The sequence below is a fragment of the Xenopus tropicalis genome, chromosome 4 (genome assembly GCF_000004195.4).
Source record: "Xenopus tropicalis strain Nigerian chromosome 4, UCB_Xtro_10.0, whole genome shotgun sequence".
Classification (NCBI taxonomy): Eukaryota; Metazoa; Chordata; class Amphibia; order Anura; family Pipidae; genus Xenopus; species Xenopus tropicalis.
Genome location: NC_030680.2, coordinates 96,917,153 through 97,138,049, shown reverse-complemented (window position 1 = coordinate 97,138,049; position 220,897 = coordinate 96,917,153). Strand labels below are relative to the sequence as shown.

Here is a 220,897-nt window from a genome sequence, read left to right as displayed (position 1 = left end):
CATAATGCCCCAATCTATGCCCTGAAGCGCTGCCCTTAAGGAGCTAAAATTTGCTTTTCTAAAATTCAGTGTCTTTGTTGCCCCCGTGTAAATTTTTTTCCTGCACCAAACATCAAATGAAATAACATTATGGTCATGATTACCCAGGGGTTCAACAACTTGCACATTTGCTATACTTTCTGGGTCATTAGAGATCACTAGATCCAATATAGCATGGTTCCTGGTTGGCTCCTCGACCACCTGTGACATAAAGTTGTCATGCAGCAAGTTTATAAACTTGTTCCCATTTACTGTCCTGGCAGTACTACTGCTCCAGTCAATATCAGGATAATTAAAATCCCCCATTATTATCACTTACCCCAAACTAGCAGCTTTTTCTATTTGCAACAGGAGCTGGGCCTCCTCCTCTTCACTTACATTAGGGGGTCTATAGCATACCCCTACAATTAGTTTGGTAGCTTCTTTACTATCTGTGAGAAGCTCAACCCATAAGGATTCAGCTCCCTCTGTTACCCCCATCACTTCCTCTTTAATATTTGCTTTAATTCCTGCTTAACGAACAGACACACCCCTGTCCCTCCGAAACAATGTGTAACCCCCAATATTAACTGCCCAGTCATGCGGCTCGTTCAACAAGTTTCAGCAACGCCAATCACGTCATATTTCCGCTCCATTGCCAGTACCTCCAGCTCTCCCATTTTACCAGTCAGACTCCTTGCATTGGTAAAGATATATTTAATACTGGTACCGGCATGAGAATGACGTGTAAACAACAGTATCTCGAAGCAAGTCTCCTCCCCCATTTTCCCTTACTATGCCCACTACCTCATCTATCCTGTCTACCACAGAATTTCCCGCTGCACCCCCCCCCCCCCACTCCTAGTTTAAAATCTCCTCCAACACTCTAGCCATCTTTTCCCCCAAAGCAGCTGCCCCATCATCATTGAGGTGCAGCCCATCCCTGGCAAAGAGCCTGTAGCCGATTGAGAAATCAGCCCAGTTCTCCAGAAACCCAAAGCCCTCCTCCCTGCACCAATCTCTCATCCACGCATTAATCTCCCTAAGCTCCCGCTGCCTTCTTAACGTTGCTCGTAGCACAGGTAATATCTCTGAGAAAATTACCTTGGAAGTTCTCGCCTAGCTTTTTAAAATTGTTCTTGAGGACTTCCCCCCCTCCTCTAACTTTGTCATTGGTACCTATGTGTACCAAGACTGCAGGGTCTTCCCCAACCCCTCCCAACAATTTGTCTACTCGTTCCACCACATGCTGAACCCTAGCACCAGGCAAGCAACACACAGTTCGGCATGTAGGGTCTTTGCGATAAATTACCCTATCCGCCTTTCTAATAATTGAATCCCCTACAACTATAGCCTGCCTTCCCTTCCTAGCACTATTCCCTCCACCTGTATTAGAGGTTCCAGCTCCCAGGGTACTCTGAGAGTCAGCCTGCTCCATACATGCTAGCTCAGAGCTGTCTTCCCCAGCATCTTCACCTAAAGCGGCAAATCTGTTGGTTTGTACAAGCTGTGAACCAGCACTCCTACCCTTCCGTCCCCTACTTGCCCCTCTTAACTGTCACAAATGTGTCTCCCTCATTAACCTCCACTGTCCCTTCACCCCCCACTACACCGGTCCCTGTGGGGGGTGCTATAAATAGCTTTTTGGTTTGAAAATCGCAAGTACTGCCATTATCAGGCATTTTGCATTCATATTAATGGGAGGCGTCATGTACAGTTAAGGCACTTTTTCTCTAGATGCAATACACCTGCAAAGAAGACACCAACCCTCATATGTAATTAAAGGCACTAAGTTCTCCCAGAACAGTAACACATGGCAGCCAATAAGATGTTTGCTTTAACAAGTAAGCAGTAAATGCTTCCTGATAATTGGCTGCTACAGGTGACTAGATCTGTAGCAAATTTTGTGCACTGCTGAAACAATGTAGCAGAAGTCACCTTTGCATTATTCCACATGGGTCAGTTGGCTTCTGCTACATTGTTTCAAAAATAACAACGACCAGGGCAGAGAACAGAAAGGGCAGACATATGTTACTTTCAATAACAGTTCTGTTTAAAAAATAGAATTTTTTTGTAATACATGCATAATGGAAATCTTTGAAAAGGTATTGCTGTTCTTATCCTGTGTGCAAAAAAAATGTATATATATACAGTCAGTAAGGTGCCAGTGCAATGTTGTAGTCTGCAGATAGGAGAGAAATTACAGCACTCACAGGAATTTTCACACAGGAAACATCAGGTGAAATAAAAAGTGAGGTTTTATTCAATCCAACGTTCCAGTTCCCAATTGGAACTTTCGTCAGGAAGGTCCTTACATACAAAATAAGTTAAAAAATGGAAAGCACACACTTTACAACAAAAGGTGTATATACTGTATAGCAGTGCTGTCCAACTTCTGTGGTACCGAGGGCCGGAATTTTTCCAACCTATCTGGTGGAGGGCCGATAATGGAAGCCAGTTTTGGCCACTCCCCTTTTTGAAACCGCACCCACTCGAAACCACACCCATGTTATCACATGACCACACCCATATTAATGGTTGTAGTACAGCAAACCTGCCATACTCTGCCTTCCCTACCCTGCCTGTGTGTGCCATACTCTGCCTTCCCTACCCTGCCTGTGTGCCATACTCTGCCTTCCCTACCCTGCCTGTGTGTGCCATACTCTGCCTTCCCTACCCTGCCTGTGTGTGCCATACTCTGCCTTCCCTACCCTGCCTGTGTGTGCCATACTCTGCCTTCCCTACCCTGCCTGCATGTGCCATACTTTGACTGTGTGTGCCATTCTTGGCTGGTTTGTGCCATACTTGGCCTGTGTGCAGGGACTATTTGTGGGATTATTTGTGGGTCTGAGGTGTGAACAGGGGAACAATGGGGATGATTACAGCCTGAGCCTGAGGTGTGAACACTGCAGGCTACAATGCAGAGATTAAAAGGTGTGAACAACACAGGGGATTACATATTTAAACAAAACAGCCTGATTACAGCCTGAATCTGAGGTGAGAACCATGCAGGGGGGCAGTTAACCACAGCACTGATACCATTTAAAGCTTACACAAGAGTAAGCCATCAAAGCAGCCAGACAGGTGGGGGGCCACACAGAGGGGGCCCGCAGGCCGCCAGTTGGACAGCACTGCTGTATAGTATAAAAAAAGACCAGCAACACTGGGATTTCTTGTGATAAAAGTAAAAACGTATATTTAAAATAGCATGAACAGCCGACATACCGTTTCCCACTCCAGGTATGATATGTAGCGGTGTGCCATCATTTATGTATGTGTGTATGTGTGTGTATATATATATACACACACACACACATGTTCATGTCTTATATATGCACAGAGAATATATATGACCCAATATGGTCTTTTATCAAGTAAGAAAGAGAGTAGAACAGTTAAAGCAACAGACTAATTATGTATCCAACAGGAAACTGTGAAACATGGGGGGTAAGTGTCCCAGCTAAAGCAATAAGGGGCATGATATTTAGATTCTTAAAGCTCATTTTCCCAGCACTTTTGTCAGGATTTTGCTGTGCTCTATACCTCACACCATAGGGGAGGGCACCATATGCTGCTGGCATTCCCTAACTTACATGACTAACCCTCAGGTTAGGGGTTTGTCTCCCCCAGCCAGATACAGGAAAAACTAACACATTCTGGAGCACAAAGAAGGTTTAAATAGCATGGAGTTTTTCTATTCTTTCACTTGTGTTGGTGCTAATGCAGTCTTTAAATGAAGCAGCATTACACATTCGGCCAGGTTAGAAAATTTTGTTCTACACCTACTTCATACTCGTGAGCCACAGTCAAATGTAAAAAGACTTGGAGAGCAACACAAGCATCATAACGGTTCATGAAGGTGCCAAATAAGGGCTGTGATTGGCTATTAGGCAGCCTCTATGCACACTATCAGCTTACAGGAGGCTTTATTTGGTAGTAAATCTTGGTTTTATTTAACCAAACCTTGCCCCCAAGTCAGGAATTCAAAAATAACTCCCTGGTTTGGGGGCACTGAGAGCAACATCCAAGGGGTTGGTGAGCAACATGTTGCCCAGGAGCCACTGGTTGGGGATCACTGGTGTATGGCCACCTTTACATTGGAGCATCAACCATTGTAATCTGCAGCACTTACTATCCTCCTATTTTTTTCTCTAAGTTATGCACTCTCTAAGATTGTGAGCTTGTTTCTCGTTTTTAATTAAATAAGTGGGCTTTTGGCAGAGAGTACAGAAAGGTTAAAAATCCCCCCCCCCCTGCACTGCGATACAATTGTAACTAATAAGCTAAACAGGTCTCTTAAGCTGGCCATACACGCACCGATAATATCGTACAAAACCTACAATCGCCATGTGTGGCCACCTTTAGGGGAACTGAGACTTGCAGCTTAAAGGGCAATTTCAGCTTTTCACTAAAACTGTAATAACACATAAAACAGGACCCCAAACCCCCCAGAAATGTGTTCAAACTTTAAATAACCTGCCAAATTTAGTCAAATGGGAGTGGTATTTAGGGGTTGTGATTGCAAAAATGGGGGTGGTCAAAAATATATATATACCACAGGCAGCATTTATTTTTATCCCTTTCCATTTTTAAAATGTTGGGAGGTATGTAATAAACCACATACATACAACTATTAATTCCCTACATTGCCTTCATTATGCTAAGAACCTACTTTCATGGGCTCCAATATATTTCTTTATTCTCGTATCGAGCTCCCCATTTAATAAATCAGTCAGATAACAATACAAACGGCCTTATCAGCGGTGTGCGACTATTGGCTGAAACTAGATAACCGGCACATCTGATTGGTACGTTCCTCCCAGTTAAAGCGTCTAGGAAGCGAAACGTCTTATGTTCGCGCATAATCAATGACGTATTATTAGGCGCCGTCACGAGTCGTCGTCATACAGTAGCGCGACCGGTAACATGGGGAGCGACTTCTACCTCCGCTATTATGTCGGACACAAAGGCAAATTTGGCCACGAGTTCTTAGAGTTCGAGTTTCGGCCTGACGGTAAGTATGAGGGAAGGGGCCATAACACTGCCGGAGGAGACAGTGGCGGGCTAAAAGGAGTATTTAATGTTGGAGGGTGGCGGGCCTCACAAGCAAGAGGGAACGTGGTGCTGCCATCGGCTCCCATTCTCAAATCAGTATAGGAAAGCGCGCACTACAGATTAACAACGCTTAACTGCACCGTATAGTAAGCTGCCTCCCGACATGGAATTGGAAGGTTAAGTAGTTGGCGGGACTTGGGTTTCTTCTATACTTTAACTAACGCGAGAATAGGCAATTGCAGTTGATGGAAAAGCAAACAGATATGGCGGTGGTTACTTTCTACGCGGTACAGGGAACTGCTGGCTCAGCTCGCCCCTCGGTACTACTGTGTGTGCGGGGAGACTGGAGCAGTGAGTAGGGGACTAGAGCTAGAGAGGGGGGACTAGAGCTAGAGAGGGGGGGCTAGAGCTAGAGAGGGGGGGCTAGAGCTAGAGAGGGGGGGCTAGAGCTAGAGAGGGGGGACTAGAGCTAGAGAGGGGGGGCTAGAGCTAGAGAGGGGGGGCTAGAGCTAGAGAGGGGGGACTAGAGCTAGAGAGGGGGGGCTAGAGCTAGAGAGGGGGGACTAGAGCTAGAGAGGGGGGACTAGAGCTAGAGAGGGGGGGCTAGAGCTAGAGAGAGCAGTGCATTTACTGAGATCTCGGCTCTACTGTGTGTTTAGTTCTATATCTGCTGTAGTTATAATAAGACTTTTCTTTCCTTTTTCTCATATCTGTTCGCAGCCTCTCCCTATTATCCAAAACTATGCTCATTATGTTTTGCTGCTGCAAGTTTTTCTGAAAAGGGAAAATGCTTATTTTATGACCAGTTAAACTTTTCATGCATCATGTTGATTGCAGGAGCATCCTTACATAAAAGATGCAGACTTAAATTAGTTGCATATTAACTTGAGTGTCCTGCCCCCCCCCTCCCATAATAGCTTTATTTGGCTGCCTCTTAAAGGAACAGTAACACCAAAAAATGAAAGTGTATAAAAGTAACTAAAATATAATGTGCTGCTGCCCTGCACTGGTAAAAGTTGTGTGTTTACTTCAGAAAGTCTACTATAATTTATATAAATAAACTGCTATGTAGCCATGGAGGCAGCCATTCAAAGGAGAAAAGGCACAGGCACATAGCAGATAACAGATAAAACACTATTGTATTCTACAGAACTTATCTGTTATCTGCTATGTAACCTGTGCCTTTTCTCCTTTTTTCCAGCTTGAATGGCTGCCCCCGGGACTGCACAGCAGCTTATTATATAAATTATAGTAGTGTTACTCTAGCAAACACACCAGTTTTACCAGTGCAGGGCAACAGTGCATTATATTTTTATTACTGTAAAGCTTTAATTTTTTGGTGTTACTGTTCTTTTAACCAATCCAGAGTTTCTGCACCAGTGATCCCCAACCAGTGGCTCAGGGGCAACATGTTGCTCCCCAACCCCTTGGATGTTGCTCTCAGTGCCCCCAAACCAGGTAGTTATTTTTGAATTCCTGACTTGGGGGCAAGTTTTGGTTGAATAAAAACAAGATTTACTACCAAATAAAGCACCTGTAACTTAATATTTGGTTGCACAGCCTTTGGAAAAATTAACTGAAATCAGTCACTTCCTATAAGCATCAATAAGCTTCTTACACCTCTCACTGGAAATTTTGGACCACTCTTCCTTTGCAAACTGCTCCAGGTCTCTCTTATTGGAAGGGCGCCTTTTCCAAACAGCAACAGTGTAGTAAGTTCCCGGCCAGGACTAGGGGGGTTGTTTGTATGCGGTTAAGCTCCTTAGGAGGCCCCCACCCTAACCTTTATTATTAGAGCTAGCAACTGGCACAATTGAGTGTGCTGCGTAGTAGCGTTTTTAGCCATAGGTCTCTATTGTATATATTGGGGTGCGGGCAACCCCGCGGATACGTAGTTTTAATAAACGCTATATCATTTTATTGTGTGTACTGTCTAATAGTAGTAACAATAATTAGTATACTATAGTGCATTTTAAATACTATTCCCTTTGCTGAATGTCCCTGTTGTTCACAGTGGGACTTGAATAAGCCTAGCGGTACTGCTGTTTATTTGTAGTACATCTGTAGTTTGAACTATGAGAACCCTGTTTGAATTGAGGGTCTGATATATTTCATTTCCCCTTACACTTAATGAACTAGGAATTTGATTCTAACTGATTGGGTAATTTATCGGCAATATCATGTTCTAAAAAAAATGTTTTTTATAATGAACTTGGAACGTGATTTTAATTGATTAACCTATCAGCCGCAACTCATCTGTTTTAACCAATCGCTCTCTGATTATTTTACTGTTAACAATCGATGCTGTAAATACCTACTCCTATTTAATGTGTGAAATAGAAAATATGCACTTTATTTTTATCTATATTGTATGAACTATATGTCACGGTTTTTTTTATTAATCATTGATTTTGAAATAAAAATAAATTGATTTTACCACAAGTAGTGTTTTGTGAGTGCCAACTCTTAGGGGTTAATATTGGAAGCACTTTATGGATTAGATAGAGGAAGGCAGCTCGTAGATGCACACTAAGAAAATTGATAAGTTAAGGTTTGTTTTTTTTTTTTTTTTTTTTTTTTTTTGGAGCGCGGATAAGGTACATACGCCCTCATGTGTACAGCAGCTTCTTTATATAAACTATAGAAGTCTTACTGAAGCAAACAAACAACTGTTACACAGCAACAGTTTATTATATTTTAATTACTTTAAAACATTTTCATTTTTTGGTTATTACTGTTCCTTTAATCACTATGGCAAGTGATCTGTGTGAAAGTTAATTCACGCACGCTCCCAGGCCTCTGTTAGATCTGGTACATAGTTGAAAAGGATTGGCACCTACTAGCAAGAAATCATAGTATTATAAAGAACTATTATATATATGTATTATAATTATGTACAGCACTGCTTATACAGAAGCACTATATAAATGTATACATGCATACTAATTTAGTTGGCTTACTCATTAAAGTGTTTCAAGCATGTAGCTTGTTTCACTGTTTGCATTCAGGTTCCCTCACAAAAAAGTAATATATCAATTTAGTATCATACACCCTCTTTTGAAAGTTAATATGATGTTAAAGTTGAGGTTTTCCTTTGTTTTCTTACAGGAAAACTTCGTTATGCCAACAACAGCAATTATAAGAATGATGTTATGATCAGGAAGGAGGTAAGTTTGTAGTAAATACTATTTTATTTTGTTCTGTCTGAAGAGTAGACGCCCCACCCCCATTTACCTTTATTTACCTGTTGGTAATCACAGCTATGCTATTACGAGGACCAGAAATATAAATGTGCCACAGCCATTAGGTAAAAAATGTCCATCTGTAATTGCAAATAATGAATTTAGGGGGGAAATGTAATTCTCAGTTCTTGTAATGCCAAGCTGTTCTTGGTTTGGAGAAGGCCAGTCTTTTTCCTGCAGGGGTAGATAATTAGATTACTATAGCGCAGATAATCCCCCTTGCATAAAGGACTGCTAATAAAGCAAAGGTAAAAGTGAGGGGGTTGTATGCTGTTAAAGGAACAGTAACACTAAAAAATGAAAGAGCTTTAAAGTAATATATAATGCACTGTTGCCCTGCACTGGTAAAACTGGTGTGTTTGCTACAGTAACACTACTATAATTTATATAATAAGCTGCCGTGTAGCCACGGGGGCAGCCATTCAAGCTGGAAAAAAGGAGAAAAGGCACAGGTTACATAGCAGATAACAACAGATAAGTTCTGTAGAATACAATAGTGTTTTATCTGCTATGTGCCTGTGCCTTTTCTCCTTTGAATGGCTGCCTCCATGGCTACATAGCAGTTTATTTATATAAATTATAGTAGACTTTCTGAAGTAAACACACAACTTTTACCAGTGCAGGGCAGCAGCACATTATATTTTAGTTACTTTTATACACTTTCATTTTTTGTTGTTACTGTTCCTTTAATATTACCTACCTCGCATTATGCAAACTGGCCTAAAGCACAACTCTTCTCCCACAACTTTCAATGCCCCTTTGCGCTGTGTCTGTCATATGTCTTTAAACTGCAGGTAGGAACAACATTGTTATTGTTAACCTGACTAGCAAAGTTTGTGGAGAACTCCAAAGGTTACTGGCAAGATGGCAAGTGGTACTTGTGGAGATTGTGGTAAAATAGTAGGGCAAAAGGAAGACAGGGGGGTTAAATGTGTGGAGGAGTGTTGTGATGGGTTTTATGTAAGTGGAGGAAAAAAATCAACGGGCTATGTAAATTAGTATGCGATCCATTGTGTAGTTGGAGACTATGTAGAGCAGGGGTCCACAACCTTTCTTACTCGTGAGCCACAGTCAAATGTAGAAAGACTTGGAGAGCAACACAAGCATCATAAAAGTTCATGGAGGTGCCAAATAAGGGCTATGATTGGCTATTAGGTTCCTCTATGCACACTATCAGCTTACAGGAGGCTTTATTTGGTAGTAAATCTTGTTTTTATTCAACCAAAACTTGCCCCCAAGCCAGGAATTCAAAAATAACTACCTGGTTTGGGGGCACTGAGAGCAACATCCAAGGGGTTGGTGAGCAACATGTTGCCCCCAAGCCACTGGTTGGGGAACATTGATGTAGAGAATACTTACTAGGGATCTTTCCTTACTTGTTTTCATTTGTTTTGCTTTTTTGCCCATCTGCCATTTCGGTGCGTTCTTTATTTCCCGCAGCTATCGTCATCTCGTGTACCCCATCATGTTTCAGATTATGTATCTCACCCATTTTCCTGCTTCCTCTGTCTGGAAGGCGTAGGTCTAATCCTTGTCTGGACGTAGACTTGTCTCTGCATCCACAGAAACCTGTGTAAATTCCTACTGATATTGAACAGCTGCTGCGTTTCTAAAATGTGTTTTAAGTGTTTGTATTTGTCTTGCCAGGCCTATGTACACAAAAGTGTAATGGAAGAATTAAAAAGGATAATAGATGACAGTGAGATCACAAAAGAAGATGATGCATTGTGGCCGCCCCCTGATAGAGTAGGACGTCAGGTATGATATTCTACCAAGTATTTTCTTCTGATACGTGCCTTTATTCTTATTCATCTGCCTAACCCTGATTTATATACTTAATCCAGGAGCTGGAGATCGTTATTGGAGATGAGCACATTTCTTTTACTACATCCAAAATCGGATCTCTTATCGATGTGAATCAGTCTAAGTGAGTGATTTATTCTACACCATCATTTACATTTTTTCCAGGCTGCTTTTCCCCAGTTTTATGAGTGCCAATGATTAGAACTTTTGCTCAACATACTGATTGATTTAATTATGAAAAAAGCATGTCTTTTTATTACTTGAACTAAACCGGGAAATGAAAGCTATTCTGTTTGTTCCTTGTGAGTTAGTTGAGACAAGCAGTCCATTGTGCAGGGGCTTATTGCTGCACTATTAATGTTTCCCTTTCAAGGACCAGCTATGAAAGTTTCAGTTCCTGTTTGCTCTTATTAAGAAGAAATAACAAACTGTAGACTTTGCAAAAATATATAACAATTATGTGCAGCTCAGGCCCTGTTTGATGCTGAGCCTTTAAGATTAAATATGCCATTTGGTAAGGCACCTTGGGGCATACAGTAGCATGTTAACAGCATTTTCATTCTTTATCTCTCTCAAATAAGTAATTGGGTTTTTTTTTTTTTTTTCAGAGATCCAGAGGGGTTGAGAGTATTCTACTATTTGGTTCAGGACCTGAAGTGTTTGGTTTTCAGTTTGATTGGACTTCACTTCAAGATTAAACCCATCTAATGGAATGGGTCTCTTTTTTTTCTTTTTATGGATGGGAGTGTATATTATTTTCCTTATACTAGATTGTGCATCTGAGGTTTTTTATGTTGGATGTTATGGTTTTATTTCTACAGATTTGACAGACTTTAATAAAATGTTTCTAAAACAACCATAATCACATTTGTATTTTATGTAAAATGTTTGTGTCCTTTATCACCCCCCCCCCCTCCTCCACATATCTTAAGGACAGTTCACCTTTACATAAACTTTTACTATTTTATTAAATGTCATCACTAGAAACCTTTAGATTTTCCTTCCTTTTCTGGCTTTTCCACATTTAAAATGGGGTGTTGGTGGCCCAGGCAGCCAAAAAGCTATTGCTTGTGAGGCTACAATTTTACAATTAAGCAGGAAAGCTTCGAGAGGGTCTTCCTGGTTTAGTAAAATAAGTTTGAACTGTTCTTCCTGGGTTACTCGCTCAGGCTAATCAGCAGGCCCCCTTCAGAGTACACATGTTATTGGCACTGTGAAAAGTGTTAATATAAGTATACATTGAAGAATAAAAAAAATAGAGTAGTTTGAGCAATATTACATGGTAGAGTATATATCTAATTAAATTTATGGCTTTTGATAGTTATGACAAACTATATGGCATTGCCCCCGTGTTTGAATATAACCATGTTCTGCCCGCTCTGATTTTACATATTTATATTTTTTTTAAAAAAATTTATTACACTATCACTAAAGTTCTACTGCACCCCTCAGCAGTCTCCATGTTTCAGACCCTGGTCATGCATTCTGCCTCTTTGGTAGGATAGGATATTTTGTATGGTGTTTTAAGACCTGCTCTGGCATTTTAGCTCTGCTTCTTATGGATACAGTAACTACAGTTCAGACTCTAATTGGACACCTTGGACTGAACCTTTCCCTAGTGCTCTGGCACCTAAGGTTTGGCCTGTAATAGGATCATTGTGCACCATTAAGAAGATGGTATTATTACAATATATACCAAGTTTTGTAAAGCTAATCCTTTCAGCAATTTGGGGTGCAGCTTCCTCTAATGTCACAGCAATTTCTCGCATTTCTAGGACTTTTCCCCTAAGCTCATCCTGAGTGCAGATCTGGCACCCCCAATGCAAGGAGCCTCCTATGTTTGGGACAAGCTCGCTGAACTCCAGTGTTTTGGGAACCTACTAGAAACCACTTTGTGGGTCAGATTAGAACTGGGTTACATCCTGTACAGGCTTGAGAAGCTGTACCAACACCTGCCAAAGCTGTAGGGCTGTACTATTAAGAAGAGGATAGGGGGTGGGTTGGACTTGGAAATTTTGGTATAGGGAACAAATATAATATAAGTGCTTATGTGTCACAAAGCAACCAATCAGATGTTTGCTTTCAGAGAATGTCATATGATGTCCCTACTGCACTAGCTAAAGGTGAGTGCCTAACTGCTAGCAGACAGCTGCCTGCACAGCTAAAGAACACTGCCTGTTGTCTGCTCTCTCTGTATGTACATTTTCCTGCTAAATATGAAAATAAATTAATTATTACATTGGTAATTTATTAATAATTTAATGAGTGATTTGATAGATTCAGGACATATATGTGAACGCTACTTTATGTGAATTTGATTGCCAGTGTGCCAGGGCTCTTTGCCAGTCAGAATCCCCATTGCCTTAAAATTAATGTCAGATGCCCCAGTTCATCAATTTCTTAAGGAGTCATTCAAGGGATTCGAGTGAGCTACAGACTATTGGAAGGAGCAAATACAGAAGAGTAATTTTGATTTCTCAGAAACTGCAAATAACTGAAATTGATACTCAAGTCTTTTTATGACAAAAATTTGAAGCTGATATTACATTTTCATTTTTATTATAATTCCCCCTTATTGACCATTTAAAAGCAATTCTTGCTGTTTAGGCAAGAATGAGATGGAGCGGCTGCGGGGAATTTTATTTTACCTATTTGGTGAAATAAGGAAACTGTAGATATGTAAAAATAAAAAATACAAACTCTTTGTATTTAATTGTTACCTCAGGTGGTAACATAAGGTGCCAACCAACGCTGCAGGGAAACCCAAAGAGATGCCAATACATTTACACTGATGCAAAGGAAAGAGACCCAATGTAAAGCTTATATTTTACAGCAGTGCTGTCCAATTTCTGTAGTACTGAGGGTCAGAATTTTTCTGGTCTACATGGTGGAGGGACGATAATGGAAGCCAGTTTTGACCACTCCTTTTTTTTTTTTTTTTTTTTTTTTTTTTTTTTTTACACCACACCCATGTTATCACAAGAGCTTTTAAGACCATACCCACATTAATGGTAGTAGCACAGCAAAAACCCAAATGGTTGGTGTAAGAATATCACCATTCATTCATATGTGAAAGAATTATATTATTAAAACATACCCTTAAATCCATATACCACCTCCTCCTCCCCTGTGGATAGTACAGCAACCCCCAGCATATAATTACACACCTTAGGGACCATATAATGACAATTTAAAAATTCACACACAGGCAGCATAGGGCAGGCAGAGTATGGCAAACACAGGCAGGGTAGGGCAAACAGAGTATGGCACACACAGGCAGCATAGGGCACACAGAGTACTGTCTGTGTGTGCCATACTCAGCCTGCCATACTCTGCCTGCCTTAGCCTGCCTGTGTGTGCCATACTCTGCCTGCCCTACCCTGCCTGTGTGTGCCATACTCTGCCTGCCTTACCCTGTCTTTGTGTGCCATACTCTGCCTGCCCTACCCTGCCTGTATGTGCCATACTCTGCTTGCCCTACCCTGCCTGTGTGCCATACTCTCCCAGCCCTACCCTGCCTTTATGTGCCATACTCTGTTTGCCCTACCCTGCCTGTGTGCCATACTCTCCCAGCCCTACCCTGCTTGTGTGTGCCATACTCTTCCTGCCCTACCCTGTCTGTGTGTGCCATACTCTGCCTGCCCTGCCTGTGTGTGCCATATTCTGCCTGCCCTATGCTGCCCTGTGTGTTTCCATATGCCCCCACTATACCGGGTGGACTATTGGGTGCAGGTGCAGCCTGGTGGTGGTGTGTAAAGGTGGTTTAGGTGGTGACTGGTTAAAAACATTGGCCCAAGTTCATTTAAAGGAACACTAACATCAAAAAATTAAAGTGTTTTAAAGTAATTAAAATATAATGTGCTGTTGCTCTGCAAAAAAAAATGGTGTTTTTGCTACAGAAAAGCTACTATATAAATAAGCTGCTGTGTAGCCATGGGGGCGGCCATTCAAGCTGGAAAAAATGAGAAAAGGCACAGGTTACATAGCAGATAACTAGTAGATAAGCCCCATATAATGGAGGTTTGTCTGTTTGGTAACCTGTTCCTTTTCTCCTGTGAATGGCTGCCCCCTTGGCTACACAGCAGCTTACTTATATAAACTATAGTAGTCTTTCTGAGGCAAACACACCAGTTGTAGCAATGCAGGGCAACAGTACATTATATTGTAATTACTTTTATACACTTTCATTTTTTGGTGTTACTGTTCCTTTAACCCCTTCAGCTCCCCTGCTAATTATTTTAATAGGCATAATTACAAAGATGCCAACTTTGAAGCCACTTTTCCTGCTCAGAACCATTTTGGGCCAGGCTGGAATGGGCTGCATACAATGCGGCACATCCCTGGCTGCAAATTTACATGTTTAAATCAGTCGCCCAAGATCGATTAACCCTTTTATATCATTACTTATTCATCGGACTGTATAAGAAACCAAGGCCACTTTGGTGACAGTTTTCCTGCCCAGACCCATTCCGGCCACGCTGAAACAATCTGTAATTTATGTAGGACAACCCTGCCTATGAATGTGTACTTTTAAATCTATGGCCTCAGGTCATCTAATTCTTTAAAACATCCGTTTCTTATTCACCGACTGAATACGAACCAACTTCAAGCCAAGGCACTACACAGAAACTGGCTGAATAAGAAACCAACTTTCCAATTAACACAATAAATTGAGATGCTATAATTTTCTCTATGTATTACGTGGTAACGGCATCCCCTAACTTGTCCTTTTCGATAAGTTACTCTTCGATTTAAGAAACTGATACAGCCTATATATATGTATGTATTTATTATAACGCATTTATATTGTCATCGCCTGTGCCACGCTGATGGAGAGCTCTGTCTCTCACTAAGAAGTCAAACCAGTGAGCGCAGGATTTAATACATTTCAGCAACAGAATATCTCTCCTGGCTTTGCTCTGCTTTTATTGATCTCGCACCAGTACGTGGCATTAGCAATAACCGCCCTGCTATTGGCCTTGCATTCGATGTTTGTACCACGTGACCGCTGACACGCATTTGCAGTACGCATGCGTCAGTGACACGCGTCGTAAAGCAGGGTGGGTGTGACGTCATGGTGGTAAGTTCTGAGCATGGTCTGAGGCATTCTGTGGGGTTTCTCGCTTTACATTAATGCGGTGATGCGAGTGTATACCGCTGATGTGTTGGATGAAGTTGACAACATTTTACTTTGTCTGCTGCGACAAGTGACGGTGTACGTTATTGCAAAAATAACATGCTAGTCCCGGTCCCTGAGAGTATAAATACAGCGGAGTGTGCTTGAAGTTTTTATAAAGGATAATTTGTTGCCTGTATGTTTTTCAATACAAAAATGATCATTCAGCTGTGATAGGGAACCCTCAAACTCCCAGTCCATGGACTGAAATTCAAACAGCCCCATACATGCCCAATATAAAGCACTGGTGCCTGGTGTTTGCCACATTCAGAGCTGTCGACCAACCCATTGTCATGAGGGAGATAATGATCCAGTCCTGTTTTTTTTAGGCTTGAAACCCTTGAAATAAGATCTCAAAAAGGCCTAGAGTGGATCATCATCTTCCTCATGACATGGGGTTGGTCGACAGCTCTGCAGATTGCCTGTCTCCTTGGTTTTATGTTACAGGCAAAGCTGTTATTATTACTCCCGGGCCCCTAATACTAGGATAGCTGGGCCTACACCAATGGCGTACCGAAGAAAATCTTTATGTGTGCCCTATACAAATATTAAGCAACGGGTGTGCATAACTTTGCCAAGTAGAATGGCTATAGAGGAAGCAGACCCCACGGTCCAGCCTGGGACTGTGGGGGCTGCTTTCTCTATAGTTGCACCACTGGCTTCAACCAAATATAAGCTCAGTGGCCCTGGGCCAATCGTCAGTAAACTGATGCCCATTATTCAGTCAAAGGATACTTAATGAGCGCTGCTTTCTGAGGAAGTCATGGTGTTCAGAAGTGATTGAAATAAAGCCTCCAAATAAATAATATACAGACATCTGACAGGATTTCTGATGCTTGCTGGCAGTCCCTTTCTTCCAGTAGTTTTGCCCAACTGAGTAAACTGGGCAGGAAAATGAAAAGGATGTAACACAACTTGCAAGGATTTTTTATCCCTGGTCAGGTCTGTTGAATTACATGTGTGTAACCCTGGAATTGATGCCAGCTTGGATGTCAAGGATTCCATTTACAGGTTGTATATAGACACTACTGAATTGCACCAAGCGCATTGATACAAGGGTAACCATGGAATTACTGTTAGTTTGAACACACCAGGTTCTATTTGCAGGTCTATATGCAGTACTTCCCTGCACCAAGAACTGAATGCCTTTGTTACCACTGCACCCCATTCTAGCACAAATCCTGTGAAAATTTATTCCGTTGCAACTTGCAAGCAATTTGCAGACTTGCATCTGAAAATTGCCCTTTGCACCAAGCACTGCATTGATTTAAGGTGCGATGTCGCCAAGCGAGCGGATCTTCACCCGATATTCCCACCTACGGGTGGGCGATATCAGGTAGCAAGTAACTTAAAAAAAAATAATCCGATCGTTTTGGCCCTGGGGCCAAATGATCGGATTACATTTGTGGTTATGGGGCAGTCGGTTCGGGGACCGCATCAACGAGCCGATGCGGTCCCCGATCCGACCGGATTTTCTAACCTGGCCGATCGAGATCTGGCCAATTTCAGGCCAGGCAGCTCTGTTCTGCCCATACACGGGCCGATTAGCTGCCGAATCGGTCCAAGGGACCGATATCGGCAGCTATAGTCGGCCCGTGTATGAGGACCTTAAAGTGGACCTGTCACCCAGACATAAAAATCTGTATAATAAAAGCCCTTTTCAAATTAAACATGAAACCCCAAATCATTTTTTTATTACCACATCCATACCCATTATAAAAGCATTTAAAAATCCCAGCTGTCAATCATATATTGCCTGCCCCGCCTCTATGCCTTAGGCATAGAGGTGGGGCAGACAGTTACTTTCATTTTCAATTCAGAACTTTTTAAATGTTGCTGCACTCCTTACATTCCCTCCTCACCATGTAATTGTGTAACCAGTGCATGGATATGGACATCAGGTCCCCCCATACTGGCACAGAAATAAGATTTTGGCAGGATGCAATGCCTGCTTTGATAACAGTGTCCACAAAATGGCCCCTGCCTGCTTGCTGCAATTGCGAAAGGCTGAAGAAAATAAGATTCAAATAATTTATATAGTGTAAGTAAAGTTTATTTTTCTTGACAAACACAATAGAAAAAAATTTGGAATTATTTCTTAAGGTGACAGGTCCCCTTTAAGGCGGCTTACTGACATATACACACTGGGTCTTACTAAGGGAAAATATAGTTAAATCATAAGCGTTACCTGGATTTCAGTTAGAGATTATTTCCTTGGTAAAAGTTGGTATTATATTATAGGGATATTCACTAAGGTGTTGGGAACTGTATGCAAGGTGAAGTACAGCCCATTCCCTTATAGAGAGGAGAAAGATCACTGGTCTGTCACACTTCATGGTAGCTGCAGTGGCATTCACCTTTAGTATGCAAGAGAAGGTGTCATTATTGTAGCAGTGTAGAATAGTGACACCAAAAGCACACGTGTACTATATAAATTGGTTGCTTTGCTGCTCTGTTTGGCCTGTTCATGTCCTAGTGGAACATTTTCTGTACATTTCAGTGAGAGGAAACCTATTACTCACCCTTAAATTACTTTGACACCAGAGTTCCTGTTATCTTGTGGCATATCGATAATTTGGTGTCTGGATGGGGGCACTGGGAATGGGCATTCTGGGACTGTTTTTTTAAGCTCTATCATACTGGAGTTTTGTTGAGCTCTGTTTTCACTTAAAATAAATGAGTACAAAACTAGTTTGTATTGGTGTTATACACACAGACACACACACAAGCTATGCAGCTATGACTACACTGTATGGTCCATGAGTGGCATTTGATTTCTCGACACAGTCATAGCAGAGCAAAGGTGTATGCGTGAAGGGATACAGTTTAATGCTCTCCATGTTTAGTAAACCTGCTTGAGAAAGGGCGTATGTGCCTGAAAGGTGTCACAGCACTAATAAAGTAGGCAGCAGGAAACCGCTTAATCCTATGGCCTATTTGGTTGAATGCAGTAGTGTGGTATACTGGCACCTCTCTCACTTTTATATGCTACCTGCTTGCATGCTCAATCCTTCATGGTATATCAGCGATTCCTACAATTGTTATGAGCCCTACAGTCCTGCTTCTTTTTGCAGTTTATCCCAAGAAATGATATATACTATGACAAATGTGCCAAGTCCTGTGGTTCTGTGGCATTATAAACAATACTTAAAATTCAGAAGAGGAAAAAAGAAGAAAATGATGCCTTCCCAAAATCTAGAAATCAGTTTGGAGATCACTAAACTGAAGGCTTAAAGGAACAGTAACACTAAAAAATGAAAGAGCTTTTAAGTAATAAAAATATAATGCACTGTTGCCCTGCACTGGTAAAACTGGTGTGTTTGCTACAGTAACACTACTATAAATTATATAATAAGCTGCTGTGTAGCCACGGGGGCAGCCATTCAAACTGGAAAAAAGGAGAAAAGGCACAGGTTACATAGCAGATAACAGATAAGTTTTGTAGAATACAATAGTGTTTTATCTGTTATCTGCTATGTGCCTGTGCCTTTTCTCCTTTGAATGGCTGCCTCCATGGCTACATAGCAGCTTATTTATATAAATTATAGTAGACTTTCTGAAGTAAACACACAACTTTTACCAGTGCAGGGCAGCAGCACATTATATTTTAGTTACTTTTATACACTTTCATTTTTTGGTGTTACTGTTCCTTTAATCTTGCCAATATCTGAGTCAGGGCTGCCATCAGTGGAGAAAAACAGGAGTTCTCTCAGGGGCCCAGTTGAAGCTTGGGGCCAGACTTACATGAAAGGGGCAGGGTTTGGTTACATAGGGGTGGAATTGGGTGGAACATGGGCACGGCCTGACATGCATGAGACCCCATGATTCCTGACGGCAACCTGATTTGAACCATGGTTATATTGTGATTTTACTGGAAACGGTGATTGCAGTCCAATGATTACTTTTGCTCCAAAGGCCAATTATATTTCTATTTCTTATAAAGTAAGTGCCTTCCTTCTAAGATACATCTTGTATGTGAATGAATAATATTTTGTTTCTCTTCACAGAAATTCGCTCTACAGTTCAAAGCCTCTCTGGAAAACTTAACTCGGCTGCGGCCACATGGAGAAGATTTCCGGTGGTTTCTGAAGGTGGGATGTTACATGTTTGTTATTCTGTTGCTGGTAGTCCCAGCCTTTTAAGATAAGGAGCCATATATAACTATGAATAATCCTACAATTACTAATTTGTTAATATTCAGTATGGTTTTGTTAAACACCAGATATTGGTTGGTACGTAACAGATTTCCATTTGATCTATAAAGCTTCAGGATGCATTATGGGGTTGCAGTACTGCCTAATCTTTCTCAGTGTGATGTATCTCCACTTACTAAAAGTATATGTAGAGTTTTTCAAATTTAAGAGTAATTTAAGATGATTAAATCAAGTATTTTTTTAACGAGGTGGTATTACTCACCCACCAAGAAGCACGGATAAATGGCTTAGCTAAAAGCTTAATTAATAGTGTAATAATTAATGGGAACTGAATCAGAGCATTAGAAATAGTGATGTGTGATGTGCAATCCCACCAGTGGGACCCAGGGACTTACCCATAGGTCAGGTGGGTTAGGGGTGAAATTTGTGTTTCCATTTCAGGTTCAGGTTGGGTGTGGGTTAGACTGGGGAAGTACTCCTGCTCCAAAAGTTTTGCTGTCTTGGAACCTAAAGCAGTGTACAGAGTGGAAAGACAAGTGTACTGGGTGAGTGCAGGTCCTGTCATGGCAACATTTTGCAGGTAAGGGTCAGTGCAGGTTAAGTATTTTTCTGATGCGCACATCACTAATTAGTAAGTAACCCTGGTGATAAAAGCTATGTTCAGGGCCATGCCATTTAGGTTTGCTGCTACCAAGTGCATTCCTTATTTTTGTAGATTGTAAGCTTTTTTGGGCAGGGCTCTCTTCACCTGTTGTATTGGTTATTGGTTGCTTTATATGTTACTCTGTATGTCCAATGTATGAAACCCACTTTTTGTACAGCGCTGCGGGATATGTTGGCGCTTTATAAATAAATGTTAATAATATTCCCAATCCTAAGCATATCAGTTCTGTTTCAGTACTGTTTTTAGAGCCAAGTAATTGCACAGAACGAATATACATGAAATGTTATAAAAGCAGTTGTCCAGTGCAAGAAACCGACAATATCATGTGAGCTGCAGGTACAGCATTTTTCTCACCGTAAAGACTGTGCACATAAAAGGTCAAATCTTATAATGGTGCAAAATTTGCAACTGGTATAATCACCTATAGCAGCCAATCACCAGGAAGCATTTGCTGGTCACCTGTTTGAAAGCAAAGCTCTCTCTATAGGTTACTGCACCAGGTCAACAATTGTGCTATTTATTACATATGCGGGTCATATGTCATATGTCATATAACATTAGGACCCTCATGGTTAGACTTGAAGTACAGCTAGACTTGCTGTACTGAATCATCTGCAATTCATGGAGGCTGCCATTGTGACCCATACCCCATACCCTTTTAAAGACGGGGGTAATGTGAATAGTAAAAGAAACAGTGAATTAAAAACACTGGGTTTTATAATGTGATTAAATAGAACAACATTGAAATGACACAGGTAAATGTGGGTTTAATTTGACTGCATATAATAAACCTTTGTTATTCATGAGATATATAAAGCTGTAGCAGAGACTGACATGATGTATGTACAGTAAGTGTACTGATGGGTGAATCTATGAAACATTTGTAAAATTCAATTCTCTCCTTCACTTCTTCCTGTAGCTGAAATGTGGGAACTGTGGAGAGGTAACAGACAAATGGCAGTACATCACGCTTATGGTGAGTAGGGAAGGGGCACCAAAGCAGTCTCTGTATGTTTTGAAGTATGCCTTTGTATTTTGCTATAATATATTGTGTAAATTATATATGCTGGCAGCATTTCTCAAGTGACCCTCAGTAACCACTCTGGCCAGTTCTGTATCTCAAACAAAATGTGTAGTTTACTTGTAGTACTAAAGTGCATTGTGTAAAATACATTTTGTCTACAGGATAGCGTGCCATTAAAGGGCGGCAGAGGTAGTGCCAGCATGGTTCAAAGGTGCAAGTTGTGCTCCCGGGAAAATTCCATAGGTGAGTGACTCATAACAGCCTCTGTAAAGGTGGCCATACATGGGCTGATTGTAGCTGCCAATATCGGTCCCTTAGACCGATTCCGCAAATTATCGGCTGTGTAGGGGCCTGCCCGTCCAGCATCTGGCCTGAAATCATCCAGATATCGATCGGGGACCACATCGGCTCGTAAAATATATTATTCAAATTCAGAATATGATTAGAGTAGAATATCCTTGATCAAGATGCTAAGGGATTATCTTCTGAGGGATCTTCCATGGCAGATGCTACCATACTCTTGTTATCCCCCGAGAAGCAAGTAAGATCTACCATGCTACCTCTGAAACTCCTGGTCCATTAGAATGCTGTGTGTTACCTTTACTTGTTTCACTTATGTAAACATTATACAGGGCTGATTTATAAACACAGGGCAAATTTGCACCTGAGCAGTAGCCCATAGCAACCAGTGATTACATTTTTCCAGACAGTTGCAGGAATAACAATGCAATCAGACTTTTGATTGGTTGCCATGGGTTACAGCCCAGGTGCCTAATTTGCCCAGTGTTTATTAAAAATGTCTTGTGCATTTTTTCCAGCCTTATTGGTTCTAGGACAGGTTGGACTACTAATCCTACTAATTCTTGTACTGTTCACATCAGTAGCTGTATAATTGGGAGCTGGAGAGAGCATGGACATTGGGAAAGAAGTCAGTGGGGGCTGGGGGAAAATCATGGAGGTTTGTATGCAGAGGGATAAAATTACTTTATCCTTCATATAATCAACATATTCATTTGTCACTTTCTCCTTTCAGATATCTTGGCTGCCTCACTGCATCCATACAATGTAAGTACCACACAAAAATGCACTGATTGCCATTTTTTACAATTAAGTTTCACATGCGTTCTGTATTTTCTGGCTTCACTATATAGGCTGAAGACAGTGAAACATTTAAGACAATTGTGGAATTTGAGTGTCGAGGTCTAGAGCCTGTCGACTTTCAGCCCCAGGTAAAATTAATGCCATATACTCAGCCTTTAAACTGAATCTCAAAAGTTGTCCAAGCTATTTAGACATTTTTGTGTACTGACAATGTAAAGAACAATACAGTCTACATTAAATTATAGTTTGCCTTACAATTAAATATATTGCTAAAGGATGGCCTTTAGCAATTCTATTCCTCATTAGGAAGTTTATGTGTTATACCTGAAGCTGACCTTGATTGGTAGCATGTGATTTAAGTCTTTGTGGTGAATGAGGACCTGTATAATGTTGCAATGATAAAAAAAGCAATAGCATAGCAACCCATGTGGGCTAGAAAAGCTTTAATCACTGGGGGTGCCAAATGTTAGGCACCCCTGTGATTGTAATCACTTACATGATACCCCGGGCATCATTAGTCCTGTTAACAGAAACTGCACCAGCCCAGGTTACCTCTATGCAAGCGTTCCTATTCCTGCTTCTTCTTTCATCGTGCCAGGTGTGCAAGTGCAGTAGAGTGATGAGTCAAACTTTAAAAAAATTGCTGGCCTTTTCACTTTACTGCTCATGCATTGGCCCCGGGATTTTGAAGAAAAAAGAAGCAGATGAGTATCACTCCATGGTGCTTGCGCAGAAGTACCCTGGGGTTTTCTGCTAACAGGAACCCCGGCCCAAGGTATAAGGTAGGTGATTACAATCACTAGAGAGGTGCCTAACATTTGGTCCCCACCAGTGATTAAACCTTGCCTTATCCTTTACAGGAACGCTTTGAGGAAAGGGAGTGGAAAACACTGCAACAAAGAATTGCGACTGTATTTAGGTCATCATAGTTTCCCTTTAATTCTCTCATAGGCTGGATTTGCTGCGGAAGGAGCAGAAACAGGGACCCCTTTCAGTGAAATTAACTTGCAGGAGAAGGTTTGTGCTTTGCATTGTAACAGTGATATAGATGCATACGTTTTCAATCATGAGCTCTTAACAGACTAAAGTCACAAAACAACATTTTTTTAAACAAATTCCACAAAAGTAATGTTAGCAGATTAAATCTGCTTGTGCCCAGTATTTAGAGCACTGACAACTGTTTCTGTCTCATCACTGACATTTGCCCAGTTAGCTTTCATTATTCTCTGAGTGGTTTCTGACAGTAGCATTTCCAGTTTGCTTCTTGTTAATCGGGATCAGTTGAAGTACACTACAGTCTTATAGATATGTTGTGTTTTAACAGTTTCTGCTTTCAGCCCATGCAACTTCTAGTTGTTGCAACTGATTGGTGCAAAAAGCTGCAGGGGATGAGCTGGACAATAGTATTCAGGCCATAAGAAACCTAAGCTCTGCAGTTTACTATAAATAAGAACATGCTAGTTTTGTCTTTATGCTTTTAACCCCTCAGTTTTATCCAGTTATGGCTAAAAGGCCAAGAGTTGTTGGGAAGTGATTATCAGCTTTTCAATGTCTTTTTTAACTTGTGATCCCATGCACAATGGTTTTTGTGCCTTCTAATGCATTGCCACATAGGGGCTTACTGATCCACATATGACCAAATGTAAATGCTGAACACAGATAAAATTTTGTATGTCCAATTTTATCAGTGTTCAGTGTTTTTGTGCACCATAAAGAAGGCAAAGGTCTGTTCCTGTGTGGTGGAACACACAAAAAAGCCACCGCACAGGAACTGAATAAGAAAATGCCCATGTGAAAGAGCCCCAACAATCAACATTTTCTATAGGACTGCTAACTCAGTGAAGGACTGTTCCTGCCCAGTGATTTATACCAAGCTACAAGGAGATAATGCTGTGTATGACGCTGAAGTAGTGGCTTAACTCATAAGCAATATTTGTAATTTCTTTGGCATCTCCGAGGGACACAGGAGACCTTGTATAAAACTCTGTCCTCCAGAAGGCAGGGCACTTAATTAACAGGGCGTGCTTGGACTACTCTGGCTTTATCCATAGTACTTCCTCTCCGATTCCTGTTTTTTCAAGTGTCCTGCTCAAGGAGGTTTTTGTGTCTGAAAAACCTTTAAAAAGTGCTCCAAGAACATTAGGGCTAAACTACATGAGAGATTTTGATCAGATTTTGTGGGTCAGACTTCATCTGGCACCCTTAAAATGTTGCCGCACAACATTTGTAGGATTGTACAAAATCTGATTCCCCCCCCACTGTAATGTAAGTCTGGTCAGATACAATGGAATGGTGTGTTTTATTCCTGCATCTACATCTGACATTTAATGTATTTCAGTGAAAGGAGAAGTCTTTTAGACACAATCAGATTTTATCTTGTCAGATGCAGCGTTCCCTTCCAACTAGGTGTATTGTGTTGGAGGGCAAATATTTTCATGTAGTTTGCTCAGCAGATTTTTTATCAGTTCCATTATTTTTTTTCACCAATCCAACTACATCTGTATTGCAGGATGCGTTCTGTCGATCCAACACCATCCTACAAAATCTCCTGTGTAGTTTAGAGCTCAGTTAATTTTCCAAACAGGGTTTGCAGGTGGGTGGAGGACCAGTGCAGTGGGGGCAGATTGAACAGAGTTGTTTTATCAATGGTAACACTAATAATAGAGAAAATATGTGAGTAATAGCAGGTTTATATTCCAATAGTCATAGCAAACTAATCGCTTTGTTTACTCTCCAGGACTGGACGGATTATGATGAAAAGGCAAAGGAATCAGTGGGAATCTACGAGGTGGAACACAGGTTTACTAAATGCTGATTAGGAGTGCTGGTTGGGAAAGAGTTGAAAGAAATGTTATTTGTTATTGAGTGACAATTACTATAGTCTATGGAACACGTGCTTTTTATATTAAACCTTCCAAACTGTACAGCAGTCACTGAAAAGTTAAATAATGTATTACACAGTGCAATGGAGGAAGAGGTTGATGCTGTTAATGCATTTTGTTAAAGTTATATTACACCAATCTGATGACTAAATAAGAAGAGTCTGTGTTCTTTTTGTACAGAATTCACTTTGTGAGATGTGCTGGAAGATTTGTATGCAGTTATTCAGTTCAGTGCACATACATTTTCCCTTACTGAGGTCTGGTAGAATTTGGCTAATATGATATGGGCATCATTCCAACATACTTTGGTGCCTCACAGCTGTACCTACATACACATGGGCACTACAATTATAACAAAGCCTGGCATGTACTGTAAGTGGGCTGCTAATACGTTACTGGCTACTTTAGGCACAGATTAAAGAAAGAACACTTTTACCGTACTGCAGGTTTGGCACAGATGCAGTTGTTTTGCATAATCTATCCCATGTTCTCAGTTAAGGTCCCCATACACGGGCCGACTATAGCTGCCGATATCAGTCCCTTGGACCGATTCAGCAGCTAATCGGCCCGTGTATGGGGAGAGCAGAGCGGCCTGGCCGACCGATATCTGGCCTGAAATTGGCCAGATCTCGATCGGCCAGGTTAGAAAATCCGGTCGGATCGGGGACCGCATCGGCTCGTTGATGCGGTCCCCGATCCGACTGCCCCATTGCCGCCCACATAATCCGATCGTGTGGCCCCAGGGCCAAACGATCGGATTATTTTTTTTTTCACCTAAATGCTCCCCGATATCGCCCACCCGTAGGTGGGGATATCGGGGGAAGATCCGCTCGCTTGGCGACATCGCCAAGCGAGCGGATCTGCTAGTGTATGGCCACCTTAAATCATTCTGCTCTATCTTTTTAAAGAATCTGTTTTGTCCAAGAATAAACAACTTGGAAAACCAGAGGGGAACGATTAACTGGGTATGAGATGGATTTGCTTTAAGTCTGTGTTGTTGGGCATTATTTGCCCACTTTCCAGGCGTTGCCCTATTGCACAGCATTCCTATCTGAATTCAGGGCAATGAGAAACTTAACCCCATGTGGGCAAAATATATTTTAATATGAGCTGTAAAAATATATTATGTGCTCTACCATTCTGCTTTCTCATCTGGAAATGGAAACTAGGATTCCATATTTACCTCCTTGATTATGTACTGCTTTTAATGGGAAGTCTGGTAAGTTTAACTTGCCAGTGGGTTCATTACATTACAGCACATGTACATAGATTATATCCTTAATATATTACAGGAACTTTATGTGGATTAATATTTTTGAAATATCAATAAACCTAAATGCAATTATTATTTGCATATAAAGGGTACATGCTGCTCTCTGCATGCAGGGCACAGCCTGTTAAACAGGCTTAAGAGACATTTGTAGAAATCTAAATGGCTTCTCAGGCTTTCAATTCCCATTTTATTTATTGATGAAGAGTACCGTGAAACTACTAACACCATGCACTATTGCTTAAAAAAGAAAGGATAAAAATTGTAGGCACCCCCAGTAATCGCTTACCTGACATGCCCAGCCTTCACACATGCACACTAATGTTAAAAACTCAGCTTTAACAAAAAAGCCGGCTTTTTCACTCAACTGTGCATGTGTCAGCCCCATTATTCTGATGAAAGAAGACAAGAGGAATAGGAATGCTTGCTCGCTTATATGCCGGGCAGGGAACCCTGTGGGACCCCAAATATGAGAGCCAGAGCATGTGCACTAAACAAGAGCACACAGCAACACTGTATTAAAGGTACAACATAATGAGGAAAAGTAGGCAAAAAATGAGGCTGAACAAATGGCAGTCTAAATGGGGGAGAAAGAGTGTATAAAAGAGAGAAAAAGATCAGCTGCAGAAAAAAAAGTAGCTAAACACTAAAACGTAGGGAGAACTAAAAAACACAGTCATGATTCAAAGAGCAACTCTGGAGCAAAGGTTATTGTACTAGAATTCAGATGCCTGGCCAAACTAAATGTGTAGTAACCGGTAAGTTATTCTTTGAAACAGATAAGCTATGTCCCAAAAACACCAGGAAACAAGCTGCAAACGTTACATGTTTTGGCATATTTCCTTGTAGGGTGCTGTACATACTGCTGTGATGTGCCATTAATTGAAAATAAAGGCAGTTTTATTAATGTAAGTATTGCTGCCATACAATTCTAGAATTTCATGAAGACTGACCTACTATTATTGACCAAGCTTGCCAGCTTTAAAGGTAGCCATGCATTGAAAGATCTGCTCATTTGGCAAGGTTGCCAAACAAGCAGATCTTACCTTGATGTGCCCACCAGAAGGTGGAAGATATCAGGTTGATTCCATCATTTGGCACTTGGACCAAAGTATTGTCATAACTATGCAGGGGGAAAATCAAACCTGCTGATCAACATCTGACCGATGTTTGGCCAGGTTTTAGCCGGGTAAGCCTGTCACAAGGTCCCATACTTGGCAGATAATCTGCTGTTGGCAGCTTTTATCAGCCCATGGCCAGTTAGGCACTTTTTTATGCATTACTGGTTTCTGCATGTTTACATAAACATGGGGTTGATTTTTTTCTCTTGAGGTTATTCCTTAAAGGACATGTTAACCCCAAAAATTATTTTATGCCTAATAAAAGAAAACATAATTTGTAAATGTTATTGCTACTGAAAGCAGCATTTGCTGAACTCCTGGTTGTTTCTTTTTAAACAATGTTGCAGATGCCAGGCTCCTCCAGCAAGGCAGATCTGTAAAATCTGCTGCCCTGTATTACATTGTTTCAAATGCCAGATCCACCAGGGCGGAGAATTAGAATGATGTTCTCTTTTATTAGGCAAAAAATTATATTTTGGGTTGACTTGTCCTTTAACAGCAAACCTTTTTTGTGGCAGTTGGCTTTCTCTTCTTTCCTAGGGGCTGAGGCACATGGGGAGATTAGTCGCCACGCGACATATCTCCCTTGTCGTGGGCAACTAATCTCCCCGAAATGCCATCCTACCGGCTAAAATGTAAATTGCTGGTGGGATGGCATACACGGCACCGCCATTGCCGAAGTTGCCTCTCGAGGCAACTTAGCTGATTTCGGCAAATCGCCGCGCCACATATGCCATCCCACCGGCAATTTACATTCTAGCCGGTAGGATGGCATTTCTGGGAGATTAGTTGCCCGCGACAAGGGAGATTTGTCGTGCGGCGACTAATCTCCCCATGTGCCAGAGCCCTAAAAATTCAGACAGCAAACCTGCTAAGTTGTTGTTTGCAGGCTGATATCATCAACCATTGTACAGGATGTAATTCTTTCATATATGAAGTGTACCATTGATGCAGTTCTAACTGGTTAATATACACCCCTCTTGATCATTTACTATAACCTAATTCACATATGTAAGGTTCATCCAATTAAAGGAGACATTTTATATAAAGTTCATATTCAGTTATAATATTCATCCTCCCTCAAAATGTGAAATGATGCAGAAAGAAAGATGTTTTGAAAACTTTTTACCTCCTAAAACTGTCATTATATGAGAGCTGCATACACAAGCTCTCCAGTTAGGAGAGGAGCAAGTAGAGCAGGAATGGACTGCCTGTGACATAGCTAAGCCCAGCCCACCCTATGCATATTCACTGCACTTTAAGTAGCTGAGGTTGTATCATTGAAGCCACATGCTGAAGAGTCTAAACCGGAAGCTGGCAAAAGGTCTGGGTGGCACAGTTTTCAAGCAGTTTGGACATATTTGAACCCAAAGGTATTAAAATAAATGCACTTACTTCTATTTTACATTATTTTACATGGTTTAGTGCATTGTAAAAAAATATGGTATATATCTCCTTTAAAATTAAAGGAAGTCTGTCTAACCTGGGTCATATGCAAACCCTTACCTGAACTGAATTAAACCAAACTACGGCAACTAGTGGTTAATATATATATATATTTATATGCCAGATGTATTTGCTCAAACAGATGTTATTTCCAAAACAAAGTTTAACAGTTTAAATTGTTTATTTTTAGATTTCATTAAATACTAGTAGTCATGATTTATCAATATCTGTATTTTCCTGCATCAAAATTACCAGTTACAATTTTATGTTCTGGATAGTTTAGCACAGTGATCCCCAACCAGTTGCTCTGGGGCAACATGTTGCTCCCCAACCCCTTGGATGTTGCTCTCAGTGCCCCCAAACCAGGTAATTGTTCTTGAATTCCTGACTTGGTGGCAAGTTTTGGGTGAATAAAAATAAAGGCTCCTGTAAGCTGATAGTGTGCATAGAGGCTGCCTAATAGCCAATGTTAGCCCTTATTTGGCACCTCCATTTGTGTTGCTCTCCAAGTCTTTTTACATTTCACTGTGGCTCACGAATAAGAAAGGTTGGGGATCCCTGGTTTAGCACCTACAGTAAATAAATGTTGAAATCCAAAAAATATGAAAAAAAACTTCAGCAGGTTTGCTGCAAAACATTTATTATGGGTAGTGGTAACACAACATGTTTCAGGTCACCACTACTCATAATAAATGTATTGCAGCAAACCTGCTAAAGCTTTTTTCCTATTTTTTGGATTTCTACAATTATACAAAGTTTTAGTAAATAAATGTTCTACAGGTGTATAAGTATTTAAAGAAACAATATATCCATATAATAGTTTTTATTTCCAATTATTCCTGAAATACTTAGAGTAAAAATACATCTATAGTTTATATTCCCTTTAGAAGGAAATGATTGGAAGGCTCCATATAATAATATGGATACATTTTTTCTTTAAAAAAAAAAATCACACCAAATCAAGTGCTAAATAGAGTAGTAACCTGTAAGAGGCCATCTTCTGGTATAATGCAGAAATTTGTGAAAAAAATAACAGAGCAAAACGTTACAATATAGGTTTCCAAGTTCCACTATTTTATGGGTTTGTCTTGCAAAACTGTAAAGATGTCATCTAGGGATTGATGCACGCACTCCACAAACTGTCTCACATCACGAGTTTGGTATGAAGAAACATTGCAGCCAATCCAGTCATCATGTACGCCATATCCTACGCCAAACCCATCCGGCACTACTGGTGCAAAACCCCCGAGCTGTACGGCAGGGCTGGTGAGCGTGCTGGTGGATAGGACATTATGATTAATCTGTGCGTATGAGGCATCCTGGTAAATTTCAGGAAGCGAAAGCCCCTTGCTGGATGCCAAGTATCGCAGCGCAAATAAATGCCGATCAAATCCCTGACCTGGAGGGTGAAAAAAAAAACAGGAAAACACAATAATGAGATACAGTATCTATTAGAATTAAGTCTACAAAAAAATTGACTTTTCTGAGTTTTTCTTAAGACTAGAAGCAGGAGGGCCCACTGACACCTGGGCCAACAGGGAATTTTCCTGGTTTCCCTGTGGGTCACTCTGACACTGTCTAAAGTGTTTGTGGGGAGTTTCTTTGTTTCATCTGCAGTTCTAGTTCACTTCCATTATGCTAAAAATTCTATTTCTTACATCAATTTTATTCTTTTATCCCGAGTTTTGCGGCTATTATCTCAAGGAGAAACAAGAGATTTATGATGATGCTAAATATTCAGCGAAAGCTGAATCAGGTCTTGTTAATGAGAACCCATTAGGGTCATACAGAAAAAAAGAACAGAATGAGTATCCTTGGGGCAGGAGCTTACACAGAAGAACAAAAAGACTACATTAGGAGCTGTTCTACATTGTCATTTTATGCTGCCTCTTATTATCTAGTGAATGTATTTGGATATGAACAGATACTTGCTTTCCTTCTATGAAGGAGTTATTGGCTCAATGTGCAGTTGGTTTATATATCATTCTTTTTCTTGTTGTCTAATTAAAGCATATTTTATGGGGAGGAGAGTGATTTTGCCCCTCCCTTTAGAAAAGCACTGCACACAACTTTTTGTATGTTGGGAAATGCTCAAAGAACTGGTCACAGAATTATTCATTCTCATCCCAAGCTAGCAAGAACTTCTGGAGCAATCATAATTGTTGTTATTTAATAAACATTACCTTTACATTTATCATCTTTGTTTTTGCTGTATGTGTGTTTTTAGGGAAACAAAACCATTTTTTGGAATTTTAGCTCACATTACATTCATGTAGCTGTTCTTTACAGTATGTGGGTACAGGGGGGGGAAAGTGGGTGGAGCCACCCACAGCCAATCAGATTTTACTTATTGACTTTCAATGGGGAATTTCAACCTGCTGCCATTCCCACAGTATTAACACCAGATCCCCAAACTGTTCACAGTTGTTCAATAGGGGACTGCAGTTTTAGGTTTAAAAAGTGGGTGGAGCCACCAGCAGCCAATCAGATTTTACCTATTGAATTGTATTGGTTGAATGCCAGGGTTCCCAAACTTTACACAGTGGTTTTTACTATATAACTGTGGCCCAAGGTTAGAAAAACTAGGTGGAGCCAACAACATACAATCAGATATCATTCAGTGACTTCACATTTTTTAAACCAACATGAAGCTTATTCTCAAACTTCCCTTTCTAGTTGCCAGTGCAGTTTTATTGCAATTACTGTTTAACTATAAATTCACTGAACAGCAATGCTTTTTAAAGGGGACCTGTCAAATAATTCAAAATTTTCTGTTGGGCTAGTAAAGCATAATAAACTTTCCACTATAACTTATTGGAGAAGGGGCTTCACAATCTTCAGCATCCGCAAATTCCCACAAAGTAACACATTTAAGGGATGGGCAGCAGCACAATCCTCCATTAAAATAGTAGATCTTATTTGCTCAGCTTAAAAAAAGTAAGCAAGGCCCTTACTTGGTGGATCATGCTGTTGTAAATAATCAAATGTGTTACTTGTTGAACAGTACAGGTATGGGATCCCTTATCTGGAAACCCATTATACAGAAAGTACTTAACTACGGAAAGACCATCTCCCATACACTCCATTACATTTAAATGCCAGATCAAATTTAATTTGAACTTATTAATTTGAACTAATCTATTAAATTTTTGTTTGCTTAGTATACTGACGCTTACCCATTGCTGCTTCCTTGGTCAGTTGTCCGTGGTATTTGGAACAGTCCTGCAGCATACTGCGGAGCTCTGCTGGGCTATGCTTGGACGGATGCATAACAAAAGCCTCTGAGCACTTCTTAGTGTATATGGAAGCTGGCCTTACAGTCTCTGTGCGACCATGTTTGAATGCTGCAGTGCTGCAGGATTCATATGTGGCCGTTGTCTTGCCATACTGCCTGAGAAAAGCCATCTGAAAGGACAGCTGTGACACAGCATCAGGGCTCAGCTTCTGTGTCTTGAGTAACTCTTTTCCTCCTTTCTTGAACTCCATTGTTGCAATGGATAGTGCATTTACAGAAGTGTCAAATTTTTCTTTGGCATTTGCTATTGCAGCTTTCAAAGAGTCATCTAAGTTAAAGTGCAGTCTCTGAACTGCTTTGCTTGAGTCCACAGGAGCAGAACATGACTCTGGCGATATCGCTGGCCTCTGTGTGCTGTCCTTAAAAACCTCATTTTGGAACCTTAAAACAGCAACTCCATCTCCCCATGAGTGCTCAAAATTAACAGCGGCTGTACCATCTTCAGTCATGATAATGCTAAATGACTTGTCAAACCAGCGATTTAGACCAGAACCATGCAGCATATTGTGTGATAAACTAACACGATCTTCAACGGGGAAATCATCCAAACACAAGCAAAACACAGCAGAATCCACTTTTGCCAGAGCCTCTTGGTTGCCATTGTTTAACAATTTCTGCCTTAGAACTGCCCATGTGTTCCTCTCTTCACTGGTTAAATACCCTAGTGGGAATTCTGGGGCTGGAGTGGTATCAGACAAGATGTGTTGTAGATGTGCCTGGATTTCAGATGCCTTTACTATATTTCCATCTTTGTCTATGACATCAAACACATAGAAGTTCCCTTTTCGTAGAACCAATAAGTGTCTACCCTTTTCATCTGTCCACAGTTCATCTCTGTTAGGTTTTGGAATGCGAGTACCGTTAAAAAGACGGAAATACTGTGACATGTCTAAAGGATATGCATTCACCATATATGCACCGTACCAGGAAAGAGAGGAGGGCACAAACCGGATTAATTTCCGAAATGTCAGTGTGTCACTTTTGGCTGGATTTAAGTGGAAGATTTCAGGTTCCAAATACCCAGCTCTCATGGTCTTTAGAAAACGCATGGCAGATACTGTCATGTTTGTGGCTCTGATCAGCTGCCTGTTATAATCCGGCCTTGGGTCAGGTGTAAAAGATATAAAGGGATTAAAATTAAGCACAATGGATTCACGGGCACACAGATACATATCAAACCAAGGACCTGCAAATTGAAACGACAAGAACATAGTTTAGGTGTCTGTACAGAGGTACCATTGCCAGCATACAACATAGTCAACTTTAATTGCCAGCTAAATATGTGAAGTAATAACTAAAAGCCATGGCAGACTCCGAGTATGCATTTCTGCTAGATGTATGCAAATATGTATATGCCCAACAACAGACAAAATAAATTCACTCAAGGAAATACTGTTTATATGTGCATTTTATATCCTGAGATAACACCTCAACCATCTCAACCATTAAAAAAATTAACAGTATAATATAGTACACCTATGAATTATAACTATATTAGGGCTCTGGCACATGGGGAGATTAGTCGCCCGCGGCAAAACTCCCTGTTCGCGGGCGACTAATCTCCCCGAGTTGCCTACCCCTGCCATCCCACCGGCGAACATGTAAGTCGCCGGCGGGATGACAGACGCGGCGGCGCGATTTCGCGCAAATCACCGAAAAAGACCCGCGAGGCAACTTCGGCGGTTTGCGCGAAATCGCGCCGCCGAGTCTGCCATCCCGCCGGCGACTTACATGTTCGCCGGTGGGATTGCAGGGGTAGGCAACTCGGGAAGATTAGTCGCCCGCGAACAGGGAGTTTTGCCGCGGGCGACTAATCTCCCCATGTGCCAGAGCCCATAGGTGTTTCACGGCTGTGAATTATTACTGGCTACAGACGGTCAGGGACACATAGGTATTATTAACTATTTTATCTCTACAACCTTTAAATCCTTAAACAATGTAATAGGAAGACTTAAACTGTCTTCCATATAATCCCAAGCGGATCAGTTCACTTGGTATCTCCCTTTTTTACAGGAGTACTCACAATTACCCAAAACATAGCAGTGAATATAAGCTATTTAAAATTTGTCCAAACACACCATGTCTACCACTCATGGCATGGTTCCGGTAGTGCCCTTAAAAACAATTAAAAGCACATATTATGATCATAATTGGTAGTAACAGTGAGTCCCTTTAAACCACATAAAATATCACTTTACCACCAACACCACATGCCTATCTACGTTGAGGCTGAGGGGGGCTAGCCACCTTTCACAATCCACCTATGCAGCCCAACCAGGGAGCTGGCGGTGGAGTGATATCCCATGATCTGAAGAGACTCACTGTTTACTACATCTATGGTCCATTCTAGTGGTTTTATATTGTTTTAAAGTTTGTGGTTTTGACTTGCACACTGTCCTTGTCCTTGAAACGTTGGAATGCACGGTGAATAAAAAGAAGATATTGATGTGATTCAGTGTGCTGGTCCTTTTTATATGTATTTACATGTTTTGCCATAGCATCCGCTTATTGCACCTGTTTAGAGTGTGGACACACAATTTTACTATATATATTTTACTATAATATACCTAATAAGTCCAGGAATGGTGCACACAGAGAACTCCAGGTACTGCCTGGGTGCATGGTTAACACAACATAATTAGTAAGCACAAACAAACCGCACTCACAGGACTTGTATGAAGCAAAAAAAATGGTGTTTAATTGAACGTTTTGGCTTAGACTCATGCCGTCTTCAGGACACACACTATATATATTGCACACATTCTCCAATGTAGTAGTACATTCTTACCAGAGATATAGCTTGTATGTTTGTTCTGCTTGTCCTGCTGCACTAGCTCTTCATGCAGCTGCTTCCCAACACCATTCTGAAAGTTCAAGGCCAGCTGCTCAGTTTTCCTATTATGAGAGTACAATATTCACATTTTACAAACCTTACACAGTTACTATTTTAGGTCAACATAGTGCAGGCCCTGAATGCATACTTAAACTGAACATCATCCAGAAGAGGTCTTTGTGCATTCAAGTATCTCTTTATAGTGTCTTCAAGTTTAGGAATGGGCAGCCTGAGTGGACAAAAAAAGAAAAGTATATTTAAAGCAAACTGCTATGCTCTGCACCCCTGATTCTGACTACAGATACCAATAGACATTGCTGCAGTAATATAATGTGTTAGCATATTATAAAATATATGATTTACTGTAAAGTTGCATAAAATCGAATTTGCTGTCATTATGTAAAACGTTCTATTGCGGTTGCCTCTTTACTCCAATGCACAGCTGTACTGACTCACCTTGGCAGGCTCTTCTGGAAGTGCATAGTTGGAACAATGCTCCTCTGCACATACTCAGTATCGGGGCTCCCGGAGCTGTACGCTCTTCCAACTGACTGCGAGGAACTCACTGCCCCCCATCTCAAGGCAGATGAAGAGGTTAGCAAGCGAGCCATGAGGACTTCAAATAAAAGTAGCCGTGAGACCTAGAAACAACGGAAAAGAGCTAAAATGTGTCTGAAAAATAAACCCAGCAGAACTAGTTTCACAGTTTACTCCCCGTTCCCTTCCAGCCCGCAGCGCTCACCTTTGCCCCCCTTTCCCCGACCTGGTAGCGTCTAGTTTCTATCCTCGGAAGGACCTTGATGACATCACGATCATGTGACCACCACCATGTGACCGCCCTGCGTAGGAATAGCTTTCATTGAGCGGCAGAATCAAATGCAGGAAAAGGCAAGATGATTCCTGGCTGCTGCTTTGCTCTAAGACATGGCGGGCAGCGAACTGCTCATGGAATCTGCAACCTAATCCCCCAGAGCTTTGCCCACGCCTATAGTCAGATGGATACAGTGTGCTACGTCTATCTTAGGCTCTGGGGCATTTGCTATGCGCTTTGTGCTGTGGGACGAGGAGGAACTTTCTGTGCCGCTGATACTGTGGAGAGGACTCACTGTGCCGCATGATGCTGGGGGTATTCCACTATGCTCCACTAGATGCCATGGTTCCCTGCTCCTCTGAATGCGTGTGTGGGGTGGGAATTCACTGTGCCTCTTGATGCCATGGGGTTGGGTGTTATCTGTGCCACTTAATGCTGTGGGGTAATGGATTCACTCTACGGTGGCCTGGGAAGATTCACTGTGCCAGTAATTGCTGGTGGGGGATACACTGTGCTATTAGATAGTGGGGGTACACACTGTACCACTAGATTCTTGGGGATTCCCTGTGCCACTGGATGCAGGTAGTGGAGGACTCACTGTGCCAGTAGTTGCTTGTGGGGTACACACTGTAACACTAGATTCTTGGGGATTGCAGGGGATTCCCTGTGCTACTGGATGCAGGTAGTGGAGGACTCACTGTGCCAGTAGATGCTGGTGGGGAAATGCTGCGCCCTAGATACTGAGGGATTGGAGGGGATTCCTTGTGTCAGGATGCTGGAAGGGAAGGATTCACTTTTACCATTAGATGCTGCTGGTGGGTGGGTACACACAGTGCCATTGGATGGGAGTGGTTAGTGGGTGCACTGTTCCACTAGATCAGTGTTCCCCAACCAGTGGCTCAGGGGCAACATGTTGCTCACCAACCCCTTGGATGTTGCTCTCAGTGCCCCCAAACCAGGTAGTTATTTTTGAATTCCTGACTTGGTGGCAAGTTTTGGTTGGATAAAAACAGGATTTACTACCAAATAAAGCCTCCTGTAAGCTGACAGTGTGCATAGAGGCTGCCTAATAGCCAATGTTAGCCCTTATTTGGCACCTCCATGAACTTTTATGATGCTTGTGTTGCTCTCCAAGTCTTTTTACATTTGACTGTGGCTCACAAGTAAGAAAGGTTGGGGACTAGATGGTGGGGGGTACATGCTGGTGGGGGGAGGGTTCCGCTGTACCTTTTTATGACATGGGGGGAGGTTCTGCCACTTGATGCTGTGGGGTGGATTCGCTGGGCCTTTTTTATGCTGGAGGGAGGGGGTTTACTGTGCCCCTTTATGCTATGGGGTGGATTCACTGTGCCTCTTGGCATTTTTGTTTTATACATTTATAAAATCTGCAGTACAAAATGACAATATTAAAATTACTTTATTTTACCCTATTTTCTATTCCTGTTTCATACATTGATCTCCTCTGAAAGATATATAAGGTATGAATTATCAGTAAAAGTGCAGGGTACAAAACACAGGTACAAGCTGACATCTTTTTTCCCACAATTTGCATCTTGGATGATGCTGGTTCTTGCACTTCAAAATGGTGCCTAAGGACGTATGCCTTGATTAAGTTAGAAAAAGGGTGCCTGCACTAATACGATAATTTTCCTACATAAACTAAAAGGTCCCTAAAGTGAAAGAGCACAAAATGGTGTAAATTGTCTGGCAGTAAAAGGTCTACTTGTTCTCTCTTCAGCTCATTAATATCCTTAAGGACTGGAGCATTGGCCAAATAATGTCCTGTCATCAGCATGGGTAACCATCACAGGTATGCCCGTACATCTACTGCATTGTGGGTTAAGAGCAATTCATGGGTTATGTAGAATTCCCTTATCCATCACTATCTAAACTTATGTGTTAGTTACCACCAGTGCCAGGAACAAAACAGTGAAATTGCCGACAGGTACTGTATGAAATCTTACTGTCACTGACCACACACGGCAGCATTTGGCCAGAAAATACACCTGCAAGCCAGTTCTGGCCAAAATCAACCCTTTATGCACAGTTATAAGTAAGTGGGCACTCAGGTCAGTAGTGGGTCTTTTTTTTTTTTTATTAAATAGAGGATAAAATACTGCATGTGACATTTGCCTACGTTTTACTGATAAAACGTGTTTTTGGGGGGCATCCCAAGCAATATATGTTGAATATTTGGAACCCCAATTACCACTGTTTTTGACAAAGAAAGTTGCTATTAAGATACTTTATTTTATTACACAAACCTTGTAACAACCATTTTGGGCATGCATCAATAAGTGGTTGTAATTCGAGGGTCTGAAATTTGCCCGCTCTAACCTTAAACAAGGCACAACTTTTATATCTGAGCTTGACAAGGTGTTCTTGATAATTTTAGATGCCGGGGTGTTTTCAGCACAGTATGGCAGCACCAGTTGTTAGAGTGGAGACCAAATGCAGTGCACAATTACAGAGTTACAAAGGGTTATTTACAACTGCAAGTTCAGTTGCATTCACACAAATTTTCATGCATGGTGTTTGTGCTCGGAATTGCACTTTGCTTTGCTCTTGTGGTTAATAAATGAGCCCTACTGTGCCCTGTAGGTTTTCAAGGTAAACCCGCACCTGACACAGGTATTTTCAGACAGGCCCACACGTCACTCATGGGGTTCACTTCTCTACCATAAATGGGGCATGGCTTCTTATCCAGAATTACTTATTTCAACTGTGTTTTGAGTGTTATCTGTTTAGAAGTACATTTTAAGTATGAATTCCTTTTTTTCATATTTTATAGCTGCTGTTGGAATCCCAGCATCTAGACACAACTTTTGTCTTCATCTTTTTTTTTTTTTTTTTATTTTATGCATTCATTTAAATAGAATTAAATAAAATTATCATTTTTGTTTAAACTACAGTATTTTGGTCAGTGACCACTAGGCCTTAGAATTCAAGAGAACTGCAATTACCCATCATAACACAGTACTGCAGAGTTTATTTTATAAATATATATATACATACTCTCTTTTTCTGCTGGTGTGTTAAAGCTAGTAGAAAAATCCTGGAAACCACCACTGTGACTTGTCATGTCTTTGAATTGCAACTGCATGTCCCTGCTGCTACAGTTATTTTTTATTCTGAAAATGTAAATTACATTTTTGGGCCATAAACTATGTTTGCTATTACAGGTATGGGACCCATTATCCAGAATGCTCGGGACCTGGGGTTTTCCGGATAATTCGGATCTCCTACCTCTGCTAAAAACATTATTTAAACAGTAATTAAACCCAATAGGATTGTTTTGCCTCCAATAAGGATGAAGTACAAGGTACTGTTTTATAATTACAGAGAAAAGGGAAAAAGTTTTTAAAAATGTGAATTATTTGATCAAAATAGAGTGCATGGGAGATGGCCTTTCCGTTATTCGGAACTTTCTGGATAATGGGTTTCCGGATAAAGGGTCCGATACCTGTAGTGATAGGAGGGTGCTGTTAGACTCACATATTGCTGTTTTTTCTCCACTTGTACCTTGCATTAACAAAATACCCTGTCTACTGAATTATCTCAGTATTATAAAACTGAAATCACATGTTTTTAATTCAAGGTTCTGCTTGCCACTCAGCCATGTCATTTTATATTTAATAACCTTAGTAGTGTTGAGGCAAAAATGTACTTTGACCAATGTTTTTCAACAAGATGCACCATTAGGTTACATAGTTACATAGTTACATAGTTACATAGGGTTGAAAAAAGACCAGTGTCCATCAAGTTCAACCCATCCAAGTAAACCCAGCACACCCAACCCACACCTACCAATCTATACACTCACATACATAAACTATAAATACAACCACTAGTACTAACTGTAGATATTAGTATCACAATAGCCTTGGATATTCTGATTGATCAAGAACTCATCCAGGCCCCTCTTAAAGGCATTAACAGAATCTGCCATTACCACATCACTAGGAAGGGCATTCCACAGCCTCACTGCCCTCACCGTGAAAAACCACCTACGCTGCTTCAAATGGAAGCTCCTTTCCTCTAATCTAAAGGGGTGACCTCTGGTGCGTTGATTGTTTTTATGGGAAAAAAAGAACATCCCCCAACTGCCTATAATCCCCTCTAATGTACTTGTACAGAGTAATCATGTCCCCTCGCAAGCGCCTCTTTTCCAGAGAAAACAACCTCAACCTCGACAGTCTCACCTCATAGCTTAAATCTTCCATCCCCTTAACCAGTTTAGTTGCACGTCTTTGCACTCTCTCCAGCTCATTAATATCCTTCTTAAGGACTGGAGCCCAAAACTGCACTGCATACTCAAGGTGAGGCCTTACCAGGGACCTATAAAGGGGCAAAATTATGTTCTCATCCCTTGAGTCAATGCCCTTTTTTATACAAGACAGCACTTTATTTGCTTTAGTAGCCACAGAATGACACTGCCTGGCATTAGACAACTTGTTATCAACAAAAACCCCTAGATCCTTCTCCATTAAGGAAACCCCCAACACACTCCCATTCAGTAGATAGTTTGCGTTTATATTATTTCTACCAAAGTGCATAACTTTGCACTTATCAACATTGAACCTCATTTTCCAGTTTGCTGCCCAGTTATCTAATTTTGTCAAATCGCTCTGCAAAGCGGCAGCATCCTGCATGGAACTTATAGTTTTGCACAATTTAGTGTCATCAGCAAAAATAGAAACAGTACTGTCTATGCCCACCTCCAGATCATTAATAAACAAGTTAAAAAGCAAAGGCCCAAGGACTGACCCCTGCGGTACTCCACTAACCACACTGGTCCAATTAGAAAATGTTCCATTTACAACCACTCTTTGTACTCTATCCTTCAGCCAGTTCTCTATCCAATTACAAATATTATGTTCTAGGCCAATATTCCTCAATTTGATCATTAACCTTCTGTGAGGTACTGTATCAAACGCTTTAGCAAAGTCCAAGTAGATGACATCAACTGCCATTCCAGCATCAAGGTTCCTGCTCACCTCCTCATAAAAGGCGACTAAATTAGTCTGGCAAGATCTGTTACGCATAAAACCATGCTGGCACAAACTAATAGTATTGTGAATTGTGAGTTAATGGCACATGGAACTGTGCATTGACTGTTTCTGCCTGTGTTTGCTCTGCAGGTGAAGAAAAGCCAGTGCACTACCATCCTCTCCCATGTGCCATTTTCACGTTTCCATGCCAATATGCGCTTTTTGTGTCTGAAAGCAGGCTGACATTGTGCCTGTCAGTGCAGGAATGAGAAGATGGGAGCACATTGGCTTTTCTGCACCCGCAGACTACAGAAGCTTCCTAAACTAAGATAAAGGCTTATACTGGGATGTGTGCGGTTTTTGTGAGCTGGGTACCTACAAATGAGACATGAGCTGCAAGTTAATTTTACAATGGAATTGAGTATGGCTTTAACCAGCTTTTCCACCTGAATATGCGCAAAATATAGGTTTAAAAAAAATTATATTGACAATAGTGCATACAAGGCATGGGGACACAGGTCTCCTTATACCCTAATATAACTCACGTAATTTCCCAGCCATGTTGCTGCACGTTTTTTTTGGGTGCCAAGTACTTTATATTAGCTGTGCCAGATATGGAGGGAATGCAGTTCTCCTGTGCGCACTTAGATGGATCCATTGGTTATAAGTGCCCACACGTCCCAATGCTTCTCAGTTAGCACTCTGCATTTAGTACCTGGTAAGTATTTACTTATTCAACTGCACTGATGTTTTTGATGTGGATTTCCAAGGTTGTTAAGCTGTGTACACTTTGCTTACGTATACTGTTTCTCTTAGCTGTTTCTCTTAGTGTATTAAAACAGCTACATCATATATTTTTATTGTTGCAATGCCTCACCACTAGAGGGCTTCCCTTGGATAGGAACAAGCTCACTAACCAAATAAATATTTATATTTTCTGTACTACAGAGATTGTCCTTAACAAGGATATGGCCTTTTGACCTACCATTCCCTCTCCCCTGTGTGGAGCTTTCAGCTTTCGTTGGAAATGACCCCTTTTAGTTGGGGTTCTGGCTGCTTTAGGGAAAAATATTAATGTTGCACCAACACAGGCAGTGTACAGATCAGGCAGAACATAGAAAGATAGGCCAGTTCTCCTGGATTCTCCTGGATTTTGCAGCTGACTTACACACTGACTGGCTCAGCTCTTCCCAGAAAACTGAAAAAATTTTGCCCTTGAGTGCTTACAAGATTCTGACAGCAGTAAATATGGCCACCACAAACACCTTCATACTAGGGTGACCAGATCAATAGAAAATTCAGGGTCAGTTCTAGTGATCTGGCCACCCTACTGTAAATGCTTGTGTTTGAGAGTTACAGGAAGAAAAGCAACACTTTTCTTAGCATTGGTTAATATCAATCACTTATTTCTTGCCTAAACTTGCGATAGGGAAACATGGTTCTGTCTCTTATTAGAGGAGATTCATTTTCTTCCTGAGTCTGTTTCCTGTGCCCTGATACAGTATTCAGCTGCTGTTGAATAAAAAAAAATTGGTCCTTTAGGACCCCCTGGGCATTGTGCATGAACAGTAGGGGGAACACTCCTTTACTTCTTTTTGCTTGTGCACTTGTGATCCATTCAGTGTTACAACTAAAGCAAATCTGAACCTTTACATTTATTTGACATTAAAATCAGATTTTGTGAAAAATTAAATATGAGGGTTCAGTTTTGGACTCAGCCAAACCCAGTTTTTGGAGTCAATATTTATATCCAGAAGTTCTGGTCCGATACCTGTACAATGTATGTGCATTATTTTGTGTTTTTGAGTAACCTTTATTATGCAATATTGCTCAGCTTCTAGTCTAAGCCTCAGAAACTATTATCAAAATGTGGCATAACTAAAATGGTAACAATTAGGTCTTTTGAAATGATGATTCGTACTGTATCGCTAATTAGCAAATAAGTTATATGTCTTCTGCAGACTGCATTAGATCATGTATTATGCAATTACAGTAATGGCTAGTCTGCCATGCAAGCTGTGGATTTCCCATGTCCAGTGTAAAAAAAGCATCAGATGGCTATCCTCATGTGGTAGGTCAGGGGTCTCAAACTCGCGGCCCGCGGGCCATTTGTGGCCCTCGGTACAGTATTTTGTGGCCCGCACCAACGCCTTCTCAAAAGCAATGAATGGATCGTGATTTTTATTGCGATTCAAGGGATAATGCAAGACATGGCGGGCGGGAGCTGCTGATTGCGGAAATGACGTTATGCCATCATAACAGTTATTATGGGAAGACGTTCTGTGTGCACAATTATCTGCTCCCGCCCGCCTTGCATTATCCCTTGAAAGCCAATTTTTTGTGAAATCCCTTATGCGGCCCAGCCTCATCCTGACTTTGCCTCCTGCGGCCCCCAGGTATATTGAGTTTGAGCCCCCTGTGGTAGGTCAATGGGTTATTTCTTGCATAAACTGCAGTGCCGCAACTATCTTGGCCTCTTTTATTAGCTTTTAGTGTTGCAGCTTTATGTCTTTAAAAATGTACATATACAGAGCTGCTGCATGACTTAGTTATCCGCACATATGTAGAGTGCAGGCTCTCCTCTTTATACTGGTTGCATGTATATGCATCTGCGTGCAGAATTCACTGTATGCACAAGCTGTATTTGTCTATAACATGCATATTGTATACACAGCTCAATGGAAATAGAAAATCTATACTGTGTTTGCGGCCCACTGCTTAGTGTTAAGAATACATACTGTATGCATAGTTCTGTCCTTTATAAATAAAATGCAGGTTATATTTGGAGTCTGCTCTTAGGTGAATAGAATGCATACTATATGTGCAACCCTTTCCTATGTGTAAAGACTACATTCTGCCTGTACCTCCTTCACATCTGTATAAAGAGTGCTATCTTCATTATATACTGTTTATGTGGTTTAAACACAATAAAAAAAAAAAAAAAAATATTCTGAACTCCTATTTTCCTAGTTCTGAAAAGTAAGATTGCACCATTGTTCTACATGCAATTATACCACTGCTTACTGTGTTTGCTACAATTCTTTGCTTAAATGTTTGGCCTATGAAAAATGCACATTTTACTGTCTTTAGTAATAATTCACCAATAAAAAAACAAAATGAAACTTTCTTTTATACTACACTCAACTGATACATCTTGTGCACTTTCTAGAAAAGAAAAATCCCAATATCTTATCTATCATCTGCTTGAGTATAGTCATATTCTTTTCAAATTATCCCGAGCTCCCTAATCTCCTCTCAGGCTCCTAATGATGAAGCCAGTAATAGGATTTGGGTATTAATTTGGGACCATAATGCCAGCTGCATGTTGCGTGGCTAGTGGGTGAGGGGTGACCTTGTAGTGTGGCCAGTCTCTGCTGGCTTTGATCTGATCTTTAGGGAACGTGTGTTGGCTTGTCACAGAGCGGCGTGGTCCCTCTGCGGGACTACAGTGCAATTTTAGGGCACAATGGCAGGGTCTGTGGATGCGGTACTGGCTAGAGTAAAGGATGTGTGCAAGCGGAATGGACTGCTCATCCTCTCAGTTTTATCTGTTATAGTGGGATGTCTGCTTGGATTCTTCCTCAGGACTAGACGACTAACAGAGCAGGTCAGTGAAACAGCTGGGCATTATTCTCAGGCAAATTTGCTAAAAAAATATGCATTTTAGCCTAAACACAATTGGTTTGGCATAATACTTTCCTGTAACTGCCATTCAGTCTGAAAGCCATGCTTCCTGCAGTTGGTTTTGGCAATACACAGAAGTTTATTTCCAATAACTACAATTAAGTTAAGGCAAATAGATTATTTGTTTTTTCAAAAAAAGATATCCCTTTTTGTGATTTATTGACAGTTGAATTTTAAAAATTAGGAAGCTGCAGGAGAAAAAAGATGGAATCATACATTATCTCCAGTGTGAGTCTATTCAATCCTTACTGTACTGCTGGTTGCTAGATATATGCTCTTGATCTCTTCTGTTAGGTGTTACATATATTCTGTGGAACCATATAAAGGGATTAACAGTTCATACTATTGCTTAAAGCATGGATCAGCAGACTCTAAACCTACATCCCTCAATGAACTACAAATCTCAGAATTATTCAGCAACTGAAGGAGGTCATTGTGGTAGATTCTTTAAACCTGGTTCTATTGTCTGATAGAAAATCTATTTGTTAGAATATTCTAGACTAATAGTTCACAAACGAAGAGGTTGCTGGCCGTAGGGAAAGTTAGTGAAGTAGATGGGGGCCAAGAATGAGTATGGGATAGTGTGAAATGTGGGGATGTGTGCTTATTTACTGTTATGTCTTGGCGACATCCTATACTAGGCAGGGTCGCTTGAAATGTATGGCAACCTCTGCCCTAGATTAATGGATATCTATTGTCAGAGGCAGATTAAGGCCACTAAGATGGTTCCCAAGGCCCCACTACATTTATCTGGTTTTGGTTTCCTACAGTAGTTGCACAACATTAACTAAGTCCTCTAATTTTTGTGCCACAAGGTGCAAGCTGAACAAGATTCTGCCAATGTGTGTCACACTGGCACCATATGTTGTATGAAAAATCATAATCAGCACATCAATTGACACCAGCACCTTAGCTATTTGTGCAGGGCCAGGACCACTTTGCACTGGACCCATTGCAAAGATCTCATGGGTGGGTTCCAGCAGCCAGAAGGACTGTCTTAAGCAGATGATCTTAAATATAATGAGGCTAGCAAAAAAGGAAACAACAAAGAGCTCTCCTAATTTTATGATTATTGCTGAAAAACAAACAAGCAGAACCTTACAGGCCATAAAAAAATGAATATGGTTTTGTTGTAGAGTTCTTGCTGCTTATTAAAATATGCCCCATTTCTGGAGGATGAATGTATGATGGTGGCTCCTCTGTCCTGGTGGGCTCTGTGTAAATGTCCCTATACCACATTTATTAAAATGATACTCCTCCTTAAATCAATCACAGGTAACCCAGAATTCACATCAGTAAAATATTAGACACCTTCCATATGTGGGATGTTATAACCCTTAATAAGGGCAATGTTAAGGAATTGACCCAGTTACAAGAATTGAAGGAACTACTGTAACACAATATCAGTACGTGCAAGTAGCAAACTATGCCCAAAAGGAAACCGCAGGAAAGGTGAATCTGACACAACACTCTAAACATCGTTGCAAGTTAGGCCCTACATAGATTAAAAAAATCATTATATTTAGCAGCCGGTGTCATGGACACCCTAGTCTGATACTGGCCTTAGGTGCATATTCTATGAGGTGATGGTACTGGGAGCTAGAACATAAAGGAAAGTATAAATCCTGCCATTGTACATATTGCTTCTGCTGTGACCTAACTGATAACTCAGTTAGGTCATTAAATTATGTGATTTTATTTTACTTTGCTTTGGTCTTTTCCTTTCTGTTTATTGTTTTGTTTCTATGTTAATAATGCAAAAACCAATGAAATTTAAAAGAAAAAAGGTCTTGTTTAGGACTTGCTGCAACATCATCAACATAGGACTTTCTGTTCCTATAAAAAAGGCCCCTGTACTTTCCAAACTCTTTCTACTGTTTACTGCTGCATACTTTCCTTCGAGTAGCTGTAATAGCTTCTACTATGGCAGTTATGGGCCATAACAATGAGCATGGTATATCTCATGGGTGCTAAATTTATTTGTGGCTTATGTAGTGTGTGCTGGCCACAGGGAGAGAATATAGAGAATATCTCAATTACAGGTTATTGCTAGAGCAATACCTAGATTAAAAATGTGTAGTAATGGCTACTGTATTTTATACTGGGGGTTCTGTATCAATAGATTAATTCAGTATGCAAATATAGAAAAAGAAATACATATTTAATGGATGAAACCATTTATATGTTTGGTCAGAAAACCGATTTAATATTTGTTGTGAATATAACATTGATCTCAGTATTAAATCGTTGCATGGTTGGACTGGCTGCAAAATTTGGTCTGGGCTCCATTAAAGTCACATTGCTCCTAAAATATACAAATCTGTAGCATAATGCTCTGGGTTACCAAGGCAGAATTCTAACTGACTAAATGTTGTAGTAACATGATTATAGATTCTGTTTACTTTCAAAGCATTGCCGGTGTCTTTTCTCTGTTTTGTAGGAGATTAGCTACTTCCAATTTCCTGGAGAACTCCTTATGCGGATGCTGAAAATGTTGATTCTTCCTCTTGTGGTGTCAAGGTAAAACACGTAATTAGTATTCCATTATTAAATATGGCTGCAGTTGTGTCTTTAATTGAATATCTTCCAACTTTTATTTAAGGTCCACAGTGAGTAGGGTGACCAGATCACGTGAAAATTTAGAAATACATGTTGCAGGGCAGCACTGATTGCATTTAAAAGCGTTGAGCCCTGCTAGCTGGATATGTTAGGCATGTACCTAAATTTTCAAGTAATCTGGTCACCCTAACAGTAAGTGATGCTAAGTTTGTAAAATATATGGGTATCACTGTTGAATTATAGTCATTGATGGTGCCATATAATGTATTCACAAACATTGTACTTTGATTTATATGATAAGCATATAGCAGGGCACTATTCATTGTTATCTGTTTACATGTGTGTTCATGTGTGAGAGTGGCCTGTGTATGATACTAGTTACATACAATTAGTTGTGCAGTTAAAATAAAAGAATATCTGTTGATTAAAGGTGTTTTAACCATCTTTATACCCATGGCCCATAAAAAACATTAAGTAAAAAAAAAGGTACTGGGCTACACTGTATACAAGTCTCTACTTCCTTGTGTGGAATACTGAGCTACTAAAGCATGACACCAGTTGGCACAAGCGCCTGCACCAGTGGCATACTGGTGAATCACCTGTGGCACCCCGCATGTTCATGTATACAGACAGCAGACCCCAGATGGAAATTGCATTAACTAATGTTCAGCGTGCTGCCCTCTTGGTGATGTCATTAATACATTAAACATGTGACATATATGACAGGAATTGCAGTGAAATGCTTTGTGTCATTACTGATCTTTCTGTTTAACTTTTCCAGCCCTTTGTACTTGACAGAGATAACAAGTAGTTAAAGCCTAATGTCACACGGGTTGTTTCCTCTGCTGTTTTATATATATATATATATATACACACCAACTCAGATAATCTGATCCATTGCCTTCTGCACCTTGCATGTGTGCACACAGAACAGATTTTGGTGCAGAAATGCCAAAACACCAAAATCTGCTCTTTGTGTTCCCTTACAGGCTGATCCTGTTTCTGTCAGTGAGCACACGCATATAAGGTGCAGAAGGCAACAGATTGGCTTTTTGCCACTGGCACACATACATGGTTTGCTAGTGATGCAGGCCGGCCCAAAACCTCCGCACACCACTTGCGGGCCATGGGCGGGTTTGGGTTGAGCTCTACCTTCTGTTGTTTCTGCCCGCAACCTTAGACTGCCAGCTTTCTCAGTATAGGCACGTCCCTGCCTACACCCCTTTCATGAAATCAGAGGTGGGCGTCTCAGGTGCAGGTCTATAAATAGAGTACCCACCATTAGAGTATAAATTGTGATCAATAAGGCAATCTGGACCAGATGTAGGAAGGCTGGTATTTTTTTCCAAAAAATATGGCAACTCTAGTTGCTATATTGATGGGTTTCTGTACATGCACAATTAGCATTCAGTGATATGGAAGGGCCTTTTGCACATGTGCAGTGAGGTCATAGGAGACTTCAAATACCTGGCTGATATTTGACCAGCCCAGCAGGTAAATTACTAGCTTGGGCCAGGGTATTACAGGGAAATTACATATTTGGTAAATTTGTTATACCCTACAAGTTCTCCCCTTCCCTGACCCTCTTCATTAACAGATTACCCCTTATAACGCCTGACCCACTTATACTATATCCCTTTCCCTGCCCATTCCACCCATGTGTCGCGCCCCCTGCCCCAAAGGCCAGTATAATAGCAAAAAAAAGTGCCAACTCTACAGTACAGAACATAAGGCAACCTTTAGTACATCTGTGTATTTTTCACATTTTTTTTTTCCTATACCATATTAGTGTAGCCCTATTCTGTTACTGAAGAAAATCCTGCACTGATTGCCACCTTTTGGGGCTACAGCAGGGCTGCCAGGTCTAATTTTCTAAACCAGCCAAATTCATTCAAAAAACCAGCCCCAAACTAGCCAAACGCCATTTCAAAAGTAGCCCACAATATCGAAAGTGAAAAAAAAGGCATATGGGAGTTATGTCACAGCAGAAATGGATTTAGAATATTGCATTAACTCCAAACTACATATTGGTGTTTTTAACTACAACTCTCACATACTTTCCAACTGTCCCAATTTTCCCTCTTTTGACAGCTCAACCCACAGTCCCGGATTCTTACTGAAGAGTCCCTCATTTCCCTTTTGATCTCTTGCACTGAAGCTAAAAAAGATACAAATTTAATTAAAAGTAGCTTTTGGCAAAGAGCCCAGAAATCTTAACTAGTGTCACCTGCACTTAGAAACATTGCAGTTATGCATAGTCCATCCCTCCGGCGATTTCCGCTCTAGCCAGTGGGATGGCATTGCGGGGAGATTAGTCGCTGGTGACAACGAAAATTTGTCTCAAGTAACAAATGGAAACCTCTCACATCACTGTACAAAGTAATAGTACAACCTTATACAAGATACAGCAGGAAGCAGTTTGTAATGCAGACAGGTTGGGACTGAGAGATTAGAACAGGAGCAAAGCAAGTCCCATTGCATGCTGGGAATGTAGTTTTACATTAGGCTGTAGGCACTGGAAGAGGCATGCCAGGTACACTTGGGGAAAAAAAAGTTGGCTAATTTTCAAAGTATAAATCTGCCAAGGTTCCAAAAAGTATCCCAGATCCATACATTAGCAGGTTTGTACATTGAAACCCAACCTGAGCTTTAAATTATGGGCAAAGTTTGGTGGAAAAAATGCCAAACTGGCAACCCTGGGCTACAGGAGTCCAGTGTCTGCTCCCAGCACTTTCCCTCCAGGCCTTCCTTCCTGCCAGCTCACAGGGGTTGGGGACTCCTCCCCCTCCCTTCCCAGAAACAACACAGAGAATGGGACAGGTATTCACAGCATCCATCCATTAGTATATATGATCCACATTAATCCACAGTGCTTTCAGCTGCTAATATATTTAAGATAAGGAATTTCAGCTGGTTATGCAACCTACAGTAAAATGTGTTCATCATTAAGCTGTATTACTCACCAACTGGCGAGTATTCTTACTGACCTAGTCAGGACAAACAATGCCTATGTTATTCTGATATAAAAAGTTCTCGCCTACAAAGACCTGAGGTAACACATATAAAAATAATTTGATTACTGTGTACAAAAATATGAATGTGCTAGTACATTATACTCTATTTAATAAGTGCTTTAAAAAGTTTAGTTTTCAGCTGATTTATTGACAATTTCTCCAAAGATTAGGGAATCACCAAATCCCTATTTTAGGATCTGGCTGAACCCCGAATCCTTTGCAAATGATGTGTCCAATTACTGGACTGAATACAAATCCTAATTTGCATGTGCAAAACAGTAACACCAAAAAAATGAAAGTTTGAATTAATAAGCTGCTGTGTAGCCATGGGGGCAGCCATTCAAGCTGGAAAAAAGGAGAACAGGTTAAATAGCAGATAACAGATATGCTCAGTAGAATATAATGGGGTTTTATCTGCTAAGGTACCTGAGACATTTCTCCATTCAATGGCTGCCCCATGGCTACACAGCTGCTTTGTTTATATAAACTATATATAGTAGTGTTTCTGTAGCAAACACACCAGTTGTACCAGAGCAGGGCAACAGTACATTATATTGTAATTACTTTTATACACTTTCATTTTTTGGTGTAACTGTTCCTTTGAAGACAACAATTTTCGCCTGTTTATGTGACAAAAAGTCACATGATTTTAAGGATTTGGGGCCCTGCAGGTGCCCCAGCCGTGTCCCCTAACCCCCCCCAGGGGCCCCCCTAACCCCCCCCGCAGGGCCCCCGCCTGACGTCCTCCCCAAGCGCGTATAAATTGAACGCGTCGGGGAGGAACTGTCAGTAGGGGGAGCGCCGGCAAAGGTCGGACTGGGCCGCTGGGGCCCACCGGGATTTTTCCCGGTGTCCCGGCGGCCCAGTCCGACCCTGCCCACATCCACCCCTCATTTAAAGAAGAAGGAAAGGCTAATAAAGAGTTAATCTCAAGCTGCAGGCATACCTTCAGTTGTCTCAATAGTGCCCTTAAGTCTCCCCATATTTCACCTGTTCAGATGATCAGAAGCCTCATAGGAAAAAAAAACCGCTAAGCTGTGTAAAGAAAGTTCCCATAATGCCTCACTCCTGCACCAATACCCAGACCAGTGTACATGCTCAGTGTGTAAGACTATGAGGAAGCTTCCTGCTGATTGGCTCAGATCCACATTCCTAAGGGGGGGAGGGAGTTCTTAGTTTTCTTGAGGGAGGGGGGAGCATGAGAAGGGAGAGAGCTGCGTGACTCTGGAAAACAGACACAATAAATCTTTTGACAGAGAAGTCAGTGCAGTGTTTCTGTGAGTGCTTATGGCTGTATTTACATAGACCTTTCTGATAAAGCTTACTTAGTTTTTACCTTTCCTTCTCCTTTAAAACATGGACAGGGACCATAGCAGATCTATAGGAAGTGTCAATAAAGGGACCATTTTTAAAGATAATGCTGGTTTTTAGCCCCGAGTGAAAGCTGACACATATACTATTCATTATTGCCTACAAGATTAGGGGTGTTTCACTTATGCTATATGTCACTTTAAAGTGTTAGTGCCACTGGATGAACTGGTTAATATTCTGAGATACTGCTAGTTTCTGCCTTGTGCACCTGGGAAAGCTTCAAGAAGTGTATAAAAATACCACAGACTTTTTCCAGCACATTTTTCTAATGCACATTAAGCAATAAAATTCAAAATGAATGTCAGTATCTGGGGTGACATATCCATGAATCACCAGCTTCATTTTGGTTTATTGGAAACTCTTATACACCGGGGATCCTAATGAAGTACAAATGTATCGCTTTAATTAATGCAGGAAGTTTATCCCAACACATTTTGATTTTTAGAAAGTATTTATGTTGCTTAGCTGACAGTGAACATAAAACATAGAAAGCCTTATGGAATATTTTGCTCATGGATGATTTCTTTTAAATAGTGTCAATTGCATTTTTACTGTTTATGGATTGTGATACCTGTTAACAGGGGTCAGGGCAGGAACTAGGGTTAGGCAGAAGAGGCACCTGCTTAGGGCACAACGAATGTGGCGGCACCAGGCACGTACCCTCTCCTGCCCTTGTACACACTCCCTTGCCCCTGCAGCTTGCCTAGGTACGGCACCACTGGTCCCCCCCATGATGTCCCTGTGCATATGGCCACCTCTTCACAAGTATGCATGGTGGCGGAGGGTGCAGGGCGAGTTGGCCAGCCAGGTTGACTAGGGTACACGGTCATCTTGGCCTGCCCCTGACAGGTATTCCTGGGTGCTTGGCTGCCCTAAGGCGATCTTTGGGATGCTGACCCCAGTATTTGACTCTCAGAGCTTAGGAGGGTGACAAGGGGGGATTTAAAAAACTGAATTTTGACTCTTTAAGTTACCAGGAGCAGCATTTTGCCAGGTTGTCACCTTGCCTCATGGTAGCAGTGTCCCTGTCTGTTAAAGGAAAACTATACCACAAACAATAAAGGTCTCTATAAAAATATATTGCATAAGACATATGTTAAACCTTGTTTCATCTAAACCAGTGTAATAAAAATATACTTTTATAGCAGTATGTGCCATTGGATAATCCTAAAAAAAAAATACTGCCATTTTAAGTACTAAAGGCCGCCCCTGAGATCATAGGATTCACAGTGCACACAAACAAGCCAAGGCACACATACATGCTAGGTCACATCAGCCAATTAATGGACAGAGTTCTGCTTTTTACTCCCCCACTACTTCCTGTTACAGTTAGAGCTGCATTATTTCCTGTCAGGTGATCTCTGAGGGAGCACACAGCCCATCACAAAAAGGGAAAAGATGTAAAAGGACAATATTTACTGATATATGGATTCAAGTTTGGTAAGATTCTTTAATAGGCCACTTAAAGGGGTTGTTCACCTTTGAGTTAACTTTTAGTATGATGTAGAGACTAATATTCTGAGACAATTTGCAAATAATCTTCATTTTTTATTTGTAGTTTTTTTTAGTTATTTCACTTTTTGTTCAGCAGCTCTGCAGTTTGGAGTTTCTGCAGCTATCTGGTTGCTAGGGTCCATATCACCTTAGTGACCAGGGTGCAGTTTGAATAAGAGGATGGTAAATGAATAGGAGAGGACCTGAATAGAAAAAATAAAAAGTAATAATAACAATAAAACTGTAGCCTCACAGAGGAATAGTTTTTGGCTGCAGGGGTCAGTGATCCCTATTTGAAAGCCGCAAGGAATTAGATGAAAAAGACAAATAGATAAAAAAAACTAGAAGAAATAAATAGTGAGGACCAATTGAATAGTTGCTTAGAATAGGCAATTCTATAACATACTAAAATGTAACTTAAAGGTGAACCACGTCTTTAACATAATATAAACTATCATTCTGGGGATATAGTTTTTCTTTAATAGATACTTCGGCCACACAAGATTTGCCTCAGCTGCGAATCACTGGTCCCTAAAAATTAAAAATAAGTTATTACAAGTTATAACTAATTGTGGGTGTTTCCGTTCATTGAGTGGATTTAGTTCCTTATTATAATTTAACAGGATTGCTCTGATCCTGCTAGAATGAGATTATTATTTGTAATTTTCTTGTACTGAAATAGAAATGCAATGAGGCCTTTGGATCATTACGTTTCTACAAACAAATCTACTAGACAAATTACAGTTTTAGGAATAGACATATATTATTTCACATTTGAATCTGTCGCATCAAACTGTCAGGAGTAAATATTGTTGAAGTTATTTTAAGCAAAAATCATGGTCACAAAATGTAGAAGTCATGTAAATATTCTCCATCTGCCTGAGTAAAAGTATGTGTATGTGTGTGTCACCGCATGTGTTGCAGATTATGGTGTTAAAAATGGAATATCCTTCCTGCATCTAATGTTTCAGTTGTATCCATAAACTTAGTTATAGGTTAATGTCTCTTAAGTCCAGGGACTGGAAAGCAAGGAAAGTATCTGACCTTATTTCCAAACAAATCATATAAATTATAAGTATCTCACATTTACTGTGGAACCTGCAAGATGTTCAAATATTTTTTCGGGTAGATGTCATTACTTTACTTTATTTGTTTGGTACTTACACAAATATTCATATGTTCTAAAACTACAAAAAGAGATCCATTCTGGCTATACATGTAATAATGTCCCATATGCTTTGTGGTCAGTGTGCCATAGAGCAGATTTGTTCACAAACCACTATGTTTCAGTTCTAATAGAAGCCTTGAGTCCATCACATCTTAGCTGGCAAGTGCTCATTGCTCCTCTCCAGACCTGCGGAATCACAGATAATCCTGATTTGTTGGAGGAGCCTACAAGTTTATACTAATAAAGTCATTCATGTAGACAAGCAAGACTTTTCAGTGTTTTAACTTGCATGTCATGGAGTCAGCTAAGTTTATTTCAAGGATACCACATGTACATAGCTATAGGCATACTTTCTTAATTAAAGCTTTCAAGTATTTACAATACTTTTGTCTCTGGATCATTTTCAAAAGCAGGACTGGTCTTTCATTCTAGCTTCAAACACAGGTACTGAACAAGTAGACATTTAAATTTTGTTTAATTTTATGTGCCAATACCATGGGGCTGGTGGTGCAAGCATCATACCCCCACTGAATATAGTGCAATAGGAAATGCGGGTAGATCCCCTTGGGTCACCCATGTGCCATTCCTTAGATAGTAGAAAGTTAAGTTTACGTGTGTACTATTTGCCACCTAGAGCAAATCTTTGTACTTTTGACCATGGGGACAAGGATTTGCACCAGATATTGGCTGGTATAATTAAGGAAAATTGAGAAAATTAAGTAAATGTAGTTAAATTAATGCATTGTGTTACCTAAAGAAGCAGGTGCAAAAATGTATGTCTATGTTTGAATAATTTGAAATGCTTACATTTTTGGAGGTTCCTAGTATTTTTCTATTGGCCAGGTGAAACATACAATGCTCCCTTTGACCAGTACACCCTGTGTGCTAACTTTTTGTATTAAAAAAATAGACATTCAATGGGCATGTAAACAAGCAAGAGTTCAGGGCAAGGCAAAGAGACAAAAGTCCCGTACAAGGCACACAAGTGCAGATGGGCAAGGTGACCATATAAAAATACATAGTTATTGTTGTCAGCAAGCTTCTATATTTGAGTTTTGGGGCAATGTACACATGCTCTTTACTGTTTTGGTACTTGATTTTCTGGCGTGGTGGCACTTCCATTAGGACCAGTGCTGTGTAGAAAAATTTGTGTAATTCAGGGGTTGGCCTAGAAAATGACAAATTTAGATTATTTTTTATATAAATGTATTTAATGTATTTTTATATTTGTTAGTGGACTCATTAACTGTAATGCATATGGATTAGATAACAGTCTCTGCAACAGTATGCACAGACTGTTTGTATTTCCAAATTACAAATCTATATTTGGGTGTACAAGAAGGTTCCACTGCAGGTCATTTAAGTTTGTGGAAAATAAATTAGTGGCCAGAAAGATCACTTGTAAATCTTGTAAATATTCCTTCTTAGGGGGAACAGCTATGTTCTAAACTGCTCTGCCAGGGAAGGTTGGGATGGAAGATGCCCAAATGTCTCCAAAAATTGCTTAGATATATTTTTACATAAGAAAAAGCCCAGGGCCTAAAATAATGTAAACAGCTAATAAATTGTTCTCTGGAAAGATTTTTCCTCTTCTGAAGCAAAACAGACATGAGCTCCAGATTTTTTTTTTCAAATGTTCCTCAGTATCAGCAGTGGTAAGGTACCCTGAAGGCTAGAAGATTTTAAAATATTAAAATAATTATTTCCCCAACTAGAAACAGCAAAGCACATTTAACTAGCTGTAAACTTGCAGAGTCCTCAACTGATGCTTTCAGACACTTTAAAGAAGAACTAAACCCAAAAAATAACTATGGCTAGAAATGCTGTATTTTATATAATGCACTTATTGCAGCAGCCTAAAGGTTCAGCTTCTCTAAAGTAATAATGATCCAGGCCTTTACAGTTCCCCATCTTGGATTTTATTACAAGTGCCAGTGATACTCGCTCATTGTGTTCTGAGCAGCTGAGAAGTGAAGCTTAGGGGTCATTGCAAATTAATAAGCAGAAATGTATGTTCCTCTGTCATATAAGGGCTAGAATGTAAATTTCCGGTGGGATGGCATATGCAGCGCGGCGATTTGCTGAAATCGGCAAAGTTGCCTTTAGAGGAAACTTCGTCGATTTCGGCGCCGCATATGCCATCCCACTGGCGATTTACATTCTAGCCGGTGGGATGGCATATCGGGGAGATTAGTCACCTGCAACAAAGGCGATTTGTGAATATGAATTATTTGCTAATCAGTCTTATATTATGACATGATTTTAGAATAAAACAGTTTGGCCAGAGCAGGAATGTACAGTCTAGTGGTGGTTTATTCAGTGACAGATATATAGCATTAATGCTTAGTGATTTCATTGTACTTCAGGAACATTATTTTTCTATATACAGTGGTGTGAAAAACTATTTGCCCCCTTCCTGATTTCTTATTCTTTTGCATGTTTGTCACACTTAAATGTTTCTGCTCATCAAAAACCGTTAACTATTAGTCAAAGATAACATAATTGAACACAAAATGCAGTTTTTAAATGAAGGTTTACGTTATTAAGGAAGAAAAAAAACTCCAAATCTACATGGCCCTGTGTGAAAAAGTGATTGCCCCCCTTGTTAAAAAATAACTTAACTGTGGTTTATCAATTCAATGTTCAATTTCTGTAGTCACCCCCAGGCCTGATTACTGCCACACCTGTTTCAATCAAGAAATCACTTAAATAGGAGCTACCTGACACAGAGAAGTAGACCAAAAGCACCTCAAAAGCTAGACATCATGCCAAGATCCAAAGAAATTGAGGAACAAATGAGAACAAAAGTAATTGAGATCTATCAGTCTGGTAAAGGTTATAAAGCCATTTCTAAAGCTTTGGGATTCCGGCGAACCACAGTGAGAGCCATTATCCACAAATGGCAAAAACATGGAACAGTGGTGAACCTTCCCAGGAGTGGCCGGCCGACCAAAATTACCCCAAGAGCGCAGAGACAACTCATCCGAGAGGCCACAAAAGACCCCAGGACAACATCTAAAGAACTGCAGGCCTCACTTGCCTCAATTAAGGTCAGTGTTCACGACTCCACCATAAGAAAGAGACTGGGCAAAAACGGCCTGCATGGCAGATTTCCAAGGCGCAAACCACTTTTAAGCAAAAATAACATTATGGCTCATCTAAATTTTGCTAAAAAACATCTCAATGATTGCCAAGACTTTTGGGAAAATACCTTGTGGACCGACGAGACAAAAGTTGAACTTTTTGGAAGGTGCGTGTCCCGTTACATCTGGCGTAAAAGTAACACAGCATTTCAGATAAAGAACATCATACCAACAGTAAAATATGGTAGTGGTAGTGTGATGGTCTGGGGTTGTTTTGCTGCTTCAGGACCTGGAAGGCTTGCTGTGATAGATGGAACCATGAATTCTACTGTCTACCAAAAAATCCTGAAGGAGAATGTCCGGCCATCTGTTCGTCAACTCAAGCTGAAGCGATCTTGGGTGCTGCAGCAGGACAATGACCCAAAGCACACCAGCAAATCCACCTCTGAATGGCTGAAGAAAAACAAAATGAAGACTTTGGAGTGGCCTAGTCAAAGTCCTGACCTGAATCCTATTGAGATGTTGTGGCATGACCTTAAAAAGGCGGTTCATGCTAGAAAACCCTCAAATAAAGCTGAATTACAACAATTCTGCAAAGATGAGTGGGCCAAAATTCCTCCAGAGCGCTGTAAAAGACTCGTTGCAAGTTATCGCAAACGCTTGATTGCAGTTATTGCTGCTAAGGGTGGCCCAACCAGTTATTAGGTTCAGGGGGCAATTACTTTTTCACACAGGGCCATGTAGGTTTGGATTTTTTTTCTCCCTAAATAATAAAAACCCTCATTTAAAAACTGCATTTTGTGTTTACTTGTGTTATCTTTGACTAATAGTTAAATGTGTTTGATGATCAGAAACATTTTGTGTGACAAACATGCAAAAGAATAAGAAATCAGGAAGGGGGCAAATAGTTTTTCACACCACTGTATTAGCTGGTATACCCGTATCTTCCTTGCATGGAAAGTCATCCTGTAAAAACTTGTTTCTTAAAGTTCATTAATACTTTTGTTGCACTGGTGTGAAAACATATTTTGTTTTCTTTTAATGGTTCAAATATGTCATATAAATTGTCATTGCTTCCTATTAGAAATTGTTCTTAGGCTTGTTAATGTAGTGATGCCTCTTGCACTCTTCCCAGAGAGATGAGAGGTGTCCTCCTTAAACCTGATACAGTGCTGTGAGGTTTAGCCCATATGGCTTATTCATTCTTGGCTGCAGCTAAAGCACAGTTCAGAAGCTTTTTATCCAGTAAACCTTTGTAGTGTGAGAGGAAGGATGTGGGCTTTCAGCATTTTTTTTCAGGGCATTATGCCAAAATCTTGAAAATATGGTTATGTTTGCTTTTTCTGTGGTGCCATTTGAAAAACTCCACTTTCAACTTTATGTGTTTAATGCAGTAAGTACAGGGCTGTATGACAGCCACAGCTAGTGTTGCCACCTCTCCTGCCTGATCAAGATCTGGCCAGTTTTAGACCAAATATCGTTCGGGAAGGCCTGTCGGGGGTGCCCATACATGGGCAGATAAGCTGCTGAATCGGCCTGAAGGATCCAAATAGACAGCTTAAATCTGCCCATGTACTGTATCTCACCTTTAGTTTTTTGGGAAAGGGGCAGAAAGCAAGTGCAATCATCAATGCAACAAGACATAGTAGAGCCTGAACATTATTATACTGACAAATGCAGTGTGCTTCAAATGTTAGAATATTATTGAATAAAACTAAATTCTATAATTGTATATAAAGTAACATGCATGTTAATGAAAATAATGCTGCAGGCCCAGACTGGCAATATGGATTCTGGCAAATGCCAGAAGGGCTGCTGTAAGATAGTGATAGGCAGTCACTATTTATTGGGCTGGTGGGGACTGTTTGGGCCTTTGTTTACTTGAAATGCCAGGGCCTATTTTGAATCTGAGTCCAGGCCGGATTGCAGTCTATATATTTGCTCTGCCATAGACAGCAAAGTTCTTTTGGTGCACAGAATAATCCTTGTCTACTTATCTCTAATAGCTACCATATTGCTTGGCTTTGTTGAGCCTATTTCTAAAGATTTCACTGGGACTCTCTTAGTAATCATCAGTGCTGTGTTGATTTTGTTTCTCAAAAACTAATCAGTGCTGCCTTCAGAAATCATTGTGCTCCCACTTGTCGAAGCCCTGTTTTGCCCCTCTATTTGCTCCAAACCATGACTACTCTAGGTGCATGTTGTAGTTTGAACCTGCAAGTTACCATGAGCCTGTTACTCTTGACCTAAACAACAAGTAGGCTTTCCAGGAACAGGCTTGTGTAGAGGGTAAAACAGTAGAAAAAGCCTATCATTCATGACGCTCTAAAAAGCAGTTACTGTAAAAAGCACTTACTGTAAAGGAAGTCATTCAAGCCAAAGTGTGTAATTTGTACAGACTCAAGAGGGACATAAGCCTTTGATGGGAGCACTATCAGTTATTATTTATAATGGCACTTATTAGTATGTAATAAGTGTGCTCCATCAGAGGATTTTACTCAACTAATGTAAAAGAGCTCACACAATTTTGTATATATGTTTATATATCTTTGTTTATATATATATATATATAGAATGTGTTTAATTATGCTATGGTACATATCACACAAGTGTTTATGAGCCATCATTATGTACATTCACTTTTTATTAATTGTTATGTTGAATGTATTGGCATGGGCCTACCCACTTTTTATGAATCTCTTTCCCTATCAATCTCACTAGAACTTGTCTTTTGTAGTTTGATGTCTGGACTAGCTGCACTTGATGCCAAAACCTCCAGTCGTTTGGGAATTTTTACCATTGCCTACTACTTATGGACAACATTTGTAGCTGTGATAGTAGGAATCATCATGGTTTCCATCATCCATCCTGGGGGTGCAGCTCAGAAGGAGACTACAGAGCAAAGTGGGAAGCCAGTGATGAGTTCAGCAGATGCCCTTCTGGATTTAATCAGGTAAATAGGCAGCAATATATAAACACCCAAGAGTTTTAATTCAAACTTTTTATAATGCCCAGAGGAACCCCAAACCCCTACTCTGGCCACCAATCCCCTACTCTCAACCCCAATCCCTTGCTGTCATGTAAAGAATTTCCTTTAATATGGCACCCATTATGTCAAACTTTTTGAAGAGACGTTGACGGGAAAGGAAAGCCCTAAAATCTGAACAAATAGATGACTGCATGGATCTGATTTTCACTTACAATCGTAGATAAGCACCAAATTAAATGCAAGTCTCTGAAGTAAATACTCTCTGCTTCCTGCTGTCTGAAACTGCTACAGCTGCACTGTTTTGTGAAAGCTAGTGGAATACCTCCTTGTGACACTCACAGTGATATATACAAGGAATTCAGTTAGAACTAAACTATCTGCTAGAACTAAAAGTATCTGAGAGAAAACTTTGCTCATAGAGATATTGTTTGTAATGTAAATTCGTTTTCCTGGGGGCTCATTTAGTAAGTGAGTGTTGACAGCAACACCAATTCTTGGCCTTTTCCACTTATTTGTCGGTGGGGGTTAGTAAAGACTGCACCAGAGTGCTCCTAGGTGGAGCTCTTTAAGTGTTACAGTCCTTTTTACTCCCTGTAGTCAGTATACATTAAGGTACATGTGCAGATTTTAGCTGGCGATTCAGTCCCTTTGGTCCAATGTGGCAGCTTATATGCCTGTGTATGGGGCCTTTCGGGGAAATCGGGCAGATAACGATTGGACAGATTTAAAAATCTCATTGGAGTGGTGAATACATCAGTTCATTGATATGGTCATCACCCTGATGAACTGTATTCCCTGATATGCCCACCTCAAGGTGGGCATGCAAGGGGACAATCTGCTCGTCTGCTGACCAAGCAAGAGGATGTTTCAATGTATGGCCAGCTTGATTTCTATCAGAGCTAGGCAATTTGTGACCTCCCAGACTGAAAAGTGTGTCATTGTTCTTGAGTCCTAGAATGCTGAATGCTGGGCAAAATTGGTGCCCTGACCATAAAAATGAATTGAATGCTCTACTCTAGGGTGACAAATTAACCACTATTTGCAAGACTTTTCCACAGCAACTGAGAGCCAGAAATGACTGGTAACACAAAGCAATAGCTTGCACTCATTGCAAAGATTCTTTTAGCTCAACATCTCTTTAAATGTGAGGCCAACCTCTCTCATGACTTTGTAAATCTAGTTAGGACAGAGTGGTTCATTATTTCTAATACATGGAAATACCTGCTGTTATTTCATCACAAAGCCTACTGTAGGTGCCAAATGGCGTTGACATTTTGCAAATTATGAAGACAAACCGATTTCTAGGGATCAATTTTATGGAAAATGTAAATTGTATTTCTAGCCACATAATAGTGTGACTAGAAATGATTCTGTGTAAATGCTTCAGCAAATTAAGGCAGTTTTATGGCAAAATATGAAGCATGCATGGATTCGCCTCCAGAGTACTAGGCCACTTGGGTGGGCATAAAGATATACTGCAATGCTCAGTAAATGGAAACAATTAATTACAGATGTCGTATAAAGGAGGCTCAATTCCCATGTTATTTCCCTCTTAGAAATGCTTCTGATTTAACTCACATTGCACTCAGATCAACAGCATATTTTTGTTTAAAGACTGAGGAGAAAATTCTCAACAAAAGTAAAAAGAATACTCCCAATCAAAAATGTTTCTTTTTTTATAGAAAAAAATCGATTCAAAGTGAGGTACAGTGAAAAATAAGTACTGCAAATGTATTGTTGTACCGAGGGCCGCTATCGGGGTAGAGTGGTACAGTCGGGGGGGGCCCCATGAAATCTTCTTCCGTAATAGGGCCTGGTCGCGTAAGTTACGCAAATTGCATAAGTTACATATAAATTACACCGAAACTTATGCAATGTATGTAACTTCCTCTAAAACTGCCTAGAAAACTATGTAACTTGCCTAGAAACTTACGTAACTTGTGTAACAAGCAAAAGACAATATAGAGAAGCTTTGCAGGGACAAACTTCAGAGACCACCAATGAACTAAAAAACTGACTGAATTATTAGTACATTAATTATTCATTTTAACTATTTATATGAACTGCTTATTATAGAGTAACGTCAGCTGTTTGAATTGGGATCTAGTTACTAAATTATATTAGTATCTCCTAAATGAACTTTCCAGCAGTGGGAATGACTGGTTATTGGGCCCTGCAGCCACATCATTGGGCCCCTATGCTTATACGTAACAAACGTAACAAAAAAACAGAAACTTGTGTAACTTACATATAAATTTCACTGACCCCCCCCCAATTAAAATACTGATTTATTAGCACATTACTTATTTTTAGTATTTTTATGAACTACTACTGACTAGTTACTTGGCACCATAACTATATCACTGGGTGCCTATGCAATCATATGCAAAAACGTCTGTAACTTTCATATCAAGCAATCACAAAGCAGGGGCAGGTAGGTGGGAAGGGGTTAAACTTAGGGCAAACTCCACTGACCCCCCCCCCTTGCACACAAGGGGAGTGGGAAAATTTTTTGTACTGTGCGGTTATGTTCATGGGGGGGGCATATAATTAACTTGTGCGGGGCCCCTAGGTTTCTGATGGTAAGCCTGCTTGTACAGGTATGGGATCCCTTATCCGGAAACCTGTTAGCCAAAAAGTTCCGAATTACGGAAAGGCCATCTCCCATAGACTCCATTATAAGCAAATAATTCTAATTTTTAAAAATGATTTCCCTTTTCTCTGTAATAAAACAGTACCTTGTACTTGATCCCAACTAAGATATAATTAATCCTTATTGGAGGCAAAGCAAACCTATTGGGTTTATTTAATGTTTAAATGAATTTTAGCAGACTTAAGTTATGGAGATCCAAATTACGGAAAGATCCCTTATCTGGAAAACACCAGGTCCCAGGCATTCTGGATTACAGGTCCCATACCTGTACCTGTGTTTTTGTTTTTATTTGAGAATCTCATCTTGATTGTACCTTACCTTTGCTGGTTTAGAAGAAACTATGTCATGTCTATCTCCAACACATATATCCAAGACTAATAACTGTAGAGATGACAGACATTATAACAATACATTGGATTATCCTCAAACTGCGCCAGTATAATTTCACTGCAGGTCACTGAGATATAGGAAAGAACATGCTTTAATCCTCCTCAAAACCTAATAATTAATCTGTTTGGTGATCATGTGACCAGTTTGTTTTCTAGAGCAATCTGAAATTGACCTAAATGCTGCTAATTATTGCAGCAAGGAAATACCATCTGCACTTGACTCTGCTGACTAAGGATATTAACACATGGGCAACCTAATTGCACAGTCTGAGGCATCCTAGTATTCAAAGCTCGCATGAGGAGTTGTAATGACTCTGTGAGGAGCCACTCAGCCCTTGGCAGGGAAGCAAGTTGGCATCTTATCCTTTCATTCCCAGTTTTTTAAAGACACACACATTTTCCTTGATTCTGCATCACTAGTTCTACAATAGTAATCTAAAAATTTATGATGCATAACACCATTACAGCAATATCTAGCACTGTAGTGTTGTCCTAGGTAGAAAACAATGGAGTTTGTCTGCATATTCTGACTCCAGTACACTGGTCATGATCATCTGTTTCTGTGGTGCCCCATAGTGCAGAAGGTTGCATAAGCTTTGCATTGACAAATATGAAACACAGTAAGAAGTCGCCAGACAAACACATGCTGTGGCACTGACCAAGCTGTTAGAAGCACGCTTGTGCCAGTGCTCGGTCTAACCTACATTCTGGAAATGATCAGCTCGTAGAAATGATAAAAATACATTATTTGTACACAAAAAGGAGAAAGATTGCCAGTGCTCACTTGCCCTTAAAAATAATTGTTATAAGAATGAGGTGCCACACAGTACCACACTTTGGCAAAAATATTTAAGCTCACATGCCATGTCAAGGCCCCTCTTTGTACCTACACTGCCTATTAGTTGGAGTTTACATTATAGTGAGGGGGCTAAATAAGGTAGATGAAAGGTTTATATTGTGTATGAAAGGACTACAGCAAAGTACAGAAAAAATAATTTTTTTTGAGGAGTAAAGGGAGGAGTAAAGGGATTTGGACAGTTTTAGAGGACCTGCCACTGAAATGTTGAAGCTCTACAGCAACTCTATACTTATTATTAGAACTGACTGAAATTGGAGGTGCAGTGGGTAAATGCTGATTAAGCATTTGGTAAATGGGATATCCTGAGAGTACAAGAGGCTGGTTTTATGGAGCTGGTGGACATGTGGTCTTAAAGAACAGAAATACTCATTTTCCTTATAAACAGGAGGCTGCTAAAGCAAAAGCTAGGTATCAAGAAACCTTGGGGGATTAAAATGCTGGAGCCCATATGCTTAGTATCACGGGGCTGGTGGAACTGCAGCTTTCAAGAACAGGCATGCCTTTTTATTTGGATTACACGTGGCTTCTGAAGAAATAGTTGGGTGTCAAGCAGTAAGTTGGGGACTGACAAATTAGAGCCCAAATGCAACATGGCACTGGTGAACTGTGTGTTTTTAAAATATGCATTAAACTAATCCCCAGCCACCCACCATGGAAAGGTTTATTGTTAGTGGTTTAAAAAGACAACACTCTAGTAAAAGGCCAGGGCAGGCAGCAAGCAAAAGAAAAAGGGATTGATTTACAAAGAAAGGTGCATTTTCAAAGCAAGGTCCAGTGACAGGTTAGGGGTAATGTCAAGCAGCAGACATCAGGTATATTCAGACTTGAGAGAATAATTCATGTTCAGTACCAGGGAATATACATAATAAAAGGAAAGGACAGGAGCTGTCTAGATGCCTGATAAATATCGTAATGATCAAGAAGAGGCAGATGAAGAGGCAGGCTTATATAGCACATTGATTAAATTATTGCCACAGATGATCTTAATAAAATTGCAGGTAGGCACTTATTTATCAACACTGGGCAAATGTGCACCTGGCCAGTAATCCATAGCAAACAATCAGTACTGCCACGAATTACAGCTCGGTGCAAGTTAGCAACTGCCACGAATTACAGCTCGGTGCAAGTTAGCCCAGTGTTGATAAATATGCCCAAATGGAGGCAGTTTATGTTTTGAAAAGTTAATAAAGATTATTTACAAAGCTAAACCTACAGAGTCTCTTGTGGCTCCACCACAGCTCCAACAGTAATTGTGCTGGTCCCTTATTGTAAGATCTACATTGGCTTCAAGAATAAGTTATACTAGCTAGTTAGCTCTTCTCAAGACCAGTAATTCATTTATTTGGTTAATAATTGTTAGTCAGAAATACGCTAAAATATGTACTGTACAATATACTCATTAATAGGATAGGAGGAGAAGGACAGGACGAGGAACATAATTGTTGCTATACAGCTATCCTATCATATACAGGACCCTAAGGAAAGTTATGCTCTCAGTTGGCTCCTAGTGGCTCTGTCACATGGCATGGAAAGCTGATGACTTCTTAGTGGCGTTTGTTCTATATTGCAGATAAGTCCATTTCTACTTCTGTCTCTTGTAAACAGATGGTGCCTAATTCAGAAGGAGCAAGGTAGTATGCTCCAGTATGTTGGTGGGAACTGCATTTATGGCTCGAAGCCCTGAAATCTGTAATTCCTCACTGACTACACATCTACATGCAATCTTGCTATTAGATCTTGCCAAAGATGGTAAAAGCACATTAGGAAATATAGAGCCTATAATTATCTCACCAAAAAGACAAATGTAGTAAGTGCAAGAAACAAATGTGTTTTAGGGGATATGTATTATAGTGAGATATATTTCGGAACAACCCAGGGGAGTCAGGTTCATGGGTCTTAATTGCCAAACTTTCCATACCAGTATCTTAAAATAACAGCATGATGTTTATATAGCTGCATTATTAATATAAATAGAATTTACAAATGTTTATATGACATGTATATAAAGGACCACATTTTTAATTTTTGATGGGCAGTCATAGACATGATAGATGAATTAATGTTATACTTGTATAATAGATTCAGGATATGTACCATTACCATTATATTAGTTATCAGGAATCAATTGTTACCATGTTTTCTGTTGAAAATCCCCACAGTGAAAATATAGGATAAAAAATGAAAAAAAAAAAAGTTTTAAAAAAATGTAGTATTTGTTTAAAATAATTTTTGATTAGATGGTCAATATAATATAGACCTTTCTGGGATCAATTAAGGTATAAACTGTGTACTATAGATCTCATTATAAACGTATGAGTATGCTGGGCCATCAGCAGGCTAGTGCAATAGCAGGAGATTGAGTCTTGGACCTTCAGGTTCAGATAAAAAAAGTGAGAATTAGGGACAATAAATACTACTGACTAACTGGATGATAAGCTTAAAGGGCAGTTAAGTCCTGAGTTGTTATGACTTACTGAAATTATTAGTCCTTTTAGTTTGGTTAAACTGTTTATCCAGTGACTTGGGAAGAAGCCATTGCTAGTCACAGTCACATGTACATTCATGGGGATTTGTTTACTTTCTAAAGAGATCACACAAAACATGAAGTGACAGTTATAAGCAGCAAGTCCTGTCTGAGCACAGATGCATAAAGGATTTAGGTTTGGGCTCAGTGAGGGTTATGGTAACCCTCTTCTCAAAAACACAGAGGCCAGGAATAGGGAAATAGATAAAGGCACACAGGGATGCCTGAAAGCTTTAGAACACACAGAACAAGCAGACATTCATTATTGTTATGACCAAAACCTTTTTAAAGTATTATATTTACATTTTACATTACATTTTCTCTTTCCTTCTGTGTACTATATCTTACTATTCACTCATTTTTTTCTTTGATGCCTCTATTCTTTGTATTTATCATTTGCTGTCTTCCCCTTCCCCTTCACCACATGCTTTCTGTTTTTATTTTCCATCCTGTTCTAATTCATCCGTAGCTGTCTCTCAGCCTCTATCTATTTGCCTATCTATCTATCTATCTATCTATCTATCTATCTATCTATCTATCTATCTATCTCTCTCTCTCTCTCTCTCCTCTTTCAGTATAATATTTTCATTATAACTTGGAAATCTAACTAATCTAACTAATCCAAATACACAAATACAAGTATCATGGGAATAATCTTCTATGAAAGCAAACATAGCACTTATTGCATGTTTACTTTTTGTCCCCTCCGAGCTATAATAAAAGGTTGAATTTACTCAAATTTTTTTTGTTTTTTTAAGACCAAACAAACAAACAAAAAAGCTCAAGCCTCGCAAACATGTTTAAATGTTTACTTGTAGAATAGTTTTCAGGGTATAAGACTGTACTGTAGCAGACCTAAAGCTGGCCAAACTAAACATCCATTTGGTGAGGTTACAAAAAGAGTCAATCTTTGCCCGATTTGCCTACCCTGAGATGAGTGATATCAGGCTGATCCGATGCCACCCACCTTAGGTAGGCATAACCCCAAAAAGATCCATTTGTTTGGTGTCCTTGCTAAATGAGTGGATCTCTATGTGTATGGCCAGCTTTAGGTCTGCTACAGTAAGTCATTGTCTTAATGCACATTCCAATTGGAACAATAATTGCCACCAGTGCAGGCCATCAGGCCATGCTGTCCTCACCCTAACAGGATATTTAAATCTTGCCCGGTGGATATCTGGATGATTTTCAGCCAGATATTTGTTGGGCAGCCCTATCTGGAAGGACCAAGATGGCAGCTTATATGGCCATTATATGCAGTGTAACCCTACTATTACACAGAATTACAAACAGAATCTAATAAGTAGCTTGGAATAGCCTTGGTTGTTCCAGTATCTCCGTGATGACTTGGCAGCACACCCTGAAGGTAGATAGCAAAGCAGTTTTTTGACATGTGTCATTAATTTATTTTCTATAAAAACAACCCATTCGGGAATTATATATACCCTGACCCCTTGGCCTCAACAAGGTTGTCCCCCAACAATACAAGAAATAACATAGACCATAAACAGTATTAAACGAGGCAAATCCCCAGGTCCAGATGGCCTTTCAAAAATCTATTTTTAAAAATTTCTAGATATTTGACTCCCCCTCTATATTTTCCTTTTTAATCATGCAAAGCAAGGCAGCACAGTACTACCAGAGATGAATCAAGCTTCCATAACTCTACTCCCATAAATTGGCAAAGACTATTTAAATGTAAAGCACTTATGGCCTATATCTTTATTAAATGTTGGCATTAAATTACTTGCCAGTGTTTTAGATAACTGGGATAAATGCTTCCTCCCAAGGCTTATCCATGCAGATAAAACTAGATTTATATCCTATAGGCAATCTGCTGACAGCTTGAGATATTTTAACCTTACTGAGCATTTACCTTAGACCCTTCTCTCTCTCTGAGCAAAATTAATGGTTTTACATTTGAGATTGTAGAGAACATTGACATCTGCCAGAAAATAAATTGTTGATGAATGAATGGGAGCAGTGCAATAAAACAGTATTATACCTACATATATAACTCATATAACTCATTGTAGTTAACCAACCAGATGTGTGTGACTGTGGCAGTTATTTCAATTCTTTACTGACATGCAAATAACATGATGGAACGCATTAAAATTATATAAATCATGTACAGAACTATGAACTGCATGTTGCCTAGCCTAGAAATGTATGTATGTATGTATATCTTTATTTATAAAGCGCTACTTATGTACGCAGCGCTGTACAGTAGAATACATTAATACAAACAGGGTGTTAATAAGATAATAGATAAATACAAAGTATAATAATAAATACAGATAAATACAGCAGCAATAAGTTAAGAGTCGAGGACACAAGAGGAAGGAGGTCCCTGCCCCATAGAGCTTACAATCTATATGGGAGGGTAACTAACAGACACAAATAGGCAAATATAAGTGCTGTAGGTCACAGTGGGTGACACTACAATATAAGTGCCAGTTCCCAGATTAGGTGCTCCAAAAGGTAGTCTTTAACCTTAGTTTTAAAAAGACTGAGGGAGGATTCTCTCCGGAGGAAATCAGGGAGGGCATTCCAAATGTAGGGGGCAGCCAGGCAGAAAGGTTTAAGGCGGGAAACAGCAGTAGTAGTTGGGGGCGCAACCAAACGATTTCTCTGCGAGGAACGAAGGAGTCGGCCGGGAACATACGGAGACACAAGGGACGAGATGTAGTGAGGAGCAGAGGAATGGAGGGCTTTGAAGGTTAGGAGAAGAAGTTTGTAAGAAATTCTTTGTTTGATAGGAAGCCACGATAAGGACTTTAGCAGGGGAAGGGCCTGAACTCTCCTGGATGAGAGGAGGAGAATTCTGGCAGCAGTGTTTAATATAGACTGTAGGGGGGAAAGATGGGAGTTAGGGAGGCCGGTTAATAGCAGGTATGCAGGTAAATGGACACATTGTGCAACTTAATAACATATCTATAATTGGTGTATACATGAGTTCTTCAGGAGGCAGATCCTCATGCAAACCTATTGCTCACTGATCACAATCAACCAGGCCATGTGCAAACCCCTTACATTTCTATCAATATGAAGCTCAACTCAGATCACCTAAACCTCTCATTGATTTATTTTTTGAAAAGTAATTAAAATTTCCTGTTGTTGTTTTATACAGATTGGTTTAAAAGCCTGCTACATATATAACTAATGCTGAAATGGATATTTTCCTTTTTCCTAGGAATATGTTCCCATCGAACCTTGTGGAAGCCACATTTAAGCAGGTCAGTTATTTGATATATGTTAATGAAAAATGTATGATTGGTTTGTATTACTGCATTGCAAGGCTAGGCACTTCCCAACATAACTGTATCATTGGCCACCCCTAACTACATGCAACTTTGTGGAAGAATTTAAATTAATATATTCTTCACATTGTAATCCTGACCTTTTTCATTATTCATATCTGTTGCTTCTATTCAAAAACATAAACAGTATTTTAAAAGAAATCTATTACCCACTGAAATATTAATCTTTTGGTTGTATAGCAAAGGTATGTGTGAGTAATCCATATATTGTGTGGGGTACTGTGTGTCCAAGGATTTGCGAGGCAATACAATCTGCAGAGCACAAACAGCCTTCTGATCCCATTTGATACTGTGTACTGTTAAAGCGTAATTCACCAATGTTATAAGGATTTACAAACTCTCAGATTAGAATTACAGCAGATCTCTACATTATTGAATAAATGGTTTGTGTGCATGGCTCTTAGAAAAAGAGGGGGTTGCAGTTGCAACAGGAAATTCAGGTTTAGTATATACTCCCTGATTCAAGTTGGCTGTAGGGATCCGGGCCATTTAATGTAGAAACCCTTGGGAAATTAATATTGACTGCACCTGATGTTCTGCAGCCTTGTTGCTGTAAGGATTTACCCTGCATTTCAACTAGCTGTTTGCAAAGATCCTCTGGCAACCTATATTTACTACTACTACCTTTGGTAGTGGAGAGGTGTAGCTACGCAGCATCTCTCAAGCACACTCTTTGCTTTAGCGAAGGCCCATTCTGTGTGTTTGAGTTATGGGTACCTGTGCTCTGTACCATCTAGCTGGACATTGGCCTAATACTAGGGTTACAATGCATATATATGTGTATCTAGCTACTAGCTGGTGGTTGAGTACAGGGTCGGACTGGGGGTGCTGGGCCCACCGGGGCTGCTGCCCCAGGAGCCCATGCACCCCCCAAGGGGCCTCCACCATGGCTCCCACATCGCCTGCAGGGGCCCCCAGACTGATATCCTCCCCTGAGTGCACGTAATTAAACTAACCTTCAGCTCATCAGCGGTAAAAGATCAGCAGCTTGGGGGTGCATGGGTCTGGGCTGGTGGGGCCTTCCAGGTCAGTCTGACCTTAGTTGAGTAATGTTATGTAGATCATACAAACTGTATTATACAACCAATATCAAAGTGATCTCCCATGAGGCAGTAAATATAGATGAGCTTTCAGTGAAGAATGACCATGCTTTGTATGGGTGTTTCTTTAACCCAGAGCTGCCATCAGAAGCTCTGGAGCCCCAGAGAAATTATTTGTCTGGCCCTTCATGATGGCCACAGTACCAAAATGTTTGGCCATGCTACTTACATGCACTACCCAAACAATGAACTAGCAGGTAGGAAAAAGAGTCAAACTTGATGGATGATTTTTTTCAGCCACAGCTACTATAATACAAACTCACAAATTATTTTACTGAAAAGCTGGAATGTAAGTATAGTAAAAAGAGAACTGCTGTGTGGCACAGGAACAATGGGGAGGGGGCTTAAATATAGTTTATACCCTTCACTGCTGCCTACCCCTGTCAAGCTGCTCTGAGTTGTCATTGCAATATGGAATTTATATAAGTTTTTGCATAAGGTATAAAGTTTAGTGGACCCAGTGATTTTGCTGGGGGCCCAGATTTAATGAATGTACTAATAAAGGCATTTAGTTCAATGCTGGTCAAGGGAATCTACCTTTGAATTTTCAAATTCATTGGTGGTCCGTGGAGTTTGCCCTACCTGCCTCTGTCACGCTGCTCTGCGTTGTCATTGCTTTATATGTAAATTATATAAGACTTGATGAAATTTTTATGTCAATTGTTTAAGTATATACATATGTTGCATAACAACTTACGTAACTTTGCCCTTTGGGCCCCCTATTTAGATCAAATTTTGACTGGGCCAGGACAACAGTCCCCCCTCTCCTCCTCGCCTTGCTTCAACTGTTGCAAGTTTAACAGAACTAAGATTTACAGAACTGGGAAATACAAAGAGATATCAAACTATTTCATATTTCTTGTGAAGTATAACAGTTTCCGACTATCAAGAATATTGTTTATTATGAGTACAGAAAGCTTACATACACACAGGTATCAGACCCCTTATCCAAAAACCCATTATCCAGAAAGTTCCAAATTACGGAAAGGCCATCTCCTATAGACTCCATTATAAGCAAATAATTCAAATTTTTAAAAAAGATTTCCTTTTTCTCTGTAATAATAAAATGGTACCTCGTACTTGCTCCCAACTATGGTAGGAGATCCGAATTACAGAAAGACCCCCTTATCCAGAAAACTCCAGGTCCCGAGCATTCTGGATAACGGGTCCCATACCTTTATATATATAGATACAGTAATAAAAAGGTCATTCCAAGCCTCATGGCTTGTATAAACCTTAGATACCAGAAATTAGGTAGTGACGGCCATACAGCAAAGTTTAGAGCACACATAGTTGGGTTTGGGCCCCATTTAGTTATTACCTAAGAGTTGTGGTTTTCTGTTTTTTAGTACCGCACCAAGAACGTCCCAGTAATGAAGCCTGCCAGGGCCTTTCCTTCTGAAAGTTTCACACATAGAATTGTAATCTATGGGATTCAGGATGAGAATGGCTCACACATCCAGAACTTTGCACTAGATATTACCCCATCTCCAGATGTCATCTACAAGTCAGAACCTGGAACTAGCGAAGGCATGAATGTCCTGGGAATAGTCATTTTCTCTGCAACCATGGGTATGGCATAATTGTGTAATCTACTTTTCTGTTTAGTGTTTCTAATGTAAGAAACTTGACACTGGGCTCCGGTATTTGTAAGTTAGCAGTCAGCTATTGAAAATAGTAGGGATTTAATAGTTTGCCAAGTTGGGGTCTTGAAATAGACTTTTATTGTTAAACAACACATGTTCCAGTTGTTTGAGCTTTTTCTTTGTTAACCTTTTATCATTTATATGATAGATTATTCATCTTGTAACACCAAAAAATAAAAGTGTATAAAAGTAGTTACAATATAATGTACTGTTGCCCTGCACTGGTACAACTGGTGTGTTTGCTAAAGATTTACTACTATAGTTTATATAAATAAGCTGCTGTGTAGCCATGGGGGCAGCCTTTTCTCCTTTTTTTCCAGCTTAAATGGCTGCCCCCATGGCTTATTATTATTGTACTTTATCAACTTTAGTAGAATCTCTGAAGCAAACACACAGCTTTTAAAAGAGCAGGGCAACATTACATTATATTATAATTACTGCCTTTTTCTATTTAATTATAAAATTCTGTTTCCCTGAGATCTTATTTATGAAACTTCTACCCAGATAAATGGCCTGCTGCTTTTACCAAAGGATCCTCTTTCAGATATTTAGTGCATGGCCTTCCATCTGCCTTTTTTTGCTACCACTAGGTATATTCATTTAAGATCTGTTCTTTGGCTAGCAACTATAACAAAAATACACCCTACACTGCATATTCTGATATATATTCTAATAAATTCTTTTTGTGCAGACTTTGTTTCACTGATGGATAAAATATTTGCATACAGGATAAATTAACTGGGTTATTTTTAGTTTTCTTATTATCTAGCTATATACAGAATTTGTCAGCCATAGTGAGTCCCTGTCCATACAGTTCACTATTTCAGTTTCAAAGATAATAATATATATTAGCCCAACAGGAAAATGTTATCACATAGTTGCCATTATTGTCCTAGAAAATATGTATAACAGGACGCACTTTCCAACAACTCTGTTAGTATATTATATTTGCAACCGTAACTCGATTATTTACAATATAACTGTATACATGTCTGTATTTTCAAGGTATAATGCTTGGACGAATGGGAACCAGTGGAGTTCCTCTTGTGAGCTTCTGCCAGTGCTTAAATGAGTCTGTCATGAAGATTGTGGCTGTTGCAGTTTGGTGAGTTCTACCCCCATTAATACAGTGTTTTTTCTGTCTAATCAATATGGCTTCTAGAGCTGTGTGGGGCAAGTGCACTGAAGATCACTGAAGTAGGGAAATAGCCATGGAGATTAACGCAAAGTTGAAGGATAGAAAACTACATGTATTTAATATATTGACAGAAAAAAGTGAGAGAGCAAACTATCCTTAGGAAAAGGAGAGGCATTGGGTATATACTATAGGGGAGGGAGAGGTGGGTAAATACATCTGGAAGAACTAGAGTATTCTTTTTAATGTTTATCTTAAAGTTTCAAAATGATAAATAAGCACACACGCACATAAATTACAAGACTGCACTTTCTTGTTGGAGCTGCTCACATATAAATGCCTGCTTTGGGATTCCAGGGTGTGTTGTTCACCTGGGTATATGATGCTTCAATACCAGTACTGCCGAAATGTTGTCATTGTTACATCCAGCTCTAATGATATTTTGTACTTTAAGAATGTAAAAGCATAAAGTATTAACACTAAAACAATAAAGTAGGGCTACACATTACATACAAGTACATGCATATCTGCTAAATTTGAGCCAACGATTCCATCAAGTTCACCTTTTTCAGGACACAAACTTTAGTAAAAGGAGTTTTCAGCACCCCAGAATTTGGATACTTTTCGTTATACTTCTACTGCACATTTTTATATGATTTACTGAAATATACCTTTTTCTATTTAGTAAATTCTCCTCTTTAAATTAGATGTTTGAATCTGTATTATTGAGACCTGCAAAACTGCTTTGTCAATAAAACTGGAAACAGGAACTAATCTGTTTTTGTGAACAATCTTAATTTCTTTACATTACAGGTACTTTCCCTTTGGCATTGTATTCCTCATAGCAGGGAAGATCTTAGAGATGGATGACCCAACTGCCATTGGGAAGAAACTTGGATATTATGCTATTACTGTTCTATGTGGGCTGGTGGTGCATGGACTTTTCATTCTTCCTCTCATGTACCTTTTAATTACAAAGAAGAATCCAATTGTGTTTATCAGAGGGGTGCTTCAGGCTCTGCTCATAGCACTGGCCACATCGTCCAGGTACAGTATTAAAAATTAAATTATTCGGTAATAAGTGGCACAAATAGTCTTTAAAAAGCTGAAATCTTTGTATCACCAGCTTCCATTTCTTCCCAACCTTTTATATTTTCCCACTTAGACTTAAAATGCCTGAGTATCAGTATCAGTGAGTACAGGGATTATTTTCCTTCAAAAACACACAGATTATAGCATGCATAATGGTCCCCAGACCGATTTGTCAGCTAATCGATCTGTGTATGGGGACTACCGACGGGCCTGCCCGACCGATATCTGGCATGAAATCAGGCAGATCTCGATTGGGCAGGTTAGAAAATCTAGTCGGATCCGGGACCGCATCGGCTCGTTGATGCAGTCCCTGGACCGACTTTGCCTATGCCTGTCATTATAATTCGATTGAATTAGCCTGGATTCTCCCGATATCGCCCACCCGTAGGTGGGGATATCGGCAGAAGATCCGCTCGCTTGGCAACATCGCCAAGCAAGCGGATCTTAAGGTGTATGGGCACCTTTAGTCACTGGTAAATATAAATTATAAACATTTTCCATATTTTCAAGTACCATAATGTCAAATAGCTATAAATATAGGTTTAATTATGACTTTGTGTTTCTACACGCCCCTGAATATGTGTGCTGTGTGGATCACATTCAGATATATAACTGATCAAAATATTATATTCACACCGAACAGTATGTAGAACTTTTCTGTATGCTGTGCTTAATATAGCTTTATATTTCTGTGCATATTATAAGACTGTTATTTTGCTATTTTGCTTGGCTGCTCTCCTCAGGAGGACTAAATGCTTTTATATGTATTAATTAAATGAAAGGAAAAGAGTCTGTAGCAAATAGAGGTATTTTTATTTGTAAAACATATTACAAGACTTCAAGATAAATGTAACTGTTCCTTTGATGATTATTTGAAGAAATGTTGATCAAAAGCTCCACTGGGACGGAGACTGATGTGAATGATGGACAATCTATGTATAATATGCTACTGGTGCACATTAACTAAAGCAGGGGTCCTGAAACTATGGCCCGCAGGCCGAATCCAGTCGCCCAGGGTAATTTATTCGGCCCCCTGCTGTGTCCTCACCTCTGGCAGCAGAGAGAGAGAGAGGACTCAGTGGGGAGCGGGATGGGGGTGCCGTGAGGACTCCATGTTGAGTGGGAGGGGGTAACTGGGAAGATGGACAGAGTGGGGGGGGGGGAGCTGGAAAAGGTAGGACTCAGTTGGCAGAGAAAGGCCTCAGCAGGCAGCCGGAAGGTGGACAGACGGAGCACGGGAGGGGGGGTGCTGAAAGAGAATGCAGGAGTGGGCCATAGTTTGATGGGGGGGGGTAATAGCCCTTTGTTAAAGAAGTTTGAGGACCCCGAAATTAAAGCATAATATGATATCTGTTTTAGTCATCAGCTTCTACTCCATATCCATTCCAATGTATTTCCAATGCATTTGTCTCCCCAATTTGTCAACTTCATCTTTCTTTTAACTTTCAGTTTCAGTTATGCCATCCCAATTATCTCTTCTGGCTCTGGGTTCTTTCTGTTTGAAATGTACCCTTATCCCCAATATTTTTCTCTATCCTAGCTATTATATGGAAGAAAACATTTAGTACCACAAGCAGATGCTGCTACAAATGTTTCTTTTTTTGTACTATCAGCTCTGCTACTCTGCCTATTACCTTCAAATGTTTGCTAGAGAATAATCACATAGACAGGCGGGTTGCCAGGTTTGTACTTCCTGTGGGAGCCACTATCAATATGGATGGAACTGCCTTGTATGAAGCTGTGGCTGCCATTTTTATTGCCCAGGTGAATAACTATGAGCTGGACTTTGGGCAGATTATTACCATCAGGTAAGAGTCAAATACTATATTTCTTCTGTAGCAGCATACTTGTTGCAGTTTGGCTAGTTTGTTCCCATAGAACCCAGTTAGCAGCTACTGGTCTGCTATTTGAAAGCAAACATCTGATTGTTTGATTTGGGTTAGCAGAACCAAAGCAAGCTTTACACCATAACTATATTACCCCTGTTAGTGTTCTTGTTTAGGGCAAGGGATTAGGGTTCTCCAATTTAAACACAGGATTATTTGGCCAGTTAGGCCTTGTCTTGCACTTACCAGACACTAAAGCTTGGCTAGTCTAGTGTAACTTTTATGGAACGTATTGGACATTGCAATTTAAGATGTTTTATATAGTTATATAATGTTAACATTATATACATAACAGTATGCATAGTTTGTGAGGCTGAAGAACATGTACAGGTATATCAAGTTTGACCTATTTGCCTGTTTGATTTAGAGGAACCAAATTTGCCTCAAAGGGGGAAAAATATTCCTTCTGGATTCCAAGAGGACAAACAGATTAGACCCTGGATCATCTTTGTATTTTCAGTTTATTTCAGTAACTCAACATTGTTATTAAGTCAATAAAAGTAGGGCAGGTATCACATACTTGTTTCTTTTCCCAGTATAACAGCAACAGCAGCCAGTATTGGAGCTGCCGGGATACCCCAGGCTGGTCTGGTAACCATGGTGATTGTGTTGACATCTGTTGGCCTTCCTACTGATGACATCACTCTTATTATTGCAGTGGATTGGGCACTGTGAGTTTGTTTCAATTCTGTGTGTTATTTGGAGTAATGTAATAAAGGCTGCAAAGTTCACACTTGTTCTAAAAACCCATAGCAGCCAATCAGCAGGTAGCATTTTACATCTGCTTGAAATCAAACATTTGATTATTTTCATTCTCTTCATTTTTGTATAGTTTTGTTATTCATGATTTGTTGGGTTGTGATGAATTGTGCCCTGTACATGGAGATGTAATGATGAAGCAGTCATTTTTATTACATAACCATTTTCCACATAGTGTTTTAAAAGGAACTTTTTGTTTGTATTCTATGTTACACAAATTAATAAATCTTTCATTTTAAACCTTAAAAGGCTTAACAAGTACTAAGCTTACCTAGCTAAGACCTTGTAGGCAGCGGAGGTGCTGTGCCTAAGGTGACAGCTTTGGAGGGGTGGCTGTCAAGTGCTTATATAGAAAAACAAATATTTTTCCAAACATTTTCAAACCCCTTAGCCTATGTCCAGATAATTGCTGTGAAATTCGGGGCAGAGCTAAGGGGGAGGGTGGGTTGGTAGGGCGGGCATACGTAGGTCAGCACTGTGTATATATGTCATGCTGAGCTTATCACCCTAAAAAACCCAAAACACAACATGTAATTTATTACAGTGTATATTTTCTAAAGCAAAATGGTTTACTTTCTGCAGGTTTAACTTTAAAAACTTGGCCCATTATCTAGCCAGGCAGGTGATGATAAGTGCTGAATGCTGTGTTGTTTTCAGGGACAGATTCCGTACCATGATTAACGTGTTGGGAGATGCGCTAGCTGCTGGAATTATGGCCCATATTTGCAGAAAGGACTTTGCAAAGCAGAATGATGAGGTGAGTATCCAGCTATATATTCAACAATGGAGAGCTGCAAAGTGGCCTTGTGGATGAACATATACCATTGAGACATGAAATACCAAACTTAACATCAGTTAATAGACCTTCTCCAGCAGAATCCTGCATTGCAAACTGTTTTGTCAAAAAAATATTTTAATTTTGAAATTTCACATGGGGCTAGCCATATTCTTCATTTCCCAGGGTGCCACAGCCATGTGACTTGTGCTCTGATAAACTCCAGTTACACTTTACTGCTGAGCTGCAAGTTGGAGTGATATCACCCCCTCCCAGCAGTCAATCAGCAGAACAATGGGAAAGTAGCAAGATAGCAGCTCCCAGTAGATATCAGAATAGCACTCAATAGTAAGAAATCCAAGTCCAGCTTGGGACTCCTCCAGTTACATGGGAGTAGGAGAAACAATAGGTTACCTGAAAGCAGTTCTAATGCGTAGCGCTGGCTCCTTCTGAAAGCTCAGACTCAGGCACAATGCACTGAGATGGCGCCTACACACCAATATTACAACTAAAAAAATACATTTTTTTGGTTCAATAATAACATTTTAAATGGCATTATTTATTTGCTATGCAAACTGTGTAATTTAGAAATATAAATCCCTTTAAAATGCAATATTTCACATCATACAAAATGTTAATTTTGAGTGTAACTAATCCGTGAATTATACATTTTTGTTTCATGGAGATATATAGACCTATATATTTGTATTTACACATAAAAGCTGTTATGTTATGTTAAGTTATATGTGTTTATAGATAGAAGTTTACAACAGCATAGCAACATGATGTGCAGAAGATTGTTCTGTGCCATACGCATATTTCTAAAAGCCTCTACGTAAATGTCAACTGCCTTAACTTAGTGATTTCACCTTTTATTTTCTGTTCTTTGCATGCAGCAGGTTCCACTGATTTGTGAGACCAAGCCCATTAGTCTCCATCAGATCATGGCATACCAACGCAATGGTTGTGTGAAGAGCCATAGTGTCCCACAATTTTCCCCTACTCCACAGGAGTTCCAACAGATGCAGGAAGATCCAGAGTCAGCCTTCCCAGAGACCTCTGAGAGATGCACAGACAAAGATCACTGCACTATAGAAATCAGCGAACTAGAGACTAATGTCTAACTGCAGGCTATATTGTATGATGGTCATCAGCTGGCCTCACGTGCCTGCAAGTGTTCATATTGTGCCATGCAGCTAGAGGTGGCGTTGGGCTGGTATCTTGCTGTGCTACCAGATGTGATCAGGCATCTAGTAATGGAGTTTCAGCATACAGTGGAAGTCAGTGATGTTCCTCCACCATGGGATCACTTTTAAAAAATATATATATATATTTTCGTGACTGAATAAGAGCCTGCTGCTTGTCTCCAAACATATTTTCTTGTAACTGTCAATATGGCTTGTGGCTCCTACATAAGAAAAGTATTGATGAAGGTACTTCTTTCAGTAACAGAAGGATGGAGAGTTTAGCTCCTGCAGATGGTGAAAATAAATGGACGATGATATGGTAATTTCACAATTTGCAGTTGCAATTGAATTGGTAACTCTTGGCCTCCCAAAATATAAAAAAGATAATAATTTATTAAGTACATAATACAATAGATTTGCTAAGCATGGATCATTAGAGTGTGAGATTCTCATGTGAACATGTTTTGGGTCTGAACTACCTGCAGCTTTTGTTATTTACCCTCAGTGCCTGGAACACTCTTGTACAGACAAATATATAACTGCACAGGGGTATGTAGACAACGGTAGAAACTACTATTGGTACTTGAAGTATTTTGCTTTGACATATCGGAAGGCGCCTGTATCTTAATTTATTCCCTTTAGAGAACATAACAATGTTTAGTGTCTTGTTTGAAGTAAAATGGTAATGCATATGATATTCAACAACAAATAACATTTTTGTCAAAAATAAAGAAATGTGGTTGCCAATTGAAATTGCCTTAATGTCCTGGAAGCTTATATATTTCATAAGAAAGTTTTACTTTTGCATGAATTTTATTTAGTGCTTGTGCCCTCCAAGCTATCCTATATTATACAACATCAAGTTGTAATGTCTGTTGAACTTGTGCTCAGAGCCTTTATTATTAGTTCCAATGCCACAACTTTATAAAAACGTGTTTTATTTTACAACAAATTTATACTTTTGTTGGTGTAAAATATCTATAAATACAGCGATGTCACCTGTGAGGATATTATCTGATGCCATAATATGTGCCTGTAGCTTTGCGGTGGCTGCATGGGACTCAGCATTTTCAATGACTTTCTTGCCACCTTCAAATGTCTCAAAAAGTAGCCCTTTTGCTTTCAGTATGTGCTAACTCACTAGTCTAGTTTTAGTTATACCTGACATATTTTACCAGAATATACCTATACTTTGCTAATCTTTGCTGTGTTTGCTGGTGATAACTAGCCCCAAGCCAAGGGCCTCTCAATTCCTCAACATTTTTATCATGATTAACCTTGCTCTTTTTTTTTAGAAATCCAAAAAAAATCTAGACCTTTAGGCCTGAAGTTTAAACCAGGTCTATAGAGTTACAATTGTGCTACAGTAATATGACCATAAGATTTATTCTACTATCTCTGCACATTTATAATATTGATTTGCAACAATCTGTCATAAAATTCTAATACAAAGTAGAAAATATAACAACAGTGTGTGCTTACCATGACGTGACGTACAAGTGTGGTATGTAAGTTAAACCTGTGGTATGTAAGTGGATTCAAATTGCGATTATTTTTTTTTTAAAAAAATGAAGTTTTTTAAAAACCATGTTTTAGAGAGTGAATGAGTGTATTTAGTATTTAGTATTAAGGCTTGTTAAAGGTAAACAGCTTCCATCAGTTATAACTTGTAAAGGAAGTTCACTTTATCTGTACTAAGAATTGGTAGGAAGTAGGTAGAGAGTGAAATGGAATTTGTTTAAATCATTTTTAAAAAAGTGTATTGATCATCATTGTCATCTCAGAATAACACCCTTTCTTAAAGATTTTGTAGAAGGCTAAAGGCATCCTTTGAGAATAATGCATTTCTTTAAATACATGAATCACGTTACTGGAATATACATAGTTACAGGAATGTGAATAACAATATAGTAAAGGAAGGAAGGAAGTATAGTAAGAGAAAGCACACAGCATGTAGCACAGATACCTAGGGGCCATCCTTATGTATCACATTCTCTCAGAGTTAAATCCAAAGGTTGTTTATGGGCTCTAGGCAAGTGAGCACATTTGATCTTCACCTACACTGATAATCATGGAGGTCTGCTGAAGGTCAAGATCTGATTGCACACCAGTTGTTCTTATTGCACAATATCAGATGTCAAAAGAGGAAGGCCTAGGGCTGAAATGGTTTTTCGTTTACATAAGTGCAATGTATTTCTTCTAGTTTACCTGAATATATCACTTTCTTGCTGCATACATTGTATTTTGTACAAACTGGAAAGTCAACATGTATCCTTTCATCCACAAGCCATATGACTAAAGTGCACCCAATCATTTCTCAGACCTACTGAGCATTTATTTATTTCCCTTGAAGAGATGTTCTGCATGGCTCAGTACAGAGCATAATATATGGGTTGTGTTGCCCACAAGTAAGGTTTGATTGTATTTTAAATTATTGTCCCTTTTATTTGTAGACAAATTTGCAATGCTACAAAGGTTTAAGGGTTTTAGGTTTAGTTTAGGTATGAGAAACATTATGGTAAAGGAAGATTGTATCATTAAGGATGATGAAAACAATCTTAAACAAGTTTGCTTGCTCCAGTGACTAGAACTGATGTTATTTTACATCTTTCAACATTTCACTTCCCCCAGAAGATCTATTAGAGGGACAAAAGGCATTGATAGCCGATGGCCGACATTCTCTGGTACTATTCAGCCTGTTGCTCTTTGGTTTGTTGTCCTAAGGATAGCTGTGAAAGAGCTCTTGAAAATTACATTGGGAAAAATGTGTTCCCAAGCTATATTTAAAGAAAATCTGAAAGTTACCATATCTGGGAATATTTTTCAATAGAAAAGGAGCAAAAGTTTAGCTGCAAATATAACTAATTGGAGTGGCAACATATCGAGCCTTTGGATCCCAGACACAAAGAAAAGACCAGTAGGAGGGAACTTTTTATAGTAAGTAAGGGGACTGATACTTGCATGGTTTCTTTGATGGATTTTATCATCTAAAGTACAGTTTAAAAGACGTGTTATTATGTCCTCTCCATAGTTTAGTTTCTCTTATATATGAACGTAATTTAAGAATGACAATTACATCTAATAATTAGTAGATGCATTCAGGTTTCAATACCATAGCATAACCAATCCTACCTTCATTGTCTACCATTTTTTACAAGGGATACTGATATAGATAAATACATTTTTACACCAACATGATATATTTTTAAGGCTAAAAGTAAATAAAATAATTTGCAGAGACAGGGCAAACATTTTTACTGGGATATCTTTACAGATGTCTGACTTTGTTAGTCAGTATCAACAGTAAAGTATAACAAACTGACAAAGTAATTTCATTTAGTCTTTCTTTTCGATAGTTTTGAAGACAACATAGTATTATAGAAATTAGCAGCTTACAAGGTTAAAAAATGAAGAAATATAAGGCTTAGATTAAGATTTTGCTTATCTAAAAGCTTAAATCTGTTACATAAAATAGATTCTAAAATACAAGACAAAAGCCAGCTTTTGTGTAGTCCATGTAGACCAACATAGGCCTGTTCTATCCATTATACTGTCAGAGCTTAACAGTAAGAGTACATTTCGCCAATCAGTGGCTCTCTGCCTGTTTCTGAGTTAAACTCACTTTGAACTCCAATAGTCCTTCAATGTCAAAGAATGCTGAGGTCTTAGTTCAGCAGAATGGGAAGCTATTGGTTTGAGATCCAATGTCTATTGAAGTGTGCAGGTTAGATGAAAAAAGGCACGAACATTAGGATTATCAAGCTTGTCCTCCTCAGAGAATGAGTTGTAAACTGTCCGATGTATCCTAAGTATTCTTCAACAATGAAAAAATCTGTAGACAGCAAGAGGCAGAGTTAATAGACAATCTTCTTGAAAGAAAACAATAAGTTACTAGGCTTGCTGTACATCACGGATGTCTAACTTGTGACCCCCAGCTGAGAGGTAAAATACGAAAGACTCAGCAATGGTGGGAATTGGTCCGCTTACTGTTGCTGTAACAGGCTGTACTCATCTGGGAGGGTTGTTGTGGGGCTTTGCCTCCTTTTAGAGGATTATTGAGATTGAGCACTGATGTTGGGCAATCAAGCCTAGCTAACATTTGGCGCTCTAATTGGGTTGAGGTCAGAGCTCTGTGCGGACCAGTCAATCCTTTTTTGTGCATAGGACCATTATGCAAACTGGAAAGCTTCATCCCAAACTGTTCTCACAGTAGTATTTAGCACAGACTTGTCAAAAATGTCATTGGACAATTAAACTTTGCTTTCAATAGAATATGGAACCCTAGCTTTCTGGATAATGGGTTTCCAGATACTGGATCCTGTACCTGTGCTTTTATAAGCTTTGCGTAAAATATTCGGTTAAAGAAGTGCCCAAATAATTTTTCCATTATACATAAAGCTTTATTCGATGGCTAGTCATGCAATTAATTTGTTGCTTATTTTGCACAATGAGAATGTGCCACTAAGTGATGTTTTTAGACAACAATAAGGTAGCAAGTGACTAATTTTTAATTAGATTTGATTAGTAATGATTGTTGAAAGGCATCTACATTGTTAACCCAGATTCAATATGTATGTAGAGCACCTTCTTTTTCCTCATTTACCAACCTAGTTGTCTATGGTTTCTATTCCAGTTCCTCCTCCTCTTCCTCTTCACTTTGTTTAGTGTCTTTTTCCTTTTTCCTTGAGGCTTTGGTCAGGTTGTTCTCAATGTCCAGTACTTGTAGTTTTTCCAGTCCTTCAAAAGCTCCTTCCTTTACTGACCCAGCTGTGAGCAAATTAAACCTGCCAGGAAGAAAAACCAGAGCAAACAAATTGCAAAAACCACCCCACATTTTGCAGTACAACATTGTTCAACTAAGAGTTGTCACATTGCGTATTGTTACTTGAGGGGTGCAAAGTATAAAATGCACTATATATTTTATGCAGATCTGTCATTAAATTCCTTCGTGTCAAATATACGCTGAGGTATGTTTGTTTGCACACACAAAAAAACTATGCTTTTCTTAAATTATATTATCTCCAAAATTGTATCTTTAATGATGGTCATTTAGAAAGACCCTTGACAGAAGTGCGAGAGCACTAAGGCTCTTGCTCCCAGGGTTTGGAAGCACTCTACACCTCACAATTGATAACAAATCTGGCACATAATGAGTCCATTGCAATGACATCAGAATAATGTCATGGAAGCTTGAAGGGGATGTCAAGGCATCAGGTTTACTTACTTTTTGTCTATTTTTCATACTGAATTAACTGTTGTAGCCTGTTCCATATAATTCCACATAATTTATTAATATTATTTATACATTTATTAAGCATTAAGAATGTGGAAAAAAAACAATCTACACCAACTTACAATGACCATTGGATTGCTACCTGAGAAAGATCCCCTTTATGTTTGGAGTGGATTCAAAGGCACTGTCATCAACTGTGATGATCTTGTTACTCTGAAGGTACAAATACTCCAGGGTCTCAGGCAAGTCAGATGGTATATAGGATAACTGGTTTCCTGACAGATCAAGTATCTGGAAGACAATAGAGAGAGTAAATATTCTTTCTTCTATAAAGCAGGTTGTTTTTTTTGAGATCTTCCAAAAATGATTTGTCTTATTCAGGGCCCAGAAAGCAGAAACCCCTATGAGTAATGGGTATGGGCTGCAAACCATTAGGGGTGGGATACTGGGCCTCCTATTGCCTTAATGTTTATTCTTTTTGTCTACCCACCTAAATAATATGAAGGTAACAGGTCCACCAAGAGCATACTGGTTGAATGTAAATATCTTTAATATCCCAATGGCTAGTGTGTAAAGGAAAGCTGAAATTGCCCACAATCTCATGCACATGGCCCAATTCATTTAAATTAATATTTTAGAATTTAGGGGTTTTAGAAAGAACTATCAGTGCATTACCCCCTGTCTGGAAAAAGGGGGTATTTTTATTGAAATCTACCAGGAACTTGTGAAAAATATCTAAATTGACTATAGGCAAGGGGATAATACTAACATGACTTGGGCAGTAAACTTTAAGAAAGGATTTTTCTCCTATTCAATTCAGCTAAACACATTTCTCTATTCAAGATACAAAGCTTCCAGTGGTATTTTCCCACACAATGTGGCAGCTGTTATGTCCATTGTAGTGCTACTACCATTAGTTTCCCTTTGAATACAAGAGCTTTTAACGTGGCTGACATACAGATATCATAATTTTCAGATAAAACAAGCATGTACTGTATATTGTCAGTTCAACTTTTCACTATAACTTTATACAGCAATTCCTTTAGCTGATGATTTTGTAATTACCTGAAGACTGCTCAGTTCTGCCCAAGCTCCAGAATAAAAAGAGCTTAACTTTAGTTTATTGTTGCTCAGATAGAATTCTTTTAGTTTTATCATTCCAGTAAGACTGTCTTGAGGGATTGAGCTGATGTCATTGTCCTTCAACCTCAGGATCTCCAGATTTTTTGGAAGTCCATAGGGTACTGACTTCAAGTTGTTTCCTGATAGTTCCAGGGTCTTGAGCAGCCTTAGTTTACGGAAGGCTTCCTTGTGAACATTACCACTCATTATTTTGTTGTAGCTCAAATTTAGATCCTCAAGCAAATATGTAGTAGCAAAGTCATTTTTGGAAATGCTGGAGATCTGGTTGTGGAGGAGCATCAGTGTCTTCACCCTGCGTGGGAGACCTGGTGGGACCTTCTCGAGAAGGTTGTTGTACACGTGCACTGTGTGCAGCTTCTTAAGGCCTACAAAAGCTCCAGGATGAATGCCATGGGCCCTCAGCTTGTTGTTGTGAAGCAAAAGATATTCCAGGTTTCTTATCTGTGTAAGAACATTATCAGAGATAAACCTGATGGAGTTTTTTTCCAAATGAAGAATGACAATATTACGTGGCAGCCCACTTGGTATTTTGGTAAGGTTATTGCTTGAGAGATCAAGGTATTCAAGCTTATTTAGTTTCCTAAAACAAGATGGATATAAAGAGTCAAGAGAAGAACCATTCCACTTGTCATTAACTTGTCAGTTAGGCATTATGTTACAGGGCTTCTTGTGGTGTACTTTTATTTATAAATTACACTCTTTTCATAACAAGTCATTCACTCTATGATTTAAAATTTTGTAATTTTTCAGTTGTAATATTGGTGTGTAGGCAGCCATCTCAGTGCATTGTGCCCGAGTCTGAACTTTTCAAAAGGAGCCAGCGCTACACATTAGAACTGCTTTCAGGTAACCTATTGTTTCTCCTACTCCCATGTAACTGGAGGAGTCCCAAACCGGACTTGGATTTCTTACTATTGAGTGCTATTCTGATATCTACTGGGAGCTGCTATCTTGCTACCTTGCCATTGTTCTGCTGATCGGCTGCTGGGAGGGGGTGATATCACTCCAACTTGCAGCTCATTAGTACAGTGTGACTGAAGTTTATCAGAGCACAAGTCACATGGCGGTGGCACCCTGGGAAATAAAGAATATGCCTAGCCCCAGTGCAATTTCAAAATTAAATTAAAAACAAATCTTTTTGTGCTTTTAAAAAACAGATTTCATTGCAAGATTCTGCTGGAGAAGCTCTATTAACTGGTGTTTTTCCCATGACAGTATTGCTTTAAGCACCAATGAAGATGCAATTAAAATTTCACTAAGCAAATATAAGGATTGCACATTATAAGTTAGCAAGCCCTGGCTATAGCTCTGAACAATATTGCCTAAGAGCAATAAAAAACTTAAAACTGCATGAGTGAGAATCTGTCAACAGTTTTTTAATGTTTACATTTTTAAACCTTAATGCTGATTGTTTCTCACAAACAGGGTCGGACTGGGGGGTGCAGGGCCCACCGGAGCTCCCACCCCAGGGGCCCCGCAGGTGCCCCCGCCGGCCGTGTCCCCTAACCCCCCTGAGTCGGGCAGGGGGAGGATTGGACTGGGTGGCCGGGGCCCAGTGGGTTTTTTTCCGGTGGCCCAGTCTGACCCTGCTCACAAGATATAGCAAGTAAAGGGTGGCTGCTTACGTGAATGTTTCATTGTCCATGCCTTCGTTGGAGAGGCGATTGTTGAGCAGATATAGCTCACGTAGGTCTGTCAGATGGCTGAATGCTCCTGAGGGAATACTTTCCAGTTTGTTATTCTAAAAAAAGTTGCATTTATTAATAGTCTTAAATAATATTTAGACAACAGGGTTTCATGGTTTTTAAAGGAGAAGGAAAGGCTAAGTCACTTGGGGTTCCAAAATGTTAGGCACGCCCAAGTGACTTTAATCGCTTACCTTTTACCCTGGGCTGGTCCCCTGTTAGGAGAAAACCGCACCAGCCCGGGGTACCTGCAGCGAGCACTTGCTTCTTCCTGTTTTGCGCGCATGGGCAGTAGAGTGAAGAGTGGAACTTTAACAAAGTCGGCTTTTCCCTCTACTGCGCATGCGCTGGCCCAGGGATTTCACTGGCAGAAAAAAGAGGAAGGAGGAAGCGCTTGCTGCAGGTACCCCGGGCTGGTGCGGTTTTCTCCTAACAGGGGCACCAGCCCGGGGTACGAGGTAAGTGATTAAAGTCACTTGGGGGTGCCTAACATTTTGGCACCCCCTAGTAACTTAGCCTTTCTTTCTCCTTTAAATGAAACTTTATTTGTCCACTTTTATGTTTCTTTATGTAAATGTTCTTAAAATATTTCTTGTAATTTTCTCAAAATTCCAATTTGTGGGAAAATAGTTTATACTGATTAAAAATTGAGTCCCTATGCTGCCTTTGGTGGGTTGCCATGACCACTTGAGTGCAATGTTCTGCTACAACAGTCAATCAGTGAAGAAGGTTCATAATTAATTGTAAACTGATGGGATAACAATTTATTATCCACCATCTTCTTACTCAGGGTTGTAACTCAGGGTAGACAGAAGAGGCATGCGGCGGTACAATGGTGGTGGGGTGTTGGGCACATACCCCTTCTGTCTGCTACACCTAGTTCTGGAGCTGGGTGAGTGAAATGAGGATCTTGCACTGGCATTTCTCTGCATTCTCCTACATGCATGCACGTGTGTAGGGCAGCATGACTGCACCTCCATGCTTTGGGTTCCTGATTGACTTAGTCCGGCACCATTTTTTTTACTAACAGTGCTATTAGCAAACACTAACACAGAGAGCTTTGTAATTCCAACAAACCCCCTGCCTACAGTCATCTGCCATACTAACAAAAATACATTTTTACCATTTCAATTAATTTATAGTTTTTACAAAAAATGAAACATGCATGAAGTGCCAATATATGTCATTTATTCCTGTTTCTTACTACTGTATATACTCGAGTATAAGCCGAGGTACCTAATTTTACCTAAGAAAACTGGAAAAACTTATTGACTCAAGTATAAGCCTAGGGTGGGAAATGCAGCAGCTACTGCTAAGTCTCAATAATCAAAATAAATACCAATAAAATGATATTAAATGAGGCATCAGTGGGGTATATGTTTTTCAATATTTATTTCAAAGAAAAACAGTAAACTAGCTCTGTAAGTGGAGAAAAGGGTCAACAAAAACAATGAGTACTACCCCACGCTCAATGTGCATTGGCAAACTGGCAGCAGACCCGGTCCTGGAGGGATGTAAGGGGAAATAAGTATTGCGACTGGGAGCAGGCCAGGGCACTGGAGGGTCTGGTTGAGGGTGGCCTAATTTGCACACAAAGGACAGAGGGTGCTAGTCTGGAGGGACCCATGGCACCCAACTCGAGTATAAGCCGAGGGTGACTTTTTCAGCACATTTTGGGTGCTGAAAAACTAGGCTTGTACTCTAGTATATACAGTATTTTTTAGTTGAAGTTGGGATTATTATGAGACAAGTGTAGCTGAAGTGGGCAAAAGATCTCCAAGTCTTTTGTGTGTAAATTACCTATGTAAAGGTTTTAGTGATGCAAGAGTTATGCCAGTATTTGACACTACTGTGGACTAGGAGAAGACAGATAAACAAGTCATTCATAGAAAACCTGCATAAATGTGTTTTTGCTATGTGTGTTTGGAAATTCACTAACAATAGCAATGCATGAGGTTTCATACAAAATGGTGCGCTTAAATTTCTATTTCTGATTTCAAGACCACGTTTATAAATATGGGCCCAGGTCTACATTAAAGATGTGGATTCCTTGGTAGCTGGCTAACACATACATTTATGCAATATCCAGCCCTGCCCCTGCCTGCTATACTCAGTGCAAGTATAACTGGGCCATTTCATGAGCTAGCTAGAAGAAGCCAGATAGAAGCTGGTAAATCCTGAAAATGTTGTTGTCTGGGGTTTATAAAATTTTAACATAAGTTCTTATTTATCCCCCTTGTTGTAGTAGTAAATACTGCTGATGCCATGCTGTCAGATCGTCACATGCTTAGGTACCTGCAGGTGCAGTTTGCATAGTGCAGGGGGCAAGTTCTTTGGAACGTACTTCAGGAAATTGCTGGACAGTATCAGAGTCTCCACGCGGTTTGATCTGTTAAACATGTTGTCTGGTATCCCAGCATCTGTCAGCTTATTGTCATGCAGATAAACAGACCTAGGGAAACAAGATATTCCATCATTGTGGTGTTAATCCGGCCAAAATACATAAAACCTGATTTATGGCTATCACAAGACAACTTGACTTATTTACAAACATAGACATTTAACTGCACAACACATGCAATAACCCACTACAACCAATCACCCATTTGACTACACTACACTGACCGCTACACTGACCTGCTTCACTTTATAAGACTCATTAAGAATCACCATTAATCCTTGTGGTCTGGCTTAGCATGGAAAGACTAATTTACAAATGCAAGTGGAATATGAAAAGTGCAAAAAAAAAGAATGCAAGTTTCCAGGTATTTTACACATAATTCCAGAATTTGTGTATCATTTTGAAATACATAAATAGTATGTGCTGCACCTTGATTGTGATTTACCAACAAATGCAAATTAGCAACTGCTTTGGTAAATTGACCACAAGTTACTATGACTTAATGCATATGTCTCCTATGAGATGCCAGATTTATACCCACCCACATTCTGTGATAAGACTGGTCCTTATTTACATATTCATTCACCTCCCTTATCTTATTAGTTACTACCACCTCATCAACTGTAATAAAGGGAATAGAATGTTTCAGTAGGGTGTTATTTGCTCCCTACCAAGGGGTAGGGATCAGAACTGAATCACAGACCCCATAACAATACATTTACAGATCACTTAGCACACATATCTGTTCATCATATATTTGCAGGTATTGGAATGTATTTGCAATATATATATATGTATTAAATATTTTGAGGTGTTCTTACCGTAAATTTGGTTTATGCCCAAATGTCATCTCATAAATTTTAGTGATGTTATTGGCTGCAAAATCTGCACTGATCAGTGAACTTGGGAGGAACCTGGGAGCCAGAGACAGCTTTAAAAAACACAAACCATTAACAAAATGTGTAGCTATGGAAGTTATTTTATTTCTGTATACATATTATTCTTGGTACATTTCTATATACACACTTCTGGAAAATACTCTTCCCAGTTTCCCGCTTTGCGCGTGCTTAGGAGTTTTTTTTACTTCCATGGTTACGTAACCAAAAGTCGCGTAATTTTAAGGATTCAGGTTCGTGTCAGCCAGACACTTAGATTCGCCCCAATCCTGCTGAAAAAGGTTGAATCTTTGGTTAATCCCAAACCAAATTCTATATTTGGTGCATCCCTTGTTGCTATAGGTTCTTACTATGGCACAACTTTACTCATATGTTATAAAAAGTTGCCACTAAGAGGCACATTTATCAAAATTCAGATTTTAGTGGTTTTAGGGTTTTTTAGAAACTGAGAATAAATAAAGATTGTTACGGTTGGCTTGAACAGCTCCCATTGACTTCTACATCCACGATTTGTTAATGGTAAAACCATGATTTGTGCAAACAAATGGGATAAATGGGAGTTGTCCTTTTTATGAAAACAAAAAATGAAAATCTAAATGTTGAATAATGTACCTCCAAGTGTTGAACGTGTTAGTAAAATGTTACTAACCCTATCTGCCAAACAGCAAACTGATAATATTCTATATTACTAATGTTAAACTGAGAGGGTTAAAGTGCATTCATAGCTAGGAGAATATTCCATTCTTTACACCATGTACTATTATAAGCTGTAAAGCAAGTGACAAATCCCTGACACTTTTCTGTTAATCTGGCATCTACATGTACAGCTTCTCCTGTTCCAAAAATAACATGGGTGGGAACATGGGTTGGAAGAGAAACAACTAGAGGAAAGCCTGAGAAACACACTGTACTTTATCGTTATCTGGCCCGAATGTCTGGATCAGCACCAAAACCATTTCAGCCAGAATTTTGCTGCGTAAAAGCAATGAAACTTCCTATCGCCACCATTGATCCAGGGTACTACAAAGTATCTCCATTACTCCTTTTCACCACAAAACATGGTAGTGAGTTCAAAGAAATTCATTTGATGCCAACCAACCTAATTAAAGGTAAATGAAATATGACAGGTACCCCTTTGCTTGTATGAACATGCTGCTAACTGGCCTCCCTAATCCCACCTTTCTTCACTTTAATCTTTCTTAAATTATCATTCTAGAACCTTCTACCAATATGTAAGAGAGAGCAGGTACCTCTGCTGTTGAATCTTTATCATAATAGAGTTAGTTACAAACTCCTTCAGTCTTTTGTACCTCAATACATCTCCACATGTTCCTAACTTACTCCTCCATTCCTCTCCGAGCCATCACCTTCCTCCTTCAACTGCTCTTTCCCCTCTTAAAACTTTCTCTCTTGCTGCTTCTTGCCTCTGGAATCTCTGATATCTGATTTCCACCAAAGGGAATCCTCCTATTATCACTTTTAAAGTCAAAGACTACCTTAAGCTGGCTACATGTGCACCAATAATATCATACAAAACCTTGTTGAGACAACCAATATCGCAAATGCTGTGGATATGTATGTATGTATAACTTTATTTATAAAGCGCCACAAGGGTACGCAGCGCTGTACAGTCTTACAGAATACAAAATTACATACAGGGAGGACAAGTGATATAATAAATAAATACAATAAATACATATATGTGTATATATATATAAGTGCCATGTGGTATGAGACACAGTAGGAAGGAGGTCCCTGCACAGTAGAGCTTACAATCTGAGTGGTTGGGTAACATACAGGCACAAACTGGAAGGTAAGAGTGCATGGGCATTTGCCCTTAAGCGCAGGACTGGGCAAAATAATGTCTTAGTGCTCCAGAAGGTAACAGCTGAGTTTTTTCTTAAAGAGAGTGGGTGAGTTTTCCCTACAGAGGGATTCAGGGATAGAGTTCCAGAGGTAAGGAGCAGCGAGATAGAAAGGTTTAAGACGAGAGAGCGCAGTGGGTGTGGATGGTGTAAAGAGACGGAGGCTCTGAGAGGAGCGGAGGAGACGACCAGGAACATGTAGGGAGACCAGTGAAGAAATGTAGTGAGGAGCAGAGGAGTGAAGGGCTTTGAATGTCAGCAGAAGGATTTTGTAAGCTATCCTTTGCTTGACAGGCAGCCATGCTAGTGAGCTTAATTGAGGCTGAGCAGGATCCCTCTTAGGAGAGAGCAGGAGGATCCTGGCAGCAGAGTTTAAGATTGATTGCAGGGGAGAAAGGTGGGAGTCTGGGAGGCCGGTTAGTAGGAGATTGCAGTAATCTAAGCGGGAAAGGATAAGGGCATGGATTAGTGTTTTAGCTGTTGCTTGTGAAAGAAAGGGGCGTATCTTGGCAATATTGCGGAGGAAAAATCGGCAGGTTTGGCAGTGTTATTAATATGGTTAGAGAAGGAGAGAGACTGGTCAAGGATAACCCCAAGGCAGCGTGCAGAATTTACAGGGTTGATGGTCATGCCATCAATAGTAATGGTGAAAGGAGGAGGAGGGCCAGGTTTGGGCGGGAAGACCATGAGCTCTGTTTTAGCTAGGTTAAGTTTGAGCTGGCGTCGGTTCATCCAGGAGGAGATAGCCAGGAGGCAGTTACCAATCTGGGTTTGGACATCAGCAGTTAGTGCAGGGGTGTCTAAATATATCTGGATGTCATCTGCATATAGGTGGTATTTAAGACCAAAAGAAGAAATAAGGTCTCCTAGAGAGAGAGTGTACATGGAGAACAGCAGGGGACCAAGCACAGAGCCCTGAGGCACCCCCACACTAAGCGGAACTGGGGTAGAGGATTTGTTAGTAAGAACGACAGAGAAGGAGCGGTTAGAGAGATAGGAAGAGAACCAGGATGCAGCCTGATCCCGGATACCCAGAGAATAGAGAATTTGCATAAGAATAGAATGGTCGACAGTATCAAAAGCAGAGGAAAGGTCTAGGAGAATGAGAACCGAGTAGCGTCCTTTGGCCTTGGCAGTCTGGAGATCATTTGCCACTCTACATAAGGCCGTCTCAGTGGAGTGCTCAGGCCGAAAACCAGACTGCATAGGGTCCAGCAGATTATGGGTGCAGAGGAAGTTAGTTACACGAGAAAAGACAAGACGTTCCAGGAGTTTAGAGGCTAGGGGCAGGAGAGAGACTGGACGGTAGTTAGAAAGGCAGGATGGGTCCAGTGTAGCCTTTTTAAGAATGGGTTTGACACATGCTTGTTTGAAGAGAGAGGGAAAAGTACCAGAAGCCAGAGAGGAATTGAATATGTGGGTAACAGCTGGAGTAAGGGCAGGGGCACACTGTTTTAGTAGGGATGAGGGCATAGGATCCAGCGAGCAGGTAGTAGGCGGAGAGGATCGGAGAAGCTGAGAAACTTCAGACTCTGTTACGAGACTGAAGGAGCTGAATACGGAGAGAGGAGATTTAGGAAGGTTGAGATTACCGGTATCTGAGGGTTGGGAAAATTGATTGCGGATAGAATCGACTTTGCTTTTAAAGAAGTCAGCAAAGTCCTGGGGGGTGTGTTCAGATACGATTGATATCAGTCGTCTTGTCAATCGGGCAGGTTATAAGATTTTGATCTACATTTAGTGCTGAATCGGCAGGTAGAGGTAGAATTTGTATTGTTTCTACCTCCATATCTGATGATTCAGCCCTGAATGTCAATGGAGGGTGGGAACGATCTTTCCTGCAACCAATGGTTGCATGAAAGATTATTATTGCTTTGTGTATGGCCACCTTTAGGAACACTGCCATAATATCTGGCTCAATCTTTACAATTATCTGACAGTGCCTCAACTGCAGTAAATTGCAGCTGTACATTATAAATGGGTAGGTACACAGAGAGACACAATAAGGGGGATAATCTCTACAGGGCAGGGAGCTTCTTCCTGTTGTCACTTATGGGAAAGTTTATTAAAATTAGATATTGATTTTAATGCAATTCATTTCTTGAAAGCTTGACAAGTTGCAATTTATTAATGAAAAAAAGCCAACAATTTGAAAAAAAAAACTTGGCAACTAAAAGCTGCAGAGTTTCTATAAAAGTCAATGGGAATCTTCTTTATTTCAAGCAACTTTATTTTTTTCCCAGTTAATTAAATCTGTCAAGATTTCAGCCTCATCAAAAATGAATGGGAAAATGTAATTTTTGTTTGTGTGTAACTTTTTTTCCATGACAAACCACAAACCACAACAAGACAGTTTTGTGGATTATAAAATGGATTGGGGTTACAAGAATCTTCTATGCATGTGATCAGAGCCAGCTACAAAGGGAGCAAAAAATACATCTTAAGAATGTCTCCAGAAATGTAGTTGTGATACAGAAGACTGTTACAGTTAATGCAGAAAGTAATTCCAGGCTTTATTCTCCATTTGTGTATGTTGTGATGTGTTTCATTTAGTCTTTTTTTTAAGACTGGAGACCATTAAGTATGTTTAAAAGGTTTCCTAATGAACTCCCACAAACATAAATGTTCCACAAGAGTAAGGAGGTTTGTTCTAAATACAGCTTTTATGTCTTAAATCTCAGCTGGGGTTTCATCCAGCATTGCAGTTTACAGCATGTTTTACAAAACACGTCATCAAATTAAACCTTTCTTTTGGTAATCTGAAGTTGAAAATTGTGCCATTTCTAATGGAAATGGGCCCATAATTTGTCCTTGCAAAAATGTCACTGGAGAGCCAGTTTGAATTTACAGGCTTTGTAAAAGTGTTCAACTCGTGGTTTGCAAGAACATCATTTGACTCATTTTACATTTATTGGTCGTTTATAACTCTGTATCCAAAAGATATTGCAAAGGTCTTTGCGCTATGTGTATATGTAACTAGGACATGCAGCATTGTACAATTTTATAACAGCAAATACACACAAGGAGCACAAAAACTGTAATAAATAGGTATTAATATAAAATTAAGAATAACAGCCATGTGGAAAGAAACACAGAAGGAAGGAATTCCCTACCCCATAGAGCTTGCAATCTAAGAAAATATAAAGGGGTTAGCATACTGGATTATTAAAATAAGACTCAGTTGGTTCTGTGACATGATTTGCAGTTGTTTGTGTTGGAAAAAAAATCCTTCTTCAATTTTATGTACAGGTAGTAAATAAAATCCTAAGAATAATCAACTCAACTTCTACACATATCCTACAAGTTTAAGGTATATTTAAAACTAATGACTATGCCATGGGAGGTGTTTGGCTACATAAACCATGCTTCATGCCAGACTGATTACATTTTATTAGGTGTTATTTTTTTAACAAATAAATATCTTAAGAAATCAATATCTGCAAAAGAGGGTGGACCTGGACAATTGTAGCATGCAGAATAATAACCACACCCCAACACTTTCACAAGATGGCTACCCATACCACAACAATGTTTAACAGTTGTGGTAGTTTAGACCAATTAAAGTCTTTCTTTCCAAATGTTCTTTCCATGCTACAAATTCCATTATTTTTTATTATTATTATTATTAATAACATGTATTTATAAAGCACCAGCATATTCCTCATCACTGTACAATAAGTGGGTTTCATACATTGGACATAAAGAGTTACATTCAAAGCAACCAATAACTGATACAAGAGGTGACTAGAGCCCTGCCCAAAAGAGCTTACAATCTACAAGGATAAAGGGTTGAGACACAAGGTGTGGGAATGGGCAAGATCAAAATTAAGTAATGTGAGAGGTGTGGCACAGGTTATTGCTTTTAGCAGCACACTGAGATTATGTTAAACTAAATGAGGGTAAATTTCTCTCAATAAATGTGTTTTTAGAGGTCTTTTGAAGGCAAAAAGATTGGGAGAAAGTCAGACAGATTGTGGGAGCGAATTCCAGAGAAGGGGGGCAGCCGTTGCAAAGTTTTGAATGTGAGTGTGTTAGGTGATAATGAGAGAGGAGCTGAGGAGCAGGTCAGTAGAGGAACGTAACAAGCGGTTTGGTTGGTATCTAGAGATGAGTTTAGAGATGTAGGGTGGGGCAGAGTTATGGACTGCTTACCATCTCTGCAAAGCTCCCTCTCTCTGTATATACTTTCAAATGGACTATCTTGTTTATTTGTACATCACTGGGTGTCCAACATTTCGGCCCACATAGAATCCTTTATCAAGCAGCCTTGATAAAAGCCCCAGTGCCTGTCCATCATTTTGTGAAAGATCCCTAAATAAACACTGAATACAGTGTTATTACATAAGAACATTCACTGAAACTCTCCATTTACTTGCACAAAAATCTGCCACCAACTTACACACACTGTTGGACTGTTGGACAACTAATTTATCACCATTTTTTTGGTGTCTTTCATTCTCTTGAAGTAATTGTTAGACATTTGTTTCATTTTATTTCCTCCCTACCTTGTTGTTTGCGAGGTATAAATAATTCAGTTTTTCCAGGTGCTCAAACAGGTCATCAGGAATCCCTGGAAAGGGGAAAATAAAGCACCCTTATTCTGTGAGTTCTGACTGGTACCAACAGTAAAAGGTTAGAATGGCACCAAAGGGGACAATGCACACTATAAATCTATGCAAAAATAGTTTCTGTTGTTAGGGCTGTATTTACAGGTATGTGACTCCAAATAAAGTTTGTTTGTGTTATTATATTATTAAGGATACGAGTTAGAATAAGAGTAATTTTTCCTCATGCACGCTCACAAAATTTTGAGAGAGAACATTGGATAAATGTACAGAATTTCCATTTGTCTTTCTAGTGTATTTTTTGCAGACAGACTGTACTATATTGTTCTTGTTTATGCTTTTTGTGCGTTTATTTGTACCCACATCAGGGGTATTTTGTAGGTCACCCAGCTCTTTACTATTTCATCTAGACTACTATAAACTCACCTCGAGATGTCAGTCGGTTGTTTTGTAGATTGAGGGTCTCCAGCTTGTAAAGTCTGGTGAGATCTTCTGGGGGAATCTCTTCAATTTGATTGTTCTATGTAAAAGACAAGAAGAAGAGAATGTGTGGTTATATGAGAAGGGCAGAAAGAGAAATTAGTTTAATAATAGATCTTTGCTTTTATTTGTTTTCTAGCTTGGTGACGGTTAAATTCTAATTGCCGTTTGGTTGCTATGGGCAACATCACCTTTGATGTTGGCTTACATACAATAATAAATATGCCCCTTAGAGTTGTCTAGTGCCCTCAGTATACAACCAGAGTTGCCTTTATGGAGTGACCTAGGCCCTGCAGATCAGCATCTGTATGTAGTGAAACTGGGGGACAAAATGCATATGTATACTGAATAAGGGAGTAACCAGAGCAAATATCACAGAACTAAGAATAGAATGGAAGAGTTCACTATACACTGCTTGTACATCAGAAAAGTTAGATAAATGCATAGATCCTTCAATTGCATTGATCCTCAACCTATGGTTCTCTATCTGAGCTAGGAATTCCACATGGGCACAGTGGTTTTTTAAGGAGGCAGTGGCAGTGGCAGCTCAGAAACAGATATAGTGGTGTAGTATGTTAACCAAGGGCAATGAGAGGCTCTGACCTGTAGAGAAAGATGTATAATAATATCTGGAAGGTTAGAAGGAAACTCTCTCAGATCTACTCCAGCACAATTCACCACGGCCCCTTCCTGAGAGCACTTGCAATCTGTAGGACACAGCAGTGTTTGGAAGGTCGGCTTCATCTCATTCACAAGACTTTTAAAAACATCATTGTTCTCTTCTTCAACTGGAACATCCACATAGTATTCATACTCTTCCTCCTGGCTGTAAACCTCATGGATGGAGATCAATACCCATGTAATGAGCAGAAACGTAGTACAGGGATGCATTGCACTGCAAATAAACCAACAGGACTAATCAGTTTGGGAGAACTTCAATTTATTGTTTATAGAATTTGATAGGCAGTGCTAAAGGAGACAATTTGCTTATTTGGGTGGGTCCTATTTGAGTTTTATTTCTGCTATATTCAGTGTAGGTAACTGTATGTAAGGTTAGGATAAAAACAACACATTCTACTTTAGTCTAACTGTAGTTAACTGAATACAGTCTGGACCTATTACATATTCTTATCATTATTATTAGTACAGAATAACAGAAAAACACTATCATTCTAAGTATTTTGGCTGGTTAGTACACCTAACTACAGTAGATGGTTAGTAAGTGGTTAGTACACCTAACTTTTGGTCTACAGTTACAGAGCCAAGAAAATATGAGACCGAATGTGAACTCAGGTTTATTTACACAGGGGAAAAGATGCTTAAAGGGGTATATAAAACTTTCCATATGACAAAAGAAGAAACCTTGAGATTAGTGATGAGCAAATCTGTCCCATTTCGCTTTGCCGAAAAATTTGCAAAACGGCAAACAAATTCATGAAACGTACATGAAATGTACATGAAACGCTGGTACGCGTGGAACATTTTTGCCTGCCCATGCGCCTTTTTAATGCAATTGCGCCTTAATAAATAAAAGATAATAGATAAAAGCACTTATCTTCCTAAAAAAATACATGTTTTATTAATAAATATAATAGAAAATCTAAAAATATAAGTTTCTGGTATTTATACAGATTTACAAAATTCAATACTGAGGTCAACATGGGATATTTTACCCTTTTGCGATATCACTGTTAATTTTTTTTTTTGCTTCTTCTGGATGTTGCAATTTTGGTTTTACTGCCAACATTAGATATTAAGCTCGTCACTCACATCCAAATTCAACAGAAGTCTATAAATTTGAGTATGTGGAAATACTGAAATGTGATTTTTCTGTCCAACAAAATTGGATCAAAGTTTTTAGTGTAAAAGGGGCCTAACTCACCAGTAACAGACTGTTTAAATGCTTCTTCAATTCAAAAATTATTATCCTACTGTATAATCTTTGGCACATTAATATATGGGCTGTTATACTACTGTCTTTATGGATTGTTAAAAAATGCACTTTACACAGATTGCAGGCTCAGAGAATACCTGCCAGAATTGCTTCAAGTAGTAAATAAGCTCCACTTTGCCCTGGAATCTATTTACCAAGTTTAGGTAGTTAAAGAGGGAAAAATGAAAAAGGGCTCACGTGTTTGTGCTTTTTACTCCAGGATTCCTAGGAAGTCCATCACGCAGGCATGTTTCCAAATAAAACCAAGTGAAAACTTAAAACACTTTATTGCTGAATAGCAGCAAAATGGGCCAGAAAGTCACTGCTTTGCAAACCCCATACACTACTGTACAGCAGTGGTCTTAAATGTATTCAACTAAAAACTAAAAATGTAAACAGTATGTGTTCCAACACAGTTCATAGGGTCCCCTTGGGAGTAACCCCTTCTTGTCCTGTCCCATGGGCAGTGGGTTGGAATAACTGCAGTCATCCCTAGGATCTTAACAACACAGGGATCTGTAGGGCATGTAAAATGTATGATGCTGAATGTACCTTTGCAGCCTATGTAATGAATATACTTGCTTATGATCATTTGTTATAACTTGTGCAGCTCCACCAGGTGTAGATGTATAGGAGGATTATGGATAATATGTGAGCTATAACTATAATGTGTTTGCATGCTGCAAGTGTACAGAATACAGGTTCTGAAGACAGGTGTTGCAAAATATAATCCTCTGGTCAGGAGCACATCTAAGATGCCACATATACACTTGTTGGGTAAGTCAATCAAGACTGTATTTTAGGGAATTGCACTTGAATGCTAAATACTCCCAGATGTTTTTCTAATCACCAGATTCAGATTTCTTGGCAATGATATCATGAAGGAACAAAAGCAAGAACTTAAAAGGAACATAGATTTCTCCTAATCTGAGCACTGGAAGCAGCGTTTTTAATCTATTCCGAATGTAGAGAGTTTTGCCTATTCATTCTAATCTTCTAGTATAAAGAATTTAGTTCAATTTGTTCCTCCATAAAATGTAATGAAAATTACACATTCCTGCACTGAGGCCTCTCAGGGAAACAATACAGAGCTAGAGGGATGTCTATATATCTGAGTCACTGCACATGTATTCCTCTGACAGATTAACAAATAACAGGAAATAATTGAGCTCTGAAATGAGAAAAACAAAAAGGCAGCTATAGTGGTGTCTGATTATTGCAAGAGGTCTAGCTGCTATGTAACCTTTACTAGACTTAAAGGCACACCAAAGCCTAAAAAATGTATAAGATAAGAAATAAATGTATCTTGTGTAAATAAGCAGCCCAAAGATCTCTCATAATAGACTGTAGGCTCTTCAGGGCAGGGACCTCATCCCAGCTGTGGCTTTAACCAACTAAGCAGTTAAGCTCAGATTTTTTCATTTTCACTGTCTAATTTATTATATCTACATGCTTATTTGTGCTTATGACTTGTAAAGCACTGTGTATTTGTGCTGCTATATACATAAATAAATACATGCATTACATACAAACACGTGACCCCCTAGCTGTCCATTTTTCTGATTTTGGTTGGCACTCTACTCATGCTATATTTTCTAGACTATCTCAAGGATGACTCCATTAAGGAGATAGACAAGGACTTCATGATCATTTGAAGCTTTGTGGGAAACTTTGGAGACCTCATTCCTCAGTGTAGACGGAACCATATTACCATTATCAGTTCTATGTCACTTTGGTCTTTATGTACGTTGTATGCAATAAAAAGTAAGGAGCTAATAAAATTCAGTGTCCAGTTTTTGTTCTTATCAGTAACTCTTTTGTATCCTCATTTCCTTTCTCCCCTTCCTTCAATGTTTACCACCATTCCACCATGTATTCCTTATTTTCATTCTTTCATCCTTCGATTTGGAGGAGTTTGATCTCTCCAAATTGTTATCTACTATTCAGTGAAAAAACATTTTACAGTGTGTCACATTGGTCCCCCAATGGAAGGGGGGGGGGGGTAGGCCCAAGTGCAGTCACACTCCCAGCCCCTTGGGTAGTTCCATTACTGTATATTAGGACCTCTGCACTACTGGTAATTGTGCAGGAACCCACAACCCTCAAAGAATGATAAGTATGGGGTAAATGTCTGTTTTACCACATGCTACTTATTCATTCCCTATCTAATATCACAGTGCTGGAGAGTCCAGAGAGAACACAGACTAAAAGTACTTAATTTACAGCCAGGCTATTTATATTGGATGTATATGACCAAAGTGACAGATAATGAAAGCCAAAGTGTGGTCAGTTTAAGTAATTTTAATATGACAGTCCCAGACTTGCAGCTTTTGGTATTACCGATATCTACACAATTTGTACCAGAGGCAGGATGCATTTAGAACTTAAGTGCAAGCCTCTCTGCTTGGTTTATCTTTTGCTCTTCAGAACAGGAAGGGATTATACTATAAACATTTGGATATAACTGTTTTAGCTTTTAATGTGACTGTATATGTTTTGTGTAAACACACATGGTACTGTTATTATGATTGTATATGTCCAGTTTTTGGGCATGGCTTGTTTAATATAGTCATACTGTGCAGACATATATTGCTGTATGGGTATGCAATTGTTAGATAAAGGACAATTGTTGAATAATAGTGCTTTTATATATTTTCATATAGTTGGTGCATTATATAACCTAAACACATTTGGAGTACTATATACTATTGTGTTTTTGTGAGCAAACTATAACAAAAACAACCTTTACAGTAGATTAACCTCCATATGTAATAAAGGGCACAAAATTTGCCCAGAAGAAGTAACCTAAAGTGACCAATAAGATGTTTGATTTTAAACAGTAAATTCTACCTGTTGATACATTGCTATGGGTTAGAGCTCCTGGGCAAACTTAGAGCCTTTTATTACATAACCCTATTAGTTTTTTTGAAAAAAGACAATCAAATTCTTGCATTTTAAACCTGCCAAATGTGTAGCTAATCCAGAGACGGTGAAAAATACCCATCTAAAGCTGTCTCTAATTTTGCTGGGTAAAATGATTCTCCCCGACTTCTGAAGGGTAATCAGCCCAGCCCCTTGTTTGACAATCCAATGTATCTGCTAGTAAAACAGCCATGCTTCTAATCACCATGTTTCTTTAATTACAGGCTATCTAGCCAAAGGCTGATGGGAATGAGAAACAATTTCTGTGTTGTGTAATATAATTAGATTGCATAAAGAAGATTTGCAGATAATGATATTTACCCTGGCAGGGATGGCTGTGGTCAGGATATGTGCACTTACATAAACACGGCCTGTCTGTAACTACATACATATGCACTAATGGACATATAAAGGGTTATGCAGTATCAAATACAAAGTTTGTCTTGTCCATTATGATCATATGCCATACGTTATTAGAGTAACTGATGTAGTTAACGTTCTACATACATCACTGTAAAATCATTTTAGTAGTTTAGGCCAAACTGTTTTTTTTCCAGTGTCTGGAAACTTTTGCTAATGCTGAACAGGAAACAAGAACCATTATATGTCTGCTAATTACACATTAGGCCTTCAATGGTAAGTTTTCTACTTCTCAAACCTGCACTGGAAATCGTCCTTTATGTAAGTGTCCCATTATTTCATCTTACTGCAATAGAGCAATAGCTAGGCATTTCTGAACTGAGTCTGAAAAAAGAATTCTAATTGTCTCAGTCGCTATTTTTTCCAGGATCCAGCACATAGACACAAGTGAAAATGTTCTGTTGTACTACAGTGTAAATCCTGTAAAACTGATATATATATATTAGGGAAAATAAATCATTAAGTGGATGCCTTTACATACTGTCCTTACTTACATCAACTTACATCTAAAGGCTGCATAGGTCCTTTATACTTTATATAATATTAATATATTTACTTTTCTTTCTTAAGGAAGTACTGTACATTGAGGTAAGTAGTCATTTCATTTTGGTTTAAAGGATAAGCTGTTTTGTGTTTTTAACTGAGAAACTATCTCCCTAGTAATGATTTCATGATGTGGGAAACTTTCCTGAAATGTAGTGTTATTATATTGATAATATAGGTATTGATATTTATTTTTTTAAATATTTTATTATCATCCCGCCTATTAAATGAGACTATATTATGGAGTTTTATTCGAGGTCATATGCAGTAATACTATTTTGATTAGGTCTGTGCCATGAAATTGAAGCTAGAGGACTGAGACTTCTACTTTGAAGTATCCACTCCTTGCCCTGTTCTGATTTGCATTTGTGTCTTTTAAATAGATCTATGGTAAATCTTCAAGCTACTACATATTTTTCCTGTAACGACAATCACTTGTGATCTGTTAAACAGATGTCTTTTTGACATAAACTTAGTCCTATAATTCCTTAAATCCCCAATTAATAGTGAGGGGAATGTTTTATGCAGGGATTTGCAGTGCAAAGCAGACAAAGCCACTGTTGCCCAATGGATGATTACTCTCAGAGGGCCACTGTGCTCACCCTGTAAAGTTTTAAACTTTGTTTGTGGCAACTGTAATGTTGCATTCAATAGAGTTGTGAATTATTCTGCTTTTTCAGAGCTAAAAGTCTGTTGTCTTTATCGTTTCTTGATCTCTGGTTTTTATTAAAAAGTCAACCAAACTTCCCTTTGTACTAGGAGCATTAAAAGTTATTTTCTGAAAGTGCCTGGATAGACTGCCAGCCCCATGGATCTTGGAGAGCGCTCGCACGGCTTACCATTGTCAAGGCTGCCCAAATGAACACTAATGGCTCTCCCAGACTTTTTATAGCCCAAACATGCGTACAGGTGTTAAAGACATAAAATCATATTGTTAAACAAAATCCATCCCACATCTACAGTATATAGCCTACCTGCTACTGTTTATAGCAGTAATATATTATTTTTAAAAAGCTGGGCAGTACAGTGTTTTTTCATAATGTGGGTAAATAATGCTGCGAGATACATCCAAAGGTTAAACCTTGTCTTTGTAATAAAAAAAAACATTTGACATTTGGATAAAGGACAGAATTGTCCAATAATACGATGCTAGAAAGTTTCTCAAATTATATCTGTTACCAACCAGGATTTTTTATTTAAAATGCATATCTTCTTTTGCATAGCTCATAGATTTAGGGCAAAGTGGTAATGTCGGTGGTAATCTGTGTCATGTCTTGATAGCAAGGCCCTCTAGTGTAAGAGGTATATAAGAAGTATACAGTATAGATTTGCGGTTTCTTGCTCTTAAAGGTTTTTTTTTTTTGGAAAAGTTTGTTTTCATTAGAAGAGTAAGAAGCCTTCAAGTTGATGTTCAGTCTTTAGAAATATACCCAAGATCAGTGCAGGAAATTTTCAGAACTGTATTCCTAGAAGTGATTCTAAGTGACTGCAAGAAATGAGCATATACAGCAATAGAAGGGATTTGAGCAATTGTATCATTAAATGTAATGGAATTCCTTGCTTATGGATGCAGTAAAAATATTTTTGCAGAAGAACTTGAGAATTAGTTACTTTTCTGTAACATTTTATATAGTACATTCCAAGCAGTGTACCAAGCTGAACCAAATGTACTAACCTAAATACCAGCTCTATATCAGTGCTGTCCAACTGGCAGCCTGCAGGGAGCATCCAGACCGTGGGTCTACCTTGTGAGGCCCCTGCATTAAAATCTGGCTGCTGTTTTAGTTTGCCTTATGTAAGCTTTAAAAGGTATCAGTGCTTAAATTAACTTGCCCCTGCATTATTCACAGCTCAGATTCAGATTGTAAGGCCCTGCACTGTTCAACTGTACTGTGTATATTAAAGGGGTTACTTGCATGGTCCTGATGATGAAAACAGCAGCACTCCGGTTGTTTTGAAAAATGTGAATCTTTACTCAAGTGCCAAAGGCAACGTTTCAGGCTTCAATCCAGCCCTTTATCAAGCCATCTGTTGAAGCTGCTGTTTTCATCATTTTTGTATTTATTTGCCCGGGCAGTGGGTGCACCTAGGGCTGCAAGAAGCTATTTTCACTGTGTAAGCACATGTTAACTGATTCTATTTACATGGTCCTGATGGGCTTTCCTGTCTCTTGCTCTGCTTTGTCTGTGCCTGCCCTTCTTTGTACATGTACTGCCCTATTATGCGTGTGCCATACTCTGCCTGCCCTATGCAGCCTGTGTGCCATACTCTGCCTGTCCTACACTGCCTGTGTGTGCCATACTCTGCCTGCCCTATGCTGGCTGTGTGTACCATACTCTGCCTGCCCTCTGCTGCCTGTGTGTGCCATACTCTGCCTGCCATATGCTTCCTGTGTGTGCTATACTCTGCCTGCCCTACCCTGCCTGTGTGTGCCATACTCTGCCTACCCTATGCTGCCTGTGTGTGCCATACTCTGCCTGCCATATGCTTCCTGTGTGTGCTATACTCTGCCTGCCCTATGCTGCCTGTGTGTGCCATACTCTGCCTGCCGTATGCTTCCTGTGTGTGCTATACTCTGCCTGCCCTATGCTGCCTGTGTATGCTATACTCTGCCTGGCCTATCCTGCCTGTGTGTGCCATACTCTGCCTGCCCTATGCTGCCCGTGTGTGCCATACTCTGCCTGCCGTATGCTTCCTGTGTGTGCTATACTCTGCCTGCCCTATGCTGCATGTGTATGCTATACTCTGCCTGCCCTACCCTGCCTGCGTGTGCCATACTCTGCCTACCCTATGCTGCCTGTGTGTGCCATACTCTGCCTGCCGTATGCTTCCTGTGTGTGCTATACTCTGCCTGCCCTATGCTGCCTGTGTGTGCCATACTCTGCCTGCCGTATGCTTCCTGTGTGTGCTATACTCTGCCTGCCCTATGCTGCCTGTGTATGCTATACTCTGCCTGCCCTATCCTGCCTGTGTGTGCCATACTCTGCCTGCCCTATGCTGCCTGTGTGTGCCATACTCTGCCTGGCCTATGCTGCCTGTGGGAGATGAGCCTGGCAGGAGTTTGTTCTGGGGGTTTGTTAGCATTTGGAAATATTTATGTGCTGGGGGTTGTTGTGCTATCTACAGGGGAGGAAGGGGTATATGGATTTAAGACTTAATACATTTTTTTCACATATGAGTGACGGTGATATCTTTGCAGTGAGCACTAGCCATAGTGTGCTAACAGCATTAATGTAAATATGATCTTAAAAGTGCTTGCGATAACAGGTTTGTGCTTTAAACTGGGTGTGGTTTAAAAAACTGGGAGTGGTCAACACTGGCTTCCATAATCGTCCCTCCATTAAGTAGGCCAATAAAATTCCAGACCTTGGTACCAGAGAAGTTGGATAGCACTTGGATTTATATATATACTTTGGATAAATGATTTCTTACAATATTTATTTATGTTCTCTACAACTATTCTTTACCCTTTAGCTACAGTATTAGAGTATCAATTTAGTAGTTACTAATTAAGCTATTTGTGGACCGTTATAAAATATACAGCCAATAAATTATGTGAGCTAAACACTTGGACAGGAAAAAAGCCTGAAAAGGGGATGGTGGGTTTTGGTGTCACGTTTTTCCTACATAGGAGTGAGTCACCACAATGAAGTAACTAGGAAAACAGCAGCTTGTATTAAGCGTTACATTTCCTTTAATGATATGCACAGATCTGGGGGTTTACTGGTTTTTTTAAAGAGACCCAAGGCGCAGGCCTGCATCTAGAGGTGAGGATTTTTAAAGGTGATCTGTTTTTATTAACTAAAGTACTCATGGAGCATTACTACATGCCAGCATCTTCCATTGCAAGCACCAAATGAGCCCATATTGAAGATGTCTGGAAAGAAATATGGCATGTCTCTTATTATCACAAGGATAGCTAGGGAGTTTTTAGGTGATACCGTCAAAATATGCCATGGTATGAATGGTACACACGACCCACTAGGGGTCATTTATTAATTCCTTGGATACAAGTGCAAGAACACTAAGGAGTACAAAATCACGCCTATAAGTGCTTGTTAAGGAAAGCACTAGCGATTGGGGCTTATCTTGCTGCTGGTGGCCACAAGGCAGCTCTGTCTTTTCCACCCACCATAGGCCCGGCAGAGAGTACTGGGCATCTCCTCACCCTGGGGCTGAATGACATGCAAGTTAGGGGACAGGAGTGAGAAGGTCTACATGCCTTCCCACACATGCAACCCATGAATACAAAGCCGCCGAATGCTGGCAGTACTATATATGCAGACCTGTATTTGTAGTACAGGGTTTAAAAGTGCAAAAAGCATAAAGGTTTGCACCTATTTTTTGAACATTGCACTCTAAAAAAGTTTTGGAGCAGTCAAATTTTCCTGGAAACAATTTCCACTTTCTGTCAACCATATAAAACTGTTAAACAGCTTCCCTTGTAAGAATAAAAAACAAATATCAATTCTAGGAAGTCATTATAATTTAAAACAAAGCAATTGATCCATCCAATAATAACAAAATAACTCTGAAAATGTCTTTATTTCCCAACTGCATTGCAATTGTATCAGTAGAAGATCTGGAATACCTGATTTATTCATGGACCAGCCATTGCAACATATAAAACAATGGGGCCAACTATAACCAAATCTTGAAAGAAACCACAAGCAGTTCACAGAGTTCATTTTCAGGCTAAGTTATCAGAATCAAACCATGAATAAAACCACTAATGATTCCCTCTTCTCTAGTAAGAAGTAATAAGGAATAAATGAAAAACTTGAGGGCCTCATTTAATTAAAGGGGAATGTAGTAGGTGCAATAAATATTAATTTAATTAATTATTAATTAATGCCATGCATTGTTTTCCTTCCCCAGATTTGCTTTCCAGAACTCCAGTGCAATTGCATAACATTTTTTGTGTTTCTAGGAACAAGATTTGGCACAGCATGGGCACAAAAACTGCTCTGCATGCCAATGTCTGCAAGCTCTCCCTACAACAGTCCTATGTGTGATTTTGGGGAGAGGAAAGTGCACAATTTAACACTTTTCTCAGTAAGCTTTAAGATAGGAAGTAGAGATGTAGCGAACTGTTCGCCGGCAAACTAATTCGCGAGAACATCGGGTGTTCGCAAGTCCGCAAATTCGCGAACTTTTGGCGATGTTCGCCATTTTGGGTTCCCCGCGTTTTTTTTTGCGCCGCGTTTTTTCGCCTCAGTTTTTTCCGCTGTGTTTTTTCGCTTCGGTTTTTCACCTTTGCGTATACATAGGAATAGCTTGCGGGTTTTTTTTGGCGTTATTTTTTGGCATTTTTTTTGCGTTTTTTTTACAAAGTATTTTTCAGAGAAATTTTTGCCCTTGATCCCCCTCCTGCATGCCACTGTCCAGGTCGTGGCACCCTTTAAATAACTTTAAAATCAGTTTTCTGGCCAGAAATGGCTTTTCTAGGTTTTAAAGTTCGCCTTCCCATTGAAGTCTATGGGGTTCGCAAAGTTCGCGAATATTCGCGAGTTTTGGCGAAAGTCCGCGAACGGGTTCGCGAACATTTTGGGCGATGTTCGCTACATCCCTAATAGGAAGTGAATAACTGACTTCAAAGCATATGCTGCACTGAATAAGTATACTCTCTCGTGCCTCTTTATTAGAAGACCAGTAGATGATTCTCTATTAAAGGACAATGAAAGGTTAATATAAATTAAAAGTAAGTCTAAAGGCATTCTTTTTAAGTACTTACTGCATATCTAAATTCCCAGATCCCTGCTTGCATCTCTGAGATATGGTGCTGGCAGCCTGCAGCAGTGTGAAGTCTACAGTGACATCACTGAAATCTCTCTCCCCTTCCTGTAGGTGCCAGCGGCAGCATTCCTATTCTCTGAGCATGTGTGTAACTTGATCCTGTCTCCTGTTCTGAGCTACACATGCCCACCAGCCAATCAGAAGCAGATCTGGCAGAGGGGAGGGGGGGAGGGAATGAAACACATGTGCAGTATGAAGCAAGGAGGGAAAGGAAGGGAGAATACCTTTTTAGAGATGGCTGCCTGTTCTAGAAAATGTGAAGTAAGTGTGACTGAGTAAATATGTGATTAGGTGAGCCAAAAGTGTGGCGTTTTTACTAAACAATAGGAGGAATATTGGGCAGTATGCTTTTTACATTTTGACTTGCATTCTCCTTTAAATATATAGAGTGCCCCAAGGGACAACAGTTCCTAGCCATAAGGTCCTCACACTGTGTGGTTGGTCCTGCTAGAGGGACATAAAGGTGTACATGTGAGTGCTTATCCGGAACGTTAATCAGAATTAGACTTGGGGTGAATGCTAATTTTCTGTTTTGGAGCTTCTTGTTAAATGATGACTGGGAGACAATTATATTATTTTTTATTATGATTTATGATGTTTTTAATGAGAATTTTTATGGGTGACCTAAACAAAGGGAGGGTTTAAACCCTAGCCCCCCAATAATATAAAAGGCACTAAGTTTGCCCAGGAGCAGTAACCCCTAGTAACCAATAAGATGTTTCCTTTTAAACAGGTGACCAATAAATGCTTTCTGCTCATAGGTTGCTATGGGTTACTGCTCCTCTGCAAACATAGTGCCTTTAATTACATAACCCCATAATAGCTAAATCATCTTCCCTAGGCTTTAGGTAGCAGTTTAGTTTTTACATCCTTCTGTGCAGGTTGGTGACATTTGATCCCCATAGTTTGACTAATAGCAACATTTCTACATGATTACTAGAATACAGATCAGATAATCAAGGTACTGAATTTTCAATTATATTTTCAATGTCAAGCATTTCTCTTGAGAGCTCCAGGGGGAATTTACAACTTTTTAAATTATTTTCCTGAAATGAGTGATTGTTTTGGGTCTATATGAGACCACTGCTAAGCAAACTTAGGAAGCCGTGCTGGGCTTAAGGCAAGCAGTTCCTTTCCTTTAAGCTGTCAGCACATTCCCACTGGGGTGAGACAACTCTTGTATATGTAATGAACCCTCTGCCCAGCAGCAGCAGACTGGGAGATAAATCACATTTAGCAGTGTAAAACTGCTAATATCTAGATAGTTATTTTAGATTATTTTATCTGGCAGAAGGTGCAGAGCACAGCCATTCCTCCAGGAAGAAGTGCCTTGTGCATGAGCACTAATGGGCACACTTTTGTGCGCTCTTTGCTGTTTGACTTCTTGCATTAAAAATCCAGCTGTTTATAAGCCTACACGGATGTTTTGTTCTCAGAAGGTTAGTGTATATAGACAAAACAGAGAAGTATTGGCACATGTTCTAAGCATCTGTATTCATAGATGCCTCCTGCCAATGCTCTCAGTCTATGCTAGTAATCTGCAAGTCATATGAACCATACAGTGCGGAAGTAGAATAAGCAGTATGCCTGTCACACTCAGAATATGCCTGAAGAAATGTATATTTTAAATTGACCCTTATGTAAAATATCTAATAAAGGGGATATGATTCTTGTCTTCAACATGTAATAAGTGCAGAGAGGAGTATCCTGTATACCCATGAACTTTACTGTAGTCACAACACAATAAAACGTTAGACAAATTATGTGCAACAAATTACATGACAACTCTACAGTTTCGCAATCACACATTAAACGTATTCTCAGACTATTAGATTCCATGATAGATACCAAGTCTGCTTCCTGTGCTTATATTTTTAAACAAGCTGAAGGAATGCCAATAAAATAATTTATGATGCTAATATAAAATTCTTACCGTTTTCAGTTCCGAGGAAGGAAAAAAAAAGATGAAAAGGCACATACTAAATTGAGCCAGCAAGACTATCACACAAGTACTGTACCAGGCTAATAAGAAGCAGATGGAAGGCTCAGAGAATATAAACTTGTGCAGAGAGAGAGTTGGCTGCTCAGTGGCAAATGGTGCTTGTGAGCTGCAGGTTCAATGTCCTGTTACAGGTGGTAACTCAGTCACAAGGAGCTGCTTTCTGTGTCAGAAGCCATAACTGCTCCATTTAGATTGCTTATTCTTGTCCCTGATGATTATTGCTTACGGTGACTTTCAGGAAAATCTACTGCTTGCCACACAAACACTTTTTGTGAAACTACTGCTTAAAAATTGTAAGGCATAGATGTTTGAGTATTGCCATCATACCATGGGCACAATTTCTATAAAGCAGCAAAGATCAAGCGCCCTAAATGAGGTGAATTCAGGAATACATTTTTGTCTATATTGGAGATACTACAGTTTAGTCCAGGAAGTTTATCCCGCATCCCTCCAGTTGTTGTAATTTAGCATTCTGGGAATTGTAGTTCAACAGCTGGAAGGCTTTAGGCTGGACAACCTTCACCTCCCTGATTTATCCAATTCCTAAATGATCTTCCTTCAGAAACCCAAACCTTTCTATCCATGACCAGCCTCCATCTATTAATTCCATGATTTCAAACATTGAATTCCTTTTGCACCCCCTCTATATGTACTCGGCACTATGTCAAATCCCCTCTGTTGCTCACCAGCTGAGATTCACCGTCAACGCTCCTCCTCCTCACCTTGCAGACACAGATATGCAGTTCCAGGCAGAGAGGAACACATACAGAAAGACTTCATGCCATGTCAGGGAACCCACAGATTTCAACCTCTCACTCCCAGGCAAACAGGATCCATCCCAGATGTGGGAGTGGGGAACGGCCTGCCTTTCCTGGCAGATGTGAGGATTTGGGAGAATGTCAGGCAGCCTCAAAAGGGGGAGGAAAGAGGAAAGGAACTTGGCATTGGAGTGAAACCCACTCACTGTTGCTGGATGAACATTCATGTGATTTCTTTTTGTGTGTGTGTATGTTTTTGTGTTCTCTTTTCATCTGTGGCACCTGTTTGTTTCAGTATACTGAAATTAAAGTAACCATAGATCACTGACCAACCATTATACAGCGCTGGAATAAATAGAACCAACAGCATTGTGCTGAATAATGTCATGCACTGGGCCTGCAGTCCATTATATAGAGTAGCTTTGGCACTGGCAACAAAAGTAACTGATTTGCTATAAAGTTCATGAAAATATACATTATGAGTAAAGCCTGGTGGGTTTCTGTAGTTTGGGCTCTGCAGGGCACCATATTGTCATCCCTCCAGCTCTCCATAGTGTTACCTCCTCTTACAAAAGCTCTGATGGGCAACATCATCAGTGATGTTGGCTTACACACTATAATAAATAAAAATGGGATAGCAGCAGTCTGGGGCCCAGAGCTGTAACCACTTTATTTTCCAACTCCAGCTTAGAAATACAATTACATTACATTACATTAACATTTATTTATAAAGCGCCAACATATTCCGCAGCGCTGTACAATAAGTGGGTTTCATACATTGGACATACAGAGTAACATATAAAGCAATCAATAACCGATACAAGAGGTGAAGAGGGCCCTGCCCAAAAGAGCTTACAATCTACAAAAATTTCAGCCTATAATAATTTCCCCAGTAAATACTGCTCTTGTACATCTTTTCCCTTGATCCATTATTTTGTGATGGGCAAAGACAGAACTTTGTTCATTGTTAACATGTATGTGTGCCTTTGGTTTGTTTTACATATGAAGTTTTTTATGTGGTATATTTTTTATAGAGACTACATTGTTCAGGTATATAGTTTTCATTTACATACTTCTCCTTCACTGTCCATATCAATTGCTGTGATTAAGGTATTTCTTACTCTCCGTACACCTCCAGAATGATTATCCCCATTGTAACCACTCCAGATGGAAGTGTTCAAGACTATTGTGTCGGTGCAGGATAATGAAATGTAAGCTTTCTGTCTGGAACACACACACTCGTCCCTCTCCTCATTCTAACATTAGAAAGTATGTCTGGAATGGTGCTGCTGCAGTTCCATTTATGATAACTGGATAGTAAAAACGATCCAGCAGAAGGGCTGGATACAAAGCATGCAGGATTTATGAATCTCTCAGGTATTAGCGGGTAGCTTTTTTTTTCATTCATTCGGATTGTGCTTGATCCTCTGGGTGCTGTTCACATGTGCAGTGATGTACTTAACCTAAATATTTTTCCAAATCTTTTCAAAGTTTAATTTTTTAATATTTATCTGAAAATGCTTGTTTTTGAATGTATTTATTTATATTATGATTTATGGGTACCCTACCCTCCCTTGTTTGTATTTCAGAAAATGGCCTGATATATACATATATTATATTTGCAGGTGTGTTTGTAGCACATAACAGGCTGACGGATATAAAACTACTTGTTGTTCCCCACTGGCTCGTGAGCCTCAAATTTAACAGCCCTGAAGTAGAGCATGGAGTAAGAATTTACTGATGTTACAGAGAAACTTTATTTTGAAGAACCTTGAGGCTTATGCATTGAGACTGGGTCTCTTCTTAGACTACATGTGAGTAAGTGGTCAACATGGGACAAAATGCTCCTGTCTGCTTGTCACTGTTTTTAATGGTGAGTGTTCTGGCTGATAACAGAGCAATGGTTTCTGCAGAAGTAAATGTTTTTGCATGGAGGTCTGCATTTTTTAGATTGTTGCTGTTTTCCACTAGAGGACACTGGAAAACATGCAGTGTACCATTGGCCTTACCAGCTCTTATGTACCCATGTCTACCCACGCACCATATTTATCAAGGTTCATCATAGTTTGCCACAGGGAAATGTTACCTCTCTCCATTTATATGTGATTTTTTGAACCTTGTTTATGAAAGGGTGAACTCACTTCCTGAGCTTATAGACCCACTCAAAATAGTATATAAAATGTAGAATACAATGCTGATTAGTAATGAATTCTGAATAATATTACATGGCAGCACAGAAACCAGTGCATTCTGCATTTGTATTGCTTAATAACCAGCCCTGCAGCATTAGCTTCTATGACCAATGTAACCTCGCTTTCTGATAATGACTTGATCATTTCATATAGCCCCTAAATCTAACTTCTCCACAACAGGCCAGAGCCCACTGAGCTTGTGCAGCGATATCCCAACAAGATCAGATGATAGAGAGCTCCTGTGGACAGCTTTAAAGGAATATTGCTGTGAATGTCTGGGCTGGTACTGTAAGCTCAGTATTTCAAATGCACAAGTTCTACCCATAATTTTTCAGTCTCTGCGACCTGATATTATTACTAAACATTTGTAAAGCAGCAGCATATTCCATGGGGCTGTGCTATAGATTACAGATTGGATTCCTGCATGAATACATTTTGTCTGTGTAAGAGCCATGGCACAATGGGCTACTTCAGTTGATTTAAGCACCATATTGTATTTTTTATTTTAGTAGTTATGGTTGTTTAAGTTGCCTGACAAAAGCCAGCCATAGACTTTAATATAAATTACCTGACAAGTGCTTCTGTCAGGTAACTGTAGGCTGGAAATGAGTACAGATGCTTTTTCAGTCTGCTGTTCACCTGCCATTCATTGATGTAAATTGCCTGGCAAGTGCTCATTTGGGGAAGGGCGGTTTCCATACTACAATCAATTTTGGTCTATTAAAGAACACAGCACTTAAAAGACCCTGAAGTAATCTTGTATGCCTGTCCCCAAATGTGCATTGCCTGCTACTTTAGCTTCAATTTTAGAATTCCAGTCTAATCCTACTGTGTATATTATAAAGCCCCTATTGTTCAGAGCTGCAAAATAGGTTTATGTGCACAGTAAGGCACAAAAAGATGTTAGGAAGTAGCAAAAAATACAATAACCATTCAAATTGAGAATGCCTAAGTTATCAATTTATCAATGCGTGGATGGAAAGTATCCATTTTGTAACACTGATCACCTAATAAACTTTTAATACACAAAATTTATATAAAATGACCTATAAATTCATAAATAAAAAAAAAATAAAATAAAAAAAAAAGCACTCGAGGCTTTATCGCTGGGAAGTCAATGTGCAAAGTACGGCGGCAATATATTTTCACTTTGAATACCTGCAGTTTCCTGAGAGGCGGGTAACTTAGATGTGCAAGTTAGGGAGCGGCAACAGATGCACACCACAAAGGGGGTCTGTACTTACCGCCTACCAGAAAAACAGGGCTGGCCTGTGCCTGCAGAACTGCTCTCTGCAAGAACCAATTTGCCATGGATTGTCCTTAATGTCCCTCCCTTTTGCACAATAAATTGCTATTCTGAAAACTCCTAAGGCTGATATATTCTAAAAATTACCAAATGAAAATCAGTTCGTGTGAGTAGTTTTTTTTTTTTTTTAAATAAGAGAAGATAATTCTTGGATTGTCTCACGGAACATTTTTTCATCTCACCAGTCTAACTTCTTAGCTGTGGGTGGTTTGTTACACAGGAACAATCTCTGTACTTGTTGCAGGGCAGACATCCTTGTCATTAGGCTGCTCCCTAGTGGTAAAGCTGTAAAATAACATCCAACTAGCATCCAACAAAATTTGCCTGTTTGCCAGTGGGCATTGTAAGCATTACATCAGTGTTAGCCAATGACACAAAACTATGCAGGCCAATTAATTGCATCCAGAATATATAACAGAAATGGAAAAATTGCTCCAGGGTTTTTGCCTTGCTCAGGATCAACCTGAAATTGGAGTATGTTTTGTTGAGAAAAAAAAAATAGTTGGTGGCCGAGTACTTGATAGACGAGTGTCTTTTCGCAATTAAACCTTCTATGTAGCTATAGAGTGAAATTAGCAAATACTGGGGTAGAAATCTGCTTTTATAGTTTTGCTAATGCAGACAGGATGTAGGGGTAGTAACAGCCTTCGATCATTCTGCCACCTTACACAGGGAAAACAGAATGGACCTGAAACAGGAGATTGCCGTGACAACAAACAAAATTTAAAAACATAAATAGAAAACCATTGAAATTAGTTGTGTTTTATTAAATGTTAATAGGTCAATAAACTGTATTGTCACTGTGAAAACCTGTATGCTATCAGTGCCATAAAAGCTCTATGGGATTAAAGTCAGCACAACAGGCCCAGGGAAAGTATTCAGGTAGTGCCACAAATTATGGCTTTGCAGGTCTCATTCCTAGCTGCAGGCAGCAAAATTAGTTCAATTACTGTAACTCCATCTATTTGTATGACAATTGGTGAGCAGATTAGAAAATAGAAGGAAAAACTTTCTGAGAGAGAGAAAAGCCTTTCCTTAGCGTTCACCAAACCTTTTCATTGGAAGACAGAACTTTGCACTAACATACAGAGCCAAAGCTGGCGCATGTACAAATCCAGGCACACAGTCACCTAATGGAATATACATGCTCATGTACAATCTGTACCTTTAAACTAGAATTTCAGTGCACGCTTCATATGCAAAGGCTGAATGTAGAAATACGATTAAAAAAACCAGCCTGTCCTAATGAAAGGGTTGTAGAAAACATTTCTTTTAGTGCTGGTAAAAACACCAGATGCCATTATTGATCCACAAGAAGTCATTGCCAGAGTAAAATTGGAAGGAATGACCTCGAAGCTATATACTGTTCTCTTCACTGGCATGATTTACAGCTTGGCTTTCACTGGTTGCAACTGCAAGCTCTGCAATTTCATGGCCATTCCCATGTTTCCAGTTATCTTCAGCTTGCCCTGAAAGAAGGCCTGAAAAACAGGAAGCAGTAAAATGTTATTTTTCTAAAGCTGGACATACAAATTAAGATTTTTAAAGATCTTTTCATTAGCGTAGGATAAAGTTTATCCTGAAACAATCCTTTTAAACCAAACGATCATTGCAAGTGATATTGTCTAGTTGAAGCTAGGAAAACTACCTGCTTGGCCCTGGAAACAGTTGGACATTGGACAAATTTCATTGTTAACAATGCCAATGTTCAAACCTGATCGATTTTCTGACTGATATTGGATGAAAGATAGTTACGATAGTTTGTTAGATTTCGCTGAAATTGGCCGTTAAGTAGTGGTATGGCCAGCTTTATATGGCACCAACATTTTTATAGCTCTTTACAGAGATTATACATCATTCACATCTGTACTCTACCATGGTTGTTTCTAAAGGGGAACCTCAACTAGCATTTTTGCTGACTAATATCTAAAAGAACCACTGAAAACCTTTTGAGAAAGAGGATCTACTGAACTGGCTGTGCTCTTATAAACAGCAGAGAACCCCTTGACATGTACTCTCTTTTGTTGGAATATTTTAACCCCAAAAGATAACTCACCGTCTGGGGGTTCATTTTCCCGGTCATTAGTGCCAGCAAGTCTGCATCTGCCATGGTGATAGTACAATCTGCCTTCTTATCTGAAACACAAAGACAGAAAAAGCTGGCTATGCACAAACATTTTAGCCTGACTTTGTCATTCAAGTGGTGGTACAAATCTGGCTCTTATGAACATTCAGCCACTAACTACAATCTGCAGCCACAGCTGGGATTCTCCTCCAAGCTCAAATGATATCTTACCAAGCCTTGATCAGATATTGATTGGGAAAGAAATATTTTTTATTACATATAAAAAGAGGACTAGCCTGATGTATGTCCAGAGGTGATGAATTAAGGGGCACTTTTATCTCTGCTTCTTATTTATGATTAAAAATAAGATTAAAAATAAGAATTGAACAAGAATGTAATCTGCAATATAGCCATGGAAATTTATGCCAGAAATCACATGCTTTTATGCAATAGTATGGCTATAGCCTTAGTGATAGAGCCACAAATGTACTCTTGCATCTTCCCTTTTTAACCAGCTAGCTTTCATTACTTTTCGCCAACTCACCCTGAATTTACAGTGCAGCTGCAGATAAACAATTCTTTTGACGCTGAACAACTTTAAGGCACAGGTGTAAGGCATCACTTTCATGCTCCAAGAGCACCAGCAATGCAACCAGTTCTCTTAGAGAGCAACTACACAGGGCTAATCTATTGTACATACCCATACAGTGTCTGATAAGTCCTGGTTGCAATAGTGAAAGTTGTGCCCACCCGTAACATATTAAAATTACAAAAAAGTGGATACAATAAAATGTGGCAACACGAGTCATTCACCCACCCCTATTGATATATTAAAGACATTTTGTGTAAAAAGCTTCTAGGAAAAGGCCTATTTGGTGCACAGTTCTGTTTGAACAATATGTAGTAAATAAAATAGACTAATATGGGTGACATAGTTACTGTATATACTCAAGTATAAGCCGATCCGAATATAAGTCAAGGTACCTAATTTTTTCTTAAGAAAACTGGAAAATCGTATTGACTTGAGTATAAGCCTATGGTGGGAAATGCAGCAGCTACTGCTATGTTTCAATAATGAAAATAAAGAACAATAAAATAAAAGGCATCAGTGGGGTATATGTTTTTAAATATTTATTTCAAAGGAAAACTGGGAGTTCTGGTGGTTGCTTGATTTTTTGGCTGCTGTTGCTGCCTGCTGGCATAGGTACAAACTGGGGCCAAATTGGGTAATATACAGTGTTGGCTGCTGCTGCCACAGGGACAGATGGGAGGCAATATGATGGCTCCTTGCACAGGTACATGGGGCAATATGGCTGCTGGCACAGGTACACGGGGCAATATGGCTGCTGGCACAGGTACACGGGGCAATAATATGGCTGCTGGCACAGGTACATGGGGCAATAATATAGCTGCTGGCACAGGAACATGGGGCAATAATATTTCTGCTGGCACAGGTACATGGGGCAATAATATTTCTGCTGGCACAGGTACATGGGGAAATAATACAGCTGCTGGCTCAGGTACATACAGTAGAACCCCGAATTTACGTCCCCGGATTTTACGTTTTCCCGCTTTTTACATCGTTTTTTGTGGTCCCACCAATTTTAATGCCTTCCTATGGGCTCTATTCCCGGATTTTACATATGAATTTCCTGAATTTTACACTGTTTTTGTCATGCCTCTCCCTAGCAAATCGCGTCGTTTTAAGGTGAAAATACAGCTTACTTTAGGAATTAAAGTTTCCCCCATGTCTTGCGATCACAGGCTCCATCTTAGGAAGGTCAGCGTCACCACTATTGCCTCATATTTCATACTGCGCATGCGCACCTATCCAGGAGCTTACAAAATATCGCGAGAGTTGGGGAACGACTGTACAGGGGGCGGATTTTTGTTAAAAGAGTACAGATTTTTGTTTTAGATGGAACAATACAGTACTGTACAGTATTCTTTTCCACATCTTATTAATTTATAGTGATATTCAAACTTTTAGCAAACACATGCATTAAATGCAAAATGTTTTACAGTACTGTAAAAAGTTGTTTCAGTACTTCTGCTAAAACCTGTGAAATAACTCAGTAAAGTATTTTATTTTTAGTAAATTTCTGCTTAGGGCACCCATTTGGCCAGCAGCGGCCCTGTATACAAAAGCCAATGGGCAGCTTCTTCTTGTAGTTTCCATTATTCACAGTTTCAGTCAAGTAATCAGTATGGAGTTCAGTTTAAAAAGGGCAACCATTTCTGACAAGGAAAATGAAGTTGCAAGTAAAACTTATATAACTTATATAATAATGCACAATGAAATTTTAGAATTCTTAATGAATCAGAAAAAAGTGAGTATAAGACTGGCCAGTGTGAGTGTAAAGAAAAGAGAATAAAAAATTGAGTGAGGAGATAAAATCATTTGCAAACTGGGCCAATGGTCTAAGGTTTTCTGGTGAGCCCCTGGCATCCCAGTCCAACATTGGACTGTACAGTTGTAAGGGGCAACTATAAAAGACAGCTATCTTAAATATATTGTGAGGAAAACAACGCCTGCTTTGTTTAAAAGGGAGAGGATTTAATTTCAGGCTAATGCAAAAATATGTAATATCCTTAAAGGGGCAGTATACCCCTTGTACGACATGAGTTTAATGAATACACTTTGTGCTGAGCATACATTTTATCTATTGTTTTAATCATGAAAAAATATACTTTTTTTATTTTTTGCAAAAATAATTACTTACAAGTTTGCAATTCCCTCTCTTCATCCCCCTATTCTGTTTTGGTTAGCAGAGGTCCATTATGCAGAGGGATTATCTGTCTACTGGGAATCTAATTATTTATCTTACATTTTGTTATTAAAACAGGCAATAATTAAGTTCAGCACAAGCCCTATTCATTGAACTTATATTGATTAAAAGGGGGTATACTGTCATTTATATGATATATTTTGATATTTAATATGGGTGAGTGCAGATGACCACTTTACCTGGTATAGCCCCTAAGACACACTTACCAGAGTTGACATCGACACAGCCTTTTCCATTTTTAACATCAACTACCCAGGTTGCTTCCTTTCCACCAGGACCATCTTTCACTTTGAAGGCAAAGATCCCTCCAATCTTTTTTACAAATTGTTCCCCTTCCTGCAGGTAACAAATAGTGAATGCTATGAGTTATCAACTTTGTGTTAGTTTGCTTAGTGTAAGGTGAAAAAAGGGGTAATTTTTGGGGTGCAAGTGCAAGAGCACTAAGGGGCACATGAGCGCACCCCTTAGTGTGCTGCATTCTACACTGAGTGCTGGATGAAAAATCTGGTGCTCAGTTCAGAGAGTAGCACCAGGACTACCACAGTCAGTTCTGGATCCAAAGGCCATACGGCAAATCTCTGCACTCCACAACTAAAAGCAGACAGCAGAACGCAGCATGCAAAGTGCACAAGTAAAATAGCCGATTTTGGCATTTTGTTGCACTTAGCATGTTGAATTCAGATTTGCAAAGGAGACCTATAAACACACTAAACAATGTTCAAGCAAGGTATGTAGACCTTTGCAACAGGGGCACCAACTTAAGTCAGCAGGATGCTGGGGGTCCTGTAAAAAGGATGTCCATAAAGTGGATTATCTCTTGTGTATTCATTCATGTAGCCTTAATTTTGCCTTTGTAAATGTACATTCTTGTGGAAGCACAACATTCTAATACTGTATGACATAGTTGTGAACAGGTAGATTGTTATCATTATGAAAATACTTGTAGCATTCTGCACGCATACTCTTATAGTTATTTATTTTTTAAGAGTCCAAATTAAAGCAACTATAGCACCATTTGATTTGCATTTAACATTGCAGGAATTCAGATACCAATGAGGGATAGAAAGGCAACATATTGATAAACGTTATTATAGATGACCTTATTTGTTGGTGACAGTAGTGCTAGAAGAAAATGAACTATGAACAGCTTTTCACCTAAAAAGCTTATCTGAAATTGTTCACTGATTAGAAGGTTGATCTTTGTTCTACCTGAATATTTGTAAGGCGGTGGGCACATTGCTGCTAACCCTTGCACTGCTGCATCAGTTACTTGTGTTGCACTGTCAAAATTATCACAAGGTTGAGTAACTCCTTACTGAATGCTTGGAAAATTCTGAAAATCATTCTAAGGGTGTAAAGCAAATTTTAAACTGTATTAAAGGGCAAAGAAGACACAAATATTACCACAGGTATAGGATCCCTTATCCGGAAAGCTCCGAATTACAGAAAGCCTGTCTCCCATAGACTCCATTTTAATCAAATAATTAAAAATTTTAAAACTGATTTCCTTTTTCTCTGCAGTATTAAAACAGTACCTTGTAATTGATCCCAACTAAGATATAAATAATCCTTATTGGATGCAAAACAATCCTATTGGGTTTAATTAATGTTTTATTGATTTTTTAGTCGACTTATTGTATGGAGATCCAAATTACGGAAAGACCCCTTATCCGGAATACCCTTGGTCCCGAGCATTCTGGATAATGGGTCCTATACCTGTATCAGTAAAAATAAAACATAAGAAAAGAAAGTTGTTTAGTGACCTCTTCAAGCTTTTTCTCAATCTCTTTGAACACAAATTGCGCTTTGAACCCTTCTTCAGCACTGGTTGGAACCATGTGAATCTGAGAAGATCTGAGGAAGTAAATGTAGATTATTATTGCAAAACAGTTGTGGGGGGGCAGTGGCACTTTATTGTTCAATATTTATATGCAGATTAAGTTCTACTTTTAAGGTGGCTATACATGTACCAATTACGATCTTTCCTGTGACTGTTGGTTGCAGGAAAGATCGCTCATACCCTCTGCAGTTATCCACTTGTCTGAAAAAAAGTTAAACGTGCCTGTACATAACCATAAAACTAAGATAATAAAACACAGAAATCTTTTTAAAACTAAAATACAGAACATTTTACCTAGTCACATAACATAAACCACCAAAATCTACATTCACAAACAGATGAGTGCATGATTAAATCAAAATTGCCCAGTTTTCTGATATGCTCAGAACTGCTTGCACACACCCACACATTTATAAACCTACAGGCATATATACACGCTTCAGAGGACAAAGATAAAAAGAAAATGCCTGTACAGCTAAAGGACACACACGAAAGTAGTACTTAATTTACCAGGCCTCATGCATCTCTCCCCATACTATTTATAAATATTGTTTATAATACTCACATTATACACACACACACTCACAAATACATTCATAATTAAAGCTATTTAAACACATTAGCCACACAAAAACACTTTAGAAGGAACAATTGAAGACATGAACACTGTACATATGAGTAGAAACATGATGGAAGTAGTCACATTAAACAGTCATAGGCCTTTGAATCAAGCAGTAACACTTACTTGGCTGCAGAATCTGGAAAACCCATCTTATAGATAGAGACTACTACTGCTCCCCCAAGGCCAATATTGTGCTGCAGCGCAATCTTAGCCCCCGGAACCTGTCTTCGGCCTGCCTGACCTCTGAGCTGCCAGCAGAGCTCTGCACACTGAGCTAGACCTGGGAAGTGAGAGAGAGAAGGATTAAACACTCTGCTTCCGGCTCTTTATCACACTCTGCTTTCGAAACAGGAGAACTGCAGCCTTAACCCTTTACTGCCTACAAAAGGAAGAAGAGACTCCTATGTCGTTTTAATGCAGGAGATTTGTGTTCCACACAGCAATTCCACAGAAAGGCTTAACTGCAGCCTGACACCAAACACCTCATGTGTAAAAAGGGGAGTGGAGGGGGGGGGGGGGGTAGTGGAATCTCAAACTACAATAGAGCTCCAGGCAGGAAGAGATCACATTTCCACATACGTAACTCCTCACTTACAACAAGCTGAGAGAACAGCAGAATGATCAGAACTTCAAATATGGCTTTCAAAACAGATACACTAATAAATTGTTGATTTGGGAGGTTTAAAAGAAAGCAAAACAAATGCTTCAAGTTTATTGAAGGAAATAACCACTTTTATTAAAGAAACAAAACAATACAAGGAACATGCTTACAAGGCACTACAAAGAAGCATGACATTTATGATCCTGCGTCATATGCAACAAGTGTTGCACGCTGAACCTTGCTGCCTGGGCCGATAAGTGCCAGGTGACTGGCTTAATAACAGATGTCCCCATGTCCCTCTGAAGGGGCACCTTATGCTTTATTCCTAATTATTAAAAAACACGTTGTTGCCTTATGATCCAGATACAAATTTGCCAAGCACTTATAACTAAGCACAGTGTGACTGCTTCTGGCAGTTAGCATGGATTGTGTGCAGATTTAAACAAATATAACTCTAAGACTCTTTGTACATAAAAGCTTGTTACTTGTGCTATATGCTGGATCATATAAACCTTTACAAACTATAAATTAACAGTATGCGAATTCCAATTATTCTTAAATCTTTTTTTTCACTCTATTTTCCTTGCCAAATAAGTCTTGTTAATATGTATGAAAATTCATGAAAGAAAGTAACAGTCGCCCCACAAAGGAACAATGGGTTACAATGGTAAACAATGATATTCCTTACACCTTATTCCAATTTAATGTATCAACAAAAGGGGTGCCTGACTAAATTTGAAACTGTCTGGGGAGAATGGCTACCCAAATATAGAGGCTAGCAAGCTTTACTATCCGATTGCTTATTGTACATCTGGTGGATGACATTAATTTTCATTTCCTTTTTTCTCGTGCCATACTTTTATGCTTTCTTTTTTCTGGATGGATACATGCACGTTTAAAGTCTGTATTTTTACAATCACTGAGTGGCATAAATACATTTTGATACAATTGTTGAATTCCTGAACCAGTATTCCTCCCCCGTAACTTGGAAATGTATGTGAATTGTTACTGACTGGGCGACAAACTTTTATACCACTGAAGTTCATGTATTTCTTGATGAAAAATTTGATTCAATAAAAATAATTGTAAAAAAAAAAAAAGTTTGAAGCAGTTACCAATAACAAAAATACTTAAACCACAGCTAGTAAAAACAAACAAGTCAAAATGTGAAAGTCTTAGAAAACAGCTCCTATGACATACTTAATATGTAGCCACTTCCAAGGGGTTAAATCTTTAAGAGTACTCTGCAATTTCTAAGTGTTGTGTACTTAGAAAATAATTACTGTCTGGTTGCTACAGGTTTTGTTAAAAAAAGGGCCTTGTTGTTATTCTTATTTCTGATAGTAAATGCTCACTGTATCTGATGTGTGTCAAAGGACAACGATAGATCTGTGTGAAGTTCAAGGCAGTGGGTGTAAAGTCATCCTGGCTGTACCAGGAACTCTATCATAATGCCGGGGTAATAAACTACTGATAAAATTGAGGCCCAGAACTTGCTTTAACCAGAGAAATTCTCCATTATACACTAATTAACAAGAACAATTTTTATACGTTTACACTGGCTCCTCAAAGGTGGCCATACACTCTAAGATCTGCTCATTTGACGAGGTCAGCAAGCACCCAGATCTTCTCCAGATATGCCCACCTACGGGTGGGCAATATTGGGCTAATATGATAATTTGGCCCTATTCCAAACAATTGAATTAAAACAGCGAGCATAATGTGGACCCCGATCCAAGGTATGAATCAAATCTGCCCAATTTCAGGCCAGATGTCATTCGGGAAGAGCCATCTGTGGTGCCCATACACAGACACATCAGTCTAAAGGACCGATATCGGCTGCTGAAATCGGCTTGTGTATGGCCACCTTTAGAGGTAAAAAGAATGGTTCATTTTTTTTTTTTTTTTACCACTGACCTGTTGCTCCCAATGGGTGTCCTTTGGATATTAAGCCTCCACTGGGATTGATAACCCAGCGGCCTCCATAGGTATTATCTCCTTTGTCAATGAGATATCCAGCACCTCCTACAGAGCAGTTACCAAGATTTAAGCAGAAGATATTTAGAAAAAGTAAACTTTAGAGAATTTTAATAAATGACAGAGGAAGACAGTATTTTGGAAACATCAATCTAGCTCACTCTGAAGTATATAAAACAGTTGGCCACACATGCCTGCCTTTATTAAAACCCCACCCTACTCAAGTACCTGGAGGACACAGACTCAATGCCTCATATGTGATAAGCTCATTAGCAGAGAAGCAGTCATGCAGTTCAATCACATCCACATCTTCTGGCCTCACACCAGCTTTTTCATAGCATTTATCAGCAGCAGTCTTGGTCATGTCATATCCAACCTGCAACATGTGAGAGAATTGACCAAATGGACAGGGCCACAACCAACTTGCTGACAAACCAAGAGACAGAAAAGACTTAATGAATGGGATAATAATGATCCTAGGGCTTCCCAGTCCAAAAGGAAAAAGCAGAGAACATGACTTGTTAGGAGTTGTAGTAATACAGTTCTTATACATCTATATATGTAGTGGTTCTCGAAAGTTTGTAAACCCTTTAACATTTTCTATATTTTTATATAAATGTGACCAAAAAACATCATCTTCTATATGTAGATGAAGAAACCCTAGTTAAACAAATAATACAAAAATTATTATATTGTATTTATTGAAAAGAAATGATCCAATAACATATCTGTATGTGGAAAAATAAGTAAATTGTGCAAAGGATTCAAAACTTTCAAGCACCACTGCAGCTCAGACATTTTACACAATGTTTAAGAGATGTCTCATCATCCTCACCATCTTAATGCAGCTGTTTTCCTGAAATGTACTTGGGGTGTCCGTCACCATCTCTTGTGCGAGGATCTGAACTGCTTTGCCTTGTAGCCCATGTCTGTGCACAAAGTCCTCACTTACTATGACAGCTGCAGCTGCTCCATCAGAAGTTGGGCTGTAAATAATGAGAGTTAAATAATATAGGGTTATTAATAAAAATAGTCATGCTGATGGCTTGATGGAAAATGTGAATTCTGTTTATAGCTGCATTGAACCCTTATCCTAGGTCATATAGCTAATGATATTATTTTGTGAGCAAGAGTGACATGTTTATTGTATGTACTAACTAGTACTGTTGGCATTTATAGCAGTACTTACATAATACTACAGATCTATGTTTACTAGTATACATATTGATCTTTTCCTCCACTGTAGATATTTTAACATACATCAGTCATTTTAGGAAATTATATGTGCTTTCATAGTTAAAACAAATATTTATAATCATATGCAGGCAAAAGATTAGGTTGCAGAGACTTAACAATTTAAGCTGGCCATAAATGGGCCAATCTATGCTGCTGTCTGCCTCTCACTGAGACAGGTCAGCTCACCAATGTGATATTCTCACAACAGGTCTGCAAAGCTACCTGTTATTATCTAATTGTTGGCTCAGCCAAATGAGTGGATAGGGATTGACCTGATGAACCTTGATCCAGCACATAAATGGCCAAATCAAGACAAGATCACTCATTTAGCAAAATGTATGCATATGTCTAGTTTATTGTAAGAAACTGTTTTGCATTTCTAGGTCATTACTATGTACCAGCACTGAAGGATGGTTAGGAAGTCATAGATTTTTCTTGACTTCATCACTTCATCTAAGCTGTATTCATCTCGAAACTGTGACAGCCTGAAGAGACAACACAGAAAAGTTAAGATTAACGTCAAAGAGAAGCAATACACAGCTTTCAGAAGGAGCCAGCGCTACACATTAGAACTGCTTTCAGATAACCTATTGTTTCTCCTACTCTAGGAAGAGTCCCAAGCCAGACATGGATTTCTTACTATTGAGTGCCTTATAAGTATAAAAGCCAATATTCAGCACATTTTCTGTTCATGTGTTGCAATATGGTTTGCCTATTTATGGGAAAAAAGAATATATGTTTTGTTGTTAATTTAAATGTAAATTTAGTTTAGCTCTGGCACCAGTTTATAATTTAAGAGCTGCATGTCTAAAGCCTGAAAAATGATTAGAGGGCTTGCTTGAATCCAAAGACATCACAACCTTAAGGGCATTTTTTTTGCTTAAAGGGGTGGTTCACTTTCACATAAATGAAGCTATTTTAGCAGATTAGGTCATTTTAATAAAATATGTAATGTATTTCTTTAAGAAAATGTCTACAGTTTTAGAGAAAATTAGATAGCGTTTCTGTATATGGCAGTGGAGGCACCAGGGTAGGGGGTCGCCGACCCCTATTTGCACAAGCTTGTGTCAGCATGTTGACAGGCCCGGATTTGTGGAGAGGCCACAAAGGCCCGGGCCTAGGGCGGCAGAAGTTTAGGGGCGGCATGCCGCCCCGCCGCAAGAACATTTTTTAATTTTGCTCCCATACGGAGCAGTCGGGACCTCTCCCCACTGCTCCGTATGGGAGTTAAAAAGAGCGTTCGCGCATGTGCAATGGGGAGCTGGCGCTTTGCGCATGCGCAGTGGGGGCGCGTTCGCGCATGCGCATGGGGGACTCCCACAGTGGCGGCCTCGGGGCGCACCGGAGAGAAATCCGGCCCTGCATGTTGAAGCTCTGTGTCACACTGAGTACTGGCAGTAGGAGCTTCTAAAGCTACTGCGCATGCCTGCTTGCTGTCTTTTTTCTTCCTGCCTCTTCTCTGATTGGCTGCTAAAGTTACAGGCACTTAACATGATCCCTGCTGCTGTCTCCTGCTATAAATGTTCAGGTAGGGAGGGGGGAGCAAGAGGGGAAGCTCCCATGTGTCTCACACTGCAGAGAGAAGAAACGCTCCCCCTCCCTGAAAACTTTCTTTGATTCATCTGTGTGAACTGCAGCTTTTACAGTAAGATACACAGCGTTTGCATAGCACATATTACCATACTCAGGGGAACATAATCTATCATTTTGTAGGTAGCAGTGAGAAAAGGTGGACAACATCTTTAAAGCATTAAAGGGCACTGAAGCTTACACTAAACCCTAAAGCAAAAATGACATGCTCTATCTCAGAAGAAAATCAATTCTAGATGCACTTATACATCCGTAGCTCAATCATTTATGCTAGAATGTTTAGTAGTAGAGAGTTGTAGTTCCACAGTATAGCCAAAAGTGATGTCCTAGTTGCTGGATTTGCACACAAGCATTTGTAACATGCTAGTCCTTTTCCTGTGTACTTTGCCATATAGGCATATAGTTACCACCCCCTAAAGTTGCTGACTTAGGTATGTGCCCTTAGATGCCTATATTGTAAATACCACCTTGTCTGTTGCTCCTTCAGAAAATTCTCTCTTATGTAGCTTAGTTGTATTTATCCCTATCACGGATGTCCATTCTGTGGTCCTCCAGGACTTCCTGAATTTCAACTGCCCATTCTGCTACTTCAAGCTGTACACCCTGGCTACGCACGTTCCAATAAATTGTAGCAGGTGCATAACAATTCTTACAGAATAGTTTTTTTTCTTGCAGTTTGAGATCTTTGTGCTTCCTCAAACCTTTATGGGACATTATCTTTGTGAAGCATGTGAAACTTTGTGCCAAGGTACTGTATGAGTTTTATTTCAGTTGGATGGCTGTAGGCTGGACATTACAGCTCATGCCCAATATTACAAAATACCTTCTTGCCAACACACACTTTAAAGCACCACAATCTTACACTTACGGGTTGTTTACAGAATGCTTGTGATTCTTCCAGGCGATCTTGGCAAAATGTTCTTTTTTTGTACCTGTTTGCAGGATAAGAATAATAAACAACAAATTCAAAATTAAAGCTTAAACTGCTCCAAGATTTCAGGCATTTTCCAGGTAAACAAAAGCAGATGTACGGTTAACGAATTTTTATGCACTTCTAAAGTTAGTACTGGGCATTATTCTGTTTTGAAATATATGCACTTCTAATAATGTGGCAGAAATGATGACACTCACAGGATTTTTACAGACAATAAAATAAGTGAAAAAATATGAGTTATTTGTCCGATGGTTCAGTTCCACACAAGAACCCTTTTCAAAGGGTTTAAATATTTAAAAACTGTCCTGATTATTGTGTTACCATGCTTAGCTTTTCTTATCTCTTACTATATGATTAGTTATAATTACCATACTTCTCCATGTGTTCTATCCCTGCTCCTCCAAACATCTGAGGGGCTACAGGAGCTGCTGCAAGCCCATACTTATTTATCATCACCTCAAGATGCTTGTCCATAGGGTTGACCCGGTCTGTAAACTAGAGTAACGACAATAAATTACTTTTTGTTCAGCAGGTTGCTAGGGTCCAATTTACCCTAGTAGTGGTTTGAATGAAAGACTCAAAGATGAATAGGAGAGGGCCTAAACAGGAAGATATAAGTAAATAAAAGTTAATTATAACAATAAAATTGTAGCCTCAAATAGCAACAGTTGTTTTGCTACCGGGGTTAGTGTCCCCCATTTGAAATCTGAAAAGAGGCAGAATAAAAATGCTAATATTTCAAAAACTATAGAAAAAAATAAAGACCAATTCAAAAGTTGCTAAGAATAGGGCATTCTATAATATACTAAAAGTTAACTACCCCTTGTATTGTATTCACAGTTTTGGCCACTGAACAACATCATATTTTCTTCTTTTAGCAAAACCCATAGTCTGCAGTGTGAGCAGAATTTGTTTTTGTAGATAGAAATTATTTCCCTTTGTTGTCCTCTAAAAGAACTACAATTTGTTGTACAGATGAGAGAAAATCAAAAATACTAACAGAATTACAGAAGGTACACAAATTAGAAGGTAAAAAAACTGCGTGTACTATGGTAAGGGTAATTATTAACTTTTTCCGAAAATTACACTTGAGAATAATGACCATACTGACCTTTGATTGTAGAGAGCCTCGTTCCATCTTCTCAAATCCAAGAGCAAGGACACAATCTGCTAGCCCTGTATTAAAGGACAAAGCAACGCAAAATATAATTTTTTCCCTAATAAAAGAAACCAAAATTCTAAGCAGCTTTGCAATATACATTTATTACAAATTTGTAATGGTTTTTGAGTTATTTGTATTTATAACTGCTATTAGAAGCAATGTTTGCCTCTGCTTTTTTATTCTCTGCCCTGGTGGCTCAGACTGTTGAAACATTGTAACACAAGGCAGCAGACTGACAGACCTGTATTGCTGGAGAAGCAAGACCTTTGCAACATTGTTTAAAATGTAACAACCAGGAGTTCAGCAAATGAGCTTTCAATAGCAATTACATTTGCAGTTACATTTAAAGTTTAAAGCACTACAAATGTTTAATTATTTCATATTGGAAAGTTGCTTAGAATTATGTTTTCTTTCATTATCCAAAAAATTATTTTTGGGGTTGACATGCCCTTTAAAAAAATGAATTTAAAACCAGAGTATAGTATTATACTAGCAACAGGAAGTGACTGGATGTACAGGAGCTGGTATTTCAATCGGGACTACAGTTTGTAAAGAAGACTACAAATTAAAAAATATTTTTTATATTATTCACATTATCAATATTTTAATAGCTCCCATTAGCTTCCTGTGTATGTACATAATGTGATTACTGGGTGAGTTTTGCTTAGGTTTTGTAACCAATAGTAAAAATAAATTTTTCCTGCACTGAACTATTGATCTCTGAATTATGAAAATAGCACATCTAATTGTAACTTGATGTTTGTTAGACTATGATGATGACCTGCTGGTTCAGTGCTTACTCTGCTCTTACCTCCCTGAACCAACTGCCTAGCCATGAAAAGAGCTGTAGACCCAGTGGAGCAGTTGTTGTTGACATTGATGATCGGGATCCCAGTGAGTCCCAGACTGTGATAGATTGCCCGTTGCCCACATGTTGAATCACCTGCATCACAAAGCAAAAAAAAAAAGGTTTAGATAACAGACACATGGAGAATGAAAAAGGAGCAGCAAGCAGAAAGGTAAAGATCCACATTTAGCAAATATAATGTCCATTCGTTAGCAAATAACCTACCATAAACATAACCAACACATGCTTGCTCCACACATGAATATGGAATTCCTGAATCAGCCAGAGCCTGCTGACCTGTCAGGGAGAGAAGACATAAGCCAATAGGTAGTTATCATCACTGGAAAAAGCAGCATGTTCTTATATATATATATTTTTTTTAATTATGCCAAAATGAAAGAACGCACACATTCAGTTTTTACAAATAAACACCGACTTTGCAAAAAACGCAATAATTAGTAGGGTGTTAACACGTACAGTCTACACTGTTATTAGAAGATTATCCAAATCTTGTTCTCCCTATTAGTCATTGCACTGAAGAGGATATTTAATTAGAAACTATCCCAAAAGGAGCTCTGGGGCCTTTTTTTTTTTTTTTAACAAGATTCAGATTTCGGGACAAGTCAACCCAAAATTATATAAAATATTTTTTTGCCTAATAACATAAAACACAATTCTAAGCAACAAATTTGCAATTTTTTTTTTACTTATTTGTATTGCTATTAGAAGTATTGTCTGCCAGTCCTTTTCTATTCTCTGCTCTGGTGGCTCTGGCCTTTGAAACAATGTAACACAAGCCAGGAGACTGACAGACCTGTCTAGCTGAAGTAGACTGGCTTTTGCAACATTGTTTAAGAAGTAACCAGGTAGTTCAGCAAGTGCTGCTTTCAATAGCAATTACATTTACAAATAACTTTTAAAGCACTAAAAATTTTCAATAGATTCATATTGGAAAGTTGCTTGGTATTATGTTTTCTTCTATTAGGCAAAAAAATATTTTTGGGGTTGACATGTAAGTTAACTGTTTAAAAACTTGGTGACCAGACTTACTGACTAGGGCTAGAACCAAAAGAAATAAGACAATCTGAATATTCAGCAGTGATAGCTGGGAGAAGCTCTGGGCTAGGTTAACTTGGAAAATGTTCTGGGCCCAGGAATCATCCCTTTGGGTTTCAGAAAACTAGCAAAGGGCGATTGGAATAAATCAAACTTAAAAAGCCATAAAAATCAAAGATGTAGAGGGGGTCTAGAAGTACAGGAAAAAGATAAGAAGCAGAAGAGAACAGAAGGGGAGAGCAGTAGAAAAAACTGGAAGCGGAGATGCACTGAAAGAGAAGGGAGAAAAAGAAACAATTGATGTGAACTGATGAATTGTTAGTCTCTTACCTGCTTCCTTGGCCATATCAGGATAATCCAGCTCATCACGAGGCTTCATAAACTACAAAAATAAACATAAATCTACACACTGCATGAAGTTATTTGGTTAATTAAAAACTTTTAGCTTACATGATTATGTGACAAAAAGTCACGTGATTCGGTTTGGCCATAAGTGTGGATTCGGCCAAATCCAAATTCTGCTGAAAAAGGCAGAATCTTTGCCGAATCTTGAATTCGGTGCATCACTAGTATTTTAAGAGATGGAACAAATTGTTACCTAGACACTGCTGGGTACCTCAGCTAGCAGCTATAAAATTCAACACTGAGTGGGAGATTTATAAACAGTTGAGTTAGACTTTTTTCACGATTCAGGTTTTTTTGAGTTAAAAAAACTTGCATTCAAGTTATGGTTTAAAAACTTGATGTCTGATATTTATTAAGTGCAAAAAACTCGAAAACTCAAATGTAAGAATTCAGCATCGAAAAGCTTGCAAATTTCTATAGAAGTCAATGGAAGTTGTCCTAGTTGTCCTATTGTTGTCATATTTTTAAACTCTAACAATTCGAGTTGTCATATTTTTAAACTCTAACAATTCGAGGTATTCTAGTTTTTAATTCAAATGAGTTTTCCTTATTAATAAATAAAGCGAACATTTGATATGCAAGTTTATTCAATTTAAAAAAACAAACTTGAATTCACAGACTTAAAAAATGATAAATAAAAACTGATAAAGAGAGTTTATTTGAAGAGTGAAAGAATGTACCATGACTTTGGGTTGAAAATAACTTGCAGATTAGTTTGGTTGTAAAAAAAGGTTATTAAACTGAGCTAAATAAAAAAGGAAACAATGAGAGATAGGTGAAAGTTTTTGTGATGTTAGCAATGTAAGTAATGCTCTTTCACAATCAGTTAATCTTTAGCAGGCAGCAATAGGCCTTAGGCATGCTAAGCACCTGGTTTGCTTTTCTCCACCTGCATACAGCTTCATGGTGTGGAGATTGCATAAAAAAATGCCTCTTTTTGTGTTTTTCTGCCCAAACTCTGCTCTGAGTAGCTGCACTCAGACCAAAACTGTATCTGTCTGTGGAGCTACATGGAACTACAGATGACAGTGGATCCACTTCACTCCACCTGCCTACAAAACACAGGCAGAGAGAGCCCTATGCCAGGTGAGACTTTGGCCATAGTTAATCACACTTACAGTATAGGAACACCCTGACCTAAATAAATCAGTTAGAATTTATATTTTCTATTCTCAATACTAGGACAAAAAAAGCAGAATGCAAAACAGGGAGAAGCATTCGGTCATAGAATAGTATGAGGATGTACATAAGTATTATACAGTCTATTAATAACAGGAAATAAACAGGCTCTTTTTTTTTATATTTCACTATTAGGACAGTTAAACATGTCAGTGTGGAGATGTCGGTGGCTGTAGAAAGGGGAAATTTAACACAGCAAGAGAGGTAGCATGACCTAGAAGTAGGTACAGTCACAGTAGGGGGCATATTTTGTAAAGGTGAAAGTTAAAATTTGGAGTATTTTCACAAAAAATTAAAATTTGGCACAACATTGCTAATTTACTTCAATGAGAATATGACATTGACTTTGCATTGGCGAATAATCGTTGATAGTATTAATAATAATAATAATAATAATAATTGTTAAACATTTTTTTGCCAGGTGAATTTTCTCCAGTTAATATTCACCCATTTTCCCAAGAGCACAAGGATGATATTAATCCAGGTTCAAGCTGGTAGCCATGCTTCAGTGTATGTGTTATATAGATCAGGGGCTGAGAGACAGGGGAACCTAACAGTGAGGAGATACAGCATGACCCAGCCAGCAGTACTTACAGGCATAGGTATATGATATATAGGTAAGTTCCTGGCAGACATAAAAACTCCAGGGCAGTAGTGGGTACATTCATGTTATGTGATATACCAGTCTGTTCCTAACAGCCAGGACACCCTAATCCATAAGGATGAAATGGACCATGAGAAAGGTGCATGAAATCTGGCTCCAACTATGGGACACCCAGTAAGTAGGAGTTAGGAGGAGGCAGATTTTGCCAGGAGGGTGATCTTAAGCTGCAGGAGTCAGAACCCACGGTGCAAGCGCTGAAGTACAACAGCCTTGCAAATCTGACAGGTGCAGGGGCAGCATTTGGAAGGGAAAGCCAGTAACCCAAGACGGTGTAAAAAAAGGTAAAAAGAAGCAGTTACAGGCAGCAAAGAGGGCAGGAAACTGAGGGGTTCGGTACAGAGAAAGGAGGTCGCAGCACCTCCGAGAAAGATTCTCAGGCTTCGGCACAATAAAACAAGAATCCTATGGGTGCAATAACATGAGACAAGAAATACAGCCCCCCACACGCCGAGGCACCAGAGACCCCCCCAGCTTACAGCAATAAGTACAAGAGACAATAGCACACTAAACTACACCAGGTACCTTGGTCATGCCAACTCCCACCACATAGACGTTCCTCCCAGCTGGAGCCATGTCTGACAGCAGCTGTTTCCCAACACTGGCACAGTCTGACCCCTGGCACTTTCCTATGTTTGACAGAGGTTCCGCCTGTTCCTCGCTTAAGGCGGCGATATTACGAAACACCAGCAAGCGCACTATAAGGGAATGAGCGCCGCCTTAAAAGGAGGCGTGGCCAAAAGGATTGCAAGTAAAGTAAGGAAAAAATAGTTTGCAGCTTCGGTACGGCCTGTCGGAATGATGAGAAAGACGTGAAGCAATAAGTTACCCAGGAAACGGCAATCCACAAATCTGAATACACTTCTCAGTATTGTGAAATTGTAGGACAAAATTGGCCGTCGCTTTTGCTTTGCCACATATCCTTACTCAGAGTTCAAATAAAACCTATAGTGGTCACTAGGGGCGCAGTCGGGTCCAGTTAAAGTATGGGGAGTCTAGTTAGGCTGCTTGTGGGTGTGCAGCGGGCTCTGCCGGGATCAGTGTGGGCTGTGAGAAGGCTGAGTTCGGGGGCAAGTGAAGTATATGCTGCCCGGCTAGATGGAAGCAATGAGGGTGAGTGTATTGGTACCACGCGTGTCCTTGGCTCTCATTGTACACACTGCCTCTTGAACTTCAGAAGGTTACAACCCGGCTTCCGTATTGTTTAACTAGCTGTGTGTATAGAGTCTTTTATTCAACTGTGTTCTGCGTGGGGTGCTGGGGTTTATAACTATAACTGCTGGGGGGCGGTGACATGAATTCTGTAAAACCCATAAAAGTGTTTTGTAATTCTGCCAGAAATGTATATTTGCCTTCAAGGGGTGGTTTACCTTTATGTATACTTTTAGAATGGAATAGAATGGCCTTCATTATTTTTTTTTATTGTTTTGAAATTTCTTCAATCTCCCCCCCCCCCCCCCCAGCTTTGCGCTAGATTTGTCTACGTTTCATCTAGTTGGGGTGGTGCTTTTTTTTTAAAAAAAAAATTCTGTTTATTTAGGCACCTGAGGTCTGCCCCCCTAAAGCTGCCACCCTTGGCACAGGCCCTCAGGTGCCTGTATATAAATATGCCCCTGCTTCTGACTTTTTCAATTTTTATGGTGAGGGCAGTGAGGTTGGGTAAAGCTCTTCCAGTGCTGTTGTGATGGCAGATTCAGTTAATACCTTTAAGAGGGGCTTGGTTGATTTCTTGAATAAGCATAGTATCCAAGGCTATTGCGATACTAAAATCTACAGTTAGTATTGATGTTGGTGTATATAGTTTATATATGTGTGTATAGATAGATTGGTATGGGTGTACGTGTGTGGTGTGCACTGGGGTTCTCTTGGAAGGGTTGGACTTTTTTCCACCCCGCTGTTGAGAATGCTAATTTTACTATTTGCTTTTGCCTGAAGAGTACAGTTTTTTAAAAATCCTATTGTAGAATGATTGACAGTCTGTTTCCTGGCTACATACATTGAAATGCTTGCTCTTCATAGAATCCCTCTGTTTTTGGTTTATAGTTTGTCACATTTGCCATAAGGCTTTGGTGCTTTGGACCAAAGCCTTTGTCCTTTATGGTGCATTTTATGTTCCATGGATGTAATCAGCTTTGTGTTTTATAGGAATTGCGGAGATCATCATGTCCAGACCTCATGCCAGGAATTCACTGGGAAAAGTGTTTGTCAGTGAGGTAAGGTTACCTGTAGTTATTCTTAAATCTGTGATCTCAAAACCAATCTCTATTCCTCACAAAAATGACTCAGAGCAAAACCCAATAACATTTAATATAGCAGTAACAAGATTGAAATGGTACAACCTTGAAGTTCTGGACTGGTATTCAAAATAGGCCCTGGCATTTCAAGCACAAAGAGGCCCAAACAGCTCTCTACCAGCCCAATAAATAGTAACTGTCAATGGCATCTATCAGGAGCCTGTCTGGCATTTGCTAGAATCCACAGATGGCCTGCTTGAAATACTTGTCAGTTAAAATAATATCTTCAGTTGAACATAACTCTAAAATCATTGATAAAATGGCCATGAAAGGAGTGATTGAGCGATAGAGTTTAACTATTTTGTCCGATTTGTCCAGACATCGCCAAGTAAAGCTACCTATGGACGGTAAGGCTGATGCCACACAGGCGTATTCTTGGCAAGCCGAAAAATGCTTGCCGAGAATATGCCCTGCTACTGTAGATTTACCCTACCTTGTGCCTGCACCCGAATGAATGGAATATGCTTGGTTGCAGGCACATGTCGATATCCGCCAAAAATCGCAAGACTTCATATCTTCAGCGGATATCGGCTACATGTGCCTGCACCCGAGTGTATTTCATTCATTCCAGTGATTGTAATCGCTTACCTGAAACCCCTGGCCAGTGTTCTTAACATTTAGCCTTTCCTTCTCCTTTAAGATACGCTTGTTTGATGAGGTTATCAAACAAGCAGATCTTTGCCTGATTTGGCCACCTACATTCTGGGCTAAATTGTGTGATCGTAATGGGAGCCTATGCAAACCTATAAGAAGAGGACTCCATGCGATCTCCACCGTCAGGATTTTCAAACCTATACGATAGGTTAGATATCCGTAGGGGAGACAGTGGGGTAGGGCTCATACACAAGCAGATAAGCTGCTAAAAAAAGTAAATCATGGGTTGGTTGCTATGGGTTACTGCCCATGTGTAAATGAGCCCCACTACATATACTTTCTCCTCTGGATGCACCTACAAAAGATTACTTGTATCCATGTGGATTGCTCAGATAACTTAATAAATGCTAAATATATACAATATTTATATTAAGTAGCTTAAATTTTGTTTCAAAGTTGCATAGCCAGATGTCATGTCAGTATCAAATTTATCTGAGTTTTAGGGCGAAGACACATGAGGCAATAAGTCGGCACAACTTTTAATTAAGTCAGTTGTGGGGACTAATCACAGCGACTTTTCTTCCATAGGATAGTGTCTGCAACTAATTGCTCTTGAGTTTTTGCTACAGAACTTTTTAAAATGTTGTGGCGACTAATTGCCCTGTGTGTCTTCACCCTTACTGTAAGTGGTCTGAAAATCATAGTTACATAGTTACATTAACAGAATCTGCCATTACCACATCTCTAGGAAGGGCATTCCACAACCTCACTGCCCTCACCGTGAAAAACCACCTGCGCTGCTTCAAATGGAAGCTCCGTTCCCCTAATCTAAAGGGGTGACCTCTGGTGCGCTGATTGTTTTTATGGGAGAAATGAACATCCCCCATCTGCCTATAATCCCCTCTAATGTACTTGTACAGAGTAATCATGTCCCCTCGCAAGCGCCTCTTTTCCAGAGAAAACAACCTCAACCTCAACAGTCTCACCTCATAGTTTAAATCTTCCATCCCCTTAACCAGTTTAGTTGCACATCTCTGCACTCTCTCCAGCTCATTAATATCCTTCTTAAGGACTGGAGCCCAAAACTGCACCGCATACTCATGGTGAGGCCTTACCAGGGACCTATAAAGGGGCAAAATTATGCTCTCATCCCTTAAGTCAATGCCCTTTTTTATACAAGACAGCACTTTATTTGCTTTAGTAGCCACAGAATGACACTGCCTGGAATTAGACAACTTGTTATCAACAAAAACCCCTAGATCCTTCTCCATTAAGGATACCCCCAACACACTACCATTCAGTAGATAGTTCACTTTTATATTATTTCTACCAAAGTGCATAACTTTGCACTTATCAACATTGAACCTCATTTTCCAGTTTGCTGCCCAGTTTTCTAATTTTGTCAAATCGCTCTGCAAAGCGGCAACATCCTGCATGGAACTTATAGTTTTGTACAATTTTGTGTCATCAGCAAAAATAGAAACAGTACTCTCTATGCCCTCCTCCAGGTCATTAATAAACAAGTTAAAAAGCAAAGGACCAAGGACTGACCCCTGTGGTACTCCACTAACCACACTGGTCCAATTAGAAAATGTTCCATTTACCACCACTCTTTGTACTCTATCCTTCAGCCAGTTCTCTATCCAATTACAAATATTATGTTCTAGGCCAATATTCCTTAATTTGATCATTAACCTTCTGTGAGGTACTGTATCAAACGCTTTAGCAAAGTCCAAGTAGATGACATCAACTGCCATTCCAGCATCAAGGTTCCTGCTCACCTCCTCATAAAAGGCGACTAAATTAGGCTGGCAAGATCTGTTACGCATAAAACCATGCTGGCACAAACTAATAGTATTGTGAACTGCAATGTATTCAAGTACCCTATCCCTTATTACCCCTTCCAAAAGTTTTCCTACTACTGATGTCAGACTAACAGGCCTATAGTTTTCAGGCTGAGAACAGGATCCCTTTTTAAATAACGGCACCACATTAGCAATCCGCCAGTCTCTCGGCACCATGCCAGACCTCAATGAATCCTGAAAAATTAAGTGAAGAGGTTTGGCAATCACAGCGCTCAGCTCATTTAATACCCTGGGATGAATCCCATCTGGCCCTGGACCTTTGTTTACCTTTACATGTTCAAGTCTCTTTTGAATTTCCTCCTGAGTGACCCATGCGTCAGTAGCTAAATTACTAGCACTGGGTATATTAAAAGGGAAGCCTTCATTATCTGGCTCCTCAGATGTATAGACAGATGAAAAATAAGAGTTCAAAATTTCCGCTTTTTCCCCGTTCTCATCAACCAACTTACCCCCCCGTGATAATAAGGTTCCCACCCCTTCTTGCTTGCATGTGTTTAGGAATTCAGTTGAATTGTATGCCTTTGGTAATAAGTGTAGGATATGCTCACAGAAGTTTAGAAATCATAGATATACTATCAACCACTGTTGATAGTAACTGACGTACCTCTCTGTGCCAAAGTTGTATGTGGAGCATATCATCTATGTACCATCCATATCCTTATTGTATACGCCAGGGCTGTCCAACCGGCGGCCCCGCTCTGTGTGGCCCCTCACCTGTCTGGCTGCTTTGATGGTTTACCTTTGTGTAAGCTTTAAATGGTATCAGTACTGGCCCCCTGCATGGTTAACACCTCAGATTCAGGCTGTAAACCCCCTGTATTGTTTAAAAATGTAATCCCCTGTGTTGTTCACACCTTTTAATCCCTGTATTATTCACCCCCTGCAGTGTTCACACCTCAGGCTCAGGCTTTAATCACCCCCATTGTTCCCCTGTTCACACCTCAGACTGTAGGAGCAGTAGAAACCCACAAATAAACCCTGCACACTATAAAAAGAACATATACTGAGGTGGTACTGCAATTAAAAAGTTTTTTAATATATAGTTATTGTGCAGACTGTAGGAGCAGTGCCAGCATTGTGTCACTGTATGCTGCCTGTGTGTGCCATACTCTGCCTGCCATATGCTGCCTGTGTGTGCCATACACACAGACAGCATAGGACAGGCAGAGTATGGCACACATAGGCAGGGCAGGGTATGGCACACCCAGGCAGGGTATGGCACACACAGGCAGGGTAGGGCAGGCAGGGTATGGCACACACAGGCAGGATAGGGCAGGCAGAGTATGGCAAACACAGGCAGGGTAATGAAGGCAGAGTATGGCACACACAGGCAGGGTATGGAAGGCAGAGTATGGCAGGTTTTTGCTGTACTACCACCATTAACATGGCTATGGTCATGCGATAACATGGGTGTGGTTTCAAGTGGGTGTGGTTTTAAAAAGGGGAGTGGTCAAAACTAGCTTCCATTATCAGCCCTCCACCACGGAGGCTGGAAAAATTCTGGCCCTCGGTACCACAGAAGTTGGACAGCACTGGTATACGCATATAGATGAATTATTGTATTGTAACTTATGTAATATCCATCTCTAATTGACACTTGTCCTGTTGTTCTAGTTCTTTGATACTGTAGACAATCTTCGCCATGACTCCAGCGTCCGTGTAGTGGTTGTAAAAAGTAGCATACCTGGCATATTCTGTGCTGGTAAGTGACATAGGTGGGAACTGCCCCCCACTTATCCCTCTGGTGTTGTAAACCAGGTAACAGATGGAAATTCTAACAATTCAGCTTAATGGTTAAATGAAATGTAGAAGAGAAACTGTTACCATTCAGTTGCTTGGCCAGTGGTGTGGTAGCGTTAGAATGAGTATTCTTTACATATTTGATTCTGGTATATATCAACCAGCTAAAAAGCACCCATGAGAGCTTCCTGCATACTCTACCTGAATGGAAAGCACATATTTGATAGCTTTTTGAGCCAAAACATTCACTAAAGAATTTTCAGACCAAAAAGCCTTCAGGAGCAAAAACAGTTTTTACTGCACCATGTTAAGAGTGCATTATATTTAAATAGAACCTATCGTAGTAAAATTGTTTCACTCAGCGAATAATGCCCACACTCCGGTTGGGGGAAACAAAATTATTTGGGCCTGAAAATGCTCAGAGCAAGCACTATACCACCTGTACCAGGAAGAGTTTCTGGTTTGGGTGGCCATGTTGGGACTCTAAGTATAGGGATAGTGGAGCATATCCCTAATAGTTCCCCTGGAGCATTTTCTGGCCCAAATAGTTTTGTAACCCCCAACAAGAGTGCAATTTCTATTAGCCTGCACCTCCAGTGTGGGAATACAATTTTGCTGTGATTGGTTCCTGTTAAATGTGTACAAAACCCTTTTTATTTTCAATGTTTCTGACTCTTTAAATTAAACAATTTAGCATTAAATACTTGTTAATAATTACTTTGGTAAAAGTAAATCATTCTCTGAAAGTGCAAAGTTACATTCAGAATGTTATTTATTGAACAAATAAAGCTTGAATTCTTTTAGGAAAAGTGATACTTTTACTGTATATACAGTATTCCAGGCTAATTTGCTGTGTTTTTTTTGGGGGGGGGGGGATTTTTTTGCGTGTTGATCAGTTTGTGATCTCCTCAGAGTATATTGCAAGCATTGTATGTCATTGAAAGAGTAGCAGATTTGTAAAAGAAAATGCAGCAAACTGCATGTTGTCACTTCCATTTTAAAGGGGTTGTTCACCTTCCAAACCCTTTTATCAGTTAAGTTGTTCTCAAATAATACACCAGAAACCAACTTTGTTTAAATTGGTTTCTAATTTCTATTTTTGACCTTGTTTAAGCCCAGTAACATAACTAGTAACTAGCCAGCAATCCCCACTCCGGATATAATTTTCTCATTGGATTCTCGTCAGCGCTACCGACGGCAGACACCACCCCACCCTGGTAGTTCCAGCACTGTATAAACCTCTCAAGTGTTTTTAAGGCTAATGCCACACGTAGCATATGAAATATATTTTTGGCAAGCCGAAAATATATGCCATATGGATGGTCTGTCACCATTGTAGAGTTATTGTTTTTTCCCTGATATATTTTATTTTAAAACATTAAAACTAGTTTTTTTTTAGTCTTACATTATTTTATGTTAGAAAAAAAGTTAATAAAAATACAAAAAACTGAAATATGCTGTTCAAAAAAAAGTATTTAGCCTGCACATTTTAATATTTTCAGAGCTATCTATTGTAGCTTTAAGTATTTTAGGGTAAATAAATACCAGCTTTGTACGCAGTTTGGGAGTATTGCTGCTTATGCATCACTGTATACTTATGTATTCACATAGGTGGGAGCTGCAGTGTTGACTTTCTTAGCAGATTTATTCTCCATCAACAATAATTATGACCACTAGAAAGCAGCAATGTAGGGGACAAAAAACTTCAGACTTGGCAGCTAGTTAATCAGAGATTAGAAGCCCCACTTCTCACTGTTTGTTCTTGCCAACAGGAGCCGATTTAAAGGAGCGGGCACAGATGGACAATGCAGAAGTCTCGCTCTTTGTGCAGCAGCTAAGAAAACTGATGAGTGAGATTGGTGAGTTTTGTGGGGTAAATTGGGAGCATATTGAATTCAGGCCAAAATAGAATGAGGAAGTTGTCACTGTTTACTTTTAATCTCTTCCTTCCAAAATGTATTGGGTTCACTTGTAAGTCTCTCCAGTAAATGCTTTAAAATTTATCTGTTATACAATTTCCTAAAGATTGTGTTTTTTTTTTTTTTAAATAACTGTTTTGGCTGATTGGTGATTGGTGTTCTCCTCAGGCCACTTCAGGTGGATGCTCTGCCTAGTATTTTGTGTTGGCTGCCCAGCTCCTTAAAGCCTTCCCCAGGCTCACCGGCCTACTTTTAACAGTCACCAGTAGGTCTGGGTGCTTTTGCATGCTGTCCTACAGGCACCAGTTAAAAGTTTTCTATTATGATAGGTGGGGCTGGGGCATGCTAAGGAACATGGTGCACTTTTCCTCCTTTGTCTTAGTCCTTTAAATCGGGGATGGGAAATGGCTGCTAGGACAGAAGTAGCACTTACTTTCTAGCTGACAGAGCAGCAGGTCCTTGGCCATGTATATTGCTGAATAGAAAACCCAAAAGCTGTACTGTCTTAACTGCTAAAAACTAGTTGCTGTTTTTACCCTTTAAATTTCTTATTATTTCTTGTGAAACACAAATTCCCTTTAAGGCAGCTCTATCATCCTTTTATGGGTCCATATCCTGTTAAATGGAATGTATAGCAACATTGAGATGTATTGCAATAATACATATTTCAGTTTTCTGCTTATAAGACAGTAACCAGATGACTGAATGCTATAGCATTGTATCCTTCAAGAAGTGTCAAGAGAAACAGAGTTTACTAAGTCGCTTTATTCATTTTGTAGAGGGAAGTTAACCAATATTAGAGAGATAATGAAGTATAATGCAGACATGAAAAAATAAATTGGCTTAAGCATTGATTAAGCTTCTCTCATTTCTTTTCAGCTGCGCTTCCAATGCCCACTATTGCTGCAGTGGATGGATTTGCTCTGGGTGGTGGCCTAGAGTTGGCTCTTGCTTGTGATCTGAGGGTAGCTGGTAAGCAATATTCACAGTCCACTCTAAATACTTACGTAGTGTCTAAGGCAAAGGGAAAGTATTACTGTGTGTGTTATACATGTATGGGACCTGTTATCGATGACGAGAATGCTGGGGACCTGGGTATTTTTATACCTTAAATTAGGGATAATCTACTGTATATGGTAAATAAAATCTTATATAACATCTGACAAATTTTGCTAATTTCTATGTATAAAAAAAAAACTGTGCAAAGGGTAGGATATATACCATATGTATTAATTACTTTTATACAAGATTTGTTGGATCTAATCCTGCAGTTATTGCTTGAATGAACAAAAACAATATTGCAGGCACCTAAATCATTTGGTACATATTGCCATATACAGACTGTAAAGGTGGCCATACTCGTTCAGATTTTAGTCCTCTTCTGACAAACGTTCGGATATCAATCATACATTTAAATGCAACAATCTTTAAACTAACATTCCGGCTGACATTGTAGGATAAAGCCCTAACATCTGAAGATGTTCTGAACATGAAATAGTTGGCAGAGACCAATTGTATGAAAGTGACTTCCTGGAAATGCATTGTAGGTCCCCGAAGGATATTGTCAGATATACAGTACACACGCAGATATTATTGGTATCCAACCAAAATTTTCTAACCTGTTCAATCAACTTAACAAACGATCACCATGGTACAAAAATTATCAGGATAATTTCGAAGCCACACACGGTCAGAAAATCATATGATTATATTGGTGCATGTATGGCCAGCTTAAGTAATTCCACTGCCCATGTACCTTAGCCCTTTTAAAGGTGTACATGCCTAAGCATGGGTCTTAGCAGGTGATACCCTTACCTGTCCCTGGCGGAAGAATAAGCAAATTGGGCATGGTACAAGGGCTGATGTAGTTTACTTCTGAACTAGAGCATTACTCTCTTGATCTGTCCAAAATGTAAATTAATATAATCAAACATTGTGTGTCCATCCTTTTTGTTAAATTTAGTGTCTTGTTTAAAATTTCAGCATCTTCAGCTAAAATGGGACTAATTGAGACCACAAGGGGACTACTTCCAGGAGCAGGTACAAAACCTCCCATCCCAAAGGGACTTAGAGAAAGAATAAACTCATAGCATGGTATAGACATCAGTGTTTTAAGACAATTTTAAATAAATGAATTGATTTATTTTTTTGCATTTTGCAACATAGTATTTAGATTTCTTTTTCATTTGCCCTCTGGTTGCTAGTGCTTAAAGGGGTTGTTCACAACTTTTCTATTGATCTTCATTTTTTCTTTGTATAGTTTTTGAATTATTTGCCGCCTTCTGCTGCCTTATTACTGCCTTAAACTGGGGGTCCCTGACCCTGGCAGCCAAAAAACTATTGCTCTGTGAGGCTTCCATTTTATTGTTACTGTTACTTTTTATTACTTACCTTTCTATTTGGGCATCTCCTGCTCTTATTCTAGTCTCTCACTTAAATCAATGCCTGTTGCTTGGGTAATTTGGACCCTAGCAACCAGATAGCACCTGAAATTCCAAACTGGAAAGCTGCTACATAAAAAGCTAAATAATTAAAATATGTCTTTCATATAAAAATATTACACCCTACATCATACTAAAAGTCAAAGGTGAACAACCCCTTTAATAACCTTAGTATAGGGTGACCAGATGACTTGAAAATTCAAAGACACATCTAATAAATTAGGGATGCACCGAATCCACAATTTTTGGATTCAACCAAATCCTTTTTAGAATTCTCAGATGCAGGTTGAAAATATTTAGACTAATAATGCTATAACTCCAAAAGAAATAAAAAAAAAACTATTGAAATGTTGAATGACCGATTGAAATAGGTCTGTCTATAATATACTAGAAGTTAACATACAGGTAAACGTTATCTTTAGGCCTTAAAGGACCCCTGTGATCACCTTCTTCTTGCCCTGGCACAGGGGCTCCTTAGGGCATTATTATTATTAATAATAATAAAAGTTCACTGGAATTAGGAGTGTCTACAGGCTGCTCAGCATGGTGTCTAGTGGCTCCGCATCTAGTGCTACAGAGCACCAAAAAATGGCAGACCCCTCTGAAATAAGCTGTAAGAGCTGCTATAGATTTCTTTGAGAAAAAGCTAATTTTTGATTAAAGATGCAACACCCTTGGGAAATGTAAAAGATGCAGCAAGGGGAGACGCTAGAGCAGGGGGCTCAAACTCAATTTACCTGGGGGCCGCAGGAGGCAAAGTCAGGATGAGGCTGGGCCGCATAAGGGATTTCACAAAAAATTGGCTTTCAAGGGATAATGCAAGGCACGGCGGGTGGGAGCTGCTGATTGCGGAAATGACGTTATGCCATCATAACAGTTATTATGGGAAGACGTTCTTTGTGCACAATTAGCTCCTTAGCAGCTAATTGTGCACACAGAACGTCTTCCCATAATAACTGTTATGATGGCATAACGTCATTTCCGCAATCAGCAGCTCCCGCCCGCCGTGCCTTGCATTATCCCTTGAATTGCAATAAAAATTGTGATCCATTCATTGCTTTTGAGAAGTCGTTGGTGCGGGCCACAAAATACTGTACCGAGGGCCGCGAGTTTGAGACCCCTGTGCTAGAGGTTACTGCAAGTTTGACAATGGCAAAGTGGGAAATATTTCACTCTGACTTGCTGCTGCTTGAGATAAATCACCTAAAATTGATCAATATGAAATGCAGGTCAATGAAGTCATTGACCTGCATTTCATATTGATCAATTTGAGGCGATTTACTTTTTGCACGTTTACTGCAGGAGGATCGCAGAGACTGCCACGCCTGCTTGGTATCGGTCTTGCCAAAGAGCTTATATTTACTGGTCGTCAGATTGATGGTACAGAGGCACAGCATATAGGGCTGGTGAATGATGCAGTGCCTCAGAATGAGGAAGGAGATGCTGCATACTTGAGAGCTTTGGAGCTGGCTCAGGAAATACTTCCCCAGGTGAGTGCTTCACAGGACAGAATTTTAAGGCATAGGTGAAGGATCCAGTGGTATTCCTTTAAATTCCTAAATAAGTATTGACTATATAAAAGGAGTTATAAAGGGACATGACTAAGGTATTACAATTGGGCATTCATATTGTTTGTTATGTCCTTTTAGTTGATTTTTGTTAATGTGATATATAGTCAGTGAGGTAACACACATATTAGAAGTACAGAATACAAACTGCTTTATTATTGCAGACAGAAAAAAATGGTACTGAAATGATTGCTAACCATTTTTATCGAGTATATGATTCTTTCTCCCTACAGGCTCCAGTGGCTGTTAGGATGGCCAAGTTGGCTATGAATAGGGGCATTGAGGTAATTATCTGATTTGCTGCTGTTTCAAAAGCATTATGTACTGAACTAGTGTCCCCTGGATGTTTCATGCAGTTGGTTTAAAGATGGAGTTCTGTACAACTAAAAGTAGCTTGTATACAGAAGAAAACTAAAATTATAGTAGGTGGGGTGCCACAACAAAACATATGCATATGATGATATCACTCTTTCTGATAGGTTGATATTGCATCTGGAATGGCCATTGAAGCAATGTGTTATGGACAGGTATGTCACAAACAGCAGGTTTTTTTTTTTTTTTATAACCAGATAAAGGTAAAAAATATTTGTAAAATTATCAGTGTATTTTTCAGCCCTACTAATTGTATAAGTAAAGGGATGAATGGGAATGACAACAACCATGCTATTATGAATTTTACTCGAAAGTAAGCTGTCTAAAATAAAGACCCGTAAAAATTCAGAACTGAGTTAACAAAAAGCATCTAGAAAACTAATATGTGCAGTTCAATATGCAGGAAGGTGCCCATTTACTGGGTTTCCGGACTGAGGTCCCTCCTCTACATTATAGCAAAAAAATCCAGTAGCACACTGAAGTTGCAAGCCGTGAAAAAAGTTTTTTATTTGCCCAAGTACATACAAAAAACAAGAGCAACGTTTCTCAAGCTTGAGGAAGGGTCCGGAGGGGCCCGAAACGTTGCTCTGTTTTTTGTATGTACTTGGGCAAATAAACTTTTTTCACGGCTTGCAACTTCAGTGTGCTACTGGATTTTTTTGCTGTTGGATATTGACCCCCATGCAAGGTAAGGTTCTCCCAGTATTTGCACCTGCTACCCGTTTGGGTAAGTTAACAGAGAGTTGAGCTCCCCAATACTGCTATTCCTCCACTACATTATAGACACTGCTAACTAGAGACAATATACAACAGTTTGTTTCTGCAGCCTCACCTTCCTGCCTTCCAGCAGTGTTTCTAACTACAAGGATTTCATGCTCCAACAGGTTATTCCCACTAAGGATCGATTGGAAGGAATGTCAGCTTTTCGGGAGAAACGCCAGCCACATTACACTGGCAAATAATGCCAGGAGATTATGAAAACGCTTCTTCCTAAAAGAAAAACAAACTGCAGGAACTTTGAATTTTATATCCACAAATACTTTAATATATGGCTATGTATTATTTTGAACCAAAAGTAAACTGCTTTATTAACAACAAACTGATATCAGGTCTGTGTGTGTGTGCGCTGGTTATTGTGCTAAATTCTTTATACAGCAATACATTGTATTTTGATAAAAGAATATATATATATATATATATATATATATATTCTTCTATGTGCCACCAAAGCCAAAAAAAGGACTTAAGAAGAATAATAGTTTTCACATTTTTGGCTCTGGAACCCATTTTACCCAGTGGCAAAAATAGTAATAGTCTAAGTAGCAGTCGAGATAATGATGATAAATACGTTGTCTTAATGAGTTTCTTATGCTGTAGTTAAAGGGTTATTATTGAATATTGTTTACCAATATTTTAAATAACAGATCACTCATTTTGAATGTTGGAACCTCTGCTCACATGGCAGTGAAAAAAATAAATAAATCAGGTGAGTAAACTACATGGAAGATTTTCCATCCAACGTGACAAACCTGTCTAAAGGGAATGCAGCATGCTGTGTCTGTAATCCAACAAGATAAAAACTGATGGTATCTGAAAGACTTTTTCTTCTTATTGAAATATATTGACTGTCACACGTAGATTCAAGAAAACACACCATCCAATTTTATCTGATCTGATTTTGTAGCATCCCACAAAATCTTGTGCTGTTGCACGACTATATCTTATGAATCAGAGTCTAACTCCATAAAATCTGATTCAAATCTCCAGTGTGGTTTAACCCTCAAGCAGTAAACATCCAGATTATTATTATTATTTATATAGTGCCATCAATTTACGGAGTAGAGGGGTACAAAAAGACAGAACAGTTAACATGTACATATAAACAATTCACAAAAATGGTTTGCAGTTATATCTGGATGAGGATCGGAGACATTGGGGGAGGGCCCTGTTTGCAAGAGCTTACATTCTTAAAGGGAGGGTTGAGACATAAGGTCAGGGTAACTAGGATGGCGTTAGAGTTCATGTAGGTGTGTAAAGTGACAGTAAGTGCGGAGTGAGAGGTGAAAACCAGTGGTTAGTGAATGTTTGGGGGGATAAGGTTATAGGCTTGAGTGAAAAGTTGAGTTTTATGAGACAGTTTAAAGGCTTGGAGAGTCTGGCAGTGCCTAATGGGATGAGGAAGAGTGTTCCAGAGGTGCAGCGTGAGAGGAGGTGATGTGTAGAGCGAAGATTACGTCTGGGGGTGTACTTGGGGATTAGGGTGGTTAAATAGAATGGTGCAGCACCAGTAAGTGCTTTGAAGGTGAGTACAAGAGTCTTGAACTGCATCCTGTACGTGACAGGTAGCCAGTGTAAGGATTGGCAGAGAGGGGCGGCACTTATGGAGCGGGAGGAGAGATGTATGAGTCTGGCAGCACTGTTCATGTTGGATTGGAGTGGGGTCAGTTTAGACAGGGGAAGCCCACAGCAGTGAGTTGCAGTAGTCTAAGCAAGATATGACGAGGGCGTGGATGAGAATTTTGGCAGTTTCATGAGTGAGGAAAGGTTGAATGTGTGCAATGTTTTTGAGGTGAAACCGACAGGATTTAGTGTGTTTGAATGTGGGGAGTGAAAGAGAGAGCAGAGTCAAATGTGACTCCTAGAGAGTGATCTTGTGGAACTGGGGTTATATTAATATTTTCCACACAGACAGTGATGTCAGGCAGGGAAACGGAGTTGGAGGGTGGGAAGATGACCAGCTCAGTTTTGTCCATGTTGATTTTTAGGTGGCGAGAGGACATGAATGCTGAAATTGCAGTTAGACCATTGGAGACATGAGGTAGGAGCAAGGGCAGGTCTGGGGAAGAGAGGTAGATTTGGGTATCGCCTGCATATAAATGATAGTGAAATCCAAAGGAGCTGATTAGTTGACCCAGACCAGTGGTGTAGATTGAAAATAGAAGGGAGAGCCTTGAGGTACCCCAACTGAGAGAGGATGAGGAGTGGAGGTGGAGGCCGAATGGAAGACACTGAAGGAATGGTTGGAAAGATAGGAGGATATCCAAGATAGAACCTTATCTTGAATCCCCAGCAAGGATAGAATATGGAGCAAGAGAGAATGATCGACAGTGTCAAAAGCTGCAGAAAGGATTAAGAGAGAGTAGTGGCCCTTTGCTTTGGCAGCGAGTAAGTCAAACACTACTTTAGTGAGGGCAGTTTCTGTAGAGTGGTGGGGGTGGAAGCCAGACAAATGAGTCAAGTAGGGAGTTAGATAGTGTGAGAGTTTGTTATGTACGTGTTGTTCAAGCAGTTTTGAGGAGAAAGGGAGTAGAGAGATTGGCCGATAATTAGAGGGGAGTGTAGGATCCAGAGAAGGCTTTTTAAGTATGGTCTTGATGATTGCGTGTTTGAATGAGTGTGGGAATATGCCAGTAGAGAGAGAGGTTAAAGAGAAAGGTGAGAGTTGGAGTGAATATAGGTGAAAAAGGAGGAATGAGATGAGAAGGAATAGGATCAAGAGAGCAGGTGGATTACCTGGACACAGTTATGTAATAACCACAATATTATAAATCAGTCAGAAGAGTCTCTGAAGAGGAGATGAGGATGAAACCATTAACACCAGTATAATAAAAGACAAAAGTAGTAAAATAAATATTTTACAAGTTGCAGGGTAACTTTACATTTTAAAAGTTACTATGTAACTACCAGCATCCACCTCCACAAAGAAATCTTAGGAGGCATGAATGCCACAGTTACCCCTGCTGCTCCCTTACTTGCAGTAGGCAGCAAATTGTACAGATGCAGGCAAGATTCTTTACCATGTTGTTGCATTATGTCTCTAATTGGTTATGCAGTTAACGCAAGGATAAAAATACCAAAATTTGCCACCAATTGTTTCTCCTGCTTTTAACTTTACCTTCTGATTTACACATTTCATTTTCATATTCCCTTTTTCTCCTAAACCATGATCCCTTTTGTTTTCTTCAATTCCACATATCTTTATTGGTAGAACAACAGATGTTCAGTATACATATTGCTCAGAACTGTTCCAATAAAGAAGAGAAAGTAATGGGGTGCAAGAAGGAAACATAATAGAATATGGAGTTTAATATTGATTAGAGAAAGTGGAATTTTGGTTGGAAAAGGGAATTGAACCACCAATCTTTTATACTGCTGCCATATGGCTATCCCATATTGCTACCTTGGAGGCTTCAAAACAACCTTATTTTTATTACAATTACTTGAAAAAGCTAAAGTGTGAAAGACCACACTTTTCTGTCTGTAGTTTAGTGAATAAAACAATGGATGGATTTTCACACTTGCCTGCAGATTCTTTTTGGCCACAAATCTGTATCAGAAAAAAAGTGCTCATCCCCACGTACAATAGGAAGGCATATCTGAAAGAGCAATGTGGTTTTAAGGCTAATGCCCCATGGAAAGATTAGTTGCCTGCAATAAAATCTACCACGGACAACTAATCTCTGTGTGAAACTGTGGTGGAAAGGCATACATGTTGCTTCCACTTCTGTCAGCCACATTTTTCTGCAGGCTGAGAGAAGCAGATCCACTGCCATACACACCTCATTAAAACTGCACTGGCAGGTACAGCTTCTGCTTTCATACAGAGGAGCATCTACCCAAAAATGCCTGCTTTCGTGTTTTTTGGGCCAACCTTTGCTTCTCTACACTGCATGTGCTTGCAGGGAAATGCTTATTGGAGCATCTGTGAAAACCCCAGGTGGAGAGAAGCAGAGCAAACGCTCCATGTGACCACAGCCTAAGCCCACTGGAAAAAATTGCACGATCTAGAGGCAGAACACACTTTCCAAATGGTGTCTTGGCCATGGTGTGACAAAATGTGATAATTCACTGGCTGTATCTGTATCTCATTGTTGAAGGGTACTATAATACAGCTGACCGCCATGGTTTAGAGCTCCTTGACAACTGGGCCTCCCAGTCTCGTGTGTTGTAGTTACCCCACTAGCAATAGTATAATGCTTGAATGCAAATGATATGCCAGCATACATATAGAAAAGAAAGCCAATGTGTACTTATAGTAATACATTACAATACAGTATATAGAATGTTTGTTGTTTATTAAGGAAGTAACTGCAATGATGCTTTACTTGTGGGGAAACTGTTGGCCCTTTATACATATATAACAAATCACCAACTGCTGGGCTTTCTCCACCATTATCTGCTTTCCTGGTAAAATTTGTCTTTCTGAAGATGCAAATTGCTTACATACTCCTCTACCACTTTGTTGAAACAAGTAGTAAAATAAGTTAACTACAGCCAGACAACTAGCCCACTAAAGGAAATTCAAATTTTTTGACTGAAACTTTACAATTTTTTTTTATTGTTTTCAGGCACTAACAGACCAATTTTGATGATAATTTTTAGGGTGCCACATCTTGTACAAAGCATATAAGATTGTGCCGGTTATACTAAACTTGAGTTAAAGGTCTGATCATGTGCTAGATTTACTCCCACGGCTATTTCTATTATTTATATATACTATACTAAAGGCAGCATAATAGTCGTTCAGCAGCAGATAAATCCAACATTCTATATTTTGTTTTATAAACATATGCTACATAGTTAAATTAAACATAATAAGCTGTGCGGTTTCATATTCTGCTAAAATGTACAAATGCCTAAAACCAGATCTTATCTGAAAATCTATTTTATATATTTGTCAATATATTACTTTTCAATTCCCATTCAAAAACAAAAAAAACATTTCCTAAAAGGTTTTAAAATAATACCTATTTACAATATGGAGGGGAGAAATATTTAGTAATACTGCTACAAATCGCATTCCACCAGTAACACAGAGAACAATCTCCACACAGGGCATGAAGACATGAAATCCTAATACTGCACTTAAAAGATGCCAAATTTCTACTGAACACTGCTTTAGAATTTGCAATTCAGTGAATACTGGAATAGGAACTGAAATATTGTGATTTACTAAGCCTCTAATTTAGGTTTTTGCCTCACAACATCATCTTGCTTGTTAAAACCAACCATGATCTAAATGAGGGGGAAAAAGCAGAAAATCACAAGCTACCATCGGTAGTCGGTGGTTGGTTGGTAGAGAAAATCAAACACAGTCAGCTCTGACAGTCCTAGCAGGACAGGGAAATTCCCAATTTATATGTGCATTTTTTGTTTTTTTGGCAATTTCCACCAGATGGTTCCATATAAGATATGACCGCATTAAAGCACCAGTAATTATAAATAAGAAACCACCATTAAAAGGGGATCGAAACTCTGTTGTTCAGAGTTGCTACAACTATACATACTACTCAAGGGTTAAAGCATGATGAGGGCTGTAGCCCAATTCTGAAGCACATTACAATTCTAAGAGGAATGTGCCACTATACCTACTTAAACCGAATGCATATACCCCCCCCCCCCCCATTTACCTGTGTCAGTCATCAGCACGGCTTGAAGTTGAACAGCTTTCTAAGTGACGGCAAGCTTGGGCATTGTTCTCAGAGGGCAGAGCACTGTTTATATTTGTCTTCCAGCCTATCAGATTGTTGTCCCACCCCTAAGTGTGCAGTCAGTCAGGAAGCTATTCAACTTCAAGCCGTGACAGAATCCAACACATCTTAGTAAGGGGGGAAGCTGGGAGGAGAGGCACATTAGTTAGAAAAGAATGGCAGCGCTAAGGTTTATGTATGCATAGCGACATGTTCCTGTTAAAACCTGGAATGAGTTACTATCCCTTTAATCTGTATCAAATGGACATAGCCATGATGACGCTTTAGAAATGTTTGTTGAAAAACATGATGACTAGTATCTAGCACACTGATCGACTTACAATATAGTTTCATACAAAATGTTTCTGGTTTAAGGGACTAAGTCACCAAGGACAAGATATACCTACTACCTACCCTGAAATTCCGTCATCAAGTTTGTTTTTTTCTGTCTGAGCTTAGGCCTTTGGCATAACCTTGGTGCCAAATGTCCTGGGTGCTACCCAGTGTCATATTTATATTGGTCATGCTACGAACTTGGTAAAAATGTTCTGGTCCTCCAAGTGCGACAGAACTACAGCTCAAAGCATCAGTCTTCTAGATGAGCTGGGGATGGATACAGCAAGTTATATTTTGCAACACCCTGGAAGACTATAAGTAACTTTTTCTAACTAGCTGAACTTCATGGATTTAGGATTCTTTTTTCAACAGAAAGGATTTTTGCACACACCAATGCACACATTTTCATAGGGGTAGGCTGGGAAGATGAGAGGATGAACTCAAATAGGTATTTTACACAGATATTGGAGAAAAAAAAAACAAAACAAAAAAAAAACCAAGGGACTGCGTCCATTGCATTACATGCAGGGCAAATGCTCAAGTTCCAGTGAAAATGGTACAGTCTAAAACAAGGAAATCAGCAGCAGCTGCAATAATTGTTCAGTGGATAGCAAATCCAGTTCTGGCATCAGTGCAAATTGCTGGGAAATTACAGGAATAGTTATGAGAAAAGTCTATTACAGAATTCTGATCATGTAATACTATCTATGCAAATGTACACTTGTCCAGTTTCTCCAAGCAGAACCATTTTTAACTTAATTGCAATTTTGTTCCTACTTTATCCATTAAATCAGTTCAGATTTTAAAATACATTTTCAACACAAATCCATACGTATTCGAATGAGTGGAAGTGAAAGCAGAGTGGCTGGGTTATGTGTCACTTGGCAAATGGTGGTTTTGGGCAGGGAGGATTGCCATGTTTCCTTAGGTGCCTGTCTAGGTTGTCCAGGATGGCAATAGTAATGCGCAGAACATCAGGATCAGCACACATATGGTCTCTTATACGGTGCAACCTGACCAAACCACCTTCTTCAATCAGCATACTGCAATATCTTACAGCTGGAAAAAAAACGCATGGGTGAGGTTTACAGTTATATGGTTCAAACATAATCATGACTTGCCAGTAAATCAATCTTCTATAAAAAAAAATGCATTTATGGACTGAAGAATGGCTCAAACAAGCTAGAGAAATTGACATGAACTACAAGTACACTTTTCATTCAGCACAGGTTTCTCAAGTCATTTATTTAAAACAAAATGAGACAAAGGACTTGGGTTTATGGGCTCACCCTGAATATGCCCTACAGGATCATAATACCCCTAGGAGAGGGCAGATGGAGACCTTAAGAGAGCAGAACAGAAAATGCAAGCAGCATTTTTTTTTTTTGGCATGAGCCTGGCAAAGTTCAATTTAGCACAAGAGGAAATATGGAGGACTGTAAAGATTTAAAAAGGACACAGCAATGACAAGAATGTTTCTATTTATACAAGTTCTCAAACAGATTTAAGATTATTTACTGAAGCCACCAGTGTTGATGAAGAATCTTGCATGGTTTCATGGATTAAATGTTTAAGGCAATGGCATGACATGTTCTGATTGGCACAATCAAAAGTCTTAATGCTCTCCTGGTCTGTTCCCAGTAATGGCTATGGAGAGTGCTATGAGTAGCTTCTGGCACCCAATGGTTTCTTAAATTAAACAATGTTTTTTTTTTATTTATTTATTTTTTTTTTACAGATCAAGTTCTTCACATTTACAAACAATATTACTTTGTATGGTTATTATAGGGAACAGAGACAAAGGAGAAATAAGTATGTGCAACAGAGAAAAAATAATTAGAATGACTAAAGTAGTACATACGGTTTTTGCTACACACGTGTTGCATTGCCCATACTGCCCAGAGCTGCACACCGGGAGTCCTGAAACATGCCAGGAGTGGGAAAAAGGGGTTGAAGGACCTGAAATGAAAAGCATATGCAGATGTTAGTGGAGACTGCAGATAACATTCTAATAACTTATAATTATAATATATTCTAATAAGGTTACAAAGATTTTGGCCAATCAATGGTGCCAAAATATTTTTTATTAAGCCTATACTATCAACATTTGATTTTAAATTGTGAAATTTGTCGCAATGCAAATCTATTTTGCTCTAAAACCCACCGACAGCGATAAGCAGAATACATATTCAACACATTCAAATATTTTTCAAAATAGCACTCTCTACATCATACTAAAAGTTAATGTATTTGCAGGACTTTGACACACCATATGTTCCCATATTTATTTACATATTAGAAGCTTTGTCAATTTGTGTCACAATGTTGCTTATCGATCCTATTAGGAAACCTAAGTTTAGATAAAACGAATACAAAGTTCTTTAAATACAAATAATTTAATAGTATACAGAACTTATTACAAAATGTATACTAGTCCATTCTGTATAAAATGGAAAAAAAGAATTACCTATTTGTTATATGTTGTTAACCCCTTACCTGTAGGCAACCATTTCACACTCTGGTGTTGGCCAGCTGAGTATAGCAGAATGCTGCAAGGCAAACAGATAGAAGTGAAGACAGGAGGGCATGAAATGCGAGGTGATGACCCAGTTGGCATACTTAAACATTATGTAACTAAACTATGAAGAAGACAGTTTTCACAGTATCATAAATGCAAAGCATAACAACAATAATAAATAATGCAAGTGCAAACAGAAGACAAAAGACTATACAGTATATATATAGAACACTGGTATAAGAAGTTGTTAAGACAGGCACTAAAAAGATTACTTGCCTGTACTATAACCTTTTAATTCTGATTAAAAATAATAATAAACTGACCAGCTGCTCAAGCAGTGTTTCTCTCAAGCTGGAACTTAATGTCCAAGACTCTTCTCCCCGAGATACAAGGTGTGCAATTATTCCAGCAGCAAAATAGCTGACTTCCACTTCCACGCTATGTAGCAGCTTGCTGATCTGATCAATAAAATCCTTGCACATGAGCTCGGAATGGAGCTCCTTCACTTCTGCAATGTTATTCTGCAAACAAAAACAAAAAAAATGATAAACTAGCTACACCTTTCAGTTGACACAGATGAATGGATACACACATATACGCACGCAAACACCATCTGGGGATCTTTGCCTATTTTCCTGCCTAGAGTGCATACTTTTTCATATCCAGCAGTTACCTCTCACATATTATTGCCAGATACTTTCCTCCCTCTCCAGAAACGTTCAAAGTTGAACATCGCTCCTTCATCTTTAACTGATTATTTACACAACACATTAGGAAATGTATATATGTTTTTTTTTTCAGGAGACTGACTTCAGCATGTAAATGCATAATTTCATGTTTTTGTGCCAAAACCCACCTTGTGAACAGATGATTTTCCTTTTCGCAATCTATTGCCTTGACACTAGCCTTATATCAAAGTGTTAACCAAGGGGGTCATTTATCAAAAATCGATTTGGCATTTTTTCCCAATTCATAAATATTATTGGTCATTTTCCTGCAATGAATATTTGTACTAAATAATTTGTATCCACACAGACATTTGTTCAACGTCATATAACTGTTTTAGGGTTAAGTGCCAAGTGCTGCCAATTATTTGAGAGAATGAAGCAAAAGCACAATTATCACTTGCAGAAGGAATAAAATACAAATATGTATAAAGAGCTTACCAATAGGCCTAAAACTTTTTGTTGAATGGAGGACTCGGAAGGAAACGTCTAAGTTAAAAAAAGAAACACATTAAATCATTTAGCCCAAACAAATCTAGTTTAATTGGACAAACCTAGTAAAGAGAATATGACAACCAAACACTTTCTACCTCAAGAACTTTCATGAAGAGCTCCAAGCCCTGGTTTTCTATAAAGTGTCGGCAGGTTGTTGGGGATTCATCTGTAAGATTCCAAAGAGCACTCAGGGTGAACTTCAGTGTGGTGTCCACCATATTCTGACTTGTCTTTTGTCTTACAATTTGAAGCAGTTGCTAGCAGAAAAAGAAACTCACCAATCAATTAAAGCAACAAAATACAATATGTTTTTGACAAAGATCAAGAAAGGTTTAAGCTGGCCCAAAACATAACGATTTTTCTTCACTTATTGACCGATTTCAGTGTGACCCGACAAAACTGTTGAATTATTGTAAGGTTGGTGTGCACTGAACAATTGTACATCTGGTGATCTTTACAAAAGCATATACGTCAAATCCTCTTTCTGGTTTGAGCTTCAACTAGACAATATCTCTTCAAATGTTCATTTTCGTTGATGGACAAATCATACTTTTTTAAACAATCGTTTCACAATAAGATCGGTTGTACGATAATGAAAAAAAAATATTTAAAAAAAAAAAAAAAAAAACACATGTGTATGGCCACCTTTAGTTATGTGAAAGTCCTGCCAAAGTATCAAATGATAGCTGCTATGGATACCAAAATACCCAACTGTTTATATGATTTATGTACCCAAATGTCAATAAAACATGACTGCATTGTCAAACCAAATAAAAATGTTTTGGAGTTAAGATGGCCTTCCACGTAACAATAAAAGATATACAAAACAATTTTCAGAGTATGTGCGCTCTGGGCAGAGTGCACATATCTTTGTGCCATGGATATCAGTCAATTTCTTAATCAGTCAGGTTCATCTGCCAACACAACATGTCATCCAGTGCAACAGATGTAAATCTATAGTCACAACTTTTGAGAAAAGCTACTATATGCCTGGACTGTTTATAAAGTACATGATTTCAAGCCTAAGTCATTGTTCAATCTCATTTGGCGGAGACAACGGTCATACAAAACAGGTCTCTTAATCAAAACAGCAGCATGCCATAACACATGGCATTCTTTTTTGGGTGACAACATTATTTTGACCAATTGCATTTAACTTAATATATAGACAAATTTAAACACAATGTGCTTACTTACCCGGACAATGAATAGCTCTGCCCCAAGCTGGGCAGTCTGTTCAGTAGAGAGCTTTAATAGAGAAAAGACAATAGACAAGCTTATAAACACCAGCTCCAATATGCAGTGTAACAAGTGGATGAGAAACTAACTTACAGCGTGATTTATAGAAGTAGTAGATGCAAGAAATGCAACCAACCTTTGCTGCCAATATAGAGATAATTGCAACTGCCATTCTCTGCATGTTTTGATCCTCATGATTACATAGCCACTGCATTACAAGCTTTGCTGCATCAAACCTGAGAAAAAGCAGAAGTTAAGTAGCTTTTCAAACCCTTTTATATGATATCTACAGGCATTTCCTAAAATAATTATCATTGTGATGATTATTAACTAGTTTATCTAACTAATGACATACATGTCTTAAAATATAGCAAGATACAGTTTAAAGCTGCATCTTCTTACCACTTCAATTGTGGTGCTGACCCCACTACACTTATAGCAAAAATTCCCACAATACCATGAAAAACAGAAAATAAGGAGTTGCACACTCCATATCATGCAGGTGGGAAGCATATACCATTTATTGTAATCAACCAATCTATATTCCAAAGTGGACTTACTTACATTTACATTCCTGACAAAGGATGGGTTAATCCCCCTCAATTGCTAAAGGTGCACTTGTGGTTACAATAAATGTGGTAAGCTTCATGCATGTATGCAGTGTATGCAGAGTCTACTATCATCATATATGTGTCATTATATTTAACAATGTTACCAACAGAAAGAGGAGGTACAGGAGACTCTTTTCTTTAGCAGCTGCTTGTTGTACACTGTAACAGCATTTCTAATGGTCATAAACACCAGTGCTGTTAGTATTTGCTCTGCTGAATTAAGGAATATGGGGGCTATAGGCTCCAATTCATAACGTAATTTAGGCATGCATATTAACTCATACTTTACTGTAAGGGGAATCAACTTAGCAAAATTGTATAACTGCAACAGCAAGCAGCATCTCCCAAATACAAAGACAGATTAAGAATTATCTGAAATCGCCTGCAATATATAGAAATATGCAAGATTTCTCTTACCTGTTGAATGGAACATCTTGCAGAATTCTGTCACTACACAGGGATAAAAGACAATTTTTCTGCAACTGAAAATAAAATAAAGTAAAAATGTTAGCTGCTGCCTCTTGATATGTGAGCTGTAAACAGAGGGCAAAAATATATTTTAGAAATAACACATATAGCTGCCAAATGAACAAAAGCTTGCAGCAATTCTCAATAACTTCCAAATGCCCCTTACAAATTTGGGCACTGACTTTATATGGGACAAGCAGGATACTGTGCAGTCTCCTATATGAGCATATAATCTAACATAGCATAGCCAGTGCATATACTCACTGAAACTCTGAACATTCCCACAAAGCATTACTAAACAATGAGGGGGGCAAGCAAACTTTACTCTGAGGCAGACTGTCTGAAATACACAAGTCATAATACTTTTGCAGACCCACTCTTCAAGTTTTTAAAAGAGAATAGACTTGGTGTTGAACCAAGACACCCCCTTTAACTACATGTATTCTAGCTGGTGATTTAGTTTGCTTACAGATATCCGATTATCTTCTCTTGGTAAAAGGTGACAATTTTAAAACTGCACAGACTGAGGCTCATTTATTAACACTAGGTAAAACTGCTTCAGTGCAATAACCCATAGTTTCTGCAAGTAAAAGACTGTAACAAATAACTAGCTGGTTGCAATTTGGCCAAAATTCAATAATTTAAGCCCCAATGTGTAAATGGTTAGCAGCGGTTATATAAAAGTTGTGTTTTACCTGCTGGTGGTTGGGAAAGTGTTTCATTGCTTCTAAAAGTAAGTGAGTGACATCAGCCAGAAGCTTAACAGGCATGCCAGCAGCTAGGTCCTGCTTCGTGAGATTAAAAACACAGGCACTGGCTGCAAGTTGAACAGGAAGATTTGTTGGATGGTTCCTCATGCCTATTACAACAAGCTGCAATGTAAGCAAGAAGAACAAATGTTAAATAACTTCAATGGTCAGTCATTTTACAATACAAAATGAGAAGCATTACCTTTAACATCTCAGGGTTGGCTTTATCCATTACATGAGTCAGACTGAAGAGGTGAAAGAGAGCTTCACGAACAAAAAATGACCGTTCACTGTACCGACGGAGAGCTTCAGCAATCTGTGTCTGATTTGCCTCTCCTGACACCTTTAAACACAAATTATTTAAAAAACAAGTCTTAACTTCTATTTTTCTGATTAACTATGTACTTATATATTTAAATAATACATAAAAAAAATAAAATATCTAGTAAACTGTAACATCACATATGTCCCTTGCGACAGTAGGGTGTTTTTACAGATGATGGTTTCCATCCAAAAAGACAGCTTTGACTGATGTGCCCAAATGAAACATATCTTAAAGATACAAATACTTTTGAAAAGCTTTTGAATAGCAGCCATTCTGCTATTCAACTACAATGACTTCTTGTCCGATTTAGACCTTTAAGGGAAAAAATACCACCTTTTTGACAAAAGGTTATTCAGTTTCATAATCACTACCCGAACTGCCAAAAATATAAGATAAATTACATATTTATTAATATATAACAGAGGGGAAACCATTAATGAATGGGCTCATGTCAAACAAAGGGGCTTATTTATACAGAAATCTTACAAGGGTTGGCAGGCTGTAGTAAGGGTATAATCAAAGTATTGTGTATCATAAAAAAGCAAAGAATATATGGATCTTTTACATTAAAACAAAAGCAGCACCTAAATGCAGACTGTATTTATTTGACTCATGTGGAACAAGAGTGTATATTGCCCACCTTCGTATAACATTGATTCATTTGCCAAGAAACAGTGTCCAAAGAGGGTACTGTGCAAAACAATTTGGTTTGTATTAAAGGAAAATTAAACTGAAATTCTACAAGTGTCCTATACCATTAAAATGATTTGAGCACATTAATACAATCTACATAGTAACATTGCAACTTTAGCCCAGTGAAGAAATAGCACAGTACAGACCAAAGTAAGGACACTGCATGCAGTTAGTATTATAGAAAGGACTGTCCAGCTGGAGGCCCGTTGGCAAGATGTAGCCCTCCAAAGAATTTTTTTGGCCCCCAGTCTGCTCAAAGGCTCCACAGACATTACTGTATGCAGTATAATGCACTTAATAAATAAAGGTATAAAATATTGACAGCGCTATATAATGCATCAGCATTTGTTGTACATAGGTAAGCAATATGTACATATCGGTACTTTGATATTTCCAGAGGGTCTATGTCAACAATATTAATTACTTTTTAATTCCCAGGGTGGCAAAATACTAAATTAAGGCTTTTTAATCCAAGATGGAGTTCACATTGTGCTTAATTAAGGGTTTTTTTTTTTTTTTGTTTTTTTAACAGGTTTTCTGCTCTTCTCTCTATTGTGTTTCTTAGCAAACTTATTTCTGACAGTGACTAAAAATCGTCTCACTCTAGATAATCTGATCAGCGGATCCAGCACATCTGTGAGTTTTTTCCTACTGCCTTTTTCCACTCTGGCAGCATGAAAAAAAACCCGCCTTTTAATTTAAGAGGAGCACACAAGGGCACATAAAGTTGGCCATGCCCATGTGTTTCAGACTTAACAAATTTCTCAGCAGAAGCTGCTTGGAAGTGCCAAAATTATTATGGGTCGTGCTGGCAAGCTTGGTTAGCTGCTGATAATATTGCAGCTTATATGTAGGATTTACCACCCAGTCTTGTTTGACTGGTTGCTAAACAAGCAGACCTGGGCTTGTACTGTACAATTTCCCAGTGCGTTCTCTGAAACTCCACAAAGAAACTTGAGAGGAAAAGATGAAAAAAAAAAAAACACAACTAAGTGCAATGTACAGTTGTTACATTACGAAGCACAACAACCTAATTCCTTAAAATACATTTTTAAGGAAATGGGAATTTCTAATCACAGCTCTTAGACCTATATCAGCAGATTATCGGTCCGTGTAGGGGCAGCAACGAGGGGGGCATGCCCGACCAATATCTGGCCGATCGATTCAGCAGCTTATCGGCCTGTGTAAGGGCAGTGAGGGGCATGCCCAACCGATATCTGGCCTGAAATTTAGTGCGCCCATTAGCGCCGCTATAATTTGATCTGAATTAGCCTACATTCGCCCGATATCGGGATAAGATCCGATTGCCTGGCGACCTTGCCAAGTAAGCGGATCTTAACGTGTATGGCCACCATTAGGGTAGGAAGGTTCAAATTATGGAAAGACCCTTATTCAGAAAACCCCAGATTTCAAGCATTCTGGATAACAAGTCCCATACCTGTACTTCTCAACTTAGCAAAGGTATAAAACATATGCAGCTTTTACAAGCAGTACAAACTCATGGCCTATAAAAAAAAACAAAAAAAACACTGCTAATGAACATTGTACTACCCACCTTCACACACCCTTCCCCAGAAAGGTACTCAGAATATCCAGCTTCTGTGGCTAAAAGTCCGACAAACTGCATCTGAGGTCGCTGCTTGATAAATGATTCTACTGCTTTATCCGTAACATGCTTCCTCCCAGATATATCCAATGAAACCAAATGAAGAAGAATGTCATTCTGTTCAAGTAAACGGCATGCAATATCGGATGTGAACTGCTTATCATCGGATATATCCAAGTGGTTTAGGTTTTTTAGTTCCCTGATAACTTCCAGAATCTGTGTTGTCGTCATTTTCAAACATTTTAGATGGTGCATAGTAAGGGATTTCAGTCTGTCTTTACAGGCAACAAGGGCAGTAATGTCAGTAACTGAAGTGTTAGAAATATCAAGGCTTTCCAATCTAGGAAGGGAAGCAACATCAGCCAAGTCTTCGTTGTAAAATAAAACATTTGTGATGCTCAGAACACGAAGGCCAGACAATCTGCTAAAGCATCGCTCATATGGATCCTCTAGAGACAGAGTCAAAGAATTCAGCACCAAGCACTGAAGGTTCTCTCTGATCCATTTGCTACTGCTGAGGCCACTAATGATGTCGGTAATAGTGATGTCAGCATTGACACCAGTAGCATCAAGTTCTACCAGTTTATGATGACAGAAAGCCTTTCGGAAAGCTACAGCAGAGATCTTTGCTTTGCGAATACAAGCACGCTTCAGACGCAACTGATTCCCACGGAAAATGCCTACAGTTACTTCATTTAGCTGCCCTGGAGGAAACAAAGATACAAGAAGGTAGCCCAGTTTTAATTAGAGAGAAGGGCATATAGGTACAATAAAATGACACTTTTCCATGTATAACTCATAAGCACTTTGAAACTCTATGCAGTAAAAATGAAGAGCCCTATCATTTTAAATTGGTGCAGCAGAAGATTATATTTTATTTTTGCCCTATTTATTTATTTTTGTTAACAAACTGACCAACCAACACAGAACAAATGCAGCTTACTTTGAACAGCCATCGCCTGCAACAATCGGTCTGCCACCTCTTGAGGAAATATTGCAGCATCTTGTAAGCAGTAGGTTCCATCTTGTCTCTCCCAGCAAAACTTTTCAAGATGAGTGCTCAAATAAAGCAGGGAAATATTTAGCAATGATTTTGGGGAAGATTCCTCCTATAACAAAATGAAATTAAGGAACAAGGGATTATTGCACACATCATACACCAGGCCAAACAATCAAATAGACTGCACCTAAATAAAATGTAGCCCTCTAACTTTGGAAGGTCAGGCTTTGTGTAGAGCCTGCTCATCAGGCCTCATCCTCCCGTCGAACAGTTAATACAAATTGCTGGTGAAGATGTCTTTATACTAAAAGAAAAGCAACATTTTATTTCCCAAAATGGAACAGTCATATTGTAGCAGGACAAATTAAAAAACAGGTTTTGTTATGAACACCCTACATTCTCTTGGGAATATGAACAAAATATATTTTTGTACATAGTTTAAATCAATAAAACTGAAATTATGCCAAGTGTTAGTTATGCTAGTATGCTAGTTTGGTCAGAAGACCAAAAACATTCTTTTTTTAAAGAATCATCACTGTATCAGTACCAGGAATTGTGTTCTTTTCAATATTTAAAGTTATTTGTAAATTGTTGTCCTGTTGAATGATTAACTTTGGGCCAAGCACCATTACTTACAAGATGACAACAAGATCTTACAATTTAAACTTGTATTTTGCACCATCCATTCTGCCCTATCATAGCAAAATTGTTTCCCTGCACTTGTTTGGGGGGGAATAAACTGTCCTTAGAGATCTCCTGGTGCGGGTGGTCTCTTGGCCACCTGCACCTCTAATTATGCCCAAATGATCAGGGAATGAGTCAACTGATCTTATTTCACATGCATGTACATAATGAGCAAGTGGGGACACTCTTTATTATGCTCATGAATTGGGAGCTCCCTCCCAGCATGAGCAGCAAAGTACTTACTAAGGGCATTTGCTGGCCAAAATAGTCTTGCTTCCCCTCACTGAAGTGAGGGCTTACACCTCCAGCTTGGGAAAAATTTTTGCTGTGATAGGTGACCTTTAAGAAACAAAAACATCTTAGGCTGGCAACACATGTGGCATAATCTCCAAAAAATCATCTCCAGCAACTGACAAGTTTCCAATTGAAATTAATGGGGCCAATCTGGTGGTGCCAGGCACTTTCCCACTGGCTGGAACAGGCTTACCTATGATTCCCAATAAAGAGTATAGGGTGTTCTTGCAGTGTGGGGTATGTGTGACTTCTAGGACAGTCCAAAACTAAATAAGTGAATATAGGTTGGATATAACTTTAATCAGTCTATGCTGAGTGTTCATTTAGCAATGGAAGAAAGGGTGTTTCTGACCCAAATTCTGACTGAGGCAGCCAACCAGTTTGTGTGTAATGTACCATTATGCATGTTGGAAAAGATGCTGCACACAGAATTCTGTGTGCATTTTTTAACCTAGTACATTGAACTTTCTACCATTAATGAGCCCAATGGTGTCTGTTAGCGTAAATGTCAAGTAGTCAAAGTATAGTGGATACATTAGTAACATAGCAAAGCCACCTCAGGACTAAATTTTGAATATGGCATAGAACCAATCAGATTTTAAAATCTTAAATGCCTGCCTGTGTTTTATGGTTTTACTTGTCATTTCAGTGGTGATTAACTGTTTGTATGTTGTAAAATTTAGCCTATCAATTATGTATCACTAGTAGATGAAACAATGTTGTGATCTATTTAAGAGGTAATCTTTGATGTACGGATACTGAGCTTGATAAACATCTGCACAGGATACACATTTACAAGAAAACCTCGGAGTCAACACTTGGAACTGTGGGAGTAAAACCTCCACAAGCTGTTACCATGCTTGCCCAACTACACAACTTAAGGTGGCCATACACGCACCAATATTATTGTACGAAACCTAGTTTCGTACGATAATCGGTGCGTGTATGGTATGTCAGCGATTCGACCGATATCGCAGGAAGCTGCTGATATCGGCAGACTCGCCGATCGGACCAGTTGGAAAATTTTGATCGGGCGCCATAGAAGGCGCCTGACCAAAATTCTCCCTTCAGAGCTGAATCGGCAGAAGGAGGTAGAAATCCTATTGTTTCTACCTCCTTACCTGCCGATTCAGCCCTGAATGGTGTGTGGCGGATCTTACGATGTTTCGTGCGACCGATGGTCGTACGAAACATCGTCAGATCGCCACGTGTATGGCCAGCTTTACTTGGGTTCAGTAAGTCTTACCCTGGTGCCATTACTGATGCTGTGCATGGCAATTTGTTTTAGAATTTCGCACAGACAACTGCTTTAAAAATTTTAACTTTTCTATGGTAACATTTCTAAAGCTACCAGCTTTACAATCAACTTAACGAAGTGCACTTATACCTAGGCGCCAATTAACACTTCTGGAGTGTCCAACACACACAGGGTGCCATAAGGAAACCAGATTTACTATTTTTATTCTATATTAACACCCAATACATATAAACTGCATTAAAATGTATGTATATATAGTTTTAAAATATAGCCTGTAAGTATTTAGTGGAAGGTAAGATAGTGTAGCCAGCTTTGACATGTTATGCTGGAGGCAGAGTAGGTTAAAGACTTTGCACAATACTTTCTCAATAGCTGTGGGGTGCCATTTGCATTATTTGCACTGGCCCTGCAGGAAGCTAATGGATAATGAAATAATTGGGCTAGAAAACTACTCAGCAACTCCTCAGCTAACTCTTTAGTTTATGATTAATTACATCACTCTGCACCTCCTGAGCACACAGTTTAACTCTTTAGCTATCATTATAGATTTATAAATAACAACACACAATATTTAGTCCATGGAAGCTCAGTCCACCTGCTATTTAACTATTAATTCCATCTCACACAGCTGCACAAAACAACTGGAGGGTTGGCCTAAATCCCTGTGTAAATGTGCAACTGTTGCTGGCACCCCAGGCTAACCTGTAGCTGCTTCACACACAGCAACAAGTAGGCTGTTGGGAGAGGTGTTTTGGTAGAACATCGGCAGATTGCCAAGTGGGAAAACAACGCGACTAAAGTCGAGCCAAATGAAGGTGCTCGTTATCGCAAATGCTGCCTTTTCCCAGAATGAGGTCTCGGCCCAGCGCTCAGCACTCACCATGTCCAATTCCAAATGTAAACAGTGTGTGCGGCAAAATCAGCAGAGGGCCGCGAATGTCATCCTTCTATCAGAAGTCAGACTGGGGCTGAGAGAGGCCTGAAAGCTCAAGGTAGGAGTCCCGGTGCCTCTAGCTGGGAGTGCTCCGGTCTAAGGGCTCTGTTGGACGCATTCTTTTTCTACTCAGATCTTGAACGAAAGCTGGAAGCGCTGCTAAGGCTGCGAGAAACCCTACGCGAATCCACTAGCTTCTGCCCAGCTTGCCTCGCCTCCGAGAGGCCACTGTAGGTGCAGCCTCTTGGCCCGTCCGCCAGTCAGAGACTTGCCTAAGCAGGCCGGGAAATCAACGCGTTGCTACGCAACCCTTCTTAAAGGAGCAGCGGCTTCGACAATAAAAATAACTTGTTACTTCTCAGTTTTTCTGTATAACAACGGCTCTATTCGTTACTTAAGAATCCGGTTTTCTTTTAATAATTGCAATGGCAACATAAAATACGACTGTGCGAAAGGGCACATTTTCCAGGAATAAAAATGTAATTATTTTATTCTAGGGCCCTGCATCTTACTTCTGGTTAGTACACCACATCATAGGTCTTTATATCGAGGTAACAGGCCCTTTCTTTAAAAGTTACAGGTACAAGGGACATGAGACTGACTAAAGCCAACAGAGAGGCTCATTTCCATAGTTATGTATAGAATTGGGTACTGCGAAGAATAAATAAAAGAATACTGTTATGAATCGAGAAGTAATTTTAAATCATTTATGTCATTGTCCTGCAGTACAAAACCTAAAGAGTACTGTTACAGATCTGGAATTATGTCAGTCCCAGACCAAAACAGAAATTGATACAGAAGTAGCACATAGCAAAGGTTACTTGCTATCATAAACCTTTAACTGGCCATACAAAGTCATATACATGTATTTGAGGACCACAGGCACAGCCCATTACACTTTAGCCCACAGATATTGATTAAGAAATCAATCCTGTCAAATCCATAGGACACTGCAATTAGGAAATGCTAAATTAGCAGCCATAGGGATACTAATTCAGGGTAAAGATACCAGTTTTTTCAAACTCTTTCTGACAGCAGTTCAACAAAAGGAAATTGTGAAGCAGAGTGTTGTGGTTACTGTTATTAAAGGGGCGGTTAATCTTTAAATTAAGTTTTAATATGTCAAAGACATTGAAATTCTGAGATAATTTGCAATTGGTCTTCATTTTTTATTTTTTATGGTTTTTCATTTATTTAGCTCTTTGTTCAGTAGCTCTTTATTCAGTATTTTTACAGCTATCTGGTTGCAAGGGTATTTTTGGCCTGCATAGAAAGATAAGTATTAAAATAACAATAATCTGTGTCGGACTGAGATGGCAGGGGCCCACCAGAAATCCCTGGACCATGGGCCCACTCTCAAAACGAATTACTCCTCTCCTCCCTCAAACTCTTTATTATCCTAGCCTCTTTTCTCTACATACTATACTCTATTCTTCCATCTATCAAGCTTCCTTGTTTCCATACAGAAATAGTGAATGACCATGAAATAGGCTAAATAGTTAGAAGCAAGAGGGCCCACTGACACATGGGCCCACCGGGAGTTTTCCTGGTATCCTGGTGGGCCAGTCTGACATATAATAATAAAATTATAGCCTTACAGAGCAATAGCTTTTGGCTGCCAGGTTCAGTGACCCCCATTTGAAAGCTGGAAAGAGGCAGAAAAGAAAGGTAAATAATTAAAAAACTATTAAAAAAATAAATAATGAAAACCAATTGCAAAGTTGCCAGGAATAGGGCATTCTGTAACATACTAAAAGTTAACTTAAATATGAACCACTCCTTAAAAAGGGAAGTAAACTAAAAATCACGGAGGGATCCAAATTGTTAAGCACCCCCCAATAAGTTTCTTCTTCGTGCTGGCCTGGATATTTTCGAGTAGAAAGCCATACCAACATCTTCTTCCCTTCTCCCAGGTATACCTTGCTAAATACATGAACAGTAAAGTCAATATGATTACTATATTGTTCATGCATGCTCATGACTCCTCCAGTTACATGGGAGTAGGAGAAACAATAGGTTACCTGAAAGCAGTTCTAATGTGCATTTGCTCTGTCTGAAAGTTCAAAATCAGGCACAATGCACTGAGATGGCTGCCTACACACCAATATTACAACTAAAAAAAAATACATTTGTTGGTTCAAGAATAACATTTTAAATGGCAGAGTGAATTGCTATGTTAGTGTAATTTAGAAATAAAAAGTATACTGTAAAAATCATGACAGAATATGTTTAAAGGAGAAGGAAAGGCTAATAAAGAGTTAATCTCAAGCTGCAGGCATACCTTCAGTTGTCTCAATAGTGCCCTTAAAGGAACAGTAACACTAAAAAATAAAAATGTTTTAAAATAATTAAAATATAATGTACTGTTGTCCTGCACTGGTAAAAGTTGTGTGTTTGCTTCAGAAAGACTACTGTAGTTAATAGAAATAGCTGTTGTGTAGGCATGGGGGCAGCCATTTAAATTGAAAAAAGGAGAAAAGGCACAGGTTACATAAGAAGATAACAGATAACTGTGTAGAATACAATGGTAATCTATGCTACTTATCTGTTATCTGCTTAGTAACCTGTGCCTTTTCTCCTTTTTTAAATTTAAATGGCTGCCCCCATGGCTACACAGCAGGGTATTTATATAAACTGTAGTAGTGTTTAAGAAGCAAACAGACAACTTTTACCAGTGCAGGGCAATAGTACATAATATATTAATTATTTTTATACACTTTCATTTTTTGGTGTTACTGTTCCTTTAAGTCTCTCCATATTTCACCTGTTCAGATGATCAGAAGCCAAACAGGAAGAAAAAACGCTGAGCTGTGTAAAGAAGGTTCCCATAATGCCTCTCTCCTGCACCGAGACCGAGACCAAGTGTACATGCTCAGTTTGTAAGACTATGGGGCAGATTAACTTAGACACAAATGCTCCGAGCGTATTTTCGGCAAAATTTTCGTCGCTTGGGCAACTTTTTCGATACCCGCGTGACTTTTTTGTACGCTTGCGTGAAAAAATTGGAAAGGTTTTCCCGCTGTTTACAATAGTTCGGTATGAAAATTTTGTGACTTTCGGATCACCAATATGATATTATCATGGCTAATACAATTTTTTCGTAAGCATTTTCGTGATATTTGCGACCTTCAGAAATTTTCTTATCCAATCCGAATTTATCCCATTCGGGATTTGAACTCGTGATTTCATGGATCTGCCCCTATGAGTCAGCTTCCTGCTGATTGGCTCAGATCCACATTCCTAAGGGGGGGGGGTGAGTTCTTAGCATTTCTGAAGGAGGGGGAAGCAGGAGAGGGGAGAGTAGAGATCTGCATGTCTCTGGCACATGAATTACACACAAATCTTTTGACAGAGAAGTCAGTGCAGCATTTCTGTGAATGCTTATGGCTGTATTTACATAGACCTTTCTGATAAAGCTTACTTTGTTTTTACCTTTCTTTTTCCTTTAAAGTTAACTATGCCCATAACATCAGGAAGTTAATGATCCTGTGCTGGAATTTTAAAGACATGTTTTCCTTTAAAGCAAGTAAAATAGGGTGCTAAAGTTAAGGTTACCAGTTCACTTGAAAATTCAGGGACACCTCTGATGTTGCAGAGCTAAACTGGTTGCTTTTAAATTAAATTGCGATCAGTGCAGCCCTTCTAGCTGGATTTTCTAGACATGTCCTTAAGTTAAAGTGCCAGGATGGATTCATTATATACCTGGTGAAATAGAGTATGTGGACATCTCTGAACTGATATTTCTGTTTTTTACTAGTTTTTACTAGTGGGTACACTTTAGGGACCCCAACAAATAATGTAGCAGTGCCTGTAAAGTAGTGCATGTCACCCTTCCCTTAAGAATATATAAGGTTGGGAAATGGTTTTATGTTTAATTGTTAGGAGCTCGTCTTGAAAATAGAGAGAGTGTGTCCATACAGCATTAAGTATAGTGGGCCCCAGGGATATCCAGGTGAAGGTAGAGGTTTGGGATAGGATTGCCAGATAATTTGAAAATTCAGGACACTTTGACACTTCTAATAAAAGCATGTTGTAGGTCTGCAATGACTGATTTCAAATCAAATTGCAATAAGTGCAGCACTTGTATGTGGCTTTTATAGACATGTCCCTGAATTTTTAAGTGTTCTGGAAACCCAAAACTGTGAGAATTAGACAATAGTTGGGGATTTTGATTGCATTGGAGACCTTCCATATCCAAAACCCTTTAATCCCCAAACACAGACAGCAGATATTGCTCTCATGGCCTCAAATAAGCACATACTACAGAACACAGGCAATGGGCAACATTGTTGTGTGGTTGTATGTGTACAGAAGGGGAAAGGCATTGTGCTCAAAATACAATTTTTAGTATGGGTCTGCATCTATCACAAGTTGGGTTAACACATTTTGTTAAAAAATACCAGCCTTCCTATGTATTCATCTTTTTCCCTATTAACACTGGAATTAAGCATCGCCATTACAGGCCAGGTGGCAACCCTAAAGTTACCCTCAAAGATTCCGCTTGTACTGAACTTTAGTATTAAAACTGGCTGTTTAAAGACAGTCCTTATTAAGGAAAAGCCACTTTACTAATTCACGCAGGGAGTCCTTGATTAAGTACCCCATAACCTTTCTAAATAAGGTTAAAATAAACTGATGTAATGAGCTGTAAATATTTCCTCTTCTCCAACACATGGCTTTATTCGTAAGCCTATCTTAAACAGAGAGATACTATTAACATTTCCTTAACCATGACTGACAATTATTACGACAACATACAAAGTCCCTATAATTTAGCATTAACTAAAACCTCACGCCCGGGTTGAGACGCAAAGGTTATGTTGTGGGTTTCAAGCCTCACTTTCACATTACAAGCACGCTATTCCGGAAGAAATGTAGAGCAGTGATTGGTTTTTCGGTACTATGACGTCTACACGAGGCGACGTACAATGAAATAGTGGCTATTGTCACCTTGGAAACAAATGTTTCCGGGTATTGAGGACAGGGTACTCATGAATGATCCGGCATGGCTGGTCTAGTAGACTTAAAGAACGAGGAAGAGGTGAAAGAATACCTGGATAATCTGGGCACGGAGTACTCTTACCAATGTCTCAAAGAGAAGCAGCCAGACGGTGAGGAAAAGGCAGGACAGGGAATTTCCTGAGAAATGTAAAGGAGTTTCAGAGTTTGTAGAGAAATGTTCAGGACGAGCTCCTACTTATACTTTAACGTGACTGGAGAGTGAAAGTCAATGAATAGAAGAGGACTGACATAATGTCAGTATTATGATGACATGTATAGTTAAATAGTGTTATGGTAGAATGTATCTTTTAAATCATCTTGGAAAAGTGTTCATTCCTAAAATAGGGTTGCACAGCAGGAATCATCACCAGGTGATAGAGATGTGCTAAGCAGAAATATTCTGCATTCAGGTAATAGCCTGTTGTGCTTCATTCTATATGTGCCTTAGTCCAGTGCCATATTCCTGCCTGGTGTTGTTGCTGCACATATTTGAATTTATTTACCTTCTGATGTGGTCAGTGCAGCTACACCCTGGCCACATTCAGTGCTGGGCCATTTGTAATCTGTAAAGAATATTGATGTTAATCTGACGAAGGGGCCTGTCATTGAAACATTGTGTTTGTTTGGCTTGACACAAGTAAACCCAGGAGTTTGACCCCTTTTGAATAATGTTTAACAAATAAACTGATAACCACCTATTTGCCCTTCATTTATAGGATGCAATCGGTTAGCTGAATATTTAGAAAACATTAAAAAGAACTTTGAGTCTGCAGCTCAGATATTGAAGATCAACTGTGACCAAAATGAACACAGCGAGAGCTGCTACAAGCTAGGTGCTTATTATGTTACTGGGAAAGGTAGGTAAGGAAGCTATTTATAATAAAACCGATCACATGATAATTACACATGAAAGCTTGGACCACAAAACGATACTTTTTTTTTTTATAAGCTTTTACATTGTTCAATTTGTTTCTTCACACTACATAATGTACTGTATTATGTTCTAAAATGTTAGTAAAAATTGCAGATATATTGTGGTGGAGTGACCCAACAAATGAAAAAATGTGAGTTTTCCCTTTAAGTTCTCCATAGTGGGAGATGTAGGCTTTAAGGGAGATGTTGATAAACAGAGAATGTTTTCTCTTTTGAGAATGTTCTCTTTTGCTGTCTGGCCCTGAAAGCAATATTGTTCTGGGAGGAACAAGCAGACCAGGCGATCTATTCCAGTAGTCCAGCTAACATACTGGTGCTTACTTTCCACAGAAAGGCTGTCCTGTGGAAAGGTATTTAATTGTATGGAAAAGGTCTTTTAGGGTCTCTCGGAGCAGGGCACAGAGCAGTAAGGCTACCTCTCTGTGTTTTAGAACTCCCAGAGGGGCTGGGGGTGCTGCCTGCCACTGCAAGGGGCAGAGGGAGCCTTGGCAAGCCACTAAGAAACTGAGTGTTTGCGTTACTGCACAGAAAGCCAGGAGGCTGAAGAATTCCCCCAAAGAATTATAGTGAATACAGGGGTGACCCCAAATATTTGTGATTTCCTATAGAGATATAAATATACCCCTGTTTATTTCCACTTACTAAAACCATTGTTTTTTAACTAGTTTATCAGTAGCACCTGTGGCTGCATAGTAGCAAATTTATTTAACCCCTGAAGTAAAAACACAGTTTTCTGTAGTGCAGGTTAATAGTACCTTATATTTTAAATGTATAAAAGTTTTAATTCAGAAACAACATTACTAAAGCTAAGGTTCCATGTTTCCAGGTTCCATGTTATAATACAGGGGTTGCACATTTCTAGGCAACATTTAACTTACAGTTAAGTATTGGCACTGAACATGACACACTTGTTTATTTGATATGGCGCTCAATTTAGCTCAATATAGATTGGTTTACATAAAGTTTGCTGGATAATATTTATTGGACCAAAAAATAAAAACTGTGGATTTGGTGCATCCCTACTATAATTCAACAAATGCATTATTTTGATATATGGGTTTTCTATTCCTCTAGGTGGGTTACCAGTAGATCTGAAGGCCGCATATGGTTGTTTCCTGAAATCATGTAACAAAGGTGGCAAAAAGTCCATTGATTCTTGTCATAATGTTGGATTGTTATCTCATGATGGACGAGTGAATGATGACAAACCTGATGCTCTAAAAGCCAGAGATTATTATAACAAAGCCTGTGATGGCAACTTTGCAGCAAGCTGTTTTAACCTTAGTGCCATATACTTACAAGGAGCTCCTGGTATCCCCAAGGATATGAACATGGCTTTGCATTTTTCTGAGAAAGCCTGCAGTCTGGGTCATATGTGGGGTTGTGCAAATGCTAGCCGCATGTACAAACTTGGTGATGGAGTGGCAAAAAATGATGAAAAGGCAGAGTCCTTGAAGAACAAGGCCAGGGACTTACACAGGATGCAGCAGGAAAGGACACAGCAAATATCATTTGGAGAATAAAAATAATAATGATACAGAAATATTTTTGCATTAATTGTTGTTCTTACATAAAACGCAATTTTTTAAAAACATGAATTAAAAAAATCTTCATCTTCAAAAAAAGCTTGATAATATGCAGAAAACTGGGTTGGATTTTGGTTGGAAAATATTTATATGTTCCTATACAAGCTGAAAATTGCTTTTAGGACCAAGATTCCCAAAAGTTATTCTTAATTGGGCTAATTTATCAATGATTAGTATCATTATTGTTTAATAATAGCTTACTCCTTGCTACCCTGCCATACACACCATTGCTGTTGAGTCTTCTCCTGATGGTGGACACATGAACATCGACATTCACCAATGTGAGACAGGCCTTTAGTTGCTTAGAAGTTACCCTGGTTAAAGTACTGTTCTATAAATGCATTTTGTTAAACCAGCACCACCCGCTGCTCAATTTTTGAACATCAAGTAGTTGAGAACATTGTTGAGGAAGTTGAGCTAGGGCTCATCTGATGTTTTTCTAATTAGAAAAAACATAAAAAACCTCAGATAGCGTTTCTCTCATCTTTCCTCACTAGAAGAATGTCAGACCAGCCCTCCTTCTTTCTCCTGACAATGTTCTTAAGTACTTCATGTTTGGAAAGTAACCAGCAGGTGGCAATGTTGTAACAAAAGTTCATATTAACAGTACTTTAACCCTTAATATCTTGGAATTAAATTAAATAATGAATGTAAACTGCAAAAATTTACATCAACCTATTATTCCTTGATTACTTATCCTATAAGACGTGTCATTGCTTTCCTTAGATAGCAAGCTAAAATATACTAGTTAAAAGACCCTGACGGATTAAAGGTGCCATATTTTTTCAATACCTGACTGGCAACTAAGGGTGTGATTTATCAACATTCAAATTCAGACTTTTTCCTTGATTTGAATTGTTTGGTGCAAAAGCTCCCAAATTTGAGTTCTGGCTTCCAAAACATGAATGTTCGATATTTAGTAAGCACACAAAATCTGAAAAAATCAAATGTAAAACTTCAGAACAGCTTGCAAGTTTGTGTAGAAATCAATGGGAGTTGTCCTAGGCAAAATTTTATGTTAGGTTTTTCAATTTTTTGAGAGTTTGCAGACCCATTGAAAATAATGGGTAGAATACAAATTAGGCAGGCAACATCACCAGTTATGTTTGTCTCCAATGTTAATAAATTCTCCCCTCAGTGTTGCTGGTTGTGTTGCTGCTTGTTTGAAAGAATCAGGCATAGAAAGGTAAGCCTCTGTGTTAGGTATCCCTCAGACTGACAGAAGTTCATTTCTTTTGTTTAATTATGTTTTTTCATCTCCTAGCAAGTTAGTATAGAAAAATAAAATATACAAAATGAGAGTAAACCCCGTACTTTCTTGCACAGTTTTACAACTGTACAGTACAGGTATGCTAGTAAAGCAATATAATCATTTTACAGTAGATGGCAGTGTGTGCTTTGTTACAAAAATTTACAGACAAAAGTATAGGCTAATTTCAAAATATATCCTAGAGATATCACAGTACAGTAATAAAATACATTAATAGAACAAACTGGTGTTGATAAAATCCAATATTAATTTTGTTAATGTGTATATATATATATATATATATATATATATATATAATCTTGTAAGAAAATACACAAAGGAGCTTGTTGGAGCTCTGGCCCCTTTTTATAAGTAATTTAATATCTGTTCAAGTGCATACATTTTCAGATTTTTTAGCTGGAGAAATACACAACACAAAGGGGCACATTTACTAATCCACGAATCCGAATCACGAATGGGAAAAAATCGTATTGGAAACGAAAATTTCGGAAGATCGTAAATATCACGAAAATGCTTACGAAAAAATCGTATTAGTCACGATAATATCGTATTGGCGATCCGAAAGTCACGAAATTTTCGTACCGAACAATTGTAAACAGCGGTAAAACCTTTCCGATTTTTTCGTGCAAACGTCCGAAAAAGTCGTGCGCTGTACGAAAAAGTCGTGCGCTGTACAAAAAGTCGTGCGCTGTACAAAAAGTCGTGCGCTGTATGAATTAGTCGTGCGCTGTACGAAAAAGTCGTGCGGACGCCCGAAAAAATCGGCGAAAATACGCTCGGAGCGTTCGTGCTTTTGTAAATGTGCCCCTAAATCTCTGTTGTTATACCACACAGCAATCCAAGAGATTTTCTGTTACTTTGAGGAGTTGCAGGCGCATGCAATATTAGAAGCACACAATTAAATGGCTTGAACTGAGAAACTTTGTTTGTTATTCTCCTATATCGTGTCTATGTGCACCACAATGGATGCAGATAAAACTAAGAAAAGCTGACCTTAAGGGCGAGATCAGATGAGCATTAATCTGCTTCTCTCAGTCCTGCACTTTTCTGCCTGGCTGAGAGAAGCGGATTCACTTCCGTAAGTCGCTCTGTGAGTGGAGTGGATCGGTGGTTAGCCTGGAAAACGTTCACTTTCGTGTTTTCCAGGCTGACCACCAATCTGCTCCGTGTGCTAGTGCAGTCACACAGAGCGGCATACAGAAGCGGATCCGCTTCTCTCAGCCAGTTTGCTGTAGTAAAGATAAAGAACTACCCCAGGTGTGATAGAATTCAATGTGAGGGTCCTCAATGTTATGAATATGCCCCGGAGAACGGTAATGTATTAACTGCACAATTTGTACATGAGCTTTTTGCCTGCTAGCAATGGATTTCAGTGTACTGTATTGTAAGGTGTGTGTTGCTTTGCACAAATGGTTTAAATTCTGTTTCTTGGAATAAAAAGTGTAAATTGAACCTGTGTCTTGGTTCGCTGTGGAAGACAGGACAGTGTGAAAGGGAAACCCGGCTTCCAAACCAAAATTTGTTAAAGAGCCCCCACACAACACTGGAACCCGTAATCAGGGCCGCCATCAGGGGGGCACAGCGGGTACAGCTGTACCGGGCCCGGGCAATTTTTACTTTTAAAGGTGCCCCTTTAATAAAATCCGGGCCCTGTCATTGGTTGGTTGCGCCCCGCGTGTATGGGTGATGTCATACGCACGGGGCGCAACCTTTTAAAAGGGCCTGTCTCCATTCGCGTGGAGACAGACGTGCAGAGGCGTCGCCCGGGAAGGATCTAAGGGTGCTGCTGAAGATGCTGGAGGAGCCGAAGAGCACTGCTGCAGGTCGCCAATGTATAAGGGGGGGCTGCGGGACACACTGACCACCAATTTATTATGGAGGCACTGCTCTTGGCACCAATGTATTAGGGGGGGCACTGCTCTTGGCACCAATGTATTAGGGGGGGCACTGCTCTTGGCACCAATGTATTAGGGGGGGCGGAAGGGCACACTGATCACCAATGTATTATGGGGGCACTGCTGCTGGGCACCAATGTATTAGGGGGGGCTGAAGGGCACACTGATCACCAATGTATTATGGGGGCACTGCTCTTGGCACCAATGTATTAGGGGGGCACTGCTCTTGGCACCAATGTATTAGGGGGGGGCTGAAGGGCAAACTGATCACCAATGTATTATGGGGGCACTGCTGCTGGGCACCAATGTATTAGGGGGGCACTGCTCTTGGCACCAATGTATTATGGGGGCACTGCTCTTGGCACCAATGTATTATGGGGGCACTGCTGCTGGGCACCAATGTATTAGGGGGGCACTGCTCTTGGCACCAATGTATTAGAGGGGGCACTGCTCTTGGCACCAATGTATTAGGGGGCACTGCTCTTGGCACCAATGTATTAGGGGGCACTGCCCTTGGCACCAATGTATTATGGGGCACTGCTGCTGGGCACCAATGTATTAGGGGGCACTGCTGCTGGGCACCAATGTATTAGGGGGGCACTGCTCTTGGCACCAATGTATTAGAGGGGGCACTGCTCTTGGCACCAATGTATTAGGGGCACTGCTCTTGGCACCATTGTATTAGGGGGCACTGCCCTTGGCACCAATGTATTATGGGGCACTGCTGCTGGGCACCAATGTATTATGGGGCACTGCTGCTGGGCACCAATGTATTAGGGGGGCACTGCTCTTGGCACCAATGTATTAGAGGGGGCACTGCTCTTGGCACCAATGTATTAGGGGGCACTGCTCTTGGCACCAATGTATTAGGGGGCACTGCCCTTGGCACCAATGTATTATGGGGCACTGCTGCAGGGCACCAATGTATTATGGGGCACTGCTGCTGGGCACCAATGTATTAGGGGGGCACTGCTCTTGGCACCAATGTATTAGAGGGGGCACTGCTCTTGGCACCAATGTATTAGGGGGCACTGCCCTTGGCACCAATGTATTAGGGGCACTGCTGCAGGGCACCAATGTATTATGGGGCACTGCTGCAGGGCACCAATGTATTATGGGGGCACTGCTGCAGGGCACCAATGTATTATGGGGGCACTGCTCTTGGCACCAATGTATTAGGGGGCACTGCTCTTGGCACCAATGTATTAGGGGGCACTGCTGCAGGGCACCAATGTATTAGGGGGCCCTGGTTACCAATGTTTGTGTGTCCTTTGTGCTGATGGGAGGGATCACTGGGGGGGAAGGGAATTGGGGGGCAGGGCGTGGGAGGAGGAGGGCCCAGAAAATTTTGTTGTGAGGGGCCCCATGATTTCTGATGGCGGCCCTGCCCGTAATATACCTGTAATCTGATCCTATATTGTAATCTTACCTTTAAAAAAGTATGAATAAATACCATCTTTATATGCTGAAATCCAACTGCAAAACAGTCTTTGCACTTCTGCATCATTTGAAATCCTGGCAGAGGAGGAGGGACTAAAACAGTTACAAATTGTAACAATGTCGCTACATCTTACAGACAGCATGCAGAAACTACATAACCCACAATGCAATGCATTCCTTTGCTTATTGACATCACAGGGAATTGAGGGATTTGGAGGATACAGGCTGAGGAGAGTCGACTGCTGTTACATTTTATTTGAGTCTCAAAGTAGTCAGCCCAATCAGCAGGAGAACAGGGGGCTAGGCTGAGGTAACTGTTCCAAACCATATTATTTTATTAAAAATCATACAAAAGGCTGCATATTCTTTAATTAATATTGCAAAGTTGCTTGGAATTATGTATATGCATTGATAGATTTGTTTTTAATCTTAGGTTAAAAACACCATGTAGGAAAAAGTGAGAGAAATTGCGAACAAAGATATTTCAAGCTTGATTTTTGTGTATGTGCAATGGCACCCCTAAATCAAGCAGAGGGAGTGAAAGCAAGCAGTCATACAAAGGGGCTGATTTACTAATCCACAAATCCGAATCTGAATGGGAAAAATTCGGATTGGAAAACGAACATTTTGTGACTTTTTCGTATTTGTTGCGATTTTTTCGTCGCCGTTACGACTTTTTCGTAAATTGTTGCGACTTTTTGGTAACCATTACGACTTGCGCGAATTGTCGTGACTTTTTCGTAGCCGTTATGATTTGCTCGTATATTGTCGCGACTTTTTCTCATAAACGGCGGGCAAACCTTTCAGACTTTGCATGATTTTGGAAGCCTCCCATAGGACTCAATGGCAGTCTGCAGCTCCAACCTGGCCCAAGGAAAGTCACGATACTGAAGCTTGAATGAATCCGAAACTTTCGTACTCGGCGCGACGGCTACGAAAAAGTCATGACAATTTGCGCAAATTGTAATGGCTACGAAAAAGTCGCCACAATTTACGAAAAAGTTATAACGGCTACAAAAAAGTTGCAAAATACCGATCATTACGAAAAAAACGCATTCGGACGCCTTCGGAGCGTTCGTGGATTAGTAAATGTGCCCCTTAGTATCAGTAAAATGACCAATGAACCATGTCCTTGAGATGTCTCTGCTCAAGTCTTTTACTTACTCCAGTCACTTGGATGCTCAGCTGGAGGTAAATTTAACTCTGTCTAGTTCACCTGATTCTGTATTTCAAATGAATAATGTTGATGATGCCAGTTCCTACTTAATGTGAAAAAGATGAAATTCTGTATGGAAGTCTTGAAGAAATTTGTTACCTGTGAAGAATGTTATAAGGATGCTATGTCTGATGACATGTCCAACTAGGGGGGAAGTCTTTCTTTAGACCCAGTTCATTGGAATCCAACAGAGAGAGTAATAAGCAATAGCTAAAAAAACAAAATAATAGTTTTTTTGGTCTTCTGTATTTTAGACTACAGTAGACTATTCTTCCTAGCTTGGAAAGCTCAGAATAGTACCCAGCCATGTCGTGTATGGCATAAAAATAAAAGCACTTTTTTTGCAGAAATTTTGCATTTTGTCTCGTGCTCCCCCCTATATATATTTTTCGATTGGACATTGGCTGAGAGTGCGGCTCTATTGCTAGGGGTTTGATGCATGAAGTTTGGAAGGCTGAGCGCACAGGATTTATCTATTCGAGAATAGTACCCAGCCCCCACCTTCCTGGACTTAGCTACACGGTGAAAAAGCTTTTTCACCAGGTGGTCTGGCAGATTTGGTCCCTCTACATTGACAGAGGAATGTCTGCAGAAGAGGAAATGATCACTGCAGCAGGGGCTTAGCCTCTGGCTAAGGGCATTTTCTCTAGAAAGCTTGGGGTACATCTTGGTTGTGGCAGGATACCCCTTCTGTTGTAGATACGACAGGGAAGCATCCATCCTTTGATTTGCCCCCCAGGGGTTCAGAAATCTCTCTACTTGGAACTGTTTCCCAGATGGCAAGTGTTGACCCCTGGTTATGAGAAAATGTAAAACACTGTTCCTGTATGTAAGTGACCCTTGTTGGAAATAAGGTGTATTCACAGTATGCATATACTATTTACAATGTTAACCTTCTAGGTAGTGGTAGCCTGGAGGGAGTGGGATTTATAGTTTTGTGGTAAATTGGGTTAAAAAGACTCCCAATGCATGCATATATATAGTCAGCAAATAAGGTATTCAACCGCATAGCCTAACATTCAGGCTTGATGCATCAGTCCTCAAAAGGCACACCGCTGAGCCCCTCAACACGATCTCAGCTATAGAGGAGAGCACCACAGAGCAGAAATCTGCTAAAAAAAGCTTTTATTTCAGACCATAATACACAACATGTTTTGAGCAATGTGACACCCTTTATCACACTTGATAAAGGGCATCACATTGCTGCAACATGTTGTGTATTGTGGTCTGAAATAAAAGCTTTTTTAGCAGATTTCTGCTCTATCGTGCTCTCCTCTATACCTGAGAGCATGCATATATATATGAGCGTGTGTGTGTGCACATGAGCTATAGAGAATTCATATGGGCACCCTTGTTCTGGGGAGGTAAAGATGCGACTCCCAGGTATGCTCTGGTGAACTTTACTTCTGTTCCCATTCACTTCACCAAGTCTCAATTGTATTGGTTGAGAGGGTCCCAGGTTAAACACTGGTTGGCAATGATTGCAGAAAATGATCAGCCTCAACAGTATTTCTTGCAAACACAAACTTCATTTATTGAAACTCCAACAAATCAATCAATAAATGTAAACATAAACAATCTCAACATAGCTCCACACTAGGAAATCTATTCTACACAGGGTACTGTTCTCCCTTCAAGTGTTATAGATGCTCATGGTCTAACAAAAGGTGTGTAAAGTACTAGGAGGCCACATTGCAAAGCAGTGCACAAACAGTGTATGCAGGGGCGTAACTACAGAGGAAGCAGGGGGGCCCAAGAGTGTACAGGGCCCAGCAAGGCTATAAGCAATTTCAATATATTGAGGTAGAAAAAGTCAAACTGCGAATATTTTAGGACGCTAAATTGAATTTGAAATCTATAGATTAAATGTATAGAAGCATATATTTAATATATAGATAATGTATACAACAATGAATAAAATTAATATATAGATTATTGTACAGCAAATGTATACATTTAAAGTATAGATAATGTCTTAAAAATGTATAGTAGAGAAAAATATCTAAATAATGTATACATTCAATTTATAGATCATGTATAGATTTCATATATGTGTTTACTATACAGAAAAATATTTAGATTTAATGTATAGAAAATATATACAGTAGATGCATTTAATATATATGATTAATACCGTTAAATTACTGATGATGTATACATAAAGGGGCATTTTTATTAACACTGGAGACAAACATCACCAGTGATATTGCCCATAGCAACCAATCAGCAATTAGATTTGAACCTACAAGTAGAAATCAAAAGCAAAGATCTGATTAATTGCTATGGGCAACATCACTGGTGATATTTGTCTCCAGTGTTAATAAATACGCCCCTTAATGTATTAATAAAATGCTTATAAAATGTATAGATATATGTTTATTTTATTGTTTATGTAAATGTGTAGAATATATATATTGTGAGAGATGCAATGGGAAAGAGCGTTATTTGGTGTATTTCCACCAATGTTTAAGGTGGGATACAAGTAGCACCAGGTAAAATACCTGGTTTTACAGCAGGTAATGCTGTGTTGGAGTAAATCTCCCTTTAGGCTGATGCCACACCAGGCGTAGGGCTGATTTTTTCGGCAAGCGGAAAAACGCTTGCCGAAAATTCAGCCCTACGCCTGCTACTTGTGCCTGCACCCGAATGAATAAGATACGCTCGGGTGCAGGCACATGTAGCCGATATACGCATGAAAACGCGTGAGAATGCAAAGTCTTGCGTTTTCATGCGTATAACGGCTACATGTGCCTGCACCCGAGCGTATCTCATTCAAGCGTTTTTCCGCTTGCCGAAAAAATCAGCCCTACGCCTGGTGAGGGCTCAGCAAGGCTTAATGTGAAGCCTGAGTGTTCCAGAGTGTGGAACTAACCCTGGAAGGTGAGAACCCTGAAGAAGGGACAAATCACAACCATGAACTGTATGTTGATGAACTGTCTTATGTTTCTGTTGGGAAGAATTGGCCCTGAATAAACCTGTGTTTTGCCTGAAGACGTGGTGTCCCTGTCTCTATGCTCCAGATCCTCTGCATGCCTGCCTGCCTACCATTGCTAATTCCCCCAAAATTGCGTGTACAGGCAGTCACCATGTCACAATATATATATATATATATATATATATATATATATATTATGTTTATTTGGTATAGAATTATAGATTTAGATGTACAGATGTATAGATGTTATATTATGCCTCATGACATCAGTGACTGCACCCCCACCTGGCTTTCAGGAGGGGGAAAGTTAGCAATCCTAATAGGGTTACTTGCAGCATTAAGGGAAGTCTGGTGAAGGACAGACAGCACAGTGTGTATGCACTGGCTGGGCAAAACAATACAGATTTAGTAATCAGCACCAACTAATGTGATGTTTGCTTTCATTACTTAGACTACAATTGACCAGAAAATGAATTAAACTAAAATAAGCTAAAATCTAAATGCCTGCAAAGGGTTACTATATTAAGTACATTGACCTCCCTTTATAAATCAATGTGTCCCCTTAAAAAAAAAAAGATGCAATGGGCAGATAATACAATACGCATGCTGACTGGGTGGATTTCACTAAAATTATGATGCTATGCAGTAAAATCTATGATGCTTAGTAGGAGGCTTGGGAGTGACATGGACTGTAGTGCTGCAAACAGTCTGTAGACCTGCAGTTGGACAGCCCTGTCATATGTATTTCCACTACTACAACTTCCGATATATATGGCAAACATTCTAGGGCTCATTCATCAACACTGAGCAATTTTGAGCAATTTTGAACCTGGGCAGCAACCAATAAATCATTATCATTTTTTCAGGCAGGCAAAAATTTCAATATTTAAATAGAGTAAGGGCTTGCACAGTGGTAGTATTAAAAAACAGTCAATTTTAATCACAAAAATAAAGAAAATAACACATGATATTATGAAAAATACAAAAATATGCACAGGCAAAAAAAGGACACACAGGTAAGTGGATACACTTGCCACAGATGAGAATTACCCCAACGTTTTGGCACAGAAAGCCTTTCTCAAGGGGAAATACTACCACTGTGCCTGTGATTATTTGTGTGCAAGCCCTTACTCTATTTACATTTACTGTCTTTGGTACTCCATATGGGGGTACAAGTTTTGGGGGTTTTTTTTGCACCAAATATCTATATTGTATTTTGTGTCTGTGAAATGAGTGCCTTTCATTTATCTATATTTATCAAAAATGACAATATTTGCCATGGATTACTGCCCCGATATAATTTCACCAGTGTTGAAAAATAAGTCTCACTGTTAACCAAAATACGTAACGGTTAGATAATAGATCAAAATATTCCTTTGTATATGGGCACAGTGGGAAATTGATTTGTTATAAAACCCAAATGAAGAATCATTTTACAAAGCTACTTTGATCAATATGGTCAGCAACAAACAAAAAAATAATTTTTATGAATTTCTTTGTATGAATTATGTTTCAAAGTAACCTATTTTTTATACTTTGAAACAAGTAAAGACAATGTGCAAATGACTATGGCCTCTTACCTGTCATGCAAATGAACAATTTAACCAGAAAGTGCTGCTTTTTCATCTGATTATAATAATAGTATTCATAAAGCAAAGGTTGATGAACATGTGGACAACACAGAGATTTTTCAGACATACATTTTATTGCTAATGTGTTCCCTTCGATTAAAGATAATAACTGTATAAAAAATAAAGTAGGACTGTAGAATGTTAAAAGAGAACAGCCAGCTAAATTAAAGCTTTGGTAAAACCTTTAATAGAAGTTTAAGTCACTCAACAACTTTCTATAATGACAGCAGAAAGAAAGGGAAATCTCAGCCAATCTGAGTTACAGATACGGGATTTAATGTCTGAAATTATTGAAAGCTTGGGTTTGCCAGGTAAAGGGAATTTCTGTGGAGTGAAATGCAATAAATCTAAAAATTTGGAAACATTCAAGGAAATGTAAACCCTTTAAATAAATGTAAGCAATATTGCTCTTCTCGACACTTCTGCAATCAAGAGATTATTTGCAGATTTTCTGCTTCTAATATAATGAAATTGATACAACAGCACCACCTGCTAGCCAGTTCTTCTGGCCATGCTACAGTCAGGAGGAAAGCTTAGAAACAGGACCGAACTCTTCTGATGTTGCTCTGCTTGACAAAAACCACAGAAAGGTCAGATGACTTTCCCAATGGCATAGCTATAGAGGAAGCAGGAAGCCCAGACCGGGAATCTGCTTTCTCTATAGTATAGAAATCCCCCTTCCCCAGTTGCTCTTCTACATGAGAGGTAGGGTAGGTTGGGTTAGTTATACATGCTGGGCCCCGTTGAAATGTTTTTTCTCGTGCTGGGGGGCCCGGTACTGCATATTTACGCTGCTTATGAGAACAACTGGATATTATGCCTTTCAGAGAATTTTGGATAACAGATTTCTGGATATTGTATCCTTTACCTGTATATGGCATAGAAATTTACAATTATTATAGAGAATAACATTATTCAACATCCCATGGCAAATGTGTGTAGATAAAGACCAAACTTTTGCTTAATTGAGATGTGAGTGTCACCAATTCAGATAATGTCGTGCCACGACAGGCAGCCCATTCATTTCTCACAGTGTGCAATTTTTAGTTCAGTGCTGGGTCATTTGAAATATTCTTGTGAACATAATAAATGGCATCTTTTTAAAACCAATATAGAAGGGTCTTTATAAAGGAGTAAGACAATACAGGTTGTAAATGGTGTGAACTATAGATATACAGCATTTAATGTTTTGGCTCCTGGATCCCATTAGTTTGTTTGTAGAAGCTTTGTGTGGGGTATAATTAGTAAATGACTTGCTGGGAAATTACTTTTTCTTCATGCTTGCACTTTTTATTTAATTATAAAAAAGGACATGTTCTAGCCTCTAATTTTCTTTTCATACAGGAAGCAACTCTGTGAAAGAGACTTGTTATCAGGTGTTAATTGGTGCATAACTGAAGGAGTTGTAGATGACAAAGAAGACTCTGAGGTATTGGTTAGATCTTTGCAAACTCAAAAACAATTATTAGTCTTTTAGAGCCTTACAAACACAAATGGTAAAAATCTAAATTAGTGCGCATTGAGATGGTTCAATTTCAATTCAAACTGTACATGCTTGAATTAATAGTCTTATTTAAAATGTGAATAAAGACAACACTATGGGGCCCATTTAATGTTCATATTTTTTATTTTCATGAACTTTTGTGATTTATTAAGTAAAGGAAAAACTACAACATCTAAAAGCTGTCAAGGTCATGTAGAAGCCAAAGGTTGCTGTCCTAGGAAAATTGTAACAACCTTTATTTAATTTCTGGTTTTGGAGTTTTTTGCAGTTTGTTTTACATTTGTAAGGGCACAACAATTCTTATGAAAATGGAAAATATATACTATTTTTGTGTTCTTTTCACATTTTAATTTGTTTGTGCTTTTTATATTCTGGTCTTTTAATAGATGACTAGACATTTGTGGTTTAAAAATGATTTCTTTTTAAAAAAAAAATAAACTAATTTCCACCAAAACTACAAATGTCTAGTCATTTATTAAAAGACCAGAATATAGAAATCACAAACAAATTAAAAAGTTATAAATGGGCCTCCCTGGATAATTTACAAATGGAATTGCTAGTTCAAAGTACAATATAAGTTTAAATGCTGTTTACAAAGGTACTTGAACCTATACCAGCACCTTGCACAAATATACCAACCTAGTACAGTGACACTAAAAAGCCCTTCAAGTAACACCGGCCTTACTTGTAAAACTTCCTTTACCTACACACAGCTACACACACAACTACTTTACTTCTCCTATAATATATACATTTAATTATGCACAGCAGGAAAAGGTGAACTTAACAAGGCACCTAGTTAGTGCTACCAGATCAGGACAGGACAGACAATGAGATTACTCATACACCAATAACAGGTATCAGAAGATATTTTTGTTTTCAAAAAAATGTTCTGAAAAGATGGATTGTCAAATTTGCATCCCCTAAGACCCAATCTTAAGTGCACTGACACATGTGTTAGGCGCTCGCAGAAGTATTTGGAGGAAGTATCTTCAGAGATTTACATCATAACATAGAAACAAGGTACAGGTATGGGACCTATTATTCAGAATGCTAGGGACCTGGGGTTTTCCCAGATAAGGGATCTTTCTGTAATTTGGATCTCCATACCTAAAGTCTACTAAAACATTATTTAAACATTAAATAACCCCAATAGGCTTGTTTTGCTTCCACTTAATTATATCTTAGTTGGAATCAAGTACAAGTAACTGTTTCATTATTACATAGAAAAAGAAAATAATTTTTAAAAATTACAATTATTTGCTTATAATGGAGTCAATGGAAGATGTCCTTTACATAATTCTGAACTTTCTGGATAACGGGTTTCCGGATAACGGTTCCCATACCTGTACTTCCCTTTGTACAATATATGTTCATGGCAAATCACATATCACACCAAGCTGTCAGTGGTAATGCTCACACTACAAGTATCTGACCCCAGCACTCCAGAATCTCACATCATGCTCCAAGGCATTACACTAAGATTTCCTTGAATTCTGCCCACTTGACTCCCTACAATCTGGTCGCCTAGAATATGACGGTTAACATTCTTAAGGGTTTATATACGTTTGTATATCTTTATCCATTTGGGTGCCATGATCTTAATGACTGTCATCAATATCTTTAAAATAATGCTCAATGTTTTGTTTAAATGTCTTTATTGGGCATGATTATAAAATACACAACGTACCATAGAAATAAAATCTGGACACAGACACAATAGTAATTTATGTAGAAGGTTTATAATGGAATAACACATATGTGTCAAGGCCCGCTGTCCACTTTAAAAGATACTGGATAGTGTACTCTTTTTTTGGCCAAGGCAGAGCAGGAACTTAAAGTATATGACAGTGGAAATGCATGCAACTTGGTGCCATACTGTGGAGTGCACAGAAAACTGTGTATATCCACATGTAATTGAGTATTGACTGTAACCCACCTGCTGCTCTGTTCACAAAATTTCATTACAGTAATGATGCTTCATTGTTATTTGTATATGACAATAAAAACTTAAAACAATTATAAGATCATTTTTATGCACAGGGCCTTCAAGAGAACACTGGAAAGAGGGAAATAATTTGTGGACAGAAACAAAAAGAGATAACAAAAAAGAGAATACTCTGATGCAAAATACAAAAAAGCTTCAAAGTTTCAACACCACAGGGGAATGTCTTCCTCAGGACAACAAGAAAGTCATGAGGAAGACACCCCCCCTGTGGTTTCAAAACGTTGACTTGAATAAAGTAAGCTTTTTTTGTATTTTGATATAAGACCAGAGTGCATCAGTGTATTCTCTTTTTTGTATGCATGAAGGTGAAAAAGAAGGCAAAATTTGATCTGATTTAATCTGATTTGCACCTGGCATTTGTTACTAAAAAGGAGTGCAAGCCTATTCACAATATTATGTGTAGATAACAATTATGAGCTTGTTTTCATATACGAGGTCTTGAACAGACATTCCCTGACAAAGCCAAACCTACTAAGGTACTGTAGCTTTAACCAGATCGAGAATTAGTGGACAACAATTTGACACTTCATGTAATAACTGCATCTCTGCATATATTCACTATTCTTTGGTTAAAATAGCTGGAAATCTGGCCTGGTGTTGGGGAAGATTTTTCAGTTGCCCTTTTGTCTTTTTGATCAGGAGACACTTTTGCCAAGAAATGTAGCCATGCAGGGACCATAGGTAAATAGTTAGGACCACCATATGGGGTTTACCTTAAAATGGTATGGTGGCTTATTATTTTTATGACCATAACTTTGTAACTGAAAATCCCTGTTATGTAAAATATATGCATGTCACGAATACGCCACTCTCAGACGCACGTGACACCGAGACAGGGAGACAAGTCACCTTACACACAGGTTAGACTAACGTCAGACATCCCCAAACACACCACCTCCCCAAATAATTATTCACTGCCACCATCTATCATTAACAGGCGATAGAAACCTAGTCTGAATATCTCCCTGCTCTCTCCAACAGGTACTATTTCCCAATACACAAACTCTCTTACTGTAGTTAGAGTTAGCTTCTTCTAATTCAACAAGCACTCTAGCAGCCAAAGGGTTAAATTACACACTCTCCTGCTAGCAGTCAACTAGTTAATTAGCATTTACACAGACAACTTTCCCTCTACACCTACAGACAAGTAGTTAATACATTTTAGCCACAAGCATTCATACATGCACGTGAGTTTGTTGTTAGAGCCAAAAGACAAAACTCATTAAATTTTATATTTAATATTACAAGAGTAAACAGTGCATTTACAAAGATATTACGAAAAGAGACATACACATAACATTGCAAACAGTAAATAAAATAAAAGGGAATAAAACACAGAGAAACCTTATGTACGTTACCAAGTTAGGAATTTACTTTGTGTCCTCCTGAGGCAAGAGTTTGAAAACCTGGGCACACACCCAACAGATTGGGACCTCAAGTATGAGCTATCGGTAACTGGGTCTGTTGCACTTTTATCCCCTGCTGGGACCCTTCCTCATTACCGTATGCATGAGTTGGGAGTGTCCAGGAACTTGTCCCTTGTGACCCCCTGTAGAGGGCTGCAATTCTCAGGCCAGTTTCTTGTTATATAATATTGGCACTTGCCAGTATACAATATTATTATGAAAATATGGGCTTGCTTCAAACCCATATGTGGGCGATCAGAATGATACCAAACAGGAGGGGTGTCTCATGTTCCAGTCCTCCAGAAACTATCCCTCCTAACTGGTAGGTATAGGCTGGTCCTGTTTGGTATCATTAGGAAGCATGTGACCTCCTCATAACCAATATATGATTTATGAGGATGTGAACCCTAAAGCAAAGGAAATATGGATCCTTTTTATAATCCATATTTTTCATAGCTGTCCCCCCTGCAGTTATAGGTTCACAGCCCACTTTCTTTGATCAACATATCAAAGAAACCAATTGCCCCAACTTCCTTGCACAAATGGTCTGGCTTCGAATTGTCTGCTAACACAGATAAGTTTGTTGCCTTCCACAGTCCCTTGTTGCATATTTAATTAAGGGTCTCTGTGTGAGCCTGAGACCTGATGTTGGTGGTTGTTGGCAATACTGCCTAGGCATGACAATGCACTTGCACAGATACTAACTTAACAATTAAGTAGGGGACCAGGGAATGTACATTAATCATCCCCCTTTATTTTGTATGCTTGTAGCTAATTTGGCCAGAACAGTTGCACTTCCATTGTACTTGTATATTTTACTTAGCCTTGTACTTTTGTATTTTGCAAGATGAATGGCCAAACTTCCATGTGGTTGTAGCACCCTACACATATCTTACGTGTTTTAAAACAGGTGTTGTTCTAGGCAATTTCTCATCTTTAAAAGCCACAAGTAGGGGGAAGATTAAGCCTGCGCTGCCAGTGCCTTGGTTAGGAGACACTTTTCCAAAGAAGTGCAGCCATGTTGGGAGGTGCCAGCCTATGAAAATATGACTGGAAGTAAACAGTTAGGACCACTATGTGTGGTTAACTTTGATGTAGTATGTTGGCTTGCCCCTGTTTAAGATCAATCCCATCTCTTTTATATGCTTGTATTTAATTTGCCCAGATCAGTTGCTCTTCCATTGTATATGTACTATGTGCACTATAAGTGCACATATTTTAGTTAGCCTTGGCCTGCTCCCATAACTCCCCTTTATGCGTATTTTTGCCCTATTCTCTTCTGCCTAATTCCAAGCCATGGCTGCATTTTCCTAAATGCCCCTCACCTTTCTTAATGTTGCCTTTACCTACTTGCAATAATGAATGCCTGGTTTGAGAATTTAGTTTGTCATACTTTGAAGATTGTTAGATGCAACTAATACTTGCTGTTTTGTAAAGAATACTGAAAGGGTTTCAACTGCAAGCTTCCCCATGTTTATTTTACCATTAGTAAATGTATTTGATAAGCGGTATTACACTCATATTGTAATGTGCACAAACCCACAAAACAGATGGCAGCCAAATACCAACCATGTTGGATTGTGTGTGTGATTTTCATCAGTGCCATGCTGACTTATCGGCTATTTTGGTAGAGCCCAGAGATTTTTAATGATTAAAGGAGAACTGGAGCCTAACTAAAGGCATAGGCTAGAAATGTTGTAAATTATGTTTTGAGCATCTGTACCAACTCCCCATCTACTTTTCTGCTGATTCCCTGCACATGCCCTGTGCTGCCGTCACTTACTGAGCTTAGGGACCAACTCACAATATACTGTATATATAGGATATAAATGTCACAATATAAGGCTGATTAGTAACTAACACAGATGATAACTGCATGGCAGCTCTGAAACCAGTGCTATTAGCAACAGATTTTAATCATCAGCCCGTTAGGATCAGCTCATATGACAGACAAACATAATTTTCTTTGCTTGATAATTTGCGACGACCCCTAAGCTTAGCTTCTCAACAGCTGCTCAGAGCACACTAAGCATGTGAGTGTCACAGACACTTCTAACACAAGTGTCCAGTATGGTCACCCACCCCCTGTGGCAATGTTAAAGGACTGTATTATTACTACTGTAGAGATGTTGAACACTTAGGGGCACATTTACTAACCCACGAACGGGCCGAATGCGTCCGATTGTGTTTTTTTCGTAATGATCGGTATTTTGCGATTTTTCTGAAAAATGTCGCGACTTTTTCGTTACTAATACGATTTGTGCGAAAAAACGCGAGTTTTTCGTAGCCATTCCAAAAGTTGCGCAAAATCTGGCGATTTTTCGTAGCGTTAAAACTTGCGCAAAAAGTTTAGATTTTTTCGTAGCGTTAAAACTTGCGCGAAACGTCGCACCTTTTAAGTTTTAACGCTACGAAAAAGGCGCAACTTTTCGCGCAAGTTTTAACGCTATGAAAAAAATCGCCAGATTTTGCGCAACTTTCGGAATGGCTACGAAAAACTCGCGTTTTTTCGTGCAAATCGTATTGGTAACGAAAAAGTCGCGACAATTTCCGAAAAGTCGTAAAGACGCCGAAAAAGTTGCAAAATGTTCGTTTTCAAATCGGAATTTTTCCAATTCGGTTCAGATTCATGTCTTAGTAAATGTGCCCCTTAGGCTGGTTCAATAAGTTCATCATAGAAAATATGGCATGTCTAGCCGTATTCATTTCTGGGTTTAGTTCTCCTTTAATTTCATTTCATAATCTGTGGACTGGTTGTATTATATAAACTCTCACTGCATTTGACCATTTTCTTCCAAGTCTCTCTAAATTTCAAATAATGTCAAATACAAATAATGGCATGCTTTGTGATAAGGTTGTCATATAACAGACAGAAAATCTAAAGCTATAAACTTTTCTACTGAAGCTATGGAAAAATAGCATTTCTGGCCTGTCATCCTTGAATGACAATGAAAAGTCTGAAACAGTGAAAACTGCTGCCATTGTGATATTTTTCTAACAAATGGCAAAATGTATGATTCTGTTGATGAGAAATGTTTCACAAGAATAGCAAATTCAGAACATGCACAATAAAATATTTCATGAAATAAAATTATAATAAAGTCATATATATATATATACGTTTCGTCCTCAACCAGACCTTTTTTAAGGATTTATATATACATATAAAAATAAATATTGAAATAATAAACAAATATATATAAGTATAAATAAACATATAACATATATAAATAGAACTACATATAAATATATTATTCATATAATACTACTATTACTAGAAATAATATTATCAATAACAATTTAGCAAATATTGGATATATAGATTAGTTGCCAGTTTTTTAGGCAGTGGTTTACTACACATCCCTTTTGAAAAAATGATTTATTAAACTTCATGAAGCTGTTCTAAGGCACCAGTTTGCTCAGCTGCATGAGAGACAATGTGCTCCTATTTTATGTACTGCACACTGAACAGCGCAGGTTCTCCAAGAATACCAGGTGTACAAAGTCTTACAGTAGAGTCAATTGTTTAATTACTCCTCAAAAACAAATTGTCCTGAAAATTTAACACAGTAAAGGTTCCAGGGCAGCTGGTTGAAATAAACCTTATATTGTATTTTAGTGCTGAGCGTTGGATAAAGTATTTTTTCAAGCCATTTACAGATGTCTTTTGATTCTCTATTATAGTATAATATTGTAAGGAATCCAGAAAACTAGCAGGCCTTGACCTGATGCCATTAGCTTTGTGTAGTGTTCCATATTGAATTATCTCTACATTTTAAACACATTGTGGTTCTATTGTTCAATTCTATAGCTGTCTCTTTGCATTGTGCACTGTTCTATAGATCTTTACAAGGGTGTGTGATAGAAAATCATTTTACATACTGTAGAAAGTATGTCATTTCTATACTATACATTTAAAGGTGAACCAAGCTTACTCCAACTATAACAAAAATAAGTACTGCTATGAAAGGAGTTCAAGCTAAGATGATAATGGAAGCTATCAGAATGGTGCTGGTTCACAGGGTTTGATATAGAGTGGGCGCAGTGGTCCTCATGGGACCCCAGGGCATTAAGAATACAGTTTTTTTTTATCTTAAAAGACATCAAGGTACCCTTTGCCTGTTGGAGTTTGGGGATATGGATGGGTAGAAAGTGTTTCATTAAAAAACGTTTGCAGCTTTGGTTCATGCTGCAAGCTACATTTTGCACTGGTTTTTCTTGTTAAATTACATAACGTCAGTGACAAATGTAATGACAAATGCACAATGCAAGAAAAACAGACATCATATAAATGTTTATGTGCATAATTTATTATGATGATTATTCTGCACATACAGAATTCTTTATTAAAGGACATGTTAAGCCCCCAGAAAAAATTAATCAGTGAACAGCCTCTTTGAAATCTTTAAATAACTGCCACTCTGGTTGTTCAAAGATTAATAGTAAGGCTGCAATATCTCCTTAATTACTTAGTATTCCATTTCAGCCCTCCTTTAGGCATTGACTTTGGATCTTGGCTAACTGAGCATGCTCAGTTCTTCTTAGATGGCCTGCATTCTTCATTACATGAACGTTACAGTGCACATGTGCTGTTTGCAAATGTAAATGTTACTGAAGATGTGTGAGAGGGAAAATGGCCACTGGGTGAAAGCTGCTACTTGTTTTAGGAAAATGTAATGTGCTGGCGAACGGAGGGGATATACGCAGTACAAATAGTGTGCTTTGGGTGGGGAAGATGTACCCAACTTATATACATGTTGTAGTTAACTGTGCCATTTACAAATATAAGGCTCTGTGTGGGCTACTTTGTCATTTATTTAGAATCCACTGTGTAATTTAATGCTGTGGGTCACTTGGGGAACTCTGTACCATTTGTTGCTGTGGCTCCCTCTGCCATTTATTGCCTTTGCTGAACTGATTAGCATTTAACATAGTTTGTGCTACTTACTGCACTATACTCTGAAAATGCATATTAAAGGTTCCCTTATTTATTAATAAGGAAAACTTGTTTAAATTAAAAAACTTGAATACCTCAAATTTTCAAGTTTACAAACTCACAAAAAACTTGAAAACTCGAACTTCTCAAACAGAAAATATGACTCGACTTTGTATAGGACAACTCCTACTCCCATTGACTTCTATAGAAAGTTACCAGCTTTTGGATGGCAAATTTTTACATTCGAGTTTTCGTTCAAGTATTTGAACCATAATTCAAGTTTTATTAGCACAAAAAAAAACCCTTGAATTGTGAAAAAGAATCAAACTCGAATATTGATAAATCTCTCAAATTGTTTGAATAGAATGTATGAAGTGCTAGAAATTGCACTTTGTACATTGTGGCTGTGTTCTTAAATGAGATCTATTGTTGTGTAGCAGTTGGAAGCAAAGTGCTGCAAACAAACAGGACATCTGGGCAATATTTTAGCAATTTGTGCATTTCAATTTTCACCCCCTTGAATGGATATAAAGCCCCACCTAAATGGGGACCCTACATATATAAACCTAAAAAAATCTACTTTTTTAATAGTCACCCAACCCACTGTCAGACACGTGCTTCTAGACTGGAGCTGATGGAGTCTACCAACTGGCATATTTACTGAACTTAACATTCTTTTTACAAAGGACAAGCTTATGATTGGACAATTTGCAGTTTCCCAAGTGTATTCATCTTTTACCCTTTCTGCCTCTCATGCAAACAATATTTTTACTTGACTTTATTTTGACAGCCCCTATCAAACCTTGTGCTGTTTTTGGTGACCATGTTCTACTTGCAAGTGTGTCTTAAAGCTATGTATCATTTAGCAACAGCTGCTGTATATTGCCATTAAAAAATAGAATCCTTGGAGATTCAAGGAATTATATGCAAGAGAAGAAGACTGGATAAATGTCAGCTGGGTGCCCATATTTGAATGAACTCGTTAAATAGCACTGCAGCATATTTTGTGATATGATCAGTACGAAGGTGCAGCTGGAAACATTGCAGTACTGCTTTCCTTAGCTCTCTGAAGTGAGAAAGATCAGAGGACAAACTTGGCATTAGAGAGGTTTTAATTCTCCTCTGATCCAGTCTAAGTGTCATCTGTGCAGCACAGCCTGCATACAAACATGGCAGCATCACTCCTATCATTATTTTCTATTTGATCTTAATCAGTTTACAGCATGTAGTGTTAAAGTATCTGTATCTGCTGAGAAAATAATACACTAAGCAAAGTGAAAAGCTAAAGCTTTTTTTGTTCCTACCAGTAGTCAACACATCTTGAGTAGCTATGATTTTTAATTACAGTTTTTCTTAAACAAAAAAAAATGAAAATACCGTCACAAGAATATACAGAAGTTTAATATATTTAAAAAAAAAAAGCACAACCTGAACAACTTAATATGTACAGCAGTTAGCCCACACTTGACACTAATCACTTGTGTTAGAATTCCTTGCTCTTGGGATGGCTAAACTTTGTCACTTGTTAAACTGCTGAGTCAGTGGCACTTGTCATACTGTGAGTACATCATCCATCTCTTTTGGCTCCCCAGGCATTGTGCAAAATATTGAAATAGTAATAAGTTACAAAATTAAGCATGACACAAATCACTTAGAAAGGATTTCTGCAGAGAGCCAGCAACAAATGAATGACCTCTGTTATATGACTTTTAACTTTATTGGTAATTTTGTATTTTTATGATATTATTAGCTATTAATATTATTCTGCAGCACAAATTGCAGGCGCGGATGTATGTTCAATCGCGCCTCTATGTGCGGCATGTTCGTTTTACATCTTCAGTTGCGCGGTGCGTTCGTTTTACGTCCTGAATTGGTTGGTGCTTGCTGCTCCGGGGAACGCCGGCGGCCCAATCACATGCAGTGCACGGCCTGGCACTGGTCCGCGGCCCAATCACATGCAGTGCACCGCCCGGCACTGGTCCGCGGCCCGGCGGTTTGGGACCCGCTGCAGTAACCTATAGCAACAAATTCAATTTTTGTTTTTAAACAGGGGACTTTCTAATTCATCCTGCTGATTGGTTTATAAGAGTGATAACTGTAGCAAACTTTTCACCTCATATTATGCTATAGGGTAACACTTTTATATAAGCATAACCAAAGTGGTGTAAGGCAATTCCATTATTGGCATTATCACAGCAAGCCTTCAGAACATTTCAACTGAATACAAAGAAGCTATGTTGGTTCTGACATATGTACCACATTTTGTACACAAATAAACTGCAAGAGACAAAAGTAAAAACACATAAGCATAATTTGAATTGAGACAGATACACGGGGAAGGTGGGTCATGAAAAGGGGTCCAGACCAGGTACAAATGAGACCTAAGGTGTAAAATACATTCCAGATTACTGTCTCCACAGATGTTTTTTTTATTTGTACAACAGTTCTTAATGTATGTATTTATCCATAAATTCATGGCTACTTTTGTTATATATATCATATATATATCATAAATAACTGGCCAACACAATACAAAACACTTTACCTGATACCACATTATATTACATAACCCACTAATCTGTTGATTTAAGGCTCAGAATAAACAAGACTTCCATAGTTAAAAACACATAGGGAAAGTCTTTGTTGTTTCTAGGCACACACAAAAGTGCTCATACATTTTTCATGAGGCAATTTTCTAACCTTTCCTAGGGTTCTTCATAATATTCTCAATTAGATTTAAACATATTCTATTCTAATGCCAGATACAGCAGAACACCTTTGCATATTACTTCCTGCACACCGTTTTCTAAGTGATTTTAAAGTGATTGTGATGGCATTATGTTCTTGGATCCACTAACTTCATTTATAGGCTCCAGAAATAAAATGCAAATACCATGCAGAGTCTTGAATAACAACATTAATCTAAGAGCTCTGGTATTGCCCATTCATTCTTAACAGAGTTGCCTTGCCTTGGGCTATACACAAGATGTTGGAATGAAGAGTCGGGATGATCAGCCTGTAGACTTTGAGAATTTCTTTTACAATTAAAAGTGTGTATTTGTTCATCCTGAACCTAAAAAAAAATATATATTTGTCAACAAATGTTCTACCTTATATGAGAAAGGTGTTTATTCTATATTTATGTAAAGAGTCATGAATCACACATTTTTAAGTAGTGATTAGTGAATCTGTCCCGTTTAGCTTCGGGGAAATATTTGCAAATCTGCAAGATTCATGAAATGGCGAAAAATTCACGGAACAGCGAATATGTCACACGCATCTTTTTTGACGTGTATGAAAATTTTTTTTCACGCGTGGCAAAAAAATATGTGTGTGGCAGCAAAATGATGTTTTTTGGTTTACATGGGCGACAATTTTGGCCACATGCTGAATTTTTACACCCATTTCACAAGACAATTATTTCGCCCATCACTAGTTGGAATTATGAAATATAAATAAAATATGAACGCACATTTGGGACTTGTTTAAAAATACAGATGCTCTAGAAGAGAGTTAAAGAAAAACTAAAGCTTAAATAAAGAAGTAGGCTAGAAATGTTGTACATTATGTTTTATGCCAACCACAGCCCTTTAGTAAGGAAGATCTGTGCCTCCAAAGATGCCCCAGTAGCTCCCTATCTTCTTTTCTGCTCATTGCACATGCTCTGTGCTGTTGTCAGTTACCTGAGCTTAGTGGCCGACTCACAATATACTGTATATATTGAATATAAATGTCACAATATAAGGCTGATTAGTACAGTAATTAATACAGATAATTACTACATTGAAGCTCAGAAACCAGTACAATTAGCAGCACTGTAACATCAGCTTATATGACAGGCCAACCTCATTTTCTTCTTGATAATTTGTGAGGACACCTGGGCACACTGAGCATGTGAGTGTCACAGGCACTTTCCAAGATGGGGAGCTCCTTTGACAACTGTGAATGCCTGGATTATTGCAGCTATTGAGATGCGGACACTTTAGGCTGGTGCAGTAAGTTTATCATATAAAATATGGCATTTTCACTTTTAGTTTAATTCTTCTTTAATAGAACTGCATCAGCGGTCAGCAAAATGATCCTTAAGACAGAGGAGAGAGATAGAGAGAGAAACTGTCAATTACATAATGAAAAATGGAAGTTAAACCATATTGCAAACAATACTTAGAGAACCATCTATATCAGAGCTCAATTTGCTTGTAACAAAGTGGGGTTATAAAATTTTTATTTTTCTTCCCTTTACCTACAGTCTTTACAAAATAAACCCTATGTCTATGGCAACTGGTAAGGACAGAGCTGGCCTGTGCCCCCTGATGCTGCTCTCTGCACAGACCAGTGCTTGTTAAGTGAACACTAAGGGGTGCTGGCTTGTGTCCCTTAAGAAATCTAGCACTTGCACCCAAATGATCTCTCATGTCAACTCATGTTAACTTTTACCTTTCCTGTCACCAGTCATCTGTGAATTTACAGGATTTGACTGCATTTCCTCACTCCATGCTCCAATTTTAAACAGTGACACAGTCAAATGCTTATTCTTTGCTGAAAAGTAAGCATCGTCTGCCATCTCCAGGCCTCTGACCTCACTGTTTCAGGCCTGGTCTTGCTCTGATGCAGTCCCTTAAGATAATAGAAAAAAGTGTAACCTACACATGATACAATATTGTTGTGATTTTCTGCTAAGAAAACGTGACAATAGATTGAAGATTATCTATCGGGTTTTAATAAACTGTAACACCAAGACGAAATAAATGATGTTGCTCTGTGAGCTGACCACATGCTGACTGTTATAACCAGCCAAGATAAAATCCTTCTCCATCCTGGGCCAACTGTGCTAAATCACACAGCTGGACTTTATGCCTTCTACTGATATTCACATTATGTTCTCCCTGCAAGTCCATCTGCACTTCTACTAGTCAGACATGTTTTTGAAATGTGTCATGAAATATTAGAAACTTCATCACAACTGTGTGAAAAGCAAAGACATATAATTGTCTCTCTGGTCTGCATTTATCAAACAATATATAAGAGTGACACCTCCAAAAAGAAAAAACTGTTGAAATACTGATATCATAGAACAGATATTTCATGTTGTCTAAATGTCATATATAGACTAGACACAAAGGTATACTGTAGCTATGTACAAACACCACTATTCTGTAATGGTATTTGTTGCAAGATATGATCATTAGCAATGCATTTACTTTCATATATTAAAAATTTAATAAGTGCTGTAACAGAATTTCCCCAACCAAATAAAAATGTAAATTTTTAACTCCCCTGCATGACTTTTAGGGGCTGATTTACTAACCCACGAATCCGACCCGAATTGGAAAAGTTCCGACTTGAAAACGAACATTTTGCGACTTTTTCGTATGTTTTGCGATTTTTTCGGATTCTGTACGAATTTTTCGTTACCAATACGATTTTTGCGTAAAAACGCGAGTTTTTCGTATCCATTACGAAAGTTGCGTAAAAAGTTGCGCATTTTGCGTAGCGTTAAAACTTACGCGAAAAGTTGCGCATTTTTCGCGTAAGTTTTAACGCTACGCAAAATGCGCAACTTTTTACGCAACTTTCGTAATGGATAGGAAAACTCGCGTTTTTACGCAAAAATCGTATTGGATCCGAAAAATTCGTAAAGAATCCGAAAAAATCGCAAAACATACGAAAAAATCGCAAAGTACCGATCATTATGAAAAAAACGCAATCGGACTCCATTCGACCCGTTCGTGGGTAAGTAAATCAGCCCCTTAGTCTCCAACTCTATCCCATGTGACATCAGCACATCATCTCTGCTTTCAAGAGGAGGCCATTGAGGTTAACATTAATGCAAACCTCTTAGAGTTCTGAGTCCTCAGAAGAGCTAGCCCAGGAGCCAATACCTCTGTGAAAGTGTGAGGAGCAGTTGCCAGACCAATGGAAAGGTCCTATGTTAAAAATAATGACCCAAGACAATAAGGTTTAGAAACGTACGCTTATCTGCCAGGACAAGCACATGATGATAATCTTTTAAATCTACCCTGGCCATCCAATCTGTAGGATTAATTCTAGAAGAATAATTTATGCCAGAAAAATGAGGGGTCTTGCAAAACTCTTGTGTGTAACCTTAAGAAACTACATCTAGTATCCATCAGTCTAATATGTATTGAACTCATACCTCGTGAAAATCTCCAAGCCTAGCTTCTTCTTGTAGCTGCCGGGCTCTTGCACCTTCATAAAGTTTTACCTTTTCCTTGCTTGCCTTCTTTCTTGGAACCATAAAAGGATGTGTTCCCATAGCACTAAAATGGTTGCCAGGCTTATAACTCTTCACATTATTGAAGGATGTTCTTTATTATTATTCTTTCAGATTTTTCTCTATCATCTTAAGGAAGAAAAGCACTTTTGATTGTAAAAGATGCTTTCTTGATAATGTGATCTAATAGAAGTTGGCTTTCAAAAGGAAGCAAACACAAATAGTATTTTGAATGGTTATCAGCATTCCAATGTCTAAATTACAGGGTACATCTTACAGACAACCCCATACTCCTAGGTTCTAGCTTAGCACAATCCAGAGAAACATCAACCTTTAAGTGATTTGCTATGTTGTTTTTTTATAAAGCCTTCAGAATTTCATCTCTGCTAACATGGTAATGTTTTATTAATATTAAATAAACAGACTTTAGAGGCTCTGGCAATAGAGGTAATGTCAACTGCAGATTTACATGATGCACCAGCAACGCACACACATTTTTGCACATTCATAATCAAAACTAAGGGGCTGATTTACTAACCCACAAATCCGAATGGGAAAAATTTCGATTGGAAAACGAACATTTTGCGACTTTTTCGTGTTTTTTGCAATTTTTTCGTCGCCGTAACGACTTTTCGTAAATTGTCGCGACTTTTTCGTAACCATTACGACTTGCGCGAATTGTCGCAACTTTTTCGTAGCCGTTACGATTTGCTCGTATCTTGTCGCGACTTTTTCGTATTGAGCGGTTGTAAACTGCGGGCAAAACTTTCAGACTTCCCATAGGACTCAATGGCACTCTGCAGCTCCAACCTGGCCCAAGAAAAGTCACGATACTGAAGCTTGAATGAATCAGAAACTTTCGTACTCGGCGCGAAGGCTACGAAAAAGTCGCTATAATTCACGCAAGTTGTAACGCTACGAAAAAGTCGCAACAATTTACGAAAAAAATCGCAAAATACCGATCATTGCGAAAAAAACGCATTTGGATGCCTTCGGACCGTTCGTGGATTAGTAAATCAGCCCCTAACTGTAGACCTTGATACTTTGCCTGGAAGTTACTTAAGAAATGCCAAAGCACTTCTTAAAGACATTAGGTAAATCTGCCATTATAATATCACCCAACAATAAATAAAAGACAAAAGAGCACCATTTAGACCAAATGAGCATTACACAGTAAAGTTTAATAAGGTACGTTCAATACCCTTTTTATACAATTGTTATTTTTAGCAAAGTTTGTTATCTATAATAAAGACTGCCAGGAGACACTTATCACAAGAAGCAGCAGGGACTGCCTGTCCCTATGGCTGCAGTTAAGTTAGGGCTGTATTGGGCCTGCAGCACTATGCTTTGATTCAACCAAAGGTGCAACCTGCAAAATACCCTGTAACTAACAAATAAAGGTTACAAATTCACTCCTTCGTGCTCTAGCCACTACCAGCAGCAGGGGATTTAATAAACGGCCCCTATGGTGTTTAGTATAAGCAAATAGTAAAATTATTTGTTTACCAGTTTCATAAAATAATCTCAGATAATTACATTCATACAAAGTACATTCGATTTACCCATTTAACTTAGGGAGTTAAGCTGGCCATACACGCACTGATACTATCGTACGAAACCTCGTTTCGGTACGATATTCGGTGCGTGTATGGCATGTCGACATTTGTCACCCCAGGGACAGAGGTGTCACATGATTTCAGTGCAGATCTTTTCCCTGATCTTGGCATTGGATGTTCTTTTTGTCTTCAGTAAGCAGCTTTTAAGTGATCTTGAGGCCCAGAATTTGTGTGCAGTTAATAAATCAATTAATAAAAAAAAATCAATCAAATCAAAACCTGATTGTTTCTCCCAAATCATTTGGGTAACACTTGATCCTGATCTCTGCCCCCTTTACTCTCTGTGGAAAGCACATATTCCTAAAAGTGTTGGATGTCGGCTAGGTACAGTGGTACAATATCTACAAATATCAGACAAACTAGGAAAGTAATAATTAAAAGGCCATCATAGCATTTGTTATGATGTAGTAAAACCTGGAAAAATTTTACTTTTTTTCAAAAATCAATATGTAGGGCAGCAGGTAGTTAGTGAATAGACAAATAGAATTACAAGTGAGCAAAATACAGCTTGAACCTGTTATAGAAAAACAGAAAATCAATCCACCCAGTACTGGTTTCTTGTATATTGACTGGCTCATTTTACAGGAAGCATGAATGGCTTCAAACTGAGAAGGGTCTGCAGTCATTTAAGAAATTTGTCCAGCACATCTCTAGGTTATAAAAGATACAGTATGTTGTATTTTGGCCTGTACACATATGTAGACATCCCTATACCATGTGCATTATTTAATCTATGTTACTGTATAACTTAATCTATAATGACTGTTGGAAAACAAGCAAAGCTGTAACAAAGGATCACATTGTGTCCTTCAGAATAGATTGTTATGGGTCTCATAACAATTACTGTATATGCTTGGTGATTTTATCACCCGAAAGAAGCTTTTTTGCTATCGAATGGTGGGTTCTGTCTTTTTATTTTTATTTCTATGCATCTTTTTATATAGTTCTATATGTTTAATTAGTGAGCAATTAGTTGGCAAACAGTTAAGCTTTTGTAATCATTGCCTGTCTTTTTCAAGGACTCAGTTTAGCAGCTATGTTCCCATGCAACTCAGTTATTGTACTCATCCTTTAGTCATTGTTACTGCAATCATTATTATTATGCTTTACTTCTCTTATTCAGCAGCAATATACTGCAAAAAAACATTAATGTCAATGTTCCTGCTGTTCTGAAAAGCTCTGCCTTTCTTTTTTTCCATAGTAAAAATGGCTATTGTATTCATTGTTGCCAAGTGGACACACATTTATGAACCAATTGAGCAAGACCTTGTGCAGACCTTGTAAAATAATTTTTCCTTGATCATTATTCCAAAGGCAACTAAACCTATATTTTTTTGCTATCGAATGGGTGGGCTATTGTGATACTAAAATCTGCAGTTAGTATTAATATTGGTATATATAGTTTATAAATGTAAGTTTATGAATAGGTTTTTATGAATGTGTGTATATATCCACTTGGGTTCATATGGAAGGGGTTGAAATTGATGAACTTTAGTCTTTTTTCATCCCAACTGTGTGAGAACTATGTAAGAAGTTACCAAGTGGATTTACTGACCAGCAGTGCAACAGGTTACTTCAGTGGACATAACTTTCTACATCTGAACTATCATGATGGAATTCTAGTCCATTATAATTAAAGTGGCATATTTGCACATATTTTATATACTGGGTTATTTTGAGGGGCCCTTCAAAACTCCATTAATTAATTATATTTGGCTACCACTAAAATTTGACATAACCTTAGATTGCTGTAAATAATTGTATCTATATAGGGAACACACTCGACCTGCTAGAATAAACTATAATGCTGCAGCTCTGCTACCAAGTGATCAGAATTTGGGTTGGAGGCAGTTCAACTATGCATAGTGAGAACATTAGTCAGGGCCTTTTAGACTGTGTTGACATATATATAACTGTACAAACGTCAATAAAATGGGTAGAAAATGACTTCATTAACTTGTCCGCCTGATTGTCTTACGACACAAAGTACTTCAGGATCTCTATAGTGACTCAGTAATTACACTAGAAGATTGTTAGAATGGAAGGACTTTAATCAAAGGCTTTTAAATTCCAAGAGGAAGGCACACTTTTGAATTTATGAGAATGAAATAGTCATTTTTTACTCATATTTTTCTGCAGATAAATGTTTTTAATGTTTTTAATGGTTTTTATTATCCAATAAGATATATAATCTCCCTTCTTCAGAAAATAACTATCCAGTCATGGCCTGGCTTTGCTAGAAGGAATAGAGAATCCCTAGATATTTAAGTATGTTATACAGACACACTGAACCTGCTTTAATTGATCTTAGCCCTTGGAATTTATTAGCTAAAAGGTTGTACACATGAAAGTCTTTTATTAAGTTTTTGTTAGAACTTCTTTATCTGCATATTAACGTCAACAGTATTCTAGAACTGACCAACCAATGAGGGTACTTAAATATTACCCTCAATAGAAATATCCACAATAGCAAAAAGCTGTGGGCTTCAATAAACACTTTAAAGTTATTGTAACATCCAAGCCCCTGTACTAACCATTTTAAAGTAGATAACAGTTACACCTGTAAAAGAAAATATGCTAAAGCTAGGATGTATGACACATATTTTAACATGATCTTTTAAAAAATCTCTTTCATATTTATTTATTTCAAGAGGAATGGTACGATTTAATGCTGCATCTGAAGAAATGTTTGCGCATCAGTCTCACAATTTTCATGCAACAGTAAAGATGTCTTTTACTAAGAAACAGAATTTCCTACTTAGTTAAATATTTTGACATAATAGAAAGAATATCCTATCTACTTATCCCAAATTTGATTATTAAGCCTTTTGAGGTACTGCCTGATCAAATAAAAACCTTCCATAAAGATGTAAGAGTTATAATCTAGCAGCATTTAGTTTACCCACAACTCAGCAGAATTATTATGAAAGGTTTTTTTCCATCTTTAAAGGAGAGGGAAAGTAATTTTGGCATTTTACTGCCAGTAGATTTGGAAAATTAGTCCCGCCTAGAACAATATATTTCTTCTGCATAAAGCATTACCATGCTCTAGAAGCTTTCTCTGTTTGCTTAAGACAGAGCTGCCATTTTAAATAGCTTCCTGTTTGCAGTCTAGCTGTTGTAGCTCAGATCACACATTTTTATGGGAGGGGGGAGCAGGAGAGGGGAGAGAGGAGAGAACTGTGCAGGCTCTGGCTATGGGAATTAAGAGTTTTTTCTTAGAACCCTAAGCACATGTCTACAAAAACAAGACAAGAAGTCCTGTGTTTCTTTTGATAGAGGAGTGCAGCATTTCTGTGCTTATGGCTGTATTTACATAGACCTTTCTGATGAAGCTTACTTAGTTTTTACCTTTCCTTCTCCTTCTCCCAAATTATTATTTCAGAAATCTATGAATCTTTCATTTTCATTGTGAATTTTGTATTATGATATATTCGTTATAGAAAACAGCTTGGTCAGTATCCAGACTGACAATTTTATACAGAATCCAGGGTGCATGAAATTAGAAATTAACTCAGGAGGAAAAACCAGATAACTTGAAGGCACCGCATGATTCATACAGGGCTTTTATATCAGATTAATAACAACTTTCATAAGGCAAAAGGTGGCTAAAGGAATGATCACATTTGTCAGGCGCTGTAATTAATCCTTTTTTAACACTGCCTGATCAAATCAATATGCTGGATTTATGGAGCCAATGAATACGGATAAAGATAATTCCTCAGGCATAGCAAGTTATTGTTAAGATGCTCTTTTATAGCATGGACTTCTTTATAAGTCACAAAAGAGCAGCAACATGATTAGTATCAAGGCATATATCAATCACAGTCCTCTTATGTCACTCCACAGGGCAGGGGAAAAATCCAAAAATCAGTTATTACTTACTCCTTATATAAAAGCATAGAGAAATTTTAGAATTTAAAACAAATTAAATCAAGGGTGACTGACGTATTTGTCTAATATAAAAACAATAATAATAATCTGCACAGAAAATGTCTTAATGCCTTTTAATAGTGATATTGGTGAATGCATATCTATTTTTGATTGTATAAATTCAGTATTTTATATTATATGGAATAACTAGGGCATAGATGGAGAATAATGAAGATTTCAGGAGACTATTGATGAGCAAATTTTTCCGCCAGGCATGGATTGGAAGCGAATTTCCGCATTACGGCATTGGCAAATTGTTTTGCGCAACTTCTGTGAAAATATTGTACAGAATTCTTTTGTCACACATCAAATTGGGCGCGGTTGCATAAAAAAGGCGTGGTCACATCAAATTGGGCACAGCCGCGGCAAAAAAATAGACGCGGCTGACAAAAAAGACGCGGGCAACAAAAAAATTGTGCGACAAATGCGTTTCGCTAATTTTCTGGTGAAGCGAAATGGGACAGATTCGCTCATCACTACAGGAGACTCACCAATGAGATCAGCTCCTATGCATTCATACACAATTATGATTTTCCTATTTGAAATCCTTATATTGGTAGTGTTCCCAAACAAAAATGTGAATGCATAGAATAATGAAGATTTAAAGAGATACTGACACCAGAAATTAAACCTTTTTTACATCTATCATAACATTGTCTTTGCATGAGCTTTATAATTTTGTCTTAAAAGTATTTTCCTGATGCTTTTACATTCCCTATCTCATCCCCCATGTTCCTCTATGAGGGGGCAGCCATATTTGTGCAGCAGTAGGCATTAGCATTAGAAGCTATAACTGACAGGCTGAGAAGGGACAGTCAGGTTGGCAAAACAGTCAGGTTTAGGAACTTCAAGCAACAATTACATACAAAACCAGCCCTAACAGTGAAAAAAGATCAACATGACCTATAGGTAACTTTTTATGTAGATTCATAAATTGAAAAGTCATTTTTTCGTGTCAGTATCACTTTAAGGAGACTATTGATGAGCAAATTTTTTTGGCAGGCATGGATTCGAAGCGAATTTCCGCATTTCAGCATTGGCGAATTGTTTTGCGTAACTTCCGTGAAAATTCGCCGTGGAAAAATTTGTTGCACAGAATTTTTTTTTGCCGCACATCAAATTGGGCGCGGTCGCGTAAAAAAAAAAGGCGGTTGGCAAAAATATAGACACGGACGACAAAAAAGACGGGGGTGACAAAAAAATCATGCAACAAATGCGTTTCGTCAATTTTCCGCTGTTTCATGAATTTTCTTGCTGTTTCGTAACATTAGTCGTTTTATGGCGAAGCAAAATGGGACAGATTCGCTCATCACTTCAGGAGACTCACCAAAGAGAGCAGCTCCTATGCATTCATACACAATTATGATTTTTCTATTTGAAATCCTTATATTGGTAGTGTTCCCAAACAAAAATGTCATCCTCCTCCACTTCAGATGAGCTGAGTTCATCAAATGAACAATTTTGATCACAAGTTTCAATAGCTTTGCATGAAAGGTTGTCAGTCAACAAATGATTTCAGGTTTGTCTATCCCTTAAAATCTGTAGCAGCTGACACTTACATTAGGAGCAAAGAAGCATTTTTATTTAGATGTCATAGCATTTTTATTTTAATTTGAAGTTTTTTGTATTTTTTTTAATAAATAAGAGAACAGTTTAGTCAAATTAGAAGTTTTACTTTTTTAAATATAATAGATAAGGTGTATGTGATGTTATGCAGTGACTGTGACGTATGACAAACCTGTATGGCAACAAATTTGATATGACACAGTACCTTTACATTTTCTCAAGACAATGTGATAACATAAGATATCTGTTCCCAATATCTCTTATATTTGCCAATATAGGATATTTTATGTATAATACTTTATTCATTCTTCAGAATGCCACGTGTGCTATTCCAACCTCATCTTAAATCATGAAACTTACACTATCCATAAATAGCCTATGGCTATTTAACTCTTGAATTTATTCCTGAATGATCTGAAATGGGTACTAACCAGATTATGTGTGTATATCCATACCCAGACTACAACTGGATTACAAGCATATTCCTTTTGAATCACCCATTGTTGGACATTTCCCCCCCCCCCCTCAGTGTCAGGAATTCCTAAAGTACACTGGGTGGCTCCTGTTGGGTATAAAATCTTGAGGTGGGCTTTAGTGAAACAGATTAACAAGCAACCTACAATTATTTGCATGCATACACACAATTCAGACATTTTTTAGATTAAAATTTTATGGTTCATATATTGTATTCAGTTAACCAACTTTTGAGATTACTTTATGGACACTACAGGCTACACATTTTGTGATTGAACTGGACAAAAACGTGACTCACACATGAAAAAAGCAGCGTTTCTGGACATCAACTGAACTTGTAGCTCTTTCCTAGAGATTACCTAATAGAGTTTATAATTTTCTACCCTCTTAACCTTAAACATGTAAGTTAGACAGGAAGGTTGCAAATCAGAATTCCCCAAATGTAGAAAACTTTATTTGACTAACAGCAAATTGTCACAGTTCATAGTTTCTGTAGCTAGTGATTTAAAGTGGACCTGTCACCCAGACATGAAAAGCTGTATAATAAAAGTAATTTTCAAATTAAACATGAAAACCAAAATTCATTTTTATATTAACACATTCAAACCCATTATAAATGCATTTAAAAATCCCAGCTGTCAATTATATATCTATGCCTTAGGCATATAGGAAGTAGAAAAGCAGAACAACAGCAGTTTGTAGATGACAAATACTGTATTAAAATATTTTACTTCTGATGTCCCTGCCAACCAAGGCAGATTTCCTAGACCTAATCTAATGTGCCCCAAAGTTAAAGCCAGGAAAGGAAGCCCTGAAGCTATAAACGCAGCGGCTGCATGACAAGGGATCCAAATGACCAGCAGCCAGATTACACTGGTTTATGTTTAAAGATTGGCAGAATCACATGCAGTTGTGATTGGGTGAGAAGCAAAAAGTTAAGGAGGGGGAAAGCTGGTCTGGGGGTGGAGAAGGATAGGCAAGGCCGGATTTCTATCCTGGGCCCCCGAGGCCGCCCCTGTGGGTGTCCCCCCCGTGCGCATGCGCGGACGCGTGCCCCCCAGTGTGCATGCGCGAACGTGCCCTCTCCCCAGTGCGCATGCGCAAACGCTCCTTTAAACTCCCATACGGAGCAATGGGGAGAGGTCCTGACTGCTCCGTATGGGAGCCAAATTTAAACATTTTCTTTCGGCGGGGCGGCATGCCGCCCCTAAACTTCTGCCGCCCTAGGCCCGGGCCTTTGTGGCCTCTCCACAAATCTGGGCCTGAGGATAGGGATGTGATGTCACAAGAGAAGCAGTTCACTTCCTATCTTCTGAACAGGTAGAAACATCCCACCCAGCCTCCCCTCTTTTTTGCATATTTTGTAGAATGCCAGGATATTCTCTTCTTTATGCTCTCATATTATTATTATATATATTATGCTCTCATATATATTATTATTAATAACAATGTGAATGTTTTCCTGTATGCACTGTTATATTGTGGTTTCGGTAAGGTTATACAGTATTAATGTGAGTGTCTGCATAGTATCATTTATGTTAAATGAATGTCAAATCCTTGATCCAGGGAATGTTTCCAATCGCCATGGGGGTCAGGAAGGAATTCTTTCCCTCTTGAGGCATAATTGACACAGGTTTCCAGCTGGGGTTTTTGCCTTCCTCTGGATCAAAACTGTGGATATATGGTAATGTAAAGTAAAGTTTTATCTGTCACAGCAGCAGTAGGACCTTGCCAGAGTACTGCACAGGAAATTTTAGAAAAGGGAGAAAGAAGGTTCTTTCCTTTGACTGCACGGTGGGTTGATTGATACAGATGCTACTACTGCTTGTGCTTGGTGACAACCTGCTTGGATCATTGAGGCACTGCAGATTCAGGACTGGCAGTAGGGCTACAGAACTTCTCTCATGGTGGAAGATGCAGCTCCTGCTGGTAGCAGAGTTTGTGGCCATCCTGTCTGTAGGTAGAGGCAGTCTAATACTCAGTGGTGGATATAATGACATAGTGCTGATCTCAAGTGTTCAGTAAGGAACAGCAGAGCATAGTGATCTCTTATAGAATTCTGGCTTTGAATAGTGCCCTGTGGTTAGGCTGGCAAGTTCCTATTTATTTGATAAAATGTCAATAAATGCTGTGGCCTCTTTCTGGCTCCTGGAGTTTCATTAAGGTATGTAACAATGGGGTTCAGAGGGATGGTTGAAAGTGAAGGGCAATTGAGGAGTCCCCTTGTCATGTGATTTACTGGTAAAGAAATATGATCCAATATGCTTATGCAGAAGTCCTGCCTGGGTCTAGGAGTAGTAGTACAGTCACCTTCAGCAGTTCATTAGTTTTGCTCAAAACTGACTGCAAATTGGTTGCCATGGGTTACTACACTGGTGTAAATTTCCCCAGTGTTAGTAAATAAGCCCCACTGCTTGAGAAGTACATCTATTGCCTGCTTTGCTTCTTTGTTTTTGTTTTCACATAGCTCTGTGACCCAGGCTGTCAATGAGCCTTTTGTTGGGGTCTTAGATTCTTCAATTCTGGTTGTACGCCATCTATTTCAAAATATCGTTTAGAGAAAATGTCAAGATGAAAGGAATGTCAGTGTAAATCCAAACTATGTTTTTGTCTCAGATAATTTATTGCTACACAGACACAAACAGATTTACTGAATAATCTTCTGTGCCTGTCTTCAGGCTGAATCTGTACCCTTGCTTCTCAGCTTTTATCTTGAACAAATCCATTTCACCTGCACTCATCATTATCTGCTAACAATGCATACCAGTCTCTCATAGTCTGTGTATCATAGAGCTCCTGTAGTCTTTTTTATTCCTACTCCTTGTAAATTGTTGCCTCTTGAAACTGTGCTTTCTACCCTTATCCTTTATAAGCTATAATCTAAATGTGTTGCTTTTGTCTTTCCTGATAACATGTTAAGTGACAGCAGGAAGGACGTGTTTGTATACAGAATGCAAGAGATTTGACATACAGGATCTGAGGACGGAGCACCACATTCACAAACAATTTGATCTCTTGGAAAAAAGAAGCCATTGTATATTTCCACATGCTAGGGGTAAGAGATGTTGCTGAAAAAACTGTTTGGTTAAAGTAACTGGTGGTGATTTAGGGCATGGTAGCTTGGTGAGGAGGGGGAACTCTGAATCCCGAATCCTACACTGTGCGGCCGTCTCCATATGCAACAGGAGTTTAAGACAATAATGGGAATTAATGGGAAGTTTCAGAGATCCACCTAAAAATAGACAAATCTCTATTAGGATATATGGCTTTGTGGTATCCCGAAAAAACAGAAATAGCACCCTAGACACAATATATAAATATACAGTTTTTAGAAGTAATTTTTATGATTAACCTATTTCTTGAGCTGTGAGGCAATAAGATCAGCAAAATGATTCAGCAGTGTCAGAGAACCACCAACTTCGATAAACTGGGACTGGTAAAACACTTTCTATATACACAGTTGGAAAGTATTAAAGGTTAATATGAGGGGATTTGTGACTTTGTTTTACCTTTCAGTAAGTACTTTTTCTATTTACTATTATATGTTATAAAGTAATAGATAACTGTGCATTTTTCCTGCAGTAAAATATATTTTTCAAGGCAAAGCTCAAGGTATAGTGTGGGTGGAAACAAGGGCAGAAATAGTTGAAAAAGGAATATGAAAGTTCATTGTCTCCTCATCATTCCTAACAAAACTACTGATTGTTACATAGCATGTCTTTCTCCCACCATCAAGGTTTTATGTATGACTATATATTTTATTATTTTAAAGCTGTAAAAACAATAGAAATTAATGTAAATGCTATATAGATAACACATTTCACAGTTCATTTATTTTTAACAGTTTATTTGTCAACAGATTAGGTATTTTTTTTTAATTTTCAGAAAAATATATTTTTTTTCAATAGAAGATACATTAAAGATCTGTGCTATTGCTTTATAACTATCATAGGCAGTACTGTAACTACCTACCAACACATGCCCAACTTATTGGGGTGCCCAGTAAGGATCTGCATCTGAGGTCTCAGGTAGTATAAATTAAAAAAGTATATTGATATTCAGAAAGGGCAAAACCAAAGGTTTAACCAACTACAGATAGAGAACAAGGTACATGTAGTAACCATAAAATCTGCTTCATTTTTATTACCTAGGGAGCCTCATCATGTACAAAAGGGTAACTTCTACTTACTATAAACTTTTTTTTTCTGGCTATTAATGGCAGCATTTATTAAAACTATGGATAACTGCTTACTTTTGCTGAGAGCACAGAAAACGTAATTAACTCAACTTACTAAGAACACCAGGAAATTAAAATTTCATTGAGTAGGCATTTTACCTTTTCCCTGGCTATCCATGTCAGCATAAAGTAATAAGAAGTAATAAGAAACCAATACATATTGCGACACCCAATTAGACAGAAATAATTCCAGGCCACAGCCACATAATATAGAGAAAATGGCAGGTAATCTTTATTTTATGTACATAGGACATAAGATAGCCTTACCTGTTTCATGTAAACATAGGACATAAGATAGCTTTAGGTTGCCATACACCTTACAATTGCGATCTTTCCTGCGACCATTCGTTCACTCCACTGACTTTCAGAGCTGAATCGTCAGATATGGAGGTAAAAACAATAGGAATTCTGGCTCCACCTAAAGATTCAGCTAAATCTTTTGTCCCACCCGATTGGCAAGATGACCGATATTCGATGCTCCTGCAATATTGGCCATCTTGTGGATCCGCCATACACAGGGTCGGACTGGGCCGTCGGGACACCGGGAAATATCCCAGTGGGCCCCGGTTCTAGTGGGCCCTGGTGGCCCAGACCCAATCCTTACTAGCACTCCCCCTCCCGACCGCTCCTCCCCTGACGCGTCAAATTTGCACGCTCGGGGGAGGACGTTGGATGGGCCCTTCACCCCCCCAGTCCGACCCTGGCCATACAAGCACCGAATACTGTACGAAACTGGATTTGGCCACCTTTACTTGTTTTATAATCTAGGCACTTAATCATACGTCGCTACATAATATACTGTATAAGTAAACCTTGCAGCACCGTGCAGCAAAATATATCCATACTGAGCCACTCAGGCATAAACCACAAAATCTGCAGACTACAAACCTTAGGTTGCCACAGCCAAATAACGCTATACAAACAAAATGTTATGGGCAGATTTATGATTTCTGCAATCATAAAGGACACCCTGTGTAAGTAAAGGAACTCAGGCTGGGGTTTGGGAGAAAAAACCTTGTTGGTTAAGGTATTTTTCCCCAAAAGAGCTTTCTTAATAATCCAAAAAACTTCTAATACCATGAAGCAAAGAAAGATCTTTCAGATGGAATCAAGGAGCTTGCCATTAACTTCTACATGACCTTAACAGCTGTTAGATGGCAATGTTTTGGATTAGTCGATTTTGTGGCTTTTACACTTAATAAATTACTTTAATTTTTTTTTTTAATCAATTTTATTTTCACCAATAATTTAACATTGAGCGCAAAAAAATGAATCTTGACAAAATATAAAATACAAATATTAGTAAACACCCTCATAGTGTCTGGTACTCCCTGGTCTAGAACCAGGTACCCTGTGACTCCTGAAAATACAGGTAAGTTGACATGCCTGTAACAACCAGGGCCTAGAACCAAGGATCTGGTGTTTACAGACATTTCTGTATTTTTCAGAAATCACTCTTATTTAAGCACTATTAAACTGTTCACCAGCAGTCAGTCACCGGTTATCAGTAATGCTCACCTAAACCAAACTTAACTGCTTTATTAAAAGCATAGAATCATCATCTAAAGTCCTTTGATTTTGTCCAAAGCAGTGAAGCAGGGGCACTGCATAGTTACATAGTTACATAGTTACATAGGGTTGAAAAAAGACCATTGTCCATCAAGTTCAACCCATCCGAGTAAACCCAGCACACAACCTATACTAACCAATCTATACACTCACATACATAAACTATATATACAACCAGTAATACTAACTGTAGATATTAGTATCACAATAGCCTTGGATATTCTGCTTGTTCAAAAACTCATCCAGGCCCCTCTTAAAGGCATTAACAGAGTCTGCCATTACCACCTCACTAGGAAGGGCATTCCACAGCCTCACTGCCCTCACCGTGAAAAACCCCCTACGCTGCTTCAAATGGAAGCTCTGTTCCTCTAATCTATAGGGGTGACCTCTGGTGCGCTGATTGTTTTTATGGGAAAAAAGAACATCCCCCCAACTGCCTATAATCCCCTCTAATGTACTTGTACAGAGTAATCATGTCCCCTCGCAAGCGCCTCTTTTCCAGAGAAAACAACCCCAACCTCGACAGTCTCACCTCGTAGCTTAAATCTTCCATCCCCTTTACCAGTTTAGTTGCACGTCTCTGCACTCTCTCCAGCTCATTAATATCCTTCTTAAGGACTGGAGCCCAAAACTGCACTGCATACTCAAGGTGAGGCCTTACCAGGGACCTATAAAGAGGCAAAAATATGTTCTCATCCCTTGAGTCAATGCCCTTTTTTATACAAGACAGCACTTTATTTGCTGTAGTAGCCACAGAATGACACTGCCTGGAATTAGACAACTTGTGATCTACAAAAACCCCTAGATCCTTCTCCATTAAGGATACCCCCAACACACTACCATTCAGTAGATAGTTCGCATTTATATTATTTCTACCAAAGTGCATAACTTTGCACTTGTCAACATTGAACCTCATTTTCCAGTTTGCTGCCCAGTTTTCCAATTTTGTCAAATCGCTCTGCAAAGCGGCAGCATCCTGCATGGAACTTATAGTTTTGCACAATTTAGTGTCATCAGCAAAAATAGAAACAGTACTCTCTATGCCCACCTCCAGGTCATTAATAAACAAGTTAAAAAGCAAAGGACCAAGGACTGACCCCTGCGGTACTCCACTAACCACACTGGTCCAATTAGAAAATGTTCCATTTACCACCACTCTTTGTACTCTATCCTTCAGCCAGTTCTCTATCCAATTACAAATATTATGTTCTAGGCCAATATTCCTCAATTTGATCATTAACCTTCTGTGAGGTACAGTATCAAACGCTTTAGCAAAATCTAAGTAGATGACATCAACTGCCATTCCAGCATCAAGGTTCACCTCCTCATAAAAGGCAACTAAATTAGTCTGGCAAGATCTGTTACGCATAAAACCATGCTGGCACAAACTAATAGTATTGTGAACTGCAATGTATTCAACTATCCTATCCCTTATTACCCCTTCCAGAAGTTTTCCTACTACTGATGTCAGACTAACAGGCCTATAGTTTTCAGGCTGAGAATGAGATCCCTTTTTAAATAACGGCACCACATTAGCAATCCGCCAGTCTCTCGGCACCATGCCAAACCTCAACGAATCCTGAAAAATTATGTGAAGAGGCTTGGCAATCACAGCGCTCAGCTCATTTAATACCCTGGGATGAATCCCATCCGGCCCTGGACCTTTGTTTACCTTTACATGTTCAAGTCTCTTTTGAATTTCCTCCTGAGTGACCCACGCGTCAGTAGCTAAGGTATCTGCGCCTGAGGTATCGCAGGGAGAGGCAGGAGGGGCCACGATGCATGTATCACTTCAGTATCACTGTATTGCCTGCTACTACTCCTCACTAATCCACAGATGGCAGTGAAGCTTTGACTTGCAGTTAATTTCATGACCTGAGCCCCTGTCCCTGATTGCCACACCTGAAAGTGGATAGGATCCATCTGCAGGTAATTCCCTTATTATTTAAGCATTCTTCTTCCTCAACCCCAGTGCAGGATCACTGAGCCATTTTCAGCTATCCCCCTGTAGCTAAAGAGGTAACTTACATTGCACAAACATATTGCTGTTGTGCATGGAACAAGCTCTTTGTACAGAGAGTAATAATACAGTATTTTCCATCATGATTGTGTCCAAAGCTAGTTTATTAAACTAATAATGGAATTCTTTTGTCACTTGTGCCACTTAGCTCTGTACAGTATATATTTTCTCTCTATTCTAAGAAATGCGTCATTTGAACTTCTGATTTACTCATCCAATATTAATTTCAGTCCTTACCCACACAAACATTCAGGCATTTATAACTGACAAAATGCAGTTGTACTGAAATTTAAAGAGGAACTATCATAAAATTAAAAGGTATAGACTAAAAAAGCTTACTTAAAATAAGGCATTTTCCTAAATGTTTTTTTTATTTTTTTGCACTGTTTCAAAGATAAAACATTAGTCTTGCCATTTCCACTCCAGCCCTTCATGTTTTTACCTTGCTACTGGTAGCTTGCCAAATTCCTCGTCGCTGACAAAGAATACATTTTGTTTAGGCAGATTTCCTATGCCCCCCCTTCAGTGGTCCGTGAAGCTCTAAAGCAGGTCTTATCACCTTTGTACTGTGTTATTGTTTAGAGCCAAGTGCAGGCACTGCCCCCTGACTTGGATGGATGCTGTTCTCAAGCTAGCCTTGGTTTGGCCTTGAGGAATGTGCGACCTGTTGTGGCATAATAACAGTTGGTAACACCCATACTCCTACGTTATTATGTTGTATACTACCATGTCACAAAGTCTATAAAAATCCAGTGCTGTCTTTGTTCCTCAAATGACCTTTGGCATCAGACTTTTCCATAACATCACCAACTTGAAGATGTGAAAGATATAGAAAGATATATGCTTCAGCCAATAGTCGATGGACGTATCACAGGACTTTTCACTTTGGTTTATGGTGGTATCTGACATCTGTTTCTGCGCATGCGCACACACGCTGTTCTTTGTCGTGCCGGGGACGTCATTTTGTTGCGAAAATTCAAATATTTAAAGCGTTCTCTGCCTGTGTTCATTGCCCAACGTAGGTTTACTTCCTGTGAGTTCCTGGGTGTGATTCTGATTCTGCCGTGTTTTGACCTTTGCCTGTACCTGAGGCAAATTTACATAAAAAAAAAACAGAACTAGAAGGGAAACTATGAAAAAGCCAAACAGCAATTTTGTGTCACATGCTTGTGACTAGTTATAGTACATGAGCCCTAACAGCAGCAGCCACATCTAGACAAGCACTATTTTTAAGGAGAAGGAAAGGCTAAGTCACTTGGGGGTGCCAAAATGTTAGGCACCCCCAAGTGACTTTAATCACTTACCTTGTACCCCAGGCTGGTGCCCCTGTTCGGAGAAAACCGCACCAGCCCGGGGTACCTGTAGCCAGCACTTCCTGCTTCCGCGTTTCTTCTGCACCAAAATCCCGGGGCCAGCGCATGCGCATTAGAGTGAAAAGCCGACTTTGTTGTTAAATTCGGCTTTTCACTCTAATGCGCAGCGCGCCAACACAGAAGAAGGAAGTGCTTGCAGCTACCCCGGGCTGGTGTGGTTTTATCCTAACAGGGGCACCAGCCCGGCACCCCCAAGTGACTTAGGCTTTCCTTCTCCTTTAAGACTTCAGATGTGCATCATGGAGGCGTAAAGTAATATAATCAAAATGTAAAAACCATTATAGCGGCACAGATTTAACTTCCCTAAAACAGAATTAATTTGATGTGCAAGTAAACAACAAAATAATGCAGTCACTTCTTATTCTGATTTGCCTAATATGAATTTTCCGGAAGGACAAAATAGAACAAATCCTGAATGGAGATTCATTTATTTTAATTGCAGATCTTTCTTGCTTGAAAAAAAAATCATTTGAGTGTGGATGTCATAATTATATATTCTTTTTAGTCTTTAGAGATTATCTTGCTTTGCTGAAATTTGAACGACAAGGTTCACCAGGCAACCAAACAATGGAAGCACTACCTATTTACATGACGTGAAATACAACATAGCACAATGCTACCAGCAAAGATAACAGGAATCTGTAAGTAGTGTTGGCCTCCTACCAGCATCTTTACCTGGTCAGGCACATGATAATACAGACTCAAAACAAGTGGTAGTTATAATTAAAAGTAAATTCTACATTTGCTATAATAAATAAAACATTAGCACCTGCTATAGTCTGCAAACAAATACAAGACTTCCAAATTACAGCCAAGCTGTTGGCCCTTTGAGGCATGGATACATGATTTACTGAACCATAACAAAGCACTTCAATACTTGTACAATCTGTTGCAAGATGGCATTCTCTAAAGGGGCCTCAATGAACAAATTTGAATACACTTTAAGTAGAAATGTGTCAGGAAACAAGCTCAGAGTGCCTATAGAGAATGTGAAATTAAAGAGTAGTCTTCCTATGAAGGCGGTTAGGATACAGGTAAGCAGATGAAGTTAATTGTGATAAGGGTTCTCCCAAATGAATTGTCAGCTTATAGTGTGATCAACTATATCTGAGATAATGTCATAACTTACTAGTAACCTAGAGTGGGTTGAGAGATGAGACTTCACGGTCACTGACAACCTACCTAGGTCTACAATCAATGTGCCTTGCTCCTCAGAGGCCAATTTGTCATACAACTGATGACATTTACAGGATTCTCCTTCCACATTTTTTACCTATTAACCTATAACTAATACTCTGACATTCCTCCTAAAACTTATATCAAACTCATATGGGAATAATAATGATATCCAACCTGCCCTATCCCAAGAATCATCAACAGACCTCTTAATGATTTTGACCACCTTCTCAATGTCATCTGTCTTCCATTTCTCAGCCAAAGGATAACTGTAATTTATGAATATTCTATAATTTCTTCTATATTCTTTTGTTTGAGAGCCCGGAGGACTGGAGGACATGTGAAAATGGGGAAGAAGCCATTATCATGTAATTACACCGGTGTGCCGCATGTAAAATGTTGCAATGATTTCCATTGTTTGATGGTTTTAGAGATATTTGTTGATGTATATGATATCCCTTTCTTTTCTCAGACTGACTGAATTGGCTTGCTACTTCTACATTGTTTCAGGCTTTGATAGGAAAGTTAAAATTAGTCAAAAAAGCAATGTGGTAAAGTTCCTCTTACTAATATTATTAGAGAGGGGCACATCACACTAACACTTACAATAGGAATCATGAAATAAATAAATATAGTTTATATCTTTTCCATACCAATGAATTGTACTAAGCAGCAGTCTCCTATAACATTTTTTTATTTAAACATCTCTACAAAAAGCCTTTTTTTAAACTGTTCTACTTATTTATACTTGGCCTGACCCTTGGAGTTTATTAGAGTGAGAGCCTTTTCTCATTTCTATGGTGTTCGCCTCCCCTAGCTAAAGATTTGGGGCTCAGCATCCAAACCAGACATATGTACTACTGCTTCAGTCATATTGTTTTTCCTATATTTCCATTTAGAAGTACATCAGAGAAAAGGACCATGTTAAAGAAGACATGAATCTTCCATGTTCCATATTAGTACTAGATCTAAAACATCATCTAAACTGAGAAGCAAAAGCTCTACTATCTTTAAAAAGACTATTGGAGTAATATGCAGGGTAAAGTTTTCTTCAGTCTT

The 220,897-nt window shown here is 39.1% G+C and overlaps 9 protein-coding genes across 10 annotated transcripts; 5 read left to right on the top strand and 4 right to left on the bottom strand.

Moving 5' to 3' along the window:
- The first annotated feature begins 4,860 nt into the window (after positions 1-4,860).
- magoh (mago homolog, exon junction complex subunit) lies at positions 4,861-10,980 on the top strand. Its single transcript, XM_002931425.3, has 5 exons — positions 4,861-5,032; positions 8,182-8,240; positions 9,963-10,073; positions 10,160-10,242; positions 10,727-10,980. Exons 1-5 carry the CDS (start codon positions 4,945-4,947, stop codon positions 10,824-10,826), a joined length of 441 nt encoding a protein of 146 aa, XP_002931471.1. The 5' UTR covers positions 4,861-4,944; the 3' UTR covers positions 10,827-10,980.
- A 4,110-nt stretch (positions 10,981-15,090) lies between these two features.
- czib (CXXC motif containing zinc binding protein) lies at positions 15,091-25,274 on the top strand. The gene is made up of 8 exons (XM_002931424.5): positions 15,091-15,198; positions 19,302-19,385; positions 21,032-21,088; positions 21,298-21,379; positions 22,170-22,201; positions 22,288-22,365; positions 23,189-23,254; positions 24,975-25,274. The coding sequence occupies exons 1-8, from the start codon at positions 15,193-15,195 to the stop codon at positions 25,050-25,052; spliced, it is 483 nt and encodes a 160-aa protein (XP_002931470.1). The 5' UTR covers positions 15,091-15,192; the 3' UTR covers positions 25,053-25,274.
- A 4,490-nt stretch (positions 25,275-29,764) lies between these two features.
- On the bottom strand, positions 29,765-36,776 carry cpt2 (carnitine palmitoyltransferase 2). 2 transcript variants are annotated; one of them, XM_012960762.3, is made up of 6 exons: positions 35,827-36,776; positions 35,541-35,725; positions 35,233-35,313; positions 35,040-35,146; positions 32,133-33,437; positions 29,765-30,355 (listed from the first exon to the last, which is right to left on the bottom strand). In XM_012960762.3, the coding sequence occupies exons 2-6, from the start codon at positions 35,693-35,695 to the stop codon at positions 30,027-30,029; spliced, it is 1,977 nt and encodes a 658-aa protein (XP_012816216.1). In that variant the 5' UTR covers positions 35,696-35,725; positions 35,827-36,776; the 3' UTR covers positions 29,765-30,026.
- Positions 36,777-44,262: 7,486 nt separating this feature from the next.
- slc1a7 (solute carrier family 1 (glutamate transporter), member 7) lies at positions 44,263-80,561 on the top strand. Its single transcript, XM_004914013.4, has 11 exons — positions 44,263-44,493; positions 47,011-47,090; positions 59,997-60,212; positions 69,870-69,912; positions 72,446-72,668; positions 73,748-73,847; positions 74,691-74,924; positions 76,583-76,777; positions 77,392-77,526; positions 78,272-78,371; positions 79,286-80,561. Exons 1-11 carry the CDS (start codon positions 44,353-44,355, stop codon positions 79,511-79,513), a joined length of 1,695 nt encoding a protein of 564 aa, XP_004914070.1. The 5' UTR covers positions 44,263-44,352; the 3' UTR covers positions 79,514-80,561.
- Positions 80,562-82,814: 2,253 nt separating this feature from the next.
- On the bottom strand, positions 82,815-112,357 carry podn (podocan). The gene is made up of 11 exons (XM_031900958.1): positions 112,183-112,357; positions 98,448-98,739; positions 97,791-97,884; positions 97,305-97,369; positions 90,860-90,969; positions 89,933-90,089; positions 87,578-87,693; positions 85,875-86,532; positions 84,952-85,100; positions 84,184-84,360; positions 82,815-83,408 (listed from the first exon to the last, which is right to left on the bottom strand). Exons 2-10 carry the CDS (start codon positions 98,733-98,735, stop codon positions 84,201-84,203), a joined length of 1,797 nt encoding a protein of 598 aa, XP_031756818.1. The 5' UTR covers positions 98,736-98,739; positions 112,183-112,357; the 3' UTR covers positions 82,815-83,408; positions 84,184-84,200.
- A 4,105-nt stretch (positions 112,358-116,462) lies between these two features.
- scp2 (sterol carrier protein 2) lies at positions 116,463-135,277 on the bottom strand. The gene is given in 16 exon segments (NM_001015795.1): positions 116,463-117,197; positions 117,773-117,852; positions 120,777-120,906; positions 122,334-122,424; positions 123,156-123,312; positions 125,551-125,658; positions 125,839-125,986; positions 126,446-126,596; positions 127,245-127,331; positions 129,305-129,368; positions 129,739-129,865; positions 130,482-130,546; positions 131,344-131,475; positions 131,605-131,676; positions 132,766-132,817; positions 135,206-135,277. Coding segments are annotated over 16 exon segments (1,611 nt in total). The 5' UTR covers positions 135,257-135,277; the 3' UTR covers positions 116,463-117,101.
- A 235-nt stretch (positions 135,278-135,512) lies between these two features.
- Positions 135,513-148,572, top strand: echdc2 (enoyl-CoA hydratase domain containing 2). The gene is given in 10 exon segments (NM_001113907.1): positions 135,513-135,793; positions 136,826-136,893; positions 141,048-141,135; positions 142,946-143,032; positions 143,972-144,064; positions 145,076-145,132; positions 146,836-147,023; positions 147,335-147,385; positions 147,581-147,628; positions 148,358-148,572. Coding segments are annotated over 10 exon segments (885 nt in total). The 5' UTR covers positions 135,513-135,666; the 3' UTR covers positions 148,436-148,572.
- Positions 148,573-152,527: 3,955 nt separating this feature from the next.
- zyg11b (zyg-11 family member B, cell cycle regulator) lies at positions 152,528-168,177 on the bottom strand. The gene is made up of 14 exons (XM_002931422.5): positions 167,825-168,177; positions 164,652-164,817; positions 163,658-164,412; positions 161,287-161,427; positions 161,031-161,207; positions 160,285-160,349; positions 159,393-159,492; positions 159,215-159,265; positions 158,113-158,274; positions 157,964-158,011; positions 157,121-157,318; positions 156,776-156,828; positions 156,141-156,238; positions 152,528-155,338 (listed from the first exon to the last, which is right to left on the bottom strand). Exons 1-14 carry the CDS (start codon positions 167,825-167,827, stop codon positions 155,157-155,159), a joined length of 2,199 nt encoding a protein of 732 aa, XP_002931468.1. The 5' UTR covers positions 167,828-168,177; the 3' UTR covers positions 152,528-155,156.
- Positions 168,178-172,832: 4,655 nt separating this feature from the next.
- Positions 172,833-175,351, top strand: coa7 (cytochrome c oxidase assembly factor 7 (putative)). Its single transcript, NM_001078937.1, has 3 exons — positions 172,833-172,989; positions 173,596-173,736; positions 174,887-175,351. The coding sequence occupies exons 1-3, from the start codon at positions 172,884-172,886 to the stop codon at positions 175,333-175,335; spliced, it is 696 nt and encodes a 231-aa protein (NP_001072405.1). The 5' UTR covers positions 172,833-172,883; the 3' UTR covers positions 175,336-175,351.
- Positions 175,352-220,897: the final 45,546 nt, after the last annotated feature.

What these genes read in the sequence shown, in the direction of transcription:
- magoh (XM_002931425.3), top strand. Translation starts at nt 4,945, where the DNA reads ATGGGGAGCGACTTCTACCTCCGCTATTATGTCGGACACAAAGGCAAA. An exon ending in GTTCGAGTTTCGGCCTGACG is followed by an intron (nt 5,033 to 8,181) that starts GTAAGTATGAGG and finishes GTTTTCTTACAG; the next exon opens with GAAAACTTCGTTATGCCAAC. An exon ending in ATCGATGTGAATCAGTCTAA is followed by an intron (nt 10,243 to 10,726) that starts GTGAGTGATTTA and finishes TTTTTTTTTCAG; the next exon opens with AGATCCAGAGGGGTTGAGAG.
- czib (XM_002931424.5), top strand. An exon ending in CTCCCGGGAAAATTCCATAG is followed by an intron (nt 21,380 to 22,169) that starts GTGAGTGACTCA and finishes TTCTCCTTTCAG; the next exon opens with ATATCTTGGCTGCCTCACTG. An exon ending in AAATTAACTTGCAGGAGAAG is followed by an intron (nt 23,255 to 24,974) that starts GTTTGTGCTTTG and finishes TTTACTCTCCAG; the next exon opens with GACTGGACGGATTATGATGA.
- cpt2 (XM_012960762.3), bottom strand. Translation starts at nt 35,695, where the DNA reads ATGGCTCGCTTGCTAACCTCTTCATCTGCCTTGAGATGGGGGGCAGTG. An exon ending in TTCCAGAAGAGCCTGCCAAG is followed by an intron (nt 35,314 to 35,540) that starts GTGAGTCAGTAC and finishes TTGTCCACTCAG; the next exon opens with GCTGCCCATTCCTAAACTTG. An exon ending in ACATACAAGCTATATCTCTG is followed by an intron (nt 33,438 to 35,039) that starts GTAAGAATGTAC and finishes TTCAATTTGCAG; the next exon opens with GTCCTTGGTTTGATATGTAT.
- slc1a7 (XM_004914013.4), top strand. Translation starts at nt 44,353, where the DNA reads ATGGCAGGGTCTGTGGATGCGGTACTGGCTAGAGTAAAGGATGTGTGC. An exon ending in TGGAAGCCACATTTAAGCAG is followed by an intron (nt 69,913 to 72,445) that starts GTCAGTTATTTG and finishes TCTGTTTTTTAG; the next exon opens with TACCGCACCAAGAACGTCCC. An exon ending in GGGCAGATTATTACCATCAG is followed by an intron (nt 76,778 to 77,391) that starts GTAAGAGTCAAA and finishes TTCTTTTCCCAG; the next exon opens with TATAACAGCAACAGCAGCCA.
- podn (XM_031900958.1), bottom strand. Translation starts at nt 98,735, where the DNA reads ATGCATCCCTGTACTACGTTTCTGCTCATTACATGGGTATTGATCTCC. An exon ending in CAGAACTGAGCAGTCTTCAG is followed by an intron (nt 85,101 to 85,874) that starts GTAATTACAAAA and finishes ATTGTCTTCCAG; the next exon opens with ATACTTGATCTGTCAGGAAA. An exon ending in ATAAAGGGGATCTTTCTCAG is followed by an intron (nt 84,361 to 84,951) that starts GTAGCAATCCAA and finishes TCTTCCTGGCAG; the next exon opens with GTTTAATTTGCTCACAGCTG.
- zyg11b (XM_002931422.5), bottom strand. An exon ending in TCTCTATATTGGCAGCAAAG is followed by an intron (nt 159,266 to 159,392) that starts GTTGGTTGCATT and finishes TCTCTATTAAAG; the next exon opens with CTCTCTACTGAACAGACTGC. An exon ending in ACACGTGTGTAGCAAAAACC is followed by an intron (nt 155,339 to 156,140) that starts GTATGTACTACT and finishes TTTTTTTTCCAG; the next exon opens with CTGTAAGATATTGCAGTATG.
- coa7 (NM_001078937.1), top strand. Translation starts at nt 172,884, where the DNA reads ATGGCTGGTCTAGTAGACTTAAAGAACGAGGAAGAGGTGAAAGAATAC. An exon ending in CAAAGAGAAGCAGCCAGACG is followed by an intron (nt 172,990 to 173,595) that starts GTGAGGAAAAGG and finishes CTTCATTTATAG; the next exon opens with GATGCAATCGGTTAGCTGAA. An exon ending in TTATTATGTTACTGGGAAAG is followed by an intron (nt 173,737 to 174,886) that starts GTAGGTAAGGAA and finishes CTATTCCTCTAG; the next exon opens with GTGGGTTACCAGTAGATCTG.